At 40.0% G+C, this 202,611-nt stretch overlaps 10 protein-coding genes and 2 long non-coding RNA genes across 16 annotated transcripts; 7 read left to right on the forward strand and 5 right to left on the reverse strand.

Annotated features, from left to right (window-relative positions):
• Positions 1-8,093: 8,093 nt before the first annotated feature.
• On the reverse strand, positions 8,094-15,184 carry LOC6584557 (ATP-dependent RNA helicase dbp2). 2 transcript variants are annotated; one of them, XM_002010176.4, is made up of 4 exons: positions 14,788-15,184; positions 11,610-13,315; positions 8,427-10,770; positions 8,094-8,338 (listed from the first exon to the last, which is right to left on the reverse strand). In XM_002010176.4, exons 2-3 carry the CDS (start codon positions 13,110-13,112, stop codon positions 9,382-9,384), a joined length of 2,892 nt encoding a protein of 963 aa, XP_002010212.1. In that variant the 5' UTR covers positions 13,113-13,315; positions 14,788-15,184; the 3' UTR covers positions 8,094-8,338; positions 8,427-9,381. The 2 variants fall into 2 exon arrangements, with proteins under 2 accessions (XP_002010212.1, XP_032588418.1); XM_032732527.2 differs by lacking the exon at positions 14,788-15,184 and adding an exon at positions 14,326-14,345.
• A 169-nt stretch (positions 15,185-15,353) lies between these two features.
• On the reverse strand, positions 15,354-16,643 carry LOC6584558 (dehydrodolichyl diphosphate synthase complex subunit DHDDS). Its single transcript, XM_002010177.4, has 2 exons — positions 15,922-16,643; positions 15,354-15,667 (listed from the first exon to the last, which is right to left on the reverse strand). Exons 1-2 carry the CDS (start codon positions 16,588-16,590, stop codon positions 15,422-15,424), a joined length of 915 nt encoding a protein of 304 aa, XP_002010213.1. The 5' UTR covers positions 16,591-16,643; the 3' UTR covers positions 15,354-15,421.
• Positions 16,644-17,030: 387 nt separating this feature from the next.
• LOC6584559 (40S ribosomal protein S14a) lies at positions 17,031-18,062 on the forward strand. Its single transcript, XM_002010178.4, has 3 exons — positions 17,031-17,137; positions 17,411-17,674; positions 17,745-18,062. The coding sequence occupies exons 2-3, from the start codon at positions 17,438-17,440 to the stop codon at positions 17,961-17,963; spliced, it is 456 nt and encodes a 151-aa protein (XP_002010214.1). The 5' UTR covers positions 17,031-17,137; positions 17,411-17,437; the 3' UTR covers positions 17,964-18,062.
• A 355-nt stretch (positions 18,063-18,417) lies between these two features.
• On the forward strand, positions 18,418-25,858 carry LOC6584560 (thyroid adenoma-associated protein homolog). Its single transcript, XM_002010179.4, has 7 exons — positions 18,418-18,615; positions 18,687-18,846; positions 18,914-19,180; positions 19,952-20,775; positions 20,859-23,047; positions 23,139-23,306; positions 24,093-25,858. Exons 1-7 carry the CDS (start codon positions 18,507-18,509, stop codon positions 25,605-25,607), a joined length of 5,232 nt encoding a protein of 1,743 aa, XP_002010215.1. The 5' UTR covers positions 18,418-18,506; the 3' UTR covers positions 25,608-25,858.
• A 5,219-nt stretch (positions 25,859-31,077) lies between these two features.
• On the forward strand, positions 31,078-83,591 carry LOC6584564 (protein piccolo). The gene is made up of 8 exons (XM_044008466.1): positions 31,078-34,176; positions 35,342-35,950; positions 76,314-77,369; positions 78,374-80,706; positions 81,007-81,276; positions 81,362-81,521; positions 82,525-82,693; positions 82,762-83,591. Exons 1-8 carry the CDS (start codon positions 31,167-31,169, stop codon positions 82,967-82,969), a joined length of 7,815 nt encoding a protein of 2,604 aa, XP_043864401.1. The 5' UTR covers positions 31,078-31,166; the 3' UTR covers positions 82,970-83,591.
• On the forward strand, positions 46,924-48,302 carry LOC6584563. 2 transcript variants are annotated; one of them, XM_015161571.3, is made up of 3 exons: positions 46,924-47,533; positions 47,603-47,815; positions 47,875-48,302. In XM_015161571.3, the coding sequence occupies exons 1-2, from the start codon at positions 47,068-47,070 to the stop codon at positions 47,752-47,754; spliced, it is 618 nt and encodes a 205-aa protein (XP_015017057.1). In that variant the 5' UTR covers positions 46,924-47,067; the 3' UTR covers positions 47,755-47,815; positions 47,875-48,302. The 2 variants fall into 2 exon arrangements, with proteins under 2 accessions (XP_015017057.1, XP_002010218.1); XM_002010182.4 differs by having other exon boundaries at positions 46,925-47,815.
• A 6,905-nt stretch (positions 83,592-90,496) lies between the features above and the next one.
• On the reverse strand, positions 90,497-91,233 carry LOC6584565 (galectin-3). The gene is made up of 2 exons (XM_002010184.3): positions 91,122-91,233; positions 90,497-91,006 (listed from the first exon to the last, which is right to left on the reverse strand). Exons 1-2 carry the CDS (start codon positions 91,198-91,200, stop codon positions 90,627-90,629), a joined length of 459 nt encoding a protein of 152 aa, XP_002010220.1. The 5' UTR covers positions 91,201-91,233; the 3' UTR covers positions 90,497-90,626.
• A 3,102-nt stretch (positions 91,234-94,335) lies between these two features.
• Positions 94,336-110,719, forward strand: LOC6584566 (neprilysin-3). 3 transcript variants are annotated; one of them, XM_044008503.1, is made up of 9 exons: positions 94,336-94,739; positions 103,058-103,174; positions 104,220-104,376; positions 104,538-104,658; positions 104,723-105,037; positions 105,101-105,595; positions 106,662-107,491; positions 107,557-107,699; positions 107,758-110,719. In XM_044008503.1, exons 1-9 carry the CDS (start codon positions 94,728-94,730, stop codon positions 107,932-107,934), a joined length of 2,367 nt encoding a protein of 788 aa, XP_043864438.1. In that variant the 5' UTR covers positions 94,336-94,727; the 3' UTR covers positions 107,935-110,719. The 3 variants fall into 3 exon arrangements, with proteins under 3 accessions (XP_043864438.1, XP_043864437.1, XP_043864441.1); XM_044008502.1 differs by lacking the exon at positions 94,336-94,739 and adding an exon at positions 99,246-99,364; XM_044008506.1 differs by lacking the exon at positions 94,336-94,739 and adding an exon at positions 99,429-99,516.
• A 9,135-nt stretch (positions 110,720-119,854) lies between these two features.
• On the reverse strand, positions 119,855-122,434 carry LOC6586762 (maternal protein exuperantia). The gene is made up of 4 exons (XM_002012334.4): positions 122,128-122,434; positions 121,900-122,052; positions 120,740-121,821; positions 119,855-120,202 (listed from the first exon to the last, which is right to left on the reverse strand). Exons 1-4 carry the CDS (start codon positions 122,251-122,253, stop codon positions 120,181-120,183), a joined length of 1,383 nt encoding a protein of 460 aa, XP_002012370.2. The 5' UTR covers positions 122,254-122,434; the 3' UTR covers positions 119,855-120,180.
• A 16,243-nt stretch (positions 122,435-138,677) lies between these two features.
• Positions 138,678-140,385, forward strand: LOC26527176. Its single transcript, XR_001449083.3, has 2 exons — positions 138,678-138,861; positions 138,925-140,385. It is a non-coding gene; the product is annotated as an uncharacterized LOC26527176 (long non-coding RNA).
• Positions 140,386-166,516: 26,131 nt separating this feature from the next.
• On the forward strand, positions 166,517-167,994 carry LOC116804724. The gene is made up of 2 exons (XR_004364729.2): positions 166,517-167,362; positions 167,466-167,994. It is a non-coding gene; the product is annotated as an uncharacterized LOC116804724 (long non-coding RNA).
• Positions 167,995-187,336: 19,342 nt separating this feature from the next.
• LOC6584567 (alpha-tubulin N-acetyltransferase 1) lies at positions 187,337-188,086 on the reverse strand. Its single transcript, XM_002010186.3, has one exon. The coding sequence runs from the start codon at positions 188,084-188,086 to the stop codon at positions 187,337-187,339; it is 750 nt and encodes a 249-aa protein (XP_002010222.1).
• Between the last annotated feature and the right edge of the window lie 14,525 nt (positions 188,087-202,611).

Raw genomic sequence — 202,611 nt, forward strand, 5'->3', positions numbered from 1 at the left:
ATTAGTGTGACTAAACACTAAAATGTTGAATAAAAAAAAAAAAAAAAAAATTAACTTAATTTATAACAATAATGAAGACATATTGTTTTTCATTTAGTTGTTGATATTAAGTTTATAAGTTTTATTTTTATTTTTTTTATTTAACATTTACTGCTCACTCACACTAATCTTTTAATAAACGCAACTGTATATATATACTTAAAAAAAAAAATATATATATATATATATATATATTCCTGATTTCGGCAGCATTATATAATTTTATACAATTTATACAACTCAAGCACGGTCTCTCTTAAATGTTTGCCATATTCGTAATTTTACATGTATTTAATTAATATCATTATTATTATTATTATACAATTTTTTATACACACCTTTTTATTTACCAATCAAATGCAATTTCAAGACTATATTTTTTCGCCTATGATAAATTGATTATTTTTAGCATATTTTGAAAAGTTCGTTACTTTTGGTTAACAAAATTTAACTGCAGTTTCGAATTCGATATCGAATTTCGTGATGATCTCTGAAAAGTCGTATATATATATATATATATATTTCGAAATGAGCAAACTATAACGATATATTAATTTGAAAAAAAAAAAAAAAAAAACAAATACCTCGTATACATTGAGCATAAATAAATAATAGTAAGCCAGAGCAAGTGCACAGCATTAAAAATATATTAAAAAAAAAAAAAAAAGCAAAGCAAAATAATAGAAAACAGATAAGAAAAACAATAAACAAAAGCGAATAACGCTTATTTTACACATGAAAAATAAAAAAAAAAAAAAAAAAACAAATCAGCTGCAATTAAAACAAAATTAATTGTAGTTGTAAATAAACCGAATGTTGTTACAATAGTCAAAGAAAACAAAGTAAAACAAGAAAATTTATAAATAAAAGTAAGCCCATAGCAAGCAAATATATATCTATATATATATTTTTTTTAACAATCAATTGTAAAATATTCAAAAAAAAAAAAAATATTAAAAGTTGTGCTGCGGCTTTTGCTATTCAAGAACTGTATCTATTTTTATTAAAAAACAAAAAAACGAAAGCAAAGAAAAACAAAACTATTTTGTTTTGGCTGCGTTAAGATCTACTGAAAAAAAAAAAAAAAAAAACGAAAATAGAAAATAATTTAAAGTATAAAAGTTGCGGGACTTTAGCACCCAAACATATTCAAATCAAATGCAAGTATTATGTATCAAACACAAACAAAATTAAGAATATAAAATTGCAAAAGAATATATATGTATGTATAAAAATATATATATATGTATATATTAAGTACATATATAGAATGTATAACTAAAGAAGAGATAATTATTAAACCCGATAAGCGATAAGCGAGCGTGAATTATGTTTAAACGCGAGACAAAAACAAAAACAAAAAACAACAACAGTTAAATTTATGTATAAATTATAAAATGCGAACAGTAAAAACAGATGCTGAGATGCAGATGGTATTTTAAATAAAAATTGCAAAAATGAAATGCCGAAAACGCCTATTGAACTTAACGGTAATTAACGGGTTCCATTGAAATGCTGGCCAAGATCTCGGGTAAGTCATTGCAATAGCTTTCTGAAGATGCCTAAGAATTTAGGTATTGTAGATCGGTTTTACTGTAGCATTAGCAGATCAGATTCAGCTTTCCAATAGATCGATAACAGGCAATCGATTACAAATATTATTGTTAATCCTTCACTGAAATGGGTCATTCAGATTCAAGCCTAGTCCTTTCACTAGGTTTCTATAGAGTTGTACCAGGTTTTTAAGAGTTAGTCTTGTTTGGAATTTCCCTTGCTTAAGTATATTCCATTTGTGTTTTACATCTATTTCACATATACTCATGAGAAACGCTATAGCAGAGGAGAATCTGAAGATAGCCAAAATATGAATTGGTTGTTGATAGAAACAAGTTTGATGGGGATTACTATGTAGGGCAGATCAAGAATATATATACTTTATAGACTCTGTCACACCTCTATTTGCCTGTTACATAGATTTCCGCAAAAAAATTCCAATTTCCAGGGTATATACATATAAGAACAATACTAAGATCCGAGTAACTCTTGGAACAGACCTCGCCTTTCGTAGTTAAATCAAATTTTATAGTATACTTATCCCATACACATAATTTTCACGAATTACCCAATGCAAAAATGAAGACAATTGGCAAGGAATTTGTTTAAAAGTGTTTGTTTTATTACATAGATATCATTCGCTTTGTGAACACATACCTCGTACATAGATAGTTATGAGTTGTATGCGTTCATGTAAGGTTAAGGTTAGCCCTTAAATTGTTGTTTAGAATTTTACGAATATGTTGTTCAGACCATCTCTATAATTAGGGCTAAGGGGTATGGGCGGGTATTGTATATATTTTAGGGGGTAGGTAGGCTTGGGCAGGGGCTAAAGAACAGGGGGAGGGCATGGCCTTATCAAGGAAGTGGTAGTGCATGTGTGTGTGTTGCTTAATATATATAAGATAAATTGGTTACAATATATTTTATTTTACTTTATTTTTGTTTTTGCTGCATGTGTCGAACGCGAATTCGAATTTCGAATTTCGCACTTCGAATTACATTAATTAATTAAACACATGCATTTACATATGCATTAAGTGTTGAATTCATAAGTTGTATATATGTATGTATGTATGCATATATGTATGTATATATATTTGAATATATATAAATTCATGTACATATAAGTATATGAATATATATAATTATTAATATTATAATTTTTGAATGTGTGTGCATTGTTTGTTGGGTTTACTTAAGCTCTAAACATTTCATTTAAATAAGTAAATTGTTATTTATTTTTAAATGTTTTCAATTTTTTTCTTTTCTTTTCATTTTTTTTATTTAACTTTTTTTTTGTCCACTGCGTACATTGATTTCCAGCGTGTTGCATGAACACGATTAAATTTCTCATTTGTTTTCTTTGCTGTGTTTATTTGTTTTTAAATCTTAAAATCATACACATTGCATGTATGTATGTATGTATGCATGGATGCGTGTATATGTTTGCATGTATGTATGCATCTGTATATGTATGTCTAAATGCACGCTCGTTCGAAATGGCTAAGAATCTGCATTTGCTTACACAAATTGTATTTGTATTGTTTCCATTCATTTGGTTTTGGTTTTTGTTTTTACATGTTTTCTTTTCTTTGCTTACACAACAAATATTTAGTTATATATGTATATAAAAAAAAAAGAAAATTATTTACGAAAATTTTCTCATGTGTTAATCCGCATTCAAATGAAACAAATGTGATTAGAAGTGTTGTATGTGTATGTGTGTGTGTGTGTGTGTGTATGTGTGTGCAAGTTTTTTCTTTTTTAAACTAGTTTGTATAAATTGTTGGCTTGCTTTTGAATATTATAATATTTAGTTAGTTCATATTTCGAAGTTTCTCATTGTTGAAAGTTCACTTTTTGTTGTTGGCGAAATACAATCATGACAATAATAATTAACTCTTGTATATCGATTATCGTCGTCAAGTGTCATCGTCAAATGTCATTGCCGATACAAATTATATATATATATATGTGTGTGTGTATGCGTTCACACATGCATACATATGTATGTATGTACTTATGTTATATTGTTACGAGCAATGTTAACATTTAACGTATGTATCTACGTATTTCTACACATTCCTCTTTTTGTTATTATTTTGTAACTGTATCACAATGGGTTTTCTCTTCTCTTTCATGTCGCGTTCTCAACTTCATTCATTCTTGCAATTTTTTTTTTATTTTTCCGTTTTTTTTTTTTGGTTTTTTTGTTTTTGTTTTTAAATACATTTTTTCATTTGTTTTCCTATTCCCTTTTCATGCTTCAGTTCATACCATTTTAGCTATATTGAGGCCAAAATTTGAAAAAAATTTCAAAGTTTCAAAATTTTCTTTTCTTATCACTTACAATGCTGCTTTAGTTTTTTATTTTTTATTTTCAATTTGTTGCTGAATTCATGTGTAAAATTGTTTTTTGCTGCATTTAACTTTGGCCCTTAACAGTAGTTTGTTTCTGTGTGTGTGTGTGTGTGTTTGTGTTGATCTGTTTCAAAGTATACATGTGTGAGTGTGAGTGTGTGTGTGTGCATTTTGGCAATTGTGCGCTGTCGAATTGTTTTTGCTTTATTTAGCTTTGTTTAAATGCATTTTCCACTTACGTCATAACCAGCGGCTGGCTTTTGATAAATGTATGTATGTATGTAGTATGTATTGTATTGCATGTAGATATATAGGGTCTCTATACATACATACCTATGTATGTAAGGCATGTATATATGCATGTCTATATACACACATATAAAGGCATATACATATACATATATATGAATGTATATATATATAGAGAGAGAGAGAGAGAAACAAAACGGTGATTTAAACAGAAGATATACACGACGCTTGAAGCAAAGTAAACAAAACACAAAAAATGATTTTGATTATCAAAATACATATTTATATAATAACGGCATATATTTTTGTTTGTTTGTTTCATCTTATTTTGGCTGCTTGTTGCGTTTTTTGTATTTTTCTTTTTTTTTTTAAATATTTTTTATTTTGCTTTGCTTTGCTTTTTTTTTGACTTACTAAAAAAAAAACACGAAAACGAAACGTTCGCGATACGTTGTGTTACGTTACGTTGTAATTACGTGACGTTACGTTGCACAAATTTGCTTGTTTACTTTTTGGGTTTTTTTTTTCTCAAAAATTTGCATTTTTCATACTTTCAAAAATATATTTTCTATATATCAGCTTTGTATATGTACATACATATATATATTTGTAAAAATATATACACATATATATATATATATACAGATAAGAGAGAGAGGGAGAGAGACCGAGACAGACATAGTAATTGAAATAGTTTCAGAAACAGAGAATAATTATATGTGTGTGTGTGTGTAAGAGAGAAAGAGAGAGAGAGATACTGAGTGTAAAGATCAACTTTACAAGTTGCAGTCAAATTTTACAATTTTTTTGGTTTTTCAATTTTTTTGTTGTTATTTTCTTCGTTGCATCTTTTCAGTTTTTTTTTACGCTTAAATTTTATCAGTTTCAACTTTTTCTCTTTTTTTGTTTGTTTTCTTTGTTTCGTTTAACTCTGTATGGGTATGCGTGTGTGTGAGTGTGTGTGTGTTTACAACAACTTATAGGTAATACAATACAAATATCGCACTTTGAAGGTTTTATTTCTTTAAAAAAAAAGAATGTTTGCCTCATGTCATCCATAATACATATTAATAGCCATAAAGTATTGGCATTGTTGGCTTAGCCATCATCAGACATTGTCTATATATATATATATATACATACATACATACATACATATATAAATGCATATATATACATATAAATGACAATAATACAAATACATAACATATAAATTCAGCCGTTGTCGGGCTTCTGTCGCTGTTACTTCATTTGTTTTCTTCTTTCTTAGTTTCTTTGCTTCTTCTTTTTTTTTTGTGTGTTTTTAAATTGGTTATTAATTAGTATTTTTATAAGTCTATCACATCATCACAATTAGGTTGCATTAAAAAAAAAAAAAACAAAAACAAAAAACAACAAAAAAACCCAAACAGTGGGCCGTGGGTAGCGGGCTGCCAATCAGATCGTAGGTCCTGGCTACCCACCTGGCTGCACACCTGCAGTACCTGGGCGCATTTTTTTTTCTTATTTTTCTTTTGTTTTCGTTTTTACTTAGTAACATTGTGTATACATATACATATAAAAAATAATATAGTATTTAGTTTTCAGCTTCTAAGACAAACAAAAATTCCTTCTTTTTCTTTTAAGCATATGAGAGATTAACAAAAAGGAAATTAAAAAAAAAAAAAACAAAAAACAAAATAATAATAATAATTATAATAAACAATGTCTTCCACTTATGGTATTCGATTATATAGATATATGTATATATACATATATATAAATTGTGTTTACACATATATATATATATATGAATATATAAATATTTTTGTATGTATTTTCGCTTCTTTTAAATGTAATTTTTGTTTACAAGGAGATCCATGTGGTGTGATATATACTTTCTTTTATATGTTGTCCCTATCTGATTAAGTTGCTAAAGACAATGTGTATATATATATATAAATCAAAATATATATATACATATATATATTCTTGTATATGTATATATAAAGAAATTTTGCTGTTACAACATACGCTATTCTGTCTGTCTGTCTGTCTGTGTATGTGAGTGTGTAGTGTGCGTGTGTGTGTATGTATTTCTATTCACTTGTGTCCTGTCTCTTCTTCTTCACTATTTGTTCACTATTTTCTTTGTACTGATTTTCCACTTTCGAAGGATAAACTTAGAAAATTGTAAATACTAAAATATTATAAATGTTTTCATCTTTTACTCTTTTTCGTTTTGCGCTACTGGCAGAAGGCAAAGCAACAACAACTGGGCAACAATTTGGACCAAGTTAGCTAACTTATTAACTGGGCTCACAATTTGGACTACTACTGTATGTCATGTCTGTCCGATCTACCAAAGAAATCGAAAAGTTTTGACAAAAACAAAACCAACTCGATTAAATGAAACTACCAAATTTTTAACCAAAGAAAAACACAAATAAGATTGTTGGAGTCAGGTGCTACCGACTACAGAATACTCATTCAGTAATTGATATAGAGGATTACAGCATTTAGTCATTTAACTGACGGACAAACGGACATTCTTATTTGACTTTTGTGAATGAGTATAATAAAGCAAATAATTTAATATATGTATATATATGTAATTATGCATTCCTGTTTTGCAATAATATTATTATTATTATTATTACTATTATCATTTTTGAATTGGCTGTTGATTGTGTTTTGTATTTGAATTAACTTGTTCCATGTTATTTTTGCTCGTTTACAATTTTTTTTTTTTTTAAATATATGGATGAATGTGGCGTATTTTCTTTTTCTTATTTCTGTTGTAAATTTTCTTATTAGATTTTCCATTTTCTTCCAGTATTTTTGAATAGAACTTTTGATTTTGGCGATTTTGTATATCTATATAGTAGTTTTACACACGGAATAAGAAGTTCAGTGTAAATATTATTCATTTAGATTTAACAAAAAAAAAAAAAATAAACGTAAATAAATAAAAATTAAATTAAATTAACAGAAATCAATTCGAATTGCGTTTTCGCGATTCCGATATTATTTAACTTCAAAATACGCATACCAAGCACAATTATATGCATGATTATATATATGTAGAAATATAACAAAACAAAAAAACACAATATTATATATATAAGTATACATATATATATGTATATATATATATAAATATTATTTGAACAAAGTGTTTCTGTTTTCTTTCCAATACATATTTCATTGTTTGTTTCGATTCGTTTTACATACTTCTATCAAAGCAGCGCTGTTTTTCTTTCTATATTTTATTTACTTTTTACGAATTTCTAAAAATTTCTTTTCAATTTTTAAGTTCGCTTTTTTTCTTGTTTGCAATTTTACTTGTTCGAAAAAAAACGTTAAAGCTGCATTTCGCTTTGAATGTACGCGACTGAGTGTGTGTGTGTGAGAGAGATAGCTTGTCTTAGTGTGTGTGTGTGCGCGAGTGTTTTTAAATTTTCAGCTTTGTTGAGTATTATTAGCTTAGTTTGTTATTATGGAAATATTTTTGTTTGTTTTCTTTTATAATTTTCGTTTTTATATATATTATATAAGCAAACCGTTAATTTCATACCAACCAAGTTAAGGAAAAGGTTTTCTAAATAATTTTTTCTCAATTTGTAGCTTTCTTTCATTTTTTTTTTCATACAATTTTTGTGTTTTTCTGTGTGCATGATTTTCTTTTAACTTTTCGTTACTGTTATTATTGTTAACTTTGATTTTCGTTCGTTTTTTAAACAAAACAATTATGGTTTATCTTGTTGGTGATATTAGAAGTTAGGATTTCACAATTATGTATAACAAACGGTATGAAAAGGTGAACAAATCATGTAGGTCTATGTGTGGTGTGTGTGTGTGTGTGTGTGTGTGTGGTGTGTGTGTGTTGAAGCTAACAAAAAAACTAATTTAGAACAACAAAAATTAAGAACTTTTATAATCACTCAACTTTGGAGCATTCGAAAAACATGCAATTTGTTGCGATCGCATTAGAATGCTTATTAACTAGTTTACTAGATTAGTTACTTAGTTAGTTAATTGTTGTTGTTGTAGATGATGATGATGATGATGATGATGTTGTTGTTTTTCTGTTGTATCGAGCGTTGCTTTAATGTTTGTTGTTGTTGTTGTTGTTGGTTAACCAACTAGGCGGCTATTCATGACGTTGTCATTGTGGAAGAGATAGAAAGAGAGAGGGAGAATTAAACAATAACTGAAGCTCAACTGTAGAATCTACTTACCTAGATTATTGTGGTTGTTTATTACAATGTTGTCGTTGATGATTGTGTGTTGTTGTAGTATTTGTTGTTGCAGCTGCCGCCATTTGAATAACAAACAGTCTGTGTATGAGAGTCTGTTTATGTGCGTTTGTTATAAAACAAATATTAATAAATATAAATGGACATGTAAATCCATATGTTTCTGTGTGTGTTGTGTATATGTGATACACATATATTTCAATGTATATATATATATGCGAAAATCGTATGTAAAAAGGGAGTTACTTGTGCTTCTGCAAATATTTGTTTTCTATTCGTATTCTGTCGTATGTTTCATTCGTCAATTGTTGCCATTTGAGTCCGCGTTGTTCTTGTTGTTGTTGTTGTTGTTATTGTTAATATTATTTTTAAAGTTGCTTGCTCTGTCCATTAGCAACGTTCTGGCCGTTGCCTTTTACACTGTTAACTAACAGCGCTTTGGCTGTTAACAGCAGTGCTGTAACGTAGAATCGATTGAATCGTACGATTTTGATGTACGCATATATATCTTTGTTTTTTTGAGCAGACACAAGCAAATAGACATATCCTCTAGATTGCATATGCATGCTCTTTATAAAATTAAAGTGAGTTTCATATATATATATATTATATATATATAAATAGGCATATCGAATTTGTTTACGTGATTCGAACGACTCGAAGTTTCGAGTCTATTCTTAATTATGATTTTTTATTAAATCGCGTATATATGTGTGTCTGTATAAGTGTGTATGTCAGTGTGTGTATTTGTGTGTGTGTTTCTGATGTCTGTAGTTGTATGTTGTTGTTGCTGTTGTTGTTAATTCTTCCTCTTCTTTTCTGGTTCTGCCACCTCTTCTGCTAGTTCTTGCCGTTTTTTTGCTTGGTTACATCTCTTACATTTGGGTATTGCAGTTTTTGGACTCTGGAAAAAGACAGGATTTATGGGCGAACCACCTTAATGCTGGCCAGCCTGCTCAATGGCAGCGCCCGGTCCAGGCCCAGCCACGGCTGGTGCAAACTGATGATGCTGTGTCGTATAGTATGTGGCCGGCATATTGAACTGGCTGGCATAGGGATTGGTGCCCGGCGCAGCGGCTGTTGTCAGCACGCCGGACGCATCGTACATGTAGGCGCCCGGTGCGGCCGCCACCTGTGCACGTCCAGCTCCACTGGCAACAGCGGCCGCCGCAGCAGCGGCCACAGCGGCTATTGGTGGTGAATTGGCCGGCGTATAGTGCACCATCGGTGTGGTGACACCAGCGGGTGCATACTCCTTGAATGTCTTGTCATCAGCGCCAGGATGTTGTTTTGGCTTCTGCTGTTGTTGCTGCTGCTGCTGCTGTTGTTGGGCCTGCTGCTGTTGCTGTTGGTAGTGTTGCGGCTGCTGTTGCTGCTGCTGCTGTTGGTAGTCACGTTTCGGGTACTGCTGGAAGCGCGGCATCCCAGTGCCAGTGGCCGCTGCATTTGGCGGCACGAATTGTCCACGGCTACGATAATTGGGCTGCATAAATGCGCCGCCCTGCTGGCCCAAATGCGGCTGGCCGGCATTCACGTGCGCTCCACCAGCTCCGCCGGCAGCGCCGCCAGCCCCATTGTGCCCCATAATGGCACGCGGTCCGCCATTGTTGAAGGGGGCGCGTGGACGATATGTGGCGTTGCCGTTGCGATTGGCACCATCGAGACCAGGCTGCTGATTGAGGGCAGTGCCAACGCCTCCACGATTCCAATTGCCAACGTTGCCGGCGATGCCATTGGGCTGATAACTGTTGCCGCCAGCGGCATATTGCGGCTGATAGCCGGTGCGATTGGCGTAGCCATTGTTGGTGCCGCCGCCGCCGCCGCCATTGTTGCCCGCCTGATAGTTGAGCGGATTGCTGCGCTGCTGATAGACATTGGCCGTGTTGCTACCGCCGCCGCCATTGCCGTTGCTGTTCCAGCGCTTGTTGCCGCGATAGTTGGCCGAGTTGGGCATGGCGCGTGCCAGGTCGAGCAGCTCCTGGGAGGGCGTCTGTCCGGCCTCCTCCAACACCGAGATCAGCTCACGGGCCTGCTTGGCATTGTCCGGCGTAAAGAATGTGTACGCCGTGCCCAGCTGCTGGCACCGTCCGGTGCGTCCAATGCGATGCACATAATTCTCCGACGAATTGGGATAATCATAATTGATCACATACTGCAAATCCTCAACGTCCAGGCCACGTGAGGCCACATCAGTAGCAATCAATATATTCGATTTGCCATTACGGAAATCCTTCAGCACAGAATCGCGTTCACTCTGCGACTTGTCTCCATGTATCGATGTGGCCACGTAGCCCTCGTTGCGAATTATCTGCAATATGTCCTCCACCTGCAAATTGACAATTGTTTAGAGTGCTGACCAGTCATGCCTGATATCTAGCTATCTATATATACTATATCATTATCTAAATTAACCCCATTTTGGTTTGGCTCTAGTCAGTGAATCAGTGGACAAACAAATTGTCATTTGGTATAATGGAAATAGCTAGACCATACGAAGACTTGAGTATGAAACATCATAAGCTATATACAGCCGTAAGATATACTAAAATATATTCTTTTACAGGTAATCTATATCATAGTATAATTGATTTACTAAAATCTTGAACTTGTCTTAAGGTTCAGAAACCTTCTTTACAAATACTAGTACATTGGAATGATTTTAACTCTAGCGTTAACTTTAACTGTAGACTGTGCCTAAATCTATTTTCCTGAAACTTCTTTAACCGATTTCATACTAGATCTATTATATAAACAGTAATATTTATTTATTTATAACAGTTAACTATAATTAAAATTATGAGCTAACTTAACAATTAAAGCACTGGCTACTAAGGCCTTCGGCTTTACATTTGATGTAAGCTATACTTAATTCTATTTGCCTGAAATTTTGCAAAATATTGCAAATACATTAGAAGAAAACTTGAACAATCGAGTTAAGATCCACTGGAATTGATTTCCCTGAAATCGCCTTCTCTTGTCTTCCTTTTGATAGTAAGGTTAATTACCTTATCTTAAATTAAGCTCAATGTGCTTAAAACGTCTTTCCTGAAACTTCCTTTACAAATTTGATACTAAGGACTCGACTTTAATCTATTTCCCTAAGCTTTCCAAGTTCTATTACAATATGCTTAAATTTAATTGCCTGAAACTTCCTTCCTTACTCACCTTGATTTTAGTTTCCACAAATATGATAATTTTGTTAGATCCACCATTATTGGATGGCGACGTGATCTCCTTGAGCAGTCTAACCAGGAGCTGCGGCTTCTCGTTCTCATTGCAAATCTCGACAATCTGACGTATATTGTGATTGGCTGACAGATTCATTGAGCCGATATTGATTTGAATGTAATCATTGAGAAAATCACCGGCCAAGGCCTGCACCTCCTTTGGCCAAGTGGCCGACCACATCACAACCTGACGATCCGGACGTATTTGTTCAATGATCTTGCGTATTTGGGGCTCGAAGCCCATGTCGAGCATACGATCGGCCTCATCCAGGACCAGATATGTGCAACGCTGCAAATTGGTATTGCGATTCTCGAGGAAATCGATTAGACGTCCGGGCGTCGCAATGATGACCTCAACGCCGCGCTCCAAGTCACGCGCCTGCGGCACCTTGGAGGAGCCACCGAAAATGCATGTGTGACGAATTTCGGGCTTGCACAAATGCCCATAGTCCCGCACAACCGACTGAATTTGCTGGGCCAGCTCACGTGTGGGAGCCAAGACCAAGGCAATGGGTCCTTCGCCTCGCATCAACGGCGGCTGGTTGCTGATGTGCACAATGGCAGGCAGCATGTAGGCTAACGTTTTGCCGGATCCGGTTTGGGCAATGCCAACCAAATCGCGTCCACTTAAGGCAATGGGCCAGCCCTGGGCCTGGATGGCCGTTGGCTTGGTGAAGCCTTGACGCTTCATTTCATCAATAATGTGCGGCGGAAGGGAGCTCTCCTCGAAATTGGCCACCGGATGGGGTAGCTCATTGCCCGACACGGTTATCTCCAGCTCATGACGCATCTCGGCCACCGCCTGCTCGCTGCGATTCATCGTATTTGGATGCATGATATAGAAGTCCTTTTGAAATGGTGCCAAATTCTCCCATTGCGGCTTCTCCAGATTGCGGCCCGGATTCTTGGCCTTCTCGCGTTGCAATTCGGCGCGCTCCTCCTTCGACAGCATGCCCAATGCGGCTGCATTGTAATTGGCACTGCCGCCGCCATGATAGCCGCCGCCATTGCCCAGGCCATTGTGGGGCTTCTGATAGCGTTGCGTATAGCTTGGATTCTTGGTGCGCGGCGGACCTTGGAAGGCGATGCCATTGGCGCTAGCGAATGCGCCATTCTGCATGGCATTGCCGCCGCCGGCGGCGCTGGTGCGATACGGATTGCCGCCGGCGCCCATGCTAATGCCATTTTGGATGCCATAGGTCATCACGCCGTAGGGCTGGCCAAAGTGCATGCCGCCAGCAGCGGCACCGCCGCCGGCACCATTCAGAGCCGCAGCATTGCCAGCGGCTGTGGCAAAGTTATTGCGCGGATAGAAGGGACGATCGTGACGCGGTCCATTGCCGCCGCCAGCAGCTGCGCCGCCGCCTCCGTTGCCATAATAGCCGCCCGTGTGCTGCTGCTGAACGCCGCCAGCGTTTGGTGCATATGCGCCTGCGTACATGGTTGTTACTCCAAACACTTCCGTCTCTGCGTATGTGTGCGTGTATATGTGTGGGTGTGAGTGTATGTGTGCGTGCGTGAGTGTTAGCTGTGGTATTGTGTGGGTGAATGCGTGTCTGTATGTGTGCGCGTATAATTGTGGATGGCTGTTTATTTTGCTTTGCTGTTTACTAGCTTTCCTTTGTCCGCAGCTTTCAAGTCCGCCTATTTATACAAAAAATACAAAATAAATCAAATATTCAATTATAATCAATATTATTAAGGCATAATTTCCGTTTTCTATGAGCTCGGGGAATATAAATATCCCTGCACTTGACCGCAATAAAATAAAATATCGAATAACAGTGCTCTATTAAATAACATTTGTTACACTATCCAACTGTCGGCCATCGCAATGCATGTGTGTGTGTGTGTGTGTGTGTAAAGCTGCTCTACGCATACATCCATATGAAAATATTTATTTAATTTGAAACTTTACACAGAATAAATAGTCATCATAAACAATATGTATAATTTGATATGTATTCATTAATTGTTTACTATGTCAGAAAATAAATATACAAACAAAAATTCTCATAAATTTAAGGAACTCATAAAAATACGTTGTTCACTTAAGATTAAAACAATACACAATAATTACCCGTTCTCAAATTTTAATATTCGCTTATTTAATTTTTATATTCCAATATTTAAATTTAAAGATCAAGTTTAAAAGTTTTTTAAAATTTACTTTTTAAGTTTGTCCTGTCAACTTCAATCAACATTTGCTGACTGAGTTGTTTGACAGAGGCGGATGCGGTGCACATGTATGTGTGCGACTACATTGGCTGTTAATGTTGACAAATTACACACATAGATGTATGTTAGCCGATATGTATGTATATGTGGGCTATTTGGACATGCTACTTTAACAGTTTACTTTGCTTGCAATTTGTGAATATGAAATAAAACAAACGATTGCAGAATCAATGCTGTTAACATTAAATTAACATGTGACATGGCTACCGCACACACACAAACACACACTTACACACACAACAGAGTCCCAACTGTATTTAGTGTATTGAATTAAATTTTTATTCACTTGGAATTGGATAAAATCATGTGCTCGCCGGCACCTAAGCGGCGTATATCCTTTGCAAACAGTATTATATGCAAACATCTGAGCTTATTTACATACGCATCTACATACATATCTACCCGTAAAAATATACCTTTGAACGCGGAATTGCACTTAAGTGTTGATTAGTTTAGTTGTTTGTATGTCTGCAATTGAGGCAAACAGCAGCAACGACGACGACGACGACGACGACTACGAGAGAACATTCGTTGCTGTGTTGCTTAATTCCATAAACTGCATGTAAAATGTACCATAACGGCGAGCCCCCTCCTGCCCCCCTCTCTCTCTACCATTGACTTATGCGGCATAACGCTCGCGCAAATAAAAAAAATCAATACAGCATCGCCAACGGCCGAGCAAAAGGGAAGAAAATATGAACAGAAAGAGAGCAACACGCAGAACGGCACACAACACTAACGTTTACACATACACACACACACACACACACACACACACACACACACACACACATTTACTAACGGAGCACTGTGTATACATATGTATATGTATCTACACACATTCATACATAGACACAAATCGTAGCACATTTACTTACCCTTTATTTTTATGTTAGTTGTTGACTTTAAAGAATTTGGAGCTACTTTGAAACGTTGCACAAAATATTTGTCGTATTATAGTCGTACTAAATGCGGTCGCGTGTAAACTTTTATGCGGATTTCGAGAGAAATTTGTTTTTTTTTTATGTCGATTTTTTTCGTCGTCACGCCTAGTGTAAGAAAACTAGAGCTAGAGCTTGAAATTAATTGCTTTTAACACTGAAAACTAACTTTAAAGCTAACTAAAAGTGTACTTTGTTTTACACTATGTTATGAAAAACTAATGCCTATTACTTTTCTTGTGTATTTGTATATATATTTTTACAACAAAAAAAGTTTTGCAAGATGGTAATTTCAGCAATTACCACCAATGTGAAAGAGAGTTGCAAGCGCAATGTGTTATCGTATTTTCAAGCGATAGTTATCGATTCGGCGATATATATTGTATTCTCTGTTGTGAATACACCTGTAGTTGCGATGTAAGCCCGTAATTTAACGAGTAAGCGTGACTCTCAGTGATCAGTCACCGTGACAAATAACTGACTGATATTCGAAAGGCAATGCGCACCATATTAATTAAATCTTTATTTACCTATCACAACATTTAATCTACATTTAACAATTTGCCCGACTTCAATTGGAGGCCAAAGCAATCAACAATTTCCGGCGATTGGCATCCAGCCGATGTAGAAACTTCTGTACGCGCAGGCTATAGAATTCACTGGCCTTGGCCAGTTGTGCGCTATGGAGGCGTTCGCCACGTTTAAACCGCTCCATCCGACATCGATCGCACTGATAAGCCACAATGCTGGCTAGGAAGTTCCAGATAGTTATCTGTGGCCACAGCACATCCGTAAAGTACAGCACAGATGAGCTCAGCTGAAAGAGATGAAATGTAAATCCAACTATCAGCGCTTATTAAATTGGATATTTAGAGCAAACTTTGTTCAACACAAAAGAGACAAAATAGCTATATTCTATTCGAGATTTGCTGCAAAATTATGCTGACTCTCTCATTTGGTCCCATATATTCTGAATTGAAATTTCCCACTTCTTAGCAAGGAAGCAGAAATTTTATGTTGAAAAAGGTTGTTCTAGATATGTATTAGTTCTTGTGGATTCAGTTTGCTTACCTGCCACATCATAAAGTCGCTCAGACGCGTCTCGCCGGAGGTGCGGAACACCATGTCCGGCGGCGGGGAGTGACGTGTGTAGAGGCATTCCTCAAGCAGTCGTTCATTGATATCGGACGGATGCAATGGCTCATCATCGGCGGACTCGTCGTTCTTGAGCACAGATTCGACAGCCTGGGTCATTTCGTCGCGGGAAGTATAGGCAAAGGCGACATTCAAAAACAGCTTGTCATTGTGCTCGGTACGAAGCATTGCCGTCGCAATGTGGCGCTGCAGATCTTCGGGTAGCAAGAGAATGTTGCCAATGACACGAATGCGTATGCCGTGCTCATTCAGGCGATTGGTCTCCTCCAGCAATTTGGCAAACTTCTCTCGGGCCAGATTGAACAGACCTTCGACCTCTTCGTTGGAGCGCTTGAAGTTCTCGATGCTGAAGGCGAACGTTGTCACCTCCTTGATGCCCAGATCCACACACCAGCGCAGCACATCGGCCAGTTTGGAGAAGCCACGCGAATGACCCTCGATCTTATCAAGCTGCTTGGAGCGGGCGAATCGTCGATTTCCATCCATGACAAATGCTATGTGGTTGGGTATTCTGCCGGTTAATTGCAGAGTCTGCAAAGCCCACTTTTGTAAACATGTATAGCGGTAATCCGAAATCCACGACATCGTTCCTAGCCCGTTCCAAATACACCTTGTGACAGTCAAAAATAAATTCTTATCGAGTGCTACAGTTGCAGTTAGACATTATCGAATATACAAGTTTTAATTGCGATATATTTACTATCGATTGGTTATGAATCAATTTATAAAATAAATACATTTTTCTGAGTAATTAAAATGCTATCATAAACAAATTGTACAGATATATATTTTATTGTACTGACCTTTGAAATAATCACTAGATACTTTCTTTTAACTGCATAGGCCCCCAAATGGTGTCGATTGCTTAGCACCGAATTAAAAATCAAATATCTCGCCAATAAGCCGTTAAAAAATTATGTTTTTTAAACAAGAAATAAATATTCTCTTCGACAATAATCCAAATCGCGATTTTTATTAATTCACCGATAGTTTTGTATTTGGTGCGCAATCATTTTCTATTGCAACCGTGGGCAGATTTTGACAGTTCTCATGCTTATTGTGAATTAAGTGGCAACTCCCCTCTGACAGCTGCTACATAGCCTTCTTTTTTAATATCCGGTTCACGCAATTGGTTCGTGTTGTGACATTCTCTCGATTTTAAATGCAGAAAAAAACATTTTAAGCCCTAACTTCAAAACAAAAACATGAATAGCACAATAGACATTAAGTGCAATATAATTACCGCAGATTTGCGGCATAATTTCTTGTTTTTGTTTCGATTTGCTCGAGCCGCCATGGCAGCTTTTTGTTTTGTTTTTTTTTTTTGGTGTGCCATGTGCCTAGCATATGAAGAATGTGAAAATACGATTTGTTGAACTATTGTGTAAATGCTTCTTCCCAACAGTTGCCGATCGTTCTTAATTGCTGCAGAATGGCTCCCAGGAAGGCTAAAGTTCAGAAAGAGGAAGTGCAGGTCTCGCTTGGCCCACAAGTGCGCGATGGCGAGAACGTTTTCGGCGTTGCCCACATCTACGCCAGCTTCAACGACACTTTCGTGCATGTTACCGACTTGTCCGGTCGCGAAACCATCGCACGTGTCACTGGTGGCATGAAGGTCAAGGCTGATCGTGATGAGGCTTCCCCCTACGCCGCCATGTTGGCCGCTCAGGTTCGTCTTGCCACTATCGATATGTGTGTACAGAATTTGCAATTATATTATTGAATTTGGCTTCTTTCAGGATGTGGCTGAGAGGTGCAAAGTTCTGGGCATTACTGCTCTGCACATTAAATTGCGCGCTACTGGCGGCAACAAGACCAAGACACCCGGACCCGGTGCCCAATCCGCACTGCGTGCCTTGGCCCGTTCATCCATGAAAATCGGTCGCATTGAGGATGTTACACCTATTCCATCCGATTCCACACGCAGGAAGGGCGGTCGTCGTGGTCGCCGTCTGTAAATTTTGCAGCATACAATGCAGAAAATTATGCACATTATGTTCATGTATTTGTATGTTTCTAATTGATGAATACATTGTAATAAAAATATAAAACACCGATATAAGCTTTAGCTTAAGTTGTAAGAATGGTGAGAACAGTTCTCCGCTAGGCTAACACGTCAGGTCATGGGCATTTCATGGGAGCTGAAAAAGGCAAGGCTTCAAAATATTCAAATGGGTGCTAAGCATTCGTAACTAGCAGGTTCGCCCTTCTGGCTAGTCATTCCAATAATTCAATAAATGATGCATATAATTTCTTTACAATCGTAGTAGCCGTTAGAAACACAAGATTAGCTTACGGCACTTGGCCGTGATCAGCATACCTGCGACCACTAACCACTGGTTAGTGCTGCGACATATATTATCGATACCTAACATAATATCGATATTGTTTTATTTTTTAGAAATCTACCATCCCTTTAAAAGCAAGTCGGCAGGCGACAGTAGGTGCTTGATTCTCGTGCCGGTAGTTGTAAATAGTTTAGTTTTTTTTAAATAATTATAATGAATGACGTTAGCCTGCGCGTATCAGCTTTAAAGCTGTGCGCGCATCCAAAGCGATTTAGCGAGATGCGCAACGCACTAGTCCCACTGCCGTTGAAGTGGCAAAACTGTGAGTACAAATAGTGAATCCACAGCGAATTGCTGGCGACTAACGTGTCTTTCACACGACACGATGTCTAGCAACAATCGACTATGTGGAGGAATTCGCTCAGGCCACCAATTGTGCCAAACAGCTGTCCATTGTGAAGGATGCGTTTGAGAATCCGCGTTCATTTCCCTTTCTGGCCGATATCCTATTCGTGTGCCCCCTGAAGCATCCCGTGCGCGGCGTTGTCACCAGGTATGGGATTTGGTTATGATTTCAGCCACATTGGCATTTTGCTAATTCCCCAACCTCAAACTCGCAGACTATTCTCAAATGCCGAGTGCAGCAAACGCTCCCCAATCACTCACAGCAGGGAGCGCATACTGAGCGCCCTACGTGGTGCCCTACGCCAAGTGTCCGTCAACATCAACAGTAGCTGTGCCTTCGCCGACGACATGAACGACCTCTTCGTCTCGGTCAGCGGCTGTCTGCAGAGCTTCCCGTTTGGGCGCGATGCGCTGGCCCTGGAGATTTACTGCTTCATACCATTGGTGCCCAAGGCTATGGCCCTCTTCTGGGGCTTATTAAGGTGAGCTAGCAGTCAATTAAAAAAAAAAGTAGTTTGATGGCATTGTTCTAGCTGACAATTTGACAGTAAGTTTTTGACTTTGACAGCTCTTCTTCAGGATGTACAAGGCTGACTTGCATTTATTACGAATCATCATATTTGACAGTTGGCTCTACACTTTGACAGCTCATCTTTGTGAATTAAAAAGCTGACTTGCAGCTATGGAATTTTAACCAGTTGCCAAATAGGTTTAACTAGGCGTTAACTCTGCTGTCAAATGAATTTAGCTATGTGTTAAGGAATTATCCTTAACTACTATCTCATCTTATCGCATCTTATCTATGCTTATTAAACAACTGTCAAATTTTCAACTAGCTGACAAAAATTATCTTGGCATGCCATCATGGTTATCCGAAATTTGGCTCCATTCGGCTTTCAGTGGGTATTTAACAACTCTTCTTCAGGGCTGACTTCTTATGACATTTTTAGATTTTATTGGATTAGATATTAAATCTTCTTTAAGTCTTCTCTTCAAATTGCTTTGCCCTAACGAGGTTAATTATTGTAGATATACATAGATAGATATGTAGATAGACATAGTTAAATATTTGTCAGTTAGTTGATAATATGTATAAAAACTATTTATTGTTAAGTATAGAGTTTAAATCATTTATCAGAGACCTTAACCTTATCCCTTGTTAGAGACTACATTGCATGAAATTCAATTTCAGATCTTAAGATCCAGATTCGCATTTAACTCTAAATTTGCATCTCTTTATGTTTGTATTGCAGTGACACAGGCACACAGATCTCTCCGACCCGTCGCAACGAGTGTTACTTATATCTGCAGAATCTGTTGCGCTTCCACGTCATCTTCATGACTGAATTTAAGTCAGAGCTGATGCCTGAACGTTGCAGGGCATTGAAGTCTATTGATGCGATTGCCGAGCAGGCATCCCGTAGTGTGGATACGCCGTGGGATGTGCGCGCCGTTGCCGGCCTCGCGATTGGCCATAATGCGCGTCTATTTGGTGATTTTGCAAATTATCTGCTCAAGTGTCAATCTCTGAATGAATTTAATGATTTGCCCATGAAGGCCGCATCGCTGCTGATGCTGCAGAAGAGCGACTACGGCACCTATGCTGCCCAGGCACTGGATATACTGAAGCGCACCTTGGATCATGTCGATAGCGCCAGCAACATTAGCAACTTTCTGGTCTATTTGTCCAAGCATTTGAATACCTATTCGAAATCGTTGGGCGGCATTAAGTTAACTGATCGCCCTCAGATCATGTACAGCCTGATATTGGCCATGTTGATGCGCTTCGCCTTGCAGCACATCTCGAGCAACATCGAAACGATACGCCACATGTGCGCCAGCCTGCTGCACCAGGTGCTCCAGCACAGCAAGGCGGCCGGCCAGACAAATGTCATTGCCCAGGTCTATGCCCAGTACGAGCGCCAGCGCATGCCGCTGCCATCCGTCTGCCTGATGCTGCAGCAAGTGGTCGAGGTGTTGGGCGTCCAGGCGGTGATGATGAATTGTACAGGCATCTTTGACAAAATGTTTCCCGTCCACCTGGGGCGCGAGGACAGCGTGAATGCGCTGTTCAAAAGTAAGTTTCTCTCACTATCTCTCTCTCTCTCTCTCTCTCTCACACACACAAGTTCATTCAAATCAAATCAAATTCAATTGCAGGCATGATGACAGTTGCCCACAATGAGGAGACATCCAAGGAATGGAGGCGCCTGTGGTGCTCACTGCTTTATAGGGCAGCTGTGCCCTGCGACGATCGCTTGGTCTGCATTGAGCGCCTGATCAAGGTCGCCGTTCACCTCGATGATGAGGTGCTGCCCGAATTGATGAAACAGCGCCATCTGTCAATCAGCACCAAATTGGCAGCCATGCTGACGGCACGTCGTCATGGCCAGCAGCGTATGGTCAAGGCCCTGATGGCCGATCATCTGGATCAGCTCAATGCAGCGCTGGTTGGCGTCGATGACAATTCCCGGCTGCTGGCCCTCTCCTTTGTGGTCGATACGCCCCGGCTGAGCGAGTCATATACGCAATTCGAGCTGGACTCGATCATTACCTATATTGAGCTCAATGCCAACAATCCCAATGCCCATATGCGCCAAATTGGCCACGGCCTCTTGCAGAAGGCGGTGAAGCGACTGGAATATAATCTGGCCCAACAGCTGAAGGACAAACCACTGGCCGTAAATGAAGATAACATGCTGATCATCTTTGTAAATAAGCTCTTTCACTTACTGGCCATGAATCTGTTTCCCACCGCCAACTACGGCCGGCGCTGGCTATCGCTGCGCGTCCTGGATGATTGCATCGAAATGATGGAACGTCTCAATTTGCCCTGGAGGCAGCGCATGCCGCCACAGTCGTGGCCCTATTTGGATTACTGTCTGCGCGACAGCTATGAGCACAACAAGGTGCAGGCCGCCCTGCTGTTGGCCAAATTGCAGACCTGCTGTCCCTATGACCCCATGGACATCTTGGAGCAGCTGAAGTCGGTGCGTGTGACGGACTCCTCCACGGCCGTCTATCGCCTGCAGGTGTACTGCAAGGCAGCCGAGGTGGCGCTAGCGCCGCCCCTTGATGAGGACGCCGTCCTGCCCAAGCATCATGCACGCGATTATGCCATCCTACGGATGTGCATGGACCATTTGCGGGAGGGCGCTGCCGCGGCCGAAAGCGATTTGACGGAGGCGGCCCAAACGAATCCGTTGTATGGCCTGCTCTTCGCCAGCCGGCATTTGTTGCTCCAACTGGAGCTGAAGCCACTGGCCGAGGATCAGCTCTGGTTTGAATATATTGAGGATCTGCTGAACATCTGTGTCACAATCACTAACATTATGCTGCCCATTGTGGGTAGCGATTCGCCGGAAGGTATGGTGCCGGGATCACAGAAACCAACGGCGGAACCAATATCGGATCCCGATACTCAGGCCGAATTGGATACGCTGTCGCTGCTGCCGCAGATGGTGCTGCTGAGCGCCTGGCGCAGCATCAAGGAGATCGCCCTCATCATGGGCGACTTGGTGCAGCGTGCCCCGCTCCAGCAGGAGCGTAAACACAACTATTTGCTCAGCCAAGAGCAGGTGGCGTTGATTGGTGAGCAGTTTATATTGCTGCTGGCGGACGTCAAGCATCGCGGCGCCTTCGAGCAGGCATATGTCGGCTTCACCTGGCTCTGTCGTCGCTTCTGGCACAGCGATGAGCCGGCCCTCAGCCAGCTGCCGCCCAAGTGGATGGAGGAAGCAATGCGTCTGGTCACTGGCATGGGCGACAAGGAGCTGTGCTCCACACGTCGCAGCGCCGGCATGCCCTACATGCTGCAGGCGCTGATCTGCACGGAACTGAAGCTGGGCACCCACAACACCTTCAAGCGGAGCATGTCCCTGCTGCTGGAAGTGTGCGAGCGTCGCGAAGTGGGCGCTGATGCGGCCATTGCACGCAGCCATGCCATGAATATCATGCGTGCGCTCTTCCGCTGCAGCGAACTGGCCGATGTGGTGGGCGATTTTGTGGGGCGTGGCATTGAGTGCGCCCTGGAGAGCGTCATGGCGGAGGAGTGGAACGAACGCAACAGTGCCACACTGATGCTCTCAGCGCTGATGGTGCGCGTCTTTGGCGTGGAGCGCGCTCGCTCCGATAGCGGCGAGCTGCACGTGCGCAATCGCATGACCGGACGGATCTTCTTTACGCGCTATCCCAAGCTCTTTGATTACTTCCATGCGAATCTGAAGAAGGCAGCCGAACGCTGTCGCGCATCGCCAAAGGGGGGCCAGACGGTGCAGTTGGAGGCCATGCTGCAGCTGCTCTATCGCCTCTATCCATCCTCCATGGAGGGAACCGAATCTAGCCTGAATGTGTGTGTCATATATATATATATATATATATACATATATTATCTATATCTATCTATATCTTTAAACATTTCCATTTCCTTTTGCCTTTTAGCTCAGCGTCTTTGTGCCCTTCCTGGAGGCGATCACGTGCGTGAATGATAGTACCACACGATATCGCAGCTGCGAGGTCTTAGCCAACTTTGGGAACACCACCTTGGCCTTTGAGAGCATTCGCCGCATTTCAGCGATGTTCAGTGTGATCAACTTTAAGCACAAGAGAGTGAGTGTCGAGTGCTTTCTGAGAATATTCATAGACATTTCTATTTTGCTTATAGCTGCAGGAGTTTTTACTTATTGCTTATCTGTGGGATACTTGCATAAGCACAAAGGAGTCTGGTTAAATAAATACAAGCTGACCTCTCATATAGAACTTGACTGACTGCATTTAGTACTATAGATTTCATAATCTAAGATGAAAATTCCATCAATAGATCTCTTCTGTTGATTTCCTCTCTATAGCACAAGGTTTAAATTGAAAGAGAAAATTCTATTGTAGATTTTCGGGTAGATCAACAACTCCTGTTTCACATATAAGCATGTAGAGGGTATACGAACTATATATATTATCAAGTCAAGAGTATCAAATCGAACTGCTCTCTCATTAGTTGCCATAAGTTTTCATTTTAGCTCTTCTCTTCTTAGCCATGTTCTCTTCTAAAACATAAATCTACTTTCATTATAATAGTAAAAGTTCTTCTCTTTCAACACTTGGATATAATATCTTTATAATCATGTTTCCCAGACTTCGATCTAAGAATATAATTGTTTATTTTGTTATTTATGTACAGTAAAATCATATAAAAATCGAATGGTTAGCCAGTTAACCAGTTAACCTCTACCCAGACTCCCATCTAATATCATTATGATATTAGCATTAGATAATCAACGTTCTTCCAATACTTTTTAACACTATATTATCAAACTTTTGTCTGTCTACTCTTGCTGGATAAGCATTTCATTTAATGCAATATTCATATTAATATAACATCTCTATATATGCTTGTAGGGCGAACCCTTGCCCAAGAACATCAATCTATTGCACGGCAAGGTGATGCAGCTGAAGGAGCTGTACCGCGTTGCACGTTGGCAGGATGTGCGCCTGACCTGCACAATGATGTATATGATGTCTGTGATCGCTGTGAAGATGTTGAACCACGAGATGTTCATCTTTCGCACCATAGTGATGGTGTTGACGGACGCGTTGGTGGATCTGCAGGACTGCAAGCATATTGGGGCAGCGGTGCTCAATGCCTTGCTCTCCATCTATGAGCTGAATCATATGGCGATCTATCGACGCTGCGAGGAATATACCGTATCGCCGAAATTCTTTGCGATTTTCGCAATGCATTTGCACCGGCTGACCCTGCAGCCGGATGGCCTCCTGGAGCACATGTTTGAGATGTTGGTCCGACCGGATAATGTGCCATCGAAGCTGGAGCACGTGAAGATCGACTTGTGGCTGTATACGCTCATCCATCAAGCCGCCTCGGGCACCAAAGCACGTGGCCTTATCGAACCCTTCGAGCTGAAGCACTTCGATTTCGATCCGGATGTGGTGACCTATTACAAGACGCTGTCGCGCAGCCAGCGCTCCAACCTGGCTACCCAATTGCGTGAATCAAAGGCGGTGCGGCTGCATGCGATGCAGATGGCCGGAATAATTGATCGCTCGGCACATTGGGCGCCGGGCCTGTCGTGCCGTGTGTTCGCCTTCCTGGCCCTGCTGAATGACATCGATCTCTCGATGCTTCAGCTGTTCAATCGTGGCGGCTACGATGCGGAGCCAGGCGTCACCATTTGCCTAACGCGCCTCATCATGGACAACGGCATGCTGAGCAGCTATCAGTATTATTGGGTCCCACTGATCCGCTACACTGTGCACAACTCGTCGCCCAAGAGGCCGGTCTATATGCGTTACAGATCCGCCCAGCTGCTGGACCGAATGACCGTGCATGTTCAGCAGATCATCCACTCGGATGATGCGTACATGATTGGCAACTATATACGTCTGGTGCTGCAGCTGCTCGTCGATGAGTCGGAGATGGTGCGCAATTATACAGCGGAATTGGTGTCCAGCTGCATGGGCCTCTATTTGGGCGGCGAGCGGGCGCTGGAGAGTGTCTTAGAGGTCAGTATGCTGCCCGTTGAGGCGGAGAAGTTCTTTTTGGAGCACATGCTCGAGGCCCTTCAGCGCTACAAGACGAACGGCAATTTCCTGATCGCCTGTTTCAATTTGGTTGTGGAACCATTCGTCAGTGTCGAGCTCTTGTTCAATCGCACCATCGAAGAGGCGCCATCCAAGTTTTTCAGTGGCGATGACGAAACCGAGGGCGAAATCTTCGACAAGCAGGAGGTCAATCAGTACTGTGAGGGATTGCGTATTGCTTCGGTCGTGGCGAAGAGTTTCAATGTCGCATTCCCAAATAATGACGAGCTGATGAAGGCTCTCGATGCCGTGGAGAAACTGTGCTCATACAAAGGATTTACCGCGGAACCAATTCCTCCGAGAATCATCGCCTAAAACATACACACACGCACACACACATACACACACACACACACACACACAAACAGCAATCACACGGAGGCTACACCATTAGTACAAACACACAGAGTGAAGGAAAGAAAGAATGAGAACAAGAAACTACAAGCTGCATTTAATTCCAATTGGAATTTTATTATAAAATACACGCATTTATAATGCACATAATACACTCACACAAACGTATATAATTAGAAAAATGATGTCGGAGACATTGCATTCAATCCCAATTGTAATGTTAGTATAAAATACTACTGCATTTTTATTAATATTTGAAAATCGTCATATATGTATTGTATACAGATAGATAGATGTAGAAATCATTTCATTTCTTTTTGGCGCTCAACAAATTCTCTAATTCAAATTTCCCTAATCATGTGTTCTCTTTCTAACTCGCGCCAATCTCATTGGCTTCTTTTCGACCAAAGGAAAGGAAAGAGGAAAAGAAAACATTTGTTTTTGTAGAACATGTTGAGCTTATATCTATATTTCATGATTTGTCGTTTTACACAAATACTGTATTTAAATCAACAATCACTTGTTTAAAAACATTTAATATAAATAATGTGATCAATAATGCCGATTTAGCATTAAATTAAATTAATAAATATTTTTTTTCTATAATTTGTCCTTAAATTTATTTAAAAAAAAAAAACCTGGACTGTTCGATAATACAGTTAACAGTTATTTCCGTGCAGTTGACTGTATGGTGAAAATGCGCTATCGATAGGCGTGCATTGCTATCACTGGCTTTGACAACATCCCAAATGGTTAGCGATGTATCGCTGTGTTTAGCCATCGCTAAAGAGAGCGCCAGTCTGATAAGATGCTCGTGAGCGTGTGTGTCGAGCGTCCGCGTTAAAAAATTTTTTCGCTGCGTGTGCGTGTGCTTTGGCAACGGCAGCTGCTGCTGTTATTCTTAAATATTTTTGTTGTTTTTTTTTTCTAGTTTATTGAATTCTGAATGTGTAAATGCAATTAACAAGAAATGCATATAACTACTCTGCAAGGCAATTTACTTCCAATAAGAGAGTTCTTCTGCATCATTAAATTGTGTACGCAAGCGGGCGGGCGTTCGCCCCAATGCTCGTATTGTGTACATATGTGTATATGGCTGTGTGTGTGTGTCTGTTTGTTTCTGTTGTTGCTGTAAATTTGCTTGAAAATACAAATCTAAATTCCTACAATTTATAAATGAGATAAAATAACTGAGAGTTTTTAATAGAGCTCGGCTAATAGCACTCCAGTGTGTATCTTCATAGTTGAGTGTATGTGTGCGTGCGTCTGTTTTGTTGGTTGCGTTAATTTCATTTTTTTTTCTTTTGTTGATGTTTTAGCAATGTGCCCAATGCCCACAATGTGTCTGTATATGTGTCTGTGTATGTATACGTGAGCAAACTACGCGCACAGTGTTGCCATATCGTCTCAATTGAGCGAGCGTAAACAAATATCTTGTAACTTTTTAACTTACTTGCATATGTGTGCGTGTGTGTGAGAGAGATTTCGTTTGTGCGTGTGGCTGTGGGTATCTGTGAATGTGTAATTGTGTGTACGTGAGTGTTGGCGCATTTGCATAAAACGCTTGCAACAGCCGCTGCTGCCGTCGCCGTCGTCGTTGTAATGCATAAATTATGACAAAATCTTTTTTGAATAAAATAAATAAACGTGTTCGTTTATGTCTAGTTACTAACAAAAAAAGTGTTGCATATTTTATAGGCCATCAAAATGCAAGATCACTGAGAACAATCACAATCAAAAGAGTATCAAATCAAAATAATAAAAACAAAAACAATTATTTAAAGTTAACAAATTCATAAATTGCAAGAGCACAGCGCCAACGCCTAAGCGGCTCATCAAGCAAATGGCGCTGCTGCTGCCAATGCCTAGAAATGGTTTTGGCTTAAACTGTTACTGGTATTCCCAGCTTACCTAAAACGAAAACAACAAAAAATATTACACGCAAAAAAAAAAAAAACTATAAACAAACAAACACTGAGTGCGATAGAGACGGAGTGAGAAAGAGAGCGCGCGCGCCCGCCCGCCCGCCAGCCAACCGCAAGGAAGGCGCGAGTGCAAGCGAGCGAGAGCTTAAGGTAAATATCTCTGCATGTAACTGTAACTTTAGAGCTTGACTTGCAGGCTTACACACATACACACACACGCGCACATCGATGTCAAATGTGTCTGTGTGTGTGTGTGTTAGGTGAAGAGAGATCCAACTTAAGCCAGCGCAATTGCCTGAAAGCCAAATCCAAAATTATCTGCTTACTATAATGTAGTATTATTAAGGCATTATGAGGAGCTACTAGTAAAACAGGTGTTAATTAGATTAACAGGTATTATTTGCATTACATTAAATACATTCATTTAGATTCTGCTATCTTCTAAACGATGCTTATCTTAATGTTAGGCTAAGATATACTACGTATCAAGTAGAAAGGCATTATTTAGATGATTAGGAATGTATGTATGTATATGTATATATGTATGTAGTGCTGTATATACAGCATATACTTTTATATAAAAGTGTTCATGAAAACAGTAGTACACATACATATATGTACATATACTTTATATATAACATGTATTTATATATATATTTTTTAATTTTTAAATTACAATGCATTGTAATATTATAAAGTGTAATACCAATAAAATAAAATACATAATTTTTTTTTTTTGGCTTAAATCAAATTTTAATCAATTAGGAATTTTATAGAGATTTATTTAATAAAAAATCAATTTTATTAAAAAAAAAAAAAAACAAGTAAGAAGGCTCCAGTCGAGACTGCTCGACTAGGAGATACCCTGAACCCTCCAAGCTGATATTCTAATCATTGTGCACTTCTTCTATGTACACATACATACACATGCACTTATAAGCGCTCTGCTGACTGCGCAGTTAGCAGCAACTGCGCTTGGGCTGCGCTGCAATGTGGGCAATATTATGACAATTTATTTGTTGAATAATTTCTTTTGTAGACATACAATCCTAATGAAACTTTCAGAGCGTAATCATATGGCTAAAATGTGTGTACATTCCAAAGCACAAGTCTCTAGTACTTTAAATGCGTTTTTTACAAATTGGGGGCGAAGGGGGCGTGGTATCAAAAATCTGTAAATTACAAAATCTTTGTGTCCAATAACTTTATACACAACGCAAATTTGAAGTCTCCAGGTTTAAAAGTGTTCAAAGTAGGCTGAAAAAACCAAGTCGATTTTTCGATTATTCTCGATAAAAAAGTTATCGGATGAGTTATCGAAAAAATAAAGCAAACTCGTACTGCCTATGGTATACACGAGTATGCATGCCAAATTTCAGCTCTCTAGCTCTTATATCTTCTGAGATCCATTTGCTCATACGGACGGACGGACGGACGGACGGACGGACGGACGGAGGGACGGACGGACGGACGGACGGACAGACGGACAGGGCTATATCGACTCAGCTCGTCGTCCTGATCAAGAATATATATACTTTATGGGGTCTGCGATGATTCCTTCTGCCTGTTACATACTTTTCACAAAACCATTATACCCTGAATTCCCATTTTCAATGGGTTCAGGGTATAAAAAAAAGTTTATATTTTACATATGTAGTATATTTAATATAGTAATATCATATATCGTATATATTGTATATGATATGTAGCATAATATAGTACTATCATATACGCTATTATTCACTTAAAATCAATTTAAAATTTTAATAAAAGCAAAAAAGAAGTATCTGAATTTCTTACTGGAAGAGTCCTTTGTTAAAATGTCGTTGAAATCTCGTTTTAGCTTGGAAGCTTGCCGACTTCAACTAACATTTTCATTGTTTGTCACGCGCTGACACTTGAACCAAACAAAAAAAAAAAAATGGGGAAAAATGAGAAAAGTGGGCGGAACGTAATTAACGTAACGTAATCAGCTGTTTCCTTTGGGCTAGTAGAAAATGGGAATGCTCCATCAGACATACACATGTATGTATGTATGTATCTTATGTAAGTCTAAGAATGGAAGGTAAAGATCTACTGTGATTGCTGAGCACTGATTGTTGCTTGATGTAGATCAGGATAGAAAATAATAAGCCTGATAGCCTGATAAACCCTTTTTATGTATGTATTTTGATACTCGTTCAGCAATTGAAGAGAGCATATTAGTTTTATGCAAAGTGTGTCCGACTGACTATGATTGATTGTTTTGAGTATGATTGATTGCTTAAAACTGAAGATTCCATAAAAGTTTATATTCATAATTTTTGGTATCATTTCCACAGACACTTAAAAAAAAAAGATAATTAAACTGTGCTATATAGTGCCTCTATCATAGGCTCACAAGTTCTGTTCCCTTCTTGAATGTCCGAATGGAAATTCCAGCATCCTTAGATAATCTTAACTTGTATAAGCATTTCTAGTCTGTCTCTAGGTCCGTCCTTCCTTAAGTTTTAGACTTACTCAAATTATACAAATTAATTTCAAATCATTAATCGTTTAAAATTCATATCAAATATTTATATTTTTTAAATATATAAAATAATCCACTTGTTGGCTGCCTCAAATATTCTCGAGCTCGGTAAAAAAAAAAAATAATTTGAAAGCGCATGTCAAAAGTTTTAGTATACAGTGTAGCTAGACAGTTTTCGTACTGCAGTTAATTTGAATACGAAAAATACAAAAATATATAAATATGTAAATATTAAATTGATTACCTTTATGAAAGACGAAAAAGAAAAAATATATAAATAAATAAATAAAATAAATCAAAATAAATGAATAAAAATAAAAACAATAATAAAAAAAATAAATAAGTGAAAATAAAAATAAATAAATAAAAATACAAATATATATATAAACATAAATATATAAAATATCAAATTAAATTATAAAATTAAATATATATATTTTTTTCTATCAATATCTTACTTAGACTCGAGTATTTCATATATAATATTATAATTACGCTTAACATATAAATTGAAGCTTTCTCTCGCGCATTTCTTCTTCATTCACATTCATAATCTTCTCTCTCACTCTCTCTTTCTCTGTTTGTTTTACTCTCTTCCTTTCACACACCAGTCTCTTGCTCTGGGGCAGCGCATAGGAAATGGGTCCGAAGAAGCGTTCCAGCGTCGCTGAACGCCAGCAGCGCGCCACAAATGCTGCTGCCGCTGCGACGTCGGCAGCGACGTCAACGGCAGCGACGTCGACGGTAAAGAAGCGCAGCATTGGCAAGCAGCAGAAGCTAATGGACGAACCGGATGATAAAAAGAGTAGCAAAGCCGAGGCAGCAGCAGCAGCAACAACAACAACAACAGCAGCAACAACGTCAGCAGCAGCAGCAAAGCGACAGCAGCAGCAGTCAACGGCATTAAGTGCAATAACAACAACAACACCAGCAGCAGCAGCAGCAGCAGCAGCAGCAGCAACAGTTGCTGCTGCAACAACAACATCGACAACAACAACGGCTGCTGATAAGGCCAGCAGCTCGACGACGCTGAAACTGTCCGCAGAGGAGCGGCAGGAGGATGGGAAGGCGCGAGCCATAAACAAGATGCTGAAGAGTCTGGACATCAAGATCCATGGCTTTGACAATCTGTTGCCCAGCGGCGAGGAGCGCATAGGCGAGGGCCTCAAGTCTTCCATATCGGAGAACGTGAAGACGAAATCGCGGGCGGCGGCGGTCAAGGTGATAGCCAGCCTGAATCCGGGCAAGCCGTTCAATGTGAAGCGCCAGCGGGTGGACAACGAGTCGAGTCGAGCGGAGAGGGAGCGCGAAAGGGAGAAGGAGAGGGAGCGCGAAAGGGAAAAGGAGCGAGAAAAGGAAAGAGAGAAGGAAAAGGAAAAGGAAAAGTCCAAGGAACCGGAGGCAGTATTAGGTGAGCCAAAGGATGCTCATTGCGATAGCAAAGAATCTCCCGGCGCCAAGGGCGCCAAACAGTTGTCCAAGAAGGCCAAGCTGGAGCCGCCGACCAGCGGCAGCAAGGGATCAAAGGCGGCGCCCAAGAAACAGCAACAGACGCCAACGTCGCAGGCGGCCGAGACGCCGGCAGCGAAAAAGGAGAAGCTGCGCGCTGCAGCAGCTGTGGCCAGGGGTGGCAAAAAGTTGCAAGCAGCTGCAGCAACAACAACTGCTGCAACAACAACAACAACTCCAGGTGAAACCGAGTCCAGTAAAGCAAAGACACGCACCCAGCTGGACTCCAATACGGAGCTGGTGCAGATGGAGCTGGAGGAGATCAATACCACCCAGACGCCTCTAACGGCAGCCACGCCCACGCCAGCCCATACGCCCACGCCGGCAGCTACACCCACACCCACACCCGCAGCCACACCCACGCCCACGCCCACGCCGACGCCGACGCCAACGCCCACACCCACGCGCACACCCACACCCGCATCCGCATCCGTACCCGCATCCACGCCCATTGAGTCAACGCCCACGGGCAGCAGCATCGTCGCCGGCAGCGCAGCAGCGGCCACAGCGGCGCCGGCCAAGCAGCGGCCCAAAATCAAGTACAGTAAAACATCGGCGAGCAAGGCGCGACTGCAGCAGGCCTGCAGCAAAACGGCGCTCGCTAGCCTGAACGCGGCGAAGGATATTTATGACTTCAAGTCGGGATCGGAGGACGAGGAGCCGATCAAAATGGTGCTGCCAACGCTGAAGGAGCTGCGCGACTTCTCCGACGAGGACAACAAGCCGCTGAAGCAGCTCGAGCAACGGCTGCTGGCCAGGGAGGCCAAGGAGGCCAGGGAGGCCAAGGAGGTGAAGGAGTTGAAGGAGACGGCGGAGCAGACGACGGCAACTGTTGCCGCAGCGGCAGCAACTGTTGCAGCTGTGGAGGCGCCGCCTGAGCCGCTGCCCAGCGCTGCCAAGGGCGGCAATAAGAAGCAGATTAAACGTAAGCCAAATACGCCCACGCCAGCGCCGGCAGCAGCAGCAGCAGCAGCAGCAACAACAACTGCTGCAACGACGACAGCAGCCGCTACAACAGCAACAGCTGCTGCTGGTAAAAAGAAGCCAGCGGGCGGAAAAGCGAAGCAGCCAACGCCGCCGGCAGCGGCCAGCGAGAGCTCCCGCTCGGAGAGCAGCGACTCGGAGGACGAGAAGAAGCTAAGCAGCTACGGGGCGAAGCGGCATCGCATGGCCTCGCTGAATGCGCTGGCCAAGGTGCAGTGCCTCTACGAGAACGAGTCGCGCACGGCCCACGAGCTGGGCCTGTCGAAGGCGACGCAGCAGCCGCCGCGCATACGGACGCTGGACGGCAGCGATGATGACAACAATCGAGGCGATTTGCCGCCGGACAAGGATAAGGATAAGGACAAGGACAAGGACAAGGACAAGGACAGAGATCGCGATCGAGACAAGGATAAGGATAAGGATAAGGGCAAGGATCGGGATAAGGGCGATGCGGAGAAGGCCAATGTGGCTGTGGTGGAGCCACGGCGAGAGCTGCGCCATGTGACGGGTGGCCGTGGCGTGGGCAAGCACTGGGAGCTCGATAGCGACAGCGAGGCGGAGGAGCTGCAGCTGCAGCGTTTCCAGCAGCAGAAGAAGAAGAAGCTGCAGAAGAAAGCGCCCGCCAAGAAGCCCAACGACACAGAGTCGAAGAAGAAGGCGAACAAAAGGGTTCAGCTGGAGGACAGCGACGATGCAGACGAGGACAAGGACAAGGACAAGGAGAAAGACAAGGAGAGGGATGACGACAAGAGTAAGTCCAAGGACAAAGACAAAGACAAGGACAAGGAGAAATCGAAGCCGCCGCCCAAGCAGCTGCCCAAGAAGCGGAAAAGCGCCTTCCACGAGGAGCTGATTGGCGACTACAAGGGTATATTGGCGCGCAAGCGCATGGCCAGCCTGAATGCCAGCGCGATTGTGGCGGCCACGTACGAGGTGGAGCGGCACTTGGATAAGAATTTGGCCAGCGATTGCAGCAGCTTCGAGAGCTACGACGAGCTGGAGATTAGCAAGCCGACGGTGACAAAGACATCCGCATCAGCATCCGCATCGGCATCCGCGTCAGCATCGTCGTCCAGCAAATCGAATGCGTCGAAGGCAGCGCAAGCACAGCAGGCCGAGGTGCTGCACATCAAGAAGGAGCCAAAGGAGCCGAAGGAAACGCGCGAATCGAAGGAGGCCAAAGAGCTGAAGGAGCTGAAGGATGCGGCGCTGAGCAACAAGCCGCAGAGCAACATGATCGAGGAGAGCAACGATTCCAAGTACTCCAAGGAGACGAAGGAAACGAATACGGATACCACCATCACAACGACTGGGTATCGCGGCGACTCGAGCAGCGCCAAGGATGCCAAGGACTGCAGCCGTCCGACCTCATCCAGTGTGGTCATCGTCCAGGACACGGACGTCACCATCACCGGCGTCTATGTGAATGCCAGCAACGGCGCCGCCCAGGAGGCCTACTGCAAAATGCAATATCGTGTTCAGTCCAGCGTCACCGAGGAGCGTCTGCTGCGACCCGGCTCCGTGGAGCCACCCAAATCCTATACGCCGCTCAGCGCACTCTCCAGCATGCTGCCGCCGGGCGCCAGTTCCGGACTCAGCGAGGGTGAGTACAACTCCTGACAATATCTTCATAATCTGGATGATTAATTCGATTGATTGGTTCTCCTTTATGCCCTGTGGAGCCAATGTCCTTTATAGCAAAATTCAAAATTCTATAAATTTCACACGAGTCTATATTTGAAATAAGGAATCTCTAGCTCTAAAAATGCAGGAGATATAATTTTTTAACTAATTTTCGATGCTGGTTTTAATCGCTAGCAAAATAACAGGAGTAGTAATCGATTCTTTGAAATAAACTCTATATGTGTGTTGTATATACAGACCTACAAAATTAATATCAAGTATCTAGTTCTTATATCTTCTGAGATCGACGCGACGAACGAGCGGGCGGACGGAAGAACGAACGAGCGATGGAACGAAAAGTCAGACAGACGAACGAAAGGACAGTCAGACAGAGCAATAGATATGGCTAGATCTATTCGGCTTATCGCCCAGATCAAAAATATATACATTTTATGGGGTCTGCCGAGCCGCCTTCTGCCAGTTACATTTCATTTCGAGATTTCCCATGTTCAATGGGTTCAGGGTATTAAAAATAAATAAAACTAATTCATTTGCAATTTTGACATCCAGAAAGATCTAAAACTTTCTCTAGCCAAAAACGAGATCAAAACAAGATCTGGTATATATGTATATCTGTATAAGTATAGCATATAGGATGAAGGTGTCTAGAAAGATTCCACACATATATAGTAGATGGATAGATATATAGATAGAGGAGTATTTTAGGACTGAGTTCACTGTAGTTCTATCCGGTTAAATACAGTCACTTTTAGTTGATATTAACTAATCAGCCTATTGATATTGCCTTATAGAGCGGAAGCCCCATTGACTGAATCCCATAATCATAATCCTCGCACATCATTAGACCTGTTGGTAGTATATGTATATATCTGATATCCGCAGATAATACCCATTGATAATATATATAAATACATACATATATGTACAGGGCTGTCCATATTCGACGGACCCATCTCCCTCATCCCTTATATCTTCTGACAGAGATGCCAGATCGCTTATTAATATGCCGCATTGGAAGCTTCAGTCCAAGCTGATTTTTATCCTCTGATCATTGATAACATGATTGATCATATCTATGCTCTACTTACTATATCTATCTATCCCCTATCTATATCCTTCCGCAGCTCACAGCTCGCCGCCGTTGCCAGTGCAGGCGCCGGCACCGCATGTCCTGCTGCCCGGCGAGCCGCTCAGTGCGGGCATGTACCATGCCCCGGATCTGGGCCTGCATACGGAGCACATGCCGCCGGATCATCATGGACCGCCGCCGCCGTCGTATGCAGCCGCTGCGGCTGCTGCGGCCGCTGCCGCTGCCGCCTACCACGCCCACCAGCTGGCGCCCGCGGGCAGCGGCGTGCTGCACATGCACCATCAGCATCAGTACGCGGCCGCCCATGCAGCGCATGCGGCGCACGCTCATCACTACCAGCAGGCGGCCGAGTATCATGGCGGTCCGCCACCGCCGCCGCCTCATCACTACGGCGGACCGCCGCCCCAGGGGCATTACGGTCCATTGCCGCCGCCGCCGCAGGTGGGTCCGCCGGCCGTGCCGCCGGACCGCTGTGACGTTGGCTCACCGCCGCCCTCGTATCGGGCGAGTGCATATCCGCCGCCGCCGCCCGCCGGAGTGCCACCGACACTGGGCGGCGGCTCGAGCGCCTTCTGTGCGCCCAATCCCCATCATCATCATCAGCAGCACCAACAGCAGCCGCCCCCGCATCATGATCCCAGCGGTAAGTCCCCAGCTACAAAGCGACCAATATTTTCCACATACAAAACTTTATCCATGGTTGGCCAAAAAACCCCCCGAAAAAAAAAAAAAAACAAAAATACAAAAAAATCAATTTCAAATTTCGCCTTTTGTTATATTCGTTAACAAGGGAAGGGTATCAAAAGTATGCAGACGTACGAACTATATGCAATACCAAGATGAAACTATTCGACTGTGGGCTAATACGCATACAACTACATATGTACGTGTAAATATTTCGAGTGTGTTCCATTTCCAATTTGTTTCATATGAAATGGTTAAATCGTGTCAATACTATTCAGAAATGATTTACTTGATGTGTGTTCCATTTCCACTTTGTTGCACACAATCTGCGGATGTCGTTCTTTATGTATTTGTGGAATATTAAATCTTTATACTATGTAAAAAGCAGCTCTATGTATACGATGCTTAAAATCTGTGCCATTTTCAATTTGTTCCACAAGAATACAACAACAATAAACACATTTAAAATGGTAGTCGGAATTTTCAAGTTGCTTATAATACATGTTTGTATTATACATATATACTTTTGAAGTTGTTCCATTTCCATTTCATTCCACCCAAGTTAATCGAGATGCTGTTTTATGCAATTGACTACTATAAGATGTATACACATTATAGCTATATCAGCTTATGTATGTATATGTGTTCTATTTCCACTTTGTTTCACATGCTATTAGTACATATATTTCGCTGAATGTATAGGAAAATCAGTAATACTTTTTAGGATAATATATGTTTGTATAGTTTATAACTGTTCGAATTCCATTTTGTTTCTCTAGCCCTGTTAGCCTGATATATATAAATATGTTCAGCTATATGTATATATTTACTTATCTATGTGCTCATTGTCAATTGTCACCAAACTAAATACCATACGCTCGCTCATCTTCTATCTCTTTTGGCCGTATTTTGTCAATAAACGCTTCAGGCTAAGCTCGATGGCAAATAGTACTAGAAATAGAGAGCATTTGGCTTTCGACAACAAATGGCATTCACAGTTTTCAGTTGGCAAAGGGCCAAAAACTTGAACATTGTCTTGCCACGCCCCACATGCCACGCCTGCATTGATTTCAGTTATCAGCAAACAATGAGCGGCAATTTCTGGTGTTTCCAAAAAGTTTTCAACACAACGCAGAACTTGGCCCGATTGCCCGCCAGGCGATGCCCACTTTTTGGCTCTGATTAGTTATTAAAGAGCCTTGCCAAAGCTTCACAAACTTCAAGGGGTATACGAATGTGTGTGTGTGTGTGTGTGAGCGTTTTGTGTGTCTGTGTTAGTTGCCATGGGCAGTGCACATCTGCAGTGCTTGGAGATGGCTGCTTGAAAATGTAATGAAAAAAAAAACGGTGCATATATTTAGGCGCGCGCATAGTAACTGAAGCTGTGTGAATGTGTGTGTGAGTGTGTTAGTGTGTGTGTAAAAGTGTTGGCCAAAGCCGGAAACTGTAAGCAGGCAAGCAGCAAACGGAAACCGAGACCAGAGACCAAAGAATGCAAGCAAAAAGTAAACACGCTGCATTCGCTCCCGCTGCCGCTGTCGCTGCCTCAGTCGCTGTCGCCGTCGATGTCAGCAGCAGTTAGTGCAGCTAGCGACGGCAACTGCGGAGTCAGCCAACCTCCATTGATGTCATTTACCTTTTGGTACAGACACACACTCACTCGCACACGTACACGCATACATATATATATATATATAAATATAGTCACCAGACAAACTATGCGCCATGCATTTAAAGCCAAGTTAACACTGCCTAAATTTCAGCAGCTGTAGATGATTTATTGAGTGGATTGGCCCAAGGTTAATGCTTGGTGCTTTAGTTATCGCTGTCTATCGATAGGCAAATCGATTATTTATAAGCGAAAAATAGTGAAAGGCCGCTCTCGCTTGATCTATGACCAAGGTCTTGATTAATTATTTATGCATCGATTTATCGATTATTATTATTCTTTTAACACTTTCCACGCCCTTTGAAATTTATTTGCCCCGCCATTCGATCAATAAGTCATAAGCTTATGACACATGTGCGGTGTCAATCAGTTTAAAAATTGATTCATGATGACACGTTTGTGCCTGCGTTTAGAGCGCATGCAGTCGTCCATTAAGCTGTTATTCAGTTGGTGTTGATTGCAGTCAAACACACGCACACTCTCTCTCTCGCTTCATTCCTCTCGCACGCCCTCTCTGTTAAGTAGGCTAGCGTTTCGATTGTCCCACATACACACGCATGTATGTAGGTATGTATATGTGTTTGCATTTGTATACATATATATTTGCTGTATGCACATATATGTATGTGTGTGCATGTCTTTCATTATAATCCTCACATCCATTCATTTATCCTTGTCCATTCGTCGCCATGTCAGCCGTAACTGTTTGCAGTTTACGCTTTGCCGACAGTTGATAATTCATTAGCACATGTTCTATTTGACGTTCGTTCATCCATGCTGAAGCGCGCGCACACAGACACGCACACACACACACACACACATGCACGTACGTAAAATTGAGAGCGCAATGCGCTGCCGTTAGTCCTGACGCCCTGACGCCCTCAAAAAGCTGCGGTCGCTGCCTCTGCTTCCTTTGGCTGCTGCGTCTCTGTTACAAACTGCTGTTAGGCGCCAGAGGGACAGAGACAGAGAGAGCGAGAGCGAGAATGAGTGAGTGCGAGAGCATAAAAGCGTCCAGAGAGTGCAGCAGGGATAGTTTTGTTGTTTTTTTTTTACTTCATATTCTTTTTTTATTATTATTCTTTTTTTTTTTTTTTTTTTGTCAGTGCCGGTTGCCCGGCGTCGTCTGCGTCGAGTTACGTTTTAGTGCTCATTTAGACGTCGGGACGACAACGTAACGTAACGAATCGGCGACGGCAAACGATGCCGACGACGCGCCGTTTGTGGTTAGAATACGAAGATGATAATGACGACATCCAATGATAATCGCGTTGCTTATGGTGGTGTTTATCGTATGATGAGCGGGCGAGTCATGAATTGCATTGCGTATACGTAACGTGTGCCGCGCGTGCTGTTCACAGATAATTGTTGTTGTTATTCTTTTTCTTTTTTTGTTGCTGTTCTGTCTGTTATTGTGCTGTGTTTTGTTGTATCGCATATAGCTGCCAGCAAGTCAACAACAACAACGATATTAACAAAAACAACAAGAGCAACAACAAATGGCAATTATTGTCATGCCTGTTCACTACTTTTGTCGGCTTGTTTCGGTTGCCGTCGTTGTTGTTAATTGTTATTAAACAAATGCCGCAGATTGTAAATCACATACGTACGTACGTGAATATGTATGTATGTATGTATAAATTTATATGTATGTATGAGTGCTTGAAAGAAATCACGTTGCCGCGCGCGCCGCCCCGCCCAAAATGCCGGCCGGTTTCATGCTTCGTGTTTCGCTGTCCGCGTGTTGCAGTCGGCTGATTCGAATCCAGGAGTCGCCATCGCCGCAGACGTTGAATGCTCCAAGCTTAGTGCTGACCGCAGATCTAATTAGCGTTGCATTTTTCAGTTAATTTTAATTGAGGCTGATTTATAAACAACGCAATTTTTTAACTGCGCCGCGTTATTCTCCTTCCCACTTCTGCCATCACATAGAAAAACAGACACTCTTTCTTTCTCTCTCTCTCTCTCTCTCTCTCCCTCTCTGTTTTTTTCCTTCGTTTACGCTTGTTTTGTTGCTACAGAGGTTTTTTTTTGTGTGAATTTATTCTTCTATTCTATTGAGAAAAAGCTAGAAAAGCATCCGGATGACGACATTATTGCGATTACTGCTCAAAATTCTCTTCGTGTATGAAAAAAAGGCGACAAAAGTGTCGTAAGCGTGGAAAATGAAATGAACATAATGTGCAAAAGCATTTATTTAATATTAAAAACAAATATTTAATAATAAATAGTTATTTACTACATATAAATAATATTTGATATATGTATAATAAATATAATAAAATCATATTTATTAACTATTGCATTCATAACAAATTATTTTATGTTCATCATAACAAAATTGATGTGAATTAATTCGATTTTAAGCATATATGAAATCCTTAAAACTATATACATATATGTATGTATATATATTTTTTTATAATCACCATCTCTTAATGCGTAAACTATATAGAGATATAGGTCTTGCAGTTGCAGGCTAATAATTCTTATTACTTTTAAATTGATCAGCTAACATATGCAAATAAAATTTATTTAAAAATAATAAATAAAATAAAATTGAAAGTAATTAAATAAATAATAAAATTAAATAATGTATATAAAAATTTCATCCCAATCTTTACACATTTCCTCATTGATGTCGTTACGCTTACAAAATCATTTGCGACGCATTTGTCGGGTGACATTCTGACTTTTATTCGCTGCATTTGCCGTCTTTAGGGAAGTCACTGCAGCAGCAGCGCCGGCAGCAGCAGCAGCAGCAGCCGCAGCAGCGAACGACAAGTAGCGGCTCTTGCTGCGCTCTTCACTTTTAAGCGCTCTCTTTTTCACATACCGTTTTGACGCTCTCGCATCTTGCACTCTCTTGCAATGGCGCGGCTCTCGAGACGTTGAGCTTTACGCTGTGCGCCGCATAAAAAGCTAACGGCAGAAAATCGTATCGCATCGCTGTCGTCGTTTGTTTTAGTTTCAGTTTTTTTTGTTGTTGCTGCTGCAGCTGTTTTTGTTGCTTTTTTTTTTATATATGTATGTATATATGTATATGTATGTATGCATTAAGACATTTTTTTTTACTAATTTCTTTTAAGAATTTTCTTGAACAATTTTCCTGCTGCTTTCGTTGTTGCCGTCCCGGTTTTTATTAGAAGACGTTGGCAGCGCTGGCAACTCTTTCGAGTTTTTTGTTTGGCATTGTTGTTGTTGCTGCCGATGCTGCCACCGCTGCTGCCACCGCTGCTGCTGCTGTTGCTGCTGCTGTTGCTGCTTCTGTTGCTGTTGCTGCTGCTGGTTGCAACTGCTTTTTGTGCTGAGTCTGTCACCGTTTAACGGTGCTTTTCGGTCAAGCATGTGTGTCTCTGTGTGTGTGTTTGTTTAGAATCTCTTGCAAGCTTGCAAAAAGTTGCGCCAGTGGGCGGTGTCTTTTGCCTGCTTTACTTTAAGTCTTCGCCTCCTTTTGCTTTATTTTGCTCAGCGCTCGCTTCGCTCTTAGCTTTTAACTGTTATCAGCTATCAGTGCTAGTCACACACATACAAACAAACACAGGCACAAAGCTTCACATTTAACTAGAGCGACAGAGGCAACAGCGCAGAGGGCGGCAGCCAGAGCGAGAGAGCGAGACAACAATGTGGAAAATGTAAACAGATTCATTGAGACAACTGGCGCTGACACATTGCAACAACCAATTGTCGATTCCCCTCGCCTCCCGCACTGCCCCTGTCTCTGCCAGCCGTCTGCATTTAGGCCACAAAAATGCCATCGCTGGCAATGTCCAAAAAAGCAAAAAGCACAAAATGAGCATACGAAACAGCAACAAGAGAAGAAAACAGACCATAGCGAATAAGAAGTGGAAGAAGACCAGAGAGAGAAAAAAAAAAAGAAGCGCGTATGCATTGAGAGAAAAGCAACGTCAGAAGAATGTGAATGCGAACGGGAATGCATATGTACGTACATACATACATACATATGTACATATATTGAAAAATACAAATTCCCTCGGCCCCTCTGCCCGCACCCCGGCTGTCTGCCATCAGCTGGTGGCCACAGGCGCAGCGAATGTTCGACAAATAAATTTCGAAAATTCGCGTTGAAAATAACTCAACGTGACACATAAAAAAGTGAGTGTGGATTTGCCAGGAGGCGGCCAGAAAGAAGACGGCAGAGTGAGAAGGAGTAGCAGGAGGTAGAAGAGGAGGCAGAGAAGGAGGTAGAAGAGGAGGCAGAGAAGGAGGTAGAGGGAGGAGGTGGAGGGAGGAGGTGGAGGAGGAGGAGGTGAGGTGTCATGCAACTGGGAGAAATTTAGGAGACATGATAGCCTGCCTGGCTAGCAACCAAACGTGACCTGTTCCATGTCTCCATGTCGAGTTTGCCTAACTGACACAATGATTAGCTCTGGCAGTTTATTAAGTCCACAGCAGCGACAACATAAACACATAGAGGCATGTTTATATGCGTACACGCACACATACATATATATATGTCACTTGTGTGCGCATAAATAGTTTAGAGATTATCTGAATGCGTTGAAACTAGCATCTAGCACTTGCATAGATAGAAAACCAAATCGGAAATCAAGTAATACCTCTTTAAATATGCCTAATATTCAGTCAGTATAAATATTAGATCAAAAAACTATTCAAATCAGGCAATAACCTAGAATCTAGAATCTAGATATTTCATTCACTATATATGATAATATATGAAGTACAAATTTAAGTGATATAAATCATAATTATATAAGCATATCATATTATAATCTTATAATAATATAATAATATATATAATTGCGTATTACCTATCAAAGTTCATAGTTTTTTATCTATTATAAATATTATATATATATATATATATATATATATATATAATATATATTTATATATTGATAGAATATCAAGTAATACCCATTTTAATTCTACATTTGCCACGTCTATGGATCTATAGGGGATCTTAACGTTAACTGTTAATTTAGTCAACTGTTATAATAGCTCTATTGTAAAAAAGCGTTATACCTGATTTGCCAATAGGTGTGGTACATACCTATGTCTACTATATAGTCGTGTTCTTCCGTTATCCACTCTAAAATACATATGTATATACCAGCTTTCAATCCTTTAGATGCTTATAGTATTTCTCGATCTATCATCTCCCCAAGGGCGTAGTCTCGTCTACTAATAGAGTTTTGGCTTGTTTAGAGGGGAATAGATTTGCCAAAGTTCAAGTCTCTGTGGTTACTTTTTACAGTAGCTCTAAAACTGTCGAAGATGCAGTAGGATGCATATACATATATATGTATATATATGTTTGCATCTATATTCCCTATTGCATATCCACATATTGATTAATCATTGAATTTTATAAATATTGGATCATATATATCACATTTGAAACTCTTGCCAATACGATGAAAAAGTCAATTCAATTTGGAGTTTAGTTTTTCTGATTGGCAAGTGAAAAAGGCCAACTGAAGCGAATTGCATTTAACGCAATCAAATTGCTGGCAGTCAATTTGAGAATGTTGAGTGATGAACGCAATTGAAAGCCACAGTGAAGCAGCGTTAAAGCGGACGTACATCAAAATGGAGCGAATAAGAAAAAAGAAATAGAAATCGAATTTACATACGTTATTTATGTTGTTGGCCTTCAGTCAGGATGCTGCCAGCAGCAGAGCAGCAGCAGAGCAGCAGCAGAGCAGCGACAGCTGTTGACTTTTGATGAAAAATCCAAAGGGACTGCAAGGACACACACACGCACACACACACACAGACAGCAGTAATTGGCCCACTATGCGTGTGCGCCCTTTTGATGGGCCAATTGCTCCGCACGCACATTTCAATTTTGCGGTTCATGGCTGTCGCTGATGGCTGCGTTTCCGTTTCCGTTGTCGTTGGCGTTGGCCATTTTGTTTGTTGTTTGCTTTGCACCTGTTTGATTCCTCTCACTCACTGCCTCCCCCACACTCACTCTGTCTCCCTCTCGCCCTAACGCCCTACCGCCCTACCGTACTGCCTCCCTATGTGAATGGGAAATTTGTTGAGCTTCGGGTTGTGCGTGTGCCTCAATTAACTGGCCATTTACGACTGCTGGCAGCATGTATGTATGTGTATGTGTTTATATATTTTGTAAACATCGCACGCACCCACCCACACACACACACACACTGACACTCCTCTACTCGCTCACACTCGCACACCTTGAAAGGTGTCAAAGCTTAAAGTATTGTTGCAAAATCTGATTTGACACGCAAAGCCAGCGAGCAGCAAATTCAGCAGTCAAAGAGAAAGAGACAGTAAGAGAGAGGGAGAGAGGCAAAGAAGGGCAGCTGAGGAGTTGCCAGAAATCGTTTAAGAATTAGTCAACTAAGCTTCAACCGACAATAATTGCCGTTTAAATATTTCAGTTAATATGTTGGAAGGAATTTAGCTCAGGAATTGAGATGCAGAGGAATTTTGGAGAAGATTTATGGAGATAGAAAGATGAGAAGGAGATGAGAGAATAGTTAATGAAGACAGATAGTTGATGACGGAAATAGAGAGACAAAAGAGGAGAGGGGAAGAGGAGCCGTGGAAGAAGAAATAGTAGGGTGGAAACGGAAAAGCTCAAGATAAATGCGAGGAAAATAAAGTGGTAAGTGAGATGGCAGAGAAACAGAAAGATGTCAAGGAAATGGATGAGCAAGGGATAGAGGAAACGAAACAGAAAGATGAAGAGGAAAGTGAGCGGACAGGAAGAGAAAGAGGAAGAGGAATACGAAAAATAATGCTAAAGATGAAAAGGAAGAGAAAGGAGAGACACGAAGAAGAAGGAGGATTGGAAAACGAAAAATATTAGGAACATATTAGAAGAAGAAGCGGAGAAGAAGAGAAAGAGGATGAGAAAGAGAATAAGTAGAGAAAGAGGAAAAGCGGAGGAATAGTGGAAGACGAGAAATGACCAGTAGGAACAAGATGAAGTGAAGTGCAAAAGGACACGAGAGGAAGAAAAATTATGAGAAAAGAGGAAGGGAAATGCAAAAAGAAGAGCGATAGGAAGGTAAAAATATTCATCAACGAATCGAGCTTCGCAAAGAAGTAGATAGATAATCAGAGATACATATGAGAGATAAAGAGAGCTAGAGGAAAGTTTATATATTATGTATAAAGAGAGAAAATATATTAATAATAAATAGATCAGAAGAAATCGAGCGAGAGAAGGGGGAGAGAGGACGGAAAGAAGGAGAAAGGAGACATATATAAAATCTGGAAGGAAAAGATGATGTGTGTGAGAGATTTTAATTGAAAATTATTTAAGAAAGTAATATGTATATATGTATGTACTTACATATTTCAAAATCAAGCGAATCCAATTTCGCTCTCCTGATTGAATTCGTGCAGTTAATCGCATTAAATGCAAAATTTAATAATGAATTCATATTTAATTGAATGATTCATAGGCAAACTTTTAATTATAGTAAGACAGAGTTGGATAACTCCGAGCTGAATTGAATTGACTTGGTCAACTGAAAGTTCAGCAGGAAAAAGGGAATGAAGAGGAGGAGAGCGGAAGCCTTTGTGTGTTCGCTTTCAGTTCAGTCAGTTTTTCTGTTGACGGAATGCGCAATTCCACGAATCTGTTTGCCAAGTGATCCAGGTGGAGGCGATGGGCGGCTGCCCGTACCCGTGCCGTTGCCCGTAGAGCTCGCTGAGCTCGTCGTTATTTGCTATCGAATTTTAACTGGATTGTTATTGTCCTTTCGATGACGCTATGCCAAAAGGGTTGCCAGCGTTATCAAACCCTAAGGGCCTTGACATTTTTGAGCCCTCTTTGGCCTCGTTGGCATTTTCGCGTTTTCACATTTTCACGTCCTTGTTGCCTATTTGCGTTCTTTTCCGGCTTTATTTTTTTTTTTTCTTCTTCTCTTCACTTTTTTTGTTTTGTCCGTCTGCAGGCAGAAGCCGTGCATAACGCTTTGGCATTGTGCGCGCCAGCATCCTAGAATCTGGCATCTGCAGCCACCTTCTTTGGCTTTTCGTAAGCTCCACCCCGCCGTCCCGCCGGCCCCTCCCCAACGCCCCATTCAGTCGCCTTTCATCCATTAGGGCTCATTGTCATATGCAGGTTGTTAAGGCAAATACTCTGCCTTCCGTTTGCTTGACTTGACACGGCAAGCGAGCGAAGAACTATGTGTGTGTGTGTGTGTGTGTGTGTGTGTGTGTGTGTGTGTGTGTGTGCTGGCAGAGTGCAGGATAATTGCAATGACGTCGCATTAGCGTGCTCATTGTGCATTGCGTGCGTGTGTGTGTGTGTGTGTGTGTGTGGATGCCAAGTGTGGAACGTATGATTGCGAGCATATAGAGCGTGCAATTAATGACATAAAGCGGTGATGTGAGGGCGAAAATGCGTGTATTCTGAAGTGGATTCTATGTGGATGCTATGCGGCACCTATACATCTGTGTATTGTCAAGTGAATCGTATGTGGATGCTATGTGGCACCTTTACATATGCATATTATATGTATTGTTAAGTGGATTCTATGTGGATGCTATGCGGCACCTATACATACATTGGTGGATCATGTATATGTTGAAGTGGATCGTATGTGGATGCTATGCGGCACATTCACATATGCATATCTTATGTATTGTGAAGTGGAACGTATGTGGATGCTATGTGGCACCTATACATACATAGGTGGATCATGTGTATTGTGAAGTGGATCGTATGAGGATGCTATGTGGCATCTATACATATGCCGAACATATATATTGTGAGGTGCATAGTGTGTGGATGCTATGTGGAAGCTATGCATATGCGGCTCATATGTATTATATATAGTGAATTTCGAACATGATCTACATACCGAGCACACGTGGATCCTAAATGGGGTTTCTGTGGATCCTATCTCAGACGTGTGGAGTCTTCTATTCAGATCGAATATATATTAGTAGAATTGCAAAATGTAACAGTAAGAGGTTGCATGTGGATCGTATGTGCAAATGATGTATGATGCACAGATCACGCGGAACGAATGTGAATTCTACGTTAAATTTAGAAAATTTTCTCATGGGACTTCATCTCTTTTCTTGAAAATTTATTCAAATCTTGTGGATCATATAATTATATACAATATATATCTTATATGTATACGTATATATGAATTAAATGTCAATCGCTTACTTTTCCTTACATTTTTGCGTCCTAGCACAAAATAAGCCCAACGGATATTTAATATCTTAGTAGGCATTGACGAAATTCGAGCTCTCTTCTTCTGGGTTGGTTTGGTTTCATTCTATTCTACCTTTCTGCTCGATTCACATCTAAAATATCCAAAAATTTATAAAGTTATTTATTCAGGTTTTCCAATTTTTTTGTTTTGTTTTCGGTTTTTTTTTTTTTTTTTTTTTTTTTTTGCTTTTCGAAAAAGTCTTTGAAAATGGAGTTGAATTATGGTCCGATTATTTTAACTGCTGTTATTGCCGTATGTGACCATTACTGGGGCATCACGCTCACAGAGCCGGATATGCACGAGCCGGACATAACGTCGGTGATGTTCATTTGCTCGGTAATTATGATCTTGATGCATCCATCAATGATAGTGCCCTTCGGTTGTCGCGCGGGCATCTTTCTCTATGTGGGCCTGTGCCTGGTCATACACTATCTCGTCCTGGCATATCCGTGGACCTGTTTTAATCGGTTGCTCGTCAAGCTCTTACCTGAAGCGGTCATTTTGCCCTTCTCGGGCCGCATGCTCGTCTCGACGGCCATGATGATCATCGCCATAAGGCACTGGCGCCGTCGCTCTAACGACGCCATCAACGATGCCATCAACGAGGTGTACATGGAAATCCTTGGCAATGGCGGATTCTTTCCATACATGGACATGTTCCCACTGAACAGTGGTATGCACTTCTGTAAAATAGCTCGATTCTTCATTAACAAATGCACCCGTAACGGTATCGGCGCACAAGTGCTGGCTACCCAGAGCAACGATCAATTCATCTGCGGTGATATGAATAATACCAACACGTCCATACGTCCCGAGTCGCCGCCATTGCCAAATATCGATCAGCTACGCGAACAGATCAGCCGCTGCTTGCGCCATTCACCTCAACTTGACTGATGCGATTGCCAGCGATTTCTCTTTTATGGTTGCTGTTGTTGTTTTGTCGTCTCTTTTTACAGTAAGTGCTCGCCTGTTACGTCGCACAACATTTTCATTCAATCCGCATTCATTCTACAGGCAATAGGACCAGCCCAACGCCAAGTCACATCTGATGTTGACTCTCATTCTGTGAATTGCGAGAATCCCATAAATCTGTATTCTAACCAGATCTACCATCTCAATACGAGAGCTTATCAAGCCTGGGAAGGCAGGCTTGTGGATAATTAGGTCATTTTTAGTCGTATTTATTTTTATACATATACCTTTTTATTTTATTTTTTTTAAATTTTTTCATCATGACGGACAAAATTTTCAGTATAATAGTAGTCACTTATGCATATGGATAGATAGCTCCCCTATATACGTATAGACACCTTTGCCATAACAGCAAAAATTCCTTGGTAGTACGCTATATATACTATATATATAGGAAGCATATCGTATGCATATCATTTTTCAATCTAATTACGCAAAACAAAATGAATAAAATTCTATGTCTAACCTTAGACTGTTTTCGTTTATTGTTATTGCCATGCATCATCATTATCATTAGCATTATCATCATCATTAGCATTAGCATTAGCATTATTGTTGCTGCTGTTGTTTATGTGAGGCCCGCCTGCAGTTTGGTAGGCGTCGATAATTGTTCTATTAGGCAAATTAGCTGCCTGACGGCAGTCGCTGTAGCTGGGGCAGGTGCAAAGCTGCACAGGTAGTGAGCGACAGCTACGGCAGGTGCTACTGCTGCTGCTGCTACTGCTGCTGCTGCTGCTTCTGCTGTTGCTTTAGCTTTAGCTGCGGCTGCCAACTGGTCCGTGGCTAAACACGCCCACTGCCACTGCAGCCAGTTTCGGGCTATTTGGGATTTCGTGTCCTTGTCAAAACTCAATATTTTGTGTGTCAAGGTTGACAGTCGCTGCCAAAAAAAAAAAAAAAAAAAAAAAAAAAGAGGGGGAAAAGAAAAGAAAACCTGCTGAAGCGTCTGTCAATAAAATCAAAGGGTACTCGATTCGATTCCATTTGATTTGATTCGCCTTGGAAATGTTCGCCTTCTAAGGAACTTAAGCTTTAAATGATATATGTTATGCATATGTTATATATGTATATGCTATGCATATGTTATATCTATGCTATGCATGTTATATTTATTACCTAACATAAATATACATATGTATGCTATGCATATGCATGCATATGTTATGCCTATGTTATACATATGTTATGCATATATTATATATATGTTATGCATTTGTCATATTTATGTTATACATATGTTATGCATATGTTATATCTATGTCATCTATATATAATGCATATGTTATATCTATGTCATCTATGTTATGCATATGTTATATCAATGTTATACATATGTTATATCTATGATATTTGTCATATATTTGTATATGTTATATCTATGCTGTGCATATGTTATGTCTATGTCATATCTATGTTATGAATATGTTATATCTATGTTAAGCATATGTAACATACATATATGTTATGCATATTGTCATATATATTTTATATGTATTTTGTTATCATATATATTTTATGGAATATGTATGTATCTGGAAGTGAACAACTGAACTATGTGTTATGTCTACAATACACAATTTCTCTTAGGGCTATGCACCATCTCCTTTTATTCTCGCTCAATTCAGCCTCAGGTTGCTCTACTTTAGCCCTCCTGGGGGCGCTGACAGGAACTTGTCATTCATTTTCTTGGCAGAGTCGACAATTCTGATTATCAGATCACTTAATCATTTGCATAGGTCTACTCTCACTCACACACATACTCTCTCTCCCTCTCTCTCTCTCTCTCTCTTCTCCTGCTACATGGCCGATCTTCATGGTTAGCCGTTGCACGCTTGGCCGCTCTGTCAGTCTGGCTTTTTCTATGCTCGCTCATGGACCTGGCGGCAGACGGGCATATTAGTTGTATGCAATTAACTGAAGTTAACTGTAATATTGGTATATATGAAGCTAGTTATCTGTATCTGTATATCATATATATATACATATCTACATATATATATTATATATCGAGTAATTTCAGTTAGCTCTTCGAGAACTGTGAGCGAGCATTGTCTGGCTGCCAAAACTTTGCCCACATCTACTTACTATTTGGTTTTCCTTCCACTCTATCTTCTTCCTCTTCTTCTGGTTTGCTTTTGTCCCTTTTTGAGGCTTTCGTTCTCACGGCACACACGGCGTGTGTGTGAGGCCAACAAATTTTCTGCCCATGTGCACCTAAGCGTGACCATTTTGACATTATTATGCGCCATCCCTTTCTGGCTAGCGCCCCCTCTCTCTCCCGCGCTCGCACTCCTTTTGTGCATATATCTTTATATGCTTGCAGCTTTTCTTTCTCACTTCTTTTTTGGGCTACGTGTGCGTCCACTTTTCATTTCCGTTCTGCTTTTCTGACTCTACTCTGACCAGTGCAACCAATGTGTGCCAAAAAAACAGAAAAAAAGAAAATAAAAACCAAGCTGATGAAGAAGAAGAAAAATCTCACGATGATCTGCAAAGTCCGCGTCCACTTTCAAATCGTTGCAGCGACTGCAACTGTGAATGTAACTGTAGTAGCGTTCGCTGCACTTATTGTTGGAGAGACAATGCCCGAGCATGGGGCATGGTGCATGCGGGGTGCATGGTGAGCAGTGGAAGGGGAAGGGAAGGGGGAGAGAGGGAGGGGGGGGTTGTCAGCGGGAGGCATGCGGTATGCGGCACGCGGCGCTGCGCTGCGCTGCTTTGCTTGTTTTAGGCTTTCAAACAAGTTTGCCAACATGGTCAAGAGCAGAGAGGAAAAAAAAAATAAATCGAAAAAAAAAACTGTTTTTGGCGAGCGGAATGTGAGGCTAGGCAATAGAAAAAATAGAAAAGAAATTAAATATAAGCAACATGCACTAAAGATGGGGAAGTCCCCTTCCCTCGCCGCCTTCCCCTTACATTGCCCCCCTCAACGCTCACTTGGCAATTACATACAATGTAGAGGAGGCAAGTGCAGCAGGAGACGGACGGCGGAGAGGCAGGGGCGCTTTGGTTTGGCTACAAGTTGTGGGCCTGGCAATTTCACACAGCGTCGACTTTCACCAGGCAACGCGAAGCTGCCCTTAATGTCCGAAAATGTAAAAAGATACAAAGATACAAAGGCAACGACAACAACAACAAACGTATCGGGCGTTGGGTCAAGGGCAGAACTTCATATACATTTGGTGAAATGATTCACCTTTGATGGATATACTTTACATATACAGATATATACACATATACATACATATATACACATATACATACATATATACCCATATACATACATACTATATAGTCCCATGCATGACTCATTCACTTAAGTCAACCCTCTGCCGCCCCCCTGGCCACGCCCTACTGCTGCTGCTGTTCCCCCCCTCAAATACATGCGGCACGCGCGCACTCACTTTACAGTAGCTTTTTTTTACTCCATTTCTCGCATATGGCTTCTCTTCTAAGTATGACCAAAAAAAAAGCCCCGAAGAAGAAGAAGAAGAAGGAGCAAAAAAAAAAAACCCAACCAACACCATCGGCAGCAGGTCGCTTATCTTATCAAACGAAAATGTGCAAAAATAAAATGTGAGAGCAAAAAAAAGAAAAAGAATGGAAACAAAAAATCAAATTTGTGGAAGAACTTCAGTTGACAGTTGAAAAAATGGTTTGCCAAGCCGAATGCTGAATGCGCTTTAAAGTAATATTATATAGAGAACTGACCATATTGATCTATCGGGTATATAGGCGAGATGTTATATTTATGAAGAAAACAAATAGAGAAAAAGTTTCTTGAATGACTCTAGATAAAGATCTAAAAATAGTAGTCTGACTGAAATTGAGACTCTGATTGAAATTGAGAGTGAGAATGAGAAGGAGAATGAGAAGGAGCCTGAGACTGAGTCTAAGACTAAGACCAAGACTGAGACTGAGACTGAGACTGAGACTGAGACTGAGACTGAGACTGAGACTGAGACTGAGACTGAGACTGAGACTGAGACTGAGACTGAGACTGAGACTGAGACTGAGACTGAGACTGAGACTGAGACTGAGATTGAGACTGAGACTGAGACTGAGACTGAGACTGAGACTGAGACTGAGACTAAGACTAAGACTGAGATGGAGACTGACACTGAGATTGAGATTAGGACATATAGTAATGGGATTTTTGTCTCAATTCTCTATTCTGCATTCTAAATAAAAAGTGGATATTAATTTATTTACTATTATTTTCATGAACAGAATCCAAATATTTGTCATGCATGTAGTAGCATGCCACAATCGGTGACCAAATGTGAATACCCTGCTCAAAGGGTAATTTTCCAAGACATTAGCAACAGATTCGCTGTTCGAAGAAAAAGCGCAATTTATCTTTATCAACAGCGACAAAAGCTAATAAACATAAAAATATTTATATATATATAAATAAACAAAATAATAATAAAAAAAAAAAAAAATTAAAAAATCAAATCAAATGCGCACAAATTTACGCCGCTTGATGGCAAAAGTAAAGGTCAAATAAAATACGACCATAGGTTACTCTCTTTTCTTTGAGTGTATTGAAATCAAAATTCTAATTGGCTATAGTTTTACTGAATGAATTTAGCTACCAATATACCCTTTTGCAGAGAGCGCATAGGGTATTTAAGCTGAGCAAAACATGTCAAAGCGTAACGAGACCTAAAACAAAACAATTAAATACAAAAACAAGAAAATGTAAATGCTCAGACACTAATTGATGTTGGGATTTTCGTGGTGACATTTGTCAGTATGAAATATATATACAAATACTATATATATTTAAACGATATCTATCTATCTATCTAAATATATATGCGTCGATTCGATGCGCATTCGAAGTCAACTTCCTGTTAACTCGAAATGGCGAAATTCCCACTCTAAACATCAAACGGCCCAAAGCGATCCCAACTGAATGGGATCCACATCTTTATGGCCATGTCATAAACTTCTCTCCGAAATCATATTAAGCTGCATCAATTTTATTGCCACTTGTCTAACGAAATTTTGTGTAATCAAATGCATGAATTAATGCCAAAGTCCAACTGAAATTAGCTAATCGAAATGCTAATTGAAAGTGAATGGAGAAATGTGACAGATTTAGATATAGAGCCATATAGATCCATAATATGTAGCTACATTGAATTCTCTTATGTAGACCTAGAGCTTACATGACAATAGAGTCTATATATAAGATAAGAGTTTCCTGTTAAGAACTGAAAGCATTGACATAATATCTCTATATATATAGACCGTCCATGCGTACATTGGTCATCAAAAGTATTTTGCTGTGGGCCAATGCAAACGGAAAATGATCACAAATCCTTTACAGTAGCTGATAACGCTGGCGATGATCATGATGATGATGATGACGATGATCATGATGATGATGATGATGATGATAGGAACTCCCTGATGACATTTTTGTTGGCGGCGACAATGGCGCTTCCTTCCTCTTGGCAACTGGCCGCCCACAGTCGTAGCCGCTGCTATAGCCACAGCCATAGCCGCAGCCGCAACCACAGCCTCGCCGCAGTCACAGCCAAAGCGGCTGCTGTTTTTCTATTTCTTTTTTTTTTTTTTTGTAACGCTCAATTGCTTGACCAACACACGAGAGTGTGGTTTGGTGGTATGAGAGCGCGAGAGCGTATGTTCGGCTCTCGGCTGTGGTATGCGTTCGGGTCGTTCGGTTGACTCGGGCGCTCGGGTGCACGTCCTGCGACCAATCAGAAGCGTTCGTGTCTATGTTGTCGTTGTTGCATAACGCGGGCAAAATTTACAGTTGCCTGCACGACTACTTGCAGTGGACCACACAATGTAAAAGATATTACAATAGCAGCAACAATAAAATACGACGACCGCGCTCACACTCGCACTCGAGTCTCGTTTTGCTTTGGCTCTCGCCGAATGGTGATGTGGTCGGCTCGCAAGCAGCTTGCTCTGACAGCTCTCTCTCACCACTGTTGCTGCTGTTGGCTGTTGTTGTCGTCGTCGTCTTCGTCGTTGAGGCGTCGTGTCGCCTCGTCGCGACGTTTTTAGGTGTTACGCTCAGCGTGAATGTTTTCAGTGCTGCTCTACCTGTCGACTCGCTTACAACGTGCGGAAACCGCTTTAAAACGCGACGACGACGACGACGACGACGACGCCGCCGCGGCCGCAGCAGCAGCAGCGACGTCAGTGTAAAGTTTTGCGCGTTACTTTGACGTTTGTGTTTCGCTTTTTTTTTGGTCGTTTTTTTCGCGTTTCATTGTTTTTGTTTTTGTTTGTGTTTTTTTATTTTTTTTTATTTTGCGCAGACAACAGAAACGCAACAAAGTGGCAAAGTTTTCGCCTCAACCGTTGCTCATACGCCCCGTCGCACACACACACATACACACACCAGTCTATAGAGATACACGTACACACAATACATTTGCGCGTGTGTGTGTGTGTGAATAAATATATACGTAAATATATATATATGTGTTTGTGCTCTGACAACGGTGACGTGCAAATTCATTTCGAGCGCGAATAAAAAAAAGAATTGTTTTTGTTTTGTGTGTTTTGCTTTTTGTATTTGGTGAAAAGTGCGCAACAAATGAAAATGCGCAAACAACGTAGAAGTGCATAACAAATAACAATAACAATAACAATAACAATAACAACAACAACATCAACAGCTACAACAAACCAAAACACAAATAATTATTAATCAAAAGTAAGCCTACACAAACAACACACACGCACACAGTCGCATTCACACCCATATGCATTCATACATTCGCATGCAGCGCCTCACACACACACACACACACACACATACTCACACACACATGCAGCGCAACAAGTTTGCGCCTGACAAAATTTCCATCGCTTATTTGGCAATTTTATTTCGTCGGCTGCTGCAATAGCAACAACAATTAGTTTTTTTTATATATATAAATATAACTGTACACAGTTTGGTGATATTTTGCTAAAGAAGCAACAAGTTTTTTAATTCATTGCAATGCATCCAGGACAGCAGCTAAATAATTGCAATTCGATTTCAAAACGAAAGTTAAGTTGTCAAGCTGTTTAAATCAATTAAAAACATACATACAAACGCGCATACACGCATACAATACATACTTATGTATGTACATAATGATTTGCACTTGTAATTGCTGCTTTCTGATAATGAATGGAATTTCAGTTTTATTTCTTATTAATTTTTTTCCCGCTAAATTTGACGCGATATCAGCTAAGGCAGCAGCAGCAACAACAACAGTAGCAGCAGCAACAACAACAACAAAAACAACAGATTCCAAAGTGTCTGTGAAATATGAATAGAGTTTAGTTTTTTTTTGATTTTGTGTTTTGTTCGCTGTTATTTTGCGTTAGTTTTGCCATAGAATACACTCAGCGAAAATTGAGACCGTAAATTCGGAATATATGGAAAAATTTGTCATAGTTTTGAAATGGTTTGAGAGTGAAGAAGATGAGAATGAACTAGAGATAAAGAAAGGATATTATTCAGCAATGATTTTAAAGAATTCAAATATAGTTTAATAGAGTTCCATGTTTGAGATCGGTTTTAAAGCACTGAAGATTGAGGATGAAAAGCACAAATGTTCTTAAAGATATTGTATAGATATACACACATACATGTTCATATTTAAATCGTTAAAAAATCCATTTCAATACCAATTTTACCAATTTGAGTGTCATAAAATATCCAATTTCATCCATAATTATAAATCTTATAAGCATATTTGTTTAATCGTTCCATAACCAATTTTAAGCAACGTTTGAAATGTATCCCTCGTAAATAAATTTTTTATCGGAAATTCGTGAGAATTATTATGCAACTCCCGAAAGCTTAAAGATTTTGCATAAGCAAATATCTTTGATAAACATTTATTTTCGCATTCCCAGAGATCAGAACAATCAATTGCACTCATAAGTGACTCTCAATGAAATGCGTCTCAAGTGTTTGTAAATGCGTTTCTTGTTGTCAATTCCATGCATTTCCAAGCTTTACTTGTGCCAATTGGAATTATCGTCTGAGAATATTCTGAGCTTTATTAATGCTATAATATATACGATATGGGTTAGCGCTATGTTTCACTTATACATAGAAGCCTATTATGTATCTTAATAAATATGCATATATGACTGTGGAGGAATTATAGCTTATTATTATATGAAGAGCCAGTCACATCCATTGAAATCGTAAGAGAGTTACGATTTCCAAGAATTTCTATTATCACGATTATTTTATACACTTTTTTAGATAATAATTTTAACAACTAGTTGATTACAGAACCAATTTATATGGGTTCTGTTAACTCTGTTTGAGTACAACAATCTATGATTCTTCATCCCATATATTCATTATTCATATAATCCAGCTCCATCTATCTAGCAATTTGTTGTTTTGCTATTATGTTGACCCGTTTCCAGATCAATTTATTTGTTGTCATAGGGTTGATTGTTCTGGAATATATATATATATATATATATATATATATATATATATATATATATATATATATATATCTTATATACACGTAATTTCGTTCTGTTCAGTTCTTCTTCACTCGTAGTATCTATTTGTCATGGAAATGATCGTTCTATATGTAATTTATATGTCTAAGTTTATCATATCAAGGTATTCTGAACTTCATATATATTTTATATGCATCATACTTAACTTCCATTTTAAGTCTTCTAAAGCATAATTATAGGATATATACAAATTACTTATGGGCTGCATATCAAGCTTATAATTATATATATACTACTTTCCAGATGTACACACGCACACATACATACATACATTATTTGGGATCTCATTCATTTAAACTCCTGTCTCTGCTCTACTCAACCTCATGTTGCCGTTGTTGTTGCACACCTTTCGCAGCCTTGTTGCTGCTGTTTGTGTTGTTGTTCTTGTTGTTTTTGTTGGTGCTTGTGCCTTTGCACTTTAATTCCTGCTTCTTATTTAGCATCTGCGCCGGGTGTTACTCGAGCCACATGGCAGACGCAAACGCACAAGCAAAGCCAAAGGCAAACGCAAACGCAAACTCAAAGGCAACACGACAGAACCTCCAATGTCAATAAGAAACAGCAGCAGCAGCAGCAGTTGTTGTTGTTGTTGTTGCTAGTCACTCAGTCAGTCAGTCAGTCAGGCGACAGCCTGCCTGTGCACGCGCGCAGGACGTGCACACACATACAAAAATAAAAACAGAAAAAAAAGACCCACACACATACACACAGGCACAGGCAAAGGCACAGAGTCGCACGCACAGTCACTGTGTGAGGGAGAGGGACAGCAGGCACACGGAGACGCATCAGCCAGAAAGCAAGCAAGCATTCTTATACTCATCCTCATTCTCATATTCATTCTTATCCTTATGGTGGCAATTCCTGCTGCTGCTGCTGTCGTTCGCACTCGCAGTTGCTCTCACTGCTCGCTGCTCGCATTTCCTCTTCCCCCATTCCTTCGTACGCTCTTTGTCGCTTACTTGCACGGCGCTTATCCGTTTCAGTTGCTCTCGCTTATGAATGGATTGCACTTAAGCCGGCAGCTAATATGTTTGCCAGCCGTTTTACCGTTGCTTGCTACCTGCCCTCTCCAAAGCCGCTGACCCCGCTCTCGCTTTGGCTCACTCTCTCGCTCTCGCTCTTGCTCTGTCCCTTTAGCCTTTTGCAATTTGTTGTTGCGTATGCGTAATCGAGAAGCAGCAGCAGCAGCAAGAAAAAAGCTGTTGCTTCAATTTCATGTGCTGTGACGCAGTCGCGCAGACTGTTGATATCATCATTATATTCTTGCTGCTTAGCATTATCGTAATGATGGTGATCGTAATAATAATAGCAATGGTGCTCATTACAGTTTATGGTGAAATAAAAATATTTGTCACTAAGTAGAAAATGAAAATTGAAAATTGAATTAAAGCATTCTTATTGATTTATTGATAATATTTGCAGTTAAACTAAGTATGTATATGGGGCTTTTATTGATATTGATAGGAAACTTTTGGGAGTTACCGCATTATTATGATTATTAATTATTTTTAGTCATGCTCTGTATACAATGTGCAACAGAGTATATAGGTTTTGTGTGGCTGTAAAAGTGAATGAATATAGTGAAACACAAATGCATATATTATGAATAACCATTACATGTATCATGTATATTTAATTTATATACATGTATATATTTCAAAGTCTAAAGATCACTCGACATTGATCATCATTCATATAATACAATTGCATTGCTTACAGGGTATTGTGCAGTCGTTGTCTTGCTCTTGTGTCTTGTGCAGGACTTTTCAATTTTAAGGGTTGTCCCGTTTTTTCGTTGCTCAGTTATTCATTGTGTTATATTGGCATTGCACTCTTATACACTCACAGCTGTCAGCTGGTCTTTAGGGTTATGTCTTATGAGCTCCTTTTCGATTTGTGTGTGTGTGTGTGTGTGCGTTTTTTTTTTTTTTTTTTTTTTTTTTTTTTGGGTATTTGGAACTCGTTTCTTGCTCACATTTTGCGACGTAGCTTAAAAATGTCCTTGAGCAACAAATATTGTTGTTGTTGCTTGTTGCTGTCTCCTGGCACAGCCCCTAGGCTGACTTTATTATGCTTATTCTTAATCATTTTTTCTGATTTTTTTTTTAAAGTTGTTTTTAGCTATTTTTGTTGTCTTTTTGCTATGGGAACCACTCGCAAAAAAAAGAGAAGCAAATTTGCATTTTAAGCGCAGCAATCGCAAACACTCAATGGGCTCCCGTCGATTTGTATATATGTATATATATATCCATATACATATATACATTATATATATATATATATATATATATTTCTTTATATCTATTCGAAGTTGACTCGAAATCGACTCGCATCGACTCATAAATAAACATGCAGCCATTCAGATCCGACTTCGACATATCTGTGGCAATATTGCAAATGCAATTAAACCGTTGTTATTGTTGCTTTTGTTGCTTTCGTTGCTGTTGTTGCTGTGTGCTGCGCAATTGCACGGCAATGTCAGCGCTGCAAGTTGAAGCCCACTTCACCTAGCCCGCCGCCTCGCCCCCAAAATGACACTACTGTCGCCGCCCCCCTCCCACCTCGCTTAGTGTTAATGTTAGCTCTGTATAGGGGCATGCGGGCATCGATTTAGATATTGTCGGGCGTCGCTAAAGCCGCTTCGCTAGCTCCAAAGTTTGCCTCGCATTCACATTAAGATAAGCATACATATACACACTATATATACAATACTATCTATATACTATATATTTAGATATATGTTTTATATATAACATTTGGATTATTCAGTTTTATGGACATTTTTGGAGCGAACTGTTTGCTTAAAAAAATTGTTAAAATAAAAAAACCTGTGATCATACAGCACTTTCATATAGATCCATAAAAATTATATAAAATAGCAGATATTAAACATTATTTAAATTTATATCAGTTTCGTATTTTCAATCACAATTAAATATCCATTAAATTATATTAAATATCATAAAAATTCTTGGCAAAAAATTCTCGTTCGCAATCAAACTAAAAATTTATACAACCGAAGTCATTCCATGTTAATTATTATTTTTAATAATTATTTAAATTTTCAGTTGATTGTATATATGCATAAAGTTCTATTTTAGATATATTGAGCAATGAGAACAGTTTGTATTTTTCATATCATTCCATATTGTTAATACCCCTAATATACATATATCATACGGATTTAGAGGACTGATCATACATTGTTGATTAAATCTCTCTCACTATACATATACATATGTATATTTATATATACATACATATCCCTCAACTCTCATTGTTATGCTTAAGTCAGCTTGAAACTGTGAAATTCATTGGCTTAACACTTAATCCTATAAGTATAAATTAGCGTTAATTTATACCTATATAGCATATATATATATATATATATATATTCGTAGTACTTCCACTCTGGCTTCAGCTCGGCGCTGTTTCGTCTTTCCAATCGTATTTGTCTTGTTCGTTGTTCCTTTTTGGTTAACTTCTACTCTGGCTGTGCCTTTCTCTTTTGCTCTATGTCTTTCTCTCATTCTGATTACAAATTTTCCACTATGGAATGCAAATCAACTCTCGCAACGCTGCCTGCGTCTTCAGCTCCGCCCACGTCGCACGCCCCCTCAAAGTCAACTATCGCCAATGGGCAGACACATTTGTTGTTGTTGTTGTTGTTGGTGTTTCTGGTGTGTGACCTTCGCATAGCAGCGCGTCGTCACCAGCTTTGCTTATTATGAGCATTACACTGAACGAAAATTGATGGTTTGTCAGAACTAAGTGCTTAACAATGATAAAATGCACTTTTCACAGAGAAAATTTTTTTAATTTTATAAAAAAATTTTGACGGCGTGAATCCTTCAGTCTAATTTTATTTGGTTTTCATAAATTAAGTTCATGTTGTATTTTTGAATGCTAAATTTCTATGGTAAAATTGACAAAATGTTAGACCTCGCTTAGTGGCCGCCACAACGCAGCTGTTAACTTAACATTCCCATGTTAAAATCACTTAAAAGCAAGCTGAAATCATTTACATAGCTTTCAAATGTTAGCTGAGAATCTTTACATACCAGAATGCTGCTCAGCTTACAGCTCTGGCATAATTGCATAACTATTAGCAGAAGGGTTTACAGTGCTTGCAGCGATGCTGCAACAGCAAGTGCTTAAGCGCTGTTACGTGAACTCCTTTAACATAAGCTGTTGCTCTTCTACAGCCTCTGTAGACTTAACAGCTGACTGTTAGCTTAACGAAACTGGAATAGATTATTTGCTTGGCATTGGAACTAAAGCAACTATATTCTCAATTCTCGCGGTGTAGTTTAGCCTTTGCGGCTGGTATCGTAGCAAGTCCACGCTTTATCGCATAGTTTCGTATGTTAATTCGCTTACAGTCGGCGGCATCGCATTCGTCAAATGCTACTTTACGCTATGAGCCCACTCGTTGAACGCTGCCGGCAGCAGCGACCGAGGCAGTGACGGCGACAGCACAAACCGGAAGCCAGCGCAAAAAGCGTCGAACAGCGACCCAAACATGTTTTCCGTCAGCCCCACTAGCCCCCCTCCTGTGTGGCCCCCCCGGCCATGGCCCGTAGAAAGTAACTCGCTTTATGTGAGTGGCGGCCGGTCAGCTAATGTAAGTGTATGTGCGAGTGTGTGTGTGTGTGTATCTTCAAAATATGAAGTGCTATTAAGAAATATCATTTTAAATTTCGTTCAGCTTTCATACAGATACAGATACAGATACAGATACAGATACAGATACAGATACAGATACAGATACAGATACAGATACAGATACAGATACAGATACAGATACAGATACAGATACAGATACAGATACAGATACAGATACAGATACAGATACAGATACAGATACAGATACAGATACAGATACAGATACAGATACAGATACAGATACAGATACAGATACAGATACAGATACAGATACAGATACAGATACAGATACAGATACAGATACAGATACAGATACAGATACAGATACAGATACAGATACAGATACAGATACAGATACAGATACAGATACAGATACAGATACAGATACAGATACAGATACATTTGACAGCAGATTGACAGCCTAAATTTGATTTATGTATAAGACTTCTGCTGTCTAATTACTCAATTTTGTTTTACATTCGGGGGTGTGCAAGATCTAGTAAAGATCTAGTATACATATCTATATATAGACTGGCAGCAGCTGTTGTCATGCAGCAGTTTGACAGTCAGCGGTGTGGCACAGTTTGAGCAGCGCAACAGAAGAACTGTGGCGCCTGTTGCAAGCTATCAAAAAGTAACTCAAAGTTGCGCCGTTTGTTTATTATACAGAAAGAGAGAGAGAGAGAGAGAGAGAGCGAGAACTATATTGGGCTGTCGAATCACTTAAGTGACAACAACAACAAAAACAACAATAACAGCAGCTTAAGCAACTGCAACATGTGATAAATGCAACATAACAAAACAAATCAAAACAACACAAAGCAAAGCAAAGCAAAGCAAAACAAGAGAAACACTTCAATCAAAACGTGTGCACAACAAACAACTAACAGCAGCAACAACAACAAGAACCTAAACAACAACAACAACAACCTAAACAACTTGCAACAGCAATCAAAATTTTTGTTGCCCCGCCCAACAATGCACGAACATTTTACCATGTGGATTAACTTTGGATTGCCCTTTTTTAAATGTTTGTACTTTTGTTATTATTATTATTACTATAATTTTCTTCTGCCTATGCTTTTCCATTTTCCCATTTTCTGTTGTATTTTCTTACATAGTTTTCCTTTGCGGGTTTTTTACGTTTGGCTTTTTGTTGTTGTTGCTGCTGCTGATGCTTTTAGCTGGCCCATAAAACAGCCAAAAAACAAACAAATAAAAAATCATAAAAAAAAATCGCGTGTTTCGCATTTTGAAAAAATCATAAGAAATAAATAAAATAACCTTGCACAGCGTTTTTTTTTCTTTTTTAACTGAAAAAAAAAAAAACTAGCAGAAGAAGAAGCAGCAGTAGCTCAAATAAGTGCCAAAAATTTATGTCTGTGCACAAATAGTTGGATCAAATAGTTGGCTCTGTTTATCATATAGTGTCATAGAGCGACATATGGAGTCATATAGATTCGTATATGACTTGAGCTGTTCGTCATGCAGTTGAGATGGGTTTTAGGTATTCTCGAATTCTTAATGCGTAAATGATTAAAATAAATTGAAAAGGTTTCTTTCGATTAAGTCAAATCAAAGTAATCTTATCAGAATATTGGTCTGGGTCTTATATGCATTTGGACTCCACTACTCACGCTTGCTGTGATGACTCACATTTTCCGGTTAGTTTTTTGTGCTACCATTTTTCCTGAGTCTCGGGGCCCAGTTTACTTGACTTCTCTTGCCGGCTTAGTTATGTCGCCTATTGCTTTGATCTCTAAGCTCATGTCATTGATCTACGTGTTTCGAATAATTCTTTACGTTTAGCATTTTCTCAGTTTTCACTGCTTTAAATTTCACAATGAAGTAAATAAATTCCAGAAAATTTGCAATCGAAAATAGCTTTATTATTTATTTTTTAATTAAAATGTTTATTTTTTTATTTTTTTTTATTTAAAATATATTTTTATATTTAAAATACGTTTCATTTAAAATATATATTTTTTAAATTATTATTTTTTTAATTTATATTAAATTTTTGTTAATTAAAAATATTTTTATTTATTTTTTTTTAATTAAGTTTTTAATAATAATTTGTTTATTAATTTTTTTTTATTAATATTTTTTTTTTAATTAATATTTTTTTTTTAAATTAAATTTTGTTGCCTTTCTTTTAAAATATTCTTATTTATTTATTTTTTATTAAATTCTAGCAGTTGTTACATTATATATATATATATATATATATTTTTTTTTTATTGCCTCAAGTTTTAAAATATTTGTATTTATTTATTTTTTTATTATTTTGTAGCAGTTGTTCATATTTAAATAAGAGCTCGGAAAATTGCACATTTGATAAAATAAAAATTTCGCAAGTTTCAATAGCTTAGCTGCATTGGTTCTGTATGTCGACGTATATGTATATATTTATATAGATATACGTGTATATATAGACATCTATATATTGTATGCGCATATATAGATTTATATGTTTATATGTATATGGACATATTAATTATGAATGCAAATTAGATCAGCTTGTAGTTAATTGTTAATTGAGTTGAATACAATTAGGCGCAGGTGTATTCTATAGCATAGGCAATACCTCAAAATGAGCAGAAAAGCTAATAGAGATGATGTCTTTAAAATACCATCTGTCAAAAATGCAAATTTTGATGAATTGAAGTTTCCGAATTGCATCAATTGACTAAATATTTGTGTATACAGTATGTCAATAATGTCTTCGCACAGCAGCAAGTTTTCTCTTCGGATTTTTTGGGTGAAAATAAAAATGTTAATACCAAAATACTGCCTCTATATATGAACTCATTGATCTGAACAGTTATTAAAGCTAGTGACTTGAAATTCTTTGTGTCTTCCTATGCTTTAAATTATTTCGATTATAATTTAATCGATTTGAAATGTTATCGAGCTGCAGCTTTTATATAAGATCTCGTATATCTTTGGATTATAGACAAGAGTTTGTATCTAGTTTTATGTATATTTTATACAATTTTGTTTTCTTTGAAATGTTATTGAATATTTCAGAATGTTCAACGAGTTTTTAACAACAATTTTAAATGCTTAAATTAAGGAAATTATGTCAAACTAAAATATATGAAAGTAAAACCATATTATATTAGGCCTACTTTGCATATTTATTTCTAGTAATACATACATATATATTTATCGATATACAGATATGTATATGTATGTATTATGCATATACCTGGCTAGCTTTGACAGCTTTCAGCTTTGCGTATTTTTTGCATAAACTTTTAAGGTTTCTGTCGAAAAGTTGTTGTCAAGCCAAATCGAATCTCTTGAGCAACTTGGCCTAAACTTTGCATCAATTCAATTAAGCGGGTATGTGTGTGTGTGCAGGTGTGTGTTTGTCTCTGTGCGCTCGTGTGTGTGTGTGCGTGTGTGTGCTTGGCCGCAAAATGCTAATTGGAATGTGTTAATTTGATTGGCAGGCTGTTTTGATTTTGAGCGGATTGACTTTTTTAGACCATGTTAAGGCAACGACACCTTGTATATGATGTTATCCAGATTTTCGCTATGGCAATTGTTGCTGTTCTCCTTGTTGTTGTTGTTGTTGTAGTTGCTGTTAGTGTGTTGTTCGTCTTCTTCTTGTTTTGGCATAGTTCAAATCCAATGAAATAACTAAAAGCGACAACGAAGCTAATGAATAAATATGAGCCATAAACGGGCAGCAATAACTTTTTAAAACAGCAAAAACAACAACAACAATAACAACAACAATAACAACAACAACAACAACAACAGTAGCAGCAGCGGCAAACTAAAGGCAATAAAAAGCGCGCATTAAAATGGGCAACATTTTGTAAATAGATACCCTGTAATTAGAATATAGGTCATGCTCGAAACAGGCTAGCTGATAAGTTGTATATTAATTGTTTATTTTGAATATTTCTTATTTATAGTTTGCTAACGTATAAGATCTTGTTTTTGGTGTCTACAGGGCATCGCATAGTCGCGCATGCGCAACGATCAAAAATCTATTTTGCGTTTTATTTGCTTCTCTTTTTTCGCGTGTGGCTGTTTAGCTAGCCTATGAGGCACACACACACACACCCTAACAAACACACACACACACACACACACACACAGACAGATAAATCATGCAATCTCTTTTACTACTTTTGCAGCTTAAAAACTTAAATAAATAAAATTAAAAATTCCGAATGAAACCAAAAAAAAAAAAAAACAGTGAAAAATCGCGTGTGTGAAAAAAGAACGGAAAAAAACTCTTAGAAAACAAAAAAGGAAAAAGAAAAGAGCAATCTTTGTAGAGCGAGCTTTATAGAAGAGTGGGCTTACAGAAGATGTGAAATTCAAGAGAGGCGGAGAGAATAATTGAGTGTGTGAGGGAGAGAGTGAGAGAGAGAGCAGCGTAGGACATTTAAGCAAATGAGTGAGTGGGTGTGCGACTGAGCGCTAGTGCGTGTGTGTGTGTGGGGCAGACGCAAAAAGAAAGACAGAGAGAGTAAGAGTGAGAGCAGAGCAGAGCAGAGCTGAGCAGAAGAAGAAGCAGAGCAGCACGAAGAGCAGCTGTGTGAGTATTTTGGACAACGTAACAATATTTCTGCGTCTTCTGTCTCTCAGTGTTGTTGTTGTTGCTATTGTTATTATTGTTGTCCCTATACTTGATGTACCTTTACGTTACGTTCCTCTACTTGCTGTTGTTGTTGTTGTTATTATTATTATTGTATATGTGTGTAAATGTGTGTATATAAATTATCTCTCGTTCCTTATCTTTGTACATCGCGGCGGCACAACTGTTCATTTCAGCAATGCCAGGCCATTCATACAAATATACATACATATATATGTCCATATATGTATGTATGTGTAATTGTATATCACTTTAGCTCCGTCTCATTGGCTCATCTCCCTCCGCCTTCTGCACTAAACTGTTTTATTTCCTTTACATTTTTCAATGCTTCACTCATTTGGCAAATTGTTTCTTTCTCTTGTGCTTCTTATTTTGGCCAACAAATTTGCACCTGTCTGCAATCATTTTATTTTGGAGGGCAGTTCATCCATGCCCCATGCCCCATGCTCCATGCTCCATGGCTGGCAGAAAGGAAAACCGTTTATCATGATTGCGATTACATTTGATTCCGATTGCCAAATGAATTTGTTGAAAGATGAAAAAGAAAAGAAGCGAGAATCAGAAAAAAAAAAATAAGCCAACAGCAGAAAGCATCACACAGCATCTAGAAAAGTATCTCACGCTCTTCTACATGTTTTATTGAAGTACATTAAGTCGGGGCGCAAATTGCCTTTTAGCCAATTTGATTGCCCTCAAAAACTTTTCAATTTATATGGCCCGAAGCGATAAGTAATCGAACCATTCAATCGATATATGTTTCTGTTTTCATTCATTCTTTCATCCATTCATTCATTCACTTATTTCGTCAAATTAACTTTTATGCGATTCCTTTTTGTAAATAAAATTTAAAATATTTTAATCTTAAATATTTGTGTAATAAATACAAGATTTATTTATATATATTATGGATCTTGATATAAGTTCCGTTATTTCTTTTTGTTTTTTTGACTCGAGTTATATGAGTATTCGAGTATGTCATATATTTGATTAGCTATCTATAAACTATATAAAATCTTAGCTGATAACTTTCCGTTTTTCGTTTGTTATATAGACCGTAAAGCTATATAGTTGTCAATGCGGTTTATAGGATCTGCAGCTCATATGATACTAGCCCTAAACAGAATGTAAGAAATAGAGTTTACTTTTTCTATAGTTGTCATATATGAATTTGGGCTTAAGTTTTTTAAATCTCATGTAGGTTTACCGCTGAGGTATTATTCTATTTTGTTCATTTGACATGCTGTTACTAATCTTAACATTACTGTTAATGTTGAAGAAAAATATACATATATACAATTCATAGAATTTAAAAAGAAATATATTTTACTCAGCTGAGCTTTAATAGTAATTCTAAAATTATATCCCATGTATACCTAAACTAAATTCTATGCTTAGCCGTTTATATATACAATATATCATTTTAAGTTGAATGTTTCTTAAATGCTTCTTTTAAACAGTAAAACTGAAGTATTAAGCTATCTTGTGTAAATAAACTTCTCTACCTATTCTTCTTTGTATTCTTAAACTGAAAATTTTTGGAATATTCTAAAAATTCCTTATATTTGTGCATAAGCTGAAGCCTTTTAAGAGTTCTTTAGAGATGCGTATATTCTTCTTATACATTTTCTCTTATCAAACCAAAAGTTGTACTATATATTTTCCTATCCCTATGCTCTTATCCTCACCTGTAATGACACCTGCAAACTGTCCTGAATCGAACTCTTTTGATAAACTACTTAATATGTTGATTTTATCTCTACAATCGCTCCTAAGTTTTGCTTTATTGCAAAATGCTTTAAGTAAGGGTATTTCATAGTCGACGTGTTGTTTGTTCGTACCATCCTTGTTCCTTTTTCCTTTCTTGTTTGGCCGCCTCAATCGCAGCTGGCTGATGATAATGATGATGATGATGCTGCCGCTGATATATTTGACTGCGGGCTATGAACGCCCGTTCCTCGCACATGTTGTCAGCCGGCAACACAGCTGACAATGTTGGCTTGTGGCAGGTGCCACAACAAACACACACACACACACAAACAAGCACACACGCACGCATACAAACGCACACAGATACATTGAGTTACTCGCGCACAGCAGGAGCCGAAAAACCGCAAGTGAACCAGACGGATGGCACTCACCTTAATGTATATTTGTGTTACCTGTGTGTTAGGCTCTGCTTACCTGTTGACCGGCGGAGCGTTGCGGTCGGCCCGCTTGCAATTTAATTGAATTTCATTTTAGTTTCTCGAGCGGCATTTGGGCAACGCCTTTGCCAGTTGCTCATGCCCCATGCTGTATGCCGCATGCCGCATGCCTCATGCCGCTTGCCCCATGCCGCCGCCTGCGTCCCAGCTGCCGCTTATCGCTCGCTCGATTTCAATATCATTTCATGCCGCAATTCCTTTGCCTCGTCTCGTTGCTTATGCCACTTTTTCTTCATTTTTTTTCTGTCTTCTGTCTGTTTCTTTTTTTTTTTTTTTTTTTGCGTTTCCTTCGTTTTTCAGCTGTTAATTCAAAGTAAATTATGTATTTTGCATAATTACAATATTTGACTTTTACTGTTGACTGCACGCCAGCGTCCAAGCCAAGTTGTGCGACCATACCAGGGGCTGAGGAGCGGAGGGGGCAGAGGAGGCGTGTGTTGGTAGCGCCTGCTGTTACTGCTGCTGACTTATAAACTGAGTTTAGGCCATTCCTGTCTTTTGTTCTGCTGCTGCTGCTGCTAGAATACCCTGTGATTAGTTGCAATTGTGTGGCAAGAGGGGTATATTAGTGAGCTATGTGTGTGTGTAACAGGTGGACATTAAAGACTGTATTCGTGCATGTGTCAAGCTGACTTACGCATAACAATGATATGCGAGTGTTATTTTCAATTCATGAATAAAAATCTAGAAAAAAATAAAAATAAATAAATATATATACATATAAATAATATATTTATACATATGTATATCGGAATTGCTATCTATATTTATATACGTCAACATATGCGATACAGGGTATCTCTCAGTCGACTATCCTCGGCTCACTCAGCAAGGCCTCCTTTGAATGTGGCTTCCGTTCATTTATCTTCTTTATGAATTGCTGATGTTCTTATAATGATTGTTGTTGTTGCCATTATTATTGTTCTTGCTGCTGGTTGCTGTTGTTGTTGTTGTTGTTGTTGTTATTACAGTTGCTGCTGCTCATTGTGTGCTGCCTAATTTGCTTAAGAAATTCACAGTGCCAACTGATGTGTAATATCTTCTTAGAGCAGGCAAAAAAATAAAAAAAAAATCTAAAAGACACGAAATTGAAATAAGAACTTTAATTAGTTTACTTTATTGTTGCCAAGCAATTTATTAGGTATTCCTATATTTACATATATGCAAATTTCTGGAGCAGAGCTAAGAACAGGGTATATTTGTTATATATACATAGATCGTTAATAATATATATCGGATTATACTTGAGTTGAGCTGGAATTGAGAATGGTTTTTTCTTATTTATTATATACATTGAATGTATGTATTGATTGATCATGTTATATGTATAGCTTGTATATACATACATAGTATTCTAGGTCTGGATCTCTATAGTATTCATGGAAATAGTAATGCTGCACTATACAAGATTTTAACCAAATGAAACGGTGCTTGTTCCGTTAATAAATCAAGATTACCCCGCCTTTTGCTTGGAAACGAAGGCAAAGAAAGCAATCCCGTTACTTTCAGTCAGAAATCAGTTTTTGGGCTTTGAGGATCTTAGAGATATCAATGAATAATTATGTATACTTATATACATGTCCTATATATATCCTTGTTAATCATCGTAATTACTTCGTTAATTGTATATGATATTTGAAGAATTACTTGAAGTCTCTCAAGAATCAATATACGATCTTAAGCTGTCGTTTATCATAAAAGTAATAAGTATTTTGGGCATGGGAAATATGTAAATGTAAATATATGTGCATGTATTTCTTATCCTATATTCGACTTTGAAACTTAAATCTATTTATATCCTATATGATATATCATAATTTTTCTGACTTGAATATCTAAAATATGAAATTTTCATCTGAAATTTTTGATTTGCCATAGCTGTAACTGCAACTGTAACTCTGAACTCTTTACGGGTGATAACTGAGTTCTTCTATTATCTCTGGGTCCAGGCGGCCAATCGATGGGTATTTGTGTGCGCGGTGCCTCGATTGAGATCGTTTGCAGCGATTGCAGCCAACGAAGTTTTATTTTTTTTTTTACCTTTCACCCAGCAGCGATCGATCGATGCTTGCTATAAATTCCAATGCTGGATGGCTGTGAAAGGAGAAAGTTGTTGCTGTGCAACTGTGCAACAGTGCAACAGTGCAACAGTGCAACAAGCGGCAGGAACGCAGCGTGGATGCAACTACAACAAATGGCTGGGGCTTTCACACGCTGCTGCTGTGGCGGCTGCTGATGCTGCCCATTGATGCAACAGGTGCAACAGCTGGTCCAGTGGGCGATTTGCTGCTGCCCAAAGAGGGGGCGTGTCACGTTTTTGCGTGCACTTAATTGTGCGTAATTATTCACTTTAGTTGTTATGCCAACGAGTGGCGGCCCTTGCGCCCCAAACATGGCTCTTAATTGGCTTAGTCGTAGTTAGTTAATTGCACAACGGACGGGTTTTCGCGCCCCCCTCCCCCTGCCGTCCTTCCCTCTGCATTGCGAGCATCTGCCCTCAGTCCACAGCGTTTAGCCTTGGTCCATGTTAAAGGTGTCTTACATGTGTTGCCGCCTCAAGTGTTTGCTTTCATTACATTTTCATTATGTAGTTCTCACGTGATTCATAATCGGCCCATTAGCGATAACTAACTGGGTTAGCATCAAGCATCAAGAAAACGATTTAAAGGCTCAAACCGTGCACACGGCTTTAGTTAATTGAAAAGGTGTTCAAGGTATTTTGCTTCGCTTTTCTTATGAATGCGGGAATGATAGCATCAAGTAAAACTAGATCAAATTGAAAACCAAATAAGTTCGTATTTAATATTAGCTATATATTCATTTGAAGGCAAATGAGAAAGCAAAATTGTTTGAAAAATCTGTTGAAAAGTTAATGTGAACACTTTACCAATAGGAATTCCTTCAGAGTACAGCAAATTCTTATTGGAAGCGTGCTTACGCTCTTTTGAACTTTATTTTGATTCTTCGTCTCTTTCCTTCTCTCGGCCTGTTGTAGGTCAAGTGCAAGCTTTGACAAATTGTTTGTCTATTTGCGTCTTAAACAATTTTGTTGCATTTGACAGGCGCCGACATTAAATAATAACACCTGACAGCGCCACTCAACTGCTACAACCACTTCCCCACCACCACCACCACCACCACCATCACCACTAACACCATCACCTCCCCCATTCCAGTCAGTCTGCTCGGCTACCGTTGTAGCTCCCCACACAGCTGTCAGCATAAACGACGAATGACTCGCTCTCAGTTTTCGTTTGCCTGCTTTCTCGCTCTGTCTCCCTCGCTCACTTCTATGTGTGTCTGCATGCGTGTATGCACACAGCACTCTCATACTCTCACGCTCTTGCGCTCTCACTCCTCTTTTTCGATACTTTCTTGCTTCAGTGCCCTTTGGAGCTTATGAGCTGAGTAAATGTATTTCCGAATGTCAAAAGCTATATATAGTATACCTGCCCGTATATTTGTATGTTTATGTGTCTATCAACAAAACGGTGGGCGGGACGTGACGGGGCGGTGCTGGGCTGGGCTGGGCTGGGTGGGTGTTGTGGCCGTTGACAGAACGTCATCATCAGCTTCAACAGCAGCAGCGCATCATTGTTGTAATTTGAAAATTCATAGTTGTCGTGTGACGTCAGAGCGCAGACAGCCGAGCCGTGGGAGTAACACAAAGCGAATAGCGCTGAGAACCAAATATTGTGAGTGTACGCAGAACGGTGCTGCGTTGTTGGTTTCCTTGCTTCGTTTTGTTTCGTTTTGTTGTTGTTTTCATTTATATCTATTAGTTTTTATTGTTGCCGCCACTTCTGGCTGCGTTTGTCTACGTGCTTTTAAACATGCTGCCTCTGCCGCTGCCGCTGTCGTAGTCGATGCCATTGCACATTGGAGGAAATGCCAACAAAATGCAGTAATTGTGAACAAAGCCTGAGGTGTTATAAATATATATATATATATATATATATATATATATATATATATATACAGAGGTGGTCAAAAGTATTTACACAACGAACATTTTTCTACATGCTCTGCTTAACGAGCTTTTTTTTGTTGTTTTCGTTCGCCGTTTTTGAAAAAAAGCTTTTGTGACATAAAGCCTATTCTATGTAGAAGCAATCGGCTGAAGAAATTGCTAAAATAGCGGTACATGCTAATAAATAGAGCGAAAAGAAAAATTACTTAGAGGTTGTCAAAAGTATTTACACACATTTTTTTGCGTCTTTAGTATTTACACAAAACTTAAACAATGTTTATTGCTATTGTTTAATGTTATTTCTTTTGGATTTTTGTTTTATATAACTAAGGGCTTATTTATTTAAGTTTGTGTTTAGTTATTTCTGCTTTTACTTCAATTACAGCCCGATGCCTTGCTGGAATTGATGCCACTAAGGATCGGGCAAAGTCAATTGTTAATTTCGACCAAATTTCGGTAATTTCCTTGATGATATCGTCCAGTTTCGGTCCTTGTTGAATAATCTGTTTGATTTCATCATTACCCAAACATTTTCATTTGATAAGGCCCGGACTTTGCGAAAACCAGGGCAGAATGGCTTAGCTTAAGTCCCTCAAAAGCTTTGTGGGTATTGATCCTTTATGGCAAGGAGCATTATTTTGCTGCAGCAGCCAGTCAATAACTAGAAATAGTCTGTTCCCTATGTAAATCATGGTGATTTAATATTGGCAGATATCCTGATTGATTTAGAGTGCCTCCTATTGGCAAGACATTACTTCCCACCTCCAAATCAGATAAGAGGCTTCACTGCATTTTTCTTTTTTTTTCGGCACTAATGCAGGAAGATGTTTCCAAATGACCCGTGAAACTGAAATTCAGCTTCATCTGTCCTCAAAACGTTGTGCAAAAGATCTAAAGGCTTTTCAATGTACTCTAAAGCAAAACGCTTTACTTTGGTGCCAATAGGAGGCACTCTAAATCAATCAGGATATCTGCCAATATTAAATCACCATGATTTACATAGGGAACAGACTATTTCTAGTTATTGACTGGCTGCTGCAGCAAAATAATGCTCCTTGCCATAAAGGATCAATACCCACAAAGCTTTTGAGGGACTTAAGCTAAGCCATTCTGCCCTGGTTTTCGCAAAGTCCGGGCCTTATCAAATGAAAATGTTTGGGTAATGATGAAATCAAACAGATTATTCAACAAGGACCGAAACTGGACGATATCATCAAGGAAATTACCGAAATTTGGTCGAAATTAACAATTGACTTTGCCCGATCCTTAGTGGCATCAATTCCAGCAAGGCATCGGGCTGTAATTGAAGTAAAAGCAGAAATAACTAAACACAAACTTAAATAAATAAGCCCTTAGTTATATAAAACAAAAATCCAAAAGAAATAACATTAAACAATAGCAATAAACATTGTTTAAGTTTTGTGTAAATACTAAAGACGCAAAAAAAATGTGTGTAAATACTTTTGACAACCTCTAAGTAATTGTTCTTTTCGCTCTATTTATTAGCATGTATCGTTATTTTAGCAATTTCTTCAGCCGATCGCTTCTACATAGAATAGGCTTTATGCCACAAAAGCTTTTTTTCAAAAACGGCGAACGAAAACAACAAAAAAAAGCTCTTTAGGCAGAGCATGTAGAAAAATGTTCGTTGTGTAAATACTTTTGACCACCTCTGTATATACATACATACATTTGATATTCTAAAGTGTGGAACGAAGATGAGAAACTAGTCTCTGTGTTAGGAAAATTACTTGCATTAAATTGCGAAATAAAATGTTAATTGATATTTAAATAATAATTCTAGTATTAGTATGGCTCACTTATAAGTAGAAATGCTTAGCGAAAGTAACTTAATTAAATTAGCATATCACATGCAATACGTATTGCACTGGGGAATTGGCAGTCTGTTTCCACTGTGCGATGTCAGCGTGCTGTCAATGTTCACGCCTAGCAGCCCAGACATTTTGTTGTTTCTTCTTTTTTTCTGCTTTTTGCTGTGAAGTTCTGCCGGCTCCGTGTATGTGCGTGTGCATGTGCGTGTGCTTGTGTGTGTTTGGCTTCTCGATTTTTCTGTGCAGAGAGCGCGTAACAGAAGAGCGCAAGAGAGCAGAAAAGTCGAAAACTGTTTGTTATTGCTGCTGCTGCATTGCCATATGAATGCAAGTGTGTGAGTGGGAGTGAGTGTGTGTATGTGAAGCCAGTCAATGGGACAAATACAAATATAGATAGACACATGCACGTGCACGTGCAGACACACACACACACACACACACACACGCATATATATGTATATTTATGTACCTATGCTTTTATATATGGCTAGCTATAATAGGACTGCAGTCAACCGCACGTCGGTTGGCGCCACCTGTCGGTGGCTTGCCCATAATGCCTGAATGTATTTACGAGTGTGCAACCGAGAACGGAACACCCTTCGGTGGCGCCCAGGTTGATCAACTATTTAACAAGCAGGTGACTTTTGCACTTCTGCCACCTGTGCTTGCAATGGGGCTAAAAGCTGGGGCTAGCTTTAATGTTGGGGCAACACAACAATACTTTAACATCGCGTCGGAACGAAATGCTTTAAACGCGCCTTAAGAACCCGAACTTAATTCAAATATTTAAATTCACAACAAAAAACAAAAACAAAAGAAAAACGCAAAAAAATTCGAAACAACAAATAAACGAAAAAAAAAGAGCGAAACCAAAAAAAAATATTTTACAACCTTGTTGCAAGTTTTACGAGCCGTTCGCCTTGTGCTCTACCTACTAAAATGAAATTGTGCCTGTGTTTTATATATTTATATATCTATATACATATATATAATATAAATATCCATTTATTTTTATAGCAAATAAAATATGGAAATATGAAAATAAATTCAAAGCAAAATCAATGGAAATGTGTCGAAACAGAATCGTAACGAAATAGTTGCCTTAACAATGAAACTTCCTTGTTGACATTATAAACGTACATAAATACATACCTATATATACAAAGCAGTAAATAACATTTATATACACGAAATATTATACATACATATATACAAATAGATATACAAACAAACAAACAAACATATATATTTTTAATACAACAATTAAAATTCAAATAAAATAATTATTGTAATATCTTAAAAAAAAAAACAATAATTATTAAAAATAAATTAATTAATTAAATAAGAATGATAAATTATAAAAGTAAAGTTACAAATATTGACATCTATGAAAAAATTAAGAAAAAGTGAGAAAATAAATAAATCAAAATAAAAGTAAAATAAAAAAAATAAAAATAAAAAACAAATTGTAAAAAATCAGAATTATTAATACAATAATAAAATTAACGAAAAAATAATATTAATAATATCAAAATAAGAACAAAGTGAACCATAAAATTGTAAAAATAATAATAATATAAACTATAAAGTAGTTATAAAAAAAATATTTATAAAAATAAAAATTAATAAAAAAATTTAAAAAATTAAAAAAATAATAAAATAATAAAAAAATATTGTAAAAAAAAAAATAAAAATAATAATTAATAAAAATAAAAAATAAATTAATTAATAAAAATAAAAATAAATTAATTAATAAAAATAAAAACAATAAGAATAAAAATTAAAAAAAAAAAAACAAAAAGAACAACAAAATACTTGAAAAAAAAATTAACATCATGCGCCTAAAAGAGACCACGAAAAAATCACCAACGCTGCTGCCTCTGTCCGGCGAGCTGTTCAAAACGCTGCGCATATCGCCGCCAACAGTTGCGCAACAGCAGCAGCTGCACCAACAGCAATACCTGCAGCAGCGCTGCAGCAGCGTCGGCAGCACCAGCAGCAGCGGCACCTGCGAAACGGAACGCTCCACACTGTCATCGTCATCGGCGCTGTCGCCGCTGGCTGCAATGGCTGCGATGCCCACAATGCCCGTAACGATGCCCACGATGCAGACGATGCAGACGATGCATGCGATGCCCACGATGCCCGCCGTGACGATGCCAACGCTGCCCGCCAATGTGGATGAGGCAGCAGCCGCTGCTGCGCTGGCGGCCAACATAGCCGAGTCGTTTACGTTTCTGCAGCAGCATGCGGCGCATCATTTTCGCGACATTTTGTATGCGGCTCACATGCTGGGAAGAGGTACAAGGGGCGGGCTGGGTGAACGGGGAACGGGGAACGGGGGGACGGGCGGGCGGTCAGTGGGTGGTGCTGGGTAGCTGGTAGCATTATGCTAGGCTAAGATTGTTGCACGACCAGCTCGTGCTCCTCCGTGAGGCCGAGCGGCTGGCTTAACTAGTTTTTGTTAGCCGTTTTTGTTGTTTGTTTGTTTGTTGTTTTTTGGCCAACCAACCAGCCAACTTTCACTTTATGCTTGGTTGCCGCATTTCACTTGAGCTCCAGCAGCTACGCAAAAAAAAGAAGAAGAAGGAAATAAAATTTTTACTGATTTCTGATTTCTGTTTTTTTTTTTTTTTTCTTTTTTCGTCTTATTGCAGGTTATTATCAGCCGGCGGGTCCGCTGATCTCGCCGCATGTCATTGCGCCACCGCCACCGTCAGCCACAACAGCAGCAGCCGCTCAGGCAGCGGCAGCCGCAGCGGCGGCCGCAGCAGCTGCAGCAGCAGCAGCGACAACACCAACATCAGCAGCAGCAGCAGCAGCAGCTGCTGCTGGTGTGCCACAGCCAATCAAGAAGCTAAGCGAGGACGAATCGCCGACAAATCCAACCAGTGCCGCACAGACTCAGCCGCCAGCGCAGCAGGAATCGTCAGCGGCGGCAGCAGCAGCTGCAGCAGCAGCGGCAGCAGCAGCAGCAGCAGCTCACCAGCAACAGCAACAGCAGCAACAACAGCAGCAGCAGCAGCAACAGCAGCTTCAACAGCAGCAGCAACAGCAGCCGCAACAGCCACAGCCACAGCCGTATCCGGGCGCCAGCGCCGTGGCGGCTGCTGCAGCGGCCGCTGCCGGTCATCCGGGCGTGCCATATCCGCGCTCTATGCACGCGGCCCAGATGCACTACTCGACGGCATATCCGCCCAACTATTATTCACCGTATCCGGGCGAGGTCATGTGCTATTCGCCGCCCGCCTATCAGCCGTACTTCTCCAGCAAGGTCTATCAGAGCGGCCCGCCGCCGCCCACACATCCGGCTGCGCATCCACCGCCACCGCCGCCGGGCGCGTATCGCCGCTATCCGTATTATCAGCACGCTGGGCCGCCGCATCCGCCGCCGCCGGAGCTTTACGAACAGCAACCGCCGCCACCGCCGCCGCAAGGTGTGCCCCAGCCGCCGCCGCAGCAGCAGCAGCAACAGCAGCAGCAGCCGGTCTCAATCGCCGCAGCGGCAGCAGCTGCCGCCGCCGCCGCAGCTGCAGCAGCAGCAGCCGGTGCCACGCCCGCCCCGGCCGGCACCCAGCTGGTGCCCGCCCACCAGCACCAACAGCACCTGGAACATTACCCGGGACCGCCCGGCTACTACGCCGGATACAGTCCAGGAGGCGGCAGCGCCGCCGGCCAGTGCTACACGCGCGGTCTGCAGGGTCCGTATATGGGTAAGGAAAAGTATGGTTCTTGCCACCTAACCAATCCACAGATGCACCCAGATACCCAGAGAACTGATTAGAGCTGCTCCTCATATGCTAGATCCATGTAGAGCCCTCCACACTGATTGGAATGGAGTGTGTCCAATTGGAAGCGGAAATGTTGTCAGGCAGGCAATAACAGTAAACAAGAGTTCTATAGAGGCGAAAGAAACGTTCACACAATGAAAAGACAATTCTAATAGGATAATCGTGTCCAATTGGAATAGAGTATACTATCAATGATGTGATATCAAGATATAGATAATCGAATATACAACAAATTTCACAAAAGTCGAATGGGAAAGAGATGTGTCCAATTGGAATATAACAGATTGAATAGAACTGATATTTGTATGACAAATAGGCCATATTAGGATAGTTAGTTAATTATTAGGGACTAGAATTAATCTAACATGAACTGAAGCCTCTGGCTTTCCAAGATACAGTAGAATCCGTTTATAACGACTCCGCTGACAGCGTCCGTACGGTTATAGCGACGAAAATTCTGTTCCCCAATCAAGTTATATAAGCAAATTTATGCGGTTATAGCGTCTTCCGGGTATAACGACGGTGCCTTGATCGTCTATGTAAGAAAATTTTGCTGACAATAATTAAGGATACAATTTTGAGGAAATGTTTCATTGCTGAATAGATAAATTGACTGGCTTATATGTGATGATCTTTTGAGAAAATGAAAGTATATCGAAGGCAAGAAGGGGGTTAAACAGCATATGAGATATTAGAAAAGGTCTTTCAATAGAGGTCTTTCAATAAAGCTCTTTCAATGGAGGGTTTTCAATATAGGTCTTCCAATAAACGACTTTCAATGGAGGTCTTTCAATATAGGTCTTCTAATAGAGGTCTTTCAATAGAATTTGAATAGAATAGTTGCTGTAACTATGAGGGATTAACATAAACATAAATCCAATTGGAGCCCAGTGCTAATATGAAATTCTTTCTTTAAAATATTACAGAGTATCCGCCGCAGTGTCCGTGTCCAATGCAACAATCGTGTCCAAAAAACGTCCATACTGGGCCTCATATTGGTAGCAACAGCAACAGCAGCAGCAGCAACAGCAACAGCAGCAGCAGCAGCAACAGCATCAGCCACAACAGCAATTGTTCCACGCAGAAGACGAGCAGCAGCAGCAACAATTTGCTGCTGAATGCTACGAGCCACAGCAGCAACAGCAGCAACAGCAGCAGCAGCAGCAAGAGCAAGAGCAATATGCCTGTGCATGGCAGCATGCCGAGCAGCGATGGCAGCAACAGCAACAACAGCTTGACTTCCAACAGCAGCAGCAGCAGCAGCAATATTTTAGCAGCAACAGCGATAACAACGACAGCAATAGCAACATTAGCAACATCAGCAACAGCAACAGCAACAGAAACAGCGCTGACTACCAGTAGAGGCCCAGTTAAAAATGGCAACAACGATAAGACAAGGACAACTAGCAGAGATACGACAACAATGACAACGACAATGCCGACGGCAACGGCAACGGCGGCAACGAACACAACAGCAACAGTTGCCTCCGTTGCAACATCGGCCACAACGACCACCAACAACATGGGCACCCAATGCCAGATGCTGGTCAAAACGGAGCTCAAGAGCGACGCCGAGTGCCAAGTGACCAAAATGCAATACGAGGCGCATGTGATGCCGCCGCCAACTCCGCCGGAGAGCTACTGTGCCAGCGACGACAAGTTGCTGGAGGAGCAGGAGCAGGAACAGGAGCACGAGCACGAGCACGAGCACGAGCATGAGCTGGGACTAGAGCAGCGACAGCACCAGCACCATCAGCAGCAACAATTGCAACACCTGCAACAGCAACAGTTGCAGCAGCAACATGCCAAGGATATTGAATCCTATGATTTAACGGGCAGCACGCCGCCGCCTCCAGTTGTGATGCCGCGTAAGGCGCGCATTGGCAAGAGCATGGCCAGGGAGATGGTCTATGCGGCGCAACAGCAGCAACAGCTGCAACAGCAACAGCAGCAACAGCTGCAACAGCTGCAACAGCAACACCTGCTGCAACAGCAACTGAAACATAAAGAACAGCAACAACTTCTCAGCAAACAGGCTGAGACCGAACCACAATTGCCTTTTGTACTTAAAGCAGAAATCAAAGCGGAAACCAAAATCAAAATCGAGCACGATGAGCTAGCGGCAGCAGCAGCAGTTGCCGCTGCCTCAGCGGCTTTAACGGCGGCCACATGCAACACACATATCAGCAAAATGCCCGATCTGAAGCCCACAATTAAGACGGAGCCGGAGCTCGATTTGGACATGCAAAAGCCACAGCAGCTGGAGCAGAACATGGAGCAGGAGCAGGAGCAGGAGCAACAGCAGCAACAATTGCCGCCTAGCAGCAGCAGCAGCAGCAGCAACAGTGGCAGCAGCAGTGTTGCCAAGCAGCGCATCAATTTGCTTGCCTCGGCCACGCAGGGCAAGAAGTCAAAGCCGCACAGCTACAAGAGTCTGATCAAGCAGGCGGAGCCAAAGAAATATCTGTGTCCGGGCCGTAAGCTCGTGCGGCGCTACGGCCGAGCGCCGGCCAAGTATGTGAAGCGCCGGCAAATGTTGCTGACGCAGCGACAGCAACGTTTGCGTCGCGAGCAACAGCAGCAGCGCAAGCAGCAGCAGCAGCAGCAACAACAACAACAACAACAGCAGCAACAAGAGCAGCAGCAGCAGCAGCACCCGCAAACAGCAGCAGCAACAGCAACTGACGCGGCAACAGCAGCAACAGCAGCAACAGCAACGGCAGCTGCAGCAGCAACATTGGCTCTGGCCAACAGTTGCTCGCCCAGCGCCTCGCCGAAGCGCGCGCGTCCGCGCAAGCAAGCGATTGCTGCGCTGCATCTGCTGGACAGTTTGGATACGACGCTGACGCGTGGCTATTTCAGCGATCCGGAGCTGAATAGCAGCAGCAGCAGCAACAGTCGCAGCACGGTCAACGTTGGGCTCTATGCGCCGGCCATACCGTCGCCGCTGCTGGCGCCGCAGCTGCAGTCGCAGTCGCAGTTGCAGTCGCAGTTGCCGTCGCAGTTGCAGTCGCAGTCGCAGCCGCAGTCGACGTTGGCGAGCGAGAAGCGCTCCAAGTCGGAGACTAAGAAGCCGCTAACCCAAGCGAATTGTGCGGCCAGCGCTGTGTTGGCGTCGCTGGCGACGGCGACAGCAGCGACGCTGCCAGCGCAGTCAACTACCTCAGCTGGCGTTGAGCCGCCGGCCAAGAAGGCGCGCAAGCAGCCGGCCAAGGCCAAGGCCAGGCCGGCAACGGCCAAGAGTCGAAAGGCAGCAGCAGCAGCAGCAGCGACAATAGTTGCTGCAACAGCAACAGCAACAGTTGCTGCCGAGACCAACAACAATGAGTATCAAACGGCTGACTTGCAGGTGCAAAAACTAAATGCCACGCCCACAGTGCCAGTTGGTGCTGTTGCTGTGCACGAAATGTTGCCAGCAACAGCAGCAGCAACAGTCGCAGCAGCAACACAGTCGCAGCAACATTCCGATGAGCAACACAAGTTCCTGGTGCCCCACAAGCCAATTGAGACACCAACAACGCTCACAGCGCCCACAACAACAGCAACAGCGACAGCAGCGACAGCAGCAGCAGCAGCAGCAGCAGCAACAACAACAGCAGCAACTACAGCATCTGCCGCAACACGCCACGCCCCAACGGCAACGCACACGAAACGCGCCCGTTCGCGTTGCAAATTCGGCAACCGCAAGAAGCAGCGACAGCGGCCCAGCGGCGTCAGCCACGAGCTGGACGAGACTCAGCCGCCGGCAACGCGGGCCAATGTGGTGCCCAAGTGGAACAACGGCTGGATGTGGGCGGGCAAGGCGTTTCAGGGTGCAGTGTTTCTCAATGTGAGTGTGTACTGTAGTTCAGTTTGAGCTTGAAAATGACAGCCTATCTCTCTCCCTCTCTCTCACTCTCTCTCACTCTCTCTAGAGCGATGATCCGTTGGTGCTGCGCACCTGCTATCCGGCCATGCGGCATGTGGAGGGGGACATCATACGCACGCGCGACTGTGTCCTGCTGAAGGCCAACGAGGACAACGAGCTGCCCTATGTGGCCAAGGTGGCGCATCTATGGCAGAATCCCGAGGATGGTAAGCGTCAAATAGGTTCCAAATAGGTTCCACAACTCCATTGAGCAGTCATGCACTGAATTAGGCCCCAAGCGGAACTAGTTCATTAATAAAATATCTCGAATTGCAATGAGAATCAATCGATTGAACCAGGGGATTATATTATTTGAACTTGAACAATGAGCTGGTTCATATACATATATGTAGTGTAATTTACCTAGTTTCATGTATGTAAATGTGCAAGTCATCAAATGAACCAACTAGTTCTTTTTTTTATTACTAATTCTTAATTATGAATTTCTAATCAGTAATATATGTGATATATGTATATGTATAATTGATATACTCTAAGAGCTGAACTGAACCATAGTAAATCACAAAATATATATTCCGTTATTTATACATAAATAATCTGATGAGAATTGTGTGATTAAAGGGAACTAGTTCGCTCATTTATACAAGAGCAGAACCAATAATTTATTGTGAGCACGAAATAGATGTTTTTAAAAGTAATGTTTAAACGAAAATACAAATGAACTAGTTCTTTTGGGTCTTTCAGTGTGTGAACAATTTAATTAATTTCTAAGCCTATATTATAAGTTTAATTTATATTTATTTTTATTATTTTTAATTCTAATTTAAATTTAAGTTTAAAATTAAATTTTTGTTTTAAATTTATTTCATTATTTTTTTTAACTGAAAATTAAATTTACATTTAATTTTAATTTTTATTTCAATTTTATTTTAGTTTGTATTTATATATATTTTTTAGTTATATTTTCGTTTTAATTATGATTTATAAAAATACTAAACTAGCTATTGAAATGGAATGATTTTTTAAATTATTATATTAATTTTAATGTAAATTTTCATTTTGATTTTGATTTCAATTTCATTTTAGTCTTCATTTTGATTATTATATAAATAAGATATTTTTTATTTTTACTTTTAATTATTATTTAAAAAATGGTAAACTAGTAAACTCATGAAACGGAGTATTTAATTAATTTCTGGTGCTTTTCAGGTGAAATGATGATGTCGCTGCTGTGGTATTATCGGCCAGAGCACACGGATCAGGGCCGGCAGCGCAACGACTGCCCGGACGAGGTGTACGCATCGCGGCATCGGGATCACAATTCGGTGGCCTGCATCGAGGACAAGTGCTACGTGCTGACCTTTAGCGAGTACTGCAGGTGAGTGGCCCGATGTCATTTGAGTTTCGTTGATTCACTGATTCCAATGCCATTCGTACCCTGTGCAGATATCGACGACGTCTGCGCGCCGCCGAGGAGGATGTGGAGGATGTGAGCATTGTGCCGCGACGCACCAATACGAGCAATTGCTTTCCGGTGCGCACCGTGCCGGACCAAACCAATCCGGAGCTGGTGATGTTCTGCCGGCGCGCCTACGAGTTTCGCACGCGCCGCCTACTCAAGCTGCCGCAGAAGAATGCGCTGGTCTGCAGCTAGCGCCGGGCCTTGTAGGGCTATGCCCTCATGGAGCATCCAATTAGAGTTGGGAATATGGACGAGCGAGACGAATGCGGCATATGTGGACAGGGAACGGGCCCATCTATGTCGCCAACAACAGTCTGGATGAAGGCCTCCCATAGGCCAAGACAACACACACACACACGAACACACACATACAGACGACCAAAATGGGGAGAGCAAAATGAATGAATGGAATTGGTTGGAGCACACGCAGTTGAATTTCAAGCAAATCTTTTGTATTACATAACTCCTTATTTATTACAACAAAAACAACAACACAGACACACAGACACACACACACACAGACACCACTTGTTATTAAGTTAAATGTATTTATTATGATTAAGTTTAGTCAGCAATCTTGTTTCAGCTCCTTATTATTCTAAATGTGTATATGCTCTTATGATTTGTTAACTCATCTACTTATGCTTATTTCCAAGACTCTATTCTATTCAAAAAAAAAAAAAAAGGGAAAATGAAACATAATTAACTAATGCTCAGGCAAACACTTTGCGCACACACTCTGGCGACTTCAGCAACAAACGAAGGGAACAGATTTTGAGAAGAGTTGATAGAAGAGAATAGAAAAAAACACGAAGAAAAGAAAAGAAAAAACTGGACACAATTCTACGAGTTGTTGGTTTTTTTGTTGTTAGTTTTTGTAAGCGAAAAGATAAGAAGAAGAGAAAGTGAAAAAGAAAACAGCAAATACTTTTTTGTTTTTTGTTTTTAATTTTATATTGAGCAAAATACTTTGAGAAATTTGATTTCTGCAACAAATTTAATTTACATATATACATACAAACATATATATAAATATATAGACCAAATTAAGTACATATACTAAATATATATTATTTTTTTATACCAACTTAAGAACACACACACACACACTTATATAAATATATATACAAATATATAATTTATACATTTGATGCAAGTACTACTATATAGTTAAGCTACAGAAATCCTTAATGAACAGAAGCGGCAGCAGCAGCAGCAGCAGCAGCAACAACAACAACAAGTCACATACACTAACAAATGTACTTTAAACCTTAATATACATATATATAGAAATCTTTATATATTTTACATATTATTTAATTTTAATAAATGCTTAGAGCTCTTAGTTTGAGAATCCTTTGTTTTATACCAAATACAAAATAATTTATGCACGTAATTTAGACACGAACACACACACACACACACATACACAACTACATATATGCACTTGTGTATTATCTATATATTATATATATCATTATTTTTTTTCTATTTTTTTTTTTTTGTATTTTGTTTGCTATTAAAACAAAATCCCATAATAAAAATACATTTTTAATCGAACCAAAGCGTTTTATGTTTATGCCAGATTCCTAGAGTTTTTCAGCTATATATATATACATATATGTATGAATATATTTTTTGTTTAAAGAAATATTTCATTTAAAATACATTATGAACAGAATTATTTACATTTTTTATAGCTTATATATTTAATTTAAAATATTTTTTTAGATATTTTATTATAAATATTTTAAATGGCATTTTTTTTTTAATAAAAACAAAATATATTTTGTAGAACAGAATTAAAAAGGATATCTATTTATGGTTATCCACCCATTTTAATTTTAAATTTTATTTTATTTTTTTTTAAATATATTTAAATATATTTTGAACCGAATAATATTAGAAAACAATCTACTTCCACTATTCTTTAATTTTATTTATTAAAAATGTGACACAATTTGCAGTACTTCATATCTAATCTTGAGTTAAACCTAAAAAATATCAAGAATATTTTGATTTAAAAATATCTCGTAAATTTTTAATTTATCTGCAAGAATTTCGGGTGTGAAAAGCGGCAGTAAAAGGAAACTAGTAGCGGGCATATATAGTATAGAACATACATATTACCAAAAGTAGGCGGACTGCAGTAGGCGTATCAATGAGCTACATATATTGTATATACATATGCATATATGTATATACATATATATTTATATGTATATCTGTGTATGTAGGAAACTAGAGAAAGTAAAGGGCATAGAGGAAAGCAAAAACAAAGTGTGTGGCTTAGACAGGTTAGCAGTAGGAAGCGTTAAAAATAAACATAGATACACAGACAACCACACACAGACAGACAGATAAACATACATACAATACATATATATACTATATATAGGGAGCATTGCAAACATATGAAACATGTATACCAAGCATATATATATATATATATATATATATATATATATGTACAGATATATACATATATATCAAATAAGAACACTGTTTACAACTGGGGACACCATTTGGCCAATTTGGGGCAGCCAATGGTGTGCAGCACAATGTACTCAAATGCAGGGGAAATGAATTCAATTACAGCCATGAGGTATACATAAAGAGAGAAAGAGAGAGGTAGAGAGAGAGAGAGAGAGAGAGAACGAGCCACAACGTAGCCTAAAATATTGCGAATTATATTTGTATACCCTATACATACATATATACATACATATTATACATAACGATACATCAATACATACACACATTCATGCATACATACGAGTACACACACACACACATATATTGGGCACAACTGGCCAATTATACAATACATATACAATAAAAATACTATATACGTATATATATATAAATTTATATATATATGTATATATACACACATATATATATATAATTATATATAAATTTACATATATATATATGTATATTTCTATAGATAAAAGAGAAGCAAAGAAACAAGGAATAGTCCCAAAAAAGTTCATATATTTGTACAATAGTCAGTAAAGTGGAGCAAATATCGGCACAAATGTTGGGTACAGTTGAAACAAAACACACATACACAGAAAAACACACCCACACACGCACACACCCACACACACACACAGAATGCCTGAAGAAGAAAATACCAATATACAAAAAATGTAACGATAAAAAAAAAAAAAAAAAAAAAAAAAAAAAAAAAAAACAACAAAGCTAATAATATGATGAGTAAATGAACATAATTTTATGGTTTTTGAAACAAATGTTATCGATTAATTGTAGCCTGTAGCCAAAAGAAAATGAATATGAAAAGAAAACGCAATTTCGCAATTTGTTTCCCAAATTTTCTCCCAAATAGTTAAATGCCTGTGCGAGTGTATGTGTGAATGCAGTACGCATTATTGACTCATTACTATTATAATTGTCATGATTATTATCATTATTATTATTGTCATATTGAACAAGTTGAATTTTTGTGCCACGCCCATTTAACATTTACCACGGGCCGTGGTCGATGTTTATCGCAAATAACTATATAAAAAAAAAAAAAAAAAAAAAAAACAAAGGCGAAGAAGAGAAAAATAAAAATAAAACGTATTTTTTTTTTCCTCAACAAAATGTTTCCACAAACAATGCTAATGAGAAATGGAAGTAACAAACGCAATTAGCAACTAAACAACTAAACAAGAGAAAAGCAACAAAAGCAAAATCATAACACAACAAAAAACGGTCAATAAAAATCAAAATATTGTTTATTAGACAAATAAATGTATTTTTTGGCAAACTGATTTTCATATGGGACATTGTATGGGTGTATGGGTGTATGAGGATTTCAGGTATATCATTTTGGTGCTCTTCTATGCAATTCTCAGCACTGAGTCAGTCACACCCAGACTCACTCTGATTTTGATTAGTCCGAACAGCTGTTCTCAACTAAATTGGAGTGAAAGTACAATATATCAATATCAAAAGCTGGGCCTGTCGTAAAGCTCATTTAGTTGCATTCGTGGACAATAGCTGATTAGACGTTGTGTGCTGGCAGTAATCCAGTTTTCTATACCCGGGGTAAGCATTGAAAAATGTCCATTATAATAAGAAGAATAGCAATCATAATCATTATCATTAGCATTATTAGCTTCTCCATAATCAGCAATATTATTATTAATTAATACTAATATAGTTTTCATAATCATCATCACCTCATCAGTATCATGCAACAACGCTTTTATAATTACTGTCATTATCATTATGATTATGCTGATGATGATTAACAAATTGCCATTAGAATCATTTGATAATGAACTTATATCTATATCAATTTAGTTATTTAAAAGTACTAAAAAGATCGGAGAATTCTCTCACAACTTAAGCTAGCTCTTAATTTAGTTAAATACTGTTATTTAGCACACATACTAAGCTCAGCTTATTTGCGTAACTGAACTTGAATGATAATGATTCTCATTGCTAATTGTTTTTGTCTCATTATTTTTTTTATTGAATGCACTTGGAACTATTTCAAGTTCAGGCAAATCGGTTAGGGCTAGGCTAGGCTAGGCTAGGCCCGGCCTAGTACTTGAGCGGGAACCGCATTCATTGCTCGAGTTCGAGTTCGGAGCCATTAGCACTTGGGCACTTCGGACGTCACGCACGCCCACAAGGGGAATTACAGCCAAGGCTGATGGGCATCCAATACACGTAACGCTCACAGCTGACAAACGCTTCACGTACAGTTCTACTTCAGGGCGTGGATGAAGGGGGGCGTGGTGCGATCTAGGCTGACATTGATGTGTCGAGTCGGGCTCTCTGACGCATTCTGCGAAGCGCAAACCTCAAGCTTCAGCCGCAAATTAAAATTTGTTGCGACCGCAATTAAGTTAATCGCGCTAACATTGTTGTTGTTGTTGTTGTTGTTATTGCTTTGCTTATAGCATGTTCTCATGCTTGTGCAAATTGCTTATTCATATTTAAAGAAAGTCAACAATTCGTTTTGATGTTCTCACAAACGCAGGCCAATTACCTTCCCCTTTATACAAATCAGTGAAATATACCGAAGCTATCTATATATAGTTTGCTTTGAGTACCCTGTAAGAATAGCTACTGGGTTGCTCGACGCTGTTTCAGCTGCGAAGAAGCTCTTCAAGTCTCATATAAAGATCGTTTCTCGTTTCGGGTTGAATCTGTATTAGACTATTTTAAACTGTTATACACAGTGGCTCGAATCATAAATTGAAGCTTCACTCAGTTCCCATTTATTATCTGGTATCAGAAATGGTTTGACTTTCTTTTAAAATGTTATAAACTGTTATACACAAGGGCTCGAATCATCATGTTACAAGTTGAAACACCATTCAGCTAAAGCCCCATTTGCTGGCTTGCATAATAATTGGTTAGTCTTTCCTTAAAACTGTTATAAACTGTTATACTGTTGTCACAACTTCAATTCACGTTGAATTCAAACACCGTATGCTTCAAGATCTATGTATTGCCTTGCATAAGAATTTGGTTCTTTGAAACTGTTATAAACTGTTATACGTGTCATAATCAACTTTAACTCTGCAATGCAATTTACTGCTTTGCCTAACAAATGGTTGTCCCTTATTTCAAACTGTTATAAACTGTTATAAACTGTTATACACAAGTTCGGTAAGTATAATTCGATCCCAGAATAACTGGCAAGCTACCCACTTTTTCGCTTTCAATAGACGAGTTCATAATAAACTGTGACTCAGTGTTGTTCAACAGGTGTTTGCTATGCCAAACAAACTCTTCTCTTAACGCCACTTGAATATGTGGCCATGTTTTCATTTTTCTATTTTGGCTAATTAGTTGGGCGTGTTCTGGGCATTAAATCATTTATATGGATCCATATGCTGTTGGGTCTGTTGTCGTGCTGAGTGTCGCTCAAGTCGTGCAGCTGTGTGGGAAATTAGGAAATTTGTCATTCGCGTTCCACTACATACATATATATGTACATACATACCTATATCTCACGGAAATACACATAATAAGTGGGCTGAAAAGAATGTACCGAACGTATTACTAATATGTCATGGAACATGGGATAGGGCTTAGAACAACATGGGAATCATGACTTTGATCTCCAATCCCCATAATTATTCCTATAAATGTTATGGATACTTAAGATTCGATTATTATAATGCCCAAGGCTCTGATTAAGTTGTCTCGTAGATCTACTTTAGACACTTTGTAAATTCCAATTCGACATCTTATAATCAGCTCTACAATAATAGCTATGATCATGTTGTCTAGTTTATACACTGCCCACAATTAGATCGTTCAGCTTTTATGTCTGTCTGTCGAAAAAATGTTAAGCATGGAAAATAAAGCACTGGGAACGGTGTTAATTACGGTTTAAGGTTCAAATACGTTTTATTGCCCTGCACGTCAAGTATTCTCTCTCTCTCACTCTCTCTTTTCTAAACACTTTTTGGCAATTAAATGAAAAGTGTTTTACTTTTAGTTTCAATTCAAGTTCATTTTAGACTTCAGGAGAGTCTAGTTCATTTCACACTTGCGGGTGGAATTAGTGCAGTGAGTCTATTAGAAAAGGCTAGCTGAGGCATTATACTCGTATAAGGTAAGTCTAGACTGGATTGAGTTTATGGCTTAGAAATTTTTGAATTTTCGATTCAAGTTGTTTAGTATTTAAAGACAAAAAAAAAAAAAAATTATTAAAACTTTTTTTATGTCATTTTAAATAGAATAAAACAGTCAAATGCTTCGGTTTTAGGTCTAAAATTCAATTTTCTATCAAGTTATAGAAGTTATAGAGGCAATGCTTCCTCGAAAATGAAACGAAATATAAACCCCTTAAATAAAATGACGTACTAAATTTATTAACAGTGACCTGTTAATTTAGACTTAATCAGCTGCTAAAATATAGCTATACAAAATAATATCACACTGATGGGTCACCCTCCAAATTCCGTTCAGCTGCTAATAACAGAGTATTTAAGCGTCGCATATTGCCGCTTTACTGAATTTTCAATGTAAGCACATCTCATATATAAACAAATAAGATGGAAAAATGTAAATAATAGAAAGAAAGAGGAGTAAACAAATCTTTTATATAACCATTCGAAGAAAACATTTGCGATGAATTTCTGTTTGGTTTAATCACCTCACTCCATCAGCACGTAGTTCCGATGATTACAGCAAAATTAATTAATAGCTGTGAATTTGAGTATACCCTGAACCCATAGAGAATGGAAAATCAGGGTATATTGGTTTTATGAAAATGAATGAAGTAGGCAGAACGAGGCGTGGTAGATGCCATAAAGGTATAAATATTCATACGATTGTCCACATGATCGCACCGATCTCGTAAATGACAACAGCGTACGACTTGAAATTTTCAATGTAGGCTCGTCTATACTAGATCTAGCACAAATTAATAATTTGATCGATAAGCATTGCTAAAAATCGATAACTTGACTTGTTCTTTAACATATCTGACTACCGTAACGCTGAAAATTTCAGATCGACTGCATTTACTGCATTGAATTGTCAGCTCTCGGCGTTGTTCAGTATTTTCCAGTCGAGTAGAGTCGTTTTGAGCACTATTACTTGTTTTTAGCTTTGTTCCGTTGCTCGCTTCCTCTGTTTCACTCCCTATTCATTTGCTTCTCGAATAAATCTCATTACTTTAGAAGTTTCCAGACTATATATATATTATATCAGTTGGAGTGAGAAAATTCGATCACATGCCTTTTTTTGGTCATTTATTGCTCACAGTTCACAATTTGGTATTTCACATCTATAAATAAGGCTTAAAAATAATATTAAAAAAAAAAAAACAAAATATTTTATATATATAAAAAAAAAGTTATCAACTTTAAGATCTCGCCGCCAGCAGTGCTAGGCACAGGGCCACGCCCACTGACGCTGCGGTCGCTGCGGTCGGTGAGGCGCCGTTTCTGTAGCCATAGTTGTTCAGATAGCCGGGCGGCGGGGGCATGGGTTGGCCACCGTTGTAGGAGAAGGGTCGTCCATGCTCGTCGGTGCCGCTGACGTAGTAGGCGCCATTGCCGCCCGCCCCGCCGTAGGGGCCACGCGCATCGATGCCCGCATAGCCGTAGCCATACTGAGGATCAGTGCTGCCCAGGCTGCCGGGTGGATGCATGCCGGGTGCGCCTCCGGCGTGGGAATTCGACCAGGCACCAGCGCCAGCGGCATTGCCCGCATTCCAGGTGACGCCGCCGCTCTGGGCGCTCGCTGCGATAACAGAGGAACAGAGGAATGGAACACGTTAACACTGATAATCCTTGTTGCCATTCGCTAGAGCTGGAGCTGGAGCTGGAGCTGGAACTGGAACTGGAACTGGACTTACCTGTGGCGAGGCAGGCGATCAGCAGACAGCATATTCCAAGCGCAAGCGCAATACAACTCCGACGATCGGTTAAAGACATGTTTCGGCTCTGGCCAACTAACTGCAACTAATTCGCTGGCGGCATCACGTCAACGGTTTTAAACTGGTTCCCAAGCCCACCCCAACCTCTGCCCCTCGCTCTGCTCGAGCTTGTTTTGCTTGCCTGAACTGCGACTGCAAATATTGTTGTTGTTCAGCGAGTCATCATCATTCTTGTTGTTGTTGTTGGTGTTGTTACTTTTAATTGTTTAGCTGCTCATTGCTATGCTCTTACCAGCGGGTATAATCGCCGTGTCACGAAACACGAATCGGCGCAGCGATCAAGATAAACCCCAACGTGTCGAAATCATTGCATTTCCTTCATATATAGGTTTAGCTATTGACATTGTATATTCGATATGTAGTTCATATGATCATCAGCTCTTCCCTTTGTTTACTCATTGCTCATTATTCATATGTACAATATGTATATAGGCAAAGCAAAAGGGAATATTAATAATAACAATTGATTTCGATTTCAATTTTAATATGTGGATTCTGTAAGCAAATGGTACCGACTGTTTGATACTCCCTCCATTCTGAGAATTGAGGAACGTGTATAAGAGAGAGGGAGTGAAAGAGGGTGAAGGAAAGAGAGATAATGAGAGAGAGAGAGAGAGAGAGAGAGAGAACAGGAGAGAGCAGGGGATTGAGAATGAGGAAGAGATAGAACAGGCGATGGATAGATATAGAGAAAGAGAGAGAGAGAGAGAGAGAGAGAGAGAAGAGAAGAGAAAGAGAGGAAGGAAAAGATTGAACAGGAGATGGGAGAGAGAGAGAGAGAGATAAGAGAGTAAGAGAAAGAGAGAGAGAAAGAGAAAGATGGCGATAGAGCAAGATATAGATTCGAGATATATGTATGTATATGAATATATAGAGATAAAGGACCGATATACAAAGAGATGAAAAATCACTCGCTTTACTCTCGTTTTCCTCTCGCTCAAGGAGTATTAAAAAAAAAATATTTAAGCAATTGAAAGTCTTTCGGTGATGAGAAATTCTGAAACGATAAATCTTCGAGCAAGAGAGCATCACATATTCCGCTTTAGCCCAAAAATGTTGGTAGCTAGAGCTCATCACTTATAGAGCATCGACAATTCGACTTTCAACGCACTTCTGTTCTTACATGATTTTTGTTTATGTTTATTTTTGTATTTTTACAATACGAAACACGCAAATTTTTGTGTAAATCTTTTGTTGTTGTAATCTGTACGAATTTACGTGAGAGACGCGAGTTTTTTTCCGGTATAGAACACGTTAATTTGTTGGCTCATTAATGATATGCATGACGAGGCGATGAGACGAGAATATGAGTATACAAACATACATACATACATACACACACATACATACATATACGGCGATATAATCTGCATATATTTGAGTACAGCTGCTACAGTTCTCTCCATATTGAGAAGCTCGAGAAGCGTATTTCGTATGGTAGCGATAAATATGGCGGCTATATGCGAGGCGGAATGCCCGCCCACGCATCCCTCGGATTGTATAATAAGCAAATACAAGCAAACAATTGCCAGGTATTACTCTTACTTTTACTTTTAGATTTGAAACAGCCGGACTGGTTGACTTGTTAGCACTTTTCGACCGCCAGAGAGTAGGGGTAAGAGTAAGAGTGAGAAAGGGAGAGCGAGAGCGAGAGGGAGAGAGAAACAATGCGGTCGCCTTGTTGTTCAGACAAATATTTGTGTCTCTTGTTGAATCACGAAAATTTGTTTACTTTCTATGCGACTTGTTGTTGAGGCGACTTTACGTGAACCTAGGCTGAAATGACAACATAAATAGGTCACTCCATATGTCAACAGGTACAAATTCGCAGCGAGCTCGTAGCTGGCAATGGCAATGACAATGACAGCTCCGCTGTCTCTGGTTAGCAAAGATCTTGGCTTTGAAATCGATGTATGATTGTGCTCTGTGAGAATCGCAAAGAGAGGCTCACGCTAAAAGCAGCTTCACAAACTGCAGACTAATCATGAGATTGTCTTCTGCTTAAGCTGTTTGTGTCAACTGCCTTTCTGTGCGATTCTCATGAATTTTAGCGCTTATAAGAACTACAGCAACTATTGTCGATTATACTAAAGAAAACTTTGAGCGTCATAGAGAAATATGAGCACACACACCAGTAACTCATTAAATTGACGACTCACCTAGGCGATTCTCAGAAAAGCGGACAGATTTCCAATGAAAGCTTACCATGCCGTACGCATAAAAGTCGCTTTAATTTTTACTATGCGCTAGATGAGGCGCTGCTACATACGTTCATTTGTATACTGCTCTGCTATGCGATTCTCAGTCATTCAATGCGGACTCAAACTTTGTTTATACAAGGAGTACAAGTAATATAGCTATTTGGACAATTGCTTCGACTTGCTGGACGCCACCTAGTGTATATAATTGCCAATATATTAACCTGTTCTCAGGAATGCAATGAAAGCCACAGACTGCTTATGATTAGCTTAAAAAAGCTACATTAACTCTAACTATTGGCTATACTAACTGCTTAAGCTTTTCAATTGAATTTATAGGTATGGCTACCCTTAGTAATGTTTACATCTATAATGCGCTATAATGCCACTATAGTGCCTCTATAATGCGATTCTTCTGAATCTGCAGATTTCAGGTTTTCAAAACGAAAACTTACGTATATTCCAAAGAACGCCACCTAGCGATTGCCAGCAGAGAGCTGCGTTGATGTGGCAACACTGGCACAGTGCTGCCATCTGCTCTGTGCTCTGCCAATGCGCAGTCGCGCTTCAAGGCACCGAGTCGAGTTGCAATCCGAAAGCGAATATGGATGGCAATATTTCGTTGGGTTCAGCTCAACGCTCTCGACGACGGGCACTCGGCAAGGGTAAGTCAGCTAGGCTTGTTGGGCTCTATTTTTTGACTACACAACTGTGTGCGTGTGTGTGTGTGTGTGTGTGTTTGCTATTGTTTGTTTCGTTTTTACTGCGCGTTTTTCCGTGCCAGCTTTTCACAGCGTCGACTCTCTTTGTGTGTGTGTGTGTGTGTGTGTGCTGGTGGATTTTCGCTTTTCGGCTTGATAGTGACATTGCTCGGCTCGACCCGCTGCCAAGTTAGCTTTTGGAGGCTACCATCGCCGTGGCTCTGGTGGTGGAATTTCAGTTGCAGCCCAAGCGCCAGCAGCGCCAGCCAAAACAATAAGCACTTTTTTTAATACTAACTATTTCGGCTGCCAAGTTGAAAATTATAAACAAAATGTGGTGGCTCGAGTAAAGCAAAAATAGAAAAAACAATCAACAACAATAACGTGCATTGATTTGCAACAAAACCGAAAGAACAAAAAAAAAAAAAAAAAAACATTTACAAATAAACAAAGGCAAACAGAAGAATGTTTTCAAGTGAAAAGAACGCACAACTTTAACTTAGCTATAAGTAGTTATTCATAAAGAGCAATAACAAACAACAACAGCAACAACAACAACAAGAGAAGCGAACGGCAGCAACAGTGAAAGAAAAAATTCATTGCATCTATTCAGGCGCATAAGGAAAATGAGCGCAAAGGTAGGCCAAGAGCGCGCGCTCCTCTCCCCACTCTCCATGTGTGTGTGTCTGTGTGTGTGTGTGTGTGTGTGTGTGTGTGTGTGTGTGTGTGTTGCCATGCTTATTGCAGTAGCAACGCTGCTGTTGGCCAAATGGCTTGCGTTTTCTTAATTGTCTAAATGAATTTATGACAAATGCAAAATTCTTAATTGACTTGGCCAATTCAATTTGCATTGCACTAGCTAGCCACGCCCCCTCTAGCTAGCCGCCGCTGACTTCACCTTGTTGCTCCTGCAAACGCCACCCACTTCCCTGCCTGGAGCCAACATGTGGTACATACATAAATTGCAAGTCCTGCACTGGGACTGGAGCCTGTCGAAAATTTGAGCCAAGACATATGTCTAACATATGTCAGACAATTCAAAGAGCGAGAGAGAGAGAGGAGAGAGAGGAGGAGAGAGAGAGAGAGTGGGACAGTGGGAGAGTGTGAGCGGGACACTGAATGAGCTTTGCTGGAGGGAGTGAGAGCGAGAGAGAGAGAGAGAGAGAGCTAGGATTGTATTGGATATCCAGCAGAGTTCAAGTTGTTCGAAATGCAATTTGGCGCATGAACAGCTGCTGCTGCTGTGGTGGGAATAGCAATTCAAATCTTGAGCACTAGAAGCCACACCGAGCAAGCGAATCGGCTAACATATTATATATAGTATGTGTATGTACACATACATATATAAAACATGTTCATATTTTGCGCAGCTCAGTAAATTCCATACATTAATCTGTTTTAATACTCTGCCTGGCTCTCGCTCCCTCTCTCTATGTATGTTAGGACTAAGGGACACTAATGCATGTGCTGCTATATACACATATACATATGTACTATATATATGTATGTACTATATCTATATACATATATTTTAGCCTTAGTTTCCTTACTAGTTTGCCCACATCTTTGGCAATATTTATAGAATTTGCAGCAGCTTTTCGACATAAACATTTCAATTTTATTTGCAATTTCGGTTTTCAAGCTCAAAATAGATTTTTATACCCTGAACCCATTGAAAATGGGAAATTAGGGTATAATGATTTTGTGAAAAAGTATGTAACGGGCAGAAGGAGGCGTGGCAGACTCCACAAAGTATATATATTCTTGATCAGCGCGACGAGCTGAGTCGATATAGCCCTGTCCGTCTGTCTGTCCGTCCGTCCGTCCGTCCGTATGAGTGCGTCGATCTCAGAAGTTACATGAGCTAGAGAGCTGAAATTTGGCATGCATACTCGTGTGTACCATACGCAGTACGAGTTTGCTTTATTTTTTCGATAAAACATCCGATAACTTTTTTATCGAGAATAATCGAAAAATTGATTTTGTTTTTTCAGCCTCATTAGAATACTATTAGACCTGGAGACTTCAAATTTGCGTTGTATATAAAGTTAATGGATACAAAGATTTTGTAATTTACACATTTTGGATACCACGCCCCTTCGCCCCCAATTTGTAAAAAACGCATTTCAAATACTAGGGATTTGTGCTTTGAACATTATGATTACGTTCTGAAAGTTTCATTAAGATTGTGCGTCTAGAAATTAAATTATTTAACAAATAAATTCGTATAATATTGCCCACATTGCAGCGCAGCCCAAGCGCAGTCGCTGCTTACTGCGCTGTCAGCAGAGCGCGTTGTTATACGTGCGTCTGGATGCATGTGTATGTATGTGTGCATAGAAGAAGTGCAGAATGATTAGAATATCAGCTTGGAGGGTTCAGGGTATCTCCTAGTCGAGAAGTCTCGACTAGAGCCTTCTTACTTGTTTTTTTTTTTTTTTTGCAATTTTTGAAATTGTTTTGAAATGATTTTTACACATTTCTTGGTATTCAGCGGTTTTGTATAAACAAAATAAAACTTTGATTGATGGAGTGATTATTGTACAGCTTTTGAGCTAAAGTATTTCGAATTATTAGAATTGTTGACTCTTGGGGCAGCCTGAAGATTTAAGATATTGCGTAGATTAATTGTAGGTAAATCAATTTGATTGATTGATTGCAAACTTCTCTGATATGTAAACAGATTTTCCGCACACTAGCAAAAGGAAAAGCAATGGATATACGGAACGGCATGATTTGATTGGTGTGAAAGAAGTCTATTTGAGTTGAGTTGCTGGAGAAATAAGTCTAGAAATACCCATAAATTGGGCTTTACGGAAACCAGATCTGAATGGATACCACTTTTAATAACGATTGAGCTCTAGATAGACCTCTAATTCCTATGAGTCGGCAAAGTGTGCAAATTATTGATATGTTAATCAAGTCAATTCGCTTGTGAAACTTGAGCGGCTATCAAGCAGTCGGTTAAGCTCGACGTCAACGATCTGCTCTTGTTGAGGATGCATATACATATATATCATAATAAATATAATATATGTGCACATATATCTCTGCAGCGCTGAAGATGCTCAGCAAGTGCTGCGCGGGAATTATAACTTAAATTATTCACTTCCGCTGCAAGACTTTTTCATTGGACCGAGTCTCAAATTCCAATTTCTAAATTCCAAATTTCTGGCCAGCGAATTTCAATTGAATTTCTGTTTACATTCAACATTTCGCATCGGCTCTGTTTACCGAGCAGCGTCAAGCTCTGGGCAAATATAGCTGCCAAAGGCCCGGTTCGACATATGTAAGCCTGTCGTCTCACTGCCGCCCCGCCCACACCCCCTGCGGGGCGGAAAAACAAAACAAAGCAAAACGAAACGCGCAAAAAAGGAAAACTGCGCAACAGTTTTCATTTGGCTGATGGCGTCGCCGATAAATGGCATATTGTAAGTGAGTGACTGTGTAAATACAGTAGAGACTGCCTAAGTGAGCATGCAAATGGAATTTTCGCTTTGCTTGCCTGAGAACATGCTCTTCTATGCAATTCTCATTACTCGAACGCAACCCTGAATTGTTTTGAGCGGGGTTTGTCGTCTTTTAGTGTTAAAATGGGAAATTTGTATTATTACAGATATGACTATAGGTTAATATTATAAATATTTTAACTGATAACAATATTGAATATTTGCAATCTAATAATCTCTAGTAAAGCTATTATTAATATACCTATTAGATGTCTTTTGATGGAATTCCAGCTGGAAATACCCTAATGTGTTCCACTTACACTATAACGAGCTTTTTATAATAATTGATCGACTTTCTCGATTAAATCTACATTGTTATCTATTTTTTTGTTTGCTCCAAGAGGCCTACCTATGAAATATTGGCATTCTTTTTGTACGATTCTAGCACATACAGATTATAACCGATAATAGAGCTTCTATGCTTAACTTTCAAGATAAAAGTGTCTAAATTTTAATTAATATCTATTTCTTTCGTGTTTGACATGCCCTAATGGGTATAGGAAAGAAATCGTTTCACTATAAAGCCTAAGAGTAAATATAGGAAGAGTATAAATTTCACATATAAAATCCTTATCATCGTGCATTGCATAAAACTAATATGCTCTCTTAACTATTTTAGCGAGTATGATTCAAACTGTTTGCCAATTGTTAATCAGCTCAACAGCCACTGTGTTCGTCTCATGGGAGTGTTCACTGTAATACTGCTGTCCTGTCCAGTGTGTGCGTGCGCGTGTCTGATGATATGATAAATCTATGTAATTATTGGACATAAATCTATTTACTTGCCACACCAAACCCTGTCATTACGGATATATGTATATACATATGTACATATATAGATATAGATATACATAGATATAGATATAGTTATATATAATAATTATCTTTGTGTATTTGAGTGTTCGGGCTCGGATTTTGTAAATATTAGCCGAGTGCTCAGATATGCCAGATATAAGCAATTGACGCACCCCAGATATAGATGAGATATACGCTTCAATTGCCAATGGGCAATAACAATGATTATTTTGCGTTCGATCGATTGACAAAAATTCCTTCGAGTTAACAAAACAACAAATAATAATCGAGTTGAGCAGAGAAGGGTAGAGCACTCACACACACACACACACACACACACACACACACACACCCACATGTGATGTGTATGTGGTTACAAGAATTGAGTCAATTAATTTGTTTATAGTGCAAAATCATTTGAATGCCAGCAACGAAACGATGAGCCTCTATGGCTCCAGATATATTTCGGCTATATAGCAACGGGGTAGCCGACATCGGCACTTGGCATCGGTTGCCATCGGCTCCGGCTACATCTACGGCACTTGGCATCGGCGTCGCTTTAGCTATAGGGCCTCAGTGTTCATTCAGTGTATATTCGACGGTCATGGGATGAACATCGGATATCGTGCATACGCGTTATCTCTGGCGCCCCTTACAACATTTCTACACGCACACACACACGCACACTCTCATTCACTCTCACTCTCTCTCTTTCTCACTCACACTCTCATTTGCTGTCTCTCTCAGAGCAAGTTGTAGGCGCGCGCCCTGCAAATAAACAACAACACTGAAAGAAAAAAGTCCAATAAAAAACCAAAACAAAACGACTGAAATAAAACAAAACAAAACTGAAGAAGAAGAAGAGCTAAGAAAATATTGTATTCAATTTATTTGCGTTGGCAAATTTGTTGCTGCCTTTGCCTAATTGCCCAAACATGTGGCTCACCGATTGCGGCACGGTAGGTGTGAGCTCTGCCTCTCTAAGTGTGTGTGTGTGTGTGTCCGTGTGTGACTGTGTGTGTGTGCCCAAATATGTGGCTTATCGCTGCACTGAGGACAATTGCAAATGGGTATTCAGTTTTTATGGACCTGAACTTGTAGCAATAAAATCGTAAGCAATTTATATCCAGATTGCCCAATATATATATGTATATATATATATATATATAAATGTATATATATGTGAATAAAAAAAGAATAGACGAATACTTTATTGGTGGCCATTGTACTGTTTTTTTTTCTTTTGTAATTTATAGGCATTATAAAAATATATTATATGCACTATATATCAAACATTTGCTTAATAAGTTGCACATATGTACGTACAGCTGTGGTCATAAAAACTTTAGTGGAACTGAGCTGGATAGCAAAATTTAATGTCTAAGTAACTTAATATCGATAGCTAGATTATTAACAATTAATTAATAATTTCTAAGTATATTAATTGTAATAGTCGTTTCAAAATTTGTTTAAATTAAGTTCAAATTTAAATTCAATATTGAGTTCATAAATTTATTTTTTATTAATATTATTCTTTTTTTTTGTTATTTCTTTTTTATTTGTCCTATAGATTTATTAAATTTTTTAATATTTTTTTAAATTTTTTTATTTTTGTATATGGATTATTTCTCCCAATTATATTTATTATTATTTTATATTTTATATTTTATATAGCACTTGATTAGCTCTATAATTGGTGCGTTTTCAAGATAATTACAGAGAATCTGAGGTATTCACACGCTAAGTATAATTTTTTTGAGAAAAATGTCGTTACATATATTGAAATTTCATTTAACTTTATTATCATGTTTTTATTGCCCTTCAAATAATTTGTAATATCAGTTCTCCATTTAATTAAATATCAAAGATTCTCAATTTTTGTATTCCAATTTTCAACTTGGGCAAACGCAGCTAACTTAACGCTCTTGAGTTTTTATATCACTGTCAATTTCAATTTTTAATTTTTACACTGAAAATATTGGATACATATAATATTACACATAAATAATATTACATTATATAAAATACAATATATAAAATTTCGTATGAAATATTTCCGATTTAATATGTGAGTAACTAGACTAAGCACTTGATACATGCACATTGTAGCCATAGAGCAATAACATAATCATAGTAACTGCAGTCATTACTTAATTACAATTAAAATTGTTCTGGACGTTAGGACTCGACTGGCAAATACCCTGACCAAAGTGTGTTGCCTTTTGAACAGACACTCCTTTTCGATCATGGGAGTATAAGGGCAGATTTACTTATAAATATATCAAGTGGATCAATATTAGACGATATGTACTAAATTTGGTCAACTTAATTCATTAAATGTGTATAATATGCTCTAATAACTTTTGATTGATATAGGTTTAAACTTTAAAGAGTTTTTCGGACTATGGAAACAGTTGATGATTGAGTACAAACTAACTAACATAACTAACATAACTAACATAACTAATATACCCTCTGTGGTGATTCCAAGTGTGTGCGGGGTATACTAATGATGCTTCAGACGATAATTACAACATTGCTTGAGTTAATATTAGCGGAATGTATATAAATGAGTCGATGCATATGCACTTACGTCCCTCCTTGTACTACTGTACTATATATTAAAGAGTGAACCATAGTTGACGGCAGTTGCAGCAAGATTTTACTGTATGCCATAGTTAATAATTATCAGAGGAGGATTGCTAAAGAAGAACTTGAAAGAATATATAATTGGACACCCATCTCTCAATCTATATACATATATATGTATATATGTATATACATCTGAGTATATGCACATCTGTTTATCCCGTCTGCTGTCAGCACTTTCTTTTCATATGCAAAATACCTCAAGACACTGAAAAAAGGGTTGACACGACTTACATTACATATGCACATACATATGTACATATGTATATATATATATATACATATGTATATAACCCATATCTAAATATGTAAGAACTGAAAATGCCAAAGCAGAACATTCGAGCTATTGACACGGCAGTGTGTTCACACGCACATACCCATACATATACAGATCTAAATATATAGGTGGCAAAAGAAAAGTGAGAACTGAGATATGCACAGCAGATAGAATACATAGAGAGCAGCATTTCAAAGAGGCGACCCTCGACGTTGTAGTGCCGGCGCCAGTTGGTAGATAAGACCAGCCATTATCAGATGTACTACAGTAAACAACAACAAACAAACACTCGAGCTCTGCGCTGGCCAATTAGCTAGGTACACTGCGCAATGTAGGCTAATTAGATTTTCGCATATTTATCCAATGGGTAATTCAAATCTGTGCACCTCTGCAGGTAAACATTTGTATACGCTTACACTCGTCTACTGTATGAGCAGAGTTGATTGGCTTTGTTTGTCTTGCGATTTCATTGAAGAGGGAAATATTGTATAAAATGCTGAATATTGATAGAAGTTTATTTTATCTATGTTCGATTATCTATGTATTATTACATTAAGTATTATATTTATGTTTTGCAAATACTTCTGCCTTCGACTTACTAGTATTAGGAATTTGTGATTTGATTAGGGGCTGAGAAAATTGGGACTTAACAAGTTTAAAAGACTTAATAAGAGAGAGGGGTTTCAGATTTGACGTTGAAAATGTTTAATTTTACAGAGACATAAAATATACATATATATACACGTCTTTTAAGGATGTTACAGATCTTCCATCTCAATCCGTTTTAAAGCTAGGTTCAGCGGGGGTATTCCTGTTGAGTTGCTTCATAAATTGGAGCGATTCTACTGACTTCTAGATCCCATGGGTTCGACTTTATCTATCGAGAGATGCAGCCTCATTATATAGAAAGATGGTGATCTATTGAGCAAAGGTCACATCTTTCATAATGCTAGAGATCAGTCTGACTAATAGATCCAGATATAAAGTGCAGTAAAATCATGCATGTGTTGAGCTGTTCTATAGATAAATCAGATAATCATATAGCTCGGTAGTAAAGCTTATAAAAATTTACCTGTTTTACAGATAGAGTGCTCCAAAAGTGTTGCACATTGAGACCCAGATCTTATGTGTAAAATACTGTTGAGGTGCTCTACGGTTATACCCAGAATTTAGTGGAAAGTTTTATGTAATATTAGAGAAAAATCTTGGATACATTATAGAATATAGCTGATCCACAGATTGAACCAGATACTATATAGCTCTGATAATTTGAATACATTTAATTTTGGCTTTGCTACGCCTCTTCTCTATACAAATTTGAGTCGATTAAGCTGTACTTGACTTAGTTTTGTGGTGCCCTTAGATTTATTTGATATTCCCACGAAAAAGTGCATTAATCAAGTACATTTGTTTACAAGTTCTTCAATTTCAAGTTGATTATATGTTATGCATATCCGGCCGTGAATGCCAGCTGATGCTGAGATCTCGGCTCGACTTGCAATTTGCATGCGGATAATAATGGACTTCAATGCGCTCCCATCCGACTGTGGCCAGATGGCGATACAGTTCAGGCGCGCGTGCACCAAAATAATTCGGATTATACATACATACATATATATATATATATATATATATATATATATATATATAGTGGCTAATCGAGCGGCATTGTGTTGTTAATATTGTGTGCTGATCTGTTTTGTGGTCTCTGCTTTGCATCTTACAGATGACACGCTACAAACAGACCGAATTTACGGAAGATGATTCAAGTTCAATTGGCGGCATTCAGCTTAACGAGGCGACCGGCCACACCGGCATGCAGATACGCTATCACACGGCGCGGGTGAGTACAGACACACACACACACACACACACACACACACACACGCACACACACACACGATACACATGATACACATTCATATGGTCAGCCGGCAGCGAAAGCAATGCCATAATTTATCCACACATCGTCCCTCACCCTCTCTGTCGCACTGCCTGTCTTTCTCCATCTCTTTCGCTGGCAATGACCCAAAAGCAGCGTCCGAGATTTGATTAGCTTGAAGGTTACGACTGCTCGCATCGTAGATGTATGAGAGACTCGCAAATTTGAATGCCGCACTCTAGAGCGGCTCTTCAAAGCATTTACAGTTTCTCATTTTACAGTTGTAAAAATAACTAAATACCTCTCATATAAATTACATACAATGGCTTAGAGGTTAGGCTGAAGGAAGATCTTTGAGCAAACCTGATTAACTTTTCAATACGAATGGTCCTAAGAGAATATATATATGTGATTAACTCTCTATGGTATATATATAAAATATATAGAATACAAATCTTTTCAAATTTTTGATAAATTATTCAATTTTCTGTTCAGCTCTGATCACTTATAATCGGAAAAGGAATTTAGTTCCCTTTAGCTCTATTCCAGCAAGTCTATTGCATGGAATTCTAAAAATATTTCAAATGTAAAGTAGGTTAATTATATATATTTACGAATTTTATGATTGTAAATTTTCTTCAAAATAAAAGACGTTGAGCTCCTTCCAGTCTGCTTCCAGTTTAACTATTCTATTGAATTCTAATTGGAAAAGTTTTACATATATTTTGATCAAAATAGTTTCATTATCAACAAGAATATATATATATTTTTTTGGGGTCTGCCACGCCTCCTTCTGCCTGTTTCATACATTTCAACAAAACTATTATACCCTGATTTCCTATTTTCAATGGGTTCAGGGATCAAAATTTACTTTTCTGTACCTCTGATCAGTCATAATTGGAAATTTTCTTTAAAAGGAATGAGTTAGGGCTTCTTCTCGCCCTAATTGAAATTCTCAAATTTTTATCAAAATAATTTTAACATCCCAAATATTCCCTTACATTAGGCCACCTGGAATTGGCGTTCGAGAAATAAGACCGAAAAATGGCTGCTGATCACAACTTTTGTGATGACTATTGTCATCTTAACGCTGCTCACCATGATACTATCGAATAGTTCCGATAATACCAATCACGTAGTGCACGTTCAGCCACATAAGAAGGGTAAGTATTTGGATAACAAAGATACTCTTGAAAAGACAAAACATTTCATAAAAAAAAAAATTATATATATATATATATATAATAGTATATATACTTAGAAACTACATATGTATATAGTCTCTATATAGTTGTATTTACATGTAGCGTGTATATAATTTCAGATTGCTTGACGGCGGATGAGTTGCCCTGCCTGAACGAGCACTGCATCTTTGCGTCGAGCGAGATTTTGAAGTCCATAGATGCGAGCATCGATCCCTGCGATGACTTCTATGGCTATGCTTGGTAGGAATAGCTGTCGTAGCTCGTAGTACAAATGTATAACAATCCTTGCTTCAATCCTTCGCAGCAATCAATGGATCAAAAACAATCCCATACCGGAGGGCAAGTCCACCTGGGGCACATTTGGCAAGCTGGAGCAGATGAATCAGCTGATCATTCGTAACGTGCTGGAGAAGCCAGCGAAGACGTTCAAGTCGGAGGCGGAGCGCAAGGCCAAGGTCTACTATGAGTCCTGCCTGGATGTGGATGAGCACATGGAGAAACTGGGCGCCAAGCCAATGATCGATCTGCTGAAGCAAATCGGTGGCTGGAACGTGACGCAGACCGGCTTCAATGTGACCAACTGGAAGCTGGGCAATACCCTGAAAATACTGCACAACAAGTGGGTTGGCCCGGACCTTCCGATATACCCATTATGAAATATCCTAACTCGATCTTCTTGCAGATATAATTTCAATTGCCTCTTTGGCTGGGCCATTGGGGAGGATGACAAGAACTCGACCCGCCATGTCATACAGATCGATCAGGGCGGTCTGACCTTGCCCACCGCCGACTACTACAACAATAAGACGGACATCCATCGCAAGGTGCTCAGCGAGTACATCGAGTACATGACCAAGGTATGTGTGCTCCTGGGCGCCAACGAGACCACAGCACGCATCCAGATGGAGGCGGTGATCAATTTTGAGAAGAAGCTAGCCAACATCACCATCCCGATGGAGGAGCGACGCAACGAGGAGGCCATGTATCATCCCATGAAGCTCAAGGATCTCATTAAGCTGGCGCCATTCCTCAACTGGACGGATCACTTCGACAATGCCTTGCAAATGGTGAACAGGCGCGTCACCGATGAGGAAATTGTCGTCGTCTATGCGCCCGATTTTCTCAAGAACCTCTCCAACATCATCCTGAACATGCAAAAAACGGATGCGGGCAAAATGTAAATATATATGTATTTCTTTTGTTTCTATTATTTCCCATTTTTGAGCATTAACAGTGGAACTAGTTATGGGAACATTTTATGGAAGGGACCAATTAAAAGCTATGGCTAGTTATATAATTACTGAATCATTTTAGTATATTACTCGTTACTAGAATGTCCTTCAGCATACTATATTTATTAATTTACAAAGACTTTTCTAAATGGGATTTAGAATAGCTTGAGTGACATAATAATATCAGATATACAATATAAAGGGTATGTGTACACAGTCAACAGACTAACTTGAGATAATCTTACTGTTAGGCAAATGTTAGTCACTGCTAGTTAACATAAAGCTAGTTTCACATATGTATCTCTTGTATGTATGCTAGTTTAACAGCTCAGAAATCTGTAAAAGTTGGCCCTTTCTCGATGTCTGCTAATACATACAACTGTTGCTGAGTGCGAGCGAAATGGCGGACGAAGAGAAGCAACTAGAAATTGACAATGTAAAAACAGCTCCACGGCAATTCAGTATTGAGCATTGCTGGTACATGTATAGCTGTTAACCGTTTTTCGATGTCTGCAAATCAGTATCGTTTACCTACATTCCGAAAAAAATTTCAGAGAGCAACCGATTGCATCGGTTCTCACTCGAGTTCGGTTAACAACCGTTTTGTTGTTGTTTTGTTTCGCACTCGTTGTTCGCTGTCCGTTTGGTTGAGTGGAAACTAAGCTAAAAGTCTTGTATGTGTGTATATGTGTATGCATTAGCATCACGATTGAGTGATAGTGTCTTTTAACACTTCTCTACGTAAATTGAGCGTGTTTTGTGCGCTTGCATTGAGTTATTTCTACACTTACGAAAGTTAATCGTATTGAGTGTGTTTTGTGTGCCACACGAATAGTTTCAGTCAAGCCTCTCAACGAATATAACAGAAGCTGCTTGCTCAGAGCAAGAGCGAGTCAGCATTATATTTTTCGATTGAGCTCGCGAACCGGGTATAAGGAGTCAAGCGGTTAACAGTTATTTGCAATGTTTAGTTTAACATTTTCTGATTGAAAACAAATTCCGCTCTTGCAGCACGCTGAACAACTATCTGATTTGGCAGGCGGTGCGCACGCTGACCAGCTGCTTGTCGAAGCCCTTCCGGGATGCGTACAAGGGCGTGCGCAAGGCGCTGATGGGCTCCGATGGCGGCGAGGAGGTCTGGCGCTATTGCGTCTCTGATACGAACAATGTGATTGGTTTTGCCGTGGGCGCGATATTCGTGCGTCAGGCATTCCATGGCGTGTCCAAGCCAGCGGCGGAGCAAATGATTGGCGAGATACGTGAGGCCTTCAAAATGAATCTACAGAACCTCAGCTGGGTGGACAAGCAGACGCGCGAGCGCGCCATTGAGAAGGCCAACGAGATCTCAGATATGATCGGCTTTCCCGACTACATCCTCAACTCCGAGGAGCTGGACAAGAAGTATGAGGAGCTGAATATCACAGCGAATGCGTACTTCGAGAACAACATCCAGGTGGCCATCTACAATCTGAAGAGCAATCTGAAGCGACTGGACCAGCCGGTGAATAAGACCAATTGGGGCATGACACCGCAAACGGTGAATGCCTACTATACGCCCACCAAGAATCAAATCGTCTTTCCCGCCGGCATCCTGCAAACGCCCTTCTTCGACATCAACAACCCCAAAAGCCTGAACTTTGGCGCCATGGGCGTGGTCATGGGCCACGAGCTGACCCATGCCTTCGACGATCAGGGCCGGGAGTACGATAAGTTCGGCAACATCAATCGATGGTGGGATGCCAAGAGCATCGAACGCTTCAATGAGAAGGCCGAGTGCATTGCCAACCAGTACAGTGGCTACAAGCTCAACGGACGCAATCTGAACGGCAAGCAGACATTGGGTGAGTCGATAATGTGCAGTGTCTAGCTCGAAGTGCTACAACTGAAAATGTCTTCCATTCCATAGGTGAGAACATAGCCGACAATGGTGGCTTGAAGGCTGCCTATCATGCCTATATGAAGACCAAGCTCGATAAGAATGCGGACGTTCTGAAGCTGCCCGGCCTGAACTTGACGCATCCCCAACTCTTCTTCGTCTCCTTTGCACAGGTGAGTGCTGATATATATTTAGCTGATGTATTGGATATAAATGTGATGGTATCATTAGGTCTGGTGCTCCAGCACCACAGATGAGACCAATTTGCTGCAAATGGAAAAGGATCCCCACTCGCCTTCACAGTTCCGGGTCATTGGCACACTGTCCAACATGAAGGAGTTCGCCGATGTCTTCAACTGCAAGGCCGACACTCGCATGAATCCGACCAAGAAGTGTGAAGTCTGGTAAAGCGATCAATTCGAAACTCAGATCTCACAATCTATTTTCCCACACACACACACAAACGAGACAAGTTGAAATATCAAAGAGAAGAATTTTACAAACCGCCAAACAAAGAAGAAAAACTAATAACAACACCAACTACTACTCGCAAAGGCAATGTTTGATTGTCCATGTAGCATAGAGAGCTATTTCGTTACGAATGTGTGCTAAATGTCCTTTCGTTGTCAATCGATGGGCCTGCAAAGTGATGAGAGAGCCCAAGGAATCCCAAGAATTGTAAAAGTCTATTCAAGCCCTTTGTGGGATCTGTCATAATTCCATATATGCCAGATGTATGATGTATGTAGTGGCTTACAGGTCCATTCACTAGTTATATAGTCGAAGGCCATCTACTGCCATAAATTGAATTGAACTTATATATAAAGTTTTTGGAGATGTGAGCGCATGACAGATCATATAAAATTTGAATATGCTTGATCAGAATGATGAGCTGAGTGGGTTTTATAATATCTATCTTATTACAACTATAAATATCCGATTCATAAGCACAGTCCGAGGTATCGCCTAGTCGGTTTCTCCCCACTCGAGTATTATTATTTTTTTTTTTTTTTTTTTTTTTTTTTTTTATACAATTCAATTCAATTGTTGCAGCTTAACGTCTTAGATTCTATGACTAACTAGTGAGTGGGCCTGTAACTCAGCATCTGCATCTTAGATCCACACTTCATGCTACCTTTTTCCATTCGACAATACTTCATGTTCCTTGGGTTACCCTCTAGTCCACAGTTTGATAAATATTCCTAGAGTTCGTCTGTAGCTCGATGTGAACTGAATCTGTTTCGCGACTGTGGCAATTGCTAGATCCCCATCTAACCCGGAGATCCTCACAAAACAAGACAGCCCCAATTCATTCTCAAAGCACTTGGATGGAGATATTCCTCATAGTGAGGTTGCAACTACAATAACCTAACTATTCTCGGCTTTGATTATCGAATTCCCTGGGACTCTTTTAGTTTACTGTAGCTCTGATAAGAGATATATAGAGATTTCAAATACTTTGCAAGCCCATATATACGATTCTTGCGGCTAGCCGTGGTCAATTTTGATTTGTATTATTTAGTACTAAAGATAGAAGAAAAACAAAAAACAAAAACAAAAACGTCAGTCATTGTGCCTAAGGAAATGTGAAAGATAATCTGACGATAAACAACCTATTGCATACTTTTGGGAACGGGCGCTGAATCGACTTTAAGCCGAGCCGGCGCCAGAGCCGAGACTTAAATGAAGAGCGAAAAGAGAAACAAGAGAAACTTTTTTAAATTGCGCATTACGAACAATATCTATAGTGGAAATTACTTCGTCTTTGTCCTAAGTTACCTATAAAAATAATATATAATATAAATAATATATAAATAAATGTATGTATGTAGTAGATATAAAAGAATTTGTAAACCACAAACAGTCGAGATAACGACATAACTAGCTATGGATGGAGTTGTGTGTTCTATATAAACTTAGTTAAGTGAGATTACTACGCAAAGATTTAGTGAACGATATTTGCGAGTGATCGATAACAGAATGAAAAAAAAAAGAAAACAGAAAACAAGAAGAACACAAATCACAGAATATCCAAAGATTTATATAAACTATATTTAGATGATTATCAGAGCACAAATATGTGTGAACCAAAGTTTTTCCAAAAACTAAGCTTTCTATGCAAGTGTGCATGTGGGTGTGCGTGTGAATGAGCATGAATGCGTGTGCGTGTGAGTGCAAGCGAGATAGAGAGCGCACATATTTGGTGCAGTTATTTCTGCCTTTTCGTTGCCAAACTCTAAAGTGCGAACAATATACCAAAAAAACGAAGAAGAAGAAGAAAAAAAAAAAAACGAATACACTTTTGTATTGTGTGTATAAATATATGAAATATACCAAATATACTAAATATACTAAATATTCTAAATATACATATAACTAAATGTAGATTGAAATTAGTTTCAGAAATAGCGGGAAACATAAAACAATTTTTTTTTGTGGCTAGAAAAAGTTCTAAATATATAAGTAAATAAGAAAATTAAATATATAGTATGTATATATGATATATACTAAACAAATGTTCAGTTCTGTTATATTTTGCTTTTGTGTTTGTTTCTTTTTATTTTATTTTATTTATTTTTTTTGAAGATCGTATATCAAATGTGACCATAGAAGAACTCCAATCAAATGCAGCTGCATTTTAGCCTAGATCGAAATATTGAAATATAGAACATGAGAATCACGGAGAACGCATTTGCCACATATCAAATCTCAAGTGAATACGTACTAGAATGATATGTGTGCTTAGTATTATACATGACATAACAATATCGAACAGTATATATACATATGTACAAACGGGTATATATATTGCACAATGAGAACACCAAATGTATGGAATTTATTTAAAACTCCTTCAACTGTCAGATAGTTAGATATTCCAAGTTGTAAGATATCTCTAACATATACATGCATCCGATGGCATTTTTTTCAGAGCCATCAAGTCGAAATACATATATGAAATAAATGTAATATGCTAAACGGTACCAAGTCACATATTTCTTAGCTATAATACACAATAGGTAACTATAATTCGAATAGATATATATATACATATATATATGAGTATATCTATCTATATACATATAGACATATAAATAATAGATGTTTGCCGAGATCTGTCTTAATTCAACAATCGCTAGGATGAAATTGTCTATGTGACTTGCACAAATATATCGATAACTTGCATTTGTTTGAACATTTATCTTTTTTTTTTTTTTTATATAATAATTATATTTCTATACAGATATATAAATAAATATATTCAAAACTAAAAACGAATGCATTTAAAACATTCATTATGATCTTGTATGGTTTTCCCTTTGTTGAGAGTGAATCAGTTTACAGTTTTTACATGATGTAACTAAGTAAATGCATACATACATACATCTACATTGGATGAAATCGTAATGATTCTATTATTATATATATTATATATATTTACATACAATACATACCCACATGCTTGTACGTGTGTATGCCGAGATGCAAACAAATTATTTTTATTGTCAATGAAAAATGAATAAACAAATTAAATAATATTGTATACATATGAATGCGAAATAAATTCAATAACTGAGTGTGAAATGCAATTTTATTACTGCCCCAACAACAACAACAACAACAACTATGATATAAAAATGCACACGTTATATGTGTATGGCTCATATATGTATGTATTATGTTGCCCTTATAATCATTTCATATGCTACTCTGATACTATACTTCATATACCCATATGCGAGGTCTGTTCAAAAAGTATCTTGAATCTACGACAATGGAAAAACAGGGTATATCCACTTGGTTAAAATGCATGTAACAGGCAGAAGGAGGCGCGGCAGACCCAAATAAAGTTTATCAGGATGATCAGTTGGGTTGATCTAGCTATAAGACCTGGAGAGCGAGATCCTATGTGCGTGTGTGTGTGTATGTGTATGTATTGTCTGCTATGTAGACAAGAGATGGATGATTGGAATATAAGTGCCTTGAAGACGCCAGGGCATCTCGTAGTCGAGCATTCTCGACTAGAGCACTCTTCACTGCCTGTAGCCAAGTTTGGGTACTCATAGCACCCATTTATGACGACGAATTCGGGCTCTTTAAACGTTCAGCTCATTTTTGGCAGTCATTTTGTTAGACTCGTTCTCGCTTTTGCCTATTCCAAATAATAAAGCAATGAAGCTGTATCAAATTTGTTTTTTTTTTTTTTTTTATTTTATTTTATTTTTTATTTTTGGCTAAAGCAACTCACTAATGATGTCGCAGCTCACGCATGCCGCTGACTTGGCCGCCGTTGACCTTTTCGCGGTCCCCAAACCAAAAAAGGCTATGAAAGGACGTTGCTACGCTACGATTGAGCAGATAAAGACGTCAGTGCAGTAGAAAGCGAAGAGGATTACAAGCAATGACTTTTCGAATATTGGTAAAAGAAAACCTTGGGCCAAGCTTGTTATGGATTACTCTGACGGGCGCAAAATAAATAAATTCCCAGAAATAAATCAATAATTTTCACAGCAAATACAAAATTCGCAATACTTTTCAAGCAAACCTCGTCTATTTTCATTTTGGTTGTAAATCACAATTAACTAGGTCGATTGCATCTCTCGTATATACATACATATATATATGTAGTATGCACATTCGTATTTTTGGTTGAGGTAGCTTTTAGTCGAGCATACCCGACTTGTTCTCTACTATTATTATTATTCATAGATTTCTTGAACTATATGCCTCTGATTTGTTAGCTGAACATTGTTATTATTATAATGTGCCGAGTGCAGGGTATACTTAAGTTTGGCATAGTTATTTAGCTGCGAGAGAGAGAGAGAGAGCCGTTTGTGACTTGGGCCCATATTAAATTACTTAAAGTGGTCGAGCCTTGATTTTGGGGACAAAAAGTTCTAATAAAAAAAGCGCAAACAAGCAATCACACTCATAAAAGCACACACACACACACACACTAGCACACACACACACACACACTTAAATAGAAAATGCCTGCAAATTGCTTACATAATAAATAATAATAATAGCGTGCGATTTTTGGCGCAATTTAAATTTATTTATGGCGCTTGTTGTGGCTGCCCGCTGCCCCCCCTGGACGCCACTGGACGCTCAGCTCAGACGTGGCATGCGTCATGTCGTCTGCATGCACACACACACACATATATATATGTATAGGTGGAGCTGTGCTACCTGGCAGCGAAATGTGCCATTGCCATCGATTTCAAGTTGATGTCAGCCGGACGGCTTTTGGTTTCGGGCGTATCTTCTATTCTTATCATTGCGGCTGATCCTGGTCGCCCGGCAACGTGCACAAATAACATTTAATCTGCTTAACTAGGCGGCGCTGGAGCACTGGCAGAGCAGGAGCCAGGAAAGGCAGCTAGATTGGTGTCTCTGTGCCCGCTTCCTGCCTTATCGCCTTTGCCCACAGAGGGGGCGGGGTGGGGGCTGGAGTTAGGCGGAGCAATTGGCTGTCAACCCAAATTGTAATTATACAAGGCGCACTTAGTGCCAGCAGCAAACTCACTCGGCTCGTTTATGATGTCAGTGCCGAGAAACCAATTGCCAATTTGTTTACTTTTATTTCACATTCCCCACTAAAGTTGCCTCCATTAATTTGCCTTCATTTGCATTTGATTTTCATTTTCATTTGCGTTTTCATGGCGGCCCCATTAAATTTCCGAATATTGTCAATTGATTCAATAAATGTAGCTTAACATCAAATTAGTCTATTTGCTTAATACTAATTTATATACAATTAAATAAATACATGTTTACACACATATACATATACATATACATATACACATGTGCATAAATTTAGTGTGTGCTCGTTTAATCTATAATTTAGTGAGTTCGCTTAGCGCCTGAGGTAGCTAATAAACGAGTTGGAGCATAGTGTTGGCTTCACATCTACAAATCTGATTAATTTGCCCAATTCGACAGAAGTTGGATTCATTCACAATTTGGAATGAGAGAAATGCTTTCAGGCTCAGGATGTAAATGCATTTGGCATAGGCACAAGTGCAGTATTAATAGGCAGTGTCATTAAATTATGTTTATTAGCATCAGAAATTTACTTGATTTCGTCTGTCCATCCGTCTGTATGTCCGTCCGCTTAAGCGTTTATCCGCCCGTCTGTCCCTCCGCTTATCCATTAGTCTGTATAGCTATGGCTTAGTCCGCTTGCCTGTCCATTCGTATGTCCGTCCGTCCATTCGTCCGTTCTTCTGTCCGTCCGTCTGTTCGTTCGGTCTGCCCGTTCGCTCATCTGATCATTCTTTTATCCGTATGTCTGCTCGTCCGTTCGTCTGTCCGTCCGTTCGTCTGTCCATATGCCTGTCATTCCCTTATCCGTCCGTTCGTTTGTCCATTCCTTTATCCGTCTGTCCTTCCATTTCTTAGTTCGCCCGCCCGTCCATTCGTCCGTTCTTCTGTCCGTCCGTCTGTTCGTTCGGTCTGCCCGTTCGCTCATCTGATCATTCCTTTATCCGTATGTCTGCTCGTCCGTTCGTCTGTCCGTCCGCTCGTCCGTCCATATGCCTGTCATTCCCTTATCCGTCCGTTCGTTTGTCCGTTCGTCTGTCCATTCCTTTATCCGTCTGTCCTTCCATTTCTTAGTTCGCCCGCCCGTCCATTCGTCCATCCTTTTGTCCGTCTGTCTGTCTGGCCGTGCGTCCGTTAGATCGTCCGTCTACCCGCTTGTTTAGGTTTGTTTAATCGATCATTTCTCTTATTTTTTATGGAATCAATCTGAAACTCTTCATTTATGCGAGCACAGCTCGTGCGTTTGGGTTATACGAGTCTGAAAATTGAGTATATGGAAGTATTACGAAGTATTACACCTTATTGGATATCTGACCCAAATGAGCTGAACTTAAAATAATTTAGTAATTGAGCTAAAAGTACGAGACTTAAGCGAGTTTGCTTCTTAGCAGGTGCGTAGAATCGCCAGATGTGATTTAAGATCTTGAAGCGAGTGAAATGAATATGCCCATTTAGTTAAGCGAATGAGCATGAAAATAAAACTCCATTTCGTGGCGATAGAGACCATGACAGCCAATGGCAATGGAAACAGACAGCTGCAAGACCAAACAGACACAGCCTGACAATGGGGCAGACAAAAAAAAAAAACGTAGAAGAACAAGTAAGAAAGCTCTAGTCGAGACTGCTCGACTACGAGATCCCCTGAACCCTTGGAGCAATAGATATTTCAATACTTTTTCGCGACTTTCAGCTTACACAAGAAACACGCACACACACACACGCACGCACGCACACACAGATAAACATACACACACACGCATATAGACACACATACACACACACACGCATACAGACACAAACGCATACACACACACACATACACACACACATACACATACAAGCAACCACGCATAAACACGCATGGGCTGCAGTGTGCGCTTACTATGAGAACTTAATTGTTTAATAACTTTTTTTATGGACGTACGATCTTCATGAAACTTTTAGATTATGATTATAACATGAATATGCATGTAATTGCCAAAGCACAAGTCTCTAGTATTTGAAATACGCTTTTTACAAAATTGAGGGTGAGGGGGTGAATTTAGAGGTAGGGGTACATTTTAACAAAAACCGAAATTGTATAAATTGCATATAAGCATACATTAAAAATTTGGAGACTCTAGCAATAAAGGTGTAGAAGATATAATTTTATAACTGGGTTTCGATAAGGTTTTTTATCGATAAAAAAAGATCGGGATGAGTTATCGATTTTTAATGATAAACTTGATATGCGCGCTGTAATTACGGACATTTTAAAAAAAATTTGAAGTCTCTAGCTCTTATATCTTCTGAAATCGACGCGTTCATACATACGGACAGACGGACAGACGGACAGACGGACAGACAGACGGACAGGGCCAAATCAACTCAGCTCGTCACCCTGATCAAGAATATATATACTTTGTGGGGTCTGCCACGCCTCCTTCTCCCTGTTACATACATTTCAACAAAACCATTATACCCTGATTTCCCATTGAAAATGGGTTCAGGGTATAAAAAGACTCTTGTTGATGCTGATGAATTAAATATATATACGTGTGTACAATATATCTATATACTATATAGCTGTATACCCACTAACCAAATAGGACAGTCGATGTCAGCTCGAATGAGAAGTGGTTTTGTTTTAAGCACGAGATGTTGAGCAGCGAGCAGGAGCAGGAGCAGGAGCAGCGAGCAGGAGGCAGCGAGCGGGTGGCAGCGAGCAGGAGCAGAGAGCAGAAGGCAGCCAGCAGGAGCAGAGAGCAGGTGGCAGCGAGCTGGTGGCAGCAGGCAGGAGGAAGCGAGCAGGAGACAGAGAGCAGGAGGCAGCGAGCAGGAGGCAGCGAGCAGGAGCAGCGAGCAGGAGGCAGCGAGCAGGAGCAGAGAGCAGAAGGCAGCGAGCAGGAGGCAGCGAGCAGGTGGCAGCGAGCAGGAGCAGAGAGCAGGAAGCAGCGAGCAGGAGGCAGCGGGCAGGAGCAGAGACCAGGAGGCAGCGATCAGGAGGCATCTGCCAGTTCTAATGACAAGTTATTACTATATTATTGATGAGGGGAAGGAATTCTTGAGCTTTGTTGCTCAGCACAAACTTTGAAGTTGAAGGGCAAAAGGTGTTGACGATTGAATTAGCATCCTCCATGCGTGCATTCAAATGCATTGAGTGTTTGGCCTGACAGTCAGCAAAATGTGCAGAGTTAATTAATGCAATTGCAATTACAATTAAAGCCAACAGCCAGCAACAGCAACAAACACTGAAAACGAAACCAAAACCAAAAACTAAAATCAAATTCAAATGCAAATTCAAAACCAAAACCAAAACCAAAAGCAAAACCAAAAGCAAATCCTGGCCGGGCATTTGACGAATGTGCTGAGTCAGCGGACCGTGCCGGCTGGCAATCAGGCGTGCATTATGTTGACACGCCCACCCGTACAGCATGTCATCAGTGGGCGGAAAGGGTTTGTGGTGTTGGTAGGGGGTGGGGAGTGGGCGATGCGGCAGTTGACCGCTTTTTTGGGCAAAGTGAAATAATTTGCCAGCGTTGGCGGCATTTCATTTAAATATGTTAATCAGGGGCCAAGTAATTAAGTAAATTAAATGTGCCACGCCCCTGGGCGACGTGCAAAACGTGCCTACACCTCAGCAGCACCCACATGCCGTTAATTAACGCCTTTCGCCTAGACTCGACTCGACTCGACTCTGCCATGTCAAGTACTAATTTTTGCATGTTGATTTAAATTAACATAAATAAACGCACATTGTTGATACACATATATACAAATATTCAATACATGCACACACACACATACACAAAGATGTGTGTAACTCTGCTGGACATATGCATATTTAGGGCACAATTTCGTGAGGCCTTTAAATGATCTGCATAATTTGAATTGTCAACAAGTTATTATGAAATGGCCAGCCACACCCCCATCCCCAGCCCCAGTCCCATCCCCAGCCCCGCCACATTTGTGTGAACTGATTCAGACGACCACCACTGCCACGCCCACAGCTGTCAACTGTTGGGCCGCCCAATGGAATCGCAACGATGCGAAATTGATTTGATTTGAAGTGCTTCAAACATTGCGTGCAAATTGCACATTTGTTGGCAAAACTTTGTGGAAAGAATTAAAGCGGAATATTCGCTGAAAATGCGAATGGCTGGGCGAACGACTGGGTACAATAAATATTACCAGAACTTTGCACTCTAGCAAACTATTAAGGTGGCTTTAATATTCTATTAGCAATTTATAAATAAATATATATATTCTTGTTTATAATATATTATGTATATACATGTATGTATATATTTTTATGTTTAAAATAAACAAAAATATATATATAATTTATTATACATATATACAACATTTAAGCATATCTCGTATATACCAATACGTTGTAGGATACCATTTACACAATATTATACTGTTGTATTAGTTCCTATGACCTGAGTTGGCATTTTAGTGACAATTAATGGATGTATGAGAGACAGAGACATAGAGAGAGAGAGAGAGAGAGAGAGAGAGAGAGAGAGAGAGAGAGAGAGGGAGAGAGAGAGCTGTATGTATAGCATTATGTATGTAGAGCATAGGGCTGTATGAGCATAGGGCTTCAATGATTTCGATAATCAAGAGGAATGCAACCAGAAATTGTGAGTTCGACAGAGCAAGTTGGAAATGTGACTATAACTTGGTTTATATACTATTGAATCACGGAACCTTATACATACGTGTATGTATGTAGGTTGTGTTCGCCTCTGAAATGTCTCAGTGTAGAGTAAGCTCTCTTTGGGAGGGTCTAATTTATATGCCCATATTTATAGACGTGTGTAACTGTGCTCCACAACGAGCTGCCTGTGCTGCTCTACTTCTGTAATGTACTTAATCTCTCTCTCTCTCTCTCTCTCTCTGTCTCTCTCTCTATCTCTGTCTCTCTCTTCTCTCACTCTCTTAGTGTCTTTCTCTCTCTGTTTACCGTCCCTTAATTCTAGCTGCTTCTTCCTTACTGCTCGCAAGCAATATCACACATGCACGCACACGCACAGCTTTTTGACAAGAGGCTCACATGTCATCTCATTCTCTGAGAAGAAACTTCGTGGACTACGCTCAGTAACTGCTATGCTTTTCTCACTCTATAAGAAGAGTGCTGCCAACTTGATCAATACTTCGAACACTACTTCCAGCACTATTGCACTACTTCATTGCTGAGCAGCAGCCATGCTTATCCCATACTCACGGGGTGTCACATTGAGTCAACTTGAGCAATACTTCCAGCACTCTTGCACTACTCCACTGCTCAGCAGCAAATAGCTTATCTCACTCCCACGAAGTGTAAATATCAGTACAATAAGAAGCGTGCTGCCAACTTGAGTAAGAGCTGAAAAGTGTGACTTCCAACACTGCTTAAAAGCACTACTCCAACACTAGAGAGCACACAATGACATCATGATATATATGCGTACATATAATATTAATTTATTATATATATTATATTTCTATTACATTTATTTGATATTTTTGCTTAGTCCTAGGCTGCATTCCCTATATAAATGCATAAAGCCGAGACAAACTCAATTTGCATGCTCCTCCACACTCAGCAGATTCCTTGTCTGCTTGTAGAGCTTTAATTATCTTATACAAATAGTAATTAGTAACGCCCATGGGAGAGAGCGTGTGTGTGGCAGAGAGAGAGAGAGAGAGAGAGAGAGAGAGAGCATATATGCTCATAGTGCAGCATCAGCTGGAATGCTTGCTAGTTGCCTGAAATACTTATATAATTAGCAGGCAACAATTACAAATTGTATTTCGCGACTTTTGTGCTCACAATTTAATTGCAAAATTGTTCGCCAATTTTTGAGGCTAGCTGGCTGCCAATGGCATGGGCGTGGCAGCAGGTAGGCAGGCGGCGAACGGACTGTGGTGTGTGGTGCATACGGGCGCTGGCTGCTGGCTGGCGGCGGTTGCAGGGGAGGTGTCGGCGCCTGAACGACAAAATGAGATTTTAACCGCAAACAGCAGCAAACAATTTCTGCTTTGGCCCGTGACGCTCCATGCTCTGGCAATAAAATAACAATCAACGCAAGCCGCGGCCGTAACGCGGTAAAGGCGTACTGAGGCGCCGGGCGTGGCCACGGAGCAGACAAAGTTTGAAGAGCTGCCTGGCGGGGCGGTCTGGCTGGCAAACGGTAACCAGCATACTCGACCCACCCAACAAAACCCACCCGAAACCCACCCAACCGACAACAATGTTGAGGCAAGGGACCCCACCCATCGTCGAGGCAGAACGCACTTTATTTTGACCCAGCAACGAAAAAGGCAGCGGGCACCCCCACACCTTAACCCAACTCCGCCACGCCCCTGTCGCACACGCCACTGGCGTTGTTACAGAATTTGTGATTTTCATTGCAAAAGTTGTTTCAGTTCTTTTGGCTGTTGTTTTCACAAATTAATGAAATAATTTCAATCTCTTAATTGAAGTTAATTGTCCCTGGCTCGCTTCAAGTTTCAGTTACTAGCATGAAAAGAAAGATACGATAATATGTGAGAAATAGGTTATGTTACCTACTGAAAGCAAGTGAGATAAAGGAGTAGGAAGAAACATACAGATAACTGTAATTTTGTGTTTTGGACTTTACCACTTCAACAACTGACTGAGGGATACCAAAGTAACTGTAAGGAACCTCTACCCAGTATATCTGAAATCTCCAGTTTTTGTGATGGTATCAAGAATACATCGGCATATATAGTTGATGGGGTCTGGCTCGTTCCTCGAGTTAACTTCTCTATTGAATTAAACGAATCATTTTAATGCTCAACCAAAACCGTTAACATTGTATATTTCCATAGAACATTTAACAAAGTTAAGTTTGGCAATTTGTGTTTCTTGAACAAAAGTCAATCAAATGTCATAAATTTATAACACGAACAGATTTGATGATGTTGCCCCTCTTCCAGCAGTCATTTATCTGAAAATTCTTCAGAATTCGTTTTTAAAACATGTTTTTCTCCTCTTTTTTTTTTTTTGAATTGCTTGAAAGTTATTTAACTGTTTTTGTTGATTGTTGTTTCCGTTTCTGTTGCATATTGAAATTTTAATTTAAACTTGAATTTTGAAGTCCGTCAAGGAGCTTAATTTGGTGATGATATTTGGCTAAGAAAAATGAAATATATGTAAGATATGTAATGTATGTAAAGAAAAAAAAAAAAATAAAAAAAAAAATAAATAAATAAAGTAAAATATTATAAAAATATAAAAAATAACAAATCTGAGATCTATGTAGAAAGTTTCAACTGTATATCTATATAACATACATATATATCAAATATTCTATGTATATCATATATATCACATATATCATATATCTCATATATATATGTTATATCACATATATCATATATCTCATATATAACATATATACCATATACATATATCATATACAACATATATACCATATATATCATATATATCATATACATATATCATATACAACATATATACCATATATATCATATATAACATATATATCACATATATCATATATCTCATATATAACATATATATCATATATATCATATATAACATATATACCATATATACCACATATATCATGTATACCATTTTGATCATATAACATGATGATTAATTATATGGAGCTCTAGTATTAACGAAGATGTCTATTCAACTTACTTGTTCTCCTGTAGAGGCGGTCCTATGGCTACGGCCCCATCCTGGGACACTTTGTCAGGCGACAGCATTATGCGACGCGGAGTGCGACGCTGCGGATTTTCGTCATTGTCAGTGTTAGAGTCAATTGTGTTCTCATTGTTGGTGTCATTGTCATTGTTAGTGTTGATTTGATTATTGTTATTTTCGGCATTCGGTGCCTGTCCCTTGGGTGTCGAGGTGTAGGGCGAGGGTGGGACCTCGTCCAGCTGATTGTCGGCATCGGCATCGGCATCGGCGGCGGCCGCGACTGGCGAGGCGATTGAATTGTTGTGAGCGCGACGACGGCGTGAGCTGGTCTGCTCCCTGGGCTTCGGCTTGATGGCGATCTTGTTGGGATCGAAGTAGCTGTCCAAGACGGCCACCAGCTCGGTCTTCTCGCTGTCGGTTAGTCGGCCGATGGGCTCCAGTGTGGTGATGAGTCCCTGGATGCGCAAGTCCTTCCAGATGTCGCTCAAGATGGTCAAATCGAGTCCATTTTCGGCGAGCGCAATGCGAAACTTGACGGCGCGAACACGCTGCACCGTGGTCTTGAAGTAGTTCACGAACAACGGACGAAACGAGTTCTGACGCTTCAGTGTTGCATATCCCTGGTCCAATTCCAAGATCAGCGAGTCAATCGTCTCCAGGTGGGGCTTCAAGGCAGCAAAGAGATGGCTGATGTTCGGCTCACGGTCGCACAGCTCGGCGGCCACATTGAACACCAGCTTGGCGCGAACACTGGCGCTGCCAGTGAACTCCTTGGTGTAAATCTCCTCGCCCTTCTCCCTGGCCAGGACGGCCAGCAGGCCGCGCACGCTCAGGTATGAGCGAGCCTTGCCACTGAGCATTGACTTGGCTATCTCGTTGGTATTGACAAAGCCGATGACCATCTTGCCGAACTCTTTCAACAAATTGAACTTGATAACCGACTGCAATATCATCAGTGGTATGAACTTGCGCTCCTCGTGATAGACAATCACAATGCCCGATGTGTGGGCGCTCTGCTCCTGCAGCCAGTCGATAAACTTACGGAAGCCCGACTGCTCAGACTCCGTTTTGATGATCTATTCAAATGTTTAGCATGAAATGTGAATCGTTGGCAAAAGGGAAAATTGCAATGGAATGTGATTTGGATAGCCCACCTTATTGGTTAGCATTGTCTTGAGCACACGGCGTCCCTTGAGACGAGTCACACGCACCTGATGGCGCAGACGCGCAGCCGAGTTCAGATTTATGGCCGGCATCATGTACTGCTCGTAGCGCCCGAATGGCGAGAATACGGCCAATTGGAATATCTGCAAAATTCACAATCGCAATTCACAATGTCACGCACAGAGCTCAGAGTGCCCCCCTCCCTCCCAGCTGCTCACCTTGTCGCAGAGGCGACGTCCAGTTGTGTCCAAATCAACGGCCATAACCTTCAAGTTCATGCGCCCCTTGCTCTTATCCTTTCCATCCTCCACAGCAACGTGATCTTCGACGATATCCGGCATCATTCTACACTAATCGTTCACTGGTTTTCGCGAAATTATTTTTACTTTTCAATTATTTTCAGCTTTTTTTTCACAATTCACAAATTTCTTGAAATTTTTATTTTATTATTTTTTGTCAATTTAATTCGATTTTCTTAGCACAACCGCTTCGTAAGACTTTCACAATCGAAGTGATTCAGATTTGGTGCTGCTTTCAAAGGAGAAAAGAGTGAGCCTAGAAGCAAGGCCTACTAGATGGATTTAGACGTCAAACTCGCATAGCACAATGGGATGAAAAGTCATATTTCACCACAAATTCGATACGATAGAAGAATACATGGAATAAATATAATAATTTATATTATATAACAGTTGTACATATATAGCCCATTTATTTTGTAAAATACATTTACTCAGTATAACACATTATGTGTGGCTCAATGCAAAATGGAAAGCTTTCGTACATTTATTTAGTATGAGCGCCGTTTTGTATAACAGTTGGAAATATGATATATATGTTCGGAATGATATTATATTATTATTATATTCATTACACAGGAACGTGTAAGGGTCTATATGTCCGTGTCGCATCGGTGTGATATTAAGCTGCCGTTGAAGTTACTATGGGATTTCAGTCAGTTCGTATTAATCGATTAACATTAACAATTAAAGGATGCAATGTCAGTAAGAGAGAGACAGCTATAGCTGTTGCTGAACGTGGTCCCAGCTGGCGCTGAGTGAGAGCGAGACGGCTAGTTAGGGCTTTCGCACAGGGTCGCTATGATTTTGATGAACAAGAATATGCGACCAGAAGGTAAGAAACGTAACGCCACGACATATAGTATAATTTTTAAATAGTATAGTAGTATAACGAATTTTTTGGTGTATGAGTATTTTTATTGAATATAGCTTACTGGTATAGCTAATGCGCATAAGAGATACCTTGTATATCAGTTGCTCATTTCTTTTGTATAACAGTATAACAAATTTATTTCATATAATCATTTATTTAAAGCAATCAGTTATTGTAGAATAGCTGAATAATTGCCCAATATAACACATTTTTTGGTATAACAATTATTTTGTAAAGGTGTAAAATCAAACAAATCTATATGAAAACACAGTCTATTACATTTATTCAGTATAACAGTTTACTTGTATAAATTAAGCTTTTTTGCTGTAGTTGTTAGATGTTAGTGTGCGGTGTTGCACAAAATGAGTAGACTTCAATAATCCCGTGGCGACGACCGACGTTCTTTATTATCAAAAATCAACTAAAGTACAGTGACATAAATTCTTATATCCAAAGCTAGCCCTAAACCCTGATTATGCTGACATTGCATATTTACGCGAGGCATCGCATTACTTCGGGCAACAACATTGTTGCGCGTTGGAGCCACTGCTGCTGTTGTGCAATATCCGCTGGGAACGGCTACATTCATGCTGACGGCGCGTGATCAATCTGAACATTTATGTTTTGCTGGTCGATTGTGTTAACTCCTCCCCCACTTAGATGAATGACGTCCTCGGCTTTCTTGAAACTGTTAATTAATGTTTGAAGATCACGTTGACGTTTGTTCCTCTGATGTCTTTGATAGAGTTTCATCGAAGCGTAGCAGGAGAGTAAAAGGATGGCCACGGTTAGCCCAGATACTATTGGCCTTCTTACTAGCCCTTCCTCTAGTTGAGCAATATCCCGCAGATTTTTTATGCTTATCTTCTGCAGGTATGGCAGGCTTGGTATCTCTTGGTGGTCTGTTATATTTAAGAGCGCAGATACCGCTGGTCCCGGGGATTTCCTCACGTAGTTTTTTTGGTTTTGGTATACGGTGTTGTTTACCTTTATCTTGTCGTCAAAGGTAAGGAGGAACGTCCCTTTTACCATCTGCTCGTTGACTGTAGCTGCTCCGTCGTTGATGATGATTACTCCATCGTCGACTATGGTTAGAGGTTCGAGGTGGCTGGGCCGAGTTGAACAATGTGCGGTGTCACCTGAGTGTAGCTGTTGAGCGCATGTTGTGTAGGGTGACTTCTTGCAGAACGTTATTGTGAGGGCTGTACTACAATTTCCTATTGATATTACATGATTTCCACAGTCAGCTAAATTGTAGTCTTCGGCGAAATTTATTATGATGCCGTTGTGTTGGACAGGGTATACGGTTAATTTTTTACATACTATGCTAGGCTTAGGATATCTTATAATGAAATGTAGAAAATTTTCGCTTAACAAAACTTTAATTTGAGATACTTCCATTAAGTCAGTAATAGTGATATTTATAGAGTGTTCATTAACAATGTTTTTTAAATCAGTGGAATCCAAAATGGAGGGGTTTACAATTCCAACCTTTGCAAGTGTTACTGATAGTATTAAGGTTTTTAACTCTGAGATAATTATTCTATTTCTTGTTAGCAGCGTTTCATATAAATGCTCTGTGTCTACTTGTTTTACTTTTTGTGTTTTTTACTAGGAGGTTTACGGTGTCAGTTAGCTTATTAATTTGTTCCTGCATTTTTGTGTTTATGGTTATCTGCCTATTTTCTGACTCTACAAGTTCATTCTGTGTAAATTTTAGTTTCTCGAAATCATCATGGTCTGGCGTGCCAGCTACGACCTTTAGAACGGTGCCTAGCATATTGATACTCCTAGCATGTCTATGGTGGACATTTACTGTAGCTATTAATGTTTCTATATGTTGTATGTCTGCGTCTAATAACATTCTCATATGTGATCGGGGGAAATGGTTTGCTAATTCTTTCGTATTTTTTACTATTTCTGAGTATAGGGTAAGGTTGGTTGAGTGCTTCAAGTATTGGAAATCCGTCCAAATGGTTACGTATCCGTCCAAGATCGGTATGTAGTCCATGTTAGTATAGTCAGTCAATTTCGCTGTTATCGTTGTAGCAAAAAGAAGTATAGTCCAAATCCTAAAAAGATAAAAAAGGGAATTTAATGTTTTGCCTATCTTAGATTGTCCTTGTGGACCACCCTCCCTTTTATTAAGACTGTTGTCCCCAAGTCTGCGTCAATTTTGCCTTCGTTGTATAGTGGTGTCAGTTTGTTCCCTAAGCGTCTGTTTGTTTTTTTCCAAAACTGTGTCGCCTATTTGGAATTGTCTATTGTGTCTTGTTTCGTTTACTCTATTTGTTAGGAGTTGTTGTGCCTTTTGAATTTTATTTCCTATCTCTATTTCGAGTTCTGGGGAGGATGAGTGGATTATATCGATTGGTCGTTTGTCCGTTACTGAGTGAATTGTATTGTTATATTCGATAGTTGCTTGAAGTATCGTTTCAACAGTGTCAGTAATTTTCCTTTGAGCTGTTAGGCATCTTGCAATGTCACCGAGGGTGCTATGGAATCTCTCGACTTGTCCGTTTGATGTACTATGGAGTGGTGGGGCATTTACGATTTGAATGTTATATTGATTGTTTAGCAGAGATTTTATTGTTTCGGACTTTATGGAGGGCTCGTTATCGCAATAGATCGTCTTGGTATGCCGGTAAAAATTTACAAGTTGTAAAATTGCTGATTGTATGTCAATTATTGTCCTTGAAGCGATGGGTTGAACAATTGCAAATTTTGAAAATTTATCTATGCACGTAAGGAAGTATTTTTTATTGGTTGAGTATATGTCTATGTGTAGTATTTCGCCCACATAGGAAGGTATGGGTGTTTCTCCAAGTATTTGTTTTTGTGGGTGACGATTGTACTTAGCTGTTTTACAAATTTTACAATTTGAAACAACTTCGTTCGTTAATTTTGTCATTTTCGGAAAAAAATAGTCTTGTAAAATCTGCTTCACATTTTCTTGGGCTGCTCTGTGAGCCCGATTGTGTTCTGTTGCAATTATTTCTTTCTGTTCGTTTTTATCAAAAATGTCATTTACTATGTACTTTGTATATCGAAATGTTGTTGTTGGAAAAGTTTCTATTAGTTTATGTTGTATGAATGCTAATATTGGTAACTCGCAATGGATTGCATTTACGACATCTTTTTTGACTACATCGCAAACTCTTTTGATTAACGAGTCTCTGTTTGAGAAATGAATTGTATGTCGGATTTTCTTACCAAATAGGATAACTGTACGATCAGAGGCTATATTATTTTCTTCTATTATAATTTGGTTTTGGAAACAGTTGATTGGTTTGTCTGTTGTGTCTATGGTGTATGTGAGCGATATTTCGCTGTGAATTGTGGCTCTGTCTGACTGTACATCGTCCTCTAGGGCATGAATATTATGCCGTGACAGTGCGTCCGCAACGTAGTTCTCCTTCCCTGGCTTGTAATAGATGTTTGCGTTATATTCATCTATAAAAGCTTTCCAACGCCTGATTTTTGCGTTCGGGTTTCGGTCGGATACTGCAAACGTCAGAGGCTGATGGTCCGTAAAGATATTTAAATTTTTTACCCCATATAGATAATTTCGGAGGTTTTTTAAAGCCCAAACTATTGCAAGTAGTTCCCTCTCATTTGTTGCAAAGATAAGCTCTCTATCCTTTAATGTTCTTGATATCATGGTGATTGGTTTTCCACCTTGTGACAGAACTGCCCCAAGACCAGAGGATGAAGCGTCCGTTGTTAAATCAAACGGCTTCTTGTAGTCAGGGTAGAGCAACATTACATTTTCGGATGCAAGAACCTCTTTTAGCTTCTCGAATGCCGCATGTTGACTCTCGTCAAATTTTACTGGAATTTTTTTGGATTGTCCGGCGCTCACTTTGCCATTTTGGCCTTTTAAGATGTCGCTTATAGGTTTTGCTATAGACGCGAAGTCCTTGATGAAACACCTATAGTAGCTTGCCAACCCAAGGAATGATCTGACGTTAAACAAAGTTGTTGGTACTTCATAGTTACGAATCGCTTCAACTTTACTTGGACATGTCTTTATACCATTACTTGAGACTACGAAACCTAGGTATTCTACACTTTCTTTGAAAAAGTGCGACTTTTCTGGTGAAACTCTCATGTTGGCCTCGTATAGTTTATCTAGGACCCAGGCGATATGCTTGACATGGCTTTCCATATTTTCAGAAAAATGATTACGTCGTCGACGTAAACATAACAAGATTTTCCAATTTGCTCTCTGAGCACATCGTCAATGGCTCTCTGAAAAATACTAGGTGCATTTTTCAAGCCAAAAGGGAGCCTGCAGAACTCATACTTTCCGCTTCCTACAGAAAAGGCTGTTTTTTCTCTATCTTTTTCGGCAAGTAAAATCTGGTGGAATCCGGATTTTAAATCTAGTGTTGTAAAGTACTTTGCTGTGCCTAAGTTGGATAAAATGGAGGCTATATTGGGAATGGGGTATTTGTCATCTATTGTCTTTTTGTTTAGTTTTCTGAAGTCTATAACTAAACGTTTCTTTTTTCTTCCCTGCTCGTCGGTACCTTTTTTATCTACAACCCACACGGGGTTATTGTATGGTGACTGGGACGGACGTATTATACCGTTTTCTAACAGATCTTGAGTTTCTGTGTTTACGAATTCTGATACGCCCATTGGGTATGGATATAATTTTGAATAAATGGGATTCTCGTCCTCTGTTCTAATAGTTGCAATGACATTTGTATTATACGGAAGCGCTTCATTTGGTTCCGCAAATACTCCTGCTCGGGCTTTGAGCATTGTTTGAAATTCCGTTGTTATAGCCTGAGGGGCTTCTATTTCTTTGACACTTGTGAAATTTACGGCTGGGCATTTTAGAAAGTTAATGGTCTCAGAACCATAGTTTGTTGTTAGTTTCTTATTTTTGAAGTCTAATAAAACGTTGGTTTGGTTTAGTAGGTCAAGTCCGATTATACCATCGAATGTCGTGAGGTTTGGTAATAAGAAAAATGTTGTCTTGGTATTAAAAAGGTGCATTATGCATTTCTTGTCAACTACGTTGTGGCCATGGATTGATTTTAATCGAAAGGGTTTTTCTACCGGCGTAATATTTTTTAGTTCTTTTAATGGTCTCACGTAATTCTTTGAGGCTCCGGTATCTATTAGCAACTTTATGGTTTTCCCTGCTATCGTTCTCTCTATGAACGGGAGCAGGGATTTATTCCTAAAAAATTGACCTGGTCGTATTCGTCCAATTCATTGTCAACGTCTTCTGTCTCGGTTTCTGCGATCGCTTGGTATTCGCTATTGTCCTGCTCGTATTCTGTATCTTCTGTTCCTAGGTGGTTAACTCTTTGCTGTTTCGGTCCTGTGAACCGTGCGCTACCGCTGTTTGGTCGTTTGTTTGCCTGTCCCTGGTTATTGTAGTTTTCGTATTGAGTGCGTCGTTGTTGATTTGGCCACTGAGTCTGTTTCGAGAAGGTCGCGTTTTGTTGGTGTTGCGTAGCCTGTCTGAAGCGAGAAGATGAGTCAACGTCCATTGGTTCTACCTGTTCTTGTCGTGGTGAGAATTCTGGTCTTTTGTAGTGTGGGCTTTTTCCTGGTTGGTTGTGTTTTGGGTCTTGAGCTAGAGTCTTGTCTCTGACTTGCTGTCTTTGTTCGATCTTCTGCGCTTTTTCTTCTATACTGCGGGCGAAATTTGTGGCGAACATATAACGTTCATGATTTGACTCAACTTCTTGAGCCAATGCCAATGCAGAGGGAAGATCAATTGGTCTAGCTGAGAATAGGACATCACTTAAGGCCTTCCTGGTTCCTGAGATGAATACTCGCAGGGCGTCTGCTCTATATTTCTCATTTAGCGAAGAGGCAACGGTGGTGTCGTAGGTCATGATTGTCTTATTTATAAGTAAAGTCAGTTTCTTTTCTACCTCGTCGTAGTACTGCAGTAGTGTCAAATTTCCTTGGCGGAGTGTTGACATCTCCTGTTCAATTAAGTATATCGGTCGTTTGTCGGAGTACGTGAAATCTAACCGATTTATAATGGCCTTAAAATTTAGAGGAGTGTCGAAAGAAGAGAGTACCATATCAGCAGCGTTCTTAATTTTGTTTCTTAATATTCCCAAAGCTTGATAATGCTTTGAGCTACCATCGTATTTCTCATATACCTTGTATGCGATATGCGCAGCCTTTCTCCAAGATACATAAGTTTCGCTTTTTCCTTCAAAGTCCGGGAGGGACTTCATGATGTCAAGGGTTTCGTTGCAAATAACACCTATTTTGATTTCTGCCTCCTTGAAAGTTTCTACCTCGGGTGCGCTAACCTGTACTGAATTTATACGTTGTTCAATTTCGTTTAATTTTCTATCAAAGCTATCTTTTTGAGCAGCTAAAGCGCTTGCGACTGCGCCTTCTACTATAGCTTTTAATTGATCTGAATTCAAAGCCATTTTTAAATTTTCTGTGTTGTAAATTTTTCGAAAATTTGTTATTAAATCTTGTATTTCACTATCACTCATAGGGCAAGTAAAGACAGGGAATTTTGCGTGCTGCGTTTTTTGTTATTAATAATTAATATTTAAAGGTTGAAATTGTATTTTTATTTGTTTTTACTCCTTAATTTCTTTTTTTGCAATGAACACTCTACTCACATGTTCTTATATTATGTTAGTAGACTGTATGTTGTGTGTTTCTTCGCTGATGAGCCGCTTCGTGGTGGGTGTCTTCGCTGCGTACTGCTTCGTCTAATGCTGCTTTCTTTTTTTTTTTTTCGTTTTGGTTATGCGTTTTAGTTGTCTTGCTGTTTTTTTTTTGCACTTGTGGGGTATTTATCTCACTGAATGCTTGTTTTAATCGAAGTTTTAATTTCGTTTTTTTTTTTTTTTTTTTTTTTTTGGGTTCGTTTCGGTTGGGCGCCAATTAAGCTTTTTGCTGTAGTTGTTAGATGTTAGTGTGCGGTGTTGCACAAAATGAGTAGACTTCAATAATCCCGTGGCGACGACCGACGTTCTTTATTATCAAAAATCAACTAAAGTACAGTGACATAAATTCTTATATCCAAAGCTAGCCCTAAACCCTGATTATGCTGACATTGCATATTTACGCGAGGCATCGCATTACTTCGGGCAACAACATTGTTGCGCGTTGGAGCCACTGCTGCTGTTGTGCAATATCCGCTGGGAACGGCTACATTCATGCTGACGGCGCGTGATCAATCTGAACATTTATGTTTTGCTGGTCGATTGTGTTAACTTATACATAATCAACGTAAGAATTGCATTATATTGCAGTTGCATGTTTAATTAGTCCAACTGTTTATTGGTATAACAGTTGTATAATAGTCAAATTTAAGCACAATGCTTAGTTTTTTTTATTGCAGTTGCATATTTATTTAGTATAACAGTTTAGTACGCTGCACTTTTTGGCTGACTATTTGAGATATTTTAAATTTTTTTTGCTCATTTCTTTTGCTGATATTTATTTGTGCCATTTATGTTATGGCTAATAAAATTGGCTTTAATTAGCTGCGCGGCCAACTGCTTGGAGTGAATCGGTAATTGAGCCATAAATTCAAATATTTATTGCATTGGCCAATTTTACAAATTGTGTTCTGTTTCAGCGGTCGCCTTGCGCTGGCGCAAGTGTTAAATGGTGCTCTCAGCCATCTCTCCATCCCCCATCCCCCATCGCCCCATCTCCCCATCACCATCTCACCCCATGTCTCGCGCTCGCTGCTCCGCGCTGGCGGCTGTTGTCTGTGTCTTGGCTCTGACAATTTTCAATTAAGTTCGGCTCTGGCCCAAAAGTGTGCAACACATGTTTGCACTCAGCTGCGCACTAGACGCCCAACTATCGTCGTAAAGGACGCCCCACTGTACATAATAATCGGATGACTTTGGTATAAGTTAAAGCAATGTGCACTCAGCACTTAAGCACTCACGAGCGTATGTAAAATATATATAGATATATGTACATATATACATATATGCATTTATATACATATACATACATATATGTATATACTCTCATGCGTCACAGTGAATAATTCAGCAGCTCGCTGCCAAGGCCCATCATCAAGTGCTCCACACGAAAATGAGTTACTTTACATAACTAAGTAATTGGCGCGCCTCAGTGACAGCGCGGCTCAAACGTGAAATTATTATAAACAAACCATTTGGCAGTCATAAAAATATGCGTGGAGAGACAGAGAGAGAGAGAGAGAGTAAGAGATGTGCAGTGTAAAAGAGAGAGAAGATAAAAATGAGATGAGGCATAAAAAGCGGCTGGAAATTTCTTCATTATGCAGAGTCGAGCCCGCAAAAATCGTCCGAAGTGCCAATTGGAGCTGCAAAAAAAGTATAAAATATGAAAAATATTTAAATGCAATAAAGCAGCGACAGCATCTCACATAAGAGACGAGACGACGGACAGCAGCAGGACAGCGTCGCCGGACTTTAGCCGGGGTCAGGACGAACATGACACACTATATCGACCCTTCGCGTCCCTCGACAATAGAACATTAAATTTTATCTTTTTTTTTTTTTTTTTTTTGGACTCCATCATAAGAGTGTACATTGGTTTTGTGCAATGTTCGTCTGTCCGTCCGTCTGTCCATATGAACTTAAGAATAAATACTCAAGTGAACTCTTAAATTATTATATAAAGTGTTCCGCGATCCGCCCTCTAAATAATAAGAAATATATATACCAATTGGAGGCGTGGCAAATCAGAAAATAGATTTAACAGCTCTTGAGCCACGAACGCGTATTCTGCAGTCGGTTACGCTCAACTGCAATGTTCCTGCTTGTTTTCTGTGCATTCATGAAAAAATGTTTACAGCATCGTAACAGATGTCGCACAGCAACAATAAATTTATTTATTTTTTCTTAAATTAATTATTAAATATTTGCAATTCATTTTATTAATAAACAATTTTATTTTTATTATATTTATATATTTATGTATGCGTGTTGGTAAAATTAATATTGGAATATGAGACATAATTAATTTAAATTTATAATTTATAATGCATATATGAATATGCAAAGTTTATTTTTGAATTATTACTGCATCCATGGACATAGGCAAGGATAAATGTGCAATAATTTACAGAATCTAACTATTCAAAGGTTTTGTTTCTTTATAATGTATGTAACAGCCGCAGGCGTGGCCCATCCCGGAGGGCATATGCATTGGAGATCTGCTGCAACAGCCAAGTCGACGAGCGCGTGGATCAAGGAATCAATAAGAGCTGAAGCCATGCAGTTTGACAAGTTTCTGTTCACTCACATCAATTTTGTTACAGGCAGTCAAACATTTCTTGCTTCGATTAATAATTTTGTAACCAAAGTCATCCAATATCTATAATAACAAGTAAGAAGGCTCCAGTCGAGACTGCTCGACTAGGAGATACCCTGAACCCTCTAAACTGATATTCTAATCATTCTACACTTCTTCTATGCACACATATTTACACACATAACAACGCGCTCTGCTAACTGCGCAGTAAGCAGCGACTGCGCTTGGGCTGCGTTGCAGTGTGGGCAACATTGTAAGAATTTATTTGTTGAATAATTTAATTTCTAGACGTACAATCTTAATGAAACTTTCAGAGCATAATCATATGGCTAAACTGTGTGTACATTCCAAAGCACAAGTCTCTAGTACTTGAATTTTTTTACAAATTGGGTCCGAAGGGGGCGTGGTATCCAAAATCTATAAATTACAAAATCTTTGTATCCATAAACTTTATATACAACGCAAATTTGAAGTCTTCAGGTCTAAGAGTGTTCAAATTAGGCTGAAAAAACAATGTCGATTTTTCGATTATTCTCGATAAAAAAGTTATCGGATGAGTTATCGAAAAAATATGATAAACTTGTACAGCCTGTGGTATACACGAGTATGCATGCCAAATTTCAGCTCTCTAGCTCTTATATATTCTGAGATCCTTTTGCTCAAACGGACGGACGGACGGACAGCCGGACAGGGCTATATCGACTCAGCTCGTCATATATATATATACTTTATATATATACTTGACCCCATAAAGTATATATGCGATGACTCCGTCTGCCCTTTACATGCTTTTTCACAAAACCATTATACCCTGATTTCCCATTTTCAATGTGTTCAGGGTATAAAAAGTATATATAAACCTATACCAGTCTGGGGATATCGCTGTTGAAATGAAAAATATACATATAAAAAATATACGATTACAGGGTTTTTCATGTTCGGCTGACCCATCTGACAACCCTATAGCTTGTGTCACAGACGGACACAGCCGCAAGGCGGTCATACAAGAATTGTGTTTTTCTTTGATTAAAAATGAAAACAAGTAAGAAAGCTATAGTCGAGACTGCTCGACTACGAGATCCCCTGAACCCTTGGAGCAATAGCTATTTCAATAATTGTTCGCGTCTTTCAGCTTACACTAGAAACACGCACACACACACACACACGCACGCACGCACACACACACGCATAAACACGCATGGGCTGCAGTGTGCGCTTACTATGAGAACTTAATTGCTTAATAACTTTTTTTTGTGGACATACGATCTTCATGAAACTTTTAGATTATGATTACAACATGGATATGCATGTATTTGCCAAAGTCTTTAGTATTTGAAATACGCTTTTTACAAACATGTGGGTGAGGGGGTGGATATAGGGGTGGGGGGTAAATATTAACAAAAACCGAAGTTGCATAAATTGCATATAAGCATACATAAAAAAATTTGGAGACTCTAGCAATAAACGTGTAGGAGATATAATCTTATAACTGGTTTTCGATAAGGTTTTTTATCGATAAAAAAAGATCGGGATGAGTTATCGATTTTTAATGATAAACTTGATATCCGCGCTGTACGGACATTTAAAAAAAATTTTTAAGTCTCTAGCTCTTATATCTTCTGAAATCGAAGCCTTCATACATACGGACAGATGGACAGACGGACGGACAGACAGACGGACAGGGCCAAATCAACTCAGCTCGCCGCCCTGATCAAGAATATATATACCGTGTGGGGTCTGCCACGCCTTCTTCTGCCTGTTACATACATTTCAACAAAACCATTAGACCCTGATTTCCCATTGAAAATGGGTTCAGGGTATAAAAACTTGGGTCCGACGAATATGGGCAACCTTGTAGGGCTGCCAGGTAAGTCTGTCGAATATTGACAGCCCTGTATATACCATAAATAAGTGTGAGAAATGTGATGAAAATGTATTGAAGTGAGCTATAAGTGCCTTAAGCAACTGCTTGGCAAGGCAGTTAGGGTATATGCTAGTCGGTCGCACTGCTTGTTATGCCCGCGTGCTCAAAGGAAATTCTGCAAAATGCTCGGATATGACTTTACATCAATTTGATTTCTTTTTTCGTGCAGCTGCTTCGCCCTGGGCGTTGGCTTGAGTTCACATTAAAGTTCAAATTGAGTTCTCAAGTTTAGTTGCAAGCCTCTTCGTACTTCCTTAAGGAATATTTTAAATAACTGAAATCATTTACAGGCTCTCTCTCTCGCTCTCGCTGCTTTTAAGGCATTTCTATATATATGCATGTCTCTCTCTCTCTCTCGCTCTCTCTTGCTGACTGGAATGTGTCTTGACAAAAGGCGAGCTGAGATTATTGTAACGTTTCATTACCGCGTGCAGCTCGTAATAGAAGTCTTAACTGCGTGTACTTATTATTCTAGTTATGCCTGGCCTTTTAACGGCACAATTCATAATGAAAGACACTCGAACAGTGGCTGCAAAAGGAACTGTGGCTTAGGGCCGTGCCAAGAGATTAGGGCCCTTCATTCGCCACCCCCATCCCACCCAGTCGGGCATAATCTGCTGCTCTAGTCGCGCTCTGCTTTTTGTTGTTTTCGATTTGTAAAACGTAGCTCTCTTCTCCAATCCAGGTGCTTTGGCGCCATACAATTTCTCATAGTCCTCGAATGGACACAATGAGACAGACTGACAGGGGCAGCGCACCGGCCAGAGTTCCAAGAGGAGCGAGCCCAGTGGCTCCTGGCAGAGGTCAGCTGCTTGGTTAAGCTGCTGCAGCATGTCAACTGGTTGAATTGGTTGGGCTTCTGGCAATGTGACTGCATTCAGCGGGCCAGTATCCTGTACTTTCACCTGCTTACCTGCTTACCTGCTTAGCTGCTCACCTGTCCGCGCTGCTCGCAATTGAAATGCACTTCAAGTGAATGACGGCGTTTAATTTGCTGGCGATTGCGGCTTACGTTTCGCATTAGCTCAAATTGAATGCCATGCATTTTTGATTAAGTTGAGAAACGCTTTGAAATTGCCTTTTCTCTGTGCGCCATCTCTTTCACTCTCGCCCTCGTTGTCTCTCTTTCTAATCAGCCACACAATTGTGTAGCTGCTGTCAGCCATACACAATGCCACAAATCCCCAATGCGGCCCCGCCTCACGCCCATACGCTCACATAATTGTCGCAACATTTCTTGCTTCAAATTCTATTTTCTTATTCAATGAAAATCGATTGTACAAATATTTCGCTCATCACAAACTTCAAACAATTTTTCGGCACTAAAAAAGACAGTCAGAGGCGCAGAAAGAGAGAAAAAGAGAGAGAGAGAGAGCGAGAGAGAGAAAGAGAGACACACTCAGTCAGCCAGTCAGTCATTCTCGTTGCTTTTGTTGTTGACCTTGAATTGGATTTTACAGATTTTTGCGGCTCCTCAATTAGTCCCGAAATTTGTTTTCATTCCTTTTTGTGTGTTTCTGCCTAATGGAGTCACTATATAAAAGTGGAAGCTTTGTCGAATAATTGGCTATAATTAAAATTCATTTAACAATTTCAAATGACAAATAAAAAAAAAAAAAAAAAATAAAAAATACTATAAATATTTCATCTCTATGATATAAATTCTAAATTTAAATTGAAATTCCTGATGTGAAGCTGAGAAAAGATTCTTCAATGTGAGAAATGTGATGTATATAGGCTTAAAGGCTTTAACAAATTGAAGAGTTGAAACTCTTAAGTGTGCTTTATGAAATCGATAGATATCGAATGGAATGTGTTATTACTAATTGTATGCATAGTTTTGCTTTGCGAGTGGAATGGCATTTTAGATATGTACACTCAAAAGCTTGAATTTTGAAGCTGAGAAGCTGGAGAAACGTCTCATAAATGTGCCCTGAGATTGAACTATCTATGTATATCTACATATATTAAGTGAACTTAAGCACTTTATCGACTTTATTAGGATGTTTGAAATCTATTTTAATCGATTTGCATTCACATGCTGATTTACATTGAAGGCTGAACACTTACTAGCAGGGACCGTAATGCTTACAATTTGTATAGCAAAAAATTAAAAAATAAAAATTATTTTTTGAGTAATTTAAAAAAAAAAATATATTTTTTATTATTAACATAAATTTGTATGATAAAAATCAAAAATAATCATTACAGATCAATTTTCATATAATAATCAAATTATAAGTCTTATTTTTAATTTTTATAATACACATTGTTTCAGGCTTGTAGAATATTTTTATCGATAGCTATAGACAAATTGCATCTTTGCATGTTATAGGAAAATACTTGAATGCATTTGAGATAGACGCTCCTTTGAGACTGACTAACTAACATTTAGGCATAGATAGACTTCTCTTCACTGAGCCACTCGACAGTAGTGAGCAAGCCATTAAAGGCTCTTTATATTTTGTTTGTTATCGATTTAAATCGATTTCTATAAACTTGACCTTTGCCCTTGTCTAGGAGTAGCCTCAAATGTCATCAGATTGGCTGCCACTTGCGAGTGTGAGGCATTTAAAACATGTAATTCTCTTTGCACCTGCTGCCACAATGGCAATTCCAATTGGAAATACAATGCCCCGCCAATTGGTTAAGCAGACGACTATTAGTTGAGTCTCCATTGTCTCGTATCGCATTCGCAAGGTGGTGGGGGGGGTGGGGGTGGCTCTAAATCAAGCTAATGAACTGTTAATTGGATGGAGAGGCCTGCTGTGTGCTGTGCTCTGAGTGGAGCTGCCAGAGTTGCCAGAGTTGCCAGCATGCGGCACTTGACTGGGGCTGTGCCCCACAATTTTTGAGTGCGTGAATGGAAATCAATTTGGTAAATAATTAATATGCCCCAGGGAGTGGGCATTGCCGCAGACAGAGCTGGTATGATTCGCTCGGTTTATTTATCAGCCTAATTGCATTACACTTTTGCGGTTTTTTTGGGCTAGAAATTGAAATTAAATATGAATCAAATGGCCACAGAGGCGGGGCAGTGTGTGGAGGGCGCCTCTGTGCGTGGGGCAGGACCTCTTTAAATGACAAGTGGAATTAATTAATGCTCATTATAGTTACTCGCAATTACCCATTATCATAACATACTCTCCCAATGAATCTCAAATGTGCGACGCTCATTGACATCATTTTCATATTTAATTACCTAATGACAAATTGACGCATTCGATGAGAGGTCAATGGGGTGCTCGCACTGAAGAATGGTTTGTTATTTAAATCAGGCGATTGTCTGGGCAGTTGAACAGTGGCACGAGGACTCAAGGACTCAGCTTTAAAGTTTAGATGACTGTATGCCAGTTATATTGCACTGAAGGTGCAGATTCCTTATGAAGATGAGACGGGCGAATCTCACTTTGCTTAGAGCTTTGATCTGCAATAGTAAACATATTTAGTTTAACATCCTATTACTTAATATGAGAGTGGAAGTCGAATAGCAATAGTCCCATCACTCGTCTATAGTTTTTAGTCTCTTTTCATATACATTTTTATAAAACAATACTCTCATCTTTTATAGTCTCATTGACACTCAATTTTTAATATCATTATAAATTTTAGTCTTTAAAAGGACCTAATATTTCGTATTGAAATGAAACGCAAACTTGAACGGTAAATAATACCAAAAAAAAAAAAAATATATAGATTAAATAAATTAAAAAATAAAACTGGAAAGCATTCACAATAATAATAATAAATAGATCAAGTTTAATTTTATTCAAAATTAAAGCAAAGAAAATAGAAATTTATTATTTTTTATTTTTATTTTGATAGCCCTTTAATTTGGGTTCCATTTTTTCTTAGTTGTTTATAACATCGTAAATACTAAAATTGACAATGATATAAATTGAGTGCAAATAGAAACTAGAATAGAAAATTCTAGTTTCAGCATGATTCTAAGGTAAAACTTATCTGGAGTTAGGTCTCAGAATCTAACAATAACCTTGAGGCTGTCGAAAAAAAAAAAAAAAAAAAACAAAACATAGCCGATATATCGCTAAGCGATAAGCTAACCTAAGCGCTCTCTCCCTAGAGCCCTATCAATTTGAGATACCAGCGGTGTCTAGCGCTGATGAATCGACCTGGATTCAATAAAATTATGTGGTTTATATATAGCTGAGTAACTTGGTAAACAAACAAATAATGTAGTTGATATACAACAGAATAATTATAGTAGGAATAGGCCTACATACTCTCCCATCATAATAAGAGCTGAGCTCGACTGATTGTGCTCTCCCTTTGAATGTCTGACTGGAAACGCCAGCCCCCTAAGATAATCTGAGCCTGCATATATCATAATATATGCGAGTGTAAAAGGGCTCTGATGAAAAGATTTCGGGCAACTCAGGTGGCTTTGAAGCTGTTCTGTTCGTGCTCACTCTTTGTTGACACATAATTATAGTGACTGTACAAATTTAAGCAAGATATACAAAATAAAATTTATTTAAAATTAGTATTTGAAATTAAAACAATACGCGGCACGTTGTAGTACTTTGCAATAGTCAATTTCAATAGTCAGTTTAACAATAATCCATTGGTCAGTTACGAATTTGCTTGCTTATTCAGCTAACCAAGGATAATTTACCTCAAATTCTTACAGCACATAGGATTCAGTGGAGTAAAAAGTATCTCTCATCATCTCTCCCGGCACTCGAGATCATCGCCAGTGTGAAACTCTGAAGCAGACCGCAGTCTCCAGCTAATCGGTCAGTTAAGCCATTTGGAATTTCGACTAGCCCATACCGAGGCACGCCCACGCCCACGCAACGGTCAAGACAATCGATCCGAGCATAATCGCCTTTCGTTGCCCGAGTTGAAAAAGCGAACGGCAGCCATAGAGCGTTGATGAATGAACGATTTATCAATCCATCCGAGCTGAAACAAGAGGCATTCACTTGAAAGTGACTGCTAAAGCTGCTGCAACTTTAATAGACGAGGAAACTTTCACTTCGCTTCGCAACTTGCAACGGTGATGGATCACCCGCACTTTGTAGAGCCGTCACAATATGTTGTCACGCGGCTCTGCGTCTTAGCACTGTACATCGTCCCTATAATGTGCTTGAACGTTTTCTTTTTGCTGCTCCTGCTGCTGCTGCTTGACTTTGCTGCTCCTGCGTCCTGATGCAGTCGTTGTGGCAACACGCTCGAAAATCCTTCCCTAACAAGCCGTATTAAAAAGTTCCGAGTGCGAATGCAAAAATGCACACAAACACACGTACACACATGCACACACACACACACACACAAACACACACACACACAGGCATATGCATATATATCACATTGCACTGGCAAAGATTGAGAGAATAGTGGCGTGCGATGTGGACCTGGGGCTGGTTGGGCTTCTCTAGCGCCCGAGACATCTTATTACGTTGTTTTATGGGCTACTAAGAAATCAAGCATCACGAGCCACTGACCCGCCCGGCCACCCCAACCGCCAGAGACTGAGAGTGTGTGGTGGGCCCAGTGCCCAGTGGCAGATCTTGTCCAGCTGCAGCGTGGACCCTCTTGGCCAGCAAAAAAGATTAATGACTTTTATAAAATTTATTATTGCACTTGCCGCCACAATGACGTCGCTGCATTACCTAGCTGCCCCTTGGCGTACCACCACTCTCCACTCTCCACTAGCCGCCGCCTCCTTGGCCGCGTCCTGCTGCTTGACATTTGAAAATCGTTGGGAATTTTCAATAGGGCTATAAATTTGCCGTTGCTCCAGCTGCTGGCTACCCCTTCAAGTAGCTCACTTATTGCGCAATTGCCAGTGCACTGTGTCACACACACACATACACACACACACACGCACACACGCAAACACATACATACACATTTAGTCCTTCAGTCTGACATTCAAATTCTGCTCGGCTTGCCATAGGCAGGCAGCACGTTTCAGCTCAGCTCTCAGCTGTATCTTGGCTTAATTAAAACCAAGATGTTTTACAGTCTTCATCTATTCTGATTTGGCTCGAAAAGAAAACTCAATTGCATTCCACTGGAGCTTATATAGGGTGTTTCTTTGTTTATTAAAAGTTACGGCTTGTATCCGAATAATTTAAATAATGAAGTTAATTTGTAAAATTAATGGAATGGGATTTATTGGACACAAATTCGTTGTGGTTTTGACAGTTTGTGGATTATCACTCGAAGGGGTTCTATGCTGATGGGTCTCTTCTGCATTTAACCAAAAATAGACCATCTCGGATAACAAAATGTTTCAATTTCTGTTGCATTTCAACAATTCGCAAGCGAAGATCTAACAACTGCATTCAAAGATGCATTAGCACTAGGCGAAAGAAGAAGAACAATAGGCAAGATTGTTAATATTCAGTTAGGTAGACAAACAGTTCCACAGTTGGCCATATTCAGGTCTATCCAATTCGTTCTGCCATTCACATTCGCAGTCAACCAATATACCCACTTTGCCCATTGCCAGGGCACACAACTACTTCCGGAACAATTTCGCATGTTTCGCATATATGAACACAACGCTGAGTGTTGGCCAATGGCACTGTTTTAGCCAAATTCTTGATTGCCGTGCTTGGTCTAGGTGTGGTCAAGCGCTCGATTTCGTATATATGCAACAACGGTAAATGTTTGATTTTTCTCATTTTCTTTTTCTATCTTTTTGGTTTAAAATTCGATTGCCCTTGTTGCTCTCCCAGTTGGGAGTTTCGGGCATCGATCTATTTCTGGGCAGCCGTAACTCGGTATCAGCTATCTGCTGTGCTCTCCATTGTGTTGCATTAAGTGGCTGGTTGTTGGTCTAGTTGGTCTATGTATAGGCTATACACACAACAGCACACACACACACATACACACACAGAGTAACACTCACATGTATTTATATAGCGCTTCGGTTGGTGTTTTGGGCTGTGGCAAAGGTTCAACGATTTTTAGTTAAAAATCATTCGAGTGGATGAACAATATTTATTGGTTTCCAAGCGCCAGGCTCCATGCTTCATGTGACTATTTATATATATATATATATATATATATTTGAGTGTATATAAGTGTGTGTGTATTTGTGTTTGTCTGTCTATAGTCCAAACTTCCGGCTTGGTAGTGTCAACGTACAAAACAACTAACAGCGCTGCAAACAAAAATAAATTAAAATTGGAATGTTCGTTGTATATTATAATCCTTAAGCCTTACTCTGATAAATATACATATGTATGAGTATAAATTTGTATATAAAATTGTCTCAGTTTGTTCACCACAATTGGCAATTGGAATGGCAAATGTTATTCCAATTAGACTTGCTCTCTTTCACATTGAGCTCTCGCAGAATAACAATTTCTAAATGCTTCTCTTCGTTCACTGCCAATCATCGCGAGCCTATGCGATTGGCCTCATAAAGCCGTCGCTCTCCCACTCAACAGCTGGCGGGATTGCGTTCAGCAACAGCTATAGTTGTCTCTTTTACGCTCACGGTGTGACAATTAAATAGTGGACACGAATCAGAAATGGAAAGCATTTAGCTAAGACGCAAACTCACTCGGATAACATTATTACAACAACTCAAGACAACTCACCACAGGCTGACACTAATACTAACGCACTGAATAAAGATTCTGCTAGTAACAGACTGCAATGAATCCAACATGTGCGTTCCGCTCTTTAAAATAGCAGTGCGACTGTGCATAAAAACAAACTTATTAAGTGGCTTAGTAACTCAATGTTAACATCTGTAATGAGTATGTATGTATTTGAATCTAATATGAGTCAAAATTTGTAGGTAACTGATTATATGTTTGTGAGCTTTACATACATGCATATGTGAGCCACATATCGATGAAGACAAATAATCTATCGAATAAGATCAGCTGCGTAGTAACAATACCATAACAAAATAGAGTTTACAAAGTGAAGTTCAATAAGAAATTAAATCAATATAAAAAATTATAAAATTAATTTAAGTTAAATAATAATTATCTCACACAAGTTAAATACTAATTGAAGTCTCAACTGAATGAAAAATAGGAGGAGGAGGATTATCTTTCATTGTAATGAAAAACGAATCAAATTGTGTGGTTACTCCAAGGGAGCCCCATCATATTATATATAAACACAATGAATCTGAAAACGCCAGGTCGAATAGTATTCCAATAAAGCTGAAAAAACGAATCAATTAATCGATTATTCTCCATAAAACAGCTATCGGGTGAGTTATCGACAAAACATAAATGGCAGAGAGAGGGGATGAGACCTTGAAAGGGTAATGTCTTTGAGAAGCCAGTGACCTTGAGGGGGCGGTGGCCTTGAGGGGGCGGTGAACTTGAGGGGGCGGTGACCGCGATGTGTGTGTGTGACCTTGACTTTGTCAGTGACCTTGATTCTACATGTCCTCCCACAGGGGGCGTGTCAAACCGCAAAAGTGTATATCTCCTACAGTTCAAGAGCTAGAAGCTTCAAATTTGGATAGATGAGTTAATAGTAGCCTTGCGTAAGCATCCAAATTGTGCAGTTAGGTTACCGTTAGCTCGTTCTTAGAACTGCCCAAAAATGTGAGAGGTGGCTACGCCTAGTAGGGGCATGGCAAATCGGGAAAAACTGAATTTTCTACAGTATTAAAGCTAAACTTAGCTACTCGATTGCAGATGGGATGTGAATGAGTATTCTGCAGTTGGTAAGGCCCAACTGCAACGTTCTCACTTGTTATACATATATATACGTATATACATATATGTATATATATCTATCAATTATTGTGCATTGTATAGTTGCTTGATGCATTGCAAAATTGTTGAGGCTTTGCAGCAGGTGTGGCTCAAACAGATTTGACCGTCGCATTGCTTATGTTCTTTGATGGCTTATTCGATATCCCTGCTGATGGCGGCGTCGATTGCGACAATGAGGCAACTCGGCGCATTCCACACAAATGCTTCAAATAAAAACATAGCAAAAAAAAAAAAAAAAAAAAAAAAAAAAAGAAAAAAAGAAAAAACTTATTTAAGTCCATCAGAGAGGTAATTTCAATGATTCCGTGTGGGCGTTGTGGATTTTCCTTTGGCTGCTCGTTTGCCATTTGGGCAATGCAATGTCGGCTTTGTGGCTGCGCGCTTTTTTTCCACTCTCTTTCTCTCTCTTCTTCTTCTGCTCGTAACGGCCTATTCACTGTGCGAGTGTGTCTGTGTGCGTGTGTTTGTGTGTGTGTGTGAGTGAAACGGGGGTAAGGCTGGGGGGTGGGCAGCTGTTTTATGGCTTCCGTCGGCGTCAACGACAACGGATTGAAGCTAGCAGCACTATATAAAAACGCCAGCCCCCACCATATATACACACACCCACCCACCCACACACCCACCCACACACCCACCCACACACGCATACATAAAAAAGCAAAAACAACACACTACAAAGTTCAATCGAGTCAGTCAACAATTGGCACACCCGAACACACACACACACACACACACACACACAAATGGAACACACACAAAAAGTGTCTGCATGCTGTTGTTGTTGTTGTTGTTTTTTATTTCGGTATAACCAAAGTCAATTGGGTGTCTGTCTCTCTCTCACTCTCTCTCCCACTCTCTTCCCCTCTCTCCCTCACTCTATTTGTATCTGATTGAGAGCTGTGCGCCGTGTTGGTTACGGCGTGTGTCGGAGAGAGGCGGAGCGGCAGTAGGGGGCTCTTTGCCAGCTGGCTGAGTATGGAGGTTAAATTTTTGGTCGGCTTAGTGCTTAAATACATTTGATTGTAATTCGCTTTTAAATTCGATTCGTTGCGATTTTGTTGCGATTTGTTGTTGGACTTAATGGTGCGACATCTGAGCTTCTTTCGGTCCGGGGCAGCGCTCGATTCGCCGCTACATTACGGATTTCGGGTTACAGTTCGGGATCGGGACACGGATGCGTATCGGGGCCATCGCATATACATATGTACATATATTTCTCTCTTTTTTTTTCTTTTCTTTTCTTTTCTTGTTTTCTTTTCGGGGACTGCTGTGCGTTTATGTGATTAATGCGGGTCACCCAAATGCAGACAGTTGCCAAATAAAGGCACACACACACACACACACACACACACACATACACACAGGCACAAATACAAATGTAATAGATATACATGTATACTATGTGTGTACGTAGTAGATTCATGTACACATATATGAGTATTTGCATATGTATGTGTCTGTGTCTCTGCATTTATTGCAGCCAGTTTTCTGCTCCAGTTTCTCTTGGCTATTTGTTAACTTGGTCTGGCCCCAGCCAAGGAGCTCTGCTCCCCGCTTCTTGGAAGGGACTGCGAAATTATTTAGGAGCCTTTTCATGGTAAATATAGACTCACTTAAGCAACTGTTTGCAGGCTGCTTGCGTTGGCAAATGTTTAATATATTGAAATATTTAATATATTTATATTGTTGTTTTCTCTTGCTACACTGAACTATTCTGATTTTTATATTGAATTCAAGTGAAGCGAGCTCAGTCTGCTGGGCAGCAAAAGGAGGCGTGCCAGCACTCATTCAAACGATATGCACATATTTACTGCCGATCAGCTTGGTCAATACAGTCTGGTCTGCCTGCCAGACTTTGACTATAAATAATTCGGATCTGGAAATAGGGGCATCCACAAATACTTGTGCCTTAGAAGCTGCAGCTCCACCTCATGACCACTTGGCTAAGAGCGAGCATAAAAGTTAAACCCAAGTAGGCCATTTGCGACAGCTTTGCGCTAAGAAGAGGGCAGTGTCCTCCTGTCCGTACGATACCAGGGACTTGACATAAAGCTAGCCTGGAAAACTCATCTGACTTACAGAAAGAATCAGCTCAATGTGATGCTGAGGAACTTTGGAACATTCTGACTTATCGGAAAAGGATCTATCCTGAGATTACTAGTCTACAAGACCATAGTGAAACCAATGTGTTGCTCTGGGTTTCGATTATGGGGCTTTGCATACTACTGGGTATACCATAGAGAAATCCCTAAACAATGCTCTTTAACTCTACTCAAACAAGGAAACTCACTACAGGCTCAGAGTTCCTTGGCTCCATGAGACGATTTCTAGATTAACCAAAACCAAAAGATAAATAAAAAATTTTTTAAAATGATTCTAGAGCGAAAGTTAACAAACAACTCCGAAGAAACACTGAATCGGAAGTGGAAAAGCAACTCTTCGTAGTATTTGGGGTATTTTCTACTCGAGCGCCCGCGCCTAGAGCAATCTTAAATATTCCCATATATATATGGACACTTTTTTTTTTCTTCCAAAAATAAAAAGCACTACTCCACCGAATGAGTGCTGGCCTGATTCATTAAAAATTTTGCTCATTTTGTATGAAAATTTTTTCATTTCGCTTCAAATATGAAAGGAGAAAAGCAGCGATTATTCATATATTATATGTATGTTTTTATATGCATGTTAAAAACTTGTATTTATAATATGACAAGATTAATGTGTGTATAAAAAATATATTATAAATATGTATGGCTGAATGAAACATAAAACAAAAAATTATGTATGTAAATTAGTTATTTATAAACTTTTTTATTAGGCTGTAAATTAGTTAGGGCAAGCTCTTAAAAATATATAATATAACATTGGTTGTCTATCCTCTTTCTCTTCCCCACTCTCTCTCTCTCTCTCTCTCTCTCTCTTTCTTTACTCACTTTTGCCAGAGGCAAAAAAAAAAAAAAAAAAAGAAACTTTCGATATGTTTAAATTGTTGCTGCAGTTGTTTTGCTTGTTAGCTCGATGTGGTGCATGTTGTTGTTGTTGTTAGTTATTGTTGCTGTTGTTGTTAGTTATTGTTGCTTGTTGTTTTGTTTGGCAAGCAAGTTTTACGGCATGTCGCCCGCATCGAAGCCTTGGGAGCTCGCTCCGGTCCCTGCTCGAGCTGCAATTCCCAGCAACCTCTCAACATGCCAATTTCTCTCTCTCTGTTTTTTCTTTTTTTTGTGATTTTATTTTGTTTTTCGTTTTTCCTGGGTGGCACAAATCATTTTCAAATGCTGAAGTTTGGCAAGTTTGAGGCAATAAAGTTGCTGCTGCCACACCTACACGTGGCACGCCATGTGGCTGCCCTGCGTCCCTTCAGCCCTGCGTCCCTTCAGCTCTTCGTCCCGTCAGCCTTCCGTCCCTTCAGCTTGCATGCAACTGTTTGGTTTTATGTTGCTGGTAATTTCTGTTTTAAAATTGTAAAACGTAAATTTAATGGAACGTTTAGGTGTTGTCAGTTTGTAGTTGTTGTTGTTGTTGTGTTGCTCGTGTTTATTGTTATTTGTACAACTTGTTTTTAGTGTTGCGTGGCTACACATGTGTGCCAATGAATTAAGCAGGAGCAGGAGCAGCAGATCGAGTTGTAGCGACAGCAGCAGGAGCAGGAGCCGCAGCAATAGCAGTTGCAATTGAAGGAACAGTATCAGCAGGAGCAGGAGGAACAACAGCAGCAGCAGGAGCAGGAGCAGCAGCAGCAGCAGGAGCAGCAGCAATAGCAGTTGCAATTGAAGGAGCAGTAGCAGCAGGAACAGGAGGAACAACAGCAGCAGCAGCAGCAGCAGGAGCAGCAGCAATAGCAGTTGCAATTGAAGGAGCAGTATCAGCAGGAGCAGGAGGAACAACAGCAGCAGCAGCAGGAGCAGCAGCAATAGCAGTTGCAATTGAAGGAGCAGTATCAGCAGGTACAGGAGGAACAACAGCAGCAGAAGGAGGAGTAGCGGCAGCAGCCGCAGCAGTAGCAGCATTAGCAGAAGCAGCAGCAGCAGCAGGAGCAGTACCAGAAGCAACAGCAGCAGCAGAAGCAGCAGCAGGAGCTGAAGCTTAATTCGAATTAAACGCAGCTGCACATAAAATCGCATCAAATTCTGATCGTATTTTACAGTTGCATGTGAGAGTGTACATATACATAATTAAATACTGTTAAATACATGCACATACATACATCTATATGCATATATGCAGCTGATACATATTTCAGAACATTTTCCGAGTCTTGGCGCAAATTCCCATTGATGCGCCGTCTCCTTCCAATCCCATTCAATTCATGTAGCTTACGCACGCACAGGCACATTGATGTTCGTCTTGATGTGGCTTCACTGTGGGCACACCAGCCATATGCACAATGTAAATTTGATGATGTATCGATGTGTGTGTGTGTGTGTGCGTGCGTGTACCTGTGCAGTGGCAGCCCAGGCACCTTCGCCTCCTCAGCTTCCATTAATGTCTTGCTGCGTCAAATTAATTTGCGGCTTATCGAAGCCATAAAAAATCTCTAATCCACTTTGCGTAAATAATCATGAGCGTCAATTCAATGGTTGTCTGTGTCTCGCTGTATGTGTGTGTGTGCGTGTGTGTGGTTAGCATATTTACTTATGTATGTGACTTGAGCCAGCCGGCGTTGCGCGGCTGCAACTTTGTGTTTCGCTGTTTTGTCACAGTCGCAAAGATAACTTTTTCTAATACCTCTCGTTGTTCGTAAAAGTTGGGGTAGATTAGTGTTAATCCACGTACATATGCAGCACTCTGTAAAGTTGATATCTGGCATTAAATTTTCTTAGGGTTAACGTTAATTAAGTCTGTGCAGGCATATTTAAGGCTTTCTCTTAGTTAGATAATCCATTGTTCTATATGTGAAATAAGACCTTTCCATATGTCCAATTAGACTTCAACTCAGACTGCGCCATGGATACAAATATTTGTGAAATATTTGCTCGAAATATTTGTGATATTCTTATCATGTCATATTTTTTGCAGGGTATTGAACTGTGCGTCATGCTCCGGGAGTGGTAAGTTTTGTAGGGGCTAAGGGCTGGCAACGCCAAAACTGTTGGCGATAACACAACAGCAACATGAACACCACAGCAAATAGTCAAAGCCGCCCATCGGCCCCCCCATCGAGACACATTGGGCCTCCTTATGGCACACCCATCTCCACCCTCCGCCGGCCCCTCAGACAGTATTACATTTGCTGTGCCTGCCGCCTGTCTTGTTCGAGAGCCGACGAAGCAAGAAAATGCGTTGGCGGCAGACAGCGAAACAGTGTTGCGAGTATAAATTGCAACAAAGTTCGATGGTCAGACAGAAGCGACAACAGCAAAAACAACAACAACAACAACAACAGCGACAACAATAACATTGGCAATATGCGCCATTTGAAAATATTGCTGGGCTGCCACAATTTTTGCCACATTTGTCAGTTTCGCGTTAGCCAAAAAAAAAAAAAAAAAAAAAGAATAAGAAGAAGACAGATAGGAGTGTCTAGTCGGGCATGCTCGACTGAGAAATACCTCGAGTTGTGTGCAGCTTATTTGAAATCGAAGAGAAATTCCGTTCCATAATAACGAAAGTTCTATATCAATCTATATATATAAAAGAAAGTTGTGTAAAAGTGAAGACTGCTTATAACTTGATTTGGGCTGAACCAATTTTCATGGTTTTTGATTTGTTGGATTTGTCTCCGCAACGAGTTTAGTATAGGGTCTTAAAAATACTGAAAAAATTTGCCGAATACTTGAAAAACGCGGTTTTTTCCCCAAATGTTCAAATTTTTTTTATACCCAGTAGGCTTGGTAACAGTGACAGTTTTGACAATAGTGTAGAAGTAAATAAACAAATGTAGTCAGTCAGTCTACGGCACAGCCTCAGGCGAACCTGACTATTCATAAAAAAGCACATTTGTTAAAAAAAAAATTTTGAAAAACAATACGCATACGGACAAAAGCAAAATATCTCGAAAGTTCAGGTAGGTATTGTTGAATTTGTTTTTCTCAGACATTATTTTTGTAAATAATTTATATTTGTATTTCTCGACATTATTTTTGTAAATAATTTTTATTTATATTTCTCGATTTCTCGATATTTTATGTGGTTTTGTGCGATTGTGCATATTCAGTATTACTATTAATGAAAATGCCGCGTCCTAGAAGATCTAATCTTTCCTAGCGGACCCATAATGCAATTAGGCTACGGAATACCGCGAGTCAATTATCTGACGAAGAACGAGAAAGGCGCCGCGTTAGTACCCAGCAAAGAAGGGCCTTAATTCGTGCTTCTCAAAGAGAGGCAGCCCGTGAAACGGCAATAAGAAATGGTTCAAGGATTGATTTGAGCAGCGTTTCGATATGATTGTACCATTGACTACAGCTTGAATCGTTTAGTTTGCATTGGTCCAATGGACGTTGTTTGCCAGCATTGTGGCGCATTGAAGTTTGCTGGTGAAACGCCCGGTTTGTGCTGCCTTAGTGGTAAAGTGACATTGCCATTAGTGGTCTCGCCACCAGAGCCATTGCGTTCCCTGCTTTATGGCGAAACACTAGAATCACGACATTTTCTAGCGAACACTCAAAAATACAATGCCTGTTTCCAAATGACTTCATTTGGGGCGGAAATTATTGAAGAACACGGATATAATCCGACATTTAAGGTAATTTACGTTAAACATTTTATTTTCTTATTTGGGATAATGTAGTTGGTTAGATTTCTGTAAAAAGTGTTTGTAAATCTAACTATAACTATGGCTTTGAATGTAAAGATTCAAGGCCAGATTTGCCATCGCATTGGATCATTGCAACCTATTGAAGATGAACAGCACAAATTCTTGCAAATATACTTCATGGGCAATATGGAAGAGCAACTTGATCGGCGCCAAGAAATCAACACTGCGATGAAAAGAGCAATTCTCCAAGATTTGCAGCAAATGCTTCATGAACATCATGCATTGGTCAAGTTGTTCAAGACCGCTTTAGAGCGCATGCCAAGAGATGACTATAAAATAGTAATCAGAGCAGATAAAAGACCAGCTGGAACACATGAACGCACATTTAATGCTCCAACAATCGATGAAGTGGCAATCCTGATTGTTGGTGAAAGCTTGGAAGCACGCGATATTGTGCTTACACGACGCAGTGCTGCGCAACTACAAAGAATATCTGAAACGCACCGTTCATATGACGCTTTACAATACCCGCTGATGTTTTGGCAAGGAGACGATGGATATCACTTTAATATCAAAATGATAAATCCATTGAATGGTAAGATCAATCATTGTTTTCATTTTAACTTTATATATACATTTTATTCTGTTTGCTTTTGAATAACGCATTTAATAGAGAATTAGAACGTGAACGTGAATATGATCCACATGAACTAATGCAATCAGTTCAAACGAATGTACCACTGTTAAATCCTAAGCAGAGGGAAATCTATGATACACTGATTAATGCAATTAATGATGGAAATGGTGGCTTATTTTTTTTGGATGCCCCCGGTGGAATTGGGAAAACATTTCTCATGTCATTGATTTTGGCAACTGTACGTGCGAGATCCGAAATTGCGGTAGCAATTGCTTCTTCTGGAATAGCGGCCACATTGTTAGACGGATGCCGTACGGCTCACTCAGCGTTAAAGTTGCCATTAAATCTTCAAGCTACTGAACAACCGACATGTAACATTTCAAAACACTCCGCAATGGCCAAAGTTTTAGTAGCATCAAAAATTATCATATGGGACGAATGCACAATGGCGCACAAACGCGCATTAGAAGCACTAGACCGAACATTAAAAGATCTGCGCAATGACTCGAGATGTTTTGGTGGTTCAATGATTTTATTATCTGGCGATTTCCGACAAACACTACCAGTAATTCCAAGATCTACTGCTGCCGACGAAATAAACGCTTGCCTTAAAGCATCAAATCTGTGGCGATATGTAACCAAACTTCAACTGTCTGTAAATATGAGAGTTGCATTGTTGAACGATCTATCTGCTGATGATTTCTCGAAGCAGTTGCTGAATATCGGTAATGGCCGTATTCCTGTTGACGAAAGGAGTGGCTTGATTTCATTTCCTCAAAATTTTTGCAATTTCGTCTCCTCAAAAGATGAGCTTATCAACAAAGTATTTCCGAATATCATTGCTTTCCACAAAAATACTAAATGGTTAAGTGAGCGAGCAATTTTGGCAGCTAAAAATAAAGATGTGGATGACCTTAATTTTATAATTCAAAATAAAATCGTTGGTACTCTGTATTCATTTAAATCTATCGACTGTGTAACAAACGAAGATGAAGCCACTAATTATCCAACTGAATTTTTGAACTCCTTGGATGTGCCTGGTTTACCACCGCACAATTTACAACTGAAGGTTGGCTCGGTAGTTATCATGCTTAGAAATTTAAACCAACCAAAACTGTGCAATGGAACGCGTTTAGTAATAAGAAAACTGTTGAGCAATGTTATTCACGCGTCGATACTCAAAGGAAAATTTAAAGATGAGGAAGTTCTTATTCCAAGGATTCCGATGATCCCAACAGATATGCCCTTTGAGTTTAAACGAATTCAATTCCCGATTCGTCTTGCCTTCGCCATGACGATCAACAAATCACAGGGCCAATCTTTGACTATTTGTGGCCTCAATCTAGAAAATGCGTGTTTTTCTCATGGTCAATTGTACGTGGCATGCTCACGTGTTGGCAAACCATCCGCATTATTTGTTCTTGCACCTGACCAAAAAACGAAGAATGTCGTTTACCATAAGGTGCTTGAATGAAAATCTGATTAATAAATTAATTAGAGTGTATCCCAACCTGAACAACATACCTTTTAATCATTTTTTACCTAGAAATAAGGGTAGGGCAATGCAACGCTTGCTGGGACTGCTAGTTTTATATAAATTATTCTAACTACAATACACTTGATATAAAAAAAACTGATTTGATATTAATTCTACACTAGAACTGATCTATATGCATGTATGTGCATGTCATATGCATGTATATGCATTTATAAATATCTAAGTTAGGAGTTGTTAGGCAAAGATCTCTTCTTTTCCTTTCCCTAATGCACTGAGTTCAATTTCAAAGGCAAATCTTCTTTTATAGCTTCCTTCCTCACATTACAGGGTATCTAAAAGTCAATGTCTGCCTCTATATATATACATATATGTTTGGCTGTCGGAGCGTGTTAGTTAGTGTCAGCGTATGTCAGTTGCAGTTGCCATAAAATCTCAGCTCGAACTCAATCAGCAGACGCGCAACTGCGAGGGCGCCATAAGCGAATTGCAGTTGCTCGGAGTGAAAACAAAAAGTGGCATGAAAACAAATGCCCAACTTTGGTCATCCTGTCAAAGTCCGAGCTTATTGCACGGCATCTTGATAAGGCCAGCGACAAGCCGCGCCTTTGGGCGGCCGGCGAGGGAAACTTTTGCTCAACTTGCAATCGCTTGCAGAGAGATAACGAAATGCAAAGTTTGACTTGGCAAAAACTCTGTCACTATTGAATTATAGATTACGATATAAATATTGCAAATATTGCCGCTCTATGCGATTCTCAGGAATTGAAGCAAACTTTCGTTTCACTTGAGTTGAAAGTGTTAAGTAAATTTCTCTCTCTCTCTTTCCCTCTGTCTCTCTCTCTCTGTTAATCTTTTTTACGGTTGCTTAAAGTCGTCTGACCTTAGATTTCTTCGATTCCACCTCTCTCTATCTCTCTCTCTCTCTCTCTCTCTTGATGCCTTCCTTTCTCTCTCTGGGGTTTGTCTGGCTAAAGCTAGTGTCAATACCACAAATTACATCAAACACAGACAAACAGATACTATCTAGCTTTGGCTATCGTTCCTGCATTGATTTTGTCTGGGTTTCTCTTCATTTGCCATGTTTTTCCAGAAAATACAAAAAGAAAAGTGGAAAATTTGTTGCTTGTGCGCATAAAATGAAATGCAAATTTTGTGGCATCGGGTAATTAAATTCAACAAAAATTAAATTCACACACCTAAAGGTTGCCAACACACACACACACACACACACACACACATATACAGTTGTATGGGGAGCCACAGTCATATGGCGTCGCACACATATCGTGCGCAGGCATTGAAAAGAGATTTGCATTTTAGCCAAAAAGTTTTCGAGGCAAAAAAAAAAAAAAAAGTAGATGAAAAAGATATACATATATGTACATACACACACATACATGTATAGATGTGTTTGTGCTTGTTTCAGGCTGTTGATGTCCCAGCAAAGTTTACAGCGCTGAAAACAAAAGCAAAAACCAAATAAATAAATTCTGGAAAATTTGCTGTGCGGCTCGAACGTATCTTTGGATTAGGCATAGTTTAAACTTTGTGTAGTTTGTTGTTGATTTTATTGGACCAAAATTAATATGGCGTATACGCAATGTAATAAAACGTAATTGGTCCAAGCAAAACTCCAGGCCAGAACCACTTTCGGCCCCTCGATGGGTCCACACGTGGCCATAAAATGTCGAGCCAATTATTTTGGGATTAAAGATTTCGACTCTATATGTGAATGAGCGTGTGAGTGTGTGTGTGTGTGTGGGCGATTGTGTTATTGCTGCTGGTGCTGCTGGCCAAGGCCTTGGTTTAGCTTTTCAAAATTTCATGGACTAGCCTGGCCGGGCCTGGCTGACTGGGTAGGCTGCTCTGGCCTAGAGGCAGCTGTGAAGAGCACTTCAAAGTCATCATTTGGCCAACTAGCGTTGAGCCGTCTGTCGGCCATCCGCCACCCGCCCATAGTCTCCAGCCTCCAGCCTACAGCCTACAGCGCCCAGCGCCCAGCTTTGACCATGACTAAGACTCCTAATGCGTATCAATTGCAAAAGCGTCGAACTTTCCGAAAACTTGCACACTTCATTAGGCACATCATTTACAATATGCTAGGGATAGTCGAGACGAACTGCCAAAACTCTAATCAATTTTTGGAGTTTGCCAACTCTGATGCAGCAATGTAAGACTTGCTCTTAGAAAGAGCTTGTTTATAGATGAAAATTAGGAATATATTACTATATTAATGCACGTACTGTAATAATGGTGATGTGAAAACAAACTGTGTAAGTATGCTCATTCTCATTACTCATTACTCATTTCTCATAGCTCATTATTCATTACTCATTACTCATTACTCATTACTCATTACTCATTACTCATTACTCATTACTCATTACTCATTACTCATTACTCATTACTCATTACTCATTACTCATTACTCATTACTCATTACTCATTACTCATTACTCATTACTCATTACTCATTACTCATTACTCATTACTCATTACTCATTACTCATTACTCATTACTCATTACTCATTACTCATTACTCATTATTCATTACTCATTACTCGTCACTTCGTAATCTGAATAATAAACACTATCAATACTCCACTTAAAATGTTTTTTTTTTTTCCATTTGGCCTCACTTAATCGATGCCGGCAACTCTCGACTATTAAACTAAATGGCGCACAAATTTCTTGAGTCACCGTAATGCGAGAATTTTATGGCCGTGCATTTTAAATAATTTTCGGTCTCCATGCCTCTGGCAGCACTCCACTTGCTTCTAGCTCCTATCCATCTCCCACTACACCTCCAGCTCCAGCTTCACCTGAGTAACATATTTTAGAGCGTTTTATCAAAGTGCAGCTCGCATATTTTTTTCCTGTTCTTTTCTCTCGTTTTATTATATGTTTGTTCGTTTTTTGGCAAGCAAAGTTGAAAATTTCATTAATGGAAAACTACGGTTGGGTGTGTGTGCTCTTCGGGCTGGCTGCTCTGCGCGTCGTGTCTGGCTGACTAAAATAAAAGACGAGCAAAACTTAGTTGATATTCCAATCGTGTTTGGCTTAACTTTAATAACTTTTCAACTTTTTGCAGCTCGACTTCCTTTTGTCTACTCGGCTCGCGACATGCTTTGATTACTACTTACAATGTGTGAGCTCCGTCCCAGTTGGCCGTCGCCAGTCGCCAGTCGCCAGTCGCCATCAGCTGTGATCTGGACAGAGCCACTTGCCGCAATCTAGGAGCAATGCTCCTGCTGTGGCGTTGCTTTGCGTTGCACTGCGCTCGTTTGATTGCCGCTTCTGACGTTGATGGCGGCTGTTGACTTTCGGGGCTGGACTTGATTTGTGTGCCCCAAAAAGCTAAACTGTGCAAAACTTGCTGCTGTTTGAGTGACGGCAAGCGAAGCAAAAACAAGTTCACTGCAAGAAAAGTCGCACAGTTTTCATATGTCATGGGCCAGATTTTGGATAAGGCTAGGCTCATGATAATGGAAGTACTAATGATATTGGTATTCATTAGAGTGTGGATAATATAAATTGTAGTAATAACAATATTGGTAATGATTAATACTAATGAATAGGATAATGATAATATAATGTTAATGTTAATGGTAATGCTAATGCTAATGTTATTGCTAATGTTAATGCTTATACTAATGCTTATACTAATGCTAATGAGTATGATATTGACAGAGCTAACGATGATGCAAATGCTATTGCTAATGTCAGCGTTATTGCTAATGTTAGCTCTAATGATAATGCTAATGATTGTGATATTGATAATGTTAATGTGTAATCAAGTTTTAATGCTTATGTTAATGCTGATGCTAATGCTAATGAATATGATAATGTTGTTGCTTATGCAAATGTTGTTGCTAACGCTCTTGTAAATGCTATCAATAACGCTAATGCTAATGTCAATAATAGTATAATTACTAAGAGTATAATTGCTAAGACTAATGATAGTTATGGTGTAAATAACAATAAAGCAAATCATAAAATTTAAGCGAGAGCAATGATATTAATGATAAGGGTTATGAAAGTAATCATGACAATGATCATTATATAGTATTAATATTCCCAACAGTAATATAAATGATAATAATGACAATTATAATATTAACAGTTGTAGGTGCTGTCACTGAGGAATTTCTTGCAGTGTAGTCAGATTCGGCATCTTCTATGAGCAAGTTGGTCAAGTATTAAGCGATAATGAAGATAAATAACTCTAAAAGAAAAATACCTCAATTACAAACTTTAAGCGCACTACTTTTGTAATCAAATGAGCGATTATCAAACTTTTCATGGCCATGGGCCGCAGCAGCTGCCGCTCGCTCAACCCCAAAAAGCTAAAAGTGACAGCCAAGTCATAAAATGTAAAATGGCCAATGGAAGGCACTCGACGACAGTCATACTCGAGCGGGTGGTGGGTTGGGCTGGGCAGCGGCAATTGCCCAACTTACTTCATATACTCTTATATCTCTATCTATCCCTCATCATCTGTTCCTTCCTCCTCTTTTTTTATACTTTCTTTTTTCGTTCAGTTTTCATGCAGAACGAAGCAAAACCACTTGCCTTAGTCAAGCTCATCTCGCTGGACTGATGAAGTGCCCAAAGATTAGTCGCTGCAGTCAGCCGCAGCAATCCCGGCTTATAAATAACTAGAAAAGTTGATTTATCTATAAGATATTACATGTATCTATAATTAAGATATAATAACTGACTAATATATATTTATAGCGGCTCGCTTGAGTCTAAATGTGCATAGGATTTATTCATTTTCAATCAGATAAATAAGATTGGTTGTAGAATTTATTACTTAAGTTGAATTTACAGTTTCTTAATTTTGTACAACATTTTTGTGTAGCTCCTATTTAACATAAATGCTTGATCATTTACCAGTTCCAAAAAGCAGAATACATATTGAAGTAACGATGTTTAACGTCTATTAATCGAGCATATCGATAAATGAAAAAGATATCTGATTCAATTAAAACCAGGGACCGCAAATTAATTTAAAACCATGCTAATAAGCTATTGGATAAGAAATTTAAAATAAAGGCTTTGCTCTCCTTAACGGTGTTCGTCAGTATAGTACAACGTATAATTGCTCACTCATAGAACCCCTTAACGGGGCTCGTCAATATAGTACAACGTATAGTAGCTCACTCATGGATCACACATCATAGATCGCTGTTATAATACAAACGGTATTTAGCGCTTCAGTAAGTTCCAATTAACAGATCATATTATTTAAAGTTCTATCTATAGATGATCTCTATGGATCACTGTAGTAATTCTAGTAGTAAAGCTTGTGAATCCTGTGACATCTTATCTAGTATGGTATACTATATATAGTATGCTTCAAGCCTCTAAATAATTCCAAAAATACAACACAATATTTATGTGGATATATATGGATATTCAGTAGAAATCTTAAGACCTTCCCCTAATATATCATAACTTTTCTTCTCTTTTCTTTTTTACTTCGCTTTTAGTGCAAGTTAATTATGCTTTAAGAAATTTTCATCCCGGGCGAGTCACTATTAGGTGTCATTGAACCCAGCCAGTCAAGGCACTCCTTGACGCCCTGTCTAAGGGTCATATTTCACGAAACGCTTAGCTCTAAGCACTGCGAGGGGGCAGTGTTGTAAGCCGTCGCAGAAACTATTTTTGAGCCGTATGAAAGTGCGGAGAGCAGAAAGCGGAGAGCGGGAAGCAGAGCGTGTCTAAGAGAAGTTTCTGCTTTTGGGGGCTTCTTCTATTTGGCTGTTAGGGCCGAGTGGGCCAGTTAACTGGCTGCAACAAGAGCTGTAGCTGCTGAGTGTTTATTTTCAGATACTTTTGGGTCGGCCAGTTGGTGCTGATGTTGATGTTGTCGCTGTTGCTGCTGTTGCTGTTGCCGTTGCTGCTGCTGCTGCTGCTGCTGCTGGCAGTCGCTGGCTGCACAGCTGTCCTGGCCGGGTCCAAAGAAATCTATTACCTCTGTTTACAACAACAATAAAATGCTCCGGAGCATAAACAAAATGTCGATGCGATGCGATGCGGGTTGTAAGAGTGAACAGGGGAGGAGGCTGAGGAGGAGGCGGAGACACTGGCAACGGCAGACTGCAAATGGCAGGCCATAAAAATGTTTGCCATAGGTGCAAAGGCACAAGGTGCGAAAGGGGCAAAGTGAAAAACGAGAAAAGAGAAAAAAAAAATAGAAACAGAAGTGAAAACGGAAATAAAAGAAACATCGATAGGGAAAAGTCAGTAGCAGCAGCAGCAGCAGCAGCAGAGAGAGGGCGTTTGTATGGCCGTGGGCGTGGCACGCTAGAACATATTTAAATAAATTCCAATTCACACACCCAGCAAAAGCAGAAGAAGAAGCTGAAGCTGAAGCTGAAACTGAAGCGAAAGCGAAAGCGAAAGCGAAAGCCAATAAATAATGTTACTCGTAGCTGCTGCGTAACGGGTAAACTTCTCTAGATACAATATCTGAGCTGGAGAGCGGAGCAGGTGGGTGAATGGATGGATGGGCGGCTGGGTGGTTGGGCCAACTGGCGCTGACAGTACACGGAGTCCAGGCTGGCTTCACATTGGCACTAGCATCCCGATGATTGCTGGCGTTTCCTTCATGCACGCCATGCAGCATGTGGCACCTGTACTGCTCACCTGTCTATCCGCATTTGTATACATTTTTATTGCCAACAATTTTATTTTGATAGTTGCTCGAGGGCTTGCCACTGCCACTGCCACTGCCACTGCCACAGCCACAGCCCCAACCAGAGAGCGGGGGCGGCAGCAGCCCGCAAAACTCAAACAAAATGGTGTTGCAAAACAAATGGCGTCTTTTACGGCAACTTTGAAGGTGCACGGCAGGGGCTGAGGGGAGGGGGCGGGTCAGCCACCCCAGCCACTGCGTGGCCTGTGTGTGTGGTGCTCGGTAAGCATGGGAGCAGTGGAGGCAGCAATGCAACTGCTACAGCGCGTCCCTGCTCATAATTTGGTTATACGAGTATGTGAATGCTACATATATTTTAAAGGGCTGCCCCACCTAGCCCCCGCCCCTCGCCACCACACCACGCCTCTCCACTGCCACCACCCGCAGCTATAACAGTGATATAGTGGAATGCCCTTGTGGCAGCATATTGAATTCTGTGCATAACGAATGCAATTTGTTTGATTGACTGTTTGATTGAATGAAATTGCAACAAGCGGAATCAGATGATGCGCACTTGTGTGCACCTTGCTCTGGCATTACCTCATAAATGCTGTGCCACGCCCAGCTGGAGAGTAAACGCCCCTTTGCATTATTTTCGTGCATGCAGAGCAGGTGAATATGTGAATTAATAATATCTATTATCTATTATCTATTATCTATTATCTATTATCTATTATCTATTATCTATTATCTATTATCTATTATCTATTATCTATTATCTATTATCTATTATCTATTATCTATTATCTATTATCTATTATCTATTATCTATTATCTATTATCTATTATCTATTATCTATTATCTATTATCTATTATCTATTATCTATTATCTATTATCTATTATCTATTATCTATTATCTATTATCTATTATCTATTATCTATTATCTATTATCTATTATCTATTATCTATTATCTATTATCTATTATCTATTATCTATTATCTATTATCTATTATCTATTATCTATTATCTATTATCTATTATCTATTATCTATTATCTATTATCTATTATCTATTATATATTATATATTATATATTATATATTATATATTATATATTATATATTATATATTATATATTATCTATTATCTATTATCTATTATATTTTATCTACTCAATTAGCAATATTGTCACATTCTTCGTTGGGTCATGCAAGTCAGTTCACGGTAGTTCCCAGGACCTTTCAGCCTCTCCACAGGACATGCTGCGCATAAGAAGTGTATGCAGAGGCAGGTAGGTCGCTGGCTGTCCTGGAGGAATACCGGCAGCAGCAACCATTAACAGACCTTCATTTCAAATTCAGGCTTGCAAAGGACATCTCCAGTAATGCGAGCAAAACTAAAGTTGTTTTCTTTTTTATTTACTTATTTACTTTTTTTGGGGATACGGTGCTGATATGTGAGTTTTATGACCCAAGTGCGCTGCTCAATGGATATAAGTTAACATAAAAATGTCGACTTTTGGAATTAACTGAGACACTCGACCCAAAATGGCAAACAATTTGAAATTTATTTCGTCAATTGCGGGCCCAGCCCCACTGATTGATTGACCGATTGATGTAGTTGTCTTAGTCAATAATAGATTAGGACCTGTCCAAAGCCATTATGAGCAAACAGCCATGCCAAACGCAAATCTCAATTGGCTGGGCCCCAACTCAAGGGCAGAACCGCAGTTAACATACATACATACATACATGCATACATATATGTATCTCTGTTTGTGTATAATTTATGGAACTGCATTCTTGGGACTGTATACAATGTGGATACATTGTATGTGAAATAGGCAGCTGCAGCAGTCGACGATATATCTTGCATTTAGTTAGTTTGCTTGGAATGGGGTGTGTGTGTGTGTGTGTGTGTGTGTGTGTGTGTGTGCGTGTGTGTGTCTTGGTAATACTTAATATTGCATATTGTATGCACTGCAATTTCATTAATTTAATGAATTAAGTTTCGGTTGTCGGGCTGTCGGCACTGTTTGACAAAGCAATCGCAATCGCAACTGCAATTGCAATTGCAATTGCAATTTGAGCCGCTGCGGCTGTGGCCCAGACGCCTTTTCATTATGATATTCCATTTAATTATGTATATCTACGCAGACGCCGGCTCGTGCCGAATCGAGAGATGCACGAGCACACAGAGCGACTCGGATTACTGCTTAATTGTTATTTTAAGCAGGCTCTTAATAGCGAATCATTTAAGCACCCGTACCGAAAGCCGACTCAATGTCTCTCTGCTCGCAGAAAATTTCAGAGTGAGACTGATTTAAGATATATGCACATCATAGGGATGGCGACGAAAGAAATAATCGAAGATTATTTGCTTTCCAATTGATTTTCATTTCTTCGAAGCATTCCATGTGCATCTGCTTGTAGTTGTTATGATGCCGGGTATTTTGAAGTCGAGCAGCTGCTGCTTCGCTTCGCAGAAACAAAGTTGGCAAAGCAATTGCATTATGCTCTGCTCTCGCATATATTTGCTCGGCAATTATATCTATTTATGCACTTTATTGTTCAATTGTGCAAATCCAAATGAACTCGGCGCTTAACGGAAGTGAAATTGAGCATTTTGTGAGCTAATGGGCTTACGATTTGATACAAGATTCGCCTCGAGTGTGCTATTGGCCATCTTGCTATGTTTGATGAAGTAAAATGAAATTCTCTTTTCCTGAAGTTTATGTAGTGGAAAAAGCAAGAGATTTTCTTTTGAATGTATATTAAGAAAAACCCAAAATATTCAGCTTAGACATTTGGCTCGCAAATCTAGTTACCAAAGCTCAAAAATTCGACTTGATAGAGTCTAGTCTAGCCTATTCCAGTTTAGTCCAGCCTATTCAAGTCTACTCTAGCCTAGTCTAGTTCAGTCCTGTCTCCTGTCCAATCTCTTCTAGTCTAGATTTTCTGATTTCCATCGACTTTTGTTTAAAGAAATTGCAGAGCTCGAACAAAAACTAAAACAAAATAATGCTGTATCAAGGGGATTTTGGCATAGCTTATCTAAATCCACTCACAAATGTGTAGTTCGATTGTAAAATATCGGCTCGCATGCAGAGTGGAAGCCATATCAAAAACGACTCAACTGTTGAAAGGAAGAAAAATGAAATGTCTAAGATTTATTGAGTCTAAGCAGCAGCAACTGCACAGATGTTCACTTCATTTTTCAGCATATATACTTCATATGGCAAACACTGAACTGTTCAAGACTAAGCTGCAACTGCAACACACACGCACATACAGCACACATAGACACACTCACATTCATAATGCTGACATGGAAATACTAATGTAAGCACTGACAAGGCAAACTGCCCTCAAAATGGCCACACATTGAGGTTGGCTACGCTCTTCGAGTGACCTGAGTCGTCCACATTCTGCTCTGCTCTGCTCCGGTCTACTCTGGTCTGTTTTGCCTGCGGCCAGCAGTTCTGCTACCACCTGCCCTTGTGCTCCGGCAAACATATTAAATTAGTCATGAGACAAAGCTGAGACGGAGGCCTTGATTTGAGGTCGCCATACATGAATTTGGATGGGCTTTTGATTAGATTGATTAGCTGGGCACGTGTGTAGGTTAGCCAACTAAATTAATAGACGAATCGTTGGCCAACCTGCCGCTGACTGTCTCGAATGACAATTGTACACAGCTCTTATGCTAATGATATTATGTTGATACAATGATACATATACATATGAATGTATGTATTTAGATTAATGTATATGAATATGTATATACATATACATATTATGATAGTCTTAGGGTGGACTACCTATTAAAAGCAAAACTTGATATACTGCTATTAGTTGAACAATTCTAGTCAAATTATCATTATGCATACATACAAACACATACATAATTTGAACGTTACACAGTAAAACGCTGTTAATCGCCGCTGTTAAACTACACTTTCACTCAATTGTGGTTAGGCGCTTCTCGATGCCTGCAAATACCTACATACATACCTATGTAAGTGCTTGCCTCTCACACTCTGAGAACAGACTCAGAGAGCGACAGATTGCAACGGCATTTTAACGAGCTCGTTCGCGAATCGCGATCGGCTCGCAATCGTTTTTCGAAGTTCTGCTTTGCTCTGTTTGTCCACCAATCGTTAGCTTGGGCGAAATGAAGCGTATGCATTGGTATGTGTGTGAGTGATGCCTTCGCTTAACATATGTGTGTGCATGTAAGCGTGGGTACAAGTGTGAAGAGTGTTTGAGTTTTTGAGTTATTTTACGAACATCAATCGCATTTCTTCCTAAACGATGTTCGTTAAAGAAGCGTCAAGCACGAACAGTTTAACTCAAGGCGCTTAACAGAAACAAATGAAAAGTAATGCAGTCCCTTGCTCAGAGCGAGAGCGAGTGAGTGAGCATGATATTTTTCGATTGACTACGCGAACAGAGCGTAAAATGTTAAACGCTCAACTGTCATTACGAATTATGTACATATGTATGTGTGTATTCAGTTCTGTAGGAACAACATTTGTGGTTGGAGTTGTGGGTGTGAAAATGTCGGCTTCCGTGGGCTCATTCTCTCTATCTCTCTATGGTGCATCTCCATATCTTCTTTTACTGCTCTCACTTTCTGTTTAATTGAAAGGCTCTTCTCTGACAGACGGCTACGATAGGTCCACCTTATAAATGCCTTTCCAAGTTCTTAGCTTCTATAATCCATCAAATGAAAGATAATCGCACTGCAGCGACTTGCCAATGCTTGTTGACATTCCTTCTCTTTATCTGTCTATCTCCTTCTAGATCTATTAAATATACTATAGGCTATATACTAGAATAGTTGAGCGCAGTTACTCTAGTAAGAACTATAATTTAAATTTGAAGTGGATACAGCCGAAGTTGCTTCACTCGCTGCAGCAGCAGCCAAAACGCTGTGAGTTTGACAAATTTATTATGCCGCCTGCGGGCGACCAAACAGCAAAAAGTTGCAGCCAAACAAACATTGAGTGTAAGTTGTACATGTGTGTGTGTGTGTGTGTGCGAGTGTGACAGCAGAGGGCGGGGCTTGACATGCACACATGTAGAGACGGTAAACATGGCGTACGATGTATGCTAAACTAAAGGTTCTGTTTGTCAGTGTCAGGTTTATTAAAAAGGCACAAAATGCGAGCTCTCGCCTGTTTGTGAATATAATTTGTGGAGCCTTCTCTCCCTCTCCCTCTCCCTCTCTCTCTATCTGTCTGTCCATTTAATGTATTCATATGCATATAAACAAATATAAATTACACAGACAGTCGCACACAATTTTGCCTTTTATGCAAATCTGTGAGCTGTGACAAAAAGCAATTAGCCGCAGTTTTTACAGCTGCAATAATACACACACACCTGCAGGGATGAGTGTGTGTGTGTGTGTGTCACAGGTTAAAATGTCATAGCAATCGCAACAACATTCGCGCACATCCTGTGTGCATATTTGAGCAGACAATGCCTAGAAAAATGATTACTGTGGCGCACAGATTGTGTTGCCCGTTGGTGGTGCTGGGTGGCGCTTGCCCTGCTGGCGGTGCTGCAATTTAGTAACCTGCCCCACGCAACCAGGCCGCCCCACCGCCCGCATATTGCACAAATGTTGAGATTTTACGCGCATTTTTACAATTCGACTCTGGCAGCTGCAACCGCAAATTCCCATTTGCTGGCAGCCCTCGACAAGCGATTGATCACCAAATGAATGCCATAAATTTATCAGAGACCTCTGGCCGAGTCCAGTACTCCTGGCAGCCCCGCACCCCTGGCATTCCCACTCCCCCTCTCACTCTCACGGGCAGCTCTCATTATGACGGCAAATTGCGTAGTGAATGTCAGTGAGTGGCCCGTTTGATTCTCAGCTTAATGTTTTATGGCATATTTATCGTGTTTAGGAATTTCAACTCGACTCAATTTGCATGATAAACGCATGGCGGTTGGGTCGCCTACTCAAGTGTGTGTGGGCGCTAAATAATAACTCGAATGCCACCCCAATTGCTGTTGCCGTTAAACTATGCAAAATAGTTTACATTTTTCATTTCAAAGCCGCGTATCACGTATACGCCGCATTGCAGCGCGCTGTTGACGTCCGACGTCCGACGTTCGACTCTTTGGCGCCCCACACACACACACACACACACATATACATCTGGCAGCGTCACGCGATCAAATAGTATTTTGTTAACAGCTCAAAGCTATGCAGCAGCAGCAGGAGTAGCAGCAGCAGAAGTAGCAGCAGCAGGAGGAGTTACGTATGGTGCGTGCCTGGTGCACTCGTCGCGGTCTGGTTCTAGGTCGGTGTCTGGGTCGGGATCGGGTCTGGGTCACACAGGTGGATTTTGTTGCGAACTGACTCGCTGATTTATGCCGCTCATTAAGTGTTGGGTGGTGCGATGCAGGTGGTTTCAGGTGGCCTCAGGGCTATAATGAGCTTAGCCTTAGCGTGCAGCGTGTATTAAGGTAACACAATACGAGCGCAGCACACACACACACACACACACACACACACACACAGACACACGCACAGAAATTTCGCCAGCCAAAGGCCAAAGGCATGGCGTGTATCATGCACCTGGGTCAAGGTTATTAGAGCGCCAGGTACACGACGCGGCTATGCAACGTCTCCGATTTCGACTCCGACTCCGACTTCGTCTTGGTCTTGGTCTTAAAGTCTGACTAATGCCCGCCATACATCGCGTATGCGTAATATGCAAATAACTGCATGCTAATGGCAAATGGCAACGGCTAATGGCTAATGGCTGATGGCTGATGGCTAATGGGTAATGGCTAATGGCTAATGGCAGGCGACTGTCAACTGCTGCTGCCATGTGGCGTCGTGCCCTTCAAATTGCAGTCGAGTGCTGGCCAAACAGTGAGCGAGGGCATTTGCCAACAGCCTTGCACTTAACACTTCCTTTTTGCTGACGAACTGACTCAATGACTGACTGACTGACTGACCGACTGACTGACTGACTGACTGACTGACTGACTGACCGACTACAGTAGCTGTTGAGGCTGCCGAAGCGGAGCCAAAAAGTTGCTGTAATTAAAACATTTTCCAGCTGCCGCTTCGACCGCATCAATAATCACTTTATCTCTGGCTGCAGACCCCTGCTCGAACGGCAAACAGCAAACAAGTCGCACTTATTGATCCTTAAGTTGGCTAAGCAAATATTTTCACAAGACTTTCACATTTCTGTGCTCCTCCTTTGCTCCTCCTTTGCTCCTCCTTTGCTCCTGCTGCTGCTGTTTATTGAAACTTGAGGCCAAGAGCTAAGCCAAATGTCGCCACAGCAATGGATTAAACTGAATAGAAACAAGTAATCCATTTGCTGTCACATGTTTAGAGCGAAGACACTGAAAGAGTGCACAGCTTACGTCAGCTGATAAACTAAAAGAGCTGGAGTCAGTTTCTTATCAGTAAATTCGTTTATAGAGTGAACTGATAAGCGTGAAACTACTTCTAATTTATTTATTTCTATTCTTTTTTTATGCTATCGAAGGTGAAATATTAGGTTAAATATTTGCCATTTGGCTAAAAATAAAATAGAGTTGGAGTCGAGTTCTTATCAATAATTATTTCCTTAGGAATGATGGGATTTATTTGATTGACTTGATACCATTCCTGATTGATATATCTGAGTTGTTTTTTAGGTTATGGAATCTATTTTATTGCCAAAATATTAAATACAATCTGTCATTTGCCTAGTGAAAGCAGCTGCAAAACTTAAGTGAAACTTCAGCTTCGCTACGCTTTGATATTAGGTTATGTTGAGGAACCATTTGTCGCTTATATAGTATTTTTTGTATTTTTCATTTTAATGTCCATCTGCTGATATCAAAGCGTGCTCTGCTATCGATATAAATCATCGTATATATCGAATACATTGATTAGATAAGTACATATGTAAGGCAGAAAAATATTGAGAAAACTTTTAATGTATAAGAGGAAATAAATTAAATGGTTTATAACGATATAATGTACATAGTTTGTAATGTATGCTACAAATCTTTACTCTATTGCAACGTCGGATCCTTAGTAACTCGAACTTGAACCAAGTCAGCTTGAAATTGAGTTTCCATTAACTACCATATGGACAATACTAGGGGGGGTCTTTCTTATAGATTTCCAGGTAGCAGCAGGAGTTCAAGCAAAAGCCGATGATTTAGTTGGTAAGCAGTCCGACACATCGGTACGACCAGAGCTGACATACAGTTCTTTTACCTACCTCAACTCATAATACTAGCAGGAGTCTTGTATAAAGATTTCCAAGTAACAGCAGAAGTCCAAGCAAGAGTCGGTGCTTTAGTCTGAGCTGACATCAAATCCTTATACCTACTTCAACTAAACTCTAACTCTACCTTTCTCGATATGACATATGCCATAAGCCATAAGCCATATGCATAAGCCATACATATGCCTAATAGCATGTCCATCATTTGTCATTTGTCTTCCCCCATTCGTTCAACTTTTATCATACAAAATTCAAAATAAAAGTCGAGTCTACGGACATCGATGGAGAAATGTGTGCGGCTAATCATAGTTGGCCCTGGGCAGAGTCCCTTTGACAGTTGACAGCGAGAGCAGGGGAGCAGGAGCACCATGAATATTCATTACACATTGAACACTACAGCAAGTTGGAGCTGCAATATTTGAAAATATTTCGCCAAAAAAAAAAATAAAATTAAATTTAAACAAAAAATTTCACATTTTCTATCGAGTCCACAGCCGCAAGATAAATTAATCGGAATGATTCGCTTGCCCTGCCCGGATAATGAGGATGAGACGAAGCGTCGCATTGCCGATGTGCGCAACACATTCATTCTGTTCGGAGTCATGGTTTTCATCATACGTTTGAGTGAGTAAGCCATTTATCCCCCTCTCTCTCTCTCTCTCTCTGTCTTGCTTTTCTCTCAGCTGAAGGGCTATAATATTGAAATGTTTTTTTCTTGTGTTTTTAGTGCCGCCCGTGCTGCGTTTCATAAATATTCAGTAGCTGCCGTTCGGCTCCTGCCCAGCTTTAAGAATACCCAATCAAAATTTCCGTGAATGAAGCCAGAAGAAGAAGAACAAGAAGAACCGGCGACGCAAGTGCTGCTAATTCCGCTGGCCACTTTAGCCGCGTTAATTAATAACAGATAAATGAACATATGTATATATACGTATATGTATGTGTGAATATGTATATACCGCTCCTTGGTCGAGGCTCTGACGTCACAGCCGCAGACGCAGCCACCGTTATTAAGCAAACTTTTTTATGGAGCCTCTCGCCTGCCCCCGTCGAATGAGCGAAAACGTTTATGAACCGAGCCTCAGCCTCAAAGGCCATGAAAATGTCATTAGCTGCCAATTGTTCCACGGCGAGGGCAGCTCCAGAAATTACCCGTTCCTCTGCTCGACTATTCAACTCACAGATGCAATGTAAATTCGCGATTTCAGATTAGAATTATCGTTTGGCAACCGCTGGACTTGCCCGTGACTTGATGCAGACATCAATTTGTATTCATTTCGATTCGAATCATTTGCAAAAAAGTGATGAAACTCAAAGTGAAGCTAGCAGGAGTTGACTGCTCCTTTCTTGCTGTCTTACTGCCAGCAGGAGTTTGCTACGTTTTCTCTCTCTCTCTCTCTCTCTCTTTCTCTGTCTAGCAGCTTGCAGGGATTCGGTTCTCTGCCTTTCTCTATCTCTCTATCTTTTCCCTGCAGCTAGCAGGAGTTGATTCTCCCGTCTTGCTGTCTTGCTGCTAGCAGGAGTTTGCTACGTTTTCTCTCTCTCTCTCTTTCTGTCTGTCTAGCAGCTTGCAGGGATTCGGTTCTCTGCCTTTCTCTATCTCTCTATCTTTTCCCTGCAGCTAGCAGGAGTTGATTCTCCGTCTTGCTGTCTTGCTGCTAGCAGGAGTTTGCTACGTTTTCTCTCTCTCTCTCTTTCTGTCTGTCTAGCAGATTGCAGGGATTCGGTTCTCTGCCTTTCTCTATCTCTCTATCTTTTCCCTGCAGCTAGCAGGAGTTGACTTCTCCTTTCTTGCTGTCTTGCTGCCAGCAAGAGTTTGCTACGTTTTCTCTCTCTCTCTCTCTCTCTGTCTAGCAGCTTGCAGGGATTCGGTTCTCTGCCTTTCTCTATTTCTCTATCTTTCCCCTGCAGCTAGCAGGAGTTGGTTTCTCCCTTCTTGCTGTCCTGCTGTTAGCAGAAGCTTGCTTCTCTTTCTCTCCCTGTCTTATATCTCCTTCCCATCTCTAATGTACTTCTGTCTCTTACTCACTCTCTTGTATTATCTTACTCTCTCTCTCTCTTTCTCTCTCTCTCTCTTGCTTCTCGTCCTCTCTCTTTCACTCTGTGGCAACTATCAGCAGTTTGCTTCTCTTGCCCTCTCCCTCTATGCTTCTCTCTTTCTGCCCTTCTCTCTCTTGTAACTTGCAGTAGTTGGCTTCTTTTACTCTCTCTACCTCGCCGTCCCTCTCTTTCTCTTGCAGCTTGAAGTAATAGGCTTCTCTTCTCTGCCCTCTCAGGCAGTTCTCTTTCTCCCTCCTGCATAAGAGATGCAGCTTGCAGTCTTTTGCTTCCTCTCCCAAGCATCGCTCTCACGCTTACTCTCTCTGTGTGTGTGTGTGTGTGTAACTCCCTTAAGCTTAGATGGCGCTTCACACCTTCCGCCGCAGTTAATTTTACGCACTTAGTCGCTGACACTGCGCTGGGCACCTTAACGCGTTTTAAAACTTGGCTAAAAGTATGTCATTTGCTTGCACGCTTCTGCTAGATGGTGCTCAAACTTCGGCTCCGCCAGAAAGCTGCCAAGGATAACGAAACATGTGCACACACGCACACACACACACAGGCAGATTTATGTGTGTGTCTGTGTGTGTGTGTGTGTGTGCGTCGTTTGATGTATGTCGCCTTTAAGTTGTTTACGTAGAGCGGCTGAGTGGCAGCTAGCTGTGGATGTGTGTGTGGGTGAGGATCTGGGTGGGGGAAGTGGCTGAGGAGGGGCAGCGCTGGCTCCTATTGACTTCACTGTCATATAGCCGGGCCTATTAAGGCGTCGAAGCGCGCTAAAGTAGCGCGCATCAGCGACAACCACACAACCAGCAACAACAACAGCACCAACAGCAACAACAACAGCAACAACAACAACAGCAACAACCAGCAACAATGTGAAGAACAAGAGCAACAACATTAACACTCGCGACACATTTGCGTTGGTCTATTTCTTTAGGCTTTCAAGTTGAGTGCCTTACATTGTCAGCACCCCTCCCTAACCCCCCGCCCCCCCCCTTCCTGCTCAGCCCGCCCCCGCGGCACGCACGCAGCTAGACCTCATTTGACAGCACTCATAATCCAATATGAGTGCATATTAACTTTAATCAGTTGGCGCACGAGCAAGCTGCCAACCTGCGTGTGTGTGCGTGTGTGTGTGTGTGTGTGTGTGTGTGTGTGTGCATGTAAAAAAAATATATATACAGCAACAGACGTTCCACTTAGGCATTTTTAAATATGCGCTGCGTCTTCTGCTCTGTCAGCCACTTCTAGTTAAATTTAAAGCCGCGTCAAGTCATGCCATGTCAATACGTTATATAAACGACACGCAGCGTACGTCCTTACAGACAGCCACCCTACCAGCCCCCCTATCCCCCTCTCTTTTGTGCCACGCCCATGCGCTGCTTGGGGCTAGATATACAGAGAGAACTTTGCAGTTTATGTTGTCGTCGGGGACGTCTTGAATATTTCAATTTCATTTGGCCTACACGTGACAGGTGTGTGTGTGTGTGTGTGTGTGTGTGTAAGTGTGTGTCAGCTAACTGTGCATGTACGCGACTCTGCCCTGATGTTTATATTCGTATTTGTCACTGGGGCATTTCATTTCATTTGACACTTTTAGCGTTAATTTTCTTCTTTTTCTCTTCGTTTTCTTCTTCTCTTTTTCTTCTTTTTTTTCGAGCAGAATTTTACAGCACATTTTTGGCGCGCATCGCCAGAGCCTTTTTAATAGCTTCCTTGTGCGGCAGTCTCGCTCTTGTATGAAATTCACATTCTGCGAAATATTTCGATCAAACTTGACAAATACAAGAACTTAAAAACTTCAGTTCAAGTTGATTTATTTTATGATTATTCATAATTGCAAGTTAAGCTATGCCTAGCGTGGGGCTTTTATTCACTCGAACAGCTTCAGCTCATGGAAATTCCATATTTGCTCTTAGACTTAAGCCAGGCAGCTAGGATTGATGCTAGGCCAGAGATTGACTGATGGATATTCCATTTTAGAGGAATAAAATGAAGTATGTGACGATCAACTTGCATATGCGGTATATACTACATTTATCAGTTCCACTTACATCAGGAAACAATAGTTGCCTAATACAGAGGCCTACATCGAAGGTGCTATGGGGATTACTAAGAGATTACTAAGATTACTCTTACCTTCATTTCAACATGCCTTGAAGAGACCTTAGAGTACAGCAGTACGCATATATAATAATAATAATTATCATAATTATAATAATAATAATAACAATAATTATAATAATAATAATAATAACAATAATGTAGCAGGCTAGTAAAAGATTTAAGGGAACAGCACTATGGTTAACCATCGATAGATACACATCTATCGATAGTTAACTATATCGGTGGCTGGGGAGGTCGTCGATACGTGACGTGCCTTTTTGAGTAATAGAAGAAGAAGAAGAAGAAAGTTATCGGCAGATTTCAGCTTGACTGGAATGAGAGAGAGCGTCTGTGTGAAAATAAGAAAATTAGAAAATAAATAAAAGGCCTCCTAGAATAATAATAATAATATGATTATATCATATATGAAATTAGTTGAAATGGTGAATCATATGCCTTTACTTAACTTTTTCTATATATTTAACGATCATACAGATATATTCTATATGCTCTATATTCTATCATGCCGCTGTGGAATGCCTACGCACCTTAACAGACTAAGACTCTTGTCTCGCTTGACTCTCCTGCTGACATCCTACGTTATCTTTCTTCGATTATCCTCCAAAACAACCTGAAGCACGGCCACTCATATTAGAAACTATATATAACTGAACGCTTATCCAGCTAGTATATCATAGAGGCCTGCCTTGATGCCATCCATAGAAGACAATTGCAAGTAAATAAAATACTTCCCCTATACATGTATGCCCATGGCCCCTGTGGGCATCCTCTACAGACATCTGCACACACACACACACACACACACACCCCTTTGCAATTGAGCTGCAGAATAATTTTGGTCTTAAACAAGCATGGGCTAGTCAGTAATGCCCGACAGAGCCAAGCAAATATTTGGGCATATGATAAGCCAGACATATAGATATGTATATGTTGCTCTCAGCTCATCTAAGCTTGCATCACTTGCTCAATTAATTCGTAAATGAATTTCAAATACAAATTCAGCTTAATTAAGAGAAAAATGCAAACTTTTCTGGTGTCAATTTTCAATTATCTTGGCGTCTGTTTGATAACATTCATGGCGTTGTACCTGCGCTGCTGTTGGCCCGGCTGAAAGTAACTTTTTGGCAAAAATGATGGCAAGTTTTGGTTTTGTTTATGTTGCACGGAGACAGAGAGAGAGAGAGAGACAGAGAAACAGAGATAGAGAGGGAGAGACAGAGCGTGAGAGAGGGAAAATCAAAAGGAAACCCTTTGATATGGCTGCTGCGTACTTCGGCTCGGCGCCAAATTCCAGCCGGCCAACATTTTCCGACTTGGCGCAAAACAAACACAAAAAAAAGGAGGGGAAAAACAAAAAACAAAACAAACAACAACAAACAAGCTGAAGAGAAACAAGAACAGAGCCGAAACACGAGCTGCAAATGAAATTCGGCTACCCTGTAGTAAAGAAATATGAAAGGAACAAGTTTTAATAACAAGTCAAAGTAGTTGAGCAACGCGGAGATACCCTGCAGCCTAGGCAAGCATGCAGGAAGAAAAAAAAGCAGAAGAAAGAAGAAGAAAAGAAGAAGCAAAATCTGCAGCTGCATCTTCTATTCCCATCACATAAAAGAAAATCACTGTCAGGGAAATCTCATAAATATATATATCTTATTATTTATCTATTTCTGAACCATCCATCAACTATTTTACAGGGTATTTGCAGTAAGCAGAGCATTTCACTCGCAATATATAGGCGAAAAATTTTCATTTTCATTTTGACTAAAAATATTTAATTAGTCGACTTTGGTGCAGTCTGTGCGCCATGCCTCCCCCTCTGCCCACACCGCCTGGCAGGGTGCCACCCCAGCGCCCCTCGACTGCTTCCGGCAGCAGACTCTATCAACAAGCAGAAAGACAAACAGAACGCATTAAATTTGGAATACGAGACATGAGACGAAAGCCACGAAAATCGCAAGAGTTGAAAGAAAAAGTAGAATTTTCTATAAAAATGGAAACTCGAGCACAAACGAAAGAAAATCAAGCAATATGAAATGTGTCAATTGAAGTGCCAACACGACTCGTGTATGCCCTATAAAATGTGATATTGATTGATATGTTAGATATGATATTGATATTGATTGATTTGCTTGATAGGTGAGGATTGTTAATTTCTTAATAATAATCAAAGATACGGGAATATATGTATCTAATATGCAAAATAAGGAGATCAAATATATGATATGATATGATATGTAAGTATATGATAAATTTGATATTAATTGAATAGGGAAGGTAGCTTAAATATGAATTGATTGATATGTGAGAATCGAGAATATATAATTAATAAATATATTAATGTAATCTGTGATAAGCAAATATATGTGTATAATTTTCTGATTAAAGAGGTAAACATATATATTTAATAAGTATATAAAATATTGAAGAAATGTAATATGGTATATGGATATTCATAGATTTTTATATAATTATAATTAAATAATTATGTGTATTATTACATATAGTATATATAAGTTATGACTATCGACAATCTAAGGCGGCTTGAGAGTCCAGTCAGACATTCAAGGGGAGAACCCAACCAGTAGAACTGATTTGGGGCAGTTCATATTCGGACTAGAGAGAGTTTCGATCTATTGTTACTAAATTATATAAAATATATATCTTTGAACACAAAGTCGTTTATATTCACAAGAACCCAACACAGCGCTTAACTTATATATGGCATATATAAATATATTTAATACATATATAAAATATATATACCTACATATATAAACGAGCGTCGTATAATTTCTGCACTATTCGCGCTACAGTTTGCAAATTTTTGTTTGCTATTGCTCTTTGGCTTGTATTTCTCTATATATTTCTGGATTCTTACATTCATGCTGCTCTCATGCTGCTGCGGAATGACTTCAGTTCCCATAGGGTATATGCCATATCACAGTTAAGCGAGCAATAAACATAATTTTGTGCAAGTCTTGCTTTAATCATTTGCCTTTGTGTTTACATAGTCACACACGAACACACACACACACACACACACACACACACACACACACACGTGCAGTAGCTTTCACGTGTGTGTGTAGTCGCCTGCCTCCTGCCTCTCAGTGCTCTACGTGCTCAGCCTACGCTCGCTCTACACATGGACGTAAATCCCTAATTCCTTTCTGGTGATTCCTTCTTCTCGCATATCATTCGCTGTGCTCGCTCTGCTGCGAGTCGTCCCGCACTCGTGCAGTCGTGCATGCCTCACATGTAAATATGTCGGAATCGCACCTTCCCAATATGCAATATGGCAGAGCATCCGGTGCGTCTATCTAAATAGCTGCAAATGAGTCCCAGGCGGAGGTGGCAAGAAGCAGAGGCAGGGGCAGGGGCAGGGGCAGGGGCAGGGGCAGGGGCAGAGGGGCGGTCGGTCTGAGTGGGCGTGTACTGTAGCAAATAATCAGCGGCACATTTTCCATTTTTAATTACATTCTAAGCCGAGTCAACATTTGTTTGTCTGTCACTTCCGCTGCCGAGCCTGCATCCTGCTCCTGCTCCTGCTCCTGCTGCCGCTGCTTCTCCTGCTGCCACTGCGCCGGCTCCTTCTTGCGGCTGGTCGTCTCCAAAATTTGTGGGTCTCTGTTTGTTCGGTGGGTTGAGTTAAGCCGGCGACGGGGCAATTTTTACAATTGCCAAAAATAAGTACATGCTAATGTCACGCCCCTGAGCACGCCCACTTATTAGGGCTGCTGCTGCGGCTGTGGCTGCTCCTGTCTGGGTTTTTTACTAATTAACAAAGGATTTCTGTTTGCGCAACGTCGCTTTCATTTTCTTTCGATTTGCGACGCATTACAAAAATGTCGCACCAAAGGCAAAGAAAAAAAAAAAAAAAAAAAATTAAGCGACAACACAGAAATAAGTAGAGTAAGATAAAGAGAGAGAAACACGAAGCAGAGGCAGAGAGGCGAAGCAGTCAGATAATGTGGATTTTCACAGCCTGCGCATGGGGCGTGGCACTTCCGCCCACACAAATCGCGAATCGCGAATAGCACTGACAAATTGAGTTAGCGATTGCCCAACAGAAACGGCAAATATAAAGGGAGCAAAGCTTTTAAGGCTGTTAAGCTGATATCCCAGTGGCATCAGCGACAGCCGAGCCCCCTGCCGCCCCGCGCCCCCCTCACAGCCTGCCTCAGATCCTGCTTCAAGTCCCCTGGTTAAGCAATGTGTGTCCTCAGCTCAGAGAGGTTCCTCAATTGGAAGCAACAGGCATTTCCAGCTGTCAAACTCGACCGACAACAGCTACGAAAGATCTCTTAGAATGGGAGACGAGAAACTATTGGGGACGCTCTTCATAGGGTATGGGACATTTCTGCCTTTGCAGCTTTGTTTGCTTTGTTTGAATAATTAGTTAACAGGAATTCCTCAGTTAAATGTCAGGATTCACATAGAGCTACGAAAGATCCCCCAGAATGTGAGATGATAGATGAAACTGTTCATAGGGCATGGAACATTTCTGCCTTTGCAGTTTTATGCTCTGTGCTCCGATTTGATTTGTTTCTTTTCTGGGCACCATTTGAATACATTTTAAGAGTGCCTCAGTTAAAGAAAGATCCTCCAGAATGTGAGATGACACTAATAAGGGTTCTCTATATACGGTAGGGAAAGCTTCAGCTTTTGGGCTCCGATCTGATTTGTATTTCTTTTTCTAGACTCTATTTAGCTTTGTTTGAATACATTTTCAGAGATCCTCATGAGATGAGAGATTAAACCAATAAGAATACTAACCATAGGGTCTGGGAAATTTCTGCCTTTGCAGCTGTAGCCTCTCTTTTTACCGTTATTTTAATAGATTTTAAGTGTTTCTTAGTTAAATGTCTGGATTCTGTATAATCCTACATAAATGATTTGCATTATCCCACTCAGTTTTTCCTCCTCTATATTTTCTAGCCAAAAACTGTATTTTATCTATTATCAACATATATACATACATATGAATTGAATATTTATCTATTAATCGGACTATTTAAAGATATTTTTCTGCTTTAAATCTTTTATATCTTCCCAATTGGAATATCATCTCCAACTATTACATCTCCGCTTTCTAATAAGAATTCGTGTTGAGGCAGTTCCTTCGCAGCTTAAAGCCGAACTTCGTGTGCTTGTCTAACTGCTTTCCACTTGAGATTATACTCTCTGTTGCATTTATTAACATGCATAATATAAATTTAATTTTAATTTATATTTATAATTTAATGTATAATACATAATGTACATATGATATTAGTCATAGATTCCCGTGTTAACTGCACAACTATCCATATTTAATTCGGGCTCACTCCAACTGCTTAGCCTCGAGCGTGTGCAATGCTTTGTCCTGATTTTCCTGGAATAAATTAGTCGCTGGACTAAATGGATGGATGTGCGTTGCGTCGTTGGCTAAGCGAGTGCATGGATTTCCATAATCAAGCCGAGAGCCAAATGACGGCAATGCTAACTAGCTGTGGGACCCAAGGCGCCATCGAGGGGTCATGAGGAGATGGCAGGGAATGGGGGGGGGGTGTGCTAGGTGGTCGCATCGAGTTGTTGTTGTCTTTCGGCTTTCGACTTTGGGTCCCACTGGGCCGGAGCAGCGACTGAGATTTGGCTGCCTGCAGGCCAGGTCCGAGCCGGGCGCATACGTATGTATGTATGTATGTATGTATGTATGCATGTAGGTGTGGTGACATTCAAGGGAAATGAACAAGAATTTTCTCATTTCCTTTTGGCAGAGGCCGAACGTCACTCGCATTTAATGTTGGCTCAAGTTAAATTCCTGCAGCGATTCGATTGTGGAAATGCAGAATGCTCAGCGAAACTTGTATGCAACAGTACTTCGATGTGTGCGTGTGTGTGTGTGCGTGTGTGTGTGTGTGTGTCATGCGTCATGCTGTCGCTGCTGTCAACAGAGTCATTATTGTCATATTATTGCCAGCAGCGGCTGCCTCGACAAACTTCGGCTTTTGCAGTGCTGCAAAGTTTCCTAAGTACCTGAGAGAGAGAGAGAGAGAGAGAGAGAGAGAGAGAGAGAGAGAGAGGAGCGCCACGTCGAGCCCGAGTTTGATAATGATGTTGATGATTGTCATACGCCAGCCCGCGCACTCCACTTTGCTGCTTGCCGCCCCACCACACTCCCCCCCCGCTTCAGCCGCTGTTTCGCCACCTGTCAGGCTGTCACTCGCTCACCTTAACCGCGACATGTTCTGTCTGCAGTTATGTAGTTAGTCGGTTGACTATTACCCACCCCGCCCCGCCCAAGCCCAGTAAATCCTTCTGCTTCTTATGCCGCCTCCTGCTTTCGTGCTGCCTTCTGTTACCGCAAGCAAAACACGCTCCTGCTGCTGGCTGTTGGCTGCTAGCTGCTTGCTGCTTGCCTCTAAGTAGCAAAAAAGTTGTCATGCAAAACATTCACCTAGTTACAGTTTCGCCGCCTCCTGTCAGGTGCGCCGGCTCCTGCTTGAGCTGCAGCGCCAGCCCCTAATAGACTGCGACCAGGCCACACGTACGTAATTGTTGGCAAAAACTTTGCGTTAAGAATATTTTCCGAAAGAATGTGCCTGAAAAACCTGATGGCTTGGCAGCGGGCTTATTGCACGCTAACTGGATAACTGGATGACTGTAGCCCAGTCAGCCATTGTCTCCATCGCCATGGCCACGCCCCCACAATTGCAATGAAAATGTCAGCTAAAAGTCAATTAAAACTTTGCCAAGCTGCAAATTTAATAAGCCTCAATTAATAGAATATGCCAGCTAGACTCAGCTGTGGTTTATGCCAAGCACTTGGACTCTAGCTATATACATATATATATATATATATATGTATACATATGTATATAATTATGCTTGCTGATCAGAAGTCTGTGAGCCTAACCCCCCTCCCTCTCAGTCACATTTACCCTTTGACTAAGGGGCGGACACTAACCGAAAGCAATACATTATGAAACTTCAGCTGCCATCCGTATTCCACATAGGATTCCACGCACATTTCAGGTCAAGCCGGTGCCCCGAAAGGTGTCAGTGGAGTGAACGACATTCATGAACTGAATACTTGAATATACATCGACTGCGATTACGAGTGAGAGTTTTTGACTTTCGTGTAGCTCGCGGCTCAAGCACAAAGCGAGTGAAAAATTGTTGAAAAAGTAGCAATTTCCTTGATTGAAGCTCATCAGCGGAATGGTTGGGGATAAGAGAGAGAGAGAGAGAGAGAGGGAGAGAGAGAGAGGGTGAGGGAGAGGGAGAGAGTGGGCTGGAGAGACAGTTGACGCAGCTGACTCTTGAGCTAGCCGTGATGCAGCCCAAGTGGGTTAACCAGTTGGGAATCGCAACAGGATCAAGGAGTCAAGGCGGTGCGGGTAGTGGAAATTGGGCTGCTTCAACTGCCACTTGCGCAAACATTTCCGGACGCCATTTCGCATCTGCCATTGTTAGACGTTTTATAAAAAATACATATACATATATATCAGATATATATATATATATGTATATATCTGGGCACTTTTTTGAGTGACTTGGCTGCTTTGTTTTACTTTTACTTTTACTTCGCTCGGCGCGCTCTTTGGCTACATTTTTGTCTTAAATGATTGCCATAAAAAATAAGTGCACATTATTGTAACAGCGAGAGCTGCACACACACACGCACACACACACACTCGCACACAGTGAATGGCAGCCAGGCACTTTACAGTTATCCATACGCGTAGTGTAACAAATGATTTTCACAGCATTTTTGCTTTATGTGCTTTTTAGAGCAGCTACGTGGGGCGAGTCGCGAACCATCAGAACTCTTAAGTGATTTACATGGCTTACTTTACGGAAATGCAATAAAAACCAACCAACAACAACGACAACAACAACATCACTAAACCAATATAGCTTAGCAAAAATTCGAAAGAATATTCTCGTGATTCTTTTTGGGGGCTTTCAAGTTCTCGACTTGCTTTTTATTTATCGTAATTTAATATTCATTCATTTTGCTATTTTTAAACGTGCCCCACGCTGGCCCCAGTCCCGCATTACCCGCATTACCCGCACCGCCCGCACTTGCCACCGCTGCCCGAGACACCGGGCGTCACGTATTTTTAGCCGGAAATGAGCTTAAATATTTGCTGATGCGGCTTTAAAAGGTTCGCCTCAGTCTCAACTGATTGCTGAACGCAAAGTCGCCGATTTCTCAGCTGTCCAAGAGGAAGAAAAAGAAGAAGAAGGCGAAGAAGAAGGCGAAGAAGAAGCAAAGTGTGAACGGCATTCAAATAGGGTTGCCCTAGGGCAACGGCAGCCCTCATTATGCCACAGAGACAACTGAAAAGTGATTCCTTCAGGATGTGGCTATACATTACATACATTACATATATTAGTATTTATATATTTATATATACATGTATATATATACTACTACTACTACTACTACTAGTATATACATACATCTCCACATATATGTGGAGCATCGTTATCATATCCGCATTTACTTTTAGAGTATTCCAGTAGTCCATAATGAATGTTTATGAAAAATAAATATCATTGATTTGAGAGACGGTGCATTGTCATTTTCTTCAAATCGATGTGACTGCATCTTTGAAATCTCTAATGACACAACTTGATCTATATATACAGTACATAGTGGCTGTTGAAGGTTATATTATATTATATGCAAAAATCCAACTGCCATAGCCTGGTCAGCTCTATGGCGAGCACTGCCCTCAGCTGTTGTTCGTTTCATGTTTCATGATATTTCATCGTCTTCTCATTCTTCTCATTGTCTTATATAACGGCTCCCAAATTCAGATGAAACAGCTGCAAAGCTTGAAGTTCAAACACAATTCTCAATTTCGATTCGATTATTGTTGGATTATCATATCGATAGGTCCAACACGTTTCTTTAATATCTTGAGAGCGCGAACAACCTCAGTTTGAGCTCGTCTAAAATTAGTTGCGGGATTCTTTGGGTGTTTCACCATATGGATGTCTGTACATATAAGACATTTCAAGCGTATGATCTACTCTTCTATTTGAAGAGAAAAAGGAGAGTTGCTACTGCTTTTTCCTGCATGCATATATTAAAGAGATCATACAAAGATAGAGAGAGATAAATAATGAGAGACAGAGATCATCCTTAAAATTCCTTAAATTTTGCATAAAATGGCTTCATTGAGGAATGGATCAACCGTTAATATACCAAGCTTTAGGAGCCCAAGCTAAGGGATCGCAGCGAATACGAAATAGATTCAGACCAAATGAAAAATCTTGATGTGCTGAAAAAGTTCATTCCAGATGTTCCATGTCCATATCTTATGTTCCATGTCTTATGTTCCATGTTCCATGTCTCTGTGAAAGCGTTGCCACTTTTTGCCAGTCGGTGTGTGGCAAGGCTTTAAACGTCTTTTAACGCTGGATGCCATCACAGATATCATATTGATAAGGTCATCTATATAATAACTGACAGGAGAGATCCTTTTGAGTATTCCAAGTGCATTTCAAGAGTTTGACTGAACAGTTTGAGGGCAAATCTCTTAGAGTGATGCGAGCTAAACGCATTTGGTTTGCTCAGAGAAATCGCAGCTTCACTCAGAGTCTGAATCAGAATCGGCTACAGGTGACGCCAGGAGCTTTAGTTAAACGGCTTTCACTTGGAGCTCATTAAATGCTTCGCGTCTGCTGATCTATTATAATCTATTTAAATGCAAATTTAAATGGAAATGCATTAATAATTAGTTCTCGCATCAATTGTGTGCCTGATGCGGTCAATAAACGCTCCGGCGCACGTTGCGTATGCACAATATTCCGCATACGCAGCGTAATCAATGCCAGAGCAAAAAAACAAAAACCAAAACATAAAACACAAAAATTTGACCGAAAATTTAATTACAATTAAAAGCAATAGAAGCAAAAACAAAGAGGAAAAAAAATCAACAAAATTGTGTAAATAAATCGTGAAATTAAAATTTAACTCATATCGAAATTCTAATTGTGTTTGCTTTGCTTATTGAAAACAAATTATAAATATATATATAATAAATAAATATGTATGTGTATAAAAATAAACAAAGCCCAGCAGAAGAGAACAAAATCAAAAACAATTCACATAATATTTGTATTATTTTAAAGGTAGTTTTGCATAACGGTAAACAGCAAAGTCGTACAATCGATATGTGGTCATAAAAGTGCCACAGACAGAGTCGAGCACACACAGAGAGACACCCACACACACACACACACACACACACACACACACAGGCGCATAATGCTTAATAGTATGTGTTATAAAAGTAAGAAACGTGCACACATTTTTTCGTGGCCAGCCGCACGCACTTAAAAGCATCAAAGTAACTCACACACACACAGACACAGGCACATGTATGTGAATTTAACATGCTTTACAATAATACACACACAGAGAGAGAGAGAGAGAGAAAGAGACAAGCACACACACACACGACATCAAAATCAGACAATTCTCTGCGCATTGAAAACGTCAGCAACATGCACTGAAATTTAGCTAAAAACAAAATGGTTTACACACACATACACACACACACAGAAGCATACACTCACCATGTCTGCTAGTGGCAGAAAAGCCAAAAATTTGCTTACCAAATTCAGCTTAAGTTGTAGTTGAACTTTTGACTAAAATTCGAGATGAATTCGATTTGTATTTTAATTAATATATTAGAATTGAGAGAGAGAGAGAGAGAGAGAGAGAGAGAGAAAGAAAGAAAATGGGAGAGATAAAGGAAAGCAGAGAGATAGAGAAAGAAAAGGGAGAAACAGATAAAATATTTATGCTTATATAATAGATCTTTTCAATAAGATCAAGAGGCGTGGCATTAGTGTTTATATACTATAAATACATATAGGTCTACAGATATGTGAATATATACTAATATATATAATAAGCTATCAAAATACAGATACTCTTATATTAATATACATAACATATCATATCATACATATCATATCATATTCATATAATGTTTTTTTATATTTTTAATTTTTGTTTATACCCTGAACCCATTGAAAACTCGAAGCGTAAATCCTCTGGTTTGCCGTCCTCATTTGTCCTTGGAGGTGAAAAAACGTGCAATGATCAGGATTCCTCTGATCTATTTGCTGATTTTTTTCAATCCACTTATTCTTCTGCTTATCTCTACAGCAACTCATATCCTTATTCTCTTCCTGAATATGGATCTATAAATACTCCCAAAGTTACTGCATCCTCTCTGGCTGCAGCCATTAAGACATTGAAATCATCTTTCTCTCCTGGTGCTGATAATATTCCTAGTTGTGTGATTAAAGAGTGCAGTGTTTCTCTTCAGTCACAATTACTAAAATTGTTTAACTTGTCCTTGGATACTTCTGTGTTCCCTTCAATTTGGAAAGAATCTTTCATCATTCCCTTATATAAAAAAGGTGGAAGATCTGATATTTCCAATTATAGAGGCATCGCGAAATTATCTGTTATTCCGAAGTTATTTGAGAAAATCATAACATCGGCCTTGCAGCATTTTTGCAAATCGATTATTCAACCATCTCAACATGGTTTTGTTCAAAATCGATCTACGTCCTCTAATTTACTTGAGTTCACGTCGCTTGTTAATGACAGCGTTTCCAAAAAAATGCAAACCGATCTTATTTATACGGACTTCAGTAAAGCATTTGACTCAGTACATCATTACATACTAATTCTTAAGCTTGAACGCTTAGGATTTTCACCCAGTCTTGTCTCTTGGATTTCATCCTATTTAACGGGTAGAACCCAAAGAGTCTTGCTGAGAACAGCTATGTCTAAACTTATCTTTGTTTCGTCTGGTGTACTTCAGGGTAGCCATTTGGGCCCATTGCTCTTTTCCCCTTTTATAAATGACCTTCCTAGTTGTATCTCGTATTCCACGATATTTATGTATGCTGATGATGTAAAACTTTGCCTTCCATACTCCAGGGCAAATGGACATCTTCACCTTCAAGATGACCTAAATGCATTTCAACTTTGGTGTGTGGCAAACCAGCTTGACCTAAATTGCTCAAAGTGTATGACAATGACCTTCAGTCGTACCGTTCCTCTAATTGTTGATTATAAAATTAGCAATAATTCCTTACGACGCATCTTTACAGTCAAAGATCTTGGTGTATTCTTTGACTGTAAACTTAACTTTAATCTTCATATTTCTACCATAATTAATGAAGCAAAAAGTGTGCTTGGCTTTATTAAACGTTGGTCTAAGGAATTTAAAGATCCTTTTATTACCAAGCGCTTATTTACTTCGCTTGTGCGTCCTATCCTAGAGTATTGTTCTGTCGTATGGTCTCCGCAACATAAACTGTATCAGGATCGTATCGAATCGGTCCAAAAACAGTTTCTTCTCTTTGCCTTAAGAGACCTTAGATGGGACAGTAATTTACGATTACCGTCTTATCATAGTAGGCTCCAGCTAATTGATCTTCCATCGCTAACCAATCGCAGAACAATTTTAGGAATTGTTTTTCTGCATAAATTGATTAGTGGTGATATTGATTCGTCCTCTCTGTTGGGTCGTCTAAATTTTTTGGTTCCGTCCCGAGCAACTAGACACTATCGTCCGCTTCATTTACCTGTGTGCACTAGGGATTATTCTTTGCACAGTGCGTTTCATGTTCTTTGTGTTAATTTTAATAAATATTATCACGTTTTTTCCTTAGAGCTCTCTCCTCCTAAAATAAAAAGTGTACTATCGGCTTATCTTAGGGAAATCACTCACAATGCCCAGGCATAAGCATTGGCATACGTTTTTGCTGCTAATGTTGTGTTAGTGATTTCTCAATTCTATTCTTATACTCTATTTTTGGCTCTTCCATTACTCTTTTCATTTTATTATTTCTTATTCTTTTTATTAACTTTTCTTGCAACTTCTCTTATTACCGGCCTTTTTCTTTTTCTATACTTTATCTCTTCTTATTTTATTCTTTTTTTCTTTTTTTTATTATTGTTTTTTTTTTAACTCCTTTTATTTATTTATTTATTTTATTTTATTTTATTTTATTTTTTATTATTATTATTATTTTTTTATTTTTTATTATTATTTTAAGAATTATCTTAAGTATGCTAAATATTGTTTAATAACCTACATTTTAATATTTTATTTTTTTAAGTTTTCTTACTAACACTTTCTTTTCATAGCTTCAATAGTATCACTGACCATGTTTGGCTGTGAGACGTGGGCATAGCCGGCCGGACTGGCAAATAAAATACCCCCATCGGGTTGGTGTTACTATTGAAATTATATCGTGTACTTTGTATAGGCTTTTTTAAATTAAAATTGACTCTCGTTTTTGTCAATAGCTTTAAGAAAATAAATAAATAAATAAAATGGGAAATCGGGGTATATTGGTTTGGTGAAAATGTATGTAACGGGCAGAAGGAGGCGTGGCAGACCCCATAATGTATATATACATATATAAATTCTTGATCAGGACCCTGTCCGTCCGTGCGTCTGTTCGTGTGTGCAAGCGCTGACACGTCAAATTAACGAAAATTTTAATAAATGTTCAAGTAACGGTAATTATTTTTTTTTTTTTTTTTTTTTTTTTTTTTATGTATTACTCTTTGTAGTTATGTCAAATATAATACTTTGATATATGCCACATTTATAGAGACACTTTTCCATCTAATCAGCCGTGGTGCTTTTTAAGGATAATTCTTTATAACTGTGTCAAGTATAATACTTGATATATACCTCATTTGAAATGTGAAATTTCTCTACGTAAACCTTATCACTTACACTTTTCTTATTATATTTCATAATATACATGCTATTTCCTGTTACTCACTGTATGTCTATAAATACTCTATAATACTATTATAATATATACACACACATACACACATACATATGCATGTATACCTGTTACTCTGGGTGCAGCAAGCACCTTTATATAAATATTGATTTCGTCTTCAGTGTGTTACACATTGCGTGAGATAATTTCAATGCCCCAAGCGACTCGTTGTTGTCTTATGCCCACACTACCACTACCACTCCCCCTCCCTCTCTCACTCTCTCTCTCTCTCTCACTCACACTGAACTAGCCTCGCCCTGTTATTCAACTTTCTGTTGCTTCTAGCGACCGCTGCGTCGCCTCGTCTACGTGTCCTTCTGTCCGCTGCCTACGTGCGTGCATTAGTATTGGTATTGAGGCCGTGCTATCCGTGTGTGTGTGTGTGTGTGTGTGCCTGGCTCATGTGCATATGTATATGTGAGCCCCAGACTGAGCCGCGTGCGATCACGAAGCGCATAAATGGCGTTTGACACGTGACAAAAATTTTGAATTTTAATATTTTTCCCATTGTGCTTGTCTCGACGTGCACGTGTGTGTGTGCGTAGGTGTGTGTGCCTGCTCAACTGAATTTCATTTCCCATTTGCCCCAACCATCATTGTTTCTCGCCAACATTTCGCAAATACACATATCCAGACAGAGATGCGCGCATCCAATGCAGCTCCAATTGCGAACGGCCGAGAAATTAAACTCGTTTCGCCATTCGCCATTCGCCATTCACGGTGCGGCTCAGAATTTGTTTTCGCGTTGCTGCCATTTGGCTAAAATGATGCGACACGGCCTAAACTGCGTGGGCCATTGATAGAGAGAGAGAGGGAGAGCGAGAGGGAGAGAGAGGGAGGGAGACAGAGACAGAGGACAGACGCAGCCCACTCTCGAGCCAACTGTTTGCCTGCCTATTAAATATTATGCCAATGCTGGGCAATAACAACAACATCAGCAACAACAACAACAACAACAAGACAAAGTTACCTTAACGCCACATTTGGCATTGCCAACGTGGCAGCAAATAAAAGTTAAATGAAATTGAAACTATGCAAATAAAAAGCGAAATTCAGCAACGACAACAAACAAGTAACAAGTTCTCTCCAGTGGGCTCGACTAGCAGATACCCTTTACAGTGTGCTCAGCTAACATTCCAATCAAGCAACACACACACACAAGCACGAGCTCTGCTTGCTTGGGCAGAGCTTGAGCAGAGCTTGAGCAGAGCTTGAGCAGAGCTTGGGCAGAGTTTGAGCTGTGCTTGGGTTCTACACTGACTGATTATTTCTTGATTAACTTTTATTTTCTATAGAATTTTTAATTTCAGTTTTTAAAGCATGAAAATGACATTCAAGCCTCTGGAAAGGGATCCAAGTTTTTTTTTGTGTGTATTGGGGAAATTGGGACACGTATCCAAAATCCGAAAATTCTTATATTCTCGTCTGTCATACACGAACCTTCACAGTAATAATAAAATGTGAAACTCTAATGCTAATCATAGACCATATCGATTTTTATCGATTCGAAAATGTACTAGAGCTATCGAAAAGAAACATGATAAACTAGTATAAGTATAAACAAGCTTTACAAATAGCAAGTCTCTGGCTTTTGTTGCTTGAGAGATAGAAGCGTCGACAAATGGACGGACGGACGGAAGGGGGGAGGAGCGAACAGATTGGATCGATACTGGAAGTCTTTTTAATCTGGAATATGCACATATCATACACAGATATATAATATGGTATATGCATATATTTTAGATATGATATGGGTTCTCTCTCACGACCTCTTCTCTGCCTTCCAGATCAGTTATAAGCTATACATATTAGCAATGCAATGGGATTTCTCTCACGCCCTATTCTCTGCCCATTCACAAGACCTTCATAGCCAGAGTTTTCGCTCTCAATGATTTCGAGGGTATTCTAACAGCGTGAGCAGCAGCAGCAGCAGCACGTTCTATTACATCAGAATAATACCTGCTGTTTCTGGTACAGTTTCCGATAGCCGATTATGAAGTCGCCCAGCGATTGTTTGGCCGTGCAAATAAGGAGTTCTCGGCGTGGTTATATTTACATTATTTATTAAACGTAGAAATATGATTTGGATAATACATTTAGTACCTAAACAGCTAAATCCCAACAAATGTAAAGTGTAGACTTGTGAAATCCGTGTTTCGTGTGTACTCGAATTTTGAAAACGCTCCCTCGGCCAAAAACGAATAAAAGATGCTATTTCGATTGTCGACAACCTCTTGTGTCAGTTGAATGCTTTCCGTAGTGCTGCGAGACAACACGTGATAGACAATGGCATACTACAGATAGTTCACATGGACATGTGCATGTGTGAATGTGCGTGTAGATATGTGAATATGTATCAATATATATACATATGCATCTATATATGAGCATATAGCATACATATATATATATATATATATTATCTATATATATATATAAGACTACTACAGATTGTTATCCTTAAGCGATTCTGTCTATTTCTGTCCCTTTGTCCGTTCCCCTGTCCGTTCCCTTGTCCCCCTTGTGCCCCTCGTCCGGCCCCACTGTCCGCCCCCACGGTCCGTCCCCACCGTCTGTCTCCACAAAGTCGCGGCCTCCTTACTGCCAGCTTCTGCTATCTCCGCTGCGCTTGATGATGGTTCTGCTGTCGCGCGAATGCCTATTGCCCGCCTCCATAATCTCGGCCATGCTGAGCACCTTGTGCTCCAGCTCGGGCTTGGCGGCTGCCCGCGGGCGTCGCACGAACCTGGTGTTGGGTATGTCCTGGGCATCGGCATCGCTGTTGCCGAAGAAACCATCGTAGAGCACGTAGTTGTTGGCCTGGGCGATGGTGCGCACCAGGCCGTAGTGCTTGGCCAGGAAGGCTGTCATCATGGCCGACGGGCGATCCACGGCGCACTTGCACAGGGTCAGATCGAGGTCGCGCAGCATATTGTCGAACAGGCGCTTGCCCAGGCCGCGGCGCTGATGGGCGCTGTGCACGAAGAAGTCGAGCACGGCCGGAGTGCCGATGCGGCTGCGCAGCTGCCCGCGCTCGTCGAACAGGTAGAGATCCTTGGGGCCCATCTTGAGCAGGCCGGTGACGACGAGCTTGCCGCCCTCCTTGGCCTTGCCGGCCATCAGGTAGATCGTCTGATTGCCATTCATCTGCCGGGCACTGGTCACCGATGTGTGCAGTCCCTGCGCCTGGGCCGACAGCAGCCCGATCCTGTCAATGATCCAGCCCAGCTTGCGCTTGGCATCGCAGCACGCCTCGGGGCTGCCCACGAAGCCCTCGGGCAGCAGGTCCGATCGCACCTTGATGATGTCCTTCTCGAACAGCGGCTTCAAGTCAAAAGCGCACTCCATGCTACCGCTGCTAACTTGAACGAAACAAAAAAAAAAAAACAAGAAACAGCTAACAAAAATTTAAACACAATACGACGATATTTCAGCGAGCTTGTCAGTTATTTGCGAATTGAATAGAAAATTTATAGCGTTAGTTGAAATTTTATCATTGGGAAAATTAAAAACTGCGTACTGGCCGAAATCAAATGAAATTGTAAATTGTGCTCGAAACTCTGAGCCGACACTAGACTAAAAACACGATTGTAGGACTACTAGATGGAATGGAATTGGATACACAAAGCATCGCCGACTGGACTATGAAATGAAAACTAAACTAAACGAAATACACGTCATTCAGGTGTCAAAATCTAACTGATGAAGCTGAAGGAAATTCAGGTCGTTCAGCTGTCGTTTATCCATGGGGAGGCAGATGGGGGACTCATGATATACGAGTACTTTACTATGCGAGCAATTAGGGCATACACCTAAACATATAGAGGGTGCTAACCAGATCTGACCAGCATCAATCACTCCTTTAACGAATCAATCGTAATGATCCCAGGCACTCCATACACCATTCCTTCAGGATGATCTACAGTTGACATGCTCACACTCCATATTAGTTACCATTTAGCTTGAGGTAACTCTCTCTCACTTGGAATACCACAAAGCTCACTTGATATCATTCAAGTTGTTGCACAAGTTAAGACTTTCGACAACCTAAGGAGGCTGGAGAGTTCTGTCAGACATTCAAGTGAGCCTAAACAGTAGAACAGATTTAGTTCAGTTTATATTCGGACTAGAGAGAGTTTAGACCTATTGTTCCAAATTATATCAAATATATTATTTCATTGAACACAAAGTTGTTTATATATTCACAAGAACCCAACACAGCGTCCCCCATCACTGGTACTCTAGTATGGGAGCGCTTAACTTATATATCTCCTCTATATATGACGATTAGAGTGGTATATATCAACTTTAAAGGCATCCCAGTAAACAGCCTCTACCGAAAACTATTAACACCTTTGCAGAAATGATATATTCATATGAAATGAAATCAATTGATGTATGCACCGTAAAAGCGTAGGGGGTAGCTGGTAGAGCCGGTAGAGCTGAAAATAAACTAAATATAATTCAGTTTTGGAGTTAGGCTCCTCCGTAAACAGCTTCTACCGACAATTATTAACACCTTTGCAGAAATTTGAACACCTGAAAATATTCATATCAAATTTATTTGCACCGTAAACGCAAATGGGGTAGCCGGTAGAGCTCAACTGAAGAGCTCTACCTCGAATCACATATGTCAACAGAAATTCCTACACCCACAGTCTATGGTAATAATATACATGAGCGTATGTCAATGCTTGAGACGTATCAGACATATGACAAATATACATATACATATATATATACGTATGTATACATATGTGTATGTACGATGGTAATAACTAGCTTTTCCCATTCGGAGATGTTATTATAAATTCTAAGAAATTCAATTCGTTTGAAGGCAAAACCCAACAGCAGCACGAATCATATCTGATTATGCAGTACATGTAGACTTTATATAGAATGTTATCTTTTGGGATATGGATATAATTTAGAATAAATATCGAACCAAGTGGTATGTGTGCGAATCCACTAAAATATGAAAGCTAATTGGCTGAATCAGTTAAAGAACACGGCTGGCGCAGTCAGAGTATCCCTGGAGGCTCAGCAGACACAGCGGCGGAAAGAAGTCTACGTAGAACGTAGGACACGGTGCGGACTCAAGGATACCCTGTAAGCAGAGCTGATATATGTATAAGGTGTCTAGGTCTAGTTTACCAGGCTATTATTACAGGGTATATCAGCTCATTGAATATATTTTAATCTTATGTATATATATATATATATATATATATATTTTTTTTTTTTGTTGGATTTTCCTCTGCCAAATCAAAATACCCTTCTCGACCCATTCACTGGGTATATGAATAAACATAATTATTGTGGTAATAAGCAAAATTAATGTCAACGTTTGTTTTGCTTCCTCCTAATGGAACTGCGGCACGCTGAAAATTATGTGTAGGCAAGCGCAATTAATGGGATATTTTATGTGATGAATTCAGCAACGACTCGGCTCGGCTCGCTCTGGCCTGTAGTGCGGATGTGTGGGAGCATATTTTCAATGGGATATACGATTGACTTCGAAATTAAATTGAAAAATTCGAACTGAGGGAGAGCTTTGACAAGCTCTTGAAGCACTAAAGCCTACATACCCACTCACTACGCACTAAGTGAAGGCGGTCTATTAAGTGGACATAGAGTCAACGGACTTCTCCTCCTCCTCCTGCTCCATCGACTTCACTTGCCTTAGTCGCTGTCTTCCTGCCAGCATCAATTTTCAATTACTTAATGTGTGTGCCGACTGCCAAGTGCCGCGACGAGACCCGCGTCCACTGCCTGGGCTTAGCCATGGACTGGGATAAGTGTCAAAACTAGAGTTGGGAATGATCTAAGCAATTATACCCTGTATTTGGGGAAGTGGTAGGGAAAGGGGCAAGAAGAAAGGAAAGTGGATCAAAGAGAGTCAGATAAGCCGAGGTGAGAGAGAGAGAGAGAGAGAGAGAGAGTGATGGGGGGGGGAGAGAAAGAGAGAGGGATAGAGAGAGACTGATAGAGACAGTGAGACTGATAGAGAGAGAGAACGAGACAGAGAGAGAAAGAGAGAGAGAGAAAGAGAGAGAGAGAGAAAGAGAGAGAAAAAAGAGAGAGAAACTGATAGAGAGAGAGCGAGAGGGAGAAAGTGAGGGAGAGATAGAGAGAGAGGAAGACAGAGAGAGGACGGAGAAATTAGCAGAAAAAACTGGTAATGAGAAATAGAGTGAGAGAGAGAGAGCGGTACATTGACGAGTGAGAAAAAGGAAAAATAGAGAGAATGACACAGTGAAAAAAGAGAGTGGGAAAGAGAGTATGAACTGAATAAGAATCGCAGAGAAAGGTGACAAACATAGTTACACCAAAAATCAAAAGAGAAAGAAAAAGAAGAAGAAAACTATAAAAACCGCTGAAGGAGGAAAGTAAAGACTTAAAATATTGAAAGTCTGCACAAAAGGCCGCAGATGGGTGCGAATTATAGAGATTATTTTCACTATAAAGAACTCTGAGTCACGCACGAATATAAAATGGGAAGCGGACGGTCCACGGCGAATACCCTTTTCAGGCATTTTTAATGGGTGCACAAGAAAATATTAAACAGTAGCAAAAATCTCGCGAAACAAACCAAATGGGAGAGGCGAGGAGAATGCGAGAGAGAAGAAGAACAAAAATGGAAGGAAAATCAAATAGAATTACTTAGCACACATTATTAAAAAGCAAATACGTGGAGCGACAGCGGGCAGCGGGCAGCAGGCAGCAGGCAGGAGGCGGCTGCGAGGAGGCAGCAAATTACGAGCACCACTTGCACCACATTCAGTTTGCCATTTCGGGGCATATTTTGACAGAAGAGTTTGGCGGGCGGGCAGTCGGCTGGTCGGGCGGATGGTTGCTTGGGGGGAGGGGCGGATGGAACGTGGAAATGCTAACAAAGCAATAAATTGCCACTAAATCTAATTTGTGGCAGTGGCAGCAGCCGCAAAAACGAAAAAAATATATATATATAGCGAGAGAGACAGACAGAGAGAGAGAGAGAGGGAAAGAGAGAGAGACAGAGAGAGAGAGGGAGAGAGACGGCCGCCCACCAGGCCATAGAGAGCACGATACGATCAGGGGGGCACACAGGCTGGCGGGCAGGAGTCGGTTGGGGCAGTCGGTGGGGGCCGTCGAGCTGATTGCATTAAAAACAACCGAAAACGTGCCGTGAAATCATGTCGTGAGCGCAGTGCAGCCCATCGGGTCAGTCGGGGGCGGGCAGTTGCGGGGCTCAGCCAGCTGATGAGCACTTAGACGCACACTTTGCCGACTTCCGGCGGAAGCGAGCGCATAAACTTGGCAAAGCCGCACGGCATTCGCCAACTGCCGCTAACTTTTTGCATTGCATACTGCAGTGGAGCTTGCTCGGCAGCTAGCCATCAGGCAGCAGGAGGCGCCTGCCTCCTGCCATTCAGCCACCTGCACCTGCAGGAGTTACGTGGAAAATGCTCTCGGATTTCCACAATTTACCGCGTAAATTTTTAAAATGTTTTTGCGGCGATTAGCGCGCAATTAGATGAAATGAAATACATCTCATTCTCGCTGGCTCCCTCTCCCGCTGCCTCGCCCTCTCTCTCTCATTCTCTCGTGTCACCTCACAGCTGCTGCATAATTGCGCCCTTTGGTTCTTGAACTTTTTCCTGCATATCGAATGCAGCGCGTGGGCGGGGCCGCAATTGAAAACATTTTATTGCAATAAATATTTAAATGCTCTCGCAGCTTGGGGCGTGCTCTGGCTACGGCTCTGGGCTAAGGCCTGGGCTTGAATCAGCGATAAGCGAGCGGCAACATGACAAGCCCGCAAATGCTCGAAGTGTCAACAGCAACGACGACGACAACGAGGACGGCGCGGAGTCTCCTGCCGGGGGCGCTGCGACCAAAATACATGCCAGCAAATCAACGCAGCCAGGCCAAATAGCAAAGCGGCCCGCAAATAAATAAAATACCAAAAAAAAAAAAAACAAGAGTGGAGGAGAGTAAGGAAGAAAGAAATAAAATGAAACGGCAAGAATAAGCGTAAAAGTGTCAGAGTTTCTCTGGCAGTTGAAATAAGGGTTAGACACCTAATTCAATGCGATAAGACAATCTGGGGGCTTAGCATATTTGTTGCATGCGGCTGTGGCACCATCTCCCTCTCCCTCTCTCTCTCCCACTCTCTCTCTCTCTGTCTCTTATGTAACTGTTTTACTTTGCTTGCGCCTTGGTGACTTTTTGGCTGCGACAACGAACCCAAAGCCCCAAGCAACCTCGAGCTGTTTCTTGTCGTTGGCCTAGGGTTTCGGGTTCAGGTTCAGCATTTCGATACGGGCTTAGATGTGAACTTGAGCAAGGTTTCAGCTTAATAGCGGATAAGTCCATCTCTCGTATATTATTTGTTATTGTTCCATTTACATTCATATATACATACATGCATATATGTATATACATATGGGGCAACGTATTCATCCACAACTAATGGAACTTCTAAAGTGGACAAACAATTGAATCGATACCTCAAGACTCGATACACATTTGCGAATATATTTCACTAATAGACAACCTTGTTATCTAGTTAAAAAATATCCAAGTTCACTTTTAATGAAACGTTAAGGTCCAAGCTAAGCTTATTCTTCTAACTGTCCTATTTTTAAATCTGAAAGAAAAACAAAATATCAATTGTAGTTGTATCGTCTAAGACAGAACTAGTTCCGAAAGTAAAAGTGAGCTGCTGTTTCAAATATCGATTGCATATTCTATAAATTCATTCAGGTACCCAAGTCACATTATTTTAATAACATTATATGAATAACATTTATAGAATGAGGGAGCTAATAGAAGTCGAGTCGAAGTGATTCTTGATCGAATAGTGCTCAGGCTTAAAAACGAAAGTGAACATATCGATTTTCGATATCAATAAAATGTGATTCAAAGTTAGTGTGAACTCATATGGACCGAAACACAGATGATTATGTATGTACAGTAGAATCCGGCTATAACGACACCTCTTATAGCGTTTGTATGGTCATTGCGACGAAAATTCAAGTCCCTAGATAAATGTATACGAGTCAACTTATATGGCTACAGTATCTTCCAGGCATAGAGACGCTATAAGCGGACTCTACTGCATGTATAGACTCCTGCACACGACAATCATATCCCGTATGCACATTTTCCGTACTCTCGGCCTACCTGGAATCAATCGAATCGGAAATGCTAATAGGCGGAACTAGTCTAAACACAATTTTTCAATTTTTCAATTTTTCAAAACCGACATCAGTATAAAGTGGCAAAGCTTGTTTGAAATATCATTTGAGTAGTTGAATCTATGCTGCAGTACAATAAGCCCTATGACACACACTCTCTCGTTCTCTCTCTCTCTCTCTCTCTATCTATCTCTCCTTGGCATGCATTCCGCTGTCGCTGCTATTATAATGTAAATCCGTAAATCTCAGTGAAATATGCGCGATATTCGCTTGCCAATCAAAACTGCAGCCAGAAACTGCAACCAATTGGCAGCCGCTAAGGCAATGCGCGTGTTAGTCAATGTAAAGTCGCACGCTGAATACCCTAACGAGCAGACACAGAGAGACAGAGAGAGAGAGAGAGAGATAGAGAGAGAGGGAAGTGCTAGAATCTTGTTATATTGACTCAATTTTCTCCATCTTCAAGGCGTTGCTGTTGCTGTTGGACTTCAAATTGTGGCAGAGTGAGTGACATAGCCAAGGGACTTCCATAGTGGGAAAGGTGTGGAAAAGCTAATGCATTTCAAATGCCTCTGAGCATGACGCAGCATCACTTTATCCTGCAGTCGCTCAGTCGTTGATGGCTTACCCAAGCGTGATTTGGCGCATATTTCGATTAGGAAGCACAAAATAAAAAGCCAACATAAAACGAGAGACAGCGAGAGAGAGAGAGACACACACACACAGAGAGTGAGATGGCGCTCTGCTGGGAGCTGGATGATGCATTGGAAATGTTAAGTGGAGTGAGTGGCTGTCGGTGCGAATGCTGATGGGATAACAACTTGCGATGACAAGGATATCAAAATTAATAAATAATAGTTCGCACAGTTGCAGCAGCAGCCGCAGCAGCAGCAGCAGCCGCAAGACGACAAGAAGCTACTTGTAGCTGTCACCTCAAATGGACGACAACAGCTTTTGGCTATTTTTCGGCCAACCCTTGACCCGAATCGCACAGGCGCCGACTGCTGTCTGGCCATGCTCATTGCACATCCTTTGGACTCTCTGGCTCGCGTCGGGGCGAGGAACAGCAGTCAATTCATTTTTAAGTTATCTATTGCCAGCAGGACGTATAGCTTCTGTATGTCAGGCGGCTATATCTATTCTGTTGAGCTGCAGAGTGACGATAGTGGAGGATGAATAGACAACAAGTCTCAGGAGAAGAAATTTGTTGATATATTCTCAACTATATCTAGTGATGGCACGATATGTTGCACGATAATCGATTATTTTGCTTGCCGTTGTCGATTTAAGTGTATCGCGTGCTGCGATTAATTGGAGCCATAACCGATTATCGGTCTTTGGAGTATTTTCGCCGTATTTCAGTGCCAGCAGAAATCATTATACGCTGAACCCATTGAAAATGGGAAATCAGGGTATAATGGTTTTGTGAAAAGTATGTAACAGGTAGAAGGAATCGTATATATATTCTTAATCAGGATGACGAGCTGACTTGATATAGCCCTGTCCGTCCGTCCGTCCGTCCGTATTAAGAAGCCGATATCAGAAGATATAAGAGCTAGAGAGCTGAAATTTGGCATGCATACTCGTGTATACCATAGAAAGTAAAAGTTTTTCTTATTTTTTCGATAACTCATCCGATAACTTTTTTTATCGAGAATAATCGAAAAATTGACTTTGTTTTGTCTGTTTTCAGATTTACTGTCTATATACATATGATGAATACAAAGATTATGTAATTTATAGATTTTGGATACCACGCCCGCTTCGTCCCCAATTCGTAAAAAACGTATTTCAAATACTAGAGATTTGTACTTTGGAATGTACACACATGATTTGATTAATGATTAATCGTCGATTAATTGAAATGAATCATATGATGAATAATCGATTAATATATTTGTTTTGCCATCACTATGTAAATACAACTCGGTAAGAAAAGTCGCTCCCAAAGTGATCAGAACTCTATATCAGAAATGCATATACCATATGGACATATATAGCTCATATATTTTAACTATGTATTTATGTTTATCAGATCTATATACCATATAGACATACATAATTCAAATACTGTTATATATGTATGTATATATCTGCTCTCATATTGCTCATACACCGTGTGGCAAGGGGAAACAGCAACCGCATGACATAAATTGAAGTTTGTGCAAACACATTTGCAGCTCTTCGCATGCGTGTGTATTATGGTCACACCCACAGTCACACACACACACACACACACATATTCGGCACAAGGCGCAAAGGAAACTTAATTAATTATACGCAACGCATTTGGCTGAGAGCCGAAAGTTTTGTCTGACCGCATTATGCACAAACTTTCTGGCAGCTTGTCTTGGCGCGGCAGGTGTGGAATGGTCAGGTGTTGTTGACGCTGCCCACAAGCCACCGACACCGACAGCTCTGACGGGCGCTGAGCCATAATGTATTGCACACCCGCTCCTCTGCTTCTTCCTCTGCCACCGGCTGTTGCTATTGGCATAGAGCTAAGTTGGCCTGATACTTGGGATAGCGGGCATCTATCACTGCCACTAAAAGCACTTGTATGACACTATCAGTTGGATAATGCATCGATCAATCAATCAATCAGTGCGCTCAATCGGCTGCTCGATTTGCTAGCAATTCAAGCCTTCAAATGAATTTAGCTTCTGACCAACATTAGATCTATGCCTTCGCTTCATTGTGGAGTCGAATGCAGACTAAGACTTGAGCAGCTTTCTCAGCAAGCAAGCTGAACGAATACACTTCACTATGATGGTGTTTAGTTTTGTATTGAGCCCGGGTTTATATACCCAGACTCATACATATCAACCCTTAAGTCTAGTGCGTCTATTGCTGAGTGTGTAAGGCCCAGCATTGGTCAATTACATATTCTTATCCCATCGCTGAGTATGTAAGACTCCGCTTTGGTCTATTAGCTATTCTTATCCTATCGCTGAGGTTGTAAGGCTCAGTGTTCGTCTCTAACATAATCTGACTCTGGGGTTGCAAGGGTTAGTGTCCATTTGTCTATTTTGAGAGTCCGTACATGTGACCTGATCTTCGTATATTCTTATGTTCATGCCTGAACACAAGCTTTCAGCAGCTTTTAGATCTAGAGCTTTCATGTGCTTCCCAGTAAAAATTGTTGAATCCTATTGCTAGCTATACTTTTTATAAATTCTGTTTTAAGTATATTTTTAATATGACGAAGCTGAATATATTCATAATAATATATGTATATGTATGCATTGGTGCCGTAAGCATTATCGCCAATGTCGCTCAGCTCTTTAACTAGAAACTAAAAACTTATTAGACTCAAAATTTTCCTTTTCTTTTCTTTGTTGTTCTGAATTTATTATTTCTATCTTGTTTTATTTATTTTAATTTTTTTTTTTTTCAAAAGAGATACCTATTTAAGCTCATGTTTTCAGTTTAATAAATGATCTCCTCATTTATTAACAGGAGTCTGGGGCAAAGTCCCTTTACTGACCTCTTCTGTCAGACTTTCTATCTCGGATCGAATTCTTGTTACTTGGCAACTCTATGCGAACGAAATATTTAGCCCTCTTGCTTTCACTTAGCTAGATCCGTAGTCGTAGTTCCTAAGAAATAAAGAAACAACTTTATCAACTTTGTCGTGACTTTTGATACAGACAATGCTACAATCTTTCATTTCTCCTCAAAAGATGCAACTATATATCTACAAAAAGTTTTCGTTTTCTTAATGGAAATATATTCTGCGGATTATGCAAAAAATTTGCTGTCTGACAAATTAAGCGAGATATTCAAAATTGAAGTTCACTGAGTTATACTGCAGATAGCAATCATTTTTTTTTAAATATATACTACAATATAAAATACTACAATATCAATATCACCACTAACCATAGAATTATAGAGCCATGGTTAGTGATATCACCCAATACAATGCATGAACCTATCGTATATATCGATAAGATATTCTATTCGAATAATGCTATTATCTCCGATATATATGTACATACATATATTTGCTGTCAATTTTTATTTGGAACAGAGTAAATCAGAGTTGAATAAGAAGTAAATATTGATGTCCTTCAATTTGCTCAACAATATGGAAAATAGTTGAGATTAACTTAGTCACAGTCAAGTGCATATAAAAGCGAGTAAAATTTCTCGAGCCATTGCAAGGAACTTGAGTAAATCTGAAATGTGGTATTTCAACCACTTTAGTGTGGTTTCATTTATGACAGCTTGAAGAGAATTCTGCGTTTCTGCTGGCATTTTGGTGCTCTCAAGTGATTAAAAGTTTAAATGATAGCTATATAAAAACTGTAAATATCAATACATACATGAAGGCAGATAAGTATGTGTGTCTCTCTCGCTCTCTCTGCCTCTCTCTCTCTCTGCCTCTCTCTCCCTCTCTCTCTCTCTCTCTCTGTGTGTGTCTGCACTTTAACAGCATCAGTTCATTTTCACGCGCCACAAAGTCAGTCAAGTGGTTGTGGTCCTTGTTGTAGTCCTTGTTGTTGTTGTTGTTGTTGTTGTTGTTGTTGCTCGCATTTACCAAGCATAGCGAGCATAGAGCTCTCGCATGCCCACGGCCAGCAGATACCCTGTAAACAATATCAATCTGTCAATATGCACACATAAAGCAAACATTTGCATTTGATCTTTATATATTTTTCGATTTTCTTAAATGTTTTTCGTCGTTGTTTTTCTCTTTGGATACTTACTACAAATATTGCCATATGCATAGCTAAAGCTTTGTGCTGGGCTGCTGGGCTACTTGTTACAATATTGACACAGAGTGTTGCAAATAGTAGCTATCCAGTTGGTATTTGGATACCACTTGCTGTGCCCAACCCTGCCCTGCTCTGCCCTGCCCTGCCCTGCCCACCTCAGCTCAGCTCAGCTCCAGTCCAGCTGCTGCTGTGTGTGGATGGAGCCAGCCGAGCACGAAAATATTGAAATACATACTTCGTAGACACAGCGCTGTCCGTTTCCATATATTACCTTAAAGTCAAAACACACACACGCACACATATACAGTTTTGCGGCAAGTTAAGATGAGCTGGCAGTGCAATGAAGTAGAAAGACAAAAACCTTTTAGGCAATGGGTTCGGCTTCATATTTTTCTTTTTTTTTGGTTTTTCTTTTTCCTTTTCATTTTTGTGTTTAGACTGTGAAATTTTATAAAATTTGTTGGGTGTGCAGTTTACCGGGCGTAAAGTTTTTAAGCGTAAAGCTGAAACAGCTCTGCCGTAATCCACATGCCACATGGAGCCATGCTTGATTGCGCCGCGGCCCGCCTTGGGTACCCCAGCCCAATCCGTGGGGAGCCCCAAAGGCGCTTGTCAGCGTCAGCTTCATACTCAGCGTCAGCTTCATCCTCATCCTCATCCTCATCCTCATCCTCAGCTTTGAGCCGAGTGCGAGTAGTTGAGCGAATTTTTGAAAAGGAGTTGCGCAAGGCACTCGCCCGCTGCACGTTGTTAAAATATTTGAGTTTTATGAGGCAGGATAGGCCGTCAGACAGACAAGGATACTATCTATGAGTATGTGTGTGCTCTGATAGAGAATGGCTTTCACTTTCACTTGGGTCGCGCTGCTGGCAGAAACATATTAATATTTTGCTCTTAACATTGAAACTATTTTTCGATTTGGCTTTGGTTCGCTGGCGCTATTTGGCCGACTTCCGGTTTGGCCCTTGTGGGTTGGGGCTCGGGGTTCGGGGCTCGGGGCTCGGGGCTCGGGGCTCGGCCTTGTTTGCTTAGGCATAAAATTTCCAACTTATGGCCAACTGGTTTGGCCTAATCAAGACCCGAAACCTGCGGCAAATGGCTTTAGTAACAGCCGCTTATCGGGCATCAGGACTGTTTAATATTTATGCGGTTCCTCTACGGCTGTCCTCGGGTCGGGGCCGCAGCCGGAGTCGAGGCGGACATCTTTTCCCAGCTAGAATGAAATGCAATCAAAATAACTGCCAGCAAACAAATTTGACTCGTTGTGTTTGCGCCTTGTCCCATCTGTGCCCATTTCCCCTCTGTCTCTCTCTCTCTCTCTCTTTCTCTCTCGCTCTCTTTTCATTTCATTTTTTCTCCGTTTATTCTGTTTTTTGTATTTTTTGTTAGCTGCCTTGGCTCACCTTCATTGTCACCGTTGCCATTTTGCACCTGTAATGCGAGACGTCAACAAAAACTTTTTTTTACACCATTTTGTGAAACGCATTCTAAGTTACTTGCTTCCTCTCCCTCTCTCTCTCTCTCTCTCTCTCCTCTCTCTCTCTCTCTCTCTCTCTCTCTCTCTCTCATTCTGCTGTTCTCGCTTGCTCTTTCAGAATACTTGCCATTTTGTGTTGCGGCATGAAACATTTTTTTGATAATGTCACGTGGGCTAAGCAGGGCCAACTTGCGCCGCTTAAGCCTCACAATTGGCGCACTTGTGGCCAACTAAATGGGAAAACCAGGTGCCCCAATCATGATTCCAATGATGATGACCATCTACACAACAATGATGATGATGATGATGATGAAGATGATGTGATGAGTTGATGCTAATGCCTATGCGGTTGCGACTGCTGCGGATGTTGATGATGAGGTTGATGATGTTGATGATGTTGATGCTGTGGTTCTTCACTCGATTAAGAGTTGAATTGTCAACTAGACTGTCTGCCTGTCTTTCTGTCTCTCTTTCTCACTCTCTTCAACTCTCACACAATCTCTTTGTCTATGTTTATCCCGCTATCTATCTCTTTGTGTATATCTCTAATTAGCGTTTTTCTCTCACTTTACCACTCATTACCCATTGCACTCATTACCAAACCAACTTGATACCCATTTCACTATTCTTCCCTCCCACTCATTACCCATTGCACTCATTTCACCTCCCACTCATATGACCACCCACTTATTACCCCGCCCACTCATTTCCCTTCCCACTAATTCCCATCCCGCTCTTTACCCCTTCCACTTATTTTCCGTCCCACTCATTTCACTCCTCCCACTCACTACCCATCTCATTCACTACCCATTTCACTCACTACTCCTCTTATTTACTGCCCCTCTCACTCACTGCTCTCTCTCCCAGGAAGGCAGTTTCATGGAAAAGCCTTTTGCTAGCAGGATTATGCATCGTATGCTAAAATGAGTTTGGCTTTTCCTATGCATTTACTAGGTAATAGCCAATTGTATGACAAAGGAAAGATGAAATACTGTGATTAGTTGCCTAAAACTCAATTAGGTTGGAGCAATGCAGCTTAGTGGGGCCCAGTGTGAAAACTAAGACAAACTCGAAAGTCAAAAACTTGATCTGGCAGTGAAGAACAGAGAGTTGCCTTCAGTCCATCACCTGCTAGCCTGCTGTCCAATATGCACTTTCTATCTGCATTTCTTTAACGTATTTCGAGCGCTCTATCAATATTATGAGCTGGGGCCGTGCTTATCGCAGTGCATATTGCATATATCAAGAGTTAATGGTAATTTGTAAACACCTTGTTATCACCTGTCTCCGTAACTCTCATAGTGTTGCCTTCCCTACCCAAGACGTTCGTTGCTCCTTCCCACTCGCTGCAGTTCGAGTTGACTCGATGCAATCGTTGGATGCTTTGATATATTATTTGGCAAGTCTCTAGCCTTAATAAATTTAATTAAGAGAGTGAGAGATAGAGAGAGAAAGAGAGAGGTAGTCTCTCACTATCTTAGTCAAAGCAAATGAATAACTCGTACAACTGCTATATTTACTTGCGTATGGCTCAAGCTTCTGTAACTGTGTATGTGTCGGTGTGTGTGTGTTTGCGCTGTGTGTGTATGTGCTTGCATTTGAATGGCTTTTCTAAATCAATTGCGAATCCCAAATCACTCCAAGATGTAGAACAGCAGGCGAAGCGTTAGCTGAAACGGCCAAAGGCAGCCAAAGTATATTGAAAAAGACTTGCAAACGGAGTCCTTAGATGTGTGTCTGTATGTGTGCTGGGGGGGGGGAGGGAGGTTGGTCTCCTGAAAATGGGAAGTGAATAGCCAAAGTGGGTCTGCATTGCAATCCAGCCTACTCTCCATGTGAACTGGGAACTTCTGACGAAATGCCTTTAACGGCATGCGTGTCGCCCATTCATGCATATTTGCTTGAAGCTTGTGTCTGATAGGGCGAAAGGGACCAAGAGAGAGGGAGAGAGAGAGTTGGTGAGGGAGAGGGAGGGCAAGGGGGAGCCGAAGTCTAGAGTGTGTGTATGGCATTTGCTACTACTTTAGCTTTTACAATCTAAACGTTAATGGTCTGTCAATTATCGCCACCCAGTGAATGTAGCGATAAGATATCACCCCAGGCATAAGACGAACACACACACACACACACACACACACACACACACACATACAGTTACTCCCAGTGCATGCCATGCGAAGCTTTGAGGTTAGGGTGACGCTTACGGAACACTTTAGTACATCATTTAGTGCGAATTAGTTATGGACACAGTCAAGCCACGCCCCTTGCCCCCCCACACACAGCTGGCTGGCTCTCTCGGAATTCAATGCTTATGAACAAGCGGCGGGAGGGGGAGCAGGACAGGGTAGGGCGACGGTGGACGCAACGTCTGTTCCATTGGACTTCTTGGCTCTTGGGGTCGACCGTTCGGTTGCCCTTTTTACATTTGTATTTATGAGCAATGGCTGGGCGCTGCGCGGCTACGATGATGCAGACGGGCGGACTCGGGCCAGT

The sequence above is a fragment of the Drosophila mojavensis genome, unplaced genomic scaffold (assembly GCF_018153725.1).
Source record: "Drosophila mojavensis isolate 15081-1352.22 unplaced genomic scaffold, ASM1815372v1 contig_136, whole genome shotgun sequence".
NCBI classification, from domain to species: domain Eukaryota; kingdom Metazoa; phylum Arthropoda; class Insecta; order Diptera; family Drosophilidae; genus Drosophila; species Drosophila mojavensis.

Coding starts and splice junctions, on each gene's coding strand:
- LOC6584558 (XM_002010177.4), bottom strand. CDS start 16,590: ATGTCGTGGATTTCGGATTACCGCTATACATGTTTACAAAAGTGGGCT. Junction 15,668..15,921: donor GCGACTTTATGATGTGGCAG/GTAAGCAAACTG, acceptor CATCTCTTTCAG/CTGAGCTCATCTGTGCTGTA.
- LOC6584565 (XM_002010184.3), bottom strand. CDS start 91,200: ATGTCTTTAACCGATCGTCGGAGTTGTATTGCGCTTGCGCTTGGAATA. Junction 91,007..91,121: donor GATCGCCTGCCTCGCCACAG/GTAAGTCCAGTT, acceptor CTGTTATCGCAG/CGAGCGCCCAGAGCGGCGGC.
- LOC6584557 (XM_002010176.4), bottom strand. CDS start 13,112: ATGTACGCAGGCGCATATGCACCAAACGCTGGCGGCGTTCAGCAGCAG. Junction 10,771..11,609: donor TTGTGGAAACTAAAATCAAG/GTGAGTAAGGAA, acceptor GTCAATTTGCAG/GTGGAGGACATATTGCAGAT.
- LOC6584559 (XM_002010178.4), top strand. CDS start 17,438: ATGGCTCCCAGGAAGGCTAAAGTTCAGAAAGAGGAAGTGCAGGTCTCG. Junction 17,675..17,744: donor CCGCCATGTTGGCCGCTCAG/GTTCGTCTTGCC, acceptor GGCTTCTTTCAG/GATGTGGCTGAGAGGTGCAA.
- LOC6584566 (XM_044008502.1), top strand. CDS start 99,341: ATGTGGCTCACCGATTGCGGCACG. Junction 99,365..103,057: donor GGCTCACCGATTGCGGCACG/GTAGGTGTGAGC, acceptor TGCATCTTACAG/ATGACACGCTACAAACAGAC. Junction 104,377..104,537: donor CGTTCAGCCACATAAGAAGG/GTAAGTATTTGG, acceptor ATATAATTTCAG/ATTGCTTGACGGCGGATGAG.
- LOC6584564 (XM_044008466.1), top strand. CDS start 31,167: ATGCTGAAGAGTCTGGACATCAAGATCCATGGCTTTGACAATCTGTTG. Junction 35,951..76,313: donor CCCGCATCATGATCCCAGCG/GTAAGTCCCCAG, acceptor GTCTTATTGCAG/GTTATTATCAGCCGGCGGGT. Junction 81,522..82,524: donor ATGGCAGAATCCCGAGGATG/GTAAGCGTCAAA, acceptor GGTGCTTTTCAG/GTGAAATGATGATGTCGCTG.
- LOC6584560 (XM_002010179.4), top strand. CDS start 18,507: ATGAATGACGTTAGCCTGCGCGTATCAGCTTTAAAGCTGTGCGCGCAT. Junction 20,776..20,858: donor CGTGAATGCGCTGTTCAAAA/GTAAGTTTCTCT, acceptor ATTCAATTGCAG/GCATGATGACAGTTGCCCAC. Junction 23,307..24,092: donor TCAACTTTAAGCACAAGAGA/GTGAGTGTCGAG, acceptor ATATGCTTGTAG/GGCGAACCCTTGCCCAAGAA.
- LOC6586762 (XM_002012334.4), bottom strand. CDS start 122,253: ATGATGCCGGATATCGTCGAAGATCACGTTGCTGTGGAGGATGGAAAG. Junction 122,053..122,127: donor GACGTCGCCTCTGCGACAAG/GTGAGCAGCTGG, acceptor TGAATTTTGCAG/ATATTCCAATTGGCCGTATT. Junction 120,203..120,739: donor CCGCCTCTACAGGAGAACAA/GTAAGTTGAATA, acceptor CATTTTTCTTAG/CCAAATATCATCACCAAATT.
- LOC6584567 (XM_002010186.3), bottom strand. CDS start 188,086: ATGGAGTGCGCTTTTGACTTGAAGCCGCTGTTCGAGAAGGACATCATC.
- LOC6584563 (XM_002010182.4), top strand. CDS start 47,068: ATGGAGTTGAATTATGGTCCGATTATTTTAACTGCTGTTATTGCCGTA.